Source organism: Copadichromis virginalis, linkage group LG1 (genome assembly GCF_057382275.1).
Source record: "Copadichromis virginalis isolate Kocher_CV1m ecotype Utaka linkage group LG1, C_Virginalis_male_GT1.1, whole genome shotgun sequence".
Classification (NCBI taxonomy): Eukaryota; Metazoa; Chordata; class Actinopteri; order Cichliformes; family Cichlidae; genus Copadichromis; species Copadichromis virginalis.
The window spans coordinates 7,426,331-7,670,123 of record NC_140618.1 but is presented as its reverse complement, the minus strand read 5'-3'; the positions used below and the strand labels follow the sequence as shown (position 1 = coordinate 7,670,123).

Below are 243,793 nucleotides of genomic sequence, written 5' to 3'. Positions count from 1 at the left end.
ACCATTACAATTTTTTTTAACCCAGTGCGTATTCACGCAAAGACCGTCTGGTTTATCTATCTTTGGAGAGTGTGAGTCACAGTGAATCTAAAAATATGCATCGTGTCTGCATGTTCACATTTAACATTATCCTCCAGGCTGCAGGAGTCAGTTAACTGTGGGCTGCATCTTGAGCTTGACAAATTATCCTGTATTTGTTGACATGTTACCACACTCGCAATAATAAAAAGAATGCAAAATGCAATCTCAGTAATTCATATTTTAATCTACCAATGAACGTAACATGATATCTGTCATCACTTTTATATAATACTTAACAAAATACTTAACATAGAATTGATTCTATGAGAAATTGTGGAGACAAAAGCAGTGTCTCTGTTTTATGCAAGATTATTCAAACAGTAATACATTTTTGTTTGTGTGTGTTTGCTTATGTCTGCAGACGTTCCTTCTCATCCAATTCTTGGTGGTTTAAAGTGCTTGAGAAAAAGGCAACTGGGCTTGTTTAGATTCTTCAAAATATTTCACCCTAATCTGAAAGTCTTCTTCAGCTCTTTTAAACATGTCTACATAGAGCTGAATAGAAATGTGTGAATTAAAAAAATTGAATCCAAATTGAAGTGATTAGGCACTAAAGGTTTTAAAGAATGTTATATTTCTTTATCAATTATATTCATTATTATTAGAAGAATAATTTCCTTCTCCAGACTTTACTTGCTTTTAAATTGATAGCATATAATAAAGGAAGAGTTCATTTGCATTTAGTGAGCTGAAATATTAATTGTAAATATGCACATGTATAGTACATATGTCCATAAAAAAGCAAGACCTGATTGGGTTGCAGTAAAACAGACAGTGATTTTGCCTAGGAAGCATCTGAGTGGGTTCTCCTCTTTTACTCATTCGGTTGGTGTTTTTAAGGTTTTTAACAGTTAAATTGAAATAAATTTTTGCATCAACTAAAGGCTTATCTTCAGTATTCATGTATTGACACCGATTAAAGCTATATTGTTTTCTTTTATATTTCTATATGAAATCTAAGTTGATCTATAACAACAGATCAATCATTCAATAATGTAAATGTGATCAAAATAACCGTGTAATTGTTATTTTGTTATTGCTTCTCTACATTTATGGTTACAGACTCCCTTACTACCTTACTACAGTAATGTTACTGATAATATTATTGTTATCAGTGTAATTAGTATTGTTATTATTATTTTACATAGCTATAGCATTAATATCATTACTGTGAATAATTCTAAAGGTGTGCCATGCATTCAACTGTTCGCTCTCTGTATATGTGACTCATATTGTTAGGCTTTTTTCACTGAGCAGGAAAATAAAATTCTTATCAGCATGTGTACAGATAATGCTTCCTTTATGTAACCCCGCTAGCTGTTTGACACTAAACATTTGAAAACACAGTTTTGGTGTCACAGTTCAAGAGCTGCCAGATGAAATAAAATTAAACTTCCATCATCTACATTTACAAGAGCAATATTTTCATGCAGGTGTTTTTATATTTCCAGCATTAAAGCTGCAGACAACCTGTAATGGACCTTTGTCCAGCAAGTTAACTGACACTTATGCTCTTGCTCTCAGTTGAAATCTAACACAGTTATCTAAAACTTAGAAAAACATTCAACTCTTCTAAACTTAATTACTAAGAAAAATGTACTGTGTCATACTTGTGGTACTTTTCCTCAAGCTGATGTTGGGCAACAGCCAGAAAACCCAAACCTCAGTATGAGTACACATGCACACACACACTGAATCCTAGCACACAAAACACTTTGTAATTGTAAATCAATACACAATTATAGCACCATCGTCATAACACACTGCTTACTGACCTCAAATCCCTCGGCGCTGCCTGTGTCTCAGCTTTCTTCTTGTTTGCACACATATGGCTAAAACAATACTGGAAACCACTGTCATTTAATGTGGACACTTGCCAACAGAGACTCGAGGTTTAAAACCACTAGGAAACGGAAGTTTTTCCATGTGTGCAGATCTGCAGCAATATTCATGTGGATGGTAATATTAATTTGACTGCTTGCATCTGTTGCTTTCCAGAAACAGATTGCATTGAAATATATGATCAATATTATTCATTTATTCACTTCACCTGTTTATTTAGAGTTGTGGCATATCTGTGCTGTAGGATAAGATTGAAAAGTTGAAAGGGGTCATAGCTTTTGGCATCAGTGTCTTAAATGTTCTTCTCTACATGTAAGGTTGACCTGATGAAGAAGGGAGGAACTAAATATGTTTGAGATTAACAGTTTTAGCTCATCATGACCTCAGAGCCATGAGTCAGGCAGTGCTTCAGGTCGCTTAATTTTAAAGTAAAATGATGCTAGATTGCCAGATCTCACCTTTGTTTTGAGTAGGGTGAAAGAACTGTGTGGGAGGTGTGGCTCTTTCAAGCCCTTGCTAATTGGAATCTGCCATCAGCTCATAATTTAAAGCTTACATAAGTTGACCACACAAGAAGAAAGAAATTATGGGGCTCAAAAATTTTAGAGTGTTGTCAAAAGTAGCAACATTTCGGCTCATTTTAAAAAATAATCTAAGAAAAATGCAGAAAATGGAAAACAAGCTTGAAGACAAGAATAGGTTCAAAATCATCTGAAATGTTCAAGAGAAAAAAAACCCCCAAAACCTATACAAGTGAATAGCCAGCTATCAAAGCTCTCCAGGTTACTGGCAAAAATGTTTCCCTGTGAACTGTCAAGATTTCATGAGTGGAACCTCCAAGGACTCAGTACAAGATGCAAACTCTGATAAACATCAATAAATTGAGAACTCACAAATAAACTTTCAGACTTCTAGAGAGCGGTGAAGATCAACATCTTGCAAAGTGCTGAAATGAATGGAGGAAAAGAAAGAAGCAGTTTATGGCCCAGCGCACCACCAGCTTCTTTTAAACGTGCTTGTGTGTGTGTGTGTGTGTGTGTGTGTGTGTGTGTGTGTGTGTGTGTGTGTGTGTGTGTGTGTGTGTGTGTTATGGCTTTGGGCATGTACAGTGGGGCAAAAAAGTATTTAGTCAGCCACCGATTGTGCAAGTTCCCCCACCTAAAATGATGACAGAGGTCAGTAATTTGCACCAGAGGTACACTTCAACTGTGAGAGACAGAATGTGAAATAAAAATCCATGAATCCACATGGTAGGATTTGTAAAGAATTTATTCATAAATCAGGGTGGAAAATAAGTATTTGGTCAATAACAAAAATACAACTCAATACTTTGTAACATAACCTTTGTTGGCAATAACAGAGGTCAAACGTTTACTATAGGTCTTTACCAGGTTTGCACACACAGTAGCTGGTATTTTGGCCCATTCCTCCATGCAGATCTTCTCGAGAGCAGTGATGTTTTGGGGCTGTCGCCGAGCAACACGGACTTTCAACTCCCGCCACAGATTTTCTATGGGGTTGAGGTCTGGAGACTGGCTAGGCCACTCCAGGACTTTCAAATGCTTCTTACGGAGCCACTCCTTTGTTGCCCGGGCGGTGTGTTTTGGATCATTGTCATGTTGGAAGACCCAGCCTCGTTTCATCTTCAAAGTTCTCACTGATGGAAGGAGGTTTTGGCTCAAAATCTCACGATACATGGCCCCATTCATTCTGTCCTTAACACGGATCAGTCGTCCTGTCCCCTTGGCAGAAAAACAGCCCCATAGCATGATGTTTCCACCCCCATGCTTCACAGTAGGTATGGTGTTCTTGGGATGCAACTCAGTATTCTTCTTCCTCCAAACACGACGAGTTGAGTTTATACCAAAAAGTTCTACTTTGGTTTCATCTGACCACATGACATTCTCCCAATCCTCTGCTGTATCATCCATGTGCTCTCTGGCAAACTTCAGACGGGCCTGGACATGCACTGGCTTCAGCAGCAGAACACGTCTGGCACTGCGGGATTTGATTCCCTGCCGTTGTAGTGTGTTACTGATGGTGACCTTTGTTACTTTGGTCCCAGCTCTCTGCAGGTCATTCACCAGGTCCCCCCGTGTGGTTCTGGGATCTTTGCTCACCGTTCTCATGATCATTTTGACCCCACGGGATGAGATCTTGTTTGAGGCTGTGGACAGGTGTCTTTTATACAGATGATGAGTTCAAACAGGTGAACTCATAGGTGCCATTCATACAGGTAACGAGTGGGGGACAGGAAAGCTTCTTACAGAAGACGTTACAGGTCTGTGAGAGCCAGAGATTTTCCTTGTTTGAGGTGACCAAATACTTATTTTCCACCCTAATTTACGAATAAATTCTTTACAAATCCTACCATGTGGATTCATGGATTTTTTTTCACATTCTGTCTCTCACAGTTGAAGTGTACCTCTGGTGCAAATTACTGACCTCTGTCATCATTTTAAGTGGGGGAACTTGCACAATCGGTGGCTGACTAAATACTTTTTTGCCCCACTGTATGGCTGAAAATTCACTGCATGACATTTCATCTATCAGCCAGATCTTTTCAACTTGAGTTCTTCAGGGTGAAGAGCTGGACCATACTCCATTGATATCAGCTGCTTGATCTCAGTCTGATAAAGATGCATTCATTCCCTTCTTTAAAGTCAGAGACACTCCACAGCAGGCAGAAGCTGTAGGTGTCTGCAGTGAAGACTTCAGGAAGTAATTGGACTGTAAAGGCTTTTTCAGCATAATACCTAAAACTGAAACTTTGAGTTTGAAAACAGCCAGTGTGTGTGTGTGTGTGTGTGTGTGTGTGTGTGTGTGTGTGTGTGTATCTATCTATATCTCTCTCTCTCTATATATATGTATGTACTTACACTAAGATATTTTATAGGGTTACTGGTTACTGTGTAAACCAACACAGCTTTAGAATTGACAATGAAGTCTACATATTTTCAACCTTTGTGTCATTTTGTGAATTCCCATTTCTCACCAAAACTAGAGCACAGAATTCTTGGAGAGGCTGTTAGTATAATTAATAATAGTGTAATCCTAGATAATTGCATTAAAATATTCCAAAAGTCACCAACATCGTTTGCAGGGTATCATCGTTTGGAGTGGAGGGCCCACTCCTGAAGACCTTCTATGACTCTGTTGTGGCTTCTGCTATCTTTTATGGTGTGGTCTGCTGGGGCGGCAGCATCTCTGCTGGGGACAGGAAGAGACTGAACAGGGTGATCCGAAGGGCCAGCTCTGTTCTAGGATGCCCTCTGGACCCAGTGGAGGTGGTGAGTGACAGGAGAACGGCGGCTAAGCTGTCATCCCTGTTGGACAACATCTCCCACCCCATGCAGCAGACTGTGACAGCACTGAGCAGCTCCTTCAGTGGGAGACTGCGGCAGATTTCGCAGGTCTTTCCTCCCCACTGCTGTCAGACTCCATAATAAAGACTTTAACTGATCAAGCACACACATCCATACATATGCAATAATACTAAGTGCAATAATCCTTTCTGTCATCGTTGTATTTTTACTTAGTTGTATATAGTATTTGTATTTGTATTCTATTTTTATCTTATTGTATATTTATTTTATTGTATTCTACTGTATATAGTATTTTATTCTATTCTGTACAGTTGTGTACTGTATTTATTCTTATTGTATTCTAATTTTTGCCTCATAACTTTTGCACTGTCCACTTCCTGCTGTGACAAAACAAATTTCCCACGTGTGGGACTAATAAAGGTTATCTTATCTTATCTTATCTTATCTTATCTTAACAAACATACCAAATGTTGAGAGGTCTAATTCAGTGACTGGAATTAGTGAAGGTAAAGCTTAGCAGACAGCTAGTGTTGGTGTTAGGACCTACTTGTCACTCAAAGCAGCCATGCTCTTAATAACCCATCACATTAACCACGTAACCAGGTTCATTTAGAGCAATCAGCAGAAAAACTAAGCTAACCCCCAAATTAGTCAATCCTCATAGACTCCCTGTTAAAACGTCCAAGCTGAGGGATTAATATGCTTGCAGGCTGGTCTCTATGGTGACCTCTAACCTTAATATAAGTTAAGGCTTAAACTTAAGTTTGGCTCTGTTGGTGCATATTTTGATGAAAATTTTCTTACTATCCATAATGTTTGTGCTCATGTTGATCACGTTCACGTTGATTCAGAAAATCATTAAATTATTATTAAGTTTAATTATTAAATAATTATAAAATGCTCAGTCACACCAGAGTTAAAATAGGATGCCAACCTCCTTGCAACTAACTGATGGTTGCCTGGTGACTGCATTGAATTTCTTTTCTCATTTGGCAACTGATTGCAAGTATTTAAGGTGACTGAAATAAATGCCATCTAATTTACAAACCTGATTGCCAATATGCTGGAATCAATCAGAGCTGATCAATGAGCACAACTTGTCTGCAAATAACTGTCAGGTTGTCAACTGGTTAGATTCTAATTATATTCCTATATAAAAGCAAGGTTGCCAAGGCCTGTGTTATTTTGCAGTGAAATTGCAGTCCTGCAGCAAATATGTTGTGGAGGTATTTCTGAGTCCCTGTTTCAAATCGATGTCAATCTGGCTGAATGTACACTAAGTCTTTAATGCGAATTACTGTTTAATATGAATGTTTGTGTATGTAGATTGAAACTGGTTTACAACAGATGGGAAAAGAATTTGTGATTTTTACTAGTTTGTCAGTTAATTGTCAGATTGTATGTAATTGCCTGGTTTTATTCAGTGGAATCTAGTTGACTGATTACAGACTGACTCTGTCTTTTTACTATCCTCTTGACACATCAGAGTTGCTCTGACAGCAACTGACTGCGAGTGGTTGCAGACCTGGTCCCTATCTTTGGAGCCACTATTTCAAAGGCAATCAATTCCCAAGTTCATTGCACACAGTTGCAATAATTTTGGTTATCCCTACGATGTTGTAGCGCAAAATAAAATATATGAAATGAAATGTACCTCCTGTTAAGTTGTCACAAAAAGGAAAATAAACTCAATAAATAAAAAACTGATTTTTGTACCAGGCTGTAAACATGTGGGGTTTTTTTTCCTGTTGTAAAGTTGGACATTTTAACATGGGAGTCTATGGAAAAGCCTCAGTGGGCCTTAGATAAACAGCATTGGCTTCATTTTTCAGAAGAATAGGTTTCCCCTTGGACTCATCCTGTAGTATCCAAGGATATAAACTATGTACCTTTAGAAATACCAAACTACCTGAGAAAAAGACATATTTCTATCACTTCTATCACATCAACAATGGATAGAAGAGGAGAAGACAACACAGACACACACTGAACCCATGCTGTTCAGCTTTGTGAGAGATTTAGATGAAGACAAGATTTAGTCAAATTCACACATCTTTATAAGACAGGACAAAATGGAAAAAGAGATCGTCTGATTGTTTGAAGACATTTTCTTAAGAGAGTCACATTAATACAAAGATCTATCATGGAATACCAGTATTTTATATACTGTAGATGTTATACCACATTTTAATATTCTGTAACATGTGTACATGGTAATATGCCAACTTTGCTTCAAAAAGTGTTCAGTTAGTTCATCCAAGAAAAAAAAAAAGACTTTTTAAAGAATATTCAACTCACCATGAAAGGATTACAATACCCTGCAAACGCTCACGGTCTGTGTCATAATGTCTTTAAGCGTTTATCTTTACCACAAGAGAATACACAAAAACTCAATGCTTTGGGTAACTCAATGGACTGGATCTCGCCTTTCATACAAAATACTCGAAATAACCAAATGCTCATTAATGATTTACACAGTCCCAAGGGAAACAGAGACAACATTGTGATACTGTGAGAATTCATGTCAAGATAATAAGGAAGAGAAGTGAAGAGCTCCTTTGTAAACCACTCTATATCCAGATACAACATGAAATAAAATAGTTGCCTGAGGTTTATCATTCAGTGTGTGAGAATGCTTCAGGATCCACTCTGAAAGAAATAACTCATTTTGTCAACTGAGCACTTAATTATGAGATTTTTCAAAAGTAATATCTATTTGGTTGTAGGTTTTGAGTCGAATTGGATTTTAGAACAAAACTCTTCATATTTCTCTTTAAGTTAATACTGTAATTATTTTTAAAAACTGCAATGATACCACACAATTAGCTGACCCACTTCAGTGGTTATTATTTTTTGTGTACAGCCCAAAAATTAAGACAAGTATCCGCCTGCTGCAGCCACGTCTCTGTAATTGTAACAGGAGTGTTTTTCTAATCAGCCAACATCATTCTTGTGCAGCTGATGGAAGAGAAATCATGATAATAGTAATAAAAATGCAATGTGTTTCTTTTAACAGCGTGTATAGTGATAGGATCCTGAGGACATCAACCTATAATACTTTAAAATAAGAGGTCTACATTGGGGAAAATATCCTATTTTGCTTTCTTGCTGAGCGTTAGATGATAAGATCAATGCAGCTCTCATATCGGCATTGACAATGTATAGCTAGCACCAACAGCTTGTGAGTTTCGCCTGGCTCAAACGCTGGAAATAGGGAATAGCTGTTTGCAACAAAATTAGCTTCCCAACATCTGAAAATGCACTTCAGTGTGGGGAGAAAGAAAGTTGGCCAGTAACCTCAGTTTAACACAATCAAGACATAAGAAACCAAAGCTAGCTAACCCTCCATGTCCAGTGTAGCTTACCCAATTAGCTTATTCCACCGAACTGTATTTTTGAGAAATGTGTCACATTTTATGACACATTATATGTTAAAACCTTTTGAGCTTAAATTTTAAAATTTGTTACAATGTAAGGAACATTGCTACAGTCTACAGAAATTTACTAGCAAAGCAGCATGGCTATTACTTACATTTTCAAGTTTGTAAAGTCTTCAAAAGTACTGATGTTTATCAATCAAAACTCTAGCTATGGCTTTAACTGACTCTTTAAAAAAATCTGTTTTTGCAGCTATAACATGAATGTTGAACATACTTAATATGTTAATATGTAAATAAGCTAAACAACTAAATTTATCGTTAAAAGCATAAAAAATAGGTCTAATCACCGGATTCACAAAGTGTCGACCGTAAAGACACTGGAGGCCACAAGTGTTTTCTAAATGGCAATTTTAGGAGAATTGAGTTTGTGAAAAACAGCTTCCAGGGTGTTTATATGTGGACAAAGTACTTAATCCTACTCTATAAACTTATCCGATAAAGTGCTGTTATATAGGCTAACTCAAATAATAATCCTTCTGGTTTTAATCTAAGGGATTGGTTACAAACTCAAGTTGATTTTTCTATTAAAGTTTTTCTTTTGAATTTGTTAAGGATTTTTTTAAAACTTGGGTTTGCTATTATTCTTCATTTCTGACCTCTTTCTAATCCTGGATGCTTCTTATATCTTATTAGTTGAAAGAACTTAATTTTGAAAATGAAGCTGTTTATGGAGAATAACGTTCAACAAATATCAAAAGTTATCCATGAAAATGGAAATGAAATGTTGAATGTTCTACTTGTGTAATGACCAGAGATGTGATCATGCATAAGATTTTAACATTTTAATCTGAGTGTGAGTGGTCTGACGTTTGGGGTTCACCGTTTTAATCGTTTCTTATTGGCTACTCACTCTAGCAGTTTTTTCCTTTTCGTAAATCAGTAGCAGTTTTGGGTATATTCGGCTTAAATTGGGACATAAAAATTACTTGGCAGGTTTTCCATTACAATTTCATGATTGAATAAAAAAAAATCTGAAATAGGCCTAACAATAAAATTCAGAGCAGAACAGAAACTGAATTAATAATATTCGATTTAAAAGAAAAAGCTTTTTATATAATTATTTTTCAGTTAAAACATTACTTATTATTCACAAAGCTACATATAAGCTCTATCAGGATAAATATACGTGTTAGTTAAAATGTCAATGTGCTTTTCAACAAGTTTAAAAAAAAAAAAAGCTTAACTAGCTGATGCTTTTTTTACTAAGCTGAGCTGACTATGTGCTGAAACCTGTAGCCACATATTAAAAAATAAGATATAAAAGCTGCATTTGTTATAACTCTCAGCAAGAAAGCAATCATATTGGTCAAAATGTCAAATAGTTCCTTTAACACATACAATAGGCTGTTTAATTCAAGACAACCCTGCGACTCACAAATGATGAATACACTCAAAGCTACAAAAACGCTGTTTTTTTTAAGCAGTTTTACATCAAAAAGCTTGAATATGACAAAGCGTGTGTATGTGTATTTGAGGGCTGAGGCGTGAGATATTACTAACCAACTTATAATTCTTGCCATAAAAAGCAAATGAAAAGGAACGTGAATCCGAGGTTTCATCACCTCTTTGGAAAGTGTCATGTTGAACCATGGCTCTGAGTCATCCCACGTTCGCCAAAGTCTCTTTGATTCGGTGCCAGTGGGCTTTTCGCATTGTATTCACTGGCATTCACCTTCACCACATTAGACAACCAGCACTGACACGAGTAATTCCCAAGGAAATCTCCTCTGGATTAGGATGAAAACAAATACCATAGCTTTATACTTTAGCCACCCAGATCACAGTCAGAAAAGGAATCAAAGTAACATCGGAAAAAATAAGTTAACATAATTCTGACACATAGAATTTTACAATATGTACATTATCTTTAAATTAAAATAGATTTGTCAGTTGTCTGATTGGGTAGGTCCTCTACAGAGCGCTGCTATTTTCCAACCATCCAGTGTTATTCCAAAGAGCTCCCTTTATGAGCTCAGAGCCAGCCAATCAGAGTGCAAGTAAGGCTTCCAACGTCAAGTCCCTGCCAATAGTTTGTCGGTGGCGTCTTCAGACAGGGCCAAGCCCTTAGCAACACACATGGGAGACCCTTCAACACCTTGACAAAAAGAAATAAATATAAAATATATGTAATATTTCTATATATATTCATAAAACCAAACCTAGGATAGATTTGAACTCTGATGTCTTCTCTCCATAATATAATCAAATTGCGGCCCCTTCCTACTGCCAGTCCACTTTCCTTTCGGTCTCCATTTTTGTGTATTTTTGCAGTTTTTCAAGGAAAAACCAAAAAAAAAAGTCTTCTTCAAACCTGTACATCTTATACACAAGTAAACAAAATGTAAAAGTGCGTGTTTTTTTGAATACGTTTTATCCACTATATCCAAAAGTGTTGCAGGCACTTAAGTCCTTCCCAAACAATGCAGGTGTTTTTTCGACAGTGAAGTAGGTTGGTTTGGTTATTCCTGGATCCATGTGGGTCGTTCTGTCTGTATGTCTCTGTCGATCTTTGCGTCTGGCGAGGCCACTCACGGGCCGCTGCTAGCCCAGGATGTCCAGGTAGACCGGCGTGGCTTTTCCCATGGCGAACAGGACCTTCTGAATGTCCTTAATGTTCAGTCGCTGCTGTGGTTCCCGCTGCCAGCAGCCTAGCATGATGTCATAAACCTCCTTAGGACAAATCCGTGGCCTCTCCAGAACCCGACCCTGGGTTATGCACTCAATGACCTGCAGAGGAGACAGGGCAGTGGAGTGAAACAGGAGATTCTCACTCACTGATTGCTTTGGTTTGTTCATAATGAGAAAGCGGTGACACTGAGCAGAAATGTCCTTTGAGGTTTGAACTAATGAAACTGAGATGAAAGAAATAAACAGAACACATTCAATCCTAAATTTGGGCAATAATAAAAGGGAAACAAGACTTTTTTTTTCCTGTCCCACAGCACAAACTAACAATACTGACTATTTGGTGGGGCTGGGATGTTTTAGATGTTGTTAAAAGGCTGATTGATCTTTTCTCTATTGTGCTTGCGCACTAATTAGCCAGATGACTCACTGCTGTCGTGATAATTTGGCTTCATTTTCCAGGGCACTGTACTTTAAAAGAATGGATAGCAATCTATTTGTGTGAAACAATTGGGGGAGGGGGGGGGGGGTCATGTTATGGAAAAACTGTGATTTCTTAACATTATTTACACTTCACACTTGTGTACTAATCAAAACTATCTCAAACATCTTTTTATAAGTTTTCACTTTTCAAGGCGTAGAAATTAACAACACAGCTGAAGAGGGAAAACAGAAACTTTCCCCATAAGGCATATTATGGTGTCATGCAATTTCACGCTCTTGCAAGTCTGCAGCATAACAACAGTGTCAGAACAAAGGATTTGATAATCTACTGATATCTAAAGCCTAATTTTCTGGAAGGAACGTCTGACAAACTTGATCTGTGTTTAAATAAATGTGACTTTACTTTACTCAAGACAGCAGTACACGTTATTAGAACAAAACAGGAGGGACACACTTGATCTATTGTTCTACCGTTTGTTTACTTTCTGTTATATTACGTCTGTCATGTCTCATCCCCAGATGATAGGAGTCTCTAAAATGCGGATGGGCTACCTTTAAGACTGACTGGAGCCTTTATGCATAATTCCACAATCGCAAGCGCTACAATCAAGCAGTAGCTTTGGAAAATCCACCCAGTGCTTCTCTAACTGTGGTGCATAGCGCCACTGCAGGGGGTGGGGGAATGTCATGTTTTTGGGGTCCTTAATTTGTTTGTTGGTACAGTTTTTTTTCTTTGCGTTCCTGGTTTTCTCTTTTCTCTCAGTTATGTTTAGTTTTATGGCGCACTGTAAACGTGTTTAATCCCCAAAACCAGTTCTACTTCTAACAGTAATGTGATTGGTGTGTGCACGGCTGCAGTCAAGTGAACTGTGCTCTGGTCCAACTGAAGACATGAGCCTTGCTCAGTTAGACCCAAGCACGGTACACAAGTAGTGTGTTCGAATGCTTCCTCAGTGACAGTGACTGGCCCTGTAAAAATCACTGTGTTATGTAAATAGCAAATCTGTAACGCATGTGAGAGGCCAGTGTGTCACCGCTTCCAATTAAGCTACAAAATGCATAAAATCATGAAGCTCATTGTGCTCTCTGAAGCGAAGTTGAGATGTTGAAACAAAGTGAAGTGTACTTGGGTCTGCATGTAAAGAGCAGTTTGAGCACAGGACAGCGAGGCTGTGGGAAGATGGGACAAACACACTTGGTGTTGGTACGAGGCAACCATGCTTAGTGTGAGTACACCCTCAGTCTGTTTTGTCTCTCTGTTGTTTTACTTCCTCTTTTATTTAGTTTTCTCATGTTTAGTCTCTTGGTTTTAATTTCTGATTTTGTTCCTTTCCCTCCTTTTCCCTCCGTCTATCTTATCCTTTTTATTAGCATTTGGATTTTATTTTTCCCCCCTGTTTTTTGTTGTTAATGATAAAGAAAAATGAGGATTGTTTTATTGATCCAAACTATTTTAAAACCACAACCACTTAAACTTTGGAACAGTCCTCCTCAGCGTATTAGGTCGCCTAAATCTGCTGAAAAAAAGGATTTTGCCCACTAATTTGGGCCACAGTTTACATAAATGCATGCAAGTATATACTGTGATGACACTGAGACCATATGTTTAACTATGTGTCTGCATGTGTCGGCTTTTATTTCAAATAAAGCACTTTGTAAAAGTGTGCTTTAAAAGCGCTATGCACATAAAGTTATTATTATTAAATTTGCACAGAGACTAAGCTCGTGTTTGATGTTATTAAACATCATGGGGGCTACATTAATTTAATGGAATAACAATTGTAATCCATCAGGTTCCTCTGCGTCGTAATGATAGAGCTGTGATATCGATAAATCTGTTAACTTACACAGTCAGCATTTTTCTCAGCTTCCCTCTCTGGCTTCAAATAAGCGAGACTTTATTAATATATCAGGTCTTCTCCAGTCTTACTGACCACACACATTCACAATCTGCTGCTTTGGCTGTAGCAGCTGTGTTGTTTTCAGCCTGTATTAAGTGTTTAAACTCTTCCCATAGTATAGTTTTATCTTTGTTTGTCAAGTCAGCTGCTCTGTTGTAAGTAGACCTGTCAGTGTTTCTGGTTGGTTATTTGCACCCTTTCATGTGACTTATTATGCTGATGCCTACTTTTGTGTGACCACTTATTGTTACAGTTCAGGTGAGTGAAGCTAGATAATATAGATAATATGTATTCTGCAGGGCTTTGGTGATTTACAACCTTTATTTTTCTTTGACATAGTACTTGGACTCAATTAGAGCCTAGAGTAGTCCCACTTCCCATCTGAGATTCAGATTGTAGCACGCGTCCTTCGTACATACATCATATACTTGCAAATATGATAACATGTACTAATAGACAAGTGAAAGTGAAAACAAGGGTGTGATTAGTCACCCTAGTTCTATGATCACAGTTGGGGTCTCTGATCGCAGTACAAAGCATAACTCCAACCCCCTCACATAATAAGCAACTTGAGAGGACAGATAAGCAGCAGCGTGAGGGCAGATGTAATAAGGCTGGACTGGGATCAGCTGCTGCTAATAGGCCAAGGCAAGAGAGGCTGCATGAAACAGAGCAGGTTGGCTATAATATCCTTGACCATCAATTTAGCACGCAGTGTAGTTTTCACCTTTTGCTTTCTGCATAGCAGATTAAATGAGAATTATGGTTTATTTTCCAATAATGTATCTACTGTGGGTCACGATAACTTTACACTAGGCACACGTGCCAAGGGTTAACTGATGGCACAGCCATAGCTGGACTGGCCATCGGGCATACCGGGCATTTGCTTGGTGGCCCGATTATTTATTTATTTATTTATTTTTTGTAACGGTATAAACAATGAAAGGTGTTGGATTGGCCAGATGTTGGCCGGTGTGTAAAAATAACTCAGTTGTTTGGTGGTGGCATCGCGGAGCTTCCACAGATTCAGTAAAATGAACAAGTGATGGAGGCCAGCACGTGGATGAGGGAGATCGGAGGCAGGACGAGGAGAGACCCGAGGCGGCCGCCGGTCCGAGCGTCAGGTGAACTGAACTTCAGGTAAGAAGTTATGACCTGCAGTCTATCTGGGTCAGATATAAACCAAGTTTAGGTGGAGTTTATTTTCGTGTGTCTCTGTATTAACAGACGTGCCATATTGGCTTAGTTTATTTTTCTTATCATTCTTGTGAGGAGACCATAAATAGCATTTGTATTTTCTGTTGTACAGTCCATTTGCTGTTATGGAGTTCTTGTTATGGATAAAAAGTGTCTTTTTTTGTTTCAAAATAGCTGATAACTATTCGCTGATAGCTGCCAACATCTGCAAACAAATATAATTCTATAAAGTGGTTCTATATAGTGTGTAACTGTTAATATAGAGCGTTATTAAATTTATTGCTAATGCAAACATATGGCACACTGACCTCTGAGGAAATTTTAAATGGCACTCGCCATCAGAAAGGTTGCCTACCTTGGGGAGTGTGATCGTGTGTACAACGTCTCTTTATGTCTGTCTCCACGTTGGTTGAGTGTGGAGTAAGTGCATATGAGAGCATGAGGGTGGGAATGGATGTTTGTATCTGTGTGTGCCTGTATGTCTGTGTCTATATGTCAGGTTGGGTGTCAGGCGCCACCTCTCTGGGGACATCTCAGGCCCTCCAAGGTTTGGAGGCCTATCTCCCCCTACCACCACTTCCCCTGCCAGTGGCGGACCCCCTCAGACATCGGTGCGTTGGTGGCTCTTTGTGTCCGGGGATGGGCGTCCAGGTACACACCGGCTCACTCCTTGGCGGCCGCTTATCGGGGCCTGGAGCCTGGGGCTCGCTCGGGCCACTTCGGAGGTGGGGTGCCCCCGGCCTCTCGGCCTGGGGCTCGGTCACTCAGGCGCAGCTGGCTGCCGGCGGAGCTCACGGGCGCGTCACTGCAACTCCCCCTGGCTTCTGCTCCGCGGCTGCTGAGTGAGCCCTCATCTGGGACTCTCCTCAGCTCTTTCTGGGACAGTGGCGCGGCTGCCCCTCTGTTGGTCTTCCTTGGTCTCTTGTGTTCTGGGGGCCTCTGGATGTCTGGAGTTTTGATCTCCTCCATACCTGCTTCATGCCCTGGAGGACGGGGCTGTGGCCCCCCCCACACCCTCTAGCAGATTATTACATGAAGGAACCTTTTAAAAAACAAAAAACAAGCGCGTCCATGCTCACAGGTGTACACACGGGTGATCACACCCACAAACTACACCCTTTTTGGCTCCTACCTCAAAGCACACTGTGTTCTGTTGATCTTATGTGCTGCACAATAATGTTTAATATTTAGTATTTACTGTCATATTCCCATATATCATTGTGATGTTGTTTATTCTATTACTCTTGTTCTGTTCTGCTTGTTTTCTTTTTTCTTTCTCAGCAGGTGATCCAGGTGATCGATATATGCTTTTTTTTTTCTGCCCGTTCTGTTGGTTTTTGTCTTTTGCCCTTCTCCCCCGTCCGTCTTCTCAGCTGTTTCTCTTTCCCTCTTTCTTTCTCCCCTTCTTTCCCCCAGTCAAGTCTGTCCCGTATTCAGTAAGTGAAAATAAAATAAACAATAAAAGGTGAATCAAATGGACCATTACGGCAAGGCTGGGATGGTCAGTTTGGTAAAGTAAATCCGTTGGGCATCTTTCTTTGCCTTTAGACAACAATTCTGATGGCAAAAGAGCCAAACGGGACAGGCCAAAAAAAAAAAAGAAAAAAAAAAAAGAAAAAGAAAGGTTGCCTACCCCTGCTTTACACTCACAACTTCCATGATAGAGATTTTGGAGAAGTGAGAAACAATGTGTGAACACCTTGTTCTGGAGTGGTTTGTATTAGTTTTCTGCTTCCTTCCAACTTCTTTCTTCGAAAAATTTTATATTCATTATTTTAACTGGAGAGATCATACCAAACATGGTACCCAGAACATTAAATATTTCTTACAGCTTTTACTTAAATTCAAGCACCAACATTTATTTAATGGTCCATGTGTCACGGTCCTGGGTCGATGACCCAGTGTTTTGTGTATTATTGTTGTTATTCTATGATTTCTCCTTTGAATATGACTTCTTGTATTCTGAGTTCTTTTTTTGTATTCTAGTTTTAAGGTTTTGTTCTGTGCTCAGTCTGTTTCCTGTTTTACTTTGAAGGTCAGCGTATTCCATTTTGCTTCCTCCCAATCTCGTCTTTGTAATTAGTTTCAGCCGTGTTTCCCAGGTGTTTGCTCTCTGCCCTGTTCCCCACCTGTATTTAGTGTCTGCATGTGTTCCCGTTCATTGTCGCGTCGTCTCTAGTACTAGCCTGTGTGTTCTGTTTTCATGCCCCATTTCTAGCTCTCCCAGTTTAGGTTTTGTTTTGTGTTTGCCAGCAATAAAGCTGTGGTTTTTGAGTCTGAGTTCTGCCTCTGTGAGTCTGCATATCAGGTCTTTTTCCTGCCTGCCTGCACACAGACCATGACACCATGGGGTAACCTGTTATTCCATTTTGCTATCACATATAAAACTAAAACAGGGGTCTTGGTTAACGGGCACTAAGCAGAATAAATGTTTGAGACATGTCTGCCACAGAAAATGCATCACACTCTCTGCTAAAGAATGTATTTCTCTGTACAGAGTACATATATTACTCTTTGCTGTATTTAGAGATACCAAAAAACCAACCAATCAAACAAAAAAAAGCAGATAAGCTGGTCGGTGTAGCTCCGTAGAGGATGATAGTGGAGCCAGTGGAGCCCAGAAGTGTGATGCCTGTTTGAAACATGTTCCTACAGTACCCACTGTCACTGAGTCACTAATGCTCATTTATAATTATTGCAGTAATTTTTCAATGACTTAAACAATGACAACAACTGAATAATAGGCATGTGAATAAGTGAATAACAAGTACAAGAATTTCATCTGTACTATCTGTACGTACAAAATTACATTTGGAAAACAATTTACCTTCTTTGGCTGTGATATAATAAAGCACTCATCTCATCACAGTTTAATCAGCTGAGTGTTTCATTTAGCATGCCTAAAAACTTCTTCTGCGCAAGATGCAGAAAAATATGAAAATATCACATTTGTATAAAGCCCAAAAGCACATTGACACTTCTATTGATATTTCCATTCTATTGTAATGCCTGGGCTTACCCTACAAGCGTAATCCTAATTGAACTTTATTGATTTAAAGCAAAGACTTCAATGAAAAAACAGACCGCTCACGGGCGTTATGTAATGTGGGCATGGGCATCAATTTATCACCTCACCAAAGAGTGAAGAAACAACACGAGGCAGTAGATTAAGATCCAGAATAGCAGTGGTCATTTAAATCTGCTATTAGCAAGCTCGGGATTTCAGCCTTTCCCCCTCGCTGACGACATAAGGGGAAAGATTTTGATGTGCTTTGCAATAAGCTGCCCTACTTGATGTTTGGAAATGGAAAAGTAGACTTTCACATTTACCACTAGATGACCTGGAGCTATAATTTCCAGTGTGTGCATGAGATTCTGCAATTCAGCCTTTGATAATATGTGTGTGTGCTATATCTTGTGAAGGTTTATCTATCGTGCTTCAGGCGCTTTTTACCTCGTTGTTACCCAGCTGAAACCAAGGCTGCTTCCCATAGGTAAAGATCTCCCACAGAATGACTCCAAAGCTCCAGACATCGCTTTCCGTGGAGAACTTCCTGTACATGATGCTCTCTGGGGGCATCCAGCGAATAGGTAGCATGGTGTGTCCTCCAACCTGAGAGGAGAGTAGAGGAGCGGGGAGAGGAGATCTTTATTGCAAACAGAAATGTTGCAGCTAAGACAGAGATAAGAAGACTCAGTCATCAACACAACTCCCTGGTGTCTGGGGATTAACTGTCCATACATGTAACTGATACTCTGGGCTTAACATTTCATGAATGCCAGCTGCACTGCTGAATGTTGACACTGATGCAATATAGAAAAATGCTGACAGCTCTGTATGCATTGAAGCAACAGAAATACTTTAGGTTATCGTATAAAATGGCCCCTTTGTTCTTAAGTAAAACAGCAATCCTTTCTCTGCAGAGGTACAGGCATTAAGCAGAGGATCAAAGTCTCACAGCATGGAGCTGAATGTGGAATTTAATCAGTTTTTAAATAAATCAACCAAGGGGATAAGAGAGCTGCTGAATACACACTTATGTGCCATCATGGTAAAGACGTTCATGTGGCTTCTAAGGAATGTGATTAAATTCAACATAGCGGCATGCAAACATGCGTTTCTAAGATATGCACACGGCAGGGACAGTTGAAGAATAGCACATATCAGCTTGAAGCAGTTTGGTGTCTGTAAACCAGCAGCACATGAAATGAAGTCTCCCCTTGCTGTAACTCCTTTCAGGGTGGATATTAATCGATTAGACAATCACCCATTAATCATCAGCTTCCATTAGCAGGCATTGTTTTAAGATCTATTTCCCATTCGTGTCAGTGACTGTGTTTTAATCATGGCCGTGTCGGGTTGAATAAGACCGATGTGGGAATGAGCTGCAAAGTATTGCAAGTTTCAGCTCAGAATATGAGTGTGATTACAGTGTACGGTGATTACAGTGAACGCTTTAAGTGTATTAGAAACAGATTTTTGTTTTAAACATGCAGGTGGTCTGACCTTTGCAGGAGAAATTTTTAGTGCTATTTTCTGATTGCCAGAAAAGTTTACTGGCAATCAGAAAATAGCTTAAAGCACTTAAATAGCTGTCATAACCACATACATGTCAACACATGATTAAAGTTCAATACTCAGGCCATGTGCTGATTTCATGAGACAACAAATGTGGTGAAAGCTGCACAAATATATTTGGATGATGAGTACATGTTTTTCTTTACTTTTTACTGAGATAAAGGTTACTCTCAACATTTCCAAACAAAGGTTTAAGATAGTAGGATTATGATTACTAATTAACTCCCAAGAGTAAACATCTAATAGCCTTTAATAGACAGTGTGTTTGTTGCCATATAGAACTAAGCAGACAGCAGTCTACATAGTTCTAGTTTATGTCCTAATACTACTTAATCACCATTCATTTGTAACATTCTAATACAAATGACTACTTACAATACTAATTCTAAGCATTCTGTTGCCCTATCACTTCCTGCTGTCATTTATTTGTATTATCTGGTTCAGTTTTTGGCCTTTGCTGTTTTTATCTTGACAGTTCCGTTGAGATAAAATACGATGGATTCTAAGCCTCTTTGAGGTTTTTATCTCTAAGTCAGTGAAAGCACTCCTGCAGCATATCAGACACACATCTATCATCTGTCCATCATCAAAACCACCCATCCATCCATGCATTCACTGATCCATCCATCCATCCATCCATCCATCCATCCATCCAGCAAGCAAGCAGGCCAGCAAGCTAGCCAGTCAACTACTCTTTTGGGCTCATTTTCTGTGCTTAGGACAAAATAAAATCCACAGTCAGACGTGCCATAGGCTCTGAAATCATCATTAGGAAAACCTCTTAGCTTGTAGCTGCATTCACCCTCATATGGTTCCTCCTATCTGTACCTCTGGGTTACAACACAATCAGATTCATTTAATCATAATAAGCTCTTTTCCCAACTCCATTTACCAGCTCCAACATCTGTGTGCCTTCAGCTGTGAGTGCTGCGTGGCATTTTAAGTATCGAGAAAAAAACACTCAGCTCAAGTCTTACTAATTACCTCCTAGTTCCGTAGCGCGCTCATTGCACATTTCCTTTGAAAGTCAAACACAATCTCCGTGTGTCAGCTTGACGTAGCAGATGAATCTTGGTGGATGTTTTCAAAGAGACATAAGATTTGTCAGTTTGCCAAAAGTCTACTCCTTCCTGGGCATTTATTCAGAGCGTCCTTTAGTTTGTACACTTCATCAAATTTAGTTGCCGAGTTAGAGGCCTCTGTTTGTTTTCCTCTATATGTCCTTCATCTGCAACCTTCTCGAATATCTATTAAATGCACCAAGTTTATGTGTTAGCTCTTTCACTACTGACTATTAGCTACTTTCAAATTAGTCTTTTGTAAAACTACACAAGACAGTCTTGGAAACTATACGACACAGTCTCAGAAAATATACCCAAAAGTATCAATGACAACACTGGCTGCCCTTACAGGCATATAGTGCAGATCAAGCAGCAACCTCCAGGGTTGAAAAATGAAGCTCGCCTCAAAAAATGGACCAGGAATGTGGTGTTGGTCCCTTTTAATAGAATTACCTGTCTTGCTGTGAAGTGCAGCGCATCCAAGAAGCTTTTGCTTCAGTTTTGGTAAGTATAATCATATCTTTGCTTGGGCTGGATGGCAATCACACCTCGTTAACTGGGCTTGCTAGCATTGCTAGCTAGTTCACATGTTTCAGGTTTCTGTGTTGAGCTGGGCTCTCTGCTTCAGGCTGTGTGTGCAGTCAATCAAAAAAGTACGTTTCATGTGCCCTATGACTCTTCCACTATGAGTGCCACCACCTCCCATCAGAGCTGTTATCAGCTAACAGTGATTAAATCGTGAAAAAAAATCTATAAACAGAAACATACAACAGTTAAAAAAAATATAACCAGGAACACAAACCTGGCTAAGAGGTTGGAATAATTTGAGATAATATGATGCAGAAAACCGTTAATCCTTGGATTTAGCACACGGTAAAAAAAAATCAACATTTTAATTCTAATTAATAATTTTAATGCTGGATGCATTCTTGGTACTGCATCTAATATGAGGCCTGCACTGTAGAACTAGGTAACTTTAAACTGTATAAATGTAAATATTAGATATTACCATCCATAGTCTAATAAAGGAGAGATGTAAATCACTTTAGAGAATTAACAGCTTAATTCTATGTTTAGACTGAATTAGATACATAAAGAAAACATTTATACATTTGCACCATTCACCACTTGCCCACTTACAAAGAAATGAACAGTCTCTAATTTTTACATAAAAGCTATCAATTTATAACATTTTGTATTTTTATATATGTTACCGTCCATTACTATTTATAATTATTTGTAAGACTGTTTAATGCATTTATAAAAATAATCTATAAACCCAGACAGAATGAGAGTGGACTCGTTTGAGACGCATCTCTTTGCAGTAGAGGGACAACTGGTTGTATTCTGGTTATATTCGTACATAACAACAAGGTTACTGAGCATTTATGTGAGCTTTATGTAATTTTGAAGCTAAATTGCAACTGACAGCAACTGCGTCATTATTTGTGGAATTGAATTTATGAATTTCAGTTTTAAGTGCTCTATTTCTGCTGATTTGTCACAGTTAATGACCGTATTATCACAAACCGATTTTGTATAATTGCAAACTTGACTCCATTCAATCACAACCTAACAGCAGACTGACTGGTCTCGTGTTATCTCGGCCTTCACGCACCAAAGTCACTTTGAAGATGGCAGCTGACTGTGAGTGGTCACAGACAGAAAAAACCATTTCAAAGTCAACAAGATATCATGCTTACCGCACAATCTTCAAGTGTGACTGTAGCACTACTCAAATGGTAGCTTTTAGAACATATTAACTAAGCTTTTCAAAAAAGCCACAGGTCGCTCATGTATATTTCATGCTCTAAATGAGTCATCCTGTATTAACAAGCCAACATTAGCATTTTCCCTAAGTTCAGCTATACCAGGCAGATAGTAGGTTGAAAATAGTTATGACTCAGAAATGACTTGTTGGGTTCAAGCTGTTTAATTTTAGTGATAAAAAGGTGTCAAGTTCCATTTTTAAAAGTTGTTAGATATTTTAATTGGCTAAATTTGAACCTGTAAGTGAGACTAACATTTAAAAGAGAAACACAACCTTTTTTGAAAAGGTTAATTTTGATGACTGAAAGTCACACATACAATTTTGTACACACAAGTGAACCAAAATGTTCAGTGGAAAAAAAAACAACTCATGAAGGTGCCTAGTAGAACTACCTGGTGAATGGTTTGTAAGCCTTGTTATGAGATATACAATGGTAACCTATCATCATACAAGAAAGAAGAACCCCAAGGTGTTTTTGTGTCCTCGTTTATTGAACTCCTGATTGTAGCTCCTTGTCTCAGGTGTCTTGACTAAGTCGATATCTGGTGTGCAGAGTGTTTACCTGAAAGTGTTATCCCAAAGTTGTATGCTTTTCTCGGACTGAATACAAATCAATATTTGTACACAGGGCCTGCAGGTCAACAAGACCAATAGAGACACTATTCTTTACCAACACCTATATGCTGACTGAGAATCAGAATCACACTCCATTAACCTCCAGCATGTCAAACTGGAGGACACTGGAGGACGTTTCTTCTTTACTGAACACACTTTCATTATTCTTCAAATCCATTCACTTCCATATGGATGGGAGATGCTTAATATATGTGTTGTATCCTGTAAGATTTACTCATCAAAATGGCCACTGTCACATTTTCTCACAAAAATGTAATAATAATAATTAAGTATGAATCATTTCAACATCTCTGCTGGGGACAGGAAGAGACTGAACAGGGTGATCCGAAGGGCCAGCTCTGTTCTAGGATGCCCTCTGGACCCAGTGGAGGTGGTGAGTGACAGGAGAATGGCGGCTAAGCTGTCATCCCTGTTGGACAACATCTCCCACCCCATGCAGCAGACTGTGACAGCACTGAGCAGCTCCTTCAGTGGGAGACTGCGGCACCCACGGTGTGGGACGGAGAGATTTCGCAGGTCTTTCCTCCCCACTGCTGTCAGACTCCACAACAAAGACTTTAACTGAACAAACACACACATCCACACATGTGCAATAACACTAAGTGCAATAATCTTTTCTGGCATCGTATTTTTACTCAGTTGTATATAGCATTCGTATTCTATTTTTATCTTATTGTATATTTTTATTCTATTTTATTCTACTGTATATAGTATATTATTTTATTCTATTCTGTACAGCTGTGTACTGTATTTATTCTTATTGTATTCTAATTTTTGCGTCATAACTTTTGCACTGTCCACTTCCTGCTGTGACAAAACAAATTTCCCACGTGTGGGACTAATAAAGGTTATCTTATCTTATCTTATCTTAACATAATGGCTGAAATATATAAAAACAGTCTCCAAAAGCAGTTTGGAAACATAGATCGCTAAAAGTATACTTCACAGATAATGTGGATTTTGAATTTCTATTTGTTATGACAGACATTTGCATTTCTGTCAAGTGTAGCGATGTTAAGTCTTTCTACTATTCAGAGCTTTATGCTTTAAAAACTTTTCCCTCTTTTTATCAGGAGGATTTGCAGAGTTTTACCTCCATTCTCCTGCTTTACATTGACACATGTTTATACCTCAGAGCAGCCCAGTACAACCACAGTCTTTCACTGAACCCGCCAGGGGTTAAGTGCTGTGCTCGACCGTGTCTCACTGTCGAGTTGTAAAGTACAAAGAATCAATGTATCATTCTCCTGAATCCTATAGAACCCCGGTTGTGCTTCTCTATAAGTTGCTCAAGGGCATCTGAGGTGTTACACAGATGCATCCTTTACCTCTTAATTTCTTGAGGCTTGCTCCGCCATCTCCCTGCCTAAACAATTATGATCCGTCACCACCTTGGAAGATAATCAAAGCTGCTGTTTTTCCTTCCTTCAGTGGTAGGACAGATAAACAGTAATTAAGATAAACATAAATTCATGAAGCGTTCCAAATAAGGTGCCCTTTCTCCACATCCTGAATTAACACACTTATTGACAATGCCACTGGCAGTAGTTCTCTCTTCCACACACCCTTAAACTCATTCTTTAGGGTTTCACTTCAAGCTAAGGGCCAAATGAACACAGACTTAGACTCTACCTGGTCTCATTACACATGGCACAGTTTAACATTGTACACAACATTAAGCCAATATTGATGCAGAGACCAGTCGCCCCTATTATGCAAAACCTCTGGGTCGAGGTAAGCTAGGTGGGCCGAGTGTGAGGTGAAGAAGTTGGCGAGGGGCTGTATACCAATCTGTCCCTCTGTGGAGCTTTATAAAGATTAAACAAAATTAATTAAGTTCCCGTTAGTCTAAATGACTTATCTGAGGTCCTCCCTGCCCACTGCATGCAAGGCCCAGCCTCATCAGATGCATACTAATGATTTAACCGGAGCCGCCGTGGCGAGGGGCATTAAAAGTGGCTGACTCGCTGCTTCCCAAATGATTGCATGCCATCACCTTGGGTTTTTGTGACAAGGCCATGGTAATTAGCTTGGAACATGGGGGAAAAGGAAAAAAAAAGCTGAACACATAATAAAAATAAAATAATTGCCCCTGTAATTATCCTCATCTTTCTCACTCAATGTCACATCAAGAAGCTGGCAATGCTCTGCGGGGAGTGAGGAATGAGTCTGGGGCTTTTTTTGTTGCTGTGTAAACTGGATTAGTGCTCTGCCTGTCCCACCGTAGCAGGGGAGTGATTGGATTAATGGCGTGGAGAGCACAGCAGCATGGCAGGGGGATAGATTACTGGCCCAGTCGGGCTCTTCGATGGGCGCACCGTGGCCTGTAGGGAGCCCTAGGAGGCCCCAGACATCTTAAAGGGCCCCGATAACCATCTTGAGACACTCTCTCTCCCTGCTTTAACCGTGTTGCTATCTCTGCTCTCCCAGCTCAAACAGCAACGAACACAAGTTCACTTTTAGAGGCTATGATGTCCATTAGGTTTCTACCTGCTGCGCTGCTGCCAAGTGGAGATAAAGTGGTATCTACTCTGGCCACTGCACGCCAGTGGGTGGTGAAACTTTCTGAAGGTATTTATTTTTTTTAAACAGGCGCGCGCGCACACACACACACACACGCACACACACACACACACACACACACACACACACACACACTTCACTATAGCTATCATGCAATTGTACTTTATTTTCTGTATCTAGCTCGCCAGGCTGATACTACAATGAGGAGAAAGGTAGGGCCTCATTGTTGTTGCTGACTTTGAACTGCATCTTGAATATGAATTATTTAGATACAGCTGGGTTTGGAAATGTCTGGACACTTCAATAGAACAAATACAGTGGGTTAAATGTAAAGTGCAAACCAGTGATCAGTGTCAAGATTATACGATTTACAATATAATTGTATAATAAAAGAAGCAGTATTGATGATAAAGTGATGGTACAAAACAATATGAGAGCCTGACATGTTTGTGGCTCTGCACATCCTGATTCATCCTAACAGGACAAGGACCCCTTTGACATTAGTCCACAGGGTCACTGCCAAAGTCCCTCTACAGTTGCTGATTGTACTCCATGCAAACATCTCTTAGATTGAAAAATGGCTCATACAGTATTTTAAAAAAATAGCTTGGAACTTGTTTGGACTGAAAAAAGAAACAAATATTTGTTTTTTTTAATGATTTCCAATCTTTGTGTCAGGTTACGCTAACCAGATGCTGGCTTTATCTTTAAATATCCCATAGAGGTATAAGAGTGCCATCAATCTCTCCATTTACGTCGCAACAAGAAAGCAAAAACATTTTCTAAATTTATTACTCCATACGGCAGTCATCATATAAGACAGCTGTGTTCTAGGCAAAGAGACAAGAACAAAACAAAAGAAACCTAAGGGGAATGGTAGAACAGACTTTTTTTATCCCTCCATGCAGAAATAATAAATATGGCCTGTGTACTCATTAGCACCAAGCTGCACACAATTTTGCGGAGCTTGTGCTTGATAAATAATGCAGCAGAGGAGCGTTTCTTTGATCCTTGAAAAATAAGAGAAACCTGGTGACCATTTTTCTTCAAAGAAAGGCAGTGCAGGTAAGCACGGGCTTTCTGGCAGAGACACTAAGAACAAGTCCTTGAAAATGAGTCATTAGATTGTAACAGTGTTCGATATCCCATAGTCCATATCCATGAGTCAGTGTCTCTAAAATCATTTCAATTTTCCTAAGAAATACTAAGTGTAAGATATGGATTTTTGTTCTCCTTATTTACCCAAGCAAGGTTTACCGGACACATATTTTTGATCCTTGTTAATTATCAGCTTTACATTTAGACAGTTTTGCGCTGTTTAAGTACGTCGACTTCACGGATTCTTTTTGATGGTAGCGATCGGGCGGAGACTTTTATTTCCAAAATCAGACGTCTTTCTTTGCACTTCACAATAAAATACAGATGCATCCGGAGACCTAGCTAACTAGCCTACTTCCGCTACGTCTAGCGAGGTCTGGCTCACAACCGGAAGTCAACAAAATCTTATGGGTTCGGTGTCCCGCCCATTGTACCACCCCCTTCAACTGTCCTGCCTCCAGTCTTCCCCACCTCAGCACTCTAGATAAAATCACTTAAGTTTAAGTTTCCTAATCTTCCACACTTACAATGAAAATATAAAATCATGAGTACATAATCACATTTCACACAAGCACCACTTCCCACAGCGCTCACAGAAATGAGAAACAACGCAAACTTTGCTAAATGAAAACACTGAAGGTAAAAATCCTGGATAATTTTAATAAGAACTGTTGAAAAAGTAAAAAGAAAGTAAGCCTTTACGTATTATCATCTGAGAAGAACCTCTATGTCCGTGTTAATAAAATGAGTCCAACCCTCTATTTAAACTAGAAGAATTGGTGCACAGCATTACAGTCTGACTGCAGCTTTCAAGTAACCAGACTGAAAACTTTTCACTTTTCCATGCCTTGGGAGCAGAATATGACACTAATTGCAAAATTGCTGTTAATTACTCTTACAAATCAGAAGCTGCCTTGGACTCCTGATTAGACAGAACATTCAACATAACACTCTTAGACAACCTGCATGAGCCCCTTCATCTATCCTGCAGATGCTTCTGAAACTTCCGAAAACAACAACAGAAAAACAAAAACAGCAATGACTTGCTTTTCATTCTTGCAGCTTTAATGCCTAGCCACCTTTAGAGCATTCACTGTCATTTTGCCCACCTAACCATGTATAATTCAGTGCCTCACTCTCCGAGCCCAGGAAAAACATTTCCTGATATATCGCGAGGTACTGGTATAAAACAACTTCAGAGCAGGCTCGGGTGCTGCCGTCGGCCTGCACTAGCTCATGCAGTTGTCTCCTTTGAAACAACACAAAGGTATGTGCCTACAGTGTGAGGATGTGACAGATGGAAGTGATTTAGGACAATATTTGTCTTTTTCTTGAAGTTGCTCCCTCCTGCTGCAAAGTGTCTTTTGGGCAACGAGCATGGATACGACTAGTCAGCTATGGCAGTATTGTACTCTTGGCAGGACGCTGCTATTTATAATCACTCAACACAGGGAAAGTGTCCAATACTGTTAGGAGCGCCTTATCGCCGGGCTCTGTCAATATTCCTATGTGTAGGTGGGCACTGATGCTATCCCATCGCACCAAACAGCAGCTTCACTGCAATTCAGGCCACACACATCCAAATGCACACAAATACACGATAAATTCAAACTAAGACTGGTTCCCTTTTTCTTCTTCTACAAACCATTTCTCTGGTTTCTGTCTAACCCAACATAGTGATTTAAAAAAATATTTCCATTCCTCACTGCAGAGACTGTGTGTGTGTGTGCTGATTCAGTAAATTATTCAATAAATTATTAAACCATCTAAAATTTCTCCAATAAATTCACCACAGAGTTTGAAGCTAACGTTCAACTGGAAAAGTTACTCAGACTGACTCCCACCCGGCTGTTCCTGCAAGGCCTTTTTTTTCACTGTCCCACTGTGTTTGTGTGTGTGCGTGTGTGCGTTTACCCCTAGCCCCTTTGTTAGCCTACGCAGAGCATAACTACACAAGAACAACCATCTGCTTGTTTTCATCTGTCAATGGGGAGCATACCATGTTTGGAGACTGAGCTCATCACCCCCACCTGAGACCTCTGCTGGTGGTAGTCAGGGTGATAAGGTGTGCTTGGAGACTCACCTTATCACCCTCATGTCCAACCTGCTCTGCACGGACACCCCATACAACCAGCAGAACATATCAAGGACATGGTCCCCCATGATCCCAGCTTCCCACTCCCTTAAATATATTATACTGCATGTTTCACTCACACAAACAAAATCTTAAATGCTTACAAAACATGTCAAACATCCCCTGGTTGCCCAATTTGGCTTTATATCTGTTAAATCTTCTTGAAATTACTTTCTTTTGAGACCAAGCCAATAACTCACAGTACTGATATATTAAGCTTATAATTGTTAAAACAGCAACAGACAACTGAACCATTTAATCTTCCAGCTGATTGGTATCTGCTGCTAAATCGGTTGTGACTGAGAAAATAAAATGGGTTCTTAACTAAAATGAAGAAACAGTCTGTTTTAAACTTTACTTGTCCACAAAGAACCACTACAGCTACCAAGAGCTATTATCCAACCATGAGCTCCATGAAGGGGCTCACAGTTAAAGGGAAGAGAATTTTCTCCAATGTGTCATTTAGCTGTTTATCATTCTAAATTCTAATATTCAATCATAATATAAAGTCAGCACTAGAAAATAACCTAGCACAATACCTTGTAATTTGTCCAAGGGCTTGGGCACAGCTGACCAAGCCACCTTTGTGGATGGACTCTACAGTCTCTGGGCCATGCTGCAAATTTGTTTTCAATTTAATTATTATTGAGACAGCATAATTTTTCTGGATCTTAATCACCCTTCTTTCCTGCATTCAATGGATTATTTCCATGATGGGATTACTACACATGTAACCTACATATGTACAAATGATCTAGGATATTGTACAGTCCCATTTTACTCCACTTAGTCTGTGTTAAATGCAAATGACCCTCTACTTTCTCTAAGATCTGAGATGCTCAAGTAAAACTGCTCAGATGACTAAGGAGCTTGGAAAGAAAAGCGTCTGGACTTCTTTAAGTTGCTTGAAGACGTTTCACCTCTCATCCGAGAGGCTTCTTCAGTTCTGACAGTTAGACTACGATGACCCGGACAGACATATTGCTCAGATGACGCTGAAATGGTCAAACTTGTACTAAGGTTTTAGGTGTTATTACCTGAACTGTATCAAACATTGAAAATCTTGTTTCCAAAGCTCTTGGTTTTTTTTCTCTTTCTCTTTTTCTTGTGACCTCTAGGTCAAAATCTTTTTTTTTTTTTTTCTATCTCCAGCTCACAAATGCTGATTATATACAAGCTAACTATTTTACATTTGTTAGATTAAGGTTTTTTTTTTAGTTTTTTTTTTTTTTAAATGAGTGCACCATATCTAGTACAGGAGATCAGATTTGCGTCTCTGCAAACCACACTTATTTAACAAATATGCCACTACTTTCTACTGGAAGCATCTCAAACTGATTCGGGCTGTAGTGGAGAGATTTCATTTTAAAAGTTTGTCAGTGTAGCTGCTCTTAAATGTTGTGTTCAATCAGTTGTAGATTGTAATAGTTTCATTTGTCTGTTTATGTTTATGACAGTGTTTGTTGTTCTGTTGCTGAGTATTAGGGCCAAAGTAAGAAAAAATATATCTTATTGATCATTTTGAGAATGATTCAAAATGTGGAGATTACATTTGTTGTTTCAAGACAAACTGGCACAGCTGCTGTACCCTGAAGTACCCTAAATCACACTTCAGAATTGGTTTAAGTAACAAGGAAGGAAATGATTTCTCTTTTAGCACATAAACACAGTGTGGTTATCAGTATAAGGATGTTGAAAAGATGGTGCAGAAACATGCATCTGGTCAGATGGAAAAACACACAAACTCAGAAGAGTAGATTCATAGAACATGAAATGGCTGGTAATGGACAGATGCAAGGTTATCGATGGTTACACCCTCGTCCAATAAAGAGGATGGATGTTGTTTCACGAGACAGCTGATCAATTTATTTCACTAACTCATCCAAACAAGTAGGGCTGAACGATATATCGCATTTGCGATAATATCGCGACATGATCAAGTGCAATTTTCTAACCGCAAAGGCTGCGATTATACTCTGGACATGTCCAAATTCATGGGCTGCATCCTCCTGAGGCCGCATTTGTAGACCGATTACGTCACAGCGACGCGCCGAAGGCTGTCCAAATTACTACCATATCCCAGAATTCATAGCGCGGCCCAGCCAAACTCCAGTTTCCAGCAATGGCGGCCGCTACTAAGTTTTAAAATTACTCATACTAATCTTTCTGGGTCATAAAATAAACTTTTAACATATTTTCAGGCGAGAAAGTAGTTGTGTAAACATCAAATATCTGCTCGGTTTATCAAGATATCCCATATTTGCAAAAGTGCTTCGACGTTTTCAGAGGCGTCTGCTACCCACCAGCTCGACAGCTAGCCGGGAGCTCGAGGGTTACTGATGCGGCCGAGAACGGCACAACTCCCGGCACATCATTTTCAGATCACCGCGGAGTTTCGCTGCTCGGGTTAAACGTAATATATAAGTCACTTAGACAACCTAAAAATGTTATTGTTGGGCTTTTTTCAGTGTTTTGTTTGTTCGTGAGTAAATCGGTTTGGCTGAGATTAAAGTTATTAGATTAGATAAAATAAAACTTTATTAATCCCCCGGGTGGGTTCCTCCTTGGTTTTCACACAGCTGACTAAACGTCAAACAGAAAACTTATTAAACAGAAGTATGAGACAGTCGAGAATTTACGCCAGTGTCTGGTTATATTTTAGATAGCAAGAAGCAGACGGCCGAGTTTATTAAACTCCACCGAGACAGCGGTGACGCTAATCAGAACTAGACCGTCCAATTTCACGCCTTTAAACTTTAAAGGCGTGTTTGTGTGTGTGTTTATACAATTGCTATTATGTTTGCACTTTATGTGTAATGTTACTGACTGCAGAGATCAGTAAGCTGTGTGTATTTTTTATTTATTAGTTTTATTTATTTAATATTATTTTTTAATTGAATGACTGTCTAGTAGTTCACAGATGTCGAAAAACTGAGTGTGGTAAAGCCACTGATTTTTTTTATGTATATTTCTGCAATCTGCACATTGTACTGACTTTCATTTTAATGTTTACACCAGGGTTCCTTGTCAGCACTTTATGCTCAGATGTTTGTAAGCTAAAAATAAACTATTGTGTATGTTCAAATATACTGTTGTGATTGAAGAAGTTAAATAAAAATGTCAGTCATCAATTCATGCATCACCTCATGTCATCATAACAGAGGTCTGTCTTCCAGGAAAGAACAGTTTAAAATTAATGTAATATAGTATTGGCCATACTATATGATGTATTGCTTGTCTTTGTTTAATAATACAGAAGACAAAGACCTTAAAAAATAATCGCATATCGCATCGCAATCGCAATATTGGGGCAAAAAATCGCAATTAGATTATTTTCCATAATCGTTCAGCCCTACAAACAAGGCATTTTGGAGAAGGTGTAGCAGGATATAGAGTACTTGAAACAACAATGAAATCTCCACATTTCGACTTTTTTCTCAAAATAGATTTTGGACTTTAATCTCGAAATTTCGACACTATTCTCAAAATGATCAACAATATATATATTTTTCCATAACAAAGGTAACAACACTACCACTTTTTAAATCTACTACTATTTTCAGTCTTCCACTTTATAAATTATTGATGGTAAGCTCATTGATAGCATTGAATAATATATTTCAGAAGTGTGGCTGACAAATGAACATGTCATCAAACTATATCACTGAATATTAGAGAAGTCTTTAATATTCTAAAGATTAAGTAGCTTCATGTGCACAAAAACATCAAATATGCTTAAAATGACTGAGTTTGAAGTCACACTTGAAATGAAAACATATATGTTTGTGTTTTAAATTTTACAGTGGTCTTCTCAACACTTTTCCTCAGCTTAACTTTATGAAACCCTTTTGCCCAATGAGAGCCCAGCCATTGAAAAGTACACACAGAATCTGGCAATAATTACTTCATAAGAAGAACAAATAAGCTTAATCGCTCTTATGTCCGTTACACAGATTGTGGATGGACATGGACCCATGCACCAACTGCTAAAAGCATCTCCCCTCAAATTTCCTCAGACATTATTTCATGCGTGCAGAGCTGCTTACCCAGCAGGCAAGTACTTCATAACTGCTGGCGTTGCCCCAAGCAATGTCCGAACTGTCCCAGCTGTCACGCTGGGAAAACAGAATCAGGCGCACCTAAAGTCATTTCACAGGCCCAGGCTTTTTAAAGCAGCCAGATCTGTAGCAGCCATCACTCCACATATTTGTTCAGCAAAAATGCTAAATTCTTCAGCAAAGTAGTTGCCGCCTGGCATTCATCGTCGCTAATCGTGTTAAACAGTAGAGAAGACATGAATTGGACGCTATATAAACAAGCCTTTAAGCATTAGGCTAGAGGCTCAGCAGGCTCATCTCATCTCATACCATGCTGCTAAACAGCTCCATCCTTGCCTGCATGTATAGCTGGCTGTGCAGTCCTGGGGCTGTATTATGGATGGGAGAGCTGATAACTCTCCTCAGAAAAGAAAAATTTAATAAAATGACGCAGCAGAGTAACACCCTTCACCCATTAGAAATATGTTTCTTACTAAGAACTACAAAGGCTTTATTACAAGATAACATAGAGAAGAGGCCAAGTGAATATGGCAGAATTGTCTGAGGTGTGGAAAAAGTTTAAATCGTTTCGGCCTCACTCACGCTTGCAAACAGCTCTTTCTTTTAATCAAAAATAACAAGCGAACCAAACAATACCGGCTGACGCTTACCCTGTAGTAGTCACTGCTGTAGATGTCCCTGGACATGCCGAAGTCTCCAATCTTCACCAGCAGGCCGTTGCCCACCAGGCAGTTGCGGGTAGCCAGATCTCTGTGCACAAAGTGCTGGGAGGCCAGGTAAACCATGCCTGAGGCAATCTGGGTGGCAATGTGCAGCATCTGGGAAAGGCCCAGCTCTCCGTTGGACTGCAGTGGCTGGCCATCTACCAGGATCATGGCATCTGGGCCGTGGGCTCTGTATTACAAAGAATAGTGGATGATGATTTGATGTACTTGTATTTATATTGGTGGATTCTGGATAATGTTGACTTGAGCTCTGTGGTATTATTTTACAGTTAGACTTGAATTATCATGTTGTGTCCAGTCAAATTTGAAGGATGCAATTAAGACCAAAAACTCATCGGGAAGGTGTTTACTGAGCATAGATTAAGGCAGCTGAAGGGTTCTTTTCTCACAGACTTGTATACAACCAGACTTCTTTTTGCTCCAGAGGAGTCACCCCCTGCTGGCCATTTGAAAGAATGCAGGTTTAAAGCACAACAGTCTAATGCCCAAGCCATTCTCCAGCCTTGTCTTATGAAACCAACTTATTATTCATTAGAAAGTGAACTCTGTTATTTCTTCTCTCCTACTGTAAGTTTCATAGCTACACTTTAATTACTGGCTATAGGACCCTTTAGAGAACATTCTACATGTTGAACGAGCCTGCCTCTTTAAGAAGTAATCCAAAGCTCCTTATACTACTAATAAACCCTTATCCTGGCAATATATGTGCCTCTTTGTACCTATTGAGGATAATTACCATAATAAAGCGAGACTGTTAGAAATATTAACAAATGAACTATACTCTGCAAGCACTGCTTTACTGGCAGCGATAAACTGTTATGTGTCTGTTGTTTTTAATTCTGTGGTCGTAAGCTGTGAGCTTAGAGATTTTTTTCTTTGGCAAAAGTTTCATGTAAGCCAACTTGTCAGGAATTTTAACCAAGTCTCTGGATTTTCATCACAGGACTGTACATTTACCAGAACAGGTTGACTGCAGGTTTCTGGGTGACGATGAAGAACTCATTTCCTGTGAAGACTTCCTGCTGTTCTCATCACCTTCTCGTCACTTTGATTACAGACCAGGTGTCATGCAGGGAGGACTACCGCTCTCTCACTCTCTCGGCCTGTTTTTCCATCCCCAAGTCAGAATTTTATTGCAGCTCAATTTTCCTCTTGTTTTTAGTGTGTCTGTTATAATTTCACTCTGCTGTTGGCGGATTAGTAGTACTTTTTCTTTCGCCTTTCTGCTTCTTATTATACTTCACAGACATACAGTAATAGGTGAATAAGAGCAGGGTGCCCTGCTGCTTATCTGAAGGTTGAATTTGGACCTGCACGTTAGATCTTGTATTCACTCCTATTGATTCCCTGCACATCTCATCTCTTAAATGTGACCAACAGGACCAACAGACCAAGAATCAGCTGCGTCTTGCACCTTGCATGAAAGAATTTCATCATTCGCGACATTGCCTTTCATTTCAGGAATGATTTCCCAACAGAAAGTCTTCACGCACTCTTGAATGCACACAGACATTCACACTCACACTCCATCGTAACATGTCATCTTTTCAACTATTGCTGAAATTTCAAAAACAAGATCGACCACACACACACACACACACACACACGTGCACACACACTGCTGCTGCTGTGTACACTCTTGAAATAGCAGACTTCTTTCCCAGATTCCTTCTTTGCACACTGACATCAACTCCAGTGAAGCTTCCCATTACCAAAGAGCTTGCTGTACCGGCATCGTGTCACTTTTGTTGAAGCTTATCAGAGGTCACTTCCCTTGGTACAGTCTGACATTATGGAACAAAAGCACTAAAGCACTCGTGTTTGCTAACGCACAAAGCTGTGAAGCAAGCCGGATATTTGCGGCAGCTATTTCACAAAAGAATTTCAGGTTTTTAGTCTTACTTTCATTTACTGTACGTATTGTGAATGAGCCGGTGCGTAGTTCCAACATACTCGCACATATTTGCATTGTTAAGTTAACCTCCTAATTTCAAGAAATGTTCAATTTTCAATAATAAAAACTTTACCTGAGGAATTTGTTGAGGTCTCCATGTTTCATGTATTCGAACACCATAATGAGAGGGTCTCCATCTACGCACACGCCATAAAACTTAACAATGTGGTCATGCTGCAGGTTGGTCAGCAGCTCGGCCTCTCTCTGGAAGTCCTTCCTGGCTGACAGGTTGGGATCTTTAAGAGTCTGAAAGGAGAAATAAAAAAGTCAGATTTACATATTTTGAAAACTACACTGGTTTGTTATCCAGGATCTAAAAAAATCATGAAGTCTTCATTTACGTGCCATTGGGGAATCAATCATCCTTTGCATCCTGTTGATACTTACTATTTACTTTACCAGTGAACGGTTTCATGGTTCTGAAAAAGATCTGCTAAATCTGCTAAATTTGAGTGATCAATCAATAGAAAATTGCTGCTTTTCCTGGTATCAGGCACTGACAGATACATTTTTATTAACACTTTAAAATGATCTACAGTATGGTGCATTAATTGCTACATGTTTAGCTCTGCCAGCAAAATAAGGCAACCACTTCAACAACAACATCAGAGAAAGCTCGCTTCAGCTTTTAGAGGATACAACTTTTTCTTGCCCTGATTGATTCAGGTTGGCTTCTGTCTTCCAAATGAGAATCATCCACTTAGTATGCTAGACTATCTGACAGTTTTAGTTAGTCCTTGATTCACCCTCACATGCCACCATGACCTTGACAACCCAGGTTTTGAGAGAAATTGCCTGCGTGGATTACCATGAAATCTGAGGACATAAGAACCTTCAAGGTTCCCAATAAAATAAATAAATAAATAAATAAATAATAATTATGCTAATCAGCAAGGGTTAGCGAGATAAACTCAACTAGAGAACAAGCCAAATGTTATTTTCTAAACATCAGCATGTTTTTTTTTTCATTTCCTTTTTCTTATGCAGCAGAAATGAAAAGCTGGAGGCTGTTAAGTTTCAATTTACCAAACGAACAAGGGCACAATGTGATGATGTGTGTAAAATACTACTAGCCCGACCTGATATAGGTGTAAAATACATGTTGAAAATATGATATTTAATCCAAGTGGTCACATGCTTCATGTATGCCAGGAGTTATTATTTGTTTCCACTGAACTTTTACTGATGCACAAATATTTTTGTTCCTAAATAGAGATGGATGGAAGTTCACTTTTTGTCACTGTTAATTTGTCACTACAGTAATTTAAGAATTTATTTGCTCACTTTAAGCGCCGTACTTTTAGGAAATCAGCACTGAGATGCCATATAGGGAGTGCAGAATTATTAGGCAAATGAGTATTTTGTCCACATCATCCTCTTCATGCATGTTGTCTTACTCCAAGCTGTATAGGCTCGAAAGCCTACTACCAATTAAGCATATTAGGTGATGTGCATCGCTGTAATGAGAAGGGGTGTGGTCTAATGACATCAACACCCTATATCAGGTGTGCATAATTATTAGGCAACGTTCCTTTCCTTTGGCAAAATGGGTCAAAAGAAGGACTTGACAGGCTCAGAAAAGTCAAAAATAGTGAGATATCTTGCAGAGGGATGCAGCAGTCTCAAAATTGCAAAGCTTCTGAAGCGTGATCATCGAACAATCAAGCGTTTCATTCAAAATAGTCAACAGGGTCGCAAGAAGCGTGTGGAAAAACCAAGGCGCAAAATAACTGCCCATGAACTGAGAAAAGCCAAGCGTGCAGCTGCCAAGATGCCACTTGCCACCAGTTTGGCCATATTTCAGAGCTGCAACATCACTGGAGTGCCCAAGAGCACAAGGTGTGCAATACTCAGAGACATGGCCAAGGTAAGAAAGGCTGAAAGACGACCACCACTGAACAAGACACACAAGCTGAAACGTCAAGACTGGGCCAAGAAATATCTCAAGACTGGTTTTTCTAAGGTTTTATGGACTGATGAAATGAGAGTGAGTCTTGATGGGCCAGATGGATGGGCCCGTGGCTGGATTGGTAAAGGGCAGAGAGCTCCAGTCCGACTCAGACGCCAGCAAGGTGGAGGTGGAGTACTGGTTTGGGCTGGTATCATCAAAGATGAGCTTGTGGGGCCTTTTCGGGTTGAGGATGGAGTCAAGCTCAACTCCCAGTCCTACTGCCAGTTTCTGGAAGACACCTTCTTCAAGCAGTGGTACAGGAAGAAGTCTGCATCCTTCAAGAAAAACATGATTTTCATGCAGGACAATGCTCCATCACACGCGTCCAAGTACTCCACAGCGTGGCTGGCAAGAAAGGGTATAAAAGAAGAAAAACTAATGACATGGCCTCCTTGTTCACCTGATCTGAACCCCATTGAGAACCTGTGGTCCATCATCAAATGTGAGATTTACAAGGAGGGAAAACAGTACACCTCTCTGAACAGTGTCTGGGAGGCTGTGGTTGCTGCTGCACGCAATGTTGATGGTGAACAGATCAAAACACTGACAGAATCCATGGATGGCAGGCTTTTGAGTGTCCTTGCAAAGAAAGGTGGCTATATTGGTCGCTGATTTGTTTTTGTTTTGTTTTTGAATGTCAGAAATGTATATTTGTGAATGTGGAGATGTTATATTGGTTTCACTGGTAAAAATAAATAATTGAAATGAATATATTTGTTTTTTGTTAAGTTGCCTAATAATTATGCACAGTAATAGTCACCTGCACACACAGATATCCCCCTAAAATAGCTAAAACTAAAAACTGCTTCCAAAAACATTCAGCTTTGATATTAATGAGTTTTTTGGGTTCATTGAGAACATGGTTGTTGTTCAATAATAAAATTATTCCTCAAAAATACAACTTGCCTAATAATTCTGCACTCCCTGTAAAAGCAAGTAAGTATAGTTTCTTACAACAAATTGATGTGCCTTCTATATTGGACAGAATTTTTTGTTATTATCAAGGTAAAGCTTTTGCATTGTTGCAGTATGGGTGGACAAAATGTTCAGAGAGAAAAAGGAAGACTTCAGGGGTATTCCTATAACTACAGACGGAATCTGTATTTGCCTCTGGACCATTTAGTAAGGAACATTCAGTATGAAATGTCCTTGGTTCTGTACATCCTGAGAGTCAAGCAAATGGAGTAAGCATTACATACAATGGCACTTCTAAATAATATTAGTATTTTGAAAATAAAACAGAAAATTATTAATGAAGAACAAACCATGACCGGAGACAGTTGGTGTTGATGCATGTCCTGGTCTGCCTCCAACTTAAAACTTTCAAGACTTAAAGGATCTGCTGTTAATATGCTGCTGCCAGATAGCTGTACTGCTCACAATACATCTTTCTACAAACAATTACAGCTGTCTGAGGAGTAGAGATGAACTCAATGTACACATTAATTGATTTGACTGGAAGTAAGATCAAGCAGGCAAATAAACTGAACTCATTTAAAGTCTAGACCACATAATTTTCTAAATCGTACTTGTTTCACAAATATCAAATAAATGCAATAATATATTACTGGTGCGTCTGCTGGAGGAGAAAAAAAGACTTTTGGCAGTTCATCAGCAGCAGAAAAATAGGGAGTGTTGATTATCCTAGTCTCTTTAGCATTGGTTCCTGTTTTCCCAGCCTGCTGCTGACATTATTACAGATGGAATGACCTTGGCATGGAAATGCATTTACTCATATGTGCTCTTCTTGCAGTGAAATGCTAGAGGTGGTTGAGATGTACAGCAGAGTAGGTAAAATGGCCATAAAATTCTATTACCAAATCAAACCGCACTCTTAAGGAAATGTTTCTTGTCTGGGCATTCCTCCAAAACAATACCTTCAAAGTGCTTGAACACGATAAATTGAGGCAAAGCGCTGCAATGAATTTTCCCTTTGTTGACCTTTAAGAGAATTCAGAGAGCTGGTTCCTGCTTTCTCACAGGCAGGAGAATGTTCAGATGAAAATCCACATAGTATTCTGTTTTAAGGAGGTCAAGGTTTACTCACAAACTCATTTGCTAATTCTATAAGAGGGAGAAAAGAAAGTTACAGGCAGATACTCCATCACCTTCATCTGTACTATTTCACTTCTCTGTTGTCAAGGTCAGGGTGGTTTTCTCCCCCCCCTTTAGGTAGTTTTACTGAGTCCACAACCTCTTATTCACATGTTTTCCATTCAGACAACTCTTTATATTCACCCTGGGTGCTGCCAAGCACAACTTAATATTAAGCTTTGTGATGGCACACAGGGACAATGGTTTGAAATGCTTCAATCTCTTTAAAACAAATCATTAAATTCACAGGGGTATTAACTTTGCTCCGCTCGTTCTTCCATTTTGACAGATGCCGCTGGTCCCCTGACTGTTAGTAAGGCAGGTTCCAGATGGGAACAAAGACTAGAACTCCAGCAGACAGACACCAGATTCAATATCAGCATATTCATTCGGCTTTGCCTAAGACTGTGTCAGAATATGCACCTATGCCAGGTACATGGAAACTTAGCATAAGCAATAAAGAAAAGGATAATCGTGTAACCAGCACTCACAGTTAAGATAGTGACTTCCTTAGAGGAACTGTTGTGTGCTGTACCTTGTGTCATGTTTGTAATATAAGGAAAATAAACAGTTATTTTTGGTGCATTTGACTTTAACTTTGCCTGTAACTTTGCCAGAAAACTGGTGACATACCAGGAAGATAGACCACCCAGTAAATAAATAGACTCTCTCTGAAACCACAACTGGGTTTAAACACTTAAAGAACTTGTTACGGTTGTGCAACCCAGGAACTCATATTCCCTAATGATATCATCAGCTATCCTACTTTCTGAGTACCGATATCAAGGTTCTTACTGGAATGGTGTCCACTATGGCTGTGTAATTAAGTGCAGTCAGTTTGTGCACTGGGCTGTGATACACCATATGGACAAAAGTAGTGGGTCACCTACAGTTTACACCTACAGGAGCTGCTTGATCATTCCATGAACCATCACGGTGCACAGTTTTTGTGCTGATGTTAATGCCAGAGGAGGCTTGGAATTCTGCAGTTAGTGAGTCAGCAGAGCCTCACTGACTTTTACACACTACGTGCCTCAGCACTCGGCTATCCTGCTCTGTGCAGTAAGTCTGTGCAGTGTGCCTTTCTGTGTGGCTGAGTTACTGCGGTTGCTGAACGATTCCACTTAGTAATAATACACCTTACAGCCGATGGTGAAAGAAATATTATCAGTCACATCAATCATTCAATCACATCACTTGTTGCAACATTGGCATCCTGTTACTGTAACACATTCAAATTCAGTGAAAGAATGGCCCATTCTCCCACAAATGTTTTCAAAGGATTGCATGAAAGGGTGCTTAATTTTGTGCACCTGTGGCAACAGGACTGAAAAAAGAAACACCTGAATTTCAAGTTTAATACTTTTGTTGATTTATTGTGTTTAGTGAGCAGCTCGCAATCTTTATGTTGTTGGATAAATTTATTTGTTTCCATTTTGGCTTTATTTTTCTTCCCAGTGCAACAGGGAGTTGCACAGGTGAGCTTATTTAATAAGCTTCAGAGATGCTTGTTGACCCTTGTGAGAATGGCAGTATGAGCCCAATGCGACATCACAACTGTTGGTGTGTGCACTACACTTTGGTTGTGCATCTCTAGATTTTTGTAATTTTTATTATCATGCCATTGAAGCATCCCTACAAGAGGTCAGAGTTTATCAAATGGCAAAGCGGAAGATACTGCAATAATTTGAAAAGATGAGACTTTCTAGAGGGAACTAGAACTCGTTTGGCTCTCGGTGAAGGCAGTCGCACTTTTCTCCTCTCCTCCTTCCCCTTATCTTCAATGCTTAGCCTCTTGTGTCCTTGTCTTGTCTCGTGTGTATTACTTTCCCTGGAACACTCTCTCACAGTCTGTTCTCTAAAACCTAAAAGAGAATTATGGATTTGATCAACTGGTCTCTGAATGCTATTGACACCCTTTTCTCAACGAGAAGTCTGGGCTCGGGAGAGCCCGAGTGCCCTGGAGGGACTTTCCCTGCCGGATACACGATGGACGGGTGGCAGAAATGGAGGATCGTGTGCCTGGCGGGACTGTCGATCGAGGACGCTGAAGATATCTATCTATTCGGAACCATGATACCAGGGTTCTTGCTGATCGGAGCTGGCTTGGCCCTGGCATATCGGAGAATTAAGAAAGCGGAACTGGCTGTTCAAAACCCCCCCAAGGCTGCCCGCTGGGATTGAAACGATGGGACGAGGTGCAACTTCTCAGAATGGGCTCACTGAAGACCTTGGAGACGCTTACAGCTGCCGTGAATACTCAGAATAAGACCTCTGAGCGTATATTGGGTTACATCAAGGAAAAGGCCGCTCAGAATAACATCTCTGAACGAAAGTTGGATTACATCGTGGAATAACTCACTGCAGTCGTGAGTTCTCAGAATCAGCTCTCTGAGCACAAGAATGACAAGACCACGGAGCGCAAGTTTGATAACATCATGGAAAGCTCGCTGTTCTCCAACGGGAGATTGAGAGACCAGTGTCGGAGTGTTAAAGAGCAGCTTTGAAATTCTCATGACTGTTCTTCCCACTCTATGCAAGGCCACCTGGGTTGGCTGGTAGACTGTTTACTTAGCCTGATAGGGCAGAGGACACTGTCTCAGCTGAACTATGGACATGCACACACATACATTTACACTGATAAGCACTCGCACATCCCCCTTCCGCTTCCAATGCCTTCGATGCTTGTTGCCTCCTGGGAACACGAGGCGGGTCTGGCCTGCGCTAGAGAGTTGGCGCAGTGGCAGGATGGCTGCTGTGTTGCCTGGGATTACTCCTTATCCCCTAATGTTGTGCTGTGGACATTTATGTGCTTTCTGTGCAGAGGAGTTTTTTTGTTTCCTGTTCTCATGCTGTCCTCCTATAGCCCAGCATGAGTAGAGGTCTCTTTTTTTCCTCTTGTACTTTCCCATTGTAGTGTACATTTCAGTGTTTTTTCTGTAATGCAACCGCTCTCTGACTTGTATCCCCATGTGATGTCTGTGTTGTGTGTGTGTATGGTCGAGGGGCGGGTTCATTCCACTGCAGGGCAACCTGCCAATGCATGTGGCGAATAAAATTTGAACTTGAACTTTAATAACTTTGTAAAGGTACCCCTGTACCAGTGCTGATGCAGGGGAATGGCAACACCCATTGTTCAGGCAAAGAGATCTGCAAGTCTTCAGTGCAGAATGGGCAATGCTGAATGGGTACGGGGCTGTGGGGACCTTACAAATAGCACAGGAAACAACCATAAACTCGGCTCAAAAGAGGTCATCATAGCCACTTGAGTTTAGAAGTCATCAGTTTTGAATTTGGGGCATTTTCCTCGCCCATTAGATTACGAAATGCAAAGAAAAACATTTTGTATTGTATTAAAAATTAAATCAGTGATGGATTACCTAATTTGAATATTTTTTACTGAGGTAGGCTCATAGAAGCTAGAGCAGTCACTGTCTGGTGGCAAATGAAAATTCCACACTTGCTTTGGTTTTCACTTTCAGAAGCTACCTCCAGTCTTTTAAGTATGTTTTACACTAACCAGCAGCTGCTGAAAGGTTCATATTTACAAAAATAAGAATCTCACACAATGTTCAGCCATTACTGCAATCCTCTTTGTAACACTCAGACACACAGCTAACCACTTAAAACGTACCTTAACGGCCACCAGCATCTTGTCCTTAGTGGGACTGAGGTTGTAACATTCTGCCAAGAAGACTTTACCGAAGGCTCCCTCGCCCAGCTCTCTTTTCAGGATGATGTCTCTCCGCTTTATATGCTGGACAACTAAAACCAAAGAAGAAGAAATGATGACAGATTTTAAAAAAAAACAATAACTTTTTTGAGAATTTCAGTTAGACTTTCAGACATTTTTATGTGTTTAATCGCACAGAAAACGTGTTACATTGGCAGTGAAATGCTTTTATCAAATCAAAATGTTACCAATAACTAAACTAAAAAGGAAGGAAGTTGTAAGGCAGAGAAGGGGAGACAGAACATAAACAGTATTACTGCACTGGAAGCTGGACATGCAGCTATATTGCAGTATTTTAAATTCCAGACAAGTTGGCAAGATTTCTACAGAAATATTCGTGCTGACCCACAGGGTGGTGTTTACAAAAACTGGCACCAGACATCTTAAAACCAGTGTTTTCTGTAATGGTGAAAGCATTAAAAAATATACTGAATATTTCAATATTTTTCTCCAAGTGTGATCCACCTCCAACAAGATGTATGATAGTGTCAAACTGCAAGGAAAAATGTTTTATCTAACTTTGGAGCTACTCAAAGAACACTTGGAGCATTACAGTTCAAGTGGTTTTAAATCTTAGAAGTGCAAATAAACTGCCAGGTGACACTGGACCTGCTGAGCTATAAATCTCTTATCTGGATTCCTCGGTTTTACTGTCGCCACTGAAACGCCACAGGAGGACATTTTCTAATGAGAACAGAATTGTAAAATTTTACTCTTTGAGGAACATAAAACAACTGGCTGAGCAGAGCGGGAGAAAGCAACGTCTTTCTTTTTCTGTTACCTGTAATAACTTACTTTAGAGGGATATCTTTAGAGTTACGAGGTAGTAAAGTCGGTATATTTTTCTGTTGAGCGTGTGACCTTAGATCATTTTCACCCCTTTTTGCAATTGCTTGCAATATTTGTGAACCTAGAATGGAGGCTTATTCTTCTATTGATTGGCCTGGTGGAAAACGGGTGGATCTTGACTTTTGTCCGCAAAATAACAGGCTGAATAACTCAAAAGGAGATACAGGAAAAGGTAGAAATAGCACGACAGAAAGCTCTGTATGAAAGAGCTGGTGAGGCGTAGGAGTTGCTGGCTTCTGATAGACCTACTCGATGTGCCTCAGTACAAATACTGATCACACAGTTTCACAACAGATTTAAATATATATATATATATATATATTAGGGGTGCAACGATACTCGTATCGATGTTGAACCGTTCGATACAGTGCTTTCGGTTCGGTACGCATATGTATCGAAAAATACAAAATTTGTAATTTATTTTATCAACTTTCCTTCTGACAATGCTGTCTGTGTTGAGCGCTCAGTGAATCTGCGTTCGACTACTCCGCCTAGGCTGCACTGTCAAGCGCAGATCCGCTGAGCGTTCAACACAGACAGCATTGCCAGAAGGAAGAGCGCAGGGCAAGCTAGCAAGACAGAAGTTAAGCTCTCCTTGCAACATGGCAAATTGAACCTCATTCAGGGGCCCGTTCTTCGTACGTCGCTTACTACATCCAAGATCAAATGACACATCCAAGACCAAATCATCGCGCTAACCGTGAGCTCACTAATCCGGTTCTCCGAACACACCTGCTTTTGACGATTAGTATAGCTGGATGAAGTAATGTGAGATCACTGGGTGTCGTAAAAGGGGCTACGCATCGATAGTAGAAACATTGATCGGCAACCCTCTGATTGGTCGGCGAAAATGTCGAAGGAGCGCGCTCGGTATTTTTCGGCAGCAGAGCAAGAACTCTTGAGTGAGGGATTTCAGGAGTTTCAGAGTTTAATTAAAACGCAAGGGAACACTGCAAAGGCTGCAAAAGCAAGGAGAGAGGGCTGGCATAAAGTTGCTGACAAATTAAACTCGTAAGTAATTTAATAATAATAATGGAGTGGATGATATATCGCTTTTCAAGGCACCCAAAGCGCATGACAATGCCACTATTCATTCACTCTCACATTCACACACTGGTGGAGGCAGCTACAGGTGTAGCCACAGCTGCCCTGGGGCAGACTGACAGAAGCCAGGCTGTCATATCGCGCCATCGGCCCCTCTGGCCAACACCAGTAGGCGGTAGGGTAGATTTATCATATCACACTATATTATCCAATATTATATTACATTATATTATATTATGTTATATTATATCCCCTTTCACATTAGAGCCACAACAGGACCCACTAGAACATGGGAACAAGTAAAAGTGAAATATAAGAATATTCTACAGAATGGTAATATTTATCACTTATATTGCTTTTAGTCTCTTACAAAGAAACCCTGAAATATTCTGTTTATTTGTTCATAACAGCAACCAAGAAAAGGGCAGAGCAAAAAAAGACAGGTGGTGGTCCTGCACAGCAAAAACAGTACCACAGATGAATGCGCAAAAAAAAAATTTGAGGTGAACACCAAAATCAGATAACAACTAACAACGTGCAAATGGTGTTTTCCAGGAATTACTATACAAGATTTAAAATACTAATCAAATACCACTACCAATACTAATTGTTATGTACTAATCTTTATGTACAAATGAATGCTTGTTTTGAGTGGAATGTTGCACTACATGTTTGCTCTGTAGACAATGAATGAATGGTTACCATAAGGCTTGTGTTTTATCTTTTACCTTCTGTAACAGAGTCTGTATATTTGCAGGTATTAACGGTCCTTGGACAGTCATGTTCCGGTATGTGCAATAATAATAGACCATGATGCTTGTGGGACTGACGCAGTATTCTCAAAGTACATTTTCAGCCTTCCTATTTATTCTTGTTAGATAAATCACAGAGCCTAATATGTCCTCAGTGGACAAGTAGACTTCCTGGAATTGAATCCACCCTCCATCTGTGTTCTTCGTTTGAATCGCACTTGATGGTTATACGGGGGAAAGTATGTCTCTGAGGACTCAATTGCACAAGGTTATATGTAAAGAAACACTTATGTCTGCAGATAGAGAATAAGCTATTGCATCTGTTCTCCTAAGACTGCTGGATCTCTTTCTCTAAATGAAGAGGTTAATTAAGTCTACAATTTCCAGAGCTCTGCCTCTTGTAGTTACTGTCCGTGGGCTGGTAAACTCAAAAACTTGTGACTTTGATGATGATACCACGAGAAATCACCACTGTGAGGTGGTTACTGAGTTGAGGCGATTTGAGGCAGCTACCAATGGGAGTTAAGAATACTACAAACTGATTGGTTGGGAAAATATCCAAGAGCGTCCACTATTAAATTCAAGTAAATTTTGCTTATAGTGCCAGTTGACAATAATAGTCAGTGTGAGGAACGTTATACTGTAAGGTAAAGGTAAAGTGAAAATCTCACTGATCCAACAATCAACAGCAAGGACCGACTGAGATAGAGGCAGAGTAGCTAGGGGCACACAGCCTCTTCCTGAAAGTCAACAAGACTGGAGAAATGGTCATTGACTTTAGGAAGGCCATCTGACCATAGGGGAGGAGGCTGTGGAGAGGGTCAGCTCCATCAAGTTCCTTGGTGGTGATGACCTGACTTGATCCACCAACACCATGGCCATCACGATGAAGGCAGAGTTCCAGCTCCGCCCCCTACAGAGGCACTGGCACGTCATTCTAATCTTCTCAGCCCTCAACACCTTATACAAGGCCACCAATGAAAGCATTCTTACCTACTGCATCCCAGTCTGATTCACGCTCTTGTGGGAGTTGCAAGAACAGTATGAAAGATTATTGGAGCCACCGTCACCTCCCTGCTAGAGACCTTCAACCAGTACCCTTACAAGTGTTCGGCAGCATTTTACCTCATGCTCCGTGGAAAAGAATCCTTAACAGTTCTGGCCCTCACCCATCAGCTCTGTGTCTAAAAAATTTACTGTAACATTCTATAAAATAAACTAACATAGCTGGAAAAACAAGACCAAACTTAAACATCTAAACTGCACTGTCATATTCATATGTTGCAAAAAAAGGTGTAATGTTTGCAGGTAAGTCTTCCATACAAGCTATAGCCAAATGCTGGAGCTTGCTATCAACCAAAACTTCTTGCAGCCATTTGCAAACCAGTCAGGGAAGATACAGTTTCTCCTTGAGATTGGTGGTTTCCAGATGGTCTCTACCCCTGTATGTCTTGGACCTTACCAGAACATTGTGAGGGTTTTAAGCTTACATCAACAGTTTTTTTTGTTTGTTTTTAAGACAAAGGCTACGTCCACACATACAGGGGTATTTTTGAAAACGCAGCTTTTTCTATGCGTTTGGGCCTTTCATCCACACATAAACAGCATTTTGGGTCACTGAAAACAGATTTTGAAAAAATTCTGCCAGGGTGAAGATTTTTGAAAACTATTTGTGCTTTTAGGTGTGAACGAGGAAAATAGAGATTGAGTGACGCAACGTCAAAGGTGTGCGCCGTTTTTGACGTCATGCTGTGTGCCACGTTAGTGTTTTTTCTACAACGGTGGATTTCGACAAAATACTGTTGCTGTTAATCTTACTATCTGCAGTTTTTACATGCTGACATATGCACACGCAGTTACTGTGCCTCCATTTAGAAAGACAGAGGCGTCAGAGTGAACTTCGGACGTGGCTACATTCCACACAATCATTCTCACAACCCAAATCCCTATGTTGGTTTTGAATAACATTTGAAATGATGAAGGCACTTGAAAAAGGCACTTGAAAAGTAATACAAACTTTTCAGAAGTACTTAAGGTTTTGTGAGGGCACAAAACCCTGTTTAGCGTTTCCCTCCCAGGCTTCTAGACTTCTGATTTGCCAACATTTCTACACGGTTAGGATTTGGCATGTTCTTGACAGTGTTTGACTTTGCTTTTTAATGTGTGGACAGGATGTTTTTTTAAAAACAAAAAATCTCAGTTTTCACAAATACCCATGTAAGTGTGGAGGTAGCGAAAATAGGTTACCACCAAAACTCTTCCAAGCATTGTTCTTCCTGACTTTAAACTCTAAAAGGTCAGTTCAATTTGCATACTCTACATTCAAGGATCCCAATTATGTAGCTTAATTTACTACTTATGAAAGAAAGTTAATAGGAAGCAGTGGCTAAAGGTAGTTCTCACAGCATAGGGCTATTATATTTCTAGAACATACAAGAGTACTTACCTCTGCAGGACCACAAAGCTAACATTGCATAGTTAGATTTATACCAAGTTATTACAGCTTGAATGTTCATTTTCTTCCCATGTTCAAACAAATTTCAAATAAAAAGAGAGCCTTATCACAATGTGGCTTTGCCCAAAAGGAGTTCACCAGATGCTTCACCAGTTCTCTCAAATATTTCCTCATTCAAAGACACAGATTACTAGCTTAGTCTGACCGTTCCTCTGGGTTTCTTTTTTCTCCATAACCATCTGGCCGTGAACATCTTGTGTAGGTGATTCATAAAAAAAGTCACCTGTTCCTCTGGTGTTTCCATCAGTTGGTATCATAACTACTATTTTTGAAATCGCTGTTAAATAAGAAAAAATGTCCCCGTTTTAAAGTAGATCAGAACAGAAGTGTGTGCAGAAACTGGCAGCCAGTTTGCAGGGTGAGAGCCCCACTAGGGACACCAACACATCACTGCTGTCACTGCCTCACCCTGTAAAAGGCTGCTTTCCAAGAGTGGAGAAAAACATCCTGAAGTCGATACACATACATTTTAATTCAAAATGTATTTTGACGGGATTTGATAGGCCAAATGTCTCTGACACTTCACCATCTGATAAAGGTCTGAAGGGTTTCTCGACTCACCCCACATGTATTTCATACTGATTGATATCTCCCTTTCTCACTTCCGCTTTTATTAAAGGAGTTATATATGGCATTCAGGTGCACAAGCATGTCAGACTAAAACAAGGAGAAAAAAAAATCAGAGCCAGAGAGGTCTTAGACCCTTTTAGCAGTTCATTGGGGCCATATTAGAAAAGCCAGACCAATGGAAAGGTAGGAAAAGGTAGATTATATTTTTGGCTTCAGACATGCACTTGTGTAAATATCATAAATATCACAGAAACTTTAAGCATTATAAAAACTGCTTGTCTTATACCTAATATTCATTTTTCTTTTACTTGCACTTTTCCGTCACACAGGATCATTCGAGGATCAGTGTTGGCTTTACTACCAGATGCCTGTCACATCGCTGCCATCATCCAGTTATTGAAGCTTATTCTCTTGTTGCACCCGTCATTAAGCTTCTTTGGATGAGGTAGTTGGTGAAATGCCATAAATGTAAAAATTTGAAGGTTGTCATCAATCAGCAGGTGTAGGCTTAGAAAGTTTTTTAACCACATAATACCAGACTAAAATAGTCTCCCTCGTCTTCCTTTTTAAAGCAGCTAAAGCACACTGAAGACTGTGTTAGATTGTTACTGTATCTTTTTATTTATTTTATCACTTGCTGTGATGTGAGATGATTAAATAATATCTCACATGTGTAAACTGGAAACATTTTCATATTATTTTATCGGTTTTATCACCTTAATATCTATATCTGTCATTATGCAAATTAACTAAACCAGAGCTCATTAATTGTCAAACTAACAACTGTTTTACCTAGTCATGCATCTAAAGCTGCTCAAAATAATTGGGTTGTTATATTTTGCTAGAATGAACTGAAAATGTGCCACAATGTATCAATAAAAAACAAATAAAGAAACACAAAGAAACCGTCTGGTCGCGACCAGAGCGCATTAACGGGCAGAAAGTAGAATGTTACTCTCAATGTTGTTGGTGCATTTCAGGAGGATGCTGCTAATAAAGTTACACAATTACACAGTGAATGTAATTCTGTAACTTTTACACAATTAAAAGTTGTGTAAACTTTTAATTTTGTAAATATTTATTATTACATTTAAAAAATACCACAGTTTTTGTCTTGGTCGTATCATTTTATTTTGTTGTATTTATCTGCGACACCTTAAAGGCCGGTCCATGAAAATATTGTCTGACATTAAACTGGTCCGTGGCACAAAAAAGGTTGGGGACCGTTGCTTTAGGGGTTTCCATAGTGAGTCATCTGCCTCTATCTCACCATACCAAATAATGATATGTAATTGATGGAGGCCGCTTTCAATATAATTGTTATTGTTTTGTGTTTAACTTAACTTTAAAATAATAACTTTTCACTTTAGATTTGTACACACACTGAACTGTGATAACTGACTGTGTACAAAACTGCACAAATTAATAAAGTAAATACTACAACACCTCATTTGTATAGTTGTCCCTGCTTCCTTATTTCCTGGGTGTGAATATTTCATCTGGTTTGTTTTGCTCAGCCGCTAAATAGCTACCAGCCACCTCATTCCTCTCCACTGATGGGAATGAAGGTGCCATTATGGAGTGCACCTATTGATAGTGGCGAGGACAAGTTACTTTAACCTTCAGTTTCCTCTGCAGGCGGACTCGGGCTGCATCCTGCAGCCTATTTACCCAGAGTGGCATGCTGAAAAGCCCTGAGATTAAATCTCCATCCTGCAGCTCAGCATCATTCATTTGTCCTGGCTCACCTGAGGCCTCAGCGCCAGCAAACATTCTCCCTGGAGGCCGAGAGGCAATGCAGCGCTGAGATTTACTCAGCTAGTCAGGTCAGGCTGCTGGAGGAGCACAGATGTTTGGAGGGCTTTGTTCTGTACCCACATGTGTGTCTGTGTGCATGCATGCATTTCACCACAGCTACCTGCCAACTTTCTCCAGTGTCAGTATGTGCGTGTGTGTTTGTCTCCAACTGCCAACATTGTGCACTGATGTGGCTGTTTATGCCTCACAGGAGACTGAGTATTTCTTTGTATCTCACTAGCGTCCCTGAGTGTGCGGTGGGTTGATCAGTGTGCATCTACTGGACATTGACAATCTATCCTCTGCAGAGTGACTGCTTCTAATATTGAGAAGTGGTGGCCTAATTAAAAATGCTGAGAACGTCCACACAAATTCTCATTTCGGGCATCAGCTTCACATTCATTTATTTTGTCTATAAAGCTACTTTTAAGGAGATTTTGCCACTCATAAAAACTTTTTCTTATAGAAAACTAAATGGGAACTATAATAGGGTTCAACCACTATTAATTTAAATTTAAATTCAAATGTATAAAAAGCAAATGTTTTACGATATTCTGATAAGTACTGCAGTCCAAATCATTAGCATAAAAAACAAATATTATCACAAACACACTCACTTGGAAAAAAAATCCCCCTCTGTTCATTTACTGCCCTCCTAGATTTTATCACAATATAAATGTAGAGATCATTTCACTGAGACCACTGTAATTTACCTGTAGTTCAGTCTGCCTACAAAAAGTGCACCGCAGGATGTGAACAGTCAGAAGAGAGGCACTCATCCAGCAGCTAATAGCATACAAAAAGCTCACGCCATTAAATTCACTGCAGCATAGGGGCTGTGTCTGCTGGCATCGTTGGGCAACAGTGACATGAACACCCGCATTTACTGTTGACTCTCTGTGGGTATCTACTCCTAACCTGCTGTGGCTGGCTTACTGCCGGCCTATGTGTTTGCTGCTGCTACCGCTGCTGCCTGGCATTAGTGAAAACTCTGGCTTATGTGAAATAACACCTACACATGACAAAAATAAAGAATGCATCACCCATAACATCATCCTGATGACACCAGCTTTGTTCAGAAATGATTAGAAGCAAGCACGTGGAATAAGCTGGCATTTTTTTCTTTTAAAGGTTATTTTATCATTCTTATTTTCACAGTAGCAAGGTTTTACTGGGGCACCTTTTCATTTCATTAGACATTTTTTCACATGCCCTCTTTCAAAAATGTGTTTATGTTTCATAATGGTATTTTTCCAATGTCACTTTTATTTCTCAATGACGGTTATGAAAGAGCATAATAAAGCAGCCGCCGCCCCCTCACCTTTTCATCCAATAGCATGTCAGCCAAGAGCACACAGGCCCCCTTGAGCAAGGCTTCACTCAAAAATAACAGAAGTAGATGTGCAAAGAATGAAAGACCTCCATACACCTGGCTAATTGCTGTGGAAAGTGGGCAAGAGTGATGGGAATTTTTGGGCTATTTGACAAATACTTTGGATTGAATCGTATCAAATACTGGCAAGATCACTGCTAGCCTAGTTTCACTGGAACCTAGGAACTGTTTTTGGTGTGGCAGCAGGTGCTGAGCTTGCTGAAGACAGGCTTTCAATGTGACTGGATGAAAAATCGATAGGGGACTGAGACTGGATCTTGGCATATTAATCAAAATTAGAAGATAGCAAATAAAACGAAACCAACCCCAAAGTGCCAACAACCTGCAATTCCTCATGTGGCCACATGAGGCTGGCTCAAAAACTGAGTGAATCCCCACAGAAATGAAAATGTTTTCTCCATGGCTGATTTCTCCTTGCATAACAACTAATGGAGTGTGAATCTGTTATAACTTAGTCATTCAAATCTTTTTAAGGGCTACAGTTTGCATTACTTGTCGTGAGTGACAGGTGGATGGCAACACAGGTAGCTTTAGCTAATAGTTGATTAAAGTCACTTAGCCGGACCTCTCGACTCCTTGGAGATCGAGCATTTTAATGGCATTAAATGACAAAAAAGATGGCTTGCTGTGTAGTTAAATGCAGTTAGCAAGAGCCTGTCCATGCTCCACCTTTGCTGAATGACACATTTTCTATGTGTGTGTGCCACTGTGTGTATGTGTCTGTGCATATGTGTATATCTATGCTAAATTTAGTGTTTTAAACCTGGCTTTAGTAACCATGCTGTTATTCAATAGCCATCTTTTATGTAATCTTTTCTCATATTGTGCTGTCACTCTTCTAGCTACTGTGGTTGTTTCTGTGCTGTGTGAACCACAGAACCTGCTCACACACTCACAGGCTAAGTGTGATACTGAAGGAGTTGTTGAGTTTTATTAAAAAGCAGGAAAAAGAAACACAGTGAAGCTGGACATTGGTGACAAAGGTCCAGTGTTTTATACAATATGGCCAGAATGAAATAAAAATGAATCCTAATTTAACTCATATATGAAAATACAGTCACAAAAGAAGGAAATGGCTGTTGTTTGCAGGTATCACACAATTAACACAAATTCTTATTTATATACTAATAGATATACTGCATATATTTACATATTTAATATTTAACAGTGGTGCCATACTATAACGCTTATTCTGATTGATTTCCTTTTGACAATAACTTCTCCCTAAGCACAGCCTTATTGTTATTGCTGAATTAAACGTTACGCTTTAAGCACTTAAGCACTAAGTTCTTAACACTTGCGGCTCATGGGAGTTTCTTTAAAAGTCTTAACTAGTTATAGTTGCGTTTATGTAACTTTGCTTGGGAAAATTGGTGTTATTTAGATTTGTATTATTCTGTAGCTGAAATGCTGTGGGCTGGGTCCTCTGTGATGGGAATTAATTATTCATTATGGTGCTGACCTGTCAACACTGACAAGAATGTGTTATTTAAATTCAAATGCACAGCTGTATGTTCCTGTGTTAATACAGAAAACAAATCAGTGTTGGTGTACTTTAATACTCTCACACTCCAGTATATGTCCCAAGTTATAATGCTGCGAGCAATTAATTTCAATTTATAATAACAGGAGTAAAAAAAGAACTGGATAAATATTTCTGTATTTTAAGTGTGTTTTAGATTTCTTTCTGGTTTTCTCAATCGAAAACCTTGTGAGATCTTCAGCAAATCTACTTGTAGGTTTTTGTCTTTCAGGAGACAGTTTTCACTCAATTTTATCAGACATGAAGAAGCATCATTTCAGATTTTGTTCAGCAAAGAACCTTCCAGGTTGAAGCTGAAAGGAAATCATCTTGAACTTTTCTTTTGGGACGACGACGACACTTAAATAGGTTGTTTGAATTCACAACTGTCTAGCCTGTGGGTCTGTTCTGTTTCAAACTATAATTCATGGAATTGCAGCCTTGGAACATGATAACTGCCTTTCAATCAATCTGCGCTGCATTTCCATTCATTTGCTTCGCTTTCAAGTTGCCAAATTAGTCACTCCTTGTCCCTGCTGGAAACATTTTGATCTTCAAAAACAGCACCTTGAGCATTACTTTGTCTCTGCTGCACAAATGTAGAGGGGGCAGAGTGAGGGTTTGTCCGAAACCTGCCCAGAAGTACTATCCCTAATAACATGGTTATAATGAAAGGCTATATGCTTCTCCAACATCAAAAGCTATTGTCTAATTTTGGCCAGCGGGATGTGACAAATCTGTAATTAAAATAGCAAGCTCGGTGATAAAACAAAGCCACTTGCTGGGAGACAGCGGATCTGGATAGATATAGATCTGTCATTAGGCTAAAGAATTGTCCTTTGCCTTTCCTGCCTTTATCTCCCTAATGCGGCTACATTTCCCCAGGATTGGCCTTTTTCAGTGGAAACCCCCCCTAAAAAAGCTCATCTCAACAAACGTCATCATCAGTCACGGCTCACGCATTTAACACAGCAAAACTAGAGGCCACCAGTTCAACCGAAATATAAACCAACTGCATGATGCTGCAGCGTGTTTCTAAATTGGTGTGAGAATGACAGCTGTGTTTTCCAGCGTGTTTAATTCTACATGTGTACAGGTTGATGGTTCAACTAGAGGGCAACTATAATGTGATGAAGTTAATGTTCATTTTTCAAATTCCCTCCCGCAGCGAGGGACTGATTGCAGCACTGATCTCAGGTGGCACAGCCTAAACAGCCAAGATACGGTGTGCTCTATTTAGTGTGACTGGAACTATTTAACCATTGGTGCCAATATTTATATTCTTTTGGCAGGTTTGACTTGTAGATCAAACACTCATGAATAATACATTTGGTAAGGGCACACTGGAATCATTGGTGTAAGCTTTGCAGCAGGCAGTTTCCCTTCAATGCAGCTGTTTTAACAGGAGCCAGAATGGCACACAGCAGCCAGAACAACAGCTAAATATGGTTCCTCCCCCTCATTGTTATCGCTGGAGCTGATTTCAAAATGCACACAGCATGACAGCAAGGGACGCTATAAATCACCCAGAGGTAGCAGAAGCAGGCTGGGACTGACCAGCACATTAGTGTACTCTTGATGGGCACAGGTAAGGAGAAGTATGGGTGTGTTAAATTTATGTATGTGTTAGGTAGCGTCTCTATTGCTAGACTGAACTATGGATGTATGTGTGTGTATGTGTGAAAGACAGAAAGAGACAGAGAGAGACAGAGACACCCAGGCAGCAAGCTATTCTCCTGGATAAGAAGCTTTCAAGTAAATGAATGAATACATTATGGATTAGTGGCTGAGTACCAGAAAGCAGCTATGCTGTATCTGAGCTGAGTGCAGCTCTTGTGTTGGCAAGTGAAGGTGCAAAACAATAAGTCGGTAGGAGGCCAGGTAGACAATTTGGACCTGGGAGGCCCTTGGGGGCACCTAAGGGACCCTTGACTTGGGATGCTTATCAATCATCAATTATACAGATGAAAGTAGAAAACTAAGGTGACATGCGGCAAATTCCTGGTACATAAAAACCACACTAGGAGTATGCGTACATTCAGATCCATGCATTAATTTTCACTCCCATAGACCTACACACACACTAGCTGCAAATATAGACATGGATACACAGAGACATTTCCCCTCCCTGTGTCCTCAGGGTAAAGAATGCATTCATATTCAGCGAATGATCGGCGGAGGCAGAAACCGTTTGGATCCATTTTGTTTTTGTAGCCGATGGCAGGAAGCAGCGGCCATTATGACCTTGTGATGAATTCAGGGTTCATTTCCTACGGTTTCTTTTTTATTTTTTAACGCATGCACACAGAATTAAATTAAAAAAAAAAGAAAAGAAAAAAGAACAAAGGGAACTGCGCACTGAGAGGAAGAACATTCAGTAAAGACTAAGTCGAAGCTGTCATGGCGCTCATTCATGGTGCGACTTTCAATTCCAGGTGCACGGTGATTGAGAGAAAGTTTCATTTGTGCCCACTGTCATTTATTCATTAGCTCCCGATCAGCTCTCCTGTGCAAGGCGTGAGATGTTATAAATCAGTCACTGGCTAGACATTAACAATTCATGCAATTCATAATACATAAGACCAGTCATTTATTTATCACCTCTAAATGGGATTTCCTTCATTCTCATTGGCTGCAAGTCAGAAGTCAACTTCTGTTAGCCTGTCCAGCAGCCATTTTGAACCAAGTTGTAAATGACGTAAATCTGTGCTGAACGGGACTGTCAGACAGGAAGAGCTCCTGCTTCCTAACTAAATCTGGTTGGTTTGACTTCAAATAAAATGGTATCATTTCAAATAAAAGCAGCAGGCGTTAGGCCGAGGCTCGCTGTTGGCACAGTAGTTTTCTGCTGATTCTCTTGAGCAATCAATGTAATTGTGAGTAATTAGGCCTTAAAGTACTGTTGTCTTTCTCCAACCTGGAACATGACTCCCGAGGGAAAGCATGTGATATTTTTTTTCAGGGTATTGGAACGGCAGTCACTGATATACAGAAGGAGGCTTTTGCTAAACAGGCCCTATATGAAAAGCCGGGCACCATGCCACCTGATGCAAACACCATATGATCACGCCGACTCTCTAGATGAATCTAAATTATACCTTTGCCCCGAGGGCCTCAGCAATTCTCATTGAAAAGATACACAGCTAATTATAATGGAGGTACAACAGCCTCATAGAGCCTCATAAAGATGTGGTGTTTGATATCTGGCTCTCTGACCAGATGCTGCTCTTTTCTTTACACTACATAACATGCTGTGGCACTCTGTCTGCTTCATACGTGCCCTGCAGTTTTAGTTTAATTAGCCAGATCCTAGAAAAACGCTGCAATATAATTTGTAATAATGGTAGCCGGTAGTAATGAGGGATAGCACTATGATAGAGGAATATGCCAAAATGATGTTTCTTACTCAGAGAAGCAAAGAACCTTAACCCACATGTCACCTGTGCCCACAGCATGTGGGTTAAACATTGTCTATTAGAGGTGTGAACACACTGCAAATTTGGACTCACCAGTCAACCTAACATGCATATCTCTGGATTGTGGGAGCAAGCTGAAGTACAAGGAGAAAAGCAACCTACGCACAGGCAGAACATGCAAACTTCACACAGAAAGGCAGCAGGTGGCCCCCAGATTCAAACCAGAACGCGTGAGGTGACAGTTTTTACCTTTGCACTACAGTGCTGCATGGTTGGCCATTTGGAACAACTATAAACATGTGCCGCATGAATCACCATAATGGTGGCCGTGTGGATGCTGTCAGGCCTTGTTTAAGGCCTGTCAGCACTAGTTTAAAAAGAATCTAAAATAAACTGCGAGACTCTAGCTGCGTATGATGCACATGTGAATTAGACCCTCACGTCCCTCTTCGGTTGCCTGGTTTATCTTATCTTCGGTGTGAATGCAATGCAGCTCTGTGAGCTCAGATTTTTATTCTGCTTGTGATGTTATCCAAAAATCCAGCACAGTTTCTCTTTTCAATCAAACCTGCTGCTTCTGAATGAAGGTTAGGCTGAACATAAATAAGTATTGTGTCCTAGCCTTTTATGGTAATTAGCCAATGCTACACATAAAAATCTCCTCAGAATGTTATAACCTTGTTCATATCTATTCCTCAATATGACTGCACTCATTCAGACTCCATGTAAAAAGTAGCATTGCTTCGATGCTGATGTTGTGACTTTTACAGAAGATTGAGCAGAAGATTTTTTCAGAGGCGATACTGGCACTTTAAACTGCTGTCAGATACACTGGAAGGACTTACGGGTGGCTGGCTTGTTGCAGTTGTGTCCATGTCTAAAGTACTGAGGGTTCTCCACTACAGGAATACGAGTCATCCCTATGACAACCGCATCAGGACTCGCATCCAGAGTACAGGGGGTAATAATCCCGTGGTTGACATGGTGAAGAGGGCTAGCAGAGTCTTCCTCACCACTGATTACAGCTACTGGTCCTGGGAAGAGACAAAAGAAAAACTTACTTCCAAAACACATTTTTTTAAAACTGTGAATATACTTGGTGAGACACAAATACAATTTCCTAAGGTATTCTATTTAATAATAAATAAATAAATAAATAACAATAATAATAATAATTCTGGGTGGAGACTGAGTTGCTGCAGTTGTTGTTTCTTAGATATGGTAATGAAGTACACAGTATGCATGTACAGTAAATTATCCTTTACTAGAGTCACAGTTATAAAGTAACATTTTCAAAGTGGGAGGTTTGTTTTTATGTCCAGGCACAGCCAGGGAAAATAAGAGCAGTTGCAGTAAACATGACTTCATATTTTTATTGGCATGTACCCACAATTACCCCAGTGTGGAGCAGCGACATAGATACAAACAAATTAAAGTTGTTTTTTCTAACTAATTCAAAACAAAATAAATGAACAGAAAAAAAATCTATTTATGTTTTGTTATAGAGAAATGGTTTATACCCAGTATATACTCCAAATGACTAACGCTAGATAAGAAGCAATTCTGACATTTAGACAGCTGGAAATGGGTAAAAACTAAATTGTTTGGGGATTTGTTTAAATTTTAGTTAAGGGCTCAAATGAAAAAATCTTCTGTAATGAGAAAAAGAAACTCAGTTTATTTATTCCTCCTTCAAAAATTAGCTTACCTGTTTAACTTACATATAAAACAGGTGCGTTTTGCTGGTGTTTTATTTCCTGAAGCTGCTAGCATATATGTCAAAATCCAGTTTTGGATTTTCAGCTGGTCACTCATATCCATCATTGGAAAACTATCAATTCAACATTAATTGATCAAAATCTGCCCAAAACACACATTTACAGTGTTTTTAAATAGTTGATGTGTAGACTTCACGTTTTCTAACCAGCATTTTATCCTTACATCCAAAGCTCAACAGCAACACTTCCTACACATCTCAGCATCTCACAGCTCTCAGACTAGAACACTGACGGCATTTATCTCTCAACCTGAAAACTTTCTCTCTCAGTGACAGGTAACAGGTTCATTCATGCCTGCAAAGATAACCTACAGATGTCAGATCTTCAGTATTTCACCCCACACATGTCCTCTCTTGCAATATAGTTGGGATTTTTTTTTTTACTTCCTGGGCCATCTCAGCGATCTTATTTAGATGTGCTCAGAAAACTTTCCACTTCCAGGAGGGGAAAAAAAGTTTCTATATAGAGTTGAGAGATGAAAAATAAATTGGATGAAAACGTGACCCCTGAAATAGTGTCGTGTAGGTTCTCAGACGACTGAACTTCTTTCTTTCTTGAAGACATTTCACTTCACATCCAGTGACTTATCTAAGTCCAGAACCCTTCAATTCAAGCATTTATGGTGACCCCTGAAAAAGACTGTGTGTAGTCGCAGTCATTTTGTGTTGTGCATTCAAATGTAAAATGAGCCATTTTGACAATAGCACTAAAAAAACGTGTGTCTGAAATGCATAACATAGTACAGAGTGCAGGGTTTTGTTGGTGATTTATGGGCAATCCAAAGACACAAAGGACTTAATATCCAAAAACTAAATATTAGCCTGTTATGGCAGGCCTGGATGGGTTTCAATCACGGCTGAATACCCAAAACTAACATGTTCGAATTTCTTTTTATGGGTTAAAGCAGCGGTCCCCAACCTTTTTTGCACCATGGACCGGTTTATGCCCGACAATATTTTCACGGACCGGCCTTTAAGGTGTTGTGGATAAATACCACAATAAAAACCCAGTACCGGTACCAATAAAAAAAAAAAAAGATTTATTCATAACTCACAGGAAAAGACCCAGGGACACTGAGTTAACGATAAAAAATAACGATAAAGACCATGAAAATCATAATTTTCACACCTGAGTCTCAACTCTCGCGGCCCGGTGCCAAACAACTCATGGACCGGCCCGGGGGTTTGGGACCGCTGGGTTCAAGTGTGAAGCCAAAGACAATCAAAGCCAGCCACCTCTTTAGTTTCCATATTCTTTTAGATTATCAATCTTCTAAGTGATATGAAACACATTGAAAAGACAGCAAACATGAGGTAATGTCCAGCAACATTTTATGTATAATGCATCTCAGTATCACAGAGTCATGTGAACTGTTCTTTTCAGTGGTTTGGGTGCTAGAAAAAAATGGAGTTTTTCCTCCCAAACATCTTCAGTTCAAAATTATTGAGATCTATTATCATATTTAAGAGGACAACAATTTCTTTTTAGAGTCTGTGATTTGTGGCTAAGCATAACCATTAATTAATGCTATTGAATTAGAGGACATTGTATGAAACTATTATATTTGCTAGTAAACAAAAGGTTTGGCAGTAACATATTCGCAACATTTCAAATTTGTGAATATTTCCCTGTGGATGCAGTTATGTTTCCTTTAAAATTTAATTGCAGTTTAGTTGAATGTGAAAGAAAGTTGAAGAAAAGTCAAAGCCGTGGAACATGATGCACAACATATCCCTCACTGACTTCTGTCATACTGACCGTGTGAAGATTTTTGATAAATGGAGACAGAAAATGCATAAAAAAGAAAGAAAGAAATGACTATCAACACAGGTAGTGCCCGACTACCGACGCCGTCTGAATTTAGAATTTATGTTGTCATACAACACACTCCTGTCAATACCAAGCATAATTCCCTTTCTTTAATCAAAATTCATAGAAAGACTCTGACATGATTTACTGTAAGCCAATGTGATGCAGTTTGCTGTTCGATCACTGCTATGCCGAAAGCAATGCGGAGCTCTGACAACTGCAATCTTCAGTGGGGAATGAGGAAAGGAGGAGGGAGGGAATGAAGGGAGCGAAGGAAACAGTGAGTGGAAATAAAGTCAACAGCAGCTGATTCAGAGAAGCAGTGACAGTGAATCTGTTTACACTCCATGTTGAGTCTTTTGCTCACCTTGACAACACTGTAAATAGTAATCAAGACCCAGGCATATCAAATTATAGACCCTGAGTGGAAGGAAGATGGGGTTGAGGTGGCATGTGATGAAGTGACACATGCGAGCAACAATTTATTCACAACATTTATTCTCATTGCAGAGATTTCATACCTGAGTGCCTGCTTTATTACAGAGATGTGCACAGCAGAGCACAGGTCTTCGCCAGCAACTACCCACCCAACCACTGGGAACAGGTGGCACACTAAATCTCAGTTGATGCCTCTGACCCTCTGTTACACGGCACAGGCACAAAGATATATGTGCAGTATACCGCTTTAAACATCACTACACTTGAAATAAAATCATTACCTAGAAAATCTTTATGATTCATGTTTAAATCTTTAAAAATGAAAGAAGATGCCTCAAAAGGATCCCTGGATTATGTTCTGCTTTTTAATACAATATGAAATGGAATGAAAACCCATCTGATCAGAGTCTGGTGCCAGATCGATGAGGCCTCGGGGAAAGCCTGGCCTCAGTCCAAACCACAGTGCTTCAAACTACACAGAAACCTCCCCGTTGATTTCTTGCTAGATGAAGGTTTTCTGAGGAGTGAGGGGGAAATTGAACTTCTTGACTTGAGAACACCCTAAAAATTGCATTTATGTTACCTGAGTGATGAAAAGGCCCAACGGCATCCGAGAGGGGTTTTATCATCTGAGACGTTGCCTGTGCACAGAATGGAATTCGGCACTGGACATCTTCCCCTGAAATGTCTATCTGAGAGCAAGGTTCCTCTCTATTAAACCAACTTTGATTTATTCAGGAGAACTGGAAAATGAAATGAGCCAACTTTCAGCTATTTTTTCCATTCTTTTGCATGTCTCATCTTTTTCGCAGTATCTCACTGGCTCTGAAGGTCAGATTTTCAGGCCCTGTTCCTCAAGTTAATGCAATCATTTGTCTGTGTGTATCTCAAGCCTGAAATTAGTCGGATACTTGTATCAATTTAAAGATGTAAAATATAGGTAGATGAGAAAATAAATAACCACTCTGTTTCAGTTAGTGTGGTAATTATGATGCAGCAGTATGAGCTTTTTCTCTCCAGCTGAATGTTACAACTCAATGCCTGTAATTTTTGTGCAGTCATGACCAGAGTAACTAGAGCTTGAAAGATGAGGATCCTGCTTCTCTGGTCCTGTTATGGTTGTTGTGCAGATCATAGACAGTATAAAAGGTGGACATAGCTGGTTTTTGAAATCTTGTTTTTGAAGCCTTTGATGGGATGTGTGGAACTGTAAAACCAATGACTTTACCATGTTTAATCATCCAGTTTGAAACATTGGATATATGGATGGATTCATGTTAGCACAGTACTACATAGCTGTGCGCTGTGTTAATTTCACAGGACAGTATTGTCTTGTATAGAAAATGGGAAATTCTGAACTTATTCAAAATAACGTCTGCATATTCTGTCGTAAATGACATGTTACACTGACACATTGTTAGGGAGGGAGACAGAACAAAAGAGACAGCATGGAAAAGAGCTGGAATTAATATTAACTAATGATTAACTGCAGATTGGCGTATAAACACATTACGAGTACAAAAAAAAGTGAGTGACTTGGGAACAACAGAAAGTCTACGACATTCAGTAACTTCAAGAGAGCTGGGTCCAGAGTAAAACCAGAGTTAAACTATTCTCAACTGACTACAGCGACTACCAGTGAAATCGCACAATAACATAATTACTGACATACAACCAGGTTGTAAATACATTAGGGAATTAACTAACAAACTGGGGCCTGTAATTGTTAAATAACCCAAATACAGCACATGGAAACAGTAGTAACTAGTTGTAAACAAATATGCAAATCTTATCAGGTTGATGTCAGTGTAGAAAAAACACAACAGTTCTGAAGGAAAAACGCAAAAGAATCCAGAAACAGGCAGGGAACACATGCAGTGGATAAACAGATGCTAAGACAAAAGGGAAGGACTGGACAATATATACACAAGGATAATCAGGGAAGTGGAAACAGGCGGGAAACGAGAAATGACTGAACATAATCATGGTAATCATACTGTTATGATTCAGTGTTGTAATTGTTTGATTTATGTGTGACTCCTCCCACCAGAGGTTGGCTGTGTTTTTTTTTTCTTCTTCTCTCTCAGGTGTGGACACCTGGGTGTGTCTTATTGAAGTCCAGTGCCTGCTGAATAGTTGGGTGTTCTGGGATTGGATACTTGGTTGATTACCCGAGTACTTAACCACCAGATGACAACCACCTGGTCCCCTCTCCACCACCCCACAGATAGCCTGTGTTTTCTGATTGTTGTTACTTAGAGTGTTTTTGCCTAAAAACTTAGTTAACTGATTAGCATGTGTGTGTCTGGCACTAGAGCATTGCTGTTGTAAATAGCTGTAAATAGATTTGTAAAGTAGCTAAAGTAGTTTGTTGTACCTCTTTCATTGCGTATTTTTTTTAAACAAATTTCCCACGCAAGGGAATAATAAAGGTTACCTTATCTTATCTTATCTAATCTTATATATTGTTCACTACAGCAGCGTGGTAGTGGTGAGAAGCCTTTTCTGTTAATTCAGTTTTCTCCTGTTTTTCACTTTAGGTAAGCGAATTGTCTGTTGGTTGTTTTTTTTTGTACTGGGAAGTGTGGGGACCGTTAGGGAGTTTTGTTTGTTATTTTTACTCACTGTTGACGTAAATAAATGGCTGCTTAGCAATTTTGTGTTTTCTGTTTAGCTCTTTCTTGGGTGGTGCGTGAGTGGAGGCCAAGTTTCTTGTTGCGTTCAATGCACTCCTAGACCAAGAACGCAACAATACACTGAAGTAAAGCTGAAGATACAGACACAAAATAAAAATTAAAACAGGAAGTAAAAGTAACTAAACACAAGAGGGGGAAAAAAAAACTACCGTAAATAGAAGGAATTAGATATAAATAATGTACCGAAAATGCTATATAGAAACTTCATTTCAGAAGTGCCATTGATGGAAATCAAAATCTAAACTGAAAGCTTAACTTAAAACATATAAACTAAGGATTAAAAACAGTAGCACAACAAAACTCAAGACCTAACAGGAATATCCAATACTGATGACAAAGGTGTGTACTCTATTACTAATAGAATAGTAATAGAGTTTCTACTGCAAGCAGAAATAGCTGTCCAGGGTTTTTTACCTGTACCACCTCCTTGAAAAAGAGTAACATAAAATATTTTGCTTCTGTAAACCTTCCAAAAACCAAAGCATAATAAAATGTTAGGATGGATTTTGTTCCTTATGCTCACAGGCTTTATGCTAAGCTAAAAAAATAATTAAAAAAATACAGTGGAACTCCGACTTATGAAATTAATTCGTTCCCGAGGGTCTTTCGTAAGTCGAAAATTTTCGTAAGTCGAAGCACCCATCGCGCCTTTTGAGTAAACGATAGGCTATAGGCTAATTGCTAACTGCAACAACAATACGTCGTTCAAGTGGAACAGCGAAGCGCAAGTACAAAAGCCAAGGGGTTGTCACATGATTCAGAAGGCATTGTGGGCATTCTGGGCACAGCCAGCGGATTTCGTTACGCGGGCATTTTGCCGTAACACGGGCAGAAATATTGCCGTTAAGTGCCTTGGTAACTTGAATTTTTCGTTAAATGGGGTATTTGTAAGTCGGGGTTCCACTGTAATAGTGATTTGAGATTTACTGCATCAACTTAAGAGCACTGATGTGTTTATTCCCCTCAAGAAGATCTAGCAAGAACGAAAATAATTAAGTGTAAGATGTTTAAGAATGTATAAAACGTATCTGTAAAAAAATAAATTACCATCGATAGCTCATATTTATATACACATATATGTGGTGAGTTATGTTCATATGTGGTGCGTTAGTAATGAGGATACTTTCCAAAACCATGCAGTTGTTCTCTTCGCTATATTTGCGCACAGTTTTTCAAGGTTTTTTTTTTCTCAATGAGCTCAGAGAACTTCCCTCTGTCTCTTCCTCCTTTTCATGTATTCCCAGACTGACTCTATGATGATGAGATCAGGGCTCTGCAGGGAACACACCATCTGTTGCAGGACTTTTTGCTCTTCTTGTCTCTGAAGACAGTTCCTTATGGCCGATGAGACACCCTCCAAAAGGCCCGATGCTAAAAAATTTTCACGATGGAGAAGAATCTAAGACTTGCAAATCACTCTATAGCTATGGAGCCTCTGACACACAAGTCGGCAAGAATGCAACTGATCATCAAAGGACATGGTACTGGTGGCAAAAAAAAAATAAAATAAATTTAACACGTTCAGAGTAACAGATATCAGTTTGTCATGGGACTCCTTCTGGAAAAGTCTTAGATCACTGTGGCATGCCGCGGTTTGAAGATTAGATAAATCTCATTGCTCACATCCTTCGAGCTTTTTCCAGCCAATATGTTTCTCCAGCCAATATCCTTCTCTTTTCTCTAAAATGTGTCCCTGCAGAAGACATGTCACTCAGGTCTACATTACTCAATGTTCCTTCGCAGTAACATCCCACAATCCCAGCTTGTGGCGGTACAGCAGATGTTTTATGTTCACGTGCGGTTTGCAGGTACATTAGCTAATTCAGTCAAATCAATTGATCAAGTGTGACATTTGCATCATCTGTTTCTCAGAGTTTAGAAGCCAATCTGATTTACTCTACTCGAGCAGAGACAGCACAGCCTAGTCCTCCCGGGTTTTGAAATGGACTCGTAAATTAAGGCATTGTCCAAGTGCTGGGCGTCAGCGATGAATCAAAAGCATACTCGCACCTTTGAACTTGTAAATGTTCAAACACAAGTCGGCTTCCATCTCCAGGCTTTTGTCACCTTGCAAGAATAATCACACTGAACCCCAACCTTTTTTAACACGACCAAAAAAGATCGCTGATGGTGTGAAAGCTTTTTCGTTCCACCTCATGGCCTTATGAAGCCTCACAAACTCGTATCCACACATTTAGCAGGGCAGAGGTTGGGTACAAGGGGGAGCCATTCAGTCATTACATATATGCTAGTGAGCAACAGCTACAGGGAAAGAAATGTATAGCCACCTAATGGCAAAAAATAACAGCTGTTCCTCGCTGTGCTGTGTGTTTGTGTGGGGGTTTTTTTGGGGGGGGTTTTTGAGTGGTTTATCACTGAAAAAAAGTTAGAAGATTAAAACAGTAGGTCGCCAGAAAACATGACTAAAATCGATAAATAAAAATTTTGTCACAGTCCTGGGTCTGCGACCCAGTGTTTTGTGTTTTTGGTTTAAGTTTTACTCTGTGAGTTATGGTTTTCTGTTTGTATTACGTTTATAATAGCTGAGTTTTAGGTTTCTCTTCTGTTTCTGTGCCTCCTCTTTGTTCATGGGAAGGGCCGTTGTGTTTAGCTTACGTGTCTTGAGTTCAGCCTGTGTGCTTCCTGTTTTACCTTGATAGTTGTGGTCCTTTACTCCCTGTGTCTCGCTATGTCAGATTTATCCGAGCCGTGTCTCCCTCCTGTTGTGCATCCCCCCTCGTTACCTGTTGTGTATTTATGGCGCGTGTTGTCATTTGCTCTTCATCGGTGCGTCTGCTTGTCATCCCCAGTGTAACCTCTGCTCTCCGCTCCTCGCATTTCCAGGGTTAGGGTTTCTTCTTCTAGTTTCTTGTTTCAGGTTTGTGTTATTTTACGCTTAGTTTTCCCAGTTTAGGTTTTGGCTCGTTTTCTCTGCTCCAGCTGTTGATTTTTTTGTTCAGCCATAAATAAAGGCTCTCTTTCTGTTATCCTCCACCTTCCTCTCCGTTTGCCTGCATTTGGGTCGACTCCTCACGCTCTCCCCACGATTCGCCTTTGCAAATCGTGACAAAGTTGAACCCACATCATGGACGTTATCTAAATTTTTTTAGTAAGAGAAACTTTTTGTTCAAGATAATTTTCTGTTATCTCTTTATATATTATAATAAAGCAAAACAACTCAACAGAAAACATCATTTGTGATTATAACTTATGATGTTACACTTTCATTTTTTTACCCAGCAGAGCTATTTGACTTTAACTTACCTTGTACTTTCCAAAAACCAAGCTCTAAAAGCTTTTCCAGCATACTGAACAATAATGTAAAAACACATATTTGGCTTGGACTGTCACTGAGAATGGGAATAACTATGTGTAGCTGAAATTACAACAGGAAAAATGAGTTCATAAGTATTCATCCAGCTTCTTTTCTTTGTCATATTAGCAAATACTCTAGATTAAAATTTTTGTTTCATCATGTTTCCATCAGATTGGCAAAAACATTGTTTTCTTCCATTTCCTCAAAAATACTTAATTCACTCTGAGCTGAGAAAATTCAGGAGGAGGAGAGATATTCTTCCAACAGAAAAAAAGCCTTGCTCTTACCCACAGCGGTGTGAAGTCTGTTCAGAGTATTGAGCGGAAAAATATGTGTGACATTTTGCTGGATTCAAAGGAAAATATGAAGCCCCAACCACACGCTATACAAATCACAGCTGCATACAAGAAAAACACTCTTGGCAAAAGTATCAGAATTAAAAATGATATTTCTCCCCTTACCTGTAACCTTTTTAAAATTTGTTAAAAAAAATAAAATAAAATCGTACAATTCTTAAATCCAATGAAAACACAAGGGCAACAACAATAACAAGCTCTGTCTGTAATTTAGCAATCACTTAATGTAGCTCCTCTGTCTGTGTCACAAAATCCAAAATCTAAAAACACACCAACCTTTGCACAGGTCGATATGCTCCATCACTACTATGGACACACACAATAATGATAAGTCTATGGGCTCAAAATGTGGTCATAAATATTTTGTACTTGTAAAAAAGATTTGTATGTGTAAAAAAGATTTGTGTGTGCGTAAAAAAGATTTGTATGTGTAAAAAGAATTTGTGTGTGCGTAAAAAAGATTTGTATGTGTAAAAAAGATTTGTATGTGTAAAAAAGATTTGTGTGTGCGTAAAAAAGATTTGTATGTGTAAAAAAGATTTGTGTGTGCGTAAAAAAGATTTGTATGTGTAAAAAAGATTTGTGTGTGTAAAAAGAATTTGCGTGTGCGTAAAAAAGATTTGTATGTGTAAAAAAGATTTGTGTGTGCGTAAAAAAGATTTGTGTGTGGACTTAGAAAAAAAACCCCTGCAAGTTACAAGTATGGATTTTTGACCCTATTTTTCTTCCCTTCATCTGATTGGTCAATGTCATGTCAATCACAAATGTAACAATCCAATCAGAGAACAGATGGGTTTGGCTGTCGAGGGGCGCTTTTTTTGAACTGCAGGTCTTTGAAGGGAATAAATGCCCTTTTACATGCCAACCCAGCGTTTTCCTTCATCACCACGAAGGAAAACAGTCTGTGGTTGTCCGAATTTGGTGATTTTTATGTCACAGGTCTACGTGTTTAATACAGGGACTTCCACAGCCTTTTCAACAGCGCTGCGGACCGCGGGGTGGGGGCGGGCAGTGTTTTGGAAATGACAGTCTTCATTACAAAGCTTTCTTCGTTATGAATTAGCATACATGTTTTTATTGAACATTTGAAGAACTAGCAAAAAAAACAAACTCTTGTAGAGGACATAAAGTCAGAGATAGAAAAGACAAGGAGCAGGTGCATCTAGTACAGGTAGAGCAGCTGCAAAAACCCACAGAGCTCAGCAGCCAGCGTAACAAATTCTGGATCCTTTGCTTTTAGTTAGCATTAGCAGCGTATCCTGCATCCGATGTGAAAGGACTTTTATGCTGCGCACTGTGACTCACAGCAATGGTCCTGGGTCAGCCCTGACTTTGTGTTAAACTAATCCTAAAGTAATAATGTTATTTCTAACCACTGATATACCACAACTTTTTCCTTTCAACAGCTACTGAAAGTTAGGGGACCTAGCTGCTATCGGATATTTATATAGCGATCCTCCAGCTTCAAACGGTATCACCCTTCAAGGACCTGCAGTTCAAAAAAGCGCCCCTCTGACAGCCAAACCCATCTGTTCTCTGATTGGATTGTTACATGTGTGATTGACATGACATTGACCAATCAGATGAAGGGTAGAAAAATAGGGTCAAAAATCCATACTTGTAACTTGCAGGGGTTTTTTTTCTAAGTCCACACACAAATCTTTTTTACACATACAAATCTTTTTTACGCACACACAAATCTTTTTTACGCACACACAAATTCTTTTTACGCACACACAAATTCTTTTTACACATACAAATCTTTTTTACGCACACACAAATCTTTTTTACACATACAAATCTTTTTTACGCACACACAAATCTTTTTTACGCACACACAAATCTTTTTTACACATACAAATCTTTTTTACAAGTACAAAATATTTATGACCACATTTTGAGCCCATATAAGTCCATCCCACATACACTGTTCTGTGGCCTGTAATGCTAAACCAACTCACTTTTGCTACAGCGTAGGGCCGTTCTATTGTTGACAATGACTTTTAAAACAATTAACAATTAATCAACATTAGGGACCGAATTTAAAAAAAGATTGCTTCTTCAGGTGCAACAAGTGCATTTAGGCGAGAGTGATGTAGACTGGGGAGAGACCTCAGACAGTAGTGAGACAAACACACCGCTGGTAGTGGCGTTTTCAGGGGGTTTAAATGTAAAATGCCACCAGCCTTATCCTATAAACTACTGTTGTTATTTGCTTTTTACCTGTGCACAGAAGGCTTGGCTGCTAGTGTGTCTCTGTACTCAACTTGTCCACAGTGACCAGGTTGGTACCATCCTCCCCTCTGGTGTCTTAAGATGTCATTAACATGTCAACCTCCTATTAATCCTTTTCTTTCTCCCCTGTCTGATCTAGTCTTTAAAACATCCTCTGAGTTTTTTCTGGTTTTACCTTCTCAGTGCTTTTATTCCACTTGCAACTTGTGATTTCACTCTGTGTTTAATGTAGCAATTATTTCTGCAAATATACCAGACCAGAGTAAAAACCAGCAGGAGCCCCCCCCTCCCCATTTGTTTGTGTCTCTGTTTCCCTAAAAACAAAAGTGAGAACTGAAGGTGATTCTCAGGACAAGCAAAAAAAAAAAAAAGGCAGCAGGTGACTCTGCGGGGTTTTCCCTGTGGTGGGGAATAAATTGTGCAGAGTGTGATTGCTTCCGTTCCACCTCCTTGTGGTAATTATCGCACAGATTCCTTTCAAAGGTAGTTAATTAGGACTGGAATTAACTTGAGGACATGTAAAATGAACAAGAGAACACAGGAAGGATAACTTACTGAGGCAAGGGTTCGCTTTTAGTTAACAATGGATTTGAAGCAAATTAAATACATACGTGGGAAGGGTTGAAAAGTGTGAAATCAAGGCAAACTTGTGAGTTTGCAGGACATAAATATTGGCTGCCATGGTGCTCAAAGCTTTTTTTCATGAATCCATCAAAGCTGGTCATTTGCTATTCAGCACTATGACTATACGGCAGGTTAATTTTCTGATATATTGCTCTCAGTACAACCAGCAAATGTCTTAACACATTCTTAATTACAGCGTCTAAGTGGACTCAGTGTAAGCCAAACAGGACTACCACCGGCTACTGTTATGATGTTGCAGCTGCTGGCTTAGTATCAGCCAAATGAGGAAATCACAACACAGTGAGTGTAGCATAAGATTTACGAAAAGGTCAGTTAATCGCCAAATGTCACCAATGTGTGAAGAAGCCTTGCAGTTATGTGCAAAACTCAAATGACAACTCCCCTTGCTGCACTGAAGAAGACATTTAAATAGCTCTTCTGACAAACAGCCTCAACCTGCTCACTCAGCCTCCCACTCAAGCATGGTGGGCACGTGACAGCCGTACAGCGGAGACAAACTCGGGGTAACCCCATTTCTCACAAAGTAGCAGCCTCCATAGTAGGAAAAGCACTGCTTCTTCAGCTGATGGTGACCAGCTGTGGCCGAGTGCTAGGACTCTGAAATTTATGGGCTACCGACAATTTACAGTCACCTCACACAGCTCGACGTACTCTCTCTTTATTGTGGTATAAACAACGGCAAACGCTGAGGGGAAGGACGTCTGAGTCGAGACAGAAATAAACACTCATTGGAAATCTGCTGTAAACCTATCAGTCATCGCATCTGAAGCCACTCGTACGCATGTCCTCTGGAATCAATCGGTCTACACCACACCAAACATTATCTGCAATGACACAGCAGTGAAGCAATTACAGTTTGTGTTGCTGTATATATGTGGTCTTGATGCTCAGAATGATAATAAAAGAAAACACTGAGATTGCTATACTGACTCTGTTCCCACAGTGCACTATCAGCTTTTATATCTTTGACAACACATTACCCTGTAAGCTCCCTGAAGACAGACAAAGCAATTTTGCACAAGTCTGAAAAGTGATGGAAAATGACATCATCCAGTAACCGAGCTGTCCAGAGTCTGTTTCATTGATTTATGACCATGACAGAGGCTGGATCTTTACCATAACCCCGGACCTACATTTTAGTACACGTTATGCACCCAAACTCAAATTGAAAACCAAATGTGCTGTAATCTGGGGAGATATTCAGAGCCACTCGGTGTGGGGTTTCATTCTTCTCTCATTGCAATGTAATCAGAAAGAAATGAAAAGCTTCTGGTGGCATTGTTACAGGGACCAGTTTGCATCATAAACTCGGCAGTAAAGTAAAGGCAACAGCACACACATACAGTACAAACATATGCAGAGCAGCAACCCGGCACTAGATGGATATATTTCTTGTCGTGGCAATAGAATATAAAACGATTCTCCGGCGTTGAGCATCTGGCAGAGTTTGCATGTAAATCACAAACGAGATGGAAAGCCACATTCAGCTACTGCGGGCCACAAAACTGCTTGATGATAGTGTACATCAGTGCTGTTGGTGCAGCCTCTGCATGCAAATGTCGCTCTATAGCTAACAAGTGTTTCAGGGGTGAAGGGATTAGCGCAGAGGTAAATTATTAGTTTCAGGGGCTGACAGGATTATAGTTTCTTTACTCTGTTAAATGTGGGGAAATGTAGTGAAAACTTGGCTAGCGGTTTTCTTAGCAGACATACAGAAATAAAAGTAAATGAATCAGTTCAAATGCAGTATTGAACCAAAATGATTTCTGATTTATTGATATTTATAACTGCATAGGTAGCAAGACTGTGCTCCCAAGAGGAAAAAAAAACTGCCTGAAACATGGAACATGAACCGTTCACTGCACATACACTGTAGACAGTACAATGTAGTAGAAACGTGTGTATATCTGAGTACGGTAGCTGAAACGGTAGCTAGAAGTCTCAGGACACCACCCAGCAAATTGAACAAAAAAAAAGAAAAAGAAAAAAGAATAACAGTGTACAGTGTAATGCTGTTTTTCCCCCCAGTGGTGTGTTGTAAGGCAAATCTAGGTGTGCTGTGGGATCAACAATACATCATTATAACTGCATAAAATAATGACAGATTTACTATTATTATACTATTCCACAAAACCCCAAAACAAAAGCAGAAGCAAACAAACAAAAGAAAACCAACTTTCGTTCTTGGGTTCTTAAAAACGTTTTATTTAAGTTTTTATTACTTTCAGTTTTATTTGTTTTTATTATACTTTGGGAGCATTTGTCAAGGCAAAATGTAGGAACTTCAAAAGAAATATGAAAGGACAAATAGACAACTTACAGCATGCACCAAAGTGTCTTCAGGCGGGTTTTGTTGGCATTTTTTAACACATAGTTTTAATTTAGTTTAGTTAAGTATAATAGTCTGCTTTGGAGGTATTTGTTTCTCACTAGAAAAAGAAAAATCTTCTGCGACACTTGCGCAGCTGCCATGTGGTGGATGTTATTTCAGTATAACACATCAAAGGCCCCCAATGATAGCAAGGAGGCTAACAAAATTTCAGAGGGTGGAAAACAGATCACTATCTAGAGAGGAGAAAACCAAATAATCGCTAGTGTGACCCACAACCTAAAGAAGGAATGGGAAAACAAATATCCACATAAAAATGAGTCATCTGGACTGTGGGAAAATATCTGATAAGGTTATGGCAACAAGTCATATGCTAGCGGAGTTTACTTCAGAGCACAAAATTGCAAGTATCATAGGTTAGAATTGGTTTCATCTGACAATACAATCAACAGAAGGATTGGTGCTTTGTCAGATGGCAGATAGCCTTTTTATTTTATGCAGATATGAATAGATGTGCACCTTAACCACAAAAGGTTTGAAAACCACTGCCCTATCATACCTGATACTACAGGTTGATGACATTTCTACAAATGGTGTACTGCTCCATGCAGCCTTGCGAACACACTGTTTAGTTTGTTTTTCATTTTAATGCACCGTCATAAAAATGCTGAGAATTGTGAATATCAGTTTAAGGGAATGTTTGAAAAAGGTGACATCATCCTTTGGGGGACAGGGATTTAAGTATACTGGCTTCTAAGCAATCAAACAGGTAGTAGTTGTTGTTGGCGATGGGGCGACCACATGATGGTGGACCAGACTCATGCTTGACATCTCTACAACACTGAGGTACAGGACGCATTGTGCCTAAACCATTTACCACCTTAGTTTACTGTCTTCTTGTGCTAACATTTAACTAAACACAAAGTTCAACAGAAGTTGATTTGAATGATATGAATGGTTTATATCCTGCATTCATACTGCTTTTTCCCCACAACCATTCTGCAGCTTCCTCTTTCTTTTTTCAAAAGCAAACAGAAAATGCAAAATGTAACATTTTTGCCCGACTGAAGCAAACTGACTGAAAAAACATCACTATTTGTACTTCACTCTGACTTATTACTTATTATTAATATTTGTCTTGATACATTTTGGTTTGGGTGAAATACTACTTCAATCTTGTGTACGATGTATCATGCCAATTCATGTTAAAAAATTATTTTAAATTAAAATAAAATGATTGTCAGGACTATAAATGTGATGAGAAGTCGAGGGTAAGTACTCAGGCCAATTATTTAGAAATGTAAACCTTGTTATGAAGTGAAGCAGATTAGAAAAACAAATGAGGACAAGTTAAACTCTTTAGGGATTTATCCACTGAGGAACAGTGGCTTGGAAAAAATAAAGTCAGGGGTTCTCCAAAGTTGAGGACATTCATCCTCAGAGAATTGTCTCCATTAAGTAGCTGCTCACATATTTCACGACAGACAAAGACATTTTAGACCTTGATGCTGAACAGAACAACGTGGCGCAAGCTTAGAAAAGCACCAAAAGGTTTTTCCAGCTGGTTAAGGTAATGAAGCAAACGCTCTAACAGCAGTTTAAAATTAATTGGAAGCAGCACATTAAGGTCATTGTTAACCACGCTTTCTGCACTTTGTGGCATCAGACCCCATTTCTCTAACCCAAACTTCGTTATACACATTTAATCAAATCCCTATCCTACTAAGAAATATCAGTCAAGTGTCAATATTCTCTGTTTTCTCTCCACCCGCTCTTCTTCTCATGCACTCGCTGCTCTTTGTTTTCTTTACACAATTTTCCTGATTACTTCCTCTGCACTCAATAGCCTGTTGTCAGGATGTTAAACATGTTGCCGGAGTTTATCTGTGCAACCATATGAATACTGATAAGGACATAGAATGCCTTCAGAATGACAGCCAAAGCAATAGATCAAAACCTAAATTCCTCTATCAGCATGTTTTACCCGAGCAACTGCTGTTTCATCATAACTTAAAAGCAGTTTTTAAAAAGACTCACATCATTTATTTCCTCTCTCTCTCCCTCTCTGTCTGTCCCTGCCTCTTTTTTCCTTGTTCATGGTTCTAGTCTCAGGGGTCTTGATTCCTGCCTCGGTTCTTTCACAACTGCATCCCTCCAATGGAGGGTTCAGGACCAAACAGATTTGTTAGCCCGGGAGGTGAAGGCATAGGAGAAGGAGGAGGAAGAGGAGGAGGAGGCAGGGAAGTGTGTTTATGTGCACAGTGGGGAAGGGAGGGGAGTCATTCTAATCGCAAATCTAACCATGACACATGAATGCAAATCAACCTTCACACTTCCCCCACCCATTCCTGAAAAGTGACTGCATCAATTCATTATGAAAGAAATGTAAGGCTGTCTGCGGTATGTTTTCTATCCACATAAATAAGTTACCATTGTAAAGGTATATCACAAAGTGCTGATACTGAACACACAATACTTTGACTTAACCCTGGCCACAATGCTTTAACACTGAAGTCCTCTTACTCATTTGAATAGATACAATCTGCTGTTGTAACGAGGGCACCAGTGATGATGGGGTCCAGAAAAGGTAACACAAGATCATCCAGGAAAATGCTCAAATAACATCAACATTTGGATTTCATACATTTTCCCAGTCTCCTGTGTTTAGGTCCTCTCTCCTGAGAAATAACACATAACCTTTGTTTATAAGGATGACCTCCTAATGACCTAAAACTTACTGAAAGGTTACGATTTTGTTGTTCCAATGTTAGTGCATTGCAAAGATTTTTGTCAAGCCCATATTAAAAAAGCAACACATTGAGGTTTTTATATCTACATGATGACAAAGTCGGGGGCTTTCTTTCATTGCTTTTCTTCAAAAAACTGAACATTGCTTAAATGTTGGAAAAGACTTGCAAAAATGCAAGTTTTTTTCCTTGGAAAAATCAGACAAGAAATAAATAGAATGTCGGACCTTGATATCTTACTTACATTTTTCTACATAGCTACATGAAGGGCACGGTACTTGTTGCACTGGCACTGAACATTGGCATTGGACAAATATGGATAACTGTGCTGAAGTGTTTTATTACATTATGAGGCCCGGTGTGCTGTACAGTGATGTATGACAGGAAGAGGTGACTTCCAACTTCTTTTCACCGCTGCAAGGGCATTGCTTTTTATAATAGCAGGATGTATTTATACCCTGGCAGTATTTTACTTTAGTCCTCCTTCCTCAGCAGCAAACATGACACACTGAAGGGAGGTCCTGTCAGTCACAAATGTATAGATAGATGGGTAAATATATCAAAGGATTGATGGTAATATGTCCATTACTCTGAGAATAATCTTGCGCTTTTGTTTCACCTTGGTCTCCATCCGTTACAGCTCTACTGTACCTGTGACATATACTACTCTCTACAGCCTGGTTGCTTCATGCTGAGGCCCAACAGTAGGCGAACAAGCAGGCTCTTTAATATTTCAGTCAGACTCCCAGCAGACTGATAGCTTACAGGGGCAGCCATGCAGGGCGCATAGCCAAGGTTAGCTGTAACATCAACTTCCCTACATTTGAACCTGAACGCTGTACTACTGCATACACAGAAAGGAGAGCTGTACTTCAGAGTTCCACATCACATAATGCTTCAAATTTAATATGAGGCTGGCAAATCCTGAATTAAGTACTCTGTGTGGTTCTTAGCTTTTTTTATGTTAAGAGTTTTCTAAGCTGTTAAATTAAGCCGAAACGGATCAGTTTCTGTTTGATATTACGGCATGTGTGACACACTACAATTAAAATGATTACATTAAATATTCCTTTAGGAGAAGTTTTTAAGTCAAAGGAAGGAAACTCACTGTCATTACACCGATTTCAGTCCTAGTTTGACTAGTAAACTAAAACTGACTTTATTTTGAGTATGACTAAATAAAGTGTTCATTTGGTCTAATAAAAATAATTTGGTTTAATACAAATATGACTTCTTTCAGTTAAAAATATGGTTTCAATTCTAATGTTATTCATGTTTAACGCTTCACTTTTGTATCACTCATGTTTTGTTTTTGTTTTTCTGGCAGTGCGCCTTCTACCCTGGAAGAAAGATGACAGTAATAATGTCCATCGAATATTTAACATTCCTAAAATGACACAATAATTTCTGTAGATTAATTACTAGTGTGTATATTATTAATACTAATAAAATTAAATGACCAAAATCTAAAAGTGTTACACTTTTTCAACAAAATACTAAATATCAAGCTTTCATTGCGGAAATATTATAAATAAGACTTTGTAGTATCACAGGGTTGCATAGGCAGAAAGTGGGTAACAAATTACACATAGACACTTTGTTCCCCCATAAATTCTCTTTAAACTCTTTAAAGTGATTGCGTTGACTGTCGTTCCCCACACAGATGCTTCATCTGGTCCAAACATACAGCAGGAGATGCTACGCTAGAGCATATAGGCATTTCAAACAAAACAAACATCAAAACCTCTCCGAGGGCAACTGCTGCGGGAGACATGTTGTGAAACGGAACACATCATTACCCACAGCGAGCTGTCAATCATTGTCATGTGCATAAAGATGAAGTTTAACTTTATTTAACTTTCCCTGTTGCCCGCATTAACACATGTCAGAGGAAACACAGAAGACCATGGACTTGGGCACCAGCAGGGTCTTATTATCAGATTTTTATTCACACAAATCAATCTAGTAAAACCTATTTTGAGAGGATCTTTTGGAGATAAACTAGGATCCGTTAAAGGAACCCAAGAAAGACAAACTTGAAGCTCCAAATCAAGATGTGAGCGGGAAAAAAAAGAAGAAATAAAATGTAGGTCGCCTAATCTGACTCACTGTGACTGGGGGGTACATAGAACAAGAAAGAGAAGCAAATCAACTAATACAGCCAATTAAACCTCCTCCACCCCCACTCCACCCTTCTTTAGCGCACACTTCAAAGTGCTGCCATCAGCGGATGGCAATAAAGTGAATGAGCTGGCTGTAAATGGACTTGGATGCTGAGGATGCTGAGGCAGGGGACTGTCAAACGATGCTCATCACATAGAGACAACAGTGTTGCCATGTTATAAGAGCGAAATGGGTGTCCCACACCTTCATGCAGAAGGAACAAACCCCACTGAGTCTGGAAACATAATACAGCACAAAAGAGAGCAGCCGGTTATTGAGTGAAGGGACATTTCTTTTGATTGCCGGTTGGTTGTGTCTGAGGAAAGCAGAGCTACATTATTAACGCTCCGTGTCAGTATGTCCTAAAAGACACAGCCATCTTTTAGCAGGAGCTCTGAAATGACACCCCCTCTTGACGACCAGCCCAATGTCTAAATCTGACAAAATACAGAGTCGGAGTGTTTTTGTGAAATGGAGGATAGGCTCGCTGTAAGCCGAGTACAACCGTCTCCACGGGGGACGGGCAGGAGAAGAGATTTTTATTTTCCAGCTCCAGGTAACGCTGTTTGAAAGAGCAGAATTGCGGCGTCTCATTACACAAAATACATTTCACACAGATCCCTTCCTTTACATAAAACCCTCAAGTTTTCTGCCCCTCTTCTTCTTTTTTCCTCCCTCTGTCCTTTCAGAAATTCTCCTCTCTCTCTGGCTTTCTCTGTTTCCCTTCCAGAGCCCAGCTGTTTTGCGTCCTGCTGGGCATTCGCAATGGGACAATTTCCACACAGATCTGAGCGCCATTTAAATAAACATCAACAGAAGATGTCAGAGGGAGACTGTGAATAACACCAGGGGCTTATCCACTTCCACCAGCTTTAAAGAGGGAAGAGGAGCCATCCAGTTCCTTCATTTCTGTCTGTCTGTATGCTGTTTGAAATAATCAGCAACCGGCCATTGCTGCTTTGGCTTTGGCTGCATCCACTTTATGTAAGCCAGAAAGGCCAGGACTCAGCTCCTGGTAGGGCTGGCTCCCTGCTTTCCTGGAAAGGTTTCTCATATAGACATTTTTTCTGTTCCCTTGCATTATCAGTGCTGTGCTTGATTCTTGGTTAATTGTGATTCCAAAAGGCTTTTCAACAGGAAAGTGAAGCGCTTAGACGCATTATGTGTGAGGATGCTATATATCCCTCGAACAAACAAAGCATCTAGAGTTGCCTATGGCTCTGCTTTGAAATAATGCAAGAAAAAAACAGCTGTGACAGAAGGATGGTTCCTGTGGATCATCATTTTTTAAGATTATGTGTATAAATATAAAAAGAATTGCTTTTTCTCACAGCCTTTCCAATTGCAATCAGAAGCATCAGCTGCAATCTGCAGACCTTGACACAGCCCGAGCTAACTCTTCTTCACAGACCTCTATCTCTGCTGCCTTCTCTCCTCTTTTGTATTTGCACTGCTAAGCTGTTGGCAGCGCTTGTCATTTTGTTTCATAAGTGATAGCAATTACTATTCCAGCACCCAGGATCAAAGAGACACCAAAAGGAGGTTTTTAGACAGTAGAAAACACCAAACACTGTTCCCCCTCTTCTGTTTACACTGATAGAGGCTGAGGCCTCGGAGGCTGACTGAATGTGAGTGACAGAATGGGAATACACCTCCTGTTTTAATCCCGGAGAAGGGGGAAAGACAAAGGGAAGGAGGAGAGGAAGGAAAAGGAGATATTTCCACAATAAAAGGCAAACTGTACCATTAAACAGAAACCTCCCTCCTGCTTACACTGGATTAGTCAAATTACTGATTGTTTTCCAGCTCTGAAAAAGGTGGATGCATTGAACTGAATCATAGTAACACTACTCGTAGTGAGACAGCGGGGGTTTCAGTTCAAATAATTGGAGATTCATTTTAGTAAAACAAAGAAGGATGAACAATGTAGCTTGTCTATGTTGTCTGCATTGCATGTCTTCACTACCCAGTGCACATTTCTTCATATCTGGGGTGACAGTATAGACTATTCAAAGGAGCTTGCAAAGAAAAGCGTCTGGACTTCTTTAAGTTGCTTGAAGACGTTTCACCTCTCATCCGAAAAGCTTCTTCAGTTCTAATGTCAAATGGTGGGGTGTTCCAGATTTAAACCTAGTGGGCGTATCCCCCCGCAGAGGGACAAAAGGACCCCCTGATGATCCTCTAATCGCCTGAGCCAAGGTGTGAAACTGGATGTGGGTCCCAATCAGCCAGGGTTTCGGATGAGCTCGTTGTGAAACCTGGCCCCGCCTTATCATGCGAATTCCTGAGGTCAGATGGCCCAGGATGTGAGTGGGCGTTAGTTAAGGCGTCTGGGGAGGGAACTCAAAACTGGATTATAGATGGAATGGGATACTCCCACTAGGTTTAAATCTGGGACTCCCCACCATTTGACCCTAGAACTGAAGAACCTTCTCGGATGAGAGGTGAAACGTCTTCAAGCAACTTAAAGAAGTCCAGACGCTTTTCTTTGCAAGCTCCTTTGACTACGATGACCTGGATGACTGAGAACCTTCACAGACAGTACAGACTATTCCAGCACTACTAAATTTAGTAAAGAGCAGACTGCCTCCCTAAAAGATTGTGTAATCACATAACAATTCTGTTGTGGGTTCAACTTGGCCAGTTTTGCAAACTTGATATCACATTCTCTTGTTGGAGATTTAATCATGCTTAATAACCAATTTGCGAAACCTGAGCCAAACAATCCTGTTTTTGTATTATACTCAATTAAATAAATGGAGCACACCTGCAGGCTGTAGGTAATAATTAGTTCACAGTTAAAAATAAATAAATAAACATTTTCACATTCTATAAATCAACTCACCGAGTGTGAACCAGCTACTTTATGGGCAAACTCTTCTGAACGTGATCACTTTATAAGCTCTTGTGTAAAGTCATGTTGAACTGTTAACTGCTAAGAATTAGTATTGATGTCTAGTATCTCAGCTAGCTTTGTGAATATTGCTTTTTTTCCGCTGCACACAGTCTTTTAATTTAAACTGACAAGAACTGTGTTTAAATAAAATAAAAAAAGTCCAACTTGAGATGTTTTCAGCGTAGGAGTTGAAACATATTAGTGCGACTCTAAAAGAGGGCATCGGCTAATAGTCTGAAATGTAAATTAAAATGTTGTTGCCCTGGTCACGATACTTGTACTGTGGGATTAATCTGCAGTGTAGTGACAAGCCCAGCTGAACAATGTGCAATGCCTCCCCTCTACTCCCTGGACAATTCTCCCTGACACGCAGAGGACAGCTTCCTGGCCCTCTTCCTCTCACTGTAATGGAGGTCGGATGCTGCTTTTCCGCATTTCTGCCCACATTAGCATCTCTAGTTAATTGGCACCATTTGCTCAATGGCATCGCTTGAGTTTGTAAATTACTTTTACAATTGTCGCTAATTATCAAGCTCGATGAGTGGAATTGGCGCGATTGGTCCCCAGTGGAGCAGAAACACAACAGGCGGAGGAAGGATTAAGACTCTGGGGGCAACAAGAGGAGCTGGCTAGCTGAGAAATACGGTAGCGCTACATGCTAATCAACAGAGGATTACATACAGATGGTGCTACTGTAGCGCTGCCTCTCTGGGCCACATGCTAGATGAACTACTGATGCACCTTGGCTGTGTCCTCAAGAAACCATATAAATTCTCATTAGTTTTTTTCTTCATTTAATTTATGTGGAATTGTTTGCAGAGTATCTGGCAACAAATAATACAGAAATAAGTGAGCCGACCAAGTTTGTCTAATCTACCTTAACATGAAACTATAGCCTGCAGAATATTTGATAACTTGCTCTGTCACTCTGGATTCAAACAGCCTGTCAAGCTGCACAAATTATTGACATCAGTTGAAGATTTTGCACTTGTTGTAAGATAGACGTAAGCAGAAGCAGCTTATATCACTTAGCTTTAAAACTACCGGCCACAATTGTGGGTTTTACACAAGACTGAGACATCAGCAGTAGGTTAGCATGGAAGGTAAGAATATGACATGAATAGATCATTTTTGCGTTGTGATGCAAATATCTCATAAACTGAGGGTAGGGCTGCTCAATTAATCGAATTTTAATCTCGATTACGATCTGGGCTTTCAACGATCATTAAAAAAGACTGAGCCGATTATTAGCCCCTCCCTCATGCTTTACTCTCGCGCTGCTCCGTGTGGCAAATCGAGCGCACCTCTCTGCATTTTGAACACGTGTCACAACAATTAAGAGCAGCGGTCCCCAACCTTTTTTGCGCCACGGACCTGGCAGTTTATGCCCGACAATATTTTCATGGACCGGCCTTTAAGGTGTCGCGGATAAATACAACAAAATAAAACTAGTACCAGTACCGAAAAAAAAGATGATTTATTCATAACACATGTGAAAAGACCAAGGAAAACCGAGTAAACGATAAAAACGATAACAAAATAACGCTGAAAACCGATAAAACCCCTGAAAACACCTGAGCCTCAACTCTCGCGGCCCGGTACCAAACAACTCACGGACCGGTGCCAGTCCGAGGCCCGCGAGTTGGGGACCGTTGATTAAGAGGACCCGAGGGAAGCTCGGAAAGCTAAGCAGAAGTTATTTGGAGAGGAGAGTGACTGCCGTTGGTTGAAAAGAGAGGTAAAACAAACTTCAGTGGTGTGGAAACATTATGGGTTCGCGGAGTCAGACGTGGATCAAGCAGACATAGTGTGTAAACTTTGCTACAGTGTCGTAGCTGCACCACAGAGCAACACTGCAAAGTTCACTAAACATAGATGTTTACATTTTTCATTTGTTTTTTATATTGCAAACATTTGCACTGTTATCAGTATTTGCACACTATTTTATATTATTTTTTGACAATCTTTAAAGTCATTATTCAATACATTGTTAAATAAATATCGTCAAATAATTGAGATCTCAATTTCAGTGAAAATAATCGTGATTATCATTTTTGCCATAATCGAGCAGCCCTAACTGAGGGTACACAGAGGTAAACAACAGTTACAAATACTGTATCAAACTAAAGAAAACACAAGCTTTATAAAACAGAACAAAACCCAGTCCAGTCCACTCCCTGGATATTTTCTCGTTTTCAGATTATTTTCCACAAACTTTAGAAATGGTTGTTTGGAAAGATCTGCTGTTGAACTGCTGAAGTAGATCAGCAGTTTCTGAATTACTCACAGCAGCCCATCCACCCTGCCATGTCCAAAATCATTTACATCTTTTTTTCCACGTTCTGATTCTTGGTATGAACTACAGCAGGTCATCTTTATCTCGTCTTCATGACTAAATGCAAATATTTCCGTGATCTCTTTCTGCGTTCGTATAGATTGGTTTCAAAAATGTTGTGGATTCCAAGTTAATTAATGATGCTGGACATGGGTTTAGAACTACAAGCCCATCAGTGTAAACTGCCCAGATGGTAAACAAACAAACAAACAAACAAAAAAAACAAAACATCAAAACAAAATCCCCAACCAACCAAACAAAAAAATGACATAATTAAATAAAAGTATCACATGTGTGTGGCTTACAAAAACACACACAGATTAGTTATGTTGTCTTCTTTGTATTTCCAAACTGCATGTTTAATGTTCAGTGTAAAAACAGAAAACTACTACTGTTTAGCGAACATAACACCACTGGGGGTAAGAAGTTTGGAAGAGGTTACTGGAATACAAACTTCACTAAATCAAATAAGTCAGAACATTGGCTTAAAGCATCTTGGAACGGCACCACACACTGGGAAGAAAGTACACACAAGATACAGGCAATCTTAACATAATCAGTAACACCACAAAATAATGAAGAGCAGGGTAAAACTTTAATGTCCTCAAGTAGTCCAAAACACAGAGTTAGGTTTTACACATACATATGGGGCATTGTATAATGCACACTGGACACTGGACTGTCGGAAACTGCTGATTTCCCAAATCAGCAGTACACTCCCTGATTTTCCTGAGCATCCAAAATTATAGATTGCGTGCTTGAAAGGACACTCACTTCAGACTGATGCTGAATGCCACAAAGGGGGACATCACTAATCTTACTTTAACAGTTTTTCTAGTTTGGACATTTAAAATTTGTGTGATAAAAATAACTTTTGGACTTTTAATTTCGCAGAATGAATTTGCAGCATTTTTCCCACTAGAGCTCAATTTTTCACTAATAAACTGACCAATCACACCACCGTATTTGGCAACAAGCGCACTTGTAGCTCAAAACGTGCACTGGTACTGACTATACAATGACATGAAAATAGAAGAACAATTATTTTACCACAGACACACAGCTAGACAGTGCCGTGGGTTAACTGGGTCCCTGAAATAATTTCTCTGCCTCCTCAGATGTGGTCTCAGCTCTGCCAACAAGAGCTCAAACTGCCCCACTGACATCCCAAAATATGTACATAAGTGAGTATAATCCAGCTTCAACTACTGAACCGAACCATAAAATTCTCTTGAGATTTGGATGAACCCAGAATCTGTTTTTTCCTCTTCTTGTTTGAAAACATCAGGACAAGCTGAGGTCGACTTCTTTTTTTTCCCCTAGTGTGTAGTGACAAATATTTTGCAAAACGCAATACTTTTGGTGTGTATATAAATGAAACAAGTTTGGATTTGAACATTTTTGGATATTGCGTTATTTGTTTATAGCGTACTCTGTGTGCAAAAGCCTTAAGACTACCAAACCAGCAAATCATAGAAAATGAAAGCACTGACTCAACAAAAGAAAACACTGAAGTGTCATGTCTACATTAAATCTTCCCATCTTTCTTAAAATTAAAATGCCTTCATTTGCCTTTTTTTACACAGCACGTGCATTTCTGTAAAAATGTAACTTCTCACAAGAACCAGATATTTACAGTATATTGCTGCACTACACCCACTGGCTCACCTTTAATCAGACATGGTGCACGGACAGGGGGGCGGGGCCTCCTCCGAAAATCAATCAACATGAAGCATGAAAAGCCCCCAGGTTGGAAAGTTGGACATTCTATAATTAGGCAAGACAAACACATTTGAATTTATTCTTTACACTACTGCTCTTGCATTCTTCTGTTTTGGTTTCACTACCACCTCATGCAGACATTTGCAGAAGAGTCCCAAGCCTAACAACACCGTCGTGCCTACGTGACCTGAATACGTTCTGATGCTTGGGTCTGACGGTCTCATGCTGACCTATGAGCAAGTGTTTCTCACCACCCAGAGTGACACAGTGACAAAGTCTGGTGGCAAATCAACAAGCCAAGTTGTAGCTGCGCTGTGAGTTGCGCTGCTTATCTCCTGCAGATGACAGACGTGCAGTGCAGGGAACAATCAGTTCAAAGAAGCCTAATAATTGAGGACGGAGCAGTTATCTGAGAGACTGTTTTGTGTGTCTTGTCAGTATGAGCTAGACAGTCCAGCCTTCTGAAAGGCCAGACAATTTGCGCTCCAAATGTCATGTTGCGAGAAGGCAAACATGGCCTGGTGGAAGAAGGCCAGGGAGAGACAAAGGCTCAGGTTAAAGATGTGCCAGACAATTATTCTTCTTAAAAAAAAAAAAAAAAAAAAAAAAAAACCCCACTGAGAGTACACAAAATATTAGCTGCTGTACGTTGTGTTACTACAATATGTAAAAGCTAAGTAGTATTCTCCTGCAAAATATTAATCATTGATTAAAAAACTGTTTTTGCTTTTCTCGTTTTGCTTTTTTCCCCCTGCAGCGTGGAGGAAATTGGATTTTGCCCTCTGGCACAGCAGCAGGATCAGATTGTGACTGCAGTACCGTGGATCTTATCTTAGCTGCAGCATTGGTCCAAAACATATTGCTGGCCTTCTCTCAGTGGAAATAGGCTTCAACTGGGCTTTACTGTTGACAGCACAAAGGTAGGCAAAACACACACACAAGCAAACACATACAAACTACCTCCTATATCCTTCTTTTCTCTTTTTGTGTCCTCATGTATATTACGCTTTTCCATACAAATGTGCTCACACGGGTGTGTATATGGTGTGTGAGGGGTTGATATATAAATCTAAAGGATGCCAACTCTCACATGACCCAGAAAGTGCCTATTGCAATGAAGATGCTCTTAAATCAGCATGCAGTCATTGGAGGTGGTAATAAATCAAGTGCTCACCAGTACACACACACACACACACGCTCCTCAACAAATCTTTACACTGAAACAGACCATATGTATCATTCTTTAGACATAATATGAATAAATGAGCATATCAGCACATTATGCCTTTGATATGATGTCACTTTCATTGTTACTATAGTGAGACAATAAAGCTAGACTCATGCTGTTCTTACCTTAAACTCAATTTTCCTTGCTCGTATATTTTTGTAATGATATTCATAATGTTCTTGGCTGTTTAAACCCAGAGTTGACCTTACATCTGTCGGGACTGTGGAGATTTGTTTTAGAGACAACTCAGCTGCCTCTGGGTAAAAATAATTGAACCTACTACAGTGAAATGTTGATCTCCACAGTCACAGAGGAGAGTCAGCAGAGTAGCCAGTTCACCCATTAGCTAAAACACAGCTGAGCCAGCCTGTCAGAAATCCCTTAACACCTCCCTCCCCTCACTCTCACCTCCCTGTTTCCCATGCTTTGTTCAACATTTTTCCTCCTCCATCTCTCTTTCCTCCCCATGGTTAAAGAACATGCTGTGTTCAACTGACTCCTTTGTGCTGTAGCACTGTTAGCTTGTTAGCTTGTTTGTTTAGCTCATCATCACTGTGCTCCCATGGGCTACATGGAGTTTATCTCTCTGCCATCCTGCCAGTTAACTGCCACGAAGCCCAAACAAAGAGCGACATCAAAAAGTAAATGGAAAATGATAATAACACGTTCCACAAACAGTAGCAGATTAAACTGCAAAAATGAACTACTCATCCAGGACAGGATATGCTACTTGCATTAGAAAAAATTTTATTAAGGATGCTTTGAACAACAATCTGCCAGAATGAAGCATTTCTGAAAAAGGCTATAGACATTTTGGACAAGGCTATGTTGGTTTTTGAAAATCAAAATTTTTGTGCAATTTCTTTATATATAATGGAGGTTATGCCACACAGAAACAAAGGCACAATTGCGCTCCAAAAACAGATTTTCTTTTTGTGTCAACAGAAACCTCTGAGAAGCCCCTCACCTTTGAGACTGACTAAATTGCTAAATTTCTTTCAGCTTAGTAATTGCACAAAATGTAAAAATCTCAGTGAGTTCACTTGAATCCTGTCAAAGGACTAACTGGCTAACTCACTGTACGATTACGTGGCTCAGTTGCACCAGAATACATGAGCTCAGTACACTAGAGGTCAGGTGTTGGGAATCAGCAAATCATGATACTGAGCTATCAAGATGTACAACCGACAGCGTATTCAGTCATTATTGCACCTCTAAACAAATAAAGCGACTGTCTGCCAGGGGAGACATTGCCATTGTAATAGTTACTCTGAGCACAAGAAGCTTCATCCCGATGCCATCTGGCTACACCTAATCATTGCCGGCAACACCCATTTATCTGCTTTTCCTGAGCATCACAGCCCTTAATGCACATTTCAACTCCAGACACTTCTGGACTCATTACCAGGCATTAAGGTGTCACAGAGACAAAGGGGGTAAAAAAAATGCTGTGGCCCAGAAGACTGTGACCTGTAAAATTGACATAATCTGCTGCCTTTGAGAAGCAGGTAATGACCTCTCATCGCAGAGTGACACACTCTCCATCTTCATTTCACACTCTCTCAGAGAAGCTGAGATGGCCTTGGCATTTCCTTAACAGCATCTGAAGTCTTTCGTAACCCAGGCTGCAAATGTTGTGCATCTCCTGTTGCTCGAACTAGACTGGGAAAAGCAAGGAGATGCAAGAAGGTAATGCATTCTTCGGTCTTTGCAGGCTAATGGGTTACAGCTTTATGCTACCCATTCAGAAAAGTTACAGTTTCCTCCCTTACATGCGCCTCTATCTATTTTGCATCACTGTGTACTAACAATGCTTTTCCACGGGTTAATACTCGGGTAAATGAGGAAGGACAGGGCCACAGTAAAATGCTGCTAAACCAGCCATGCAAGGTAATTCGTCTTGCCTCAGAAGTGTCTACTGCTGCAGCTCCCTGCTCTTTAATTCATTCAAATGAATTTTGTTTTAATTGTTTAAATCCTCGGCGCCCACTAACTCCATTAGTGAGGAAAGAGAGAAGGAGATAGAGAGACATACGGAGAGAAAAGTGCAGGGAGAGAGATGCAAATAGAGGAAAAAGAGAGCAAGAAGACACAGAGACAGTGAGACGCAGACAGAGATTGGAGGAGATTCGCTGTGTGTATCTGCATGTGTAGGTGTGTGTGTGTCTGCATGCTTCTATGAATTATTAATCCCTTACTCATGATTACACAACAATTACTCTCCAGACCTAAAACTTTAACCACCCTTATAAAAGATGGAGCCTTGTTTTCTATCTATAACACGCAAGTCTAAACTATGAGAGGCTAATGGGAACAAGTCCTGATGGAATATATAGGGATAGTGAAAGAGCAACTGATGGAAAGACAGGGCTATATTTAACATGAGGAAGGCAGCATGACCGGGATGACTCCAGGCTAACGGAGGTGCTGGATGAGTTGTATGCCAGTGATGTTGTTTACTCAAGGTAAGAGCGTGACATGCACAAAGTGTTGTCTTGCATATATGAGTGGCCTGAAACAGAAAGCAAAAAAAAGAGAAGGCTTTCTTTAGCTCTCAATAGTACTACCTGTCAGTTTTATTTGGTCTGATAAAGAAAGATGAAACAATCAAAGGCATACAAATATTTGGCTTTTTATGCTGATAAGCTTGCAGGCAAGGCACTAAGAGGACATGGAATAATTACAGAAATTATGGCTTTCTTTATATACAGCTGCTTCAGACCAACTGTCTTTCTATATCATTAATTTTGTTGTAGATTTCATTTTACATTGATGGCTGTTTTGCCCACTAATCTACAGACAGTACTCCACAAAACAGAAAAATGTGATTTACAAGTACTGAGACCCATTGCTCTGGCACTCCAAATGGATACCAAGTAAATCGTTTTGTGCCATTATTCTTAATATGTTTCTTATTTCTCCTTCAAGTGTGGCCAAATTAAAAGACTGGACATTGTTACTCATGGCTAATGCCTATAGATTAAGTATAAGTAGTTTGGTCCCACAATTTACACAACAGATGCTGCTGTGATAAAAATGTTGCAAAGAACACATGAGGGGAAAGGGGAGAATAACTTCTTTGAGTTCGATAGTTCGGAGGAGCACAGTGGATAGGGTTACAGTACTGTAGGCTTGTCAACACCATCTGGAGGGGGATTTCTATCTTTTAATTGATCTATTGAATTTTTTTAATTGACCTTTCTTAGTGTGTGTTTAGTGCAAACCTAATTTATTTACTGCTCTCCACTAGTGTAGAGCATGCATTGTATGTTAAAGGATTTAAGGTGAGGAAACTCCTTTTCAAAGCTCACACAATGAAGTGATTTCACTGAGTTTTAAATTGAATTGAAAAGGCATCTGTGCTCATCCCACTCTATGAATTAGTTGTGAAAGTGACCCTTTCTGCACCCAAATGGATTAATACTTAATTTTTAAGTATGTGTTGCAAGCTGAGTCTTATGAATAGAAAATTATACAGTACAAGGAGCTCAATAATGGACATACAATCCTCAGAGTCTTGTATAGGACAGGACAACGTTTTTTCCTTTTGAAGCTTCTTAATTGCAAATGTGATGGTTTTTAAGTGAAAAATATTTTTTGAGTAATTAAAATATACAGTTCATCATTGTTGCCACTTGGCAAAATAGTCTGCAACTATAACACAAATATAACAGCAGAACAACTAGAGAAGGTAACGATGGGAGCTTTAGTTGCCTTTCCTGACAAGCTGATCTTAAGCCATAATTTTTTTTCCCAGTCCACACATCATACGTTGAATTCCCGATTAAGTAAGGAGAGGTAACCATGATTTCATTTTTGGATCAGTCTGGGACTGTAGATGAGGTAAGACAGCGTTAATCCTTATTTAGAAAAACTGATTATTTATTATTATTATTCGTATTCTATTTTTATCTTATTGTATATTTTTATTCTATTTTATTCTACTGTATATAGTATATTATTTTATTCTATTCTGTACAGCTGTGTACTGTATTTATTCTTATTGTATTCTAATTTTTGCGTCATAACTTTTGCACTGTCCACTTCCTGCTGTGACAAAACAAATTTCCCACGTGTGGGACTAATAAAGGTTATCTTATCTTATCTTATCTTATTTAACAATGTTGTAAAACTTGAAATGCTCTGACTTTAAACGCAGTCACACAGCTCTCACTCATATGTCACAGACCTTTGAGAAGACAAAAGTTCAGATCACAGTTTAGAAATGAACTTTCACAGACATGTTCTTTTGCTAAAGCTTACATATAAATTTACAGTTCTCTGTAACAGAACAAAGATATTGACTTTATTTATACTGTCAAGAATAGTGTGCATAAGGCTGTTATATTTAGGACATTTATACTCCTAGATAATACATATTACACCATTAAACGCATATACTAGGAATTTAAGTTTAAATAATAGGTCTTCTCTTCTCAGTATACCAAACCAAGAGTGCAATATTTACTTGTCGATAGCTATAGTTGGATATTCTGTAGTAAATGTGCTCACTCTTACCTATTTAACTATATAAAGCTGTCACATATTGTCACATCATCTTTATTTTAGCAAAGAAATTAATTGCCATCCAAGAGCTGCTATTTTATATTTGTCAGAATATAAGACTCACAATCCTGTCCAGCGTGGGAGTGAGCATGCGGCACCCTACATTTGGTTGTTACATAATATGATCTGTTTCCTGGACCGGTGGCTAAAATTCACACTGAATTAACTATTGCTTACAGTGGGGGCTAAAAACCTTCACAGCCGCTTTCTCTTCTTCAGTACTGTGACCCTGCTTTTGATTTTGCTTTTCTTTCTTTCTTTTTTAAAAAATTAGGCAGGAATATCCATGCAGACCCCTTAAATCACCTTCCCACCTTTGAGTGGATGCTCTTTTGTGCAGTATAATGAGAAAAGCATCCGTATGTAGAAAATCCAAACTGGAGTCATGCCAAAGGTTTCCCGAGGGGAACAAAGGGCTGGGATGCTGAGCTCCACTGGCTGGAGGTTTATGACTGAGCAACACCTCTTCATTCAGCCTGCTGTTTGGGATAGTTTTACACTGCAGGTTACACCACAGGTTACAGTCTCTCCATTCTGTTTGTAGCTGAGCTGTTGTTCCAACTTGCTGCATTGAAGGGAACACGCTAAAATTTGGGCTAGGCTATCATATATAACGTTAGCTGGAAACTGCCAGTAACCTGTCTTTTTTAATGGTAACAATAAGGGCAGCACTTTGAAATAACCCTTACCAACACTTTGCAGTCAACAGGGAACAGTCTGTTCTGAGTTATAAGACATGGAAAATGCTGTCCAAGCTGACTTTGCTGTACTCCAAGAGGGTTGTCTAGTGAGAATCAGTCCCTTAATGTTCATTATCTTGGAAGAAACTCATCAGCATAATACCGCAAGAGTCTATTTTAAGGCCCCATGTAAACTGCAGAAAAAAATGAGCACACTAATCATCAGCAGAGCCTTCCAGGATGAGGGATGTGCTGTATGTTTGGGAGGTTGAATTAAAGTTCAAAGCAGAAATAAATGTATTTATGGTTACTTGTTATACGATCAGAATTCTCTTACAAATAAAAACCCTAAAAGGAAATAGGGCCAACGGGAAATGGCTGAGAACAGGATGTGGGTGTGCTGAGCGGGATGCATTTATAGAAATGTGACGCTAAGCCCAGGTTTAAAAAAAAAGGTGTGAAAATTAAAAGACTATTTGGCATTCTATTGACATAAAGACAAATTACTTAATTGATATTGGAACAAAAGCACTGTTGATGTGCACTGTTTAGACTGACACTAAATGTCTCATTTTGAGAAAAAACACTAAAAAATACTGTCTAGTCCACTCAGAAGTTCTCTTACAAAGCAAGACACATTATTGCAGTAATGACAACAAATGGATGTGAACAGACAGCCACACAATGTCTGCTACACAATTACCAGTTACTCATTATTTAAACATAACTCTTAATGTGTGTGTGTGTGTGTGTGTACATTTGGTCTCATTTGTTGCACAGTGGATTTAATTATCTCACTCCCATAGCCTCTCTTGCTAGCAGTGTCACCATTACCCACGTGTATTGCTGCCCATAGAGTGTTGATAAGTTAGGTCAGTAAGAAGAAATGGCCTCCAGAGTTCGAGGTCAATTGTCTGTGACAATTTCTTTTTTGTTTTTTTATGGGGGTCCTCAGAGAAGAATTGAAAGGTGTCCTGTTCCTGCAAACTCACACGTCATATGGACTATCATCTACAGGCTGATGTATCTGTCAATGAATAGTATTTGTTTTGGTGCGCTTTTGCGCGTGCACAAGCGTGTGCACACATGCCTGTGATTTTTATTATAATAAATATAATAATTTTTATTATTACATTTTGTTTTTCTTTCACCATTAACCTGTATTTTGTTACTAACTGTTGTACACAAATTTACCTTGCTGGAAAACCAAGAAGGACGTCCTTCACCCAAAAACAATGTCCAGCACGTGCTGTTGTTACATCACTGGATTACCTTTATTTTGGAACTTTTTTTCAATCAATACAAGTTATCGAGAAAAGACCGACAGCTCGCTTTTTACTGTAACTCGCAAATTTTCATTCTTTTGTAAAGCAAAACGCTTTAACCTCATACACAGTTAGTTCTTCTACCATCATATGGCTGAAAAAGAGGCGCAAACATGACATTTATGGAACAATTCCTCTTGGGGATCAATCTAAATTGGTGCAGCAATTCAGAAAGCCTTCTTCTACTCCTACAGCTGTATTCTGCAATACTCTGACATTTTAAAAATGCTATATTAAGCTACTGTTAAACTCAGAAGACTGAAGACAGCCTTCTGAACTATTGATGGCAAAGACTTAAAAGGGAAGAAGCTTCCAAACACCCAATGAAAGCATTCAACGAGACCACTCTGCAAGCCTTGCCTTTTACTTGGGGTTATAATGCATGGCACAGCAAAGCAGTGACCATCTCCACAGAAAGACATCATAAGGACATGAGGCACTTAGCTATTAGAAGTCTAGTGCTGAAAATCCAAAATAAATAACCCTGCAAAAAATAGAAATCCTATTTGTATGAGGAACAGCATTTCCACAGCAACAACCTCGGGCCACCCTGGCACTCAAACTCCTTAGGAAGGCTCTCATGCAACTTTTAAATGAAATAAATAAATAAACAGCCCTTTTTTTGTTTTTCATTTTCCATTCAAGGTGCAAAAAGAACTAAAGAAGGACATGTGAGATCATGCTGTGGCTGAGAGGTGGCAGGCAGTATCCAATTCCTTTTAGGGTTTAACTAAAAGCTCTGGCAATCTGTGGCATGCATCAGCAGCAACAATATGACGGCAGAGATGACGGTGAGATTAACGTTACTTCCTAAAAATGTCCTTCTTTTCTAGGACGAGATGTATAAAAGGAAGAAAATGAGGGAAAGGAGCTCTTCCTGGTGGGTCTGTTGTTATTTTCTTAGCAGTCCCCATCTGTCGCATGTGTTCACAAGAATGAATTACAGCCAATTAGGATGACGGTGCTGTACCAACTGAGCAAAGGGTAAACACAGTTTGTGCAGCAGACACGCGGTTAGTGATCCGTTTCATTGTGTTTGGTAGATGATGCTGAGGTTTCTTTTTATATGTGACTTGATGTCTTAAATGTGAAAACCTAAATGAAGATGGAAGATATGCACAGAAACTGTTCCTATGGATTTCACACTGCTTATACTTGCTACTATAGTCAATCTGCAAAAACATTTCCAATGCAACGTGTACAACAGACACAAAGAATAAATAACAAAAATATTGTCATTTCCATCTGCAGTAATTTATATTTGACAGTATTGCTCTGTTTTAGGGGCTTTCTATCCTCTCTTTCACTTGGGTATCATATTGCAGGAAAAAGAGAAGAAAGATCTGAGCACAGAACGGAGCCAGCATAATTGACAATAGACGTGACAGTGATTTAGTCAGAAGGAGCCTGAAATGATATGCTTGGGTAGAGGCAGGGGTCCAAAGTGGTTTTCAGATGTACAGCAACCATGGACAAACTAAATCAACCTGTAAATAGTGATTTAGCCCCTAAAATATGGGATTCTCCAGCTGCAAAAGCCCTGTGTAAAAGCCCTTCAGCTGCATCCATCAGTTTATGGAAGTTGGTGTTGAGACCTGCTGGGAGTAGCATACATAAAGGTTAAAATCGTTTAAAATGTTTTAAACTTAAGGTTCAAGGTTTCTTTATTTTATACGCGTAGGTAAATTTGCTTTACAGAGAAAGGATTGCATTTGGCATCCCTTTACAAAACACACACACACACCTATTTAAACGCGACGACACATATTTGGTAATTAGATAAGATGAATCAAATCAAAAAGCAGTTCTTATTAAGTTTAGTGACGGCAGCAGGAACAAAGCTGTTTTTTATAACACTTTCTTCTGCATCTTGGAACTAGAAACCTCCATCCCGAGGAAGAAGCTGAAATTGACCCCGTAGAGGATGGGAACCATAATTAAGAATGAATAAACCTTTGTACCTGTTTAGAGTACAGGGAGGCTAAACAGGACTGTGACTCACCTATCAGATGACTGGACCATCCCAGTATCTGATTTCGTGAGTTTTTCTCTGTGATAGAGGTCTGACCGAACCACTCCACTAAACAAAAAGATAAAACAGACAAACGGTCAGTGTGGGAAAGTTTCCTAAGGCAGTAAAGGAGCTGGTGACCCTTTGTAGACCGATTTGCAATTCTCATCAAAATTCAGTTTTTCATTGATTATGGTCGCAATATATTTATATGATTGCCCTTGCTCTATTTTCTGACCTTTAATTAAAGTGACTCCATGCACATTCTATTGATTTCTAATATTAGCTTCCAACACTAAACATGAAATAAGCCAAGTTACATAATTAATATTGAAAATCATTTTCCCGTAATTGTTTGTAAACTTATCCATACAGCATGGTGTTTTTTTTTTAACCTTATAGTTCCATTAGTGTGATACTTCAACAAATACATTAACAAAAAAATGTTTTTTTTGTTAGTGTAAGTTTGTTAGTATATTTATATGATCACACATTATCAGATTTGACTTGTGTATTAAAGTCAAAGTCAACTTTATTTGTCGATTCTGCCACATGTACAGGACATACAGAGAATAGAAATTGCGTTACTCTCAATCCCTAGATAAATAGCAAATGAACATTTAAATATATTTAAATATAAAAGTGATTAAAAATGCAAGTAAAATAATTAAAAAGTAAAAATTTAAATAAATACAATTTTACATATAACAAGAAAGCTATACAATATACAATATAATGGGTAAGTGACATTGAGTGTAAACCAGGCAGAGTAGTGCAGCTAAAGTGATGAAACATTTGATCTCTCTATGTAAAAGATTTTAATCTCTTTAAATTTTTATCTGATGAATAGCTGGCCATGAAATGGACTAAAGAAAAAAAATCCCTCTGAAATTAAGAGAAGATTGAAACTACAAAGCAAATGCAGGAATAAAGTTTGCTGGAGTAAATGTATGTAGCTACTTTGCAGTGCTGTTCATTAAATTTGAAAGAAAAATGGTCCATTTAAGTCCCTTTAATGTTTAGGAAGACAAGTAAAGAACTTTTAATTGAAAGTTGTTTTCCTCACAGACACACAGTGTCTATCTGTCTTTAGACGGGCATGTCTCAGTGCTTAGCAGCAGAGCTCAATCTGGTCACTGGAGGCCGAGTGAGGCAGTGATGCAGTAAATACTTCTCTATCTATGTGTGTGTGTGTGTGTGTGTGTGTGTGTGTGTGTGTGTGTGTGTGTGTGTGGGTGGGTTGATCATCCCCAGGCCTGGTTCAGGTAATGTAGCGGAGAGGAGGGTAAGTCACCCTGACACACACGTGTGGATCACAGAGGCTGGCAGGCCGCGGGGTATGGTTTGTGTGTGAATGTGTGTACTTCAGTGTCGGTATGCAAGTCAGTGAGTTCGCGGGCGTCTCTGTGATTTATGTACTTGTCTATCTGCCCATCTAAAAACCCTGAAAACTGTTTAGAGAGCGGACGGGTAAAAAGTCTGAAAAATGTCACAGGTTTAGTTTCCACAATGAGATAATGACTGAAATACTATCTGAACACTGTGAGTAGCAGTGCTAACTGAACAGTTAAATTTGCTTACATGCGGAGACTGTTACTGACTGATTCAGAGGCAGCAAGCTGCCCGTTCCCACTAGTTATGCTTCATGTCACTCGGACGTCTTGTTTTTTCAGCATTGATGGGACAGTCATTCGTTTAGGACATCATTTACAATAGCTTTATATTAACAGAGGTAGTTTATCCAGAAACTGTAGTATGTTGCTCGTCTTAAGTGGCTGGCCTTGTGTTAATCATATAACTTTGAATGAAAGAGGACAGTTACTAAAAACCAAAACCAAAAATTCTGTAATTACCACCTGCTTTTACTCTAGATCGGAGTCACTTTGTCAACTTATCAATGAACCTCTGGCTAAACAAATATCAGTAAACTGTGAGAAATCACAGTTTCCAAGAGATTTATTGCTTGTTTTGTCTGAATGTCTGAACCCAAAACATTCATTTTGGAGGCAGTTTAAAAAATCAATACGATCCCACAAGCTTTAGAAAAGAGGAAATAATCTCATGCAACCAAAATAAAATATCTCTCAGAGTTTACCAAGTCCAGCTCTTTTGACTGCTGTGATCTCTGTGTGTCATGTTCAGGCATGGCTGAGAATTTGAGGATAACTAGCATCTGGTGTGATCACTAACTGTGCCCAAGCACTGGACGCTTTCATAACATCAGCAGCATGACCGTAAATCACTGATAAATGCATTTGTAAAATAGGCTAAAATTAAATATACACATGAAGTCTTCAGTCCAGTTGTCGTTAGGAATATGCATGACTAGTCGACTAAACGTTCACATGCTGCTGCCTTTGCTAGTTGGTGCCAGAAATGTTCTGAATGCATTATTCTTCTTATATTAATATACAACCGCATACATGTTCTCTGGAGCTGTTGCTAATGTTAGGAAAACTCTGCAAACTAATCTGACACTGTGTGCATTTGCAACATTATAAACAGTGGAAAGTGCAGCACAGTCTTGCATCATTTAAAACATTACTGACAGTTTTATATAGTTCATAAAATACACACAAATATTAATTTGATTGCATTTTATGTTTAATTTCATCTATTTAAAGTCTCAGTTTTAAAAGATTTCGGAGGGTTTTTTGTCCTTTAGACAAGTCGACTAGTCTCATTTTTTCTCTTGTTTAAGCAACTAGCAAATTAGTTGCCAGGAACATACGTTGTCATCACGATAAAGTGTGGGTGTAAGAGAGAAAGGAAGGAGTTAACACGCTCCTTAAAACAGAAAGAAGAGCAGCAGAGTAAAGTAAGGTGTGCAAACTGAAACATTAAGCTCAGCATGACAGCATGCCAGCGGGGGAGTGAATTGGCGGGTCAGTCATGCTGATGTATGGTGTGACCTGGAATTCATCCAGTTTGTGGAGGTCAAATTAACACCATGATTTTTTTAGAATATGCATGCTTCACAGATTCAGAAAAAACATTTCCTGACAGCCAACATCAGCAACATCCCATCCCTGACCACCCACACCACTGATCATTTTGATGTCTCAACATAACATCTGACAGTCACAATTCACACAACTATAGTTACATATTCAAGTCTCGTTTTAGTATCTATACCAAGTGGCATCTTCCATAGCTGGAGGCTGAAGCAAGTGGTTGATGATTGCAATGATTGACAGCCATGATTGATGGTTAGCTTGCCTGCTGCTCTCCTGAGCCTCTGTCTTGCACCTTTGCAGCTTCTGTGAAAGGAATAGACAGTGACCTTCCCCACACACGTAGCTCCACTGTGTTTGTGGTTAGGGAGTTACATTAATAAGACCCTAACAGGATGCTGTCACTGTATAGTAAATTTAATTTACCTTCCTTGTTAGCGCCATTTGTGCCACACCTATGTGAAGGCAATCATGGCTCGAGTAATAGATCTAGCTGTCCACTAATTGCAGGATGTTCAATCCCTGTTCAAGCTCCAGCCTCACTATGTGCTGAAATGCACTTAGCCAAGAAACGGAAACCGAAGTTGCTCCTGATCACTTCAATCTAAGATGGTGCTGCCAATACGCTGCAACTCTGGGCGTCAAACCAGGTCCAGTGCAAACCAAAGGTTATTTACATAGAATTTGCAAAAGCCAAAATCAACTTCTCAATGTTTCTGATGACCACGACAAGGGGCCAGAGCAGTGTGAATTCATGGCTTCAAGGTTACTTTGTTGAATTATGGACAGAGAAAAGTCTACAAGTTCAGCAACATAAACTAGTACTGGTGCATGTACCTTTCAAATTCAAATTCAAATTTTATTTGTCACACACACACACACACACACAACCATACACAGTATGACATGGGGGTGAAATGCTTGTAGCTGTACAATGCCCAACCATTAAATGACAGAAGAAAAGTTTTACAATATTTACAATTTACTACAAAAATTTACAAATTAACTTAGGAATTTACAGTAAAGAATGTGCAAATAGCAGAAGAGATTATAAAGATAAGGATTATAAATTTTAGGAATTATAGGATTATAGGAAATGTGTGGTGGTGCGTGTGGTGACGTGTGTGAGAGTCCAGTCTTATAGTGACGTGTTTGGGAGAGTCCAGTCCTACACCTGGTTCAGGGCCCGAATAGCCTGGGGGAAGAAGCTCCTCCTCATTCTCTCTGTTTTGGCCTTAAGGGAGCGGAAGCGCTTCCCAGACCTCAACAGTGAGAAGAGTCCATTGTTGGGATGGGAGAGGTCCATCATAATCTTCCTAGCTTTGGACTTGCACCGCTTGGTGTAGATGGACAGCAGGTCAGGGAGCTCTGATTGAATGATGCGTTCTGCCGAGCGCACCACCCTTTGCAGATCTCGTCTGTCCTGCTTGGTGCTGTTCCCAAACCAGGTGCAGATGTTTGACGTCAGGACGCTCTCGATGGTGCAGGAGTAGAAGTTCTTGAGCACCTTCAGTGGCAGATGGAAGTCTAAGTCTTCTGAGGAAGAAGAGACGCTGACGGGCTTTCTTAACCAGGGTGTTGATGTGTACCTATAGTGCTTTAAAGCTGCTGTGTTTCTCAAACTTCTTTGCTTTTTACTAAATGTGCAATATACCAGTAAAGAATCTGAATATTGTATTTTTTTATTCAAAAGGTAAACTTTCAGATAAATCTATTCCTCAACTATAAAGGCAAATATTTTTGCTTTGGATTATAGCTAATAAAAATGTAAAGTTCAGTATCTCTGATTAGGATATTTCAAAAAGGAGTTGCAGCATAGAAACTCTAGCTTCTTAAAAGTATTCATTTCACATAGTTAATACTTGATTGGGGCTTCTTTACTGGCAGTTACTGCATCAGTTTTGTGACACGAAGGCAATCACATTCTGATACTCCTGAGGTGTTGAAGCCCAGGTTGTGTTCACAGTGGTGTTTTGGATCAGGTGTGTCTCATCTTCGCTTTGACAATAGCCCATAGATTCTCTGTAGGGTTAAGGCCAGACGAGTTGCCTGGCTAGTCATGCACAGTAATGATATAGTGAGCAAACCATTAGGTAGTAGTTTAGGCGCGGTGGGCAGGTGCTAAGTCCTGTTGGAAAAGTAAATCTGCATGAAGCATCCAAACCTGCCTCTCCTGTGAGATAGCTCTGTTGACTCTGGGCTTGATAAAACACAGCGGACCCACCACCAACAACACCAGCAGATGGCACCTCAAATTGTCACAGACTACAGAAACTTCAGACTGGACCTTAAGCACCTTGGATTGTGTATCTCTTCACTCTTCCTTCAGACTATTTATATCTTGGATATAATTTATGTATAATCAATATAGAATAACTGAAGTCTACATGTTTCAATTAAATTACAATAATAATAATAATAATAATAATAATAATAATAATAATAATGAAGCTTTTCCTAAAATTTAAATATACTATATGCTCTAGTATGTTAAGTGTTAAATTGAGATTGTCAAGTGTTCCTCTGACTGTGAGGTGTCCACACTTGAAAAAGACAAGACTTTGAATTTCACTCAACTTTATTTAGACCAACTAGTTTGATAGCTGGTAGGTAGCAGCAGGTAAAAAAACCTTTCAACACAAAAATAAAGAACATTCCATTAACCATTCAGATAAATTACATGCATTACACAGAAGACAGATGAAATAACAAAATACACTTCAGTAAAGCCATTTACCATGTGGTTAACTGTTAATTTAACTGTGGTTCTTAAATATACAAAATGTGTCTTCTTTGCATTAACACTTTTTTATAAACAATTGTATTTTAAAGTATACATTTTAGAGTTCACAAACATTTTAATAGACTTTAACTAAGGATTTTCTTTGCAAAGAATTATTTTCTTTAAATCAAAACCAAACATTTATTCACTAGTTTTACGATCCACCCAAGGATTTGGGGTAACTATTTTTAATATTAATTAACATAAATATGTGGGAACACTAACTGCACAAACAATTTATTCAAACTTAAACATTCATTTTTGTCAATATAATTAAACTTAAATGCAGCAACTATTTCCCTAAGCGTAAAACATTTGCACAACTGAGCTTCCATAGTCCCAGATACATCTGCAAAAGCAAAATGTGAACTCAAGAGCTTACCGATAGCCTGTCTTGTTCAAAGTCTTCCTCACAGTGGAAAAGTGCTTTGTTTGCCGTCCTCTCAGTATGTTGCACCCGGGTCAAATGACTGCTGCATGCATTTAAAGGTTTACTCGGCACGCCCACCCTTGATTGCTCTAATGTGGCTCACCTGGCAGGGCGGCGCACACCAGGCCGTGCTTAGTTGTTGATTGCACCCAAGGTCTAATCAGCGGCCATGGGTAAGCAGCAGCACCGAACAGGTAGAGGGCAGGAGGAGGAAAAGAGGAATAACAGCCACACCTACTAGGTCAGCGCGACAGAGATGCCTAACATCAAATGGACCTAATTGCTAAAAATAAAAGTTACTGTACAATAAAAACTAAATAAAAGCATAAAGTGACTGTGTTGTAGTAGAAATTTTGAACCTGTAAGGTGAAACAGGAAAACAAGATGGTTGTGAGTGGTAAACAAAACGAAAATCACTTTGTTCTGTCGATATGACAAATAACAAAAAGGTGTATATAAAGCTATGTGAGTGCACTGTAGGTGATAAACTAAAAATAGCAGACTGAACAAGTTTCTCATAGTTTATTATGAAACAGTCTCTGCAGTGCTGATGTATAAACACCTCACTCATCATTTGTCACTTTCCCCTGACATGTTTGTTCCTTCACTGTATATTTCCAATCAAAACTCTGTAGTGAAATGCGGCCAGAAATAGTGCCTGTATCATTTTCTCATTGTGTAAACACATAGCAACTGCCAGCAGCTATTGTGGATGAGCTCGGATATGTGCAGCAGAATGAGGCATCGATTCCCAAAGTCCGCCGGGACCCTCGGAATTGGCTTGAATCTACTTGATTTAGAAAATTCAAAACTGGATATGTTGTAATGACGACAAAAAATTTGAGTGAGAACACAAGAAGGAGCATATGAAGGCTATTCACAATAATGGATTTTTAGAATTTTTAACCTTGTTAACGAATCCCCAACCCAGGTTTAACTACTGGGATCAATGTTAGATGCAAAAATATTTTTACTTGAGTTTAATTTGCAAAGTTTCATGGTTCTGCAGCCAGTTTAACAGGGCCAGTCTACTGCATTCCTCCTTTACGACTCACAAGGTTTTATTGAAAAGACTGGGAAGGTGACAAAATGATATACATTTTGTTGTATATTGGCTGCATTTCCAGCAGCAGGGGTGGGGTAATTCCCCCCAGAACATAAGAAAAGATGACAGGGGAGCTCAATACTTATTACTGACATGCTGAGTGTCTTTTTCTAAAGAAGCATTATTGATTCCCTGCTGACAAAAATCTGCGTGAAAGACACTTCAAAGCCCACTGGTGTGAGTCACAATTTGAAAGATGAGGCTGATGCTTAGGCTGCAAGATGTTTTAGCTGGGAGGTGAGTTGACAACATATTGATTAAAGCAACAGGTTATCTACAGTATGAGTAGATATGCACGCACGCACACACACACACACACACACACACACACACACACACACACACACACACGTGTGTAAAGTATCTTTCATATAACCACGATTACAACCACATAAACCAAACAGCTGTGTATCAGTCAGAGCTGTAAATGCAGGGCAGCCAGGGGACTGATCTGGCGTTAAACCTTGACATACCAGCAAATCAACTGACTGCAGTTCACACACACACACACACACACAAAACAAATAAAAAGGAAAAAAATAAACTTTTTTATTGGATGCCCAGAAACGGTCAGTGATCAAACTCCAACTACCAAAAGAGCTACAGTGATTTAGTGGAGCTAAAATCCATTATGGCTCCATCCAAAGGTAATGACTTCTTCAAGCCTTCCAGCTGATTCTTCAGAACAAGTGTGGGAGGGGAAAATACACACAATGTGGTCACATCAGGGGCTTTATTACAAAGCAGCATGACGTCTTGAAAGAGTCCACACTGACATCACCTATCTTTAAGTCGTACAGTATAGTAGTATCTCTTATTTCCACTGAACTACATCAACGTTGCGTATATATATGTTGGAGTTATAGTGAATGCTCAAATTAACTGTGGAAAAAAATGCAGGTGGCAAAAAGCTTTTTTCTCTGTTGCGCTGCACTGCTATTTTATCAAAAGCTTTTTTTCCACAGATATTTCATCGGTTTTTCCTCACTTCCTGACTGTAACAAAATAAATATGCACAATTTTGCTATTGCATTCACACTCATGACCTTGAATGTTTTCGGTGCTGAAGCACATCATCAAACTCACCTGCTGAACCCTGAAGTCCTCATCAATACACTGCATAGCTAAGCTGATAAGAGAGACTTGGCTGGCATTGCTATGTCACTTGTAATGTTTATGAGCTTTTGTCAGTTTTACAGCTTTGTTAGTCCTCTTTCTGTGATGTGTTGATGACTGGGAATCTCCATTATGGCTCCAATATGCTGACAAGGCAACAGAATCCTGAATCATCTACAAATGGCACTGTGGAAAAGCAGCACTGGGTTGTCTCTAGACATTTTCTCTTATCTCTGCAGTATTGGCTGCAAAGCTGGTAACTACTGTTTCATTGCACGCCTGCTGTGTTTTCAGATATCTTACATAAATACACATACACATATTTCCACAATACTGCGCCTTGTCCACCTACCTGCCCCACCAGGTAGCCAGTTAATGTTTTAAAGTGAAACAAAAGTAAATATAAGAACAAACAAATGAGCACGGTACAGCACAGTACCAGATACAGGAACTGACATCTACACATCCTTACATGGTGCTGACATTTATGCAAGAGACTAGTATATTTCAGCAATGCTAATGGTTCAACTTGGTGATTTGCTCAAGCTTCAAAGTGCTCATTTTCCCCTCACTATTACAGTCATTTATAAAACTATTTGTTATCTTGAATGAGGCAGCTAAACTTAAATTACTCTAGGAAACATTCTGACAAGAGAAAAATCTATGAGAAATGCTTTTCAAGTGTCTGAACAGAAATTGCTGAGAAATGTGTCTTGGAGCAAAGCGGGGAATCTTAACATACGGCATGAAGCAGTAAGTGTTGATGGAGAACTGCATGGCACTTAGTGATTTAAAGAAAAAAAAGACAACCCCTGAGCTGAAGTTGTACCTTCCCATCAAGAATTACCTTTCCGCTTCTCCTTGGAAAGGACTAAAACTGAATTTGAGCAACCTTTTGCAAAGAGTTGAGCATCGAGACACACTAACCTCTAAGTGTTGACAACAACATGAAGCACTGCCTCTCCTTTCAATAGATAGTAGGTATAAAATAAAGGTAACATTGGAAACCAGATCTCTGGCAGTGAGTTCTCCACTCAGATTTATATTGATTTTCTGATGCTGCATATATTAAGTTGTGAATCAAATAAAAGATGACAATAACAACTCATACTTGGGGGCGTAAATAAATATGACACAGGTCTGCTGGGTGTAAAATACATTTCCACCTACTGAATAAAGACATGAGAAAGTTATAGTAAAGCAGAAGCTTCTTTAACAAGCAGCTGTAGCGTCAATGAAATCTTATCTCGTATAGACAAATGCAGAAGGTCCAACTGCTGTCATGCTGCATAAAAAAAACTATTGCTTTTGCTTTTATTCCATAAACCTATTTGTTAGGAAAGCTAGAAATAAAAATAAAAAGTCCCTATGACATTACAAACATGTCTATAAAGCCTCATTAACTCTGAGACTCATCCTTGATTAGAGCCAGCTTTAGGCCAGTGCAATAATTGGCATCCTCCAAATAATTGCAGCAGAGAGTTCTTTACCGAGGTAGGTAACGAACTCTAATCCTGTAAAGTGCTTAATTAAAAGGTGGAAGTAGCTAATGCTACTTACACTATACACTGTACTTACAGTGCATATGAAGAACATGCATGGTCTGAGGTGCGGGTCATGATTGTATGCAATTAGAAAATATTTGGATTAAAGAAGGAAAAGGGACAAGCGCTAGAAGCTGACAGAAACGAAAAAAATCTGGATATAGAATCTGCACACCTTGTCATAAAGTGACTCAGGAATTGTGTCTGTTCTGAGTCATCCACAAAAACAACCCACCACAAACCACCAAACACATGCAAATGCTCAGCCCATAAACTGGTCAGGAGATGTGGTTGGCTCCTGGGCATGTCAACGCTTGAACCTGGACCAGCGGGACCTGAGCCACTGCCGCCCCCTCCTCTCCTCTCCGAACTGCTCTATACGCCTAGATCATCACTAAGGCGCCTTTTTCCTCTTCTACGACGCCAACGCTGAAGAGATAAGCAAACCTGGAGCTGAACCAAAGTGAAAGCTCAGCATGCACAAAAGCCACATTAATCCTATTGAATTCCTCATCATGATCGACAGCCCCAAGTCCATTAATTAATTCATGATCCCTTCTGTGATCGCCCTACATAGCATGCAGCGAATATACAGACGGGTCTCAAATTATGGGAAAAACTCAAATGCTTGAGCCCTGTGGTGGTTTCCATGGGGGCATTTTGGTTGCATGCCCTGGGCCCACTTGTCTTGTTAGAAGGAAGGGTCATTACAAAGTTGTTCAGGGTGATGAAACATTTCTATTCTAATGGGAGAGGTCTTTTCCAGGATGACAATGCTGTTGATGAAAATGATGTGACTCATACGCTACAGCATTCCCTGTCACGAGACCTCAACCCAGCTGAACTCCTGTGGGAGATTCTGGACCATGTGTTAGACGGCTCTCTCCTCTACTGTCATCAAAACACCAAATGAGAGGATATCCTTTCAGAAGAATTATGTTCAGTCCCTCCAGTATAGTCCTGAAGGCTCAATCAGGAGAAGCACTGAAGCTGTTCTGGCAGCACTTTATTAAGACGATTCATGTTTGTTTTTGTTTTTTAATTTTTCACCTATTTGTATAAGGCCTATGCACAGTATCACGATGGCAAGTGTACTCTCCTCTAGCACAGATATTGATTTGTCTTTATGCACAGACATTTATGGATAGCACCCAGTTACATGTTGCATACAGCAACACAAAACAGTCACAAAGACAATTTATATCCGATTCCAAAGGGACAAAAAAGCATTATTATTTTAATTGAGTTCTCTTGAGGATATGACTAAAGAGCAGCAGTGGTTCAGTAAACATGCAGTAAAAAGTAGGACTTCTACAGTAGCCGCACATGTACATTTTCTAGCGAACAAACATACTGAAGAGAAGATTAGCTGGAGGAATGGATTCTGCACAATGATGCAACTGCCAGAAAGGCGAAAAACAAAGCTAACTGTCTGCCTGACGATCTGCTTGTCTCACTATCTGTGTAGACTTACCTTTCATACCGAATTTGGAGCGCCGGCCGTATTTGTTGATGAGAACAAAAAGGACTAGGAGGAGGACGCAAGCAAAGCCCGCCAAACCCACAGCAATGGAAACCTGCAGAAATGAGATGCTGTGTCAGATTCACGCAGCCATCAGAGGAATGTGTTCACATCATAATCCCTTCCAAATTTCTGATCACCTTAAGCAGAGTTTAAGGGACTAGATTTTGACAACTGCTTTCTTGTAGATTACACCAGTGTGGAAGAAAGTTAAAATCTGTCCTGTTTGTGATGTGTTCTGGTTGACAGAATGTAATTTAAATACGATTCTCATCTACAGCCAGACTTACTGTATGATGTGACTCTAAGTGACTGCTGCTGCTTTGGAAAATCCTGCTTATCCTCCTCATCAAAACCTGTTATTTTTGATTTAAACTGAATAAACCAGGATGTTTAAAAATGCAGCACACAACTTCTTTTTATGGGTTTATCGTCACCTACAGGTGATGATGAGAACCACACACAATATTTGATTTTTGCTGCTCTGGATCTTTCATTTTTTTTAAAAAGTAATTGTTTGATGATTGCATTTTGTATTTTACAGTGAAAATCTGACATTACTCAGTTACAGTTTACAGTCTGGTTAAGCAATTTAACTCAAGGTCAATTAATCCATGTTTATTCATATTATGCCATTTTAAACAGAACTAGAATTTTTGAAACTTAATAATTTGTTAATTAAAATGCACATACAGATACTGTAGTTTTTGTATGGCAATTTCAATACTGAGGTAGCCCAACACTGTTATCTGTAGTCAAAATAATCCCACAAAGAGTTGTGTTGAATCCAATATAATGTTATTAGGTAGACAAAAGGTATATAGCGACACTGACACAGAACCAAAATGAAACTCATGTTATACTGCATATACATATGTATTTATCTGAACACTGTTGGATAATTTAAGTACGGAAACTGTGTGCCAGTGTGCAACACTGTTTGGCTATGAAACCCTTTGGCCAGAAGTGACCACATAGGTGAGAGTGATATGATAAACTATTGCCCAGTATGGGTAAGCTTGGTAGCCTGGTGCATCCATAGTATTTCTGGGTACATCACACGGATACATTCTAATTAGTACATATTAATATGCAAAGAGAATGCTGTAATTTCACTCATCAAAACTGGAGCATAGACGGGCTTTTAGTACAATTAACTGTGTTCCAAGCCATTATGTCTGTCAGACAACAATATGCAATACAAATACTCGTAAAGGGAGCAACGCCACAAACACTAGCGGAGGCGCTGCCTATAACTAGTGGCTTAGTTGGCACCCACCTGTCACTCAAAGTAGTCTCATCATCAATATGCATAACGTCAAGCTTTAATGAAAATTACTAAAAAGAACAATAATGACAATAATCTGAATAAAAAATATTACTAAAATGTGAAAGGGCGAGCTATAACAAATTTCACCCCCATGTAGTTGTTATGACAGAAGAAACTATCTACAGTGACCAAAACTGTTGATAGCTGTAAAGTTGTAGGAATTGCAATTCTGTCTTGTATTTATATTTAATGAAAGAGCAACTCAAGCAAGTAGAGCAAAAAAAAAAATAAAATCAGAGGGTATTTCTGTGGATGGTATGTGTTTTTTTTAACAGCCTCTGTAGTAAAGCTATAACTGTAACATTAGGACTAAAGCTAGGGACCACATATTTTTCTAGTTTTATTAATTTTCCCTAAGCAAAAATTCTAAAACACCATCAGTGGCAAATTTGGCAGCAAGCAGATGTAGCAGCAGAGACGCAGTGATGTTACTGCAGGGTTTTTTTGATTACAGATATTTGAGCTGGCCATTGTAGGAAAAGCACGGGCATAATTACCGCTAACAGTGTGTCGCTTCCATTAGGATATGACAGGGAAGCATGGATGTACAAGTCCCGGAAACTTTCCACCTCAATAACAGCAGCCATTATTGATGTTATTGGAGTTTCTGCTAGCACATGTCAACATGTGTGCTATTAAAAAAGTCTATTAAAAGCACATTATTGAAATCCAGTGGAATAACTCACCAGCACTGGTTTCAGAAACTGTACAAAATCCCCCACGTTAAATAACATTTCAAAACAGCATCATCCACTTCAGGATACCATCATCAGCATCATTAAAGTCCAAACATATAACTCTGACTGTAACATTGTTTGCTGTGTTGTAGCCTTTGAAGCTCAGCGCTGCATGTCAAGGCAAGCAAATAGCCCTGCAAGGGGTCTTTGACAAATAAAAAGTAGTTTATGCTTGTGTTGAAACACACATCAGCTTTCTGCTGAGACCAGGGGCCCCATCTTTAGCAGCTGTTTCATCAACATCATTAAGGAGAAAACTCACCCCAAATGTATCTTCTTCTGGTGGTCTTGGATGTGGCGGCGTAACTGCAACACAGAAGCACAAAAGCAGACATCAGTGGCTGTGGTAGGAAAAAACACTCTAATGACTGCAGTTTACTGCAACAGTCCTTTTAAAGTAAATATGTATAATGATTTTACACTTCATACTGTGTATTCTCAGGGAAAAAAAGTACAAAACAGCGGATAAAAAAGAATAAGCATTTTTTTCTAATCTGCAGTGGTGTTATTCCACTGCATGAACCTGTTTATGCACCCGTTATCACACTAAATAGGCGAAACATTTACACGGGTTAAAGCACAGCCTAACAGACTCGAATTAGGTGACCTGATGTGCTCTCTAGTATATATAATTGAGAGCATATTTTCAGTATCTCCATGAAGCCAAATGGTGTGATTAATGTTTTCAGATGGGTCTCACTGCCAGCTGAAAATATCCATTTGCAGTTTTCTCATTTGTGTGTGTGTTTAACATAAGCTGCTGGAAATAAATAGTGTACAAATGTTGTCCCTCAAAACATAAACAGACTTTGCCCTTCTTTTAGAAGCATTTTGACACAAGCATGAAGCGTGTCGCCTTCACTTGTTTGATCCATCAAACATTGCTAGAGACAATGTCGGCGACCAGAGTGTGTGTGTGGTTTTTTTTAATATAAATTTTGTGGTGTTGAGTTAAAAGTCTGTAGAGGAGCAAATGCATATTCAAATCTGACACCTGTCACAAGTTTCCTACCAAAGCCTGAAATTTGCCATCCAGTCAGACTCAAGTCTCACATAAAAAGTAACAAAAAGACATTGTGAGTTTTTAGAACAGTTGAACAAAGACATGGTCGTGCTTGCACATACGAAAGACAGAATAATTACAACAAGCTGCTTAGCAATTATACACAATTATACAAGCAGAAAAAAATCAAAAGAAGGTAACACAATATTGACTGACAAATATTAAATCAGGTAAAATGAAATCAGCTGAAAAAGGCACAAAAATTATATAGCTGCACAGGACGTCAATTTTCTGTTGTACTCAGCTCAAGCTGCAGAAATCCGCGGTCAGCAGGACTAATTTCTTCATGTTTAAATACTAGATGTTGCACCTATACACACAAGAGTTTGGCATAGAGAGTGTCATGAGACAGAGCCATGAAATGAAATGAACTTGTGCTCTAGTCTGAGGCTTCCAGCCAGGACATCAGAGAGTAATTGTGGGCAAATTAATGGCCACATGGTAGACTGGCTGCTACTGGCTCAGACACACTGAAGTGCGAGTGTGTGTGTCCTAACTACCATCTCCCTCCAAGCCTTCATCCCTCTCTCCTCTCCTCCCTCTGCCCTCCTCTCTCCTCATCACTGTTAGTATCAGCCAGCCTGTCAGTCTCTCTTGTATGGCTGAACTCCCTCGCGCCCTGCTGCCATAATGTTTCACACTCTAAACACCTCTCCCTCACCTGCCTCACTCCCAGAAGCTGCGTGACTGTGTGCATGTATAGCAACGTGATGTCGCCGCCTGCCTCATGCAGCTCGCCGCAGGGTCAGCATCCATCCGTCTCCATCTCTGGCCATGCTGCAGCTTTATAATACATTCCTGATTAGAAAGAATGGCCTCATATGGAGATGGAAGAAGATGCTGATGAAGGTCAGAGATCAGGCGAGCCCACTTTGTTTAACAGTGAGACGGCCACAACAGCCTGAGGCCAGGCAGCACATCGCACATCGGAGATTTATGATGCAGCGAGAGTGGGCCGAAACCATTGTTCCAGCAATATGACTGCATTTACACTACACTGCTTCCCAAACAATCGCACATCAACAGCTAACAGGGTTGGAAATTCACCTGCTTACACTGTTGCTGGTTATTTTTTAAAAACTGAATTATCTATAAGACTCTCCTTTTTTTACTTACTGAAGTGTGCCTATTACAAATGTTTTTATTGTTATTTTCTGGTTTTCATGCCCCAAACTGTTTTCTACTATGGGAGGAAAGGTCTAGAACAGGGTTATCAAACATAAGGCTTGTGGGCCAGAATCAGCCTGGTAGAGACTCCAATCCGGTCCACTGGACAGCTTTGAAAAATGTGAAGGAGGGTATAGATTTTGGACTTTTAACTCTGTTTTCATAAGTTTTGCAGCATTTCCTACTGATAAAGTGGTAAATCTGGCCCCAATGAGCAGAAAAACTCACTATGACAGTGCATGTAATGTTTGGAAATTTGATATTTCAGAGGAAGCTTTGGTTTTTCTCCTACATTCCCAATTTCCTGTAATAAAAAAAGGCAGAGAAGTGTCTGCTGAAATTTGATGGCATGAACCACTGAGAGACAGCTGTCCTGGTTTAGAGACCCAACTAACAGTAACATAAGACATGGGTATGTAAAGAATAACGTATTTGTTTAGTGTATAGAGTGATCATTAACCATGTAAAATGAAATTGGATTTTTTTTGTCTGGGATCCATGATTTAAATAAGGAAGATGATAATGCCATCTGACATTAACAACACAATCAGAAAACTGAATAGCAACACAAAGTGAACAAATTTCTCCACTGTTACCGAGTCAGTTGTGCTCGTCAAACACAAGTAGTGTGTGTGTGTGCGCACATTTACCAAACAAACAGGAAAAAAACAAAGCTGAACAAAAATTTGACAGGCTTACATTTGAAAATAGACACACTCACCTTCTTCCACCAGGTCTGCAAAAGAGAAGACAGAAAAAGTCACGCTATGTCAATAAATTGACACAAGGTATTAACCTTGCAATATTGACCATAAGGAGAAATTTGCCAGTCTTTGTGGGCTTAGGCCCCCTCCCTGTGAACTCAGCACGAACCGCAAGTGAACAATCTACCTGACTGAACTGTGGATGAACCCTGGCGGCTGTAAAACCAGCAGGGATCAACCGTGCAACCTGTGCCCTGTGAAGGAAGATTTTAATAAAAAGTAAATGCTCCCGACAGAATTTCCAACAGCGACGCAACCTGTGAGTCATACAACAGGTAGTTAAAAAAGAAAAGCAATCCAACAGTGATGCTCACTCCCAAAAAGTGGGCCGAGCCAGCTCTTATGGGAATCAGAGAGTTACTTGGCAGCATTTTATTCTTTCCTCTTTGATTCTTATTTAAATGCAGAGGAATGAAGAAAGGCAATGCACAAACACTGAGCGCTACTATCATTTGTATAAAGGCCTTTTTCCCATGCGTTCACTATCAGTGCTGCCAAATGCACATCACTTGCCACCTAGAATGAAATGTCTATAAAAAGTTGTTATCCATTCACCTGGCTCATCGGGGTTCTCGAGGAAGTGACCATACACCGTCTTGGTGACCGTTCCCAGAGCGTTGCTGGCCTCCAGGGTATAGTTGCCATTGTTGATGTGAGTTGGGTTCTGGAAGGTCAGACAGCCCTCGAGATAGTCCTGGTAGAAGTCCATTTCAGTCCGGATGTAGTCATTTTTAATAATTTCCTTCTGTTTGTGGAACCAGCGCAGCTGGGGCTGGGGGTAACCCCGAACCGTGAATTCAATGCAGGTATCAAGCCGCTGCTCAGGCGCAGCCAGACTCAGGATGACTGGAGGAACTGCAGTGGGAAAGGAGACATTTGAAACAATGAACGCATACCTACACATTCACACATGAAGGAGCAGATCAAAAGTTATTTGCTTATTAAAATCCTCATCAGTCTGCCTGTTTGGTGTTTGACATAATACAAGCCCTATGTGCTGAGAAATTTCCACAGCCCTTGGGGTGGTGAAAACCTGTACTAATTCTCTGAATAACCGTAAAAAAATACAGCAGCATACCAAACAGCGCAGGCTTGTTCTGGGGAACAATGACATTTACAGGCAGGTTTCTTTCCTGGGAGTGGCAATGAGCCTTTTACTGGGTGCTGCATGTTGCAGAAGTACATTGGATTGGGTGAAGAACGAAATATATAGAAGGTCTCTTCGGGCTTGATATAAACTGAAAAATTTCCTCTGCTTAAACAAGCACAGAGCTCCTCTTTCCTGACATGCAGCAACACACCTCTGAATCAACAATGCCGCCAAGCTGAGAGGCACTTTGTCACTTTAATATCATCAGATACATTTCATAAACAATTCACCCACTGATTTGTCTACGTAATGAGTGAATTTTGCTACTACAGAATTAAAAGGAAATATTTGGCAGTCAGTATTACCTGGCAGTGCCTCTCTGTCACCTCCACCGCTCATACGCACACGCGTTCGTGATATCATTGATAAACCTATTTATTCAATTAGATCAGGGTTGCAGGTATGATTTAACGCGGTCATTCAGCCTCACCAGTGAGTCTCCACCTGCAGTTTCACAACCGAGAGTGAGCAGTTTGTCACTGCGATCAAAGAAAGTGATTGCAAAAGAGAGCTGCTTGTCAGATTGTCAACATGTTCCAGAAATTCCCTACCCCGACACTCTCCTAGTGTCAGAAATAGCGTCAATTCTTGTAGCTTTCTAAGGCGGTCAATCTGGCTTTCACACCCACTTCATGTCTTGACTGGCCAGCTGTGCGAAGGTGAGAAAGTAGGCATGGGTTGAAACTTTTCTCTCTTTCTTATTTCTTACACAATCATTTCTGCTATTTTTCATGTGCAACACTGAGGTCAACACTATGGATCCGTTCCAAGAGAGACTGAGTCTTATCTATATCCACGTAGTAATACTTTGTCTGCATCTCTGTGATGGTTGGCCATCCAGTGATGATTTTGGAAGAGCTAAAAACGCATTTGAGCGTAACACAGCTGTAATTGTAAGCACTGCAATCATGCTTAATTATTAGCAGTAATACACTGTGACTAATTAATTTGAAATGCCTGCCAGATAAGCTGATAATAAAAGTTACTGTCACTTTCAGCTCTGTCACTGATAGCTCATGTTTTCAATCCAAATGATCGCCCTTTAAAGACTTGAACAAACTATTTATTGGTGTGTGAAAGCCGTCATTTAAAAAAATTGCTTTGGTGACAGACAATAGTGACAATGAAGTCATTCAACTGAACTAAAGGCTACGGCTTGTGTATGTGCGAATGGGATGGTGTGGGGGCGTGTGCAGAGCTGTGATTTTGAGTGCAACAAGAAAAGAGAACAGATGACAGTAAAGAAACAGAGGAGGAGGAGGAGGAAGGAGTGAGGGTGTCTATAGAACTATACAGCCTAAAGAGAGAAAAAAACAGACAGAGAGGAAGAAAAAGAAATTTTCTTGTTGATGGACAGTTAGTGACTGATCCATTTTCCCCTCAGCTCGGCTGTCAGCTCAGTCTCGGTCAATACAATATAAGTCATTACTGTGCCACATAGCAGTCTATAACTACATGGTGTCCTCGTGGTGCTCATACAGATGACAAGCTTTGATAACTACATGCATTTGATCAGCAAGAACATTGAATACAAGGCTAGTTGTAATGTTATCTAGTGGTAACACTGGTGGTGTATTTCAAATGCCATGTTCCAGCCTAACTACAGATACGACATCGTGGCTGGCGGTGACAGGGGAGGCAACAGCTTCGTGGGACAGATATTGCTTCATATTCCCCGGGGCTAAAGCCCATTGCGATTAAGTTTAACCTGTTAGAAGCAGCACCTGTACATGTAGAGTCACAGCAGGGATTCAATCACATAATTTCCCCATTAATTATCCTTAATTAGAGATTACGCCCTGCTCTACCTGTACAGCTAATGAGGGAGCAGAGCTACTAATACAGGTGTAAATTAGTGCCATACTCTTAATAGAGAGCTACACTTTGGCTACAGCACTAAAGGAGGAAAACATGTGAGTCCACGCTGCTGTAGAGCAGCTATTGTTCCACACAGCAAAAGAACAATGTGCCTGCAGAATTTGCATTGTGTTTAATTACGGTTTCACTAAAATAGGGAACTCATCTTTGAATGCAGAGAATGTCACTTGACGGCTGGTAATTTCGCTGTCAATCAGATTACTCCCTAATCAGAGAAGCAGTTTAAGCTATTTTATGACATTTCCAGAGACAATAGGCTGCACAGGGGAGGAAATGTAATTACCATCAGAGCATGTGGTGAAAAATTAATAAGTTAATTTGCAGCACCAGCAGAGTGTCAACAGGAGAGAAAAAAAAAAGCCTGGGGATGTACATCCATAGACTGTCCATGTGGAGGAAACCCTGAAGACTACATGGTACAAAGTCAATCTGTCATTCTAGCATGGTCCTTAGCAAGCTCTGCTCCAGTAGGGAGTGTTTGAATTGGTGACAAATCTCCCCTGTCCTGTAGCATGATGCATCGCAAACAGCTACAATAGATTGAGTTCTACAAGAGGAGGCTTGCTACAAAGAGAAGGATGTCAGGCACCTTTGATTAATACTGGCTTTGAATACACTGTCCCAAATCTGCCTGGGGCCAATCCACTGGGTAAACTTATGTAAGAGCTCAAGTATATACTGTAACTCGTGGTTGGGATATTAGAAATACGTTGGAGTGGTTACCAAATCATTGCTTTATCATAGCTGAGGGTGAGACTCCTTTCTCCTTTTCTTTCCACTCAGATCAAGGCAGAGCTTTCATGTGGGCTGGAGGGTACATACATTCTTGCTAATTAGCTACATCAATTTCACTTGGTTTGTAGCTGTGCAACACCTCATTGCATTCTAAATGTACCTGCATAATTTGGCTGTTCTGCTTGATAAAGAAGTTTTTTTCCCCCCTGTTTTAAATTATTCTCTCAGACAGTCAGTGTCATTAATACATGATATATTCTGTCCCCAACATAAGCCCATCAAAGCTGCCATGAAAGACATTTTATGCACAAAAAAACCACCAAGAATTCTTGGCTCCAAGCATTCATACTGCCCACACTTGATTTAAAGTTTTAATTAAAATGAGGTATTTTATAGAGCAACTTATTATATTTTTGCGTTTTGGCTGATTGAGCATCAGAACAATTCCACATATCTTTGCATTTTTATTAATCCACAGTGTTCGGCTAAGGAACTCCTTTTTCAAAATGTATAGGCTCATATTACATACATTTACTGCATACATATACATTTAATGCTTACATTTATTCATTATGTCTTAAAAAAGATAACAAGAGCAGTATTATGTGCTATACACTTATTAGTCGCTACAATTTTAGGACTGGCACAGAATTTGCTATCACATCGACTATTATGTGCTATAAAGTTTCTGCAATAAAGCTGCAAACAGTTCAAATGCCATTTTATCGCTGATACTTTGAAATTTTCTATCTTTTAGTAAACTGGATTATTAATTGCACCAAATCTCGCAGATTTTTACCAAACCATGACAGTCCCCAGACAAGCTGATGGCCTCCAGTGTAGATAAACCACTTGCACAGTGGTAGGTAACAAGATTTCATTCCAAGTAATCACTAAACCAGCAGGTTTTACTGATTAATGTCTTCAACAACAGAGCAACATAATTCCAAATTTTAAGCATCTGAGTCTTGGTTAGAAGATCCATGACAAGTGAGGAAATAAGATTTAATAACCAAGAAACAACTACTGAGGGACACAATATAAATGTTATGGTGACTTCAGTCAAGTGTTAAGTATTCCTGTTATAGCTGGGTTAATTGGGGTTGTTTCCCTCTAACTGAGCAAACAACATGATAGATTAACATTTTTTTCAGCCATGCTAGCAGCATGGCTTTGGGCTCACCACTTGTGTCCACACGAAAATATCTCATTGACTGCTGGAGGGATGATAATAATTTTTTGTACAAAAAGAGTACTGCTGAATATGATATTTCCCAAATCTTTCATCTTCTGCAATCTTCAGATGGAACTTACATTCTGATTTCTTAGAAACTGACAACTGACATTCATGTTCCCCTGAAGATCATATAACAAATTTTTTCCATTTTAGTTTGCTTTTCAACATCCCCATTCTCATCGGACGCTCTTTGTCTTGACAGCTGATTATGGAAAGTTAGCATGCTGCCACAGTAACAAAAACAATCAAAAACTGTGAAACGCTGTCAAAACTTTAGCAGGTTAAAGTTAGCTGCCAAAAAGGTTGAAGGCTCTTATACCATGTTTTCATCTAGTACTGACATGTTATCTCTATGTAGAGAAATTATCTGGATTCCAGCATTTGATTCATGGTTCTTTGCATTACAACTTATATTCTGTATGTTGACTGACTTTACGGATTTTAATTATCTGCTAATCCTTGATATTTACAACCATATGCATTTCTGAAAAAGCATAAAGCTGATTATGGTTAGACTATTTTTTTCCCGCAAATGCAATTCCTCTTCTGCTCTCCACACAGACTGTTTAACGGCATACAAACCCTCTACTCAAGTGTTATTGGTCAAAATTACTCAGACTAGTGGACTAAAAACATAAACAAGGAAGCTTAAGGTACTATTTTTTACACCTTGCCTACAGATTCTGTATATTCATATGCAGATATCTGCTTATTGAGATTGCACCGCTGTCTCTCGCAGGTGTACAGAATGGGTTTGTTGCAGTGTTCTATTAAGATTTGCCCAAAGAAAGATTATAGCAGCACTGCCTGTTACCCCATGCATGTGTCGTTCCTAATATGCGAAATATGGGAGGCAGATCATTGATTGGATCAGGAGTTAATCAGATGTTGTGACCCCATTTAAACTGCAGTGAAAACAATAACCAATCAGGCAGAAATTCTGGCAGAGTTAGGTGACCTGTCAACTTACAGGGTAGATTTGATTTCCTAAGAGAAGAGGCCATGCTTTACAGAATACTTCTACATTTGGCTTAGATCCGAACACAGTGAGAACCTGAACACCTCCAATTTTTGGACAAAACTTCAAGCCTTTAGCATTTGTTTCAGTTAAATGATCTGGCTACAGATCTTAATAACTGAAAATGAAAATTAGTCAGCGTAAAAGAAAATCAGCATGTCTTTTCACTGTAGCAACACATTTTCCTTAACATTTGACATAAAATCACTGCAAATTGAAAGCAAAGGCTTAAAAAAGAATTAAAACAGCCCTTATGCTTCTTTTTTTGTTAGTTGCTCTATGTTCTTGTTGTCATTGTTTACTGGTAATATTTTTCCACAGTGTGCACACAGTATATTCATCTTTTTTAAATAAAAACTGAATGCAGTTGTGATTCTTAATGTCCCACCATTAACCTCGATGATATTAAACATAAACAGCCATGCAGATTATGATATTAGTCAAACTAATTAGTCATAATAGGCAACTATTTTATTACAACATACTTACCTTCACTTAATATGGGCAGCATTAATATAGACCATGAATGGCAAAGTACTAAGGCAATAATTTTCTCTTTATGCAATAATGCAAATGTGCATAAATTAATGTGTCAGTGTGTTTACAGTGGGGCTAAAAATCTCCTGCTACAGTGCCTGGACGGAGTTTCAATAGTATTTAAATCACAGGAAGCGTCCAACTTACACTGTACATTGAGCTGGATGGAAGAATTGGTCATCCCCACCACGTTCTCTGCGATGCAGGTCAGCTGGAAGTTGTTGTCATCTCGGCTGATGTTGAAAAGAGTGAGGTTGATAGAGTGGATGTTGGGCCAATATACGTTTGACTAAGGGAAAAGTATGAGAGGCACAGAGAAAACAGAGGCATTTAGGTACCTGAAGGATATACTGTACAGCAAATACCATTATACCAGTGGGTTTTAAATCTTTAATTACTTAATTAAAATGAAAGTTAATTATTCATTAGTTAAATTCCTGTGGAAGGAAACGTAATAAAGTCAAGAACTACTTGATACCTGTGGGAATTAATCACTTCCCTGTCTGATTTCACTGGCATAGATCTAGCATGGCAGGAAGAATGTAAAGAGCAATATTATCAAATTTTGCAGTACCTGGACTAATTACCACCCTGCTTTTCACCATTAGGAATCTAATGGTGAAAAGCAATCATGCTTCCTTTCTTGCTTTTAGTTGTTCAGGCTCTTACTCCCAAACACTTCACTCATCCCGAAACAGCATCCTTCTACCCTAAAACATCAAGCCTGAGGCTGAAGTAGCTTTCATCTGTAAAGTCACTGCAAGCATTAAAGACACAGATGACAAATACAGTCACACAGCAATTTCAGAGACTCCTGTTCTTTTCTTCCCTGGGGCCTTTCTCGGGGAGCGAGATTAGTCTGTTAACAGGCTCACCGTGGGTTCAACCCAGGCCTCTCTGTCACAAAAAAGTTGTTTGTTTTGAGCAATTTTGATTTTTTTCCCCCCCAAATCTGATAACCTTTACTGCACATCTAATCACAGAATCATAGGTTAATCTTGGACCTGGTAAAAACAAAAAGTCTATCCACATAGTAAACAGTTTTAGGTTTCCCTGTCAACATCATCTAAATGCAAAGACATTATTAGCAGTGAACCAATCAGATTGTTAAACTTGTTCCTGTTTCTTTGTTATACACAGAATATATAGAAAATTGTAGATGATTTATCTTTAGCCTATTTTTTTGGTTCTTCAGCATTTGCTTAAAATTTATCTGAAACTTCTGTCAGGGCAATGAGTCTTAGAGCTTAATCCTACAAGAGTGTGCGCTTACTGACACCTCAATTTACCACTGAGGCCTTTCAAGGTGAACTACATACCTGAACTAATTTTGTGTTACAAGTAATTAATGAATCTGAAGCTCCGATGTGCATAAAATACAATACAAGCACAAATAATTAAAGTATAGAAAATGTAAAAACACAGTTTAGTGCAATGCAAAACAAAATATGAGGTGTAGCAGTGAAGGAGAAATCAATCATTAGATTGTGCTCAAAGAATTAAGTTATCATAATGAGAATTAACAGGATTATTTCAGCTTAATAACTGTATATTAGCCTGAAGCAATGTTTGAAAAGCAGGCGAAAAGAAAAACATTTGTTGGTGTAAGGCAATGTAATTAATTTAAAAAAAATCTTTAATATGTTTGCTGTTTTTAGTATATATGCATGTCTAACCAGATGTGTGTTGATGGAATGCAGGCCGCTGACAGTCCAGTCTACTTCAGGCAGCGGTGATCCGGATCCGTTACAGCTCACCGTCACATTGTCACCCTCCATCACCAAAACACTGCTGTGGCTCACACTGATCTCTGGTAAGTCTGAAAACATACACGTATACACACGTTACTGCACACCTGTCGCCATCGGTGTCTACATACTTTCACACCAAATCAATTAATCACTTTTCATTAATGTAATAAAATTAGTACAAAGGAAGCAGCGGGACACACATCCAGATACAAACACTCACACGCTTGCACAGTGTCACAGGGATGAGTCACCGCCAGGAGATAATACTGCAGAGACTCCAGCCTCTGTCAGAATCAACACACTGCTCCTCACATCAGATTCACCCTCTGAACTCTGTCACACCTCCTCCCTTTCCTGTCTCAACTACTCTCCTTGCTTCTCTTCTCATTCCTCTAATTCACCTTTAACCCCTCCCTTCCTTCCCCTGCTTTCGTGTTGCTTTGTTGTCAGCCAATCTTCTTTTTTCTGCCTTACTCCTCTTCTTACCACCCCTCCTCTGCTGCTTCTTCTTTCTTTTTTCTTTTTTTTCTCCTTTCTAATCACAGATCTCACCTTTCCCTCCTCCTCTTACACTTACCACAGTTGTGGATGTACATGTTCTCCAGTCGTATCTTGGAGGCTCCATTCCTGCAGTACAACTGCTGTGTGTTAAGCTTTGCTTCTCCTCTTTGATGCCACAACTGGATCCAACGGATGTCACAGCCGCAGTCGAACACCACACCATCCAGACGCCTTAAAAATAAGCATAATTAATATCAGTAACAGATGGAATAAAACACACGGTGAGCAGTTACAGCAATATTACAACAACATAAAGAGCCTTAACAACAACATGAAAGCAAAAAATGTATTATTACACAAATAGCAGCTAATGTTGCTAATGTTTTTTCACATGTGATTTCCACTGAAAATAGCAGCAGTACCAGAAACAAAGAATATATAGCATGCATCTTCCCAATATATTAAAATACACCAAGTGTAGTTCACAGAAACACAGATGTATCCTTACACAACTTTACAACTATGACACTCACAGACAGACAAATGTAATTATCACAGCAGTACAACTGAATTATCTGCAGTGGCTTCGTGCTAAAATGGTAGCCTGCTGCTCAGGAGTGAAGTTAAATATTTTTAGAAGTGTGAACAAACCAGAGGTGTTTAAGGTGTTTTAGTCAGGCAGTGCAAGCACAGGAAGCCCAAATGTTGCACATATTTTAAAATCATTCAATAAAGATAGAAGTTTGCACATGCGATATGAAACACTAGCAGCCAAAAACAAATACTACAAAATCATAAGAGAACTTGAATTACTATAATTTTAGCAGTCATTATTTGTGCTTGTGGGTTATAGTAAAAAAAAAATCTATGTAGGGCAGGAAAGGGTTATACATATCCCAGAAAGTAATCATTTTAAAAATCAATGGTAAACCTTCAGTTCCTGTCACCGGAGGTAAAATGCATTACTGCCAAGCTCTGCATGAGCAACAAGGCTTGAGGCAATACAACTGCATGCAAGGAAAACGAGAGGAGCATTTTTACCACAATCTCAATCTAATCAGCGAGCAAATTAACATCAATCACAGATCAATTGATAGCGACTGATCAAACAATATCCACCACAGATGTACCTTTTCTAATGTTTTGTAAAAGTCAAATTAATTTGAGTCAGCAGACAAGAGGAAAAACAACGAATGGCTGTACTGAAGGATTCAAATGTGAGGAGGTCAAAGGTCAGAGCAGTGTTCCGGCTATCAGTCTCAGGCTGCATTAGCGTCAGACAGGTATCACGAGGTTCCACTGTGCATACGTTTCAGTCTCACAGACGGGTGCACCAAAGGGCCACATTATTCAACACAGTATGCCACCTCTGCATTTTGCATATGTCCAATTTGGAAGCTGTGATTGGTCAATTTAGTCAAGAATGCCTGTCCAAATGCCCTTGACAAAGGTCAATAAGATATTGCAGAAAGCATGAATAATGTATGGACTATGTCTACCACTCAGTATAAAGTAATGAGAATAGATTCCCACAGGTGGATCTCAGTTATTATCACCTGCCCACTGGATCTTATACTGTATCACTATATGTCACTATGTGACAGCTAACTCACTGAGCCCACTGGTCCTTCCACCGCACCAGCCAACTGTAAACTCAATTTCCCTTTAATTACAGCAGCAGAAAACCTATTCAAAATATTAACACTTATTAGCAGTAAACATATATAATTATATTTGACATTTTTATCATTATACTTTCACCTATAAAAAAAAAAAAATGCTAGACGGGCTATTTTTCCCCAATGTGTGATAAAGTAAGAGTGAGAAAGGCCACAGGTTAATACTGTACAATGCTGCCAAGCTTTGTTGTTGAGAAAAGTCAAATACTTAAAATTTACTAACTAATAATGTCACTTTCATTACAGTTATTAATTTGATTATTAACTGATATTTCAAATCAATATTTTAGTGTATTTTATAAAATACCACTGTTGAGGTGTTTAATAACATGTTACGATTTACCTGCTACTACCACGGATGGCTGCTGGTTACATTTACCATTGCAGGTGTACCTTTTTTGTCTTTTCTTGATTCAATTTCTATGTGGAACGTTTGAAGGGAAGATTAAGTTGCAGGATTTTTATCACTTATATATTCAGCTAAAAAAATTTAAAAAAATAGCACCAAATATATATTCATTCTGGAAAACTGCGATGCTTATGAAAGAGCCTTCATCTGGTTCCCTTCCAACATGAAAAACTGCAATAAAAAGGAACTTATAGGATATTCATACATTTTACCACTGCAGGTTTGCTCTCAGGTAACATCTCGAGCAGAAAATCTATCTTTCTTACTGAAGCGATAAGACAAAGTACTCAAACTAAGATGCCAAGAAGATTATAAATAAAATTAAATTGATTGTATTCACTTAGATGTTTATCTTCGTTTACTGTAAGATGTTTTATTTAATGGTGCTTTTCTTCCAACAAAATTACTTTAGAAAAATTCAACAGCTTATAAAGGCAATTCTAAACTCTAAGGACAATAACCGCCTCAGAATCACAATTCGAACTGTAATACAAACCATAGCTCGGATTTCTTTTCAGGACACATTTAGGGAAAGACAGGTACCTCCCCACATCATGGTGCTGAAGAGAATTTCAAGGTTAAAGGTTTTCATTTAACGCTGAGCAAGCTGAACCACAAGGGATCAAAGCTCACCAGAGTAGGGCGGCTGAGGCTTTCCCTCTTGTACTGTAATTATGGTCATTATTAACAAGAACCACCACCTCAATACATTACCCACTATTCCTCTGGGTAAAGCTGATCGGCGCCTGTACAGATACAGCTGAAAAATGAGGGATGTCAAACCTAAATGGGAAAGCAGAAACCCGGCATTTCAAATGTGTGCCCAGCCTGTGCACTACAGTAACAAAGAACCATTTGAGTTTAGAGTGCTCCCATCTAAACAAGCAATAAGACAACAGGAAAAAATTACAACAACAATACTGTGAATGCTTTTCAAGCATTCACACTAAAAAGAAAGCAAACTGACAGCTGGAAGCTGATACATGTCTGAAGGAGAGCAGATTAGACTTAGAAAAGAACAAAAGCAAACAGCAGTGTGACCCCAGATATAGAGAGCTAACAGCATGGCGTTTCCTTCAAGCTGGCTAACGATCCACCCTGCTACTCCAGAGAGGAGGTAATGATCACCACCGGAGGCTGTTTTTCTGGGAAATGTACACACAGGTGCTTTAGCTGAGGAGCCGTGGATCACAAGCAATGATAAGCCATATACTTCATTGTTGTTCGCATGCTTTGATCTCAGCTTGAATGCACTGCTTCCTCTCCTTTTACTGGAGGAATTATTTTAAGTTTTTAAATCCTATGTGTTTAATAAATCGCCTTATTTGGCTTATTTTTACCACAGTGCTGAGCTGCCGGGGTTGACTAGGTGTTGTTGTTCCTGGCTTTGTGGCAATTCAGTACAAAGATGTTAGTCTATAAATGCTCGGGTTACCGGTTTAACTGGCTTTTGCTTACTTCAGCTACAGATGTTAATGTCTCCAAGAAGAAATGAAATATTTAGCTGACTTCTAGCTAAACCACTTTACTGATAACAAAATAAAATGGCTGAGTGGAGGATAGTATGAGGGTATTTACGGTAACAGTTATTGCCATTTGGATGCCTTTTTACCATAAAAAGGTAAACTGTTACAAGACATGCCAAACAATGACCATAAAACTTTTTTTGTCTTTGGAAGGACGCAAACATGTAGGACTAACATACCTAGCTCTGTTATATCTCAAGTCACCGTGAGTACTGCTGCATACAGTGCAGTGTAACCATCACCTCCAAACACTCGAGTACAGAACACTGTACTCCTCAGTGGTTAGTATCTTGGCTACATAGTAGAAAACAAGCGACAAAAAGTATTTGGTCAGTAGGAGGAAGATAACATGTTGATGCCACTCAAAGCTTGTTTTCTTGTTTGTTTGTTTTGTTAACAAGGCCTTGTATTGTTCATGTACTGCATTTTGGTATTGTTTGGTGCGTGTGCAAGATGGTGGTGTTGATTCATTTAAGGAATCTAGTGAAATGTAGCTACGCAGTTTTTGAGTCATTTCAAGTGATTTTTGCCAGATATCAGAAAAATTACATTATAATTTACAGCATAGTATACTGAATCTAGAGTATACTAAATGAAGTATCTAATATGAGATGGAGTGTTACTTTTATTTCCATAGAAGTAGCTGTAAGTATGCTAGGTTACCTCAGAAAAGCATTTTTCATAAGCTGTGTGAATGTTATTATGCAGTATTGTTGGTTTTTTGGGGGGGGTTTTTTTGGCTCAGTATCCAGCAAATCAACCAAAGCAACTGTATGTATAATTTACTTGAGAAGCAGCTCTTAGCAGTTCTCAGATAATTCTTATACATTGCCATTTTTCACACTTCAGAGACATTCACGTAGAGCAAAACTATGCGTAAAGAGTGCAGGGAGGAAAACAAGAGTGCTTGACATGTTTACGATGCTGTGCCAAGAATAGCAGTGGAATGAGACTGGATTTCAACACAGATGCTCTTTTGCATGGATTAACAACAAGGATGCAACATGTAGCTTAAGCTACAGTCTGCTAGAATGAATTAAGCTTTCATGCATTAAACACACATTAAACTTGCTTTAAGTTTTAAATCTCCTGGTTATCATGGTATCATGTACTGTACTAGAAGCAAAAGTTTGGCAGGCTTTTTGCTTTTATTATATAATAAATGGCCTTTATTTATTGATTTTCGGTAACATTATTCTGATTTTTTGTCTCCAATTTTCATGCAGAGCATTCTTTGCTGTTGTTTTTCTGCACATCACTTCACATAGATCACTTGTCAATCAAACTGTGTGGTGAGTATTGTCATTATTATTGTTATTATTACAGCATGGAAAAGAGATAATCGAGCTGTCATGCCATCAGATTGGATTGGATAGTCTTGAAGAAGTTGACTGACAAACAGACGTCTATTCAAAAGTATTGGGTTCAGTAAATAGATGTTGTATGAACTGGTCTCAAATCAGCAGCGCACTGTTTGTTGACCTCAGCAAAAATGTCTTGTTGTGTAGCAGAAAGTGGATAAAGTCTTGACACAGGGTAGTATAAAGTATTCAGGGAGAATAAATGTCAAAAAACGAAAAAATGAACAGTCGACTCAAACAAAGTCAGATTTACAACAAGCATTTTCCCCTGAACACTTGCTTTTAGCACACTCTGCTAAGTGTGCATCATCGTTTCTTCACACTCCTGTTTGCTGCTGGACCGCTTCCATCACTCTCACGCTGCATCTTTTGCTTATGTCATGGATAAAGTGGCATGCTGCAAATAAATAAATCACTGTTTTGTCTCGTCATTGCTTTTCTTTAAAGTTGCACTGTTCTGGTCAGTCAGTGTCCCTGCAGCTTTTCTCTCGTTGCCTTACTCTTTTATTTTCTTTTTCAAGCCACTAAGGGATAATTTGTCTCAAGAGACAAACCTGATTTTGGCTTATCGACAACAGCTCCTGCACAGCAATCGTGGAGAGGAGTGGGGACACCAGAGACATGTCAGGGAAGGCTACACGTAGGAAAAATGGACCAAGTGAGCAAGAGCTTAAGGTGTTTTTCCCAGTTTCAGTTTCAGTTGGGATTCTTTTTATTCTTCAGCTGCTGTTTTCATGAAACGCTTTTATGATTGTAGTATTTGTGGCGAAAGATGTATGCAATACCCCTTTATAGGCTGGCATCTATATAGTACTGTCATTACTGTAATTTGCTTTAATGGATAGCTCTTATTTTACTACCTGTAGCCTGAACACTTCTATGCTTACTATTCCAGTACACCCTCTTAAAATAATGTTGTTTTGACTGCCAGAATCCATGCCTTCTTTGCACTTGCTTCGCCTACTGTGCTTAAAGAGCAACCAGACAGCAAATGTATATTTTCATTTTTATATTATTTCCAGCTGTTTTTAGTAATAAAGATCTTCAGTGGTTCACTGGTGTAACAAATGAAGTACTTCAAAGTATCAACCAAATGAGTAAATAGGCAACTATATTGCTTACAACTTTACTGTATCATATAATTACACTATCTGCTTTAAGTCATCATAATAAACAGGGAAATTACTCTGCTCATTTCACACAGCACATTTTCATTCTTGGGTTCTATTAGAGTAGCCTTACATGAGTCACAGTTCAGACGCTCCTCATTTAGTTTATACTGAGCTTTGGTGTAGCTCTGTCACTCGACATGGAGTTTTAGCTCCTCCCCCTCGGTCAGATTAAGCATGTTCTGACATCAACAGGAAAATTGATATTTTCTTTCTCTCATTTTAGCAACCCACAAAACTTACACCCAACATCTGGCACAAAGTGAGAAAGTCTGATGGAATAAATTAGAATTTCGTAGCTTTACCAATGTGTAACAATTTTGACATCAGAGAATGCAAATTAATAACAAAATATTGACACTTAATGCTCAGAGAAAAAAATTGAATGACAAATCTAAATATAAATCATTAACAACAAATCTGTTGCTTATTATGCCAGTGAACAACTGATAAAATAAGCAAATTATTAGCTTATTTTTACTTTAATACCACCCAATCCCTCCTAGACACTCACTATTTGGAAAAACACAACCAAGCCATTTAATTTTCAAATTAACACATGGCAGGCCATTTTGTAAAAGTGTTGTTTACAGGGCACAAAAACACTGTTTGGGAAGAGAATGGAAACTGAAAGGGAAAACATCAGAAATAAATTAAACCCTTAACATTGAACCTCAATGTTACTAAAAACGACTAAAAGCTTAGAAGCATTTTGTTTGTTTGACTCAGTTTAAAGTGAAAACTGTGATTTAACAAGTGCGTGCCCCTATGGTGAAAAGGCAGGAAATGATTGTTTTATTTTTGTGCACATTTGATTATAATTAAGGAACTATTGTTGCAGAGTTACTGGTATCCTGGAATAGTTTATACCCCTTGAATCACGATGCTTTATCATTTCAAGGAATATCTGATTTTTCAAATTTCATTGAAAATAGGCTGATGACTCTAAAAATACAGCACCTCAATTTAGCAGCACCAGTTTTAAGGGGTTTGGTTTGGGCTCTACTATTTTGCTGTTTGTTACATTCTCCTGAAATTCAGAAACAGGTTTTGGTCTTTTCTGCTTCTTGTGAATTTTTTAGACACACAGACTGGTGAATGAGCAGACTTTGATACTAGCTGTTTTCAGATTCCTCAACTGAAAATCTTTACATGATTCTCTTAAAACCTGAGCTTGAGGTGTGACCCTGAAAACACGATTTGTGACATCATGCCTTATTCAGATATCCTCAGAACTTTCCCAACTCTAATATTAAAAATTGCACCATGTATATTTTCATATTTGTGTACTGATACACAGATGTTTCACTGAGGGTGAATCCATCTAAACAATTTTAACTTAGACACAAAATATGATTCAAAGCAGAACATGTTCATCTATTACCAAACATCTGATGGGAACCTTTAATATTATGTATTTAGCTTTTAATTCAATTTTAACTTACTGGCTTTAATCAAACTTCTCTAAATACCTTAAGTGCATCATCACAGATATGGTGGAAAGTAAACATACAGATAATCAGTATACATTGAAACAACTATTTATACTACCACAAATGCAAAGTGCATTTTATATGAATCTATCACACAGTCATACCTAAAGTCAGAGCAATCGCGTCAAGTGAGAGCTTCTGTCATGCTGCCATGGGATTGTTTCCTGTATACCATTACAATTACTCACATTTTAATTGTATAAATTCTATGCCATGTAAAAGCGGTTGGGCTTTCAGTTTTTAGGTATTCATGTATCTGACAGTTTTCTTCACTGTATGTGGGGCAGGGTAATTATTACACAGGTGTAAACGCACACTCGTGAGCTTGGTATGACTGTTTAAATGTTTAAGCGGGCCAGTTATGCTCATTCAGATCCATATTTTTTATTCTTGGACTTTACTAGAGGAGATTTGCATATTTCACAGCTCAAAATAATTCATATTTTTCACTTTTATTCATCATTTTATTAACATACTGGGAATTGATTGGTTGAATTGAGGAACTGCACCATCTGAAACAACGTTAATCATTTTAGTTTCCTTCCCTTTAAGGCCAACCTGCCTTTAACCCTCTCAGGCTCAAATGAAACTTTTTGTTGCTAATGCACAACCAAGTCCTGCAGTGTTACTTCTGAGTAAAAAAAACTCATAAAATATGTATGTGGGGTAATCAGGTTGTTAGTTTTTAACTGTTGCAAATCGGCAAGATAGTTGGTTAAGCCAACTATCTTGAGATTGGCTGCTTCTCCCTAACAGGAGGTTGACTAGTGTAGGGCTTGCTGCTCAAAGCCAGATTGGTGTACCTGATATCCCCTCTCAATAACATCACACAGAGCCAAGTGTAGAAAAAATAAATCTCAGAAACCAAGTTATTATAGTATGAAAAAGGAGATTTGGCTCACAGGCATAACTTGTACATATGCTCTTCTCATTTTTTAAACTTTGGCCATTGTAACAGAATATGATGGAAAATACGGAAAAAGCACAATAGATCCACAGAACCTAAACTGGTTTTGATGTATGTAAGCATACAAAGCGTGCTACAGGCGATACAGTAAATTTCCTCCAGCTGTCCTGTGTCAAACTAAGAGATTAAGCCAAACTAAAAGATGACCCTACAACAGTAAAGACATCATCTGGTGTGACAGAGCTTTTTCAGCCAAGTGTTAAGTGTCTCTATGCCCCACCAGTAGTTCAGAGGTATTGTTTTAAAAGGGAAAGGCCTTGTATTTAAAATTTTTACTCGTGGCTGCTTTCACAAAGATCTGTGTTGACAACTTGACACGTTTTCTTCCCTCTGCACAGATTGTACCCAGCAGTCTGAGTTTCAGAGCATGTGGTGACCTCTTGAAAGTCTAGGCCACTGCTGCCCCCAGTCAAGTCTTTTCCACCACATTTAACATTTTAATACTCCTTTACCCTCATGTGAGTCAGTCTTTGATGTTTCTGAAAAGTCCATGTAAATGTCATGCATTTAAGTAAGTCTGTCCTGAGTGCAACTAGGTCCTAATAAAACGAAGGTTAAACTTTAGCAATTTACCTGTCATGCTGCTCTTGGAAATTCGGCATTTAATTCTTTCTAATCACCTGGCAGCCATATCACAAGATTACCAGTTTGATCCATTCATACTTCACACATACTCAAAGAAAATTCCATTTTGCAGCGAGAGGTTTGAATGTTTGACTTTGCGTCGGCCGCTGCTTCCCTGAGAGTTGGGATTAAAGAGCCGCTAACAGAATAAAGGGATTCGAGAGGCGCGTTGCCTCAGGCAGATCGCGTCAGTTGCTAAAGAAGAAGAATATTTGCAGCCGTTGTATGGCTTATGATTGGCTGGGTTTGCACCACATCGCAGTAGCTCCAGTCCTTTGGCTAAAGGGCACACAGACAAAAAGGCAGAGCCGATTATCTGTGTCTCATCCAGAGGCAGCACACAGCAGACATCCATTGTATGGCTTCAATGTGATGTTGAAGCCTTTCACAGGAGTCACAAAAGACTTGAGATTATTGAGATTTCCCTGATAGTATTGCCATTGTTACTGATATTAAGATATTGCAAGGAGTGTGAAATATCTGTGCAACCAACCTGCAAAACAAAGTAACTGTTTTAGAGTTACACGTTAGTGGGCTTGATAAGAAGTGTTTGATAAGAGTAAACACATTGAATGATAACAACTCCTTCACCCTCTTCAATGTTGTCTCGTTGTAATGGATCCACTGTAATATTTGGTGAATGAGGTGCAGGTTCAACGTATCTGAACCACAGCAAGCTACTGAAAATGTAGAGGGTGTTTGAGGTTAACAGGAGTCATGCCTCCACGTTAAAGCAGCTGTTGCGCACCACTTTCTACTGACGGAAACATGCTTTACACCAGTTTAATTATGTGTAAAGCAGCACTCAGAAGCAGGAAATGCAGCGTTTAATTCCAAACTTGACCAATCAGTGCTCCTTTGATGAAACTGTGTGTTGCTTAATGGTGTTGTCAGTGAGTACTTTTATCGTTTTTTTTGTATCATCTTCCTGGTCAGCGTTTGATCTGTATTAATTAAATTCTTTTTTTAAAAAACTGTTATTTGCACGTGCCATGTGGTACGCATCATTTCCCCCCTTTATTCTCATTCACAACAACTTGTGAAAGCAATTAGAGCAATGCTTTAAGTAGCAGTAATGATACATACAATGAATTAACCAACAGAGACGCTGTTATTTAAAGGAGTTCCAGGCTTAAATTAAACCATTTGCACATTTCCTATTCATTGCAGGTCACTGTCACCACTGTGTTGCAGCTTTGAAATTGGTTCACTTTCATTGTTAAAAAAAGAATGAAATATAATTACAATAACAGTGCCTAGAGTGACTGAGATAACACGGTTTAGCGACACCGTCGTGGCAAAGGGCCACGCTCTCCTTTCGTCACATAAAACGGAAATTATTTCAGCCGGTTTGATCTTCCTCTATTTACATAATATCAGTGTGGTTGAGCAACACGGGTGGGCATTTATCATTGATACTGCATTTTGAAATATTCTAATAATTAAAGGCAATAGCTGTCCGGTGAGCAGGATTCATTTGGCATGATTGAATGATTGGCACTTTCCAAGCCAATTTGGTTTCGGGTGACCATACAGACACGGTAAAGAGAGTAATGATGTCAGGGACACGTCGCCAGCTCATGATAGAGTGACTCATTTCCTATTAGCAAGGCCTGATTCCACATGGTTTCCTTTTTGCATAACGCCTCGACCCACGTCTGTGCCGCCACGCCACTTCGACTGACACCTCTTAACTAAACACACAAAATGGAATAGACATAAGCCCTCACTCCTCATCAGCATTCAGTAGAAACACGGGCATCACCCTGGCCCTGCTTTTCATGTAGGAAAACAAAGGCACCATTTGTACGCATCTAGAATGGTTGCTTAAGAAGAAATAGGATTGCACATCAGAGCAAATCGTGCCCTGTGAGCTGTAACAGTGATTTGGTTCAGGAAGAAACTGAGCTTACTATTTTACTCTGCTTTGTGTGATTTACATTGTGATTTCAGGTCATTTAATTGTTGAATTACACTGCAGCCTTCAGTGTTTACTTAGGGAAAAAGTTCTGGATCTTGTGTGTGAAATTAAAGCTACAATGTATAATATATTAATACAAAAAATGCATTATGTGCTGTTGCTGTGCTGCTGTTTGTTATTTATGGCAAAAAGAGAAATAAGATTTATTCTGCAGTTTTGGCTATTAGTTTCTTTGCAGATGAATCTTATGCATGTTTCTATATATTCAGTATTGGTCTAGTTAAACTATGTGTTGTTAAATTTTTTTGCAGCCTGTGCGACTGGAGAAAAGATTTTTCAGTGAAAATCTCTCATAATTCATGCATCCATCCATGCAGCCGTGCATGCATGCATATCTGGGTCTGGGTCGGAGGGGCAGCGTCTAATAAGAGATGCCCGGACCGTTTCCCCACTCACTGGCCACACCACAGCGTTCCCAAGCCAGCCAAGAGATGTAATCTCTTGATTGTGACCCTAATTGGACATGCCAGAAACACCTCAACCAGACGGCGCCAAATAACTTAATCTCAGCCAACCTTTTCTGGCAGAACAATGCTACAGATTTACAATAGTATGCAACTTCTTAAAAAAGGGCTATTCCAGTTATTGAATATGCTTACTTAAAGCCCCAGAGATTTTGACTTAACTTTGCTTTTTAAGGATTTCTTTAGAACATAATGCATTCATGAATAAATAAAGCCAAGGTTGAAAAATGATGAGTTGACATAGAGAGAAAAACACAAATAGAGAAATCTCTCGTGAAAAAGACAAAAAATACTGCTCATGTGGGATCCCAGGCTTTCAAGGCCTTTAATAATCATTTGTAAAGCTATATTTTACGCTGTGATCTGGAAGAGGAAAATTGTGAAAAAACTTTGGAAAAGATATTTTATATATAAGTTAGACCCTGTATGAATAATAAGATGAGCCAAATGCCAAACTAGATTGAGAACTGGACAGCTGGTAAGACAACAAATGTGAAGAATTGCCATTTTCAGTCAGGAATAAAATTCACAACCCAATAACAGGCACAAAGAGGGATTCAGAGACCCATCTGCCTCCAATGCGGGCCCACAGTGAGACGACACTTGTGTAGCTCTGTTATAGGGTATGGTGTGAGCTGCTTCCTACACAGAACAAAAAACATCTCTCCGTAATATTGGTGAGTCCTGCAAGTGTGAGGGTTACGTTTGAAGCTAAATGTCCAAAATGCAAGCCTACAACATGTTTGTAGGGTTATCCCTCTGCTCTGCTGTTTGCAGTGTACGACCAGAGATCAGCATTGTGTCGTGCTCTCTGTGGGCCTGCTCTGCTTCTACCTCTGAAAATAGCACAATAAGGAGGCCTGCTTGAAATAGCCTTGTATCACATCCTGCTATACCACAGTTTTATATGCCAGGAGGCGCATATGAGGAGCGCAAGCGTTCGGGGAGCAGCTAAGGTTCATATGATGGACAGCGCTGACAGGCGTAATGATGTGTAAATTACAAGCGGGTCCACATCGCAATGTTCTCCCTGGTGGTGAAAGAGCAAACTCATTTCATAAACACAATGATCACTAAAATATTCATAACAAACAAGGAAACGGGGTGAGATTCCCTTCTCCTACCAGGCCATTAAATTTCCTTTGTGCACGTTAATTAAGTCAACAAATGACTTATAAGATCACAGTGCCACTATAGTGCCTATAGGGCCAGTCTTCTGCATGCGCTCCGACAAATTAGAGGTTTTGTACAACAAAGACAGGAATTATAATGGTATGCGGTGAAGACAATTTGTATTGAGGCTGATAGTACGTAGGGAGCAGTGATAAAGTGCTGTAATAAAATACAAACAAAAGGCAGCGAGACAGATCAGACGAGACTTACAGCTCTTGGAGTTGGAGGTGCTGGAAGAGCTGCCATGACAGAGTGGTGAGAGGATTCTTTGACAAGTTTCTGTGGAAGAAAGAAAAACAAAAGGAATGTTAAATCGAGTTATTTTATGTGAATTATTTTAGGTCCCTTCCTTGATGTCATGTTTGTTCTGCTTTTGTACAATTTCTTCTGTTCCATTTCCGAGGTCTTTTAGTTCCAGAAACCCAATGGCAAAGCTTTGTGGGGTCATTTTGACATTTTTCTCCCCCTTTTAAGCTAAAGGGAAACTTTTAGTCTCTTTGGGTTTTTTTTTTTGCAATGTTCTAGATTTATTTTTAAACAGATAAAACTGGCATTTCCCCATCAATCTAGAAGCAATGAACTATAAGCACAAGTTTATGCGTTATAGATGTTTGCAAATTTATAATTTAAGACCGAAATGTTTAAATCCCTTATTTAAGCATTCAGAACCTTACCTGAATACACAGAAGGAGACATAGTGGCAGCAATGACTCTACAGGCTTTGGATTCAGTTAATGTTAGGAAAAAACAGAATGCTTTTTTTTTTGTTTCTATATACCGTATTTCCCGGACTACAAAGCGCACCTGAATATTAGCCGCACAAGCTAAAATCAGGGGAAAATCCTGTTTTGTACATACATTAGCCGCACCTGACTAAAAGCCGCAGGTGTTTCAATGTTGACTTATCATATGTAAGAGAATATGCACAAAGGGAATTGTCAGGAAAGAGATGGCTGTTTGGAGACATCACTTTTATTAATATTTTGAAAAACAAGTTATGGGTACATATTTGCACATGTAGTACATAACAGTAGCCTACAGCACACCAGAAAAATAGATTCGGACGGACATGTGACTAACATACCACTCTTGAACCCCGATCCTTCCGCCAGGCAACGTAGTGCCGTACAACAGCGGAACACACAAAACAAATCGTCTTACGATATGACAAAAATCATGGACAATCCATAGAAAAGCCGCACCTGACTAAAAGCCGCAGGGTTCAAAGCTTGTGCAAAAAGTAGCGGCTTATAGCCCGACAATTACGGTAAATAAAATGTTTTTCAATGTCAAAACAAGTTACAAAATGGCAAATGGCCTGTATTTGTATAGCACTTTTACTAGTCCCTAAAGACCTCAAAGCGCTTTACACATCCAGTCATTCACCCACACATTCACGGCAAGCTACATTGTAGCCACAGCCACCCTGGGGCGCACTAACAGAGGCGAGGCTGCCGGACACTGGCGCCACCGGGCCCTCTGACCACCACCAGTAGGCAACGGGTGAAGTGTCTTGCCCAAGGACACAACGACCGAGACTGTCCAAGCCGGGGCTCGAACCGGCAACCTTCCAATTACAAGGCGAACTCCCAACTCTTGAGCCACGAGCCACGATCGCCCACAAAATTCAACTTACACAATTTTGTCAAGTTTATGGGAGAACCCATTTCTAAAAGTTGCTTTGACACATAACTATAGAGTATAAAAACAGCTAGAGCAAATGATGTGTGTGTGTTATTTTGGGGGTGGACAGTGTCAATCAATTTCAGTCTGAAGGGGTATTCATCTTCTACAGTTCTGACCAACTCCCTGTTCCTGGTTCTGAGAGGCACCCCAACAGCAACCCCCAACTAAAACAGCAACTGCCATACTTTACCATTAGAATTGTATTAGCTAGATGATAAGGCGTTCACCAGATACAGCGCTTTGAGGTCTGATTTCCAGTTCACCTTATTACAAACTGAAGTGCCAAATACTGAATATGAGAAGTTTTCAGTAAGTATAAATGTACAAAAAACAAAAACAAAAACCCAAACAAAACACATTTTCACTTTGTCATTACAGGTTGCTGAGTGTATTAATGGGGAAAACACATTTATTCATTTAAAAATGGATCTGCAAGTGTCCAAAGAACCAAAGAGGTCGGAGTATTTTCTTTAAATAACAAAGCCACATTTTAGTAAGAAAAAAATTAAACAGCCTAATTGCAATGAGAATCCACATGCCTGTATTAATGGATGAAAATAAGGCAAAGTACTATTGACAAAGAAAAGGGACCAGCCCTGGCTGAGTGGAGCTTCAGGGCTCAGCCAACTCAATAAAAGTAAGTTGACCGCTTTCAAGTCAAATAATTCAATTGACTTAAGGAAACCCTCCGGCTTAGGAAGCCATTAAATTCAATAGCAAACAACCAGAGACTTACAAGTGATTTGACCAGAACCTTGAATTAGTTTAAATATGAACATCAGGCATCTATGAATACATTTATTAAATCATATAACCTCTCTGTAAGGGTTTTAAAATAGCCGTTTATCATAAAGCAGTGTACAACATTGAATCCTATTAGCTGTATATGAAGCATCAAAGTGCTCTATTACATCATGAGAGAATCATTTTATCTGATCATTGTTTTCTTTGCTGTAGTTTCAGAGCAACACTCGCTCAGTGACTCATATATTCTGCACATTATTGCTGCTTTGAACTGATATAAAAGTAAGAGCATCTATAAGAGGAGGAAGAAATGATTTATTCAGTCACAGGAAATGACATGATGTAATTTATGATACATATACTGAACCTTAAAGGAGCAACTCAAAATATAATTCAGCAAATAGATAACAGGTTGTTTATCAAAATATGGATACCTAATTAGTAAAAATTTTAAAATGAACAGTTTTCTACATATATCAGTAACATCAGGATTGTATTACAGAGCATAAGACCATTATTAGAATGTGTCTAAAAAACATGGAAATTGTATAAACAGTGTGATATATAATTTAAATAACATAATAAAACAAATAAAATAATAAATAAAAAGTGCCAAATACACACAATAGAGTATGCAGTTTTAATATTCTCTCTCTCTCTCTCTCTCTCTCACACACACATACACACTCACACACAGTCTAATATGTTAATTTGTATGGAAGACATTAGATGCTCCTGTATCCAGACGTGTCGCTATAGCAACAGGGAGCTAAGGATGTTGCAGGTCTGACTTATTTCCTGTGATATCACACATGCAATCACACATGCAAACACACACACTTGCAGATTTAAGAAATTTTTACATCTGCATAAACACACTCACACGTATTGGTTAAACACACTTGAAATGTACGCTGATGTGAATGCTCTAAATAGAGGAGATGTGTGGCAGAATATGTAAAGATGCTGCATGAAATTTCATCTCCAAAAGGAAACCTGTGTTCCCAAAGGGGTTGTATTATGCACTGAAAGAATACATTATGGGAGAATGAGAAAGAGAGAGAGGGGGAGAGAGACAGACAGGGAGAGAGAGGCAAAAGGTGGGCGAGCAAACAGCAGCTCATTAGTTGATGCAGAGCAGGGCTGCTCAACACCAGCATCAAATCACACATCCCGAAATAGACACATGTTTAGACCACAGATCTCCAAAAAGGTACATGTCAATTGACAAACTACATCAGCCATACATCAGACCAAAGGCCTTATAATCTAAATACATTAGACCTGAGAGCTCCAAACAAGCAAAGATTTCAGACTCAAAATAGACCTACACCAAAGCACAGTATAAGATTTTGTTGCTTATTTTATATGCTACCCTAAATGGAAAAATTAATCATTGTAATGCAACATGTCATGAAATACCCACCCTTAGCCCTAGAGGGCAGACAGCACTAGCAAAGATCCAATTTCATGCATTAAATTTTTGAAAAATATTTTTCTAAAAATATATAAAATTGCTCCATTTGCAGAATTTTGTTACAGTAATATGCTATGAAAAGCTGCATTTTCTTTGTTTAGTAATATCAACCCAGTGAATAAATTATTTTACTAACTACAATGACAATGTTGGGCCATTTATGACTTCTACAATTTAAAACCTCAGGTATGTTTTTGCTCATAACTCTATTATACTCTATTATAAACAGCAGTTTAAGTCATAATATATGGATGTCTTTAAACCTTATTTTTTTACTTCCATTACTAACTTCAGGTGGAAAAGAATGGCTACACGTGTCCATTCTGGGACAGGATATTGACAACAAGTTAAACTGGAAGACCAACACAGAGGCTGTGTATAAGAACAGGATGAGCAGGCTCCATTTCTTTAGTGGTGGAGATTTTCTATCACTCAGTTGTGGGGAACATAATGTACTTTGCTGTGTTCCACAGGGAGAGTAGACTGACTCTGTGATTGGCTGCCAACTCGACACTTTTGAAGGCACCAAAGTTTTGTCTTTTTTTTTTTTTGGATAATCTTGACCACCTTCTGTGGCACCATTTACTGGTCAGGCAGCTGAGCAGCTTCTCTGATTCAGCTCCATGGTGTTCACCACCACTAACCACCACATGGATAGTTCATTTAGATATACAGAAACAAGACTGAAGCTATTAAGCTATGAAAGTAAAGTTATTTTTGACGAGGTTTTTTTGAGATATTGACAGAACTGTGTGGTAAGTCTACAGTGGGGCAAAAAAGTATTTAGTCAGCCACCGATTGTGCAAGTTCCCCCACTTAAAATGATGACAGAGGTCAGTAATTTGCACCAGAGGTACACTTCAACTGTGAGAGACAGAATGTGAAAAAAAAATCCATGAATTCACATGGTAGGATTTGTAAAGAATTTATTCGTAAATCAGGGTGGAAAATAAGTATTTGGTCACCTCAAACATGGAAAATCTCTGGCTCTCACAGACCTGTAACGTCTTCTGTAAGACGCTTTTCTGTCCCCCACTCGTTACCTGTATGAATGGCACCTGTTTGAACTCATCATCTGTATAAAAGACACCTGTCCACAGCCTTAAACAGTCAGACTCCAAACTCCGCCATGGCCAAGACCAAAGAGCTTTCGAAGGACACCAGGAAAAGTATTGTAGACCTGCACCAGACTGGGAAGAGTGAATCTACAATAGGCAAGCAGCTTGGTGTGAAAAAATCAACTGTGGGAGCAATCATCAGAAAATGGAAGACATACAAGACCACTGATAATCTCCCACGATCTGGGGCTCCACGCAAGATCTCATCCCGTGGGGTCAAAATGATCATGAGAACGGTGAGCAAAGATCCCAGAACCACACGGGGGGACCTGGTGAATGACCTGCAGAGAGCTGGGACCAAAGTAACAAAGGTCACCATCAGTAACACACTACAACGGCAGGGAATCAAATCCCGCAGTGCCAGACGTGTTCCGCCGCTGAAGCCAGTGCATGTCCAGGCCCGTCTGAAGTTTGCCAGAGAGCACATGGATGATACAGCAGAGGATTGGGAGAATGTCATGTGGTCAGATGAAACCAAAGTAGAACTTTTTGGTATAAACTCAACTCGTCGTGTTTGGAGGAAGAAGAATACTGAGTTGCATCCCAAGAACACCATACCTATTTTGAGCCAAAACCTCCTTCCATCAGTGAGAACTTTGAAGATGAAACGAGGCTGGGTCTTCCAACATGACAATGATCCAAAACACACCGCCCGGGCAACAAAGGAGTGGCTCCGTAAGAAGCATTTGAAAGCCCTGAAGTGGCCTAGCCAGTCTCCAGACCTCGACCCCATAGAAAATCTGTGGCGGGAGTTGAAAGTCCGTGTTGCTCGGCGACAGCCCCAAAACATCACTGCTCTCGAGAAGATCTGCATGGAGGAATAGGCCAAAATACCAGCTACTGTGTGTGCAAACCTGGTAAAGACCTATAGTAAACGTTTGACCTCTGTTATTGCCAACAAAGGTTATGTTACAAAGTATTGAGTTGTATTTTTGTTATTGACCAAATACTTATTTTCCACCCTGATTTACGAATAAATTCTTTACAAATCCTACCATGTGGATTCATGGATTTTTTTTTCACATTCTGTCTCTCACAGTTGAAGTGTACCTCTGGTGCAAATTACTGACCTCTGTCATCATTTTAGGTGGGGGAACTTGCACAATCGGTGGCTGACTAAATACTTTTTTGCCCCACTGTATATGCTTGATTGTTAGCTTAGATAAACAAGTGTAAGAATGTGAGAAGATTGGAAGGCTTTAGTGGCGCTGGTAGGGTGCTTTTTCTTTCTGTTTTGTGGGTGAGCCAGACTAAATGTTTCCCTGTTTGCAGTCTTTATTTTAAGCTAAGATAAATATCTCCATGTAGGTGTATATTTAACAGACTCGCAGCAAAGAAATTAAATTATTTGTCACCATTACTCTTCTTTGATTAAAATGTAATTCATAATGACAAAGTGTGAGCGGAGATGCAATTTATTCATTTATTTTTATATATGGAACTACAATGTGACAACTAAATAATCAGTGGAAAGCAACTCATGTTTTAACTATTAATACTCATGAGCCTTTCAATTAAGTGACAAATATGTTTTAGTTGTTCTATGCTTGCATACATTAAGTAGAAAGGAGGAGAGGAGGAGTGCCTTCTGAGCACAGAGTGAGACCTCCTTCACATCTCCGCCAGGAAGTGTTCTGTTTTCAAAGGTCATCCTTTGCATCTCGACAAGAAATGTCAGCTAAAATTGGATTGGGAGGGGGTAGTAAATGAATTAATAAATATATAAACAAATCAGAAAAGAAGCCATCAAAGACAAGGGAATGCCAAAAGACAGGAGGTGAGGAAGGCCAAGAGCTGCAGAGTGGAGGAGGGAGTGATTATTAAATTAAAAAATTAGCGATGTAGAAAATTAATCTATTTATAAACTAAGCAGCTTAGTTACCAGGCCTAGAAGGCTATACCATACCACCTCCCAACGCACACAACCACATACACAGTATATACTATACACTCACATGCACGCAGACTTGCACTGACTAAACTGTAAAACAGCATCAGCATCCACACAACAGCTTTTAGTCACTGAGCCACAAATCATCTCCACTACTTAGACAGCGCTCATTTGAATAAGGAATTATAATTATGTGATTCACATGAAATTTTCATTAGGTTGGGGTAAAGGAGAAAAAAAAAAATGTATTACAGCGACGGATGTATCTAGGTGTTAATATTGATGACAGCCTTGGCTCACCCAGCCACAGGGTGACGAAGTGAATGCTAAACTAAAACTGGATGTTTTGCTCCTCTGCAGAGGAGATGCAGCTCCTCCTCCCTCTTCTTTAATAATTCTGTTTGGCACGGATGCCACTGGGAGGGCTTGGCCACTTGAGAGGGTTGGCTAATTAGTGCGGCATTACTGGTAGCTACTGTCTGAGTGTGGGGGAGCTCAGTGGATTGACATTCAGGACCACGCGGAGGAGAACCAGACAGCTACTGAGCGAGATGTCGCAATGGATCAGCAGAACGGACATGATGGAATCTAGTCATCATCTGTCACGCTGAAGAGAAGCTGCTAATTTTTGCTACAACAAAACATACTAATTGCTTCCTTTTGCAACTGTTCCTTTTTACAGCATTATGTTAATCATAAAAATATTTTCAATATTTTCTTAAAATGTCTGAGAGCTCTTTATTTTATGACTAATGACTGTAATTGCAAAAAAAAAAAAAAAAAACACTTTCCAAAATTTGATGTCTAGCTTTGAAATATCATGGGTGTCAATCTTAAAGACAAGTAGTTTTCCTCAGTGCTGAGATGCTGACATTTTAGGAAAAAAGCAAAAGAAAAAAGTGGACTAAGTTTGACAGCAGCCATATGTAGTTTATGAAAGTGAAAAATGTAAAGGTGGAAGCATTTTAACCTAGGTTATCTCTTCTCTGAAGTGTTTGCTACAGTATCAGAACATTAGCCTCCAGATTACTTAAAAGGCAACTACAACATTACATGAAATACATCAATTCAAACCTGTTCCACTTTAACTTTTATTTAATCCAGGACAAAACACCCTCTTTACCTGGAGACACCTTCATTATTCTGCTGTATTTCCTATGTTGATCCACTGCCTAAGAATTCATTTCTGCACATCACTTGAGCTACTCCTTGAAGTAAATAATTTCCCTAGTTTGCTAATGTTCAACTTACTGCAACCCCAAACAATATCCTATATCTGGAAGGTCACTGATAAAAAGTCAGCTCCACAGAGGAACAGACAACTTTATAAACTGTGCATAAATCTACGCCTTTCCAGCCAGGTGCATGCCTCCACCTGATAATGCTCAGAACTTATTTCACGTCTTTCAGGTCACTTGGTGTAACACTATGCATTTCACGATCCACAGGTTCATCCCAGTTTAAATATACTACATGCAGTCTCGCTGAATGCATCCTGTAATGGGGTACTTAATATAGGTTTATATGCATGTCCCACCATAGCATATATTATGTATCTTAGCTATATTAAGCTACATTCTTATCTACATTCAGGCTGGAATTTTGTGCTTTTGTTATTATCCAGTTATTATTTACCCCCATCACTGTAATACTGTAGTCAGAACTGCCTGCTCATTGACTAGACGATCACGGATCGATAATTTTTATGCTATTCCTTCTACTTTTTATTATTATTTTTTAAATCAGCTCATTAGCAATTTGTACTTCTGTCTGAAAGTGTAATGTTTTTGGTGTTGTGGTCGACTGGAAACAAGCATCAACTAATACACTGGGTCATATGTGTAGCAGTTTTACAATAAGACTCCAATCTCTAACAAGCTTTTTATCTTTAAACAGCACATTTTTGGGATAAAAAGCTTTAAATGTGCTACTCTAATGTAAATCTGTTGGCACTTCTTTAATTCCTATATTTATATCCATTCTGTTCAGGGTGTATGCTGAAGTCATATGAAAACTCAAACAGGTTTCCGGAGCTGCCACGACCCTGAACTTAATCAGTAGTTAAGAAAATGGATGGATGGATGGATCCTGTTTACAGTGTTGTTATTGCACCATCATAATTAGATTTTTTCATTAGATTTTTGTGCAAATGAAAGTGGTTAATATCACAGATTATGAGCCCTAAATGGAAGTCACAATGAATGAAATCAGTATGTTTTGTGTCTAACTTCCCCCACCCATCTCTCCCCTTCATCTCTGTGGCTACAGTTTGTCTCTTACAAGATTAAATCACATAATGTTGTTTTATAATGGTTGAATCTACCAGCTGGAACAATGAATTTCCAATGCACAGAGTGAATATTTTATTCCTGGCTTCCCTTGTGATGTGATGGCCCTTTACTCTACCTTCACACTGCCATACTGTCTGTTTAACTACATTCTCAAAATCTGCTACAAGCTTCCCTCCTGAGATATTTTAAAAAGGCAGCACAGGAGTGGGTGGGTGAGCACATAGCTAACTAGCCATGAGAAGCTGCTAGAAAGGCAGGCCATTACAAGAAGAACATTTATGACCCTTTGAGAGAGTCCCTGTGTGGGTGCCCGTAGGGTTTTGTTGGAATACAAGAACATGGCTGTGGTCCTGGTTTCTATTGTGGTTTATATGTTACTGTATCAGCTCATAGCAACCACATACCCCCCTTTTTCCTTGTTATCCTAATTTGACTCTGTTTTATGCCATGCTCATCTGCCATGTAGCTTGTCATCCTCATAGATCGGACCAGTGGTCCCGTTCTGTGCTCCAGTCCTCATTCTTCATCCAGCACAGTACCATGACTGACTGGAACATGGCTCAGTCTGATCAAGGTGCAGCAAACTGTGCACCTAGTTTTAAAAGTGCAACTAATCTGTCAAGTCGTGGCAGCTATGGTTTAATGTGAGCAGGCTTGCCTCTGTGCCTGTTCTATCTGTAATCACTTACTAGTTGATACTTATTGTCTTTGAGCATCACAGGCTGGTGGTCACTTGCAGCCTTGGTGTGTTTCTGTATCTGCTTGTTTGTGGTTTCGTTAGCTCTCTGTATTCTGTATTGAATTATTACTGGTTACTCTGTAGTTCGATTGAATTGCTGTACTGAGCCACTTGTTTGACTTCCTGGAGAGTTTTTTTGTGTCATGTTCTTGCTAATATAACTAGCAGCTTTGTGAGAGAGGTACAAAGATACTATAGGTCAGAATCAGCTTGTGTTATGCTTCTTATACTTGATGCAGTACCTATCTCAGTCAGGAATATCAATCCATGAAACAATGTCTTTCTTATTACCTCACTACATAGTAGGAAGAGAACTGGGGGCAACTGTGGTTTTATATCCAAGAGAAACAAGTAAATCTGATGTAAAATTACAAATTATATTGCCAAAATGCCCCACAAATTCAGAATATGAAGATAGTACCAAAATATGTGAGATTTCTCTCCTCATTCTTTTCTTTTTCCCAGAGTTCCTCCTAGAAAATGTCCCCCCCCCACTTGTACATGCAGTCCTTGGACAATTTCAGTGAAACCATCACTCCAAGGCTTCAGCTCACCTCAACAGAAAACCTTCCTGCTTATGCTTTTAGGAGTGTCGATATTTCAAAGAACTCATGTTCTCATATGAATGCATGTTGCATATGTACGCCTTGAAGTACCACATGAAGATGAGTTTTCTTGCAGACTCTTTGAGAGCAACAGTTCTTCAAAGAACCTTTTCAGACACATCTGTGATAAAACCTCTACAAAATAAAAGGTCACATCATTGATGATGGTCACACTTACAAAGGTGTTGCTGAGATTAGAAAAACAAAATGCAGCGTTTGTACAAAATGGAGACTAAATAGTACAATAAATAAGATTAGACATGTTAAAAGGATATAAATGATACTAAATGGTAAATGGCCTGTATTTATATAGCGCTTTACTAGTCCCTAAGGACCCCAAAGCGCTTTACATATCCAGTCATCCACCCATTCACGCACACATTCACACACTGGTGATGGCAAGCTACATTGTAGCCACAGCCACCCTGGGGCGCACTGACATCACACCTTTAAGGTGCACTGCAGATTTATCGCTAAGTATAAAACCCATTTAGTAACTCTTAAACATGGTTCAGCCCACCACAATCTGATAAACAGATTGCTATCTTGACCGAAGTAACGCGCACGCACGCACGCACGCACGCACGCACACACACACACACACACACACACACACACACACACACACACACACACACAGAGAAAAACAGCAGTGAATGCAGGTTTTACTAGTCAAATGAGCTGCTGTGATTCTTAGTAAACTGTGAAAATCACTTGACCCAGACTGAATGCAGCATACTCATGCAAACACTTTTCATGACTCAGTGATTAAAAATATATTTTTTTCAAATTAATTTTTTAAATTCTTCTCTGCTGGTTATATTTGACTTGCATTTTAAGTTCAATTCAATTCAGAAAACCCTCAAAAATCAGATGATTATCTTCGGGCAAGCACCAGTCAAAAGTGGGGAGGACAAACACCCTTTTAACAGGAAGAAACAGGGAGGCTTAGGCAGTCATCCCAGACAAATGGCTGAGAGAGTGAGGGGAAAGAGAAATGGGGGAGCATAGGAGACAAGACAAGAAACAGTAGTCTTCATCCTCGCTGACTTTATAAAAGACTATTTTCATACTTAATATCCAAAAGATCCCCGGGTTGGAAGAGAAATAAATCCCTGGGGAGGTTTGCATCAGAAAGGACATCCGGCACAAAAATCTATGCCACATTAAATATGGGGATCCATCTGCTGTGGTGACCTCTTGCGGATAAGAGAGTGACCAAGAAAAAAGCTACATAAATATTTGTGTATTTAAATCTTGATCCAGCAAGACCCAAATCCCAAATGCTTAAAATTAGAGATGCTTGAATACCTTAATAGCTGAATTTTGTAGACATCAGAAAAGTGTGGTATTTTTTAAAAACACTGGTTTACCATACAGTGGTAACATTATTGTAAACAATAATGTAAAGAAAGGAGGACGCTCATTTGTTTTTTTTGTTTTTTTGTTTTTTTTTTGATTTCCCTAAAGTTCCCTAAAATGTTCTTTTACCCTTTAAATAAACCTTTAACTTTGTTTGCTTTTTGACTCAACATGTCATTGTAAAAAGCAATGCAGAAGCTGACAGGCTACTCAGTGACTGTCTCATTTGTTTACAGTAATTACCCAAATGTCCCAAAATCAATGAGGTAATGATTTATTAATGCCAAAATGTGGGATGTAATTAAAATAGAATCATTTGCACAACGCTAATGCTGTCTGTTTTTTTACCCCAGCCCTCCGAATCCCACCCTGCCTCTCCATCCTGTCTCCACACACACACACACACACACACACACACACACACACACACACACAGAAAATATACTTGTTTTAATATCTTAGTGAGGACATCTATTTAACACAATAGGGCACACCAGCTTACCTCAACCCCACCCATCAAAAACACCTAAACCTAACCATAACCTAATTGTAACCCTGACACTAAAACCACATTTTGAGCCTGAAAAACACCTTCAAGCTGGTGGAGATGGGCATTTTGTCCTATAAGTGAGTGTTGGTCCCCACAAGTATAGTAGAATGCCAATTTTGTGTCCTCACGAAGATGTACACACACATGCATACACACAAACATTCAGTTCGTGTAGTATAGTCTTTGCACTAGAAGCAGCAGAGTGCAGCCACAGTTCAGAGTCCCCAGAGAAGCTTTTGGGGGCAAACTCAGAAGAAAACATTCACCTGTCATAGCTGGTAAAAGTTTTATGTACTGGCTATCCTCTTTTGAGCTACTCTAGCTTATGATATTTCCAAAAGTATCAGGTAAAATCTTAGTCTTGGTATAAATTTTCTGTATTTTCAAAACATCACAGAGTGGTCTACTACCAATCTAGCATGAAGTTCCTGTAAATCATTCATGAAAAAGAAGAATTCATTCCATGATGTAGTGTCGCCTGTGCTTCAGTGAGACAGCACTTGTATAGCATTACTGATAAAAGAAGCAGAATGAATGGGCTTAAAATCTCCCTCCTTAGGCAGTTCAATCATTGAAAATACAAAGCAAGGGAGTGAGTCCCATAAAATGTGTTGGAGGTACCGTATGGAATTCATTTCATCAAAACAGCCAGAGAGAAACTTCAAACAGCCACCACTTCATTATAATCGAGAATATTATTCACCCCAAATCTGCATCAAACATAGGTAAGGATGGCTCTGGGGAAGAGGGATAAAAATAGTTGATTCTTTAATCTCAGAAAAATCCTCTGGTTGGGGTATATGTGTGCATGTGTTGCACTAATCGCACTGCACTGCTCCTCTCATCTGCTTTTAAACCTGTTTATTCCTCCTCCACATCTGACCTGGTTAAATAACGTCAAACTGAGACAACTATTAATGTATCCCTCAACAAGGTACGTAACTCTCAGCTGTTTTAGTAAGTCCAACCGTTTGTCAAATGTATAATAGCAGCTCAGAGTCTGTATTAAGGCTGTACTGGGCAGCCTCTTCAGCAGATATATGCAATCTAATGTGAAATAGAGTGGTGCAGAAAAATCAGCCTGCAGCTAGCCATCATATTAATACAGAAAAAAACGCTTGCGGGAACATTTTGTGCACCATAGGTCTAGCAGGTAAGCAGCAATCAGCTAGTTTCAGGTAATCACAACACAACTGCAGATATTCTGGATATCACTGAACCCAACAAACAAACACTGTGCTGAAAGAAAAAAGGGGGAAAAAAAGCAATTGTTAGTCTTTCAGTTGCCATGCTAACATATTCTAACCACAAGTACAAAATAAAAAGTGACTGCATTTATTTTATATTGGTTTAATCAATGCTTTCTGGCTTGGGATTATTTGTAGATGAGAACACAGACTCAACTATCATGTCTACACACCCAAAAACAGTTAGCTTGGCAATAAGGCTAGAAATGGAGCGAGGCTCTGCCTTAATGTATGGTAATACTTCACCAAGGTTGTTTGATGATTATAACGCACACAAGTAAGTTATTGCTCCAAAGCAAGAAACACTCAAGCTTAAAATGAAAAAGTTAATTAACTTTGACTTTGAACAACAAGACAGAATATGTTATTTAAAGATAATTAAAGAGGTGTATGTAGTCAAAATTGGGTTTTGGATTGAGTTATTGTACAAATAACTGTTTTCTTCTGCTTTACGTCAACTGGCTGACCGTACCTTCATTTAATGTTCAGATGTGAGTAGTGCTATTAGTCTTTTCCTCTAATTTAATATGATGCTTGATTTGGTGGTTTACCAAAGTCAGCAAGCTTTATCCTCTCTGAAAAGCTGTCTTTATAAAATTTCATGCCAGTCGTTAACTTTTGAGACACATCTGTTTAAAGATGTCTGAAATTCCCTTGGGTCCACCACGTAGACTGGCTGAAAATCATATCCACACAAGTTCTTTCATGGAAAAAACCCCCCAAAACTGTCCCTTTATATGGGGAAAATTGCTACCTAGAAAAATCAGTATTTGAGAATAGCCGAGCTTATCTTTAGCTCAGTAACTATTCAGCAAACAAAAGCCTTATGGTGACTCATAACATTAATAACAGCCCGCTGTATCTGTTACTTTTATTCCAGCAACAGCTGCGAATGACGAGGAATGATTACTTTTAATAAGGGCTTAATCCTGCCTTTTCACTAGCTTTTTATGAGTCCCGTTATCAACATAATAACACCAACAAATTAGTCTGTGAATACGCAGATTGTTTGACTGATTCTAATCTCTAAACAGCACTTTTTTGTGCCATTTCTACATTAGTTGATGTGAATGTGTAGCCAGGTAAATGAACAAGGATATGACGTAACAGGGGATATGAAAGGCATCCAAACAAGCCATTAAGTTAGGTTAGGTCTATTATGGTAAAGGCATTGAAAAACTGCAATATCAGTTGAGATTTAGGGTTTTCAGTAATTATTGCAAGACAATATTGTGCACAGTCATCCATCTAAGCTGTTGATTGCAGGGGAGAGATGTGAATCAGCGTTCCAAGACACAAGAGAAAGAAGCCTTTAAGCCATGATTCTGATTATTTTTCCAGATAGGGTAGGAGATGTTAATATAGACTGCGTAATGTAATGAAAACTGTCATCAATCTAATGAGACAAGCAGAGACAGAACCACCAGCGGGTTGACAGCACTGCCACAGGTAGACTCAAAGCTTTTAGACATAATTCTGATAGTGTTTGTTAATTATTGCAATGAAATATGTACATCGCCTGAAACAAAATGCAATCCAAAAACGTCTTTGTGCTAAGAGACAAACAGCGGGGAGAGATGTAGGAGTTTTTATGACAGGAAACCAGGGCCTCAGGATTCCCATGGAGAAAAGTTTGCTGCTTGCTCAGCTGAAGGTACATACTGCCAACCTGCTCTGGCCTGCTGCTTTATGAAATGCCTCTTGCTGAAATCAATAAAATGTTAGAGTTGATTAAAACACCAATAAAGACACCCAGGAGTATTTTTCTCCAGACGACAAGAAACATTTCAGCCTCTCTTCTGGTCTTGTTTCTTCAGTTGCCCTAATAGAAAGCAAGCAAGTCAGCATGAGTATAGCGAGTACAATGCATATTTCTGTTTGTTTTCTGAAATGTAAAACCCTGCTGTCTTTAACAGAACATCGGTTTTCTAAGTGTTCAGACGCTGCTAACAGTTATTTACTTACTAGCTTACTAGTTACTGAGCTAGCTTCACCAGGGTAGTCAGTAGGACACATTGAGGGTGACTTAGCATATTTTCCCAAAGAGAGTGCCATAAGTCCCTTACAGTGAGCTTAATTCTATTTAAAATTCAGATGTTTCAGAGGTAACTGAGGCATTCCTAAGAATTGGAGCCTGCTTCCAAATCCACAGCAGCCCAGAGCAGTAAGCCAGACCAGAGTGAAACACTGGGCAGCAGCTGTGCCCATTTCTTCTTCCCCTGACCCAAGGACTGGATTAAACATTCCTTTAGTTAATTAAAACATTACCACTGAGCCACGAGCCCACCTCTACTCTGTCTTTGACACAATGGTTGCTTCTCCCAACCAATAACAGAGACAATAATAGCCATGGGAGCTACAAGAAAATGTACACATCTCTTTATAGCACTGAAGGGTTGTGCAATCAAAATTCTTATCATCTAGATGTGGAGCAGGGGAGTCCTGTGTTGTCGTCAGAAGCTGCAGGTTGAACTCTTTAAGGAAGTTTTTATTGCAGATGTTACTGGGAGTACCCTAAGGTGTCTATTATGGTCTAAATCTTTATAAGATTCATTATACAACACCCTCACCCCGAACCCATTTTTCTCTCTCTAGAAGCTATACTAGAAGATTACTAATCAAGAATTAAAGCTTGGAAACATTTGTGTTTTATTGAAAATGTTTGGCAACCACTTCATAAAATGAGAAGTATTAAGTATCTTTAAATAGTTCAGTTCATCTGAACTGTGGGTTTTTGCATTTGTCAAATTCAATTTTGATGCATGAGTTAACTGTAGCTGTCACTCTAGACAAAGACCCTACTGAGATTCTTTACTCAAGTAAAATAACAACTACCACTCTGTGAAAGTACTGTACTATACACAGTATAGTACCCTTTCAGGACTAAAAGAATCTGTATCAGAATACCTTAGAACTAAATGCAACATAACACATTTACTAGTTTCCTGTTATACTATTTTAACTATTATACTAAATACAAACATAGTTTGATTAGATGATGGGATAACTACAAGGTGCTAAAACTCACCTTGACGCAACTGTGTCGCTACCTGGTTACAAGGAAATCCATCCAACAGTGAAAAAGAGATTTTTACTGCAAACCACATTCATCAAATAATTCATTCAGGAAAGCAATAACGGACCTAAGCCTTATAAACATTATGACATATCCTCAGATATTATTCCACTGACAGCTCGCATTTTACTCTAATTCTAGTACTTTATAAATCATTGACCTTTCAACTACAATTATGTTTTATTTATAATAAAGAATAAAAAAATGAAAGTGTTCACATTTTGTCATGTTACAGTCTTGTTCCAAAATGGATTTAATACATTTGTCACCCCAAAGGTCTATGTACAATACCCCATAAAGACTAAAGGCTGACAAATGTTTGCTTGAAATTCTTGTAAATTTATTAAAAAACAAAAGTATATAACATAAGTACACAGCCTCCAAATTAAGCTCAAGTCCTCCTGTTTCCAATTATCATCTGTTAGATGTGTCTCCAATTTGATTGGAGTCCACCTGTGCAAACCTGAGTTGATTGGGCATGATTTGGAAAGGTACAAATCCGTCTACACTGTATAAGGTCCCATAGTTGACAGAGTATGCCAGAGCACAGACTGAGCCAAGGATTTGTCTGTAGACTGTTGAGACAGGATGGTAGTGACACACAGACCTGGGTAAGTGTACAGAAAAATTTCTGCAGCATTGAAGGCTCCAGTGAGCACAGTGGACCTCATCATCTGTAAATGGAAGAAGTTTCTAGGAAGAGTCCTGGTAGAAGAATGGCCAGTCTGAGTGACGGGGTTAGAAGGGTCTTGGCAATGTGACCAAGAACCCAATGGTCACTGTGAAAGAGCTCCAGTGTTGCTCTATGGAGAGAGGAGAACCTCGTATAAAGACAACCAACAAGACAATGACCTTCAGCAGCCAAGATGACAAAGGAGTCGCTTCGGGACCACTCTGTCAATATCCTGTGGCCCAGCCAGAGCCCAAAGTTGAACATGATTAAACATCTCTGGAGAGACCTGAAAATGGCTGTGTAATGATGTCCCCTATCCTGTCTGGTGAAGGTGGGGAAAAATGTGAGAAACTGCCCACAAATAGGTGTGCCAACATCATACTCGAAAAGACTTGAGGGTTTAATTTCTACCAAGAGTGCTTCAAAAAGCACTGAGCAACAGCTGTGATTAAATGTGCACATGTTATATATATTTTAAAAAAGAAATAAATAAATTAACAAGAGATTCAGACATGTGCTTTACATTTAGCCATTGCAGGCTATTGTGTAAAAAAACTTTTAAAAATAAATTTCATCCATGTTGCAATAAGAGTTTAACATGGCAAACTGTGGAAGCGAACACTGTGAATACTCTAAGTGCACTCGATTTTCTTTCTAATAAAGTATTAGAGGCATAATGTAGCACAATAAGGCAATTCAAGTAAAATCTCCAGAGAAACTGTATTGCTATATTTTGTCCCTGCTGCATTCATGACCATAAACTCTATCTTCTTCCATAACAGTTAGCATATTCTACATGTTCACCAGTTTCTTCTAGATATTATCCAAGACTAGGCTACAAAGTCGATCTTCTGCAGATTTGTTATTTTGAAAAAAAAAATGCCACCTTCCGTAAATTGGGCATCAAAGCCTACGTGGATTAAAGCTCATTTTATGATTTGTTTACATCATCAATATACTAACCGCAAGCTTATCTGTAGTTATTGAAAAGCAATAAAAGCAAATGAATGCAGGCATCAATCACTGAAGCTTATTTTTCTATTAGGAATGTATTGCCAATGCTGCAACAATGTAACACATTGCCAACATAGCATACTGCCAGCACTTTGTAGTAATGGAGATGCTTTTATTCATTTCAAAGGAAAACATTCCTTCTGTGGCTGTAGAGTATCTTAGCTTCTCATCTCAAAACACTTCTGTGCACTGGTTACTGTGGAAACCAGGACACCAAATGTAGCAAACACTGAGATACACAGTCTTTTAATTAAATTTGTCAAAGCAGGAGACAAGACATGGAGTTCTGACTGAGACAGACAGACTTAATATAAATAAGACGTTGCTCTTCAAATGAAGGCTCATGAAGAATGCTGCATGCAAGGTAGTGATCTCCTATCCAGGATGAGATTGTTTCTATAGTGATGGCCCTCAGTGTATACAGTGTGTGTCATGAAACCACACGCTCAATGAACACTTGCTATAACACACCCAAACAGCTTGTTAACCACATATAACATTCAAGAGCAAGGCAGCTAGGAAAAGCGTCACACAGGATGCCAATTGAGTATGCTTTACAGACGTCAAGTATTCAACAATCAGACTGAGGAAATGAGGATGGCCTGCCCTCCTTCCTGCTCATAACAAATAAATAAAAAAATGCATAAAAGAAAAAAGCCAATTGAATATGAAGAGAAGTTTCTCCTTGACAGCTCAAACACACTAGCCTCAAGGACACTCAAGTTCCAATGCCCCACTTACTAAAACAAAACACTGATGCAAATTTATGTAAATTTAAGGTAAGGGTGTGGGGAATGAAGATTTACTGTCAAAGCATCTTCAGATAATGTGCTGTTATCTTAAAATGATGGCCTGCCACCCACACTTTGACAGCTACTGCATATACATAACACGAAGCTCAGGTTAGGTTAGGAAGCTCTGTAAGCTTTGGGTTGAAGGTCACCGAAAATGAAAGAAATTAGTTTTGAAATAATGGACTCTTTTGCTGTGAGAGTGTGTACGGATTTTAGCTTTTTTAAATAAAATAAAAAGTACAGTGCATATGTCATACAGACAGTTTAGAAACTTTAGACAGTACAGGGAACAAAGAACAAATGAGGTGACGCAAGAAGGGATACATCCATAGGTCACCAAAGTCTAGACCTTGGTAATTGTTTTTCAAGCCAGTACAAATTGGCTGTAGATTGCTTTTACTTTGAAACGATTTTATAGAAATTCTACAAGATTAAAGCCCACTGTACACTGCCTCTGACTGGACTCTGTTGAGGGAGTTGGGTCCATCACTAAGAATGATGATTGGTTGGTTTAGGCAAGGAAGTGAACCAAGTGATAAATAACTTTTTCCCTTCTGCTAGTTTAATTTAAAGTGAAGGAATAATTCTGTATTTTGTTGTTTGGTTTTGGGGGTGGCTGTAGCTCAGGAGTTAGAGCAGGTCATTTGGAAGGTTGGTGGATTGATCTGTGTATGGAGCATGAGAGAAAGTACTTGTGTGATTGTGTTTTATTAAGTGCTTTGAGTGCTCTGGGAGAGTAGAAAAGCCCTATATAAGAATCAGTCCATTTACCATTTTTTTGTCATTGTTTTATAAACTCAACATTCATCTATATACAGTTGCTTCTGCAAAAGAAGGAAGCTGCAAAAAAGTACAGTTTTAAAAATTTCTGCTGTTGATTGTGCTGCACCTTAATTATGATACATTAAGAGAAAAGCTCTGGACTTCACCAGTTTCTAAACCCCGTAGTCCTGGATACATTTAACAAATACATACATATTCTAATGAAGAGATTGTTTTTTGTTTGGTTTTTTTGTTTATTACTAAAAAAAGAGCTACAGGATATATAAATATATATAAAAATGTTTCTAATAATTCTCACTGACACCGACACCACACTGTGTTTATGTGCTAAGAGAGAATAAATTTACAATTTATGTACAATATCATAAACTGATCTGGGTAAGAAATTTTGCAGAGGCCTTTAATCTCCACATTTCCACTTTATTCTTAAAATGATCTATATTTTTTAACGTAGTTTTAATATTCAAAGAAATGTATATAAATACATTAAAAAACTGTACCAAGTACTTAATATTTTAAGGCAGATATACTAATGAGTTAGTAAAGACTATTCACTATTTTAAAGAGCTAATGTCAAAGTTTCTGCAACATATGATTTCTTAGTTTTATTTACTTGAATGGGATTTACATTTACTTTTTTACATTCAAATCAATTGCCTTAAAAAGTGTTATTCATGTTATCCAAAGAGCATAAAAAACATGATTTAAAGTATAATAATAAGCATATTTTATTTCTGACACTGCTCATCTGAAAATTTAACTTTCACTAGGGAGGCAGCCACACAAGGCCAGCACAGTTTTGTTTGGCATTTTCTTTGGTAACAAAATCATACACTAGGCCCAAATGGCAGTCTGCCAAGTTAGCACAGTTTACATATAAAAAGCCACAAAGCATAATTTAGTTTTATGTGTGATGGTTTAAAACCATTGCTAGACAAACACATAGCTAACTAAAAAAAGATTTACGTCATTGCTGCTACTGACTGAATTAAAATAAGCGCTATAACTTGTAAGCAAATTATTAAGCAATCTCACTGATTAAATGAAACTTTATCCTACAAGCTGTGATAGGTAGCAGTTGTTGTAGACAGCTTTGCCATTTGTACGAAAATCCAGCTGGCCTCAAATGTGCTACTGTGAATTATTTCTAGCAAGAAAGCACTTCAGGAAAATTATTTCAAAGAAATAATCAAATTAATCCAACAGGAGGCATTTTCTAAAATTCATCAAGGAACTGCATCAAACTGAATAACATTCCAGAGGCAGTGAATTGGAAGTAATTACTTGACCAACTCCCACAATAATGCTGAAAATTGCTCATAAAAGAATAATAAAAGCAGATTGAAGTGTTAGAAACAACTTTGCATTCAAATCAAGTCACAGCCTGCCTGATGCCAAAAGAAATATAATTAAGAGGTCTTTAAAGGTGTTCAATAGTACAGAGTTAGAAGTTATTGGGGGGTGGGGGTGGGGGGGGGGGGGGGGAATGGCAGGTAATACTACCATCAAACACCTCCTTGCTACAGTCAGCAAATTCATTCTGTAAAAAAAATGCCTCCTCCTTAATGGTCAATAAATACAAACAGGGGTTTAGTGAACAGCAGCTGTTTGTCAGCTCTACCCGAGTTGTCATGTCTAACATCTGCACAGCTGGCAGCCTCTCTGCAGAAGGAGCGAGGCACCGGGGCTGTGAGCTGAATGACAATGATGAATTTAGGTGGACAGACCTTGTGTTTCAGAAACATAACCCTAGCAGGTGACATCCAAATCCTCCCTGCTCTCAGCAGCAGAAATAAGAACGGCGACATTCAGAACATGAAAAACAGCTCTGCCGCCCAGCCAGAGAGAGTCGTTCCTAGCTCGGTTACAGCTGGCTCCACTCAGTGGGCTGCAGGTTGAGCCGCCTCCCTCCATTAGCCTGGAGGATCCATTTATCCTTTCATCACACTGCACTCCTGCAAAACTAACACCATCACCTTGCCGTGCGTCACACATCAGGGTGGCTTTGGCCAAGAGGCGTATCTTTAGCACTTCCAGTAATGAGTGATGGTTTAAAGAAGAAGGAAAATAAAGCTAATTACGTCCTCTTAGGTGTGCTGGGTTTGAACTCCTCCTGAGCAAGATGTTAGGAGAGAAGAGATAAAGATAGAGGGATGTGAGATGAAAAAAGTAGATGATGATGGCATCACCTGTGAGTAAATTATGCACTTATGGCAGCAGCTTTTTTATCTCACATCTGAATGAGTTGAATCTGACTTTTTGACATCAGTCTTATTATATTAAAAACCAACACTCAACATCTCTGGCAATAACTGATTTGGCTGTGCCCAGGCCAGGACACAATAATTTGTCATAAAACACAAAAACCTACACTACATTATGGCCTCTGACAGTGGACTCATCTCTGTGCTTGTCCTGCTAGACCATAGGTGTCAAACTCTGGCCCGCAGGCCAAATTTGGCCCGCAGCCTAATTACATTTGGCCCGCAAAGCCATAACAAATTACTATTAGAGCTGGCCTACTGGTATTATACAGCTAATATGAATATATATATATATATATATATATTCAGTTTTTCAGCAAAACTTGTTTGAGTCCATAAGAAAAGATTCATTCTCATATCTGGAGGAATAAATATATTTCAATAAATATTAATGTTAGCCCGCGACTTTGTTCCAGTTTTGAATTTTGGCCCACTGTGTATTTGAGTTTGACACCCCTGTGCTAGACCTTAGTGCAGCGTTCGATACTGTTGACCATAATATCCTATTAGAGCGATTAGAACATGCTGTAGGTATTACAGGTACTGCACTGCAGTGGTTTGTATCATATCTATCTAATATACTCCAATTTGTACATGTAAATGTTGAGTCCTCTTCACCCACTAAGGTTAATTATGGAGTTCCACAGGGTTCAGTGCTAGGACCAATTCTGTTTACATTATACATGCTTCCCCTAGGCAGCATCATTAGAAGACATAGCATACATTTCCACTGCTATGCAGATGACACCCAGCTCTATCTATCCATGAAGCCAGATAACACACTGTTATGGCCCTGTCCATAATCTGTTTTGGTGGCTGTTGTTGTCTGTGCCTTTAAGTCTTTGCAGGTCCCGGAGTGGATGAGCTGACGGCTGCTGATTGGTCCCCTGGCCATGTGATCTTCATTCAAATCCCTCACCAGCAGTTGTCCCGGGGCAGCCACTGACAGCAGCAGCAGACCTGACCCTGGCCTCCAAAACCTGAGACTTTTGTGCCTGTGACTTTGTGCGACTTTTTTGGAGTTTTGTATATAGTGTGTACATTAGTTTTCATTGTAAATAGCCTTGTAAATAGCACTGCAACAGAAGGGGTGAGCTGCCTTATTGTTTTTCCTTGCACTGTTTTCTCCTGTTTATTTCAGTTAGGGAGTTAGGTGTAGCGCTTGTCTTTTGTTTGATATTTGATTTCACATAGGGTTGTAGATAACACCTCCTCCTGACTTAGCTTGTTTTGTTTGTTATTTTGGCCTTTGTTCACCCCGGAGCTTCATTTTTGCAGTGCAGAAAAATAAATCACGATTCACTAAGAAATTGGTTTCCCTTTGTGTATGGTTTTGGGGACCAGGGCGGGGCAATTCTTTCAAACTTGTGTTGCGTTCCTGTACCCCTAGACTGGGGCGTAACATAAAGTGGGGGCTCGTCCGGGATTGCCTTCGCTGGAGGGTCCGTTGGAGGGACCGCTCCAGCCTTCATCCGCCTTCGCTGGAGGGTCCGCTCCAGCCTTCGTCGTCTGCTGGAGGGTCAGTGGGACCGCTCCAGCCTTCATCAGCTTCGTCTGCCTTCGCTGAGGGGAGGGTCCGTGGGACCGCCCCAGCCTTTGTCGTCGCTGGAGGGTCCGTGGGACCGCTCCAGCCTTCGTCCGCCTTCGCTGGAGGGTCCGTGGGACCGCTCCAGCCTTCGTCTGCCTTCGCTGGAGGGTCCGAGGGACCGCTCCAGCCTTCGTCTGCCTTCGCTGGAGGGTCTGAGGGACCGCTCCAGACTTCATCCGTCTTCGCTGGAGGGTCCGAGGCACCGCTCCAGCCTTCGTCTGCCTTCGCTGGAGGGTCCGAGGGACCGCTCCAGCCTTCGTCGTTTGCTGGGGGTTCATGGGACCGCTCCAGCCTCCACCAGCCTTCATCCGCTTTTGATCAAACATTTCACTTGGGGTTACATGTTTGATTTTTGGGTGGGGGGAAATGTTACGTTTCGGTGTTGTCAGTGTTTTGTTTTTGCGTGACTGTCATGTGTTTCCTGTTTTACTTTGAAGGTCTGTTGTTATCTTAGTGTGTTCAGTTTACGTTTCCTTGTCTCGTCAGGTCTAATTTGCCCCAGCTGTGTTTCCCTCCTGTGGTCCATTCCCTGATTGCTCCTTCTATGTATTTAAGCCCTGTGTGTCAGTTGGTCATGGTTCGCGATCTCCCCCGTGTTGTAAATAGTTTGGTGTTTTGATGTAAATAAATAGCCTGTTGTAAATAGCTGTGAATGGGTTTGTTAATATTTTCGTTTGAGACACCTTCGTTTTGGGATTTTGGTGGAGAGCTTTAGTTTGTTTCTCGTGTGTTTTTTTTCTTATTTTTATTTTCATACGTTGCACGCCGGTTGCCTAGGCCGGGGTGTAACACACACACCAATTAGTTAAACTGCAGGAATGTCTTAAAGACATAAAGACCTGGATGGCCGCTAACTTTCTGCTTCTTAATTCAGATAAAACTGAGGTTATTGTACTCGGCCCTGAAAATCTTAGAAATATGGTGTCTAACCAGATTCTTACTCTGGATGGCATTACCTTGGCCTCCAGTAACGCTGTGAGGAACCTTGGAGTTATTTTTGACCAGGATATGTCCTTCAACGCACATATTAAACAAATATGTAAGACTGCGTTCTTCCATTTGTGCAACATCTCTAAAGTTAGAAATATCCTGTCTCAGAGTGACGCTGAAAAACTAGTTCATGCATTTATTGCTTCCAGGCTGGACGACTGTAATTCATTATTATCAGGAAGTCCTAAAAACTCCCTGAAAAGCCTTCAGCTAATCCAAAATGCTGCAGCAAGAGTACTGACAGGGACTAGAAAGAGAGAGCATATTTCTCCTGTTTTGGCGTCCCTTCATTGGCTTCCTGTTAAATCCAGAATTTAATTCTAAATCCTGCTCCTCACATACAAGGTCTTAAATAATCAGGCCCCACCTTATATTAATGACCTTGTAGTACCACATCACCCTATTAGAGCACTTCGCTCTTGCACTGCAGGCTTACTTGTTGTTCCTAGAGTATTTAAAAGTAGAATGGGAGGCAGAGCCTTCAGTTTTCAGGCCCCTCTTCTGTGGAACCAGCTTCCAGTTTGGATTCGGGAGACAGACACTATCTCTACTTTTAAGATTAGGCTTAAAACTTTCCTTTTTGCTAAAGCATATAGTTAGGGCTGGACCAGGTGACCCTGAATCCTCCCTTAGTTATGCTGCAATAGACGTAGGCTGCCGGGGATTCCCATGATGCACTGAGTTTTTCCTTTCCAGTCACCTTTCTCACTCACTATGTATTAACAGACCTCTCTGCATTGAATCATATCTGCTATTAACCTCTGGCTCTCTTCCACAGCATGTCTTTATCCTGTCTTCCTTCTCTCACCCCAACCGGTCGCAGCAGATGGCCCCGCCCCTCCCTGAGCCTGGTTCTGCCGGAGGTTTCTTCCTGTTAAAATGGAGTTTTTCCTTCCCACTGTCGCCAGAGTGCTTGCTCATAGGGGGTCATTTGATTGTTGGGTTTTTCTCTGTATCTATGAAGCGCCTTGAGGCGACTATTGTTGTGATTTGGCGCTATATAAATAAAATTGAATTGAATTGAATCTTTTGCTGTCTGGGACCAATTGCAAGCACTTGCAGCACCCTGAACCACTTTTGGTCACTAGGAAGTTTATAAATGCAGACATGTTACTGAGACCTTGCCATTGTCAAAGTTGGTCTCATCTTCTGCATCAAATAATGAAACCATGAAACCTGAAATCTTTACTAAGGTTACTAAATTACTAAGAACAGTTGGAGACTATTTACTGTAAACTGTGCTGAATTTAACACCAAAATGGAAGCCTTATTTTGAGCCCAATATATGTGTGACAGTTGCTGCTCTGAGTGTTTATTTATTTGGAATGAGAGGGGGAGATGTTATCAGAACAAGTGGGTAATTGGCACAGCTGGATGGCTTAAAGCTGTGAGCATAGTGCCAAAACTTTGATTTTGCCTTGTTGCTCTTTACTCAGTCCTCACTCTAAATGATTATAGCAAAGCCCTGCATATTCCTATTCTGCAATAAGACTAGAATTTTATTGAAACAGAGCAGAACTAACCTGTACTTAATGTAGCATTGTTGGAAATGACACCTTGTTTTCCTTTTTACAGTGAGGCCTTTATTCAAATTTGTATGCAGATATCTGTACACGTCTTTTCTGAGCAGTGTGAGCACACAAAGCAACCCTCATGTTTCCAGCTTTATTTTCAGTTTCTTTTTTTAAAATCAGTTATTGCATAACACATGGTCTGTCAAACTGCTATTAACGTGACTGTGTTAGTGTGTTAGCTTTAATTTGGAATTTTGCAGTATGTTAGGCGTAGGGTTAATTAAATTAACACTGGGCAGTATTCCCAGTCTCAACCCAATAAACAGTTTAATAAAAAAAACTCCATATATTTATTGTCATTTGACCAGCTGTGCCAATTTACTTAAATATTTAACATGAATTGCTGTCAAAATCCAACAATTAAAAAAAAAAAAAAATTCCTAAGAAAGCATTCAGCTTTGATTTTTTTATGCTGTGCTGCAGAGGATCATCTGTAGCACACATCATTAACAAAGCAGTTGCTAAAACACTACCATGATGGAGAAAATAAATCAAGTTTCACACCTAACTTAACTGATCTCAGTTAACTTTTAATTAAGCTAGGCCTAAATTTAAATTTCATCATCGAAACATGGGATAAGCAATTATTTTGGGCACTGGAGCCAGCTTTTTTGGCATCACACTTCCTTTGACAAAGACAAATAATTACTATCTTTGCTTTTTTGTTGGTCACTACAATTCCAGAAGTAAATATCTGAGTGCCTTTAGCCCAACTAGAATGAGTGAGAATCGCTTAGTCTTAATAACAAGCGCTGTCTTTTGCGAAAGAATAAGTGCTGAACTGGGTTTGATTTGTGGAGTTGATGCAAGTAACTTGTGTTCAGACAAAAAAGTGGGTTTTTTTTAAAACATATAATGCAAACAAAAATTATAGAACTTCAATATAAACTAAATATTTGATTTTGTGACTTAATACTTGTATAACAAATGACTTGCTACTTTGATTGAACTATATTAGTCAGATTTATTTTTAAATATAAATGTAATATGTCTGGGATGTAATTAAACATATATTCAAATAGACATTTAACATAATTTGTGCATAGGGCATTAGGAAATCTACAGTTCAGCTGAAGCCAGCTATACTCTGTAAAGTGTGATATAAATATTTAGCATGCCACTTATTAAATACTCTCCACTGGGAGCAATAAGCCATCTAAAAGCAACACATAGAATATTAACTAGTTTAAACAGCAGTTTTGGTTTTCCATAGCTAAGAGATGCTGCTATATGACAGTTATTGAGTTATTTTAATTTTTTGAGGTATGTATTTGAACTCTGGATCATAAATATAGTTTCAAACAGTTCAAATATTTTAAACAACCTGCCAGATTCTGTACCAGTTTCAAAATATCTTCCGTATCATCTCATGAAACTTGCAGCCCTTGCTCCAGTTTAATATCTGAAATCACAAATTTTTCCAGGACTTGAACACTAGAAACTGCAGCTTACATATCCAACCGCTATAGCTCCCATGTCACAGAGTGCAGGAAGGCTGCCATAGCCCTGAGCTGATCCAAAGCTAAATTGTAATCCCTGACCAGCAGTCTGTCTGGTGAAGCGGGCAGCAGGTTGCTACATGGCTGTCTCACAGCTGAGAAGGTGTTGAGGTAGTTATATGATATAAGACCAGCCCAGGCTTGCCTGGATGATTGCCACAACCGCACAGCAGCACTCAGCATCCCCTCTGCCGTAGCTGTCATACACAGCCACCTGGGGCTGCCATCTTGACTTGTTTTGACGAGCCTTGCTGAGCGGAAGGAGGAGCTGGGGCAGATGGTGCTGTTAAACTGGCAGGGGTGACGTGGCTGGCATCAAGCCGGGTATCCCTGTAAGTCTCAGACAGCAGGAAGCCACCTTGACCCAGCTGGGGCTGCCAGATCTTAATTCCCATCACCCCACTGGAGACAGGGCTGCAGGCCACGCAGATCTAGGCCTTGGTGAAGACAGCTCAAACATCGCAGCCTTCCATCAGCCCCTAGGTCATTGGCTAACACTCTGCCAAACACCCAATTAAGCCTAATTTTGTAAGTTTGGGCTAGGCTCAATTTCTGTGCCTCTAAATGCAAGAATGTGATGTCTATGTGCATACTAATGAGATTTTTGATCAAGAAACAGTGAGAACGAGGGAGAAAGATGTAATAACATACTGCTGAACCTTAAACTAAAAAGAAATGAGGATAGCTGCTGAGAGTATTACTATTATTATTATTACCTATTTTTATGAGTATTTGCATTTTCAGTTTGCACATAAAAACCCTTGCTCTAAAAGTTTTCATCCATCCATTTTCTGACAAGTATTTAGGGGACAAGGACAACATAAGGAAATCAGTAAATTGTTCAAGCAATTAAATCCAAATAATAATAATAATGAAGCAACATCCGAATCCAACATACTTTATGAAAACAAAGCATGTGAGCCAAATGTTTCAGTTGCTAGATTCACTTTATGAGGTTTCCCTGTTGCTGTTTCAATTATCTCATTGTAATCTCATTTTCTGCTGCAGTTCACTGGGACCTGACTATGGAGGAACTGCCACTAGTAACAGTAACACAACACTGGTGGATAAATGTGAGCATTATTTCAGTTTCTTCAGCAGATTTATTTTTGAATTTAGTTGAAATTTGTACTATATTTGGATGGAAATCCAGGCAACCAAAATAATTAGGAATACAAAGAAAATACTGCCTGTCAGTTTTTGGACAATGACCCACTTTTTGTAATTCATCATGCAATCAGTAAGTGCAGACCCTCAGCTTTAATCCGAAGAGTTTAACAAAAGTATTGCAGTGTGTTCGGGAACAGCTATGTTTTGTTTATTCACTGATGCTTTCAAAGGTTCAAAAGAAAGACAATTCACTGACAAACAGTTTCATGCTGAAGTCTGTCCCCTTTTTATTCCATGACAAATTAAGCAGGTAAAAAATCCGGAACTGGAATTTGTTAACTTTTCACTGAGTCCAAAGAGATGTCATGTTAGTGACAGAAGCCTCATTGCAAAGAAATGGGATATTCTTCAGTGGCTAAGTGAGTCCCCTGACTTCAACTCAACAGAGCATCCTCTCCAACTACTGAAGACAAAATTGAAGGCAGAAAGACCCACAATTAAGTACCAACTGATGGCAGCTGCAGGCCTGGCATTTGGTGATGCCCATGGGTTCTAGACATCAGGCAGTCATTGACTGCAAAGGAGGTTCATCCAAAGTATTAAAAACAATCCTCATACTTAAAATTACATTAGTTCCAATCACTTTTAAGCCTCTGAAAATGGAGGACAATGTAGTCTTTAAAAATGCCTTTCATTCTTAAACAGCTAATAGAATTTCTTTCTGTTAAATCCCTTTGAATTAAAGCAGAAAGACTGCATGCCAATCACATCTTGAATGTTTGATTTAAAATCCACTGTGGCAGAGTACAAATAATAATAATAATGATAATAATAATAATGATAATTTGAAGTAAATGCTAATGGAAACACAATGCCAGTGCTAACATCTGGATACTGAGATACCGCTTATTTTATACCATGTTCAAGTACTGTATAAATTATCAATGGGAGCTGCATTTGCTTCTACACTTACTGGCAAAGGGATCCCCAAGCAATTGGAATTCATCCTCTGGTAACTATGAATTTAAAATTGCATAAAACTCCACTAATGCTGCATATATTTTCATTGCTTTTTTAATAAAACTAGTAAATCTGCTTTGAACAAGTAGAAATGCACACTTGAAATATAAATCCATCTAGTCCAGGGGTGGGCAATCCCAGTCCACGAGGGCCGGTGTCCCTGCAGGTTTTAGATCTCACCTTGGGTCAACACACCTGAATCACATGATTCAGTGACCTACTGATCCATATATCATGCTATGCTTTGCTTTTCTTAGCATCTTTTGCTTGGGGTGGAAAGTTTAAAAAAAAAAAAAGAAAAAAGGATTAAGTATTGAGCATCTATAGGATTAGTAGAAAGAGCAGAGAAGCAAGAGGCCTCAAGCTGTGCAGGAGGCACTGTGAAGCTGGAGTATATTATCACACAAAAACACCATTCAAACCAGAGGCCAGAGCAATCCTCGCCAGATAGCCAGTAAGCCAACTGTGAAGCCGGGGAAGGCTATGCCAATGTTTTACTCTCCGCTGACATGACTTAATTAAAGTGCCATAGCCTTTCTTTAACTTATTCTCACTTAATTGGATCATTAGCAGAACAGATTTAATTACAGCCAGAGCTGAATGGTTTGCATTAAACCTGCACCTGGAAAATTTGGTCGAATATCAAAAACCCAACAAGGATGGAGTTTGCTGAGAGGAGCAGGTACATTAGACTCCTCACACTTTAGTTTTGACTGAGGTTATCTGCAGCTGCCAAATAACACACGCATGCATGAACATTACAAACAAATTTGCACAGTTCAGTTAAAACAACGTGGCATCAAATTGATTTGTATCAGAAAACAACTCAGGTTTGAACAGACAGACCCAAACCACAGATGTGCCCCAACTTCTGAGCATTTGATAAATGTGTTTATTACATATAAAACCTTTAACACAAGATCTTCAAATAAATCCTGAATCAGTATTGTACAGGTCCACTCAGAGCACTGCTGTCTCCTGGATGTGGTTTGCTCAGATTCCTTCATAATGACATGGGGAAGCTGCAGAAACATCTCTGTGTGAAATGCATTTTGTGGCAATGGCAATTAATTACACAATGCATATAAGTGTATTTAGTAGATACACCAGCTTTACAATGTGAATGTGAATTCAATACACTAATAAAATGTGCTGAAACAAATGCCAGATTACTCTGCGGGGTCTTCTGGGTCTGAAAAAATGCAGGAAGTGTGAAAGCTTTATGCCTTCATTCTAATTCTGCCTAATGGCCAGCAAGAGTGACACCTCCTGTAGCAAAAAAATATGGGAAAAATCCCAATCCTACTTCATATCAAATTTGTTATTGTTTTCCTATTCGATTAATATAAACTAAATGAAAAATCTGACATGGGACTGTGATTTTCTGAACAAACGAATAACTGATTGACAGTCACACTTGCATTATCCAGTAAAATAGAAATAAATATAAAATACTAATTGCAGATTAACTGAATTAATCAAATCAGCTCGGAATCACAATGACTTTTATTGTCAGAGCATTAACTATAATTTTTTTTTTTTTTTTTTTTTTTTAATTGAGTGTGTAAATCTAGATCAGCGCTAAATGTGAACAGGGAACACACCCACCACCAGAAAGTGGATGTAAAAAGAGCAGAAATCACAAGTAAAGGAAATGAAATTAAAATGTGGACAGTGATAATGACAGCACATTGTGAGTGTGTGCAGCACACTACGCTCATGCTGACATTTATGAGAGAAGGCTCTAGTGATTATCAGAGGGTTCAGCGAGTCTTAAGCTGTGATTGCTAACATCACTTCAGAGTCTTTTAGACATTTGGAGAGAGGCAGGGAGTTAGCACCTCTGAAAATTATCACTCACTCTAGCAGTCTCATCACTGTAGATGGGATCTGAACCTCAAATATATATACACTGTAGTTGGCCATCTCAAGCATTTTACTCGCTCACATTGCAGTGATGTTGCTCTATAATATTTGAAAATGCCTTATTGGAATTTGTCTAACCAGCTTTACAGATATTTAAATAAAATCGAATGTACTGGAAACGGAAACCGGATAAGCTGACACTCTGTTGACATAAATTAATGATGTTGATCTCTCTGGGCTAATTGTGTTTGTCTCGCTTTTACCACAAAGTTCATTCGGTACCTCTGGACACAGAGTTTTCAGCGGGAGAAACGTTTCATCACGTTTCATCATCCCCCCAAGTGACTTTTCAGTCTCAAGACTGAAGAAGTCACTTGGATGCGTGATGAAATGCTTCTCTAACCGAAAACGTTGCGTCCAGATGAGCAGAATCATCTCTGTGGTAAAAGCGAAACAAACACAATTAGCCCTCTAACTTTCTTTCCTAGATTATTGAGAATGCATCATGGCATTGTCTTGCTTTTATTTTTATTATTTATTTTTATATAAAACAAATTTCCCACGTTTGCGACTAATAAAGGTTCTCTTATCTTATATTTTATTTTATAAGTACACAACTAATGTAATGTCTTAATATAATTTGGTGCAACTGCATCAAACATCAACACAGTGGGATTACATGTATTTAAAGTAGATACATGGTTTATAATATTAATAATAACTGTTGGTAGGTTATTATACTCATTTACAGCTCCACGTTTTTTATTCTGGCACTAGACTGGGCATCCATGATTTACAATTAAAATCATTCCTATTTATCTTTTATTGACCCTTGATGCAGCTCCTCACTTCATCCAATGGATACTAGCTTCCTGTGAAATTTCGCATTGATTTTAAAATTCTTTTACTCACTTATAAAATCTTAAACAATACCGCGCCTAGCTATTTAACAGAACTTCTCCATTTGTACAATCCTAAAAAAAAGCACTGAGATCTTCAAACCAGATGCTCTTAATGCAACCTAGGTCCAGGCTCGCAGCACTGGGAGCAGCACCTCGCAGCACCTAGACTATGGAACAATCTCCCCATTGCCATTCGCACTTCTGAGTCTATTCAGTCTTTTAAATTTTGCTTAAAGACTCATCTTTTTACCTTGGCTCTGACTTAAGTTAGTTTGTCTATCATTCGGCTGGCTTCTAAGTTTGTCTTGTCTTATGTTGCTGTTTGGCAAATTTGTCTTGTTTTATTTATTTCCTAATTTGTGAAGCACTTTGATCGACATTGTTGTTTTTAAATGTGCTATATAAATAAATTTTGATTTGATTTGAACATGTCATTTTAGTCTTTTTTAAGGCCTTCCTTCATACAATCTCACTTTTTATCTGATTGGCTTACCCTCACCTAGCTAGCACTGACTCACTGCCTCTGTTCTTAAAATAAACTGACCCGACATGAAAAATCAGAATCTCTGGTTCTTGGTTGGAAATTAATTTCTCTTTGAAAGAGATCTCTTGGTTAAAAATGACAATTATCACCTTCTTATTGTGGGAAATGATAGTAGCTTTAGCGCTTCCATTATAGTTTGCCTGAAATGAACACATGTGGCCTGAGATGACCTGTTGATATCAACCAGACCCAAGAGCAAAATAGACGGCTTATGGGGATTAATTGTGCATATGCTGACCTGATTATTTCCAGCTATGGCCATGTTAATTATGAACATCTACCATTGTAACAGCATGTTAGGTCCAGTTCACAGAAACACTTAAAAGATTTGTGTGGTAGCTGCAGATTCAGATTATGATGATAAACAGTGTTTCTTTTATCAGGAAACCTTACTTGACTAAATATAACAGCTCAGATACTTGATGCAGAAAGAATATTAGCCAGTAGACAGTCAAACAGTTTTGTTTATGTTGTTTTGCCAAATCACAGAATGAGCATAAATTAACTACAGCTGAGTGAATTAATGGCAAAAGTTGCCATTATAGCCCCTGAAATTAACAGTAGCTGTCGAGTGCTTTGACATTACACTCTTTCAAAGTTTGACTTAAAAACAATGCGTCGCTCAAGCTGAGCACAAATAAGACGATTTGGGCCAAAACCATGCTCATAGATTGCAGCTGTTATTCATGATTGCATTTTGAAAAGAAAAATGATGTTTTCCCACAAAGTGTTATTAAAACTGAAATCTATGATTATGTGAATCTTCTTAAGCAGAGAGCTGTGGAGATGGAACCAGACTGTAACTCCAGCACTCAGAGCAGCAATCTTATCAGCCTCCCTGGATACACAGAAGAAAAAAAAAAGCTTATTTCCTTTTTCACATTATCAAAGTCAGTCTCCGCTATCTGTCTCCGTCACTGTGAAATCAGCCCACTGCCACTGCCACACTGTCACGGCACTGCACCGCAGCGGCATATAAGAGGCCGGAGGCTCCATCCAGAGGCCATGTAGTGAAGCCACAAGGCTGGGGAGAAAGCCTCGGCCCTGGCCCCCAACTCCAACCCCCACCCCCGACGGCATGGCAAATAGCTATCTGCACTGCTGAAATCCTCATCCTCTTGTCCAAACACATCCAAGGGTTCCCTGCCAGTGTCGTTTGACTGACAGCTCCTGTGTCGGAGGGCTTGGCGCTGTGTACACCGAATGTCAGGCCCCAGCCAGACGACTGTCTGTCAGTGCACGGGTTGCTGAGTGAGTGGTGAGTGATGTGGGGGGATGGAAGTGGTTGGGAGTGAGCTGAGGAGGGAGGCTGGGGCAAACTGCTGCCTCAGGAATCAGAGCCTCATCTGGCCTGTGGGATTTGGCTGCCTCTGAGAAGAGCTGCTGCTGCCGCGACTACTGCTTCAGCTTTTAGTCTCAGGCGTTGACAGACACCCATCAAGCCAACACTGTGAGAGTGGAGCATGATGACACTGCATGTTCGACCCCTGCCCCGTGACTTGAAGGGACTCCAGATCCTTGGCTGAGAGAACGCAGGGCCGTACACAAGCTCTAGCACACCACCTAAAACCACCACTTTACAGAGATGAAAGCAAGTATTTTTAGCTCCTCTGACAGCTTGATCATTTTTTTAACCCCTCTGGTTGTTCAACACACAAGAGATCAAAAGCGACATCAGAAAAACAGCAAGATGGGGGAACAGTGGAGTGTTGGTGGGAGGTCTGAGTTTAAGGTAGGAAAAAGTGTGGCGTTAGAAATTCTATCGATCCAGTCACATCAGCTGACATGGAGAGCGCCCAGTCTAAATGTCGTGTATTTCAGATTAACTCAAGCCATTATTCCTGTGGCTCACCACGACCCACAACCACCCGCTGCCATCTCAGGACCAGCACAGCCGTCATAAAGCATTAGACTCTGTGAGAGTGCTGTGATTATGGATGTAAAGTCTCCCGCACAGTCTGGCTACTATGTCTCTCTGGATGGGCCTCGAGGTGAAGAGCTCCTTGTCCCTTAGTAGTGCTTTCATGCATAATTTCTCCGTCTCTTCTTCTGTCTCCCTGTCGTTATCTACAGTTTCTCTTTCAAAATCTCTCTTTCCATCTACTGCCTTCTTTCACACCCAATTTCTCTCTTTTTCACTTAGCTTTCAGGCTTGGTTTAAGCCAGTTTTTCTGTCTCCTGTCTGTTTTTGATCACATTTCCTCTTTCTGTGATTCTCTGTCACTAACACGGCCCTGTGATCTCGTATCAAAGTCTGATTTAGTGTCAAATGACCATCTGTCAAATCAGAGAACAATGCTTTATGAGCAATGGATTATTGCATGCAAAATATGCCGGGGCATTTCACAGTCATGCATCACCCCACATCAATTTGTCCAGACGTTGATGGAGTGAAGCAAAGAAAGTAATTAGGACTCTAAACACACACACACACACACACACACACACACACACACACACTTAAACACACAATGATAGGTATCTGCCTTAAAGATGCATTAAATGATTTTGAACTAACAGGAAGTAATAAGATTCAAAAATGACCTAAAGAAAACAAAACATGCAAGTCATTTAGGTTTTAATTTCTTATTTTTCTTGTTTTGGAGATCATCTAATCATCATTAGATATTTATTCAGAGATGTAAATACAATAAAGTAGAAACAGATGAGGTCATAGTGGCTTTAGTTGTAAACCTATATAAGAGATGGTAGATAGTTTGGTATAGTTTCCATCTCCAAGAAGTGAAATCCATTAGATGTCTATTATTTTCTAATGGGGGTGGTGACTTCTGTGGTTAAAACATCCAAAGTCCAACTGATCCATGGGGATGTATAGCCCTTAGTTGCTTGTCATAGAACTCGACTTTCCTGAGAATTTGTGATCTGAATCGCTTATTTCGTATCTACTGCAATATATTTATTTGGTGAATTAAGGTGTCCGTGAGAGTGAAAAAAGCATGCCTAAGGGCTGGTCTACTGTGTGACTGGCAAACTGCAACCCTGTAACCATGTTTCTATTTGTTTCACGCCTATTCTGTCTGGAATAGCCATGAAACAAATAGTGACAATGTCTTAATGAAAAGAAGGGAATAGAAAAACTATGTGCACAAAAAGGAAAACTTACTGCAAAACATTCAGATGCAAAGAATAAAGAAATACTGAAAGACTAACAAGTCAACTTCTAAACTGCTCTTGATACTCACAGTAAAGATAGATTTTAAATACCTTAAAGATTAAATCTCTAGTAAGTATTAAGTATTAAGGACTCATAATGAAGTTTTCTAGGTATAGCTCAGTGACATACAGTTGTTTTGTGTTTGTTTTTTAACCCTTTTTGGAGAACAACAAGCAAAGCTTTTTAGTAATCCAAATGAATTTATTATTTAATTGCTGGATTTGATTTCCTCAGTTGGTTTGCTAGCAGTGAGCAAAATATTTATCAAGACCCTGACCTTCTAACCTTCTAACCGGCTGAACCACACGGCACTGCTGGTTGGAGTAGAACAACACTTCCTATTTCAGACAACACCATGTTGCACTCTGAGCTGTGTATGTCTAAACTCAGTGCAATCTCTGCCTATTGCGAAGCTTCTTCTATAGAGACTATAAATGTACTCACTATAGACCTAAAGCATGAACTCCATTCACAACCAGCAAGCATCCCACTGGTCAAGCCATAGCAGACAGTTGGTAGGTGAGCAGTGGAGCATTTCTCCCTGCAGCCCACACAGCCAGCAGATACCATGCTCCATGACACCACTATCAGAGGGTGGTAAGCCTCCGTGTTTGTGTTTACAGTGAGATTAGAGACACACACACACACACACACACACACACACACACACACACACACACACACCCGAGCACCAGAGCATGAGGATGGAATGTAAATTTGAACTCGGTATGAATTTATGAATGTGCTGATTCAATTTGAACTGCTTGTTTGCTCTCTCTAACCTCCACATTTGGGAAATAAGCCTTGCTATATGCCCTGTTTAGTTGGCGAATCTAATGTGTGGGTTTCTGACACTGAGTTTGCAATTTGTTTTCTTGAAAAGTCCCCAAGTTTTCTATTGGAAAAATCCATTACCCCCACTGACAATTACCAACCAGAGATCCAGGCAACCAACATTATCAAACACCAGTTCAGTTCACCCACAGGCAAAGCAACAACATGTCCACACTGGAGAGTGATTTCATGTGGTGCATTGTGGGTGGTGAGGTTTTGACAAATGGCGGGGGTGGTCTACTATGAAGTCTACTGTTAGAGGGAGATCCTGAAGTACTCTTCACCTCCCCATTAGTTATCTCCAACAGTCACATGGCGTCAGCCCTGGCAGAGTGAAGCGGCAGGGCGGCCTGTGGGAGGAAATCAGGTCCACGCAACTTTTACCCACAGAGCAACGCCAACTTCCAATTTAACACACTCGGAAAGCAGAAACTCGCCCACACAGAGCACAGTGGACAGGGTCCGTTAGAGAGGGATCTTTTCTAAATTACTGTTGATTCAAGGATGAGTTCTGCAGTGCAGTACAATAAAAGCATGTGCATCCGGTGCATATGTTTCACACACCCAACTTAATAATGCATACATATCCTGATGGAAATGAAAGCCCGCTAGAATGAACAGTGTTAGCCTTCAAAAGGTTCAGCCTGAGTGTAGGAGGAACTCCTCCTCTAGAGTGATGCTAAATTGAAAAAGGACAGAAAAACAGCAGTTCTACATTTCTTAAAGGATCAAAAGTCATATGATCACTCCCACAGAAGCAAAACATTTAAAGTATCCCGCAATCCTGAACTCACTTTTACAGCTTTGCAAACATGGCTGAACGGTTATTTAAACGTATCACATGGGAGACGAGTAGTAGATTTCTTATTGTAGTAACAATCAACGCAGATGCATTTTAATTCTTTTCTAGTCGGTGACTCTTGAAAAAAAAAAAGATTTTTAATCTCAACAATAATTTTACTTGAATAAATAAGGGATATAAAATGCATTGCAAAACATATTAATACACTGTAATTGCAGCAACTGTAGCTACCTTCTTCAAACGTTTTCCTTCTTTAGAATACAAAAGCTGTTTTATCATAAAATGGCATAATGAGGCTTTGTTCAATAATCACTGAAAACGAATGAAATGACATGCTCCAGTGACAGAGACTCAGCGACAGATCGAAACAGCTGCTGCAATAGCAGGTGCATTACTTGTTAATAAACCATCTAAAGCCATCACTAGCTTTACCAGAGAACCAATTTGGTTTTTTTTGCAAACATGCGCTCAGCATGGAAGCCGCTTCTTCACAGCACCCCACTTGAGATTCATACTGTTACATACATAAACTCACCCGGTGAGCTCTCCAGTACAACTTGGTGTCTCTATTGAAGTATTTGTGTACATTAAGAGAAAATCTGTCTCAATACTTCCTCATACCTTTCGTCATTATGTTCAGGTTTCCAAATGACAAGATAAATGATAGTTTACCTTTCATCAGCAACTTTCCTTACACAAATCTGACATGTGTAAAGCATCTTTTCTTGGCTTGGAGACCAGCTAAAAGGCACAGATTCCATGCATATTTCAAAATTCACCTGTCTAGTCATTCTAGCATTATGGCTGCAGAACTCACCTCACTAAAAAAAGGTCACAAGCTCAATCCCTTCAACAGCATATGAGTCATGACAGCACCACATTTAGTCACAATGACCTCCAGTGTTGCACTGAAGCCCACCAGCTTTCTCTTGGTAAGAGCGGTGGCTAACTGCCTTGAGTGGGAATGTAAAGCTGCTTGACACAGACAGTGACTCATGGTTTAGCATTCATTTGTAACTTTCAGATCACCCCTCTATAAGTCCATGGAGGAGCCAGGCACAATACAACAGAGACTGCAGGTGTCATCTGGGTAATCATTTCATCTAACTCAGCCACCGCCTGAGGTGAACAAGCTAGCTGAAAAACCTGAACAAGTAACTCTTTCTAAAAGACACGGAGGAAGCAAAGGAAGTCTATTTTAAGGAATGTTGAAGAGAAAGCAGAGAGTTTAAAAGCCTTGACAAAATAAACAGAGAATAATCAGACTTCTAATTAAAGGTGGTCTCAGGCTAGCTGGCCAGATGACCCGAGTATGAAAGTGACATTTAGGGGGAAAAAAGACATAGCCAAGAAGATTTAATGAGAGCGAGTCTCTCCACTTCCCTCTCCCTGTGGGGAGTGACCTTTCCAACTCCCAGGTGACAACGTTCCCTCCAGATTTACCGGGCCTCTCCCTTGACTGCACTGGAATAAAGAGAAGAGTCGCCTCCCTATCCAGACGCTGACCTTTAATTTGACACAGGTGTGGACAAGCATGGCGTGCAATGCCTGGCTGACCAGCAGCATCAAAGAGAAAACTAGACTCAGCAGTGGCAGCGATGATTTGAAAACCCAAGACCTTGTAGTGGCACCTTTCCTGATTGCCTTCATTTCCACCTGGTGCCAAGCGTGCAGGATAAACATGCGTAAGATGAAAGTCGTAGGTTATTCACACCCACACACATAGAGGGACCAAAAAGAACAGCTGCTGGAATGACACTCATGGGTGTTCACCTAACTAGTAGCCAGCTATTGTTTTAGAGTATTAATTAGCAGTACAGATTATGGCTTCCTTGTTTTACACCTAGGTGACAAATTTGAAAGGAAAAGTGCATTATTTTAGGACATGAGCTTATTTGGTTTCTTGAAATGAAATGACAGCATGAATAGCAGTTTTATTTATGTACAGTCAATATGGAGCCAAAGCCAGCAGCCAGTTAGCTTGTCTTAGCATGAATAAAGGCAAACAGAAAAAAATGCACCCAGCACCAACTCTACAGCTCACTGAGCAACCTCAAGGGGCTCCTGGGCAAGAAATGCAGAATGGATTTTGTGAGCTTTAAAAACGCTACTAGGTGTTTTGTTTTTTTGTTGTTTTTAACTGCGGACAAGGAGAGCATGCAGAGGACTGGTGTGAGATAAATGACGATGCTAGAGATAGGGTTATGATCTGCCCTGGCAGCCCCTAAAGGGAGCAGTTCAAAGAAGGAGGACAGAGTTTTGTTCCTTCTGCCAATCTTGGCATATCCTGCCCAAGATTTATAGCTAAAGGTATGAAATGTGAGTATGAGAAAACTGGTTTTGTAGATTACATTATATTTGATGATTAGACTATTATGTGTTCACAATAGCAAGTAATAATTTTGATTGGAGATACTTTAGAACTGATACAAAAGACGCCAGGACTTTTCAGCTTAATTTCACAGCTAAATCAAGTGACTTCAATGAAATCAGAGTGATCAGAGGGCTCTCTTGAGAAGGCGAAAAGCGAATGTCACTTTGTAGTGTGACCATTGCATAACACCAACTCCTACACAGCGTGTTGCTGTGTGGGCCGTTTGTAAAGCCAATGTTGCTAGGGTAAAATCCATTCATTATCTGTCTTAATCATCCTAATAAGTGTTCAGTTAGCACAGTTTAACCCATAACTGCTTCATGACTTGTGTTTTGTGTTTTGCTGGAAAATAAAGTAATAAATAACAAAAAGAACATATTCATATTTAGTAAAGATTCAGAACATTTTTCAATCAAGAATTATTGTTGACAAGGGAAAAATACGTGTGTTCAGTATACTATAACAAAGCTAATAACAGAGGTTTGATAAAAAATGCTAAACATTTTTGTTTTAAGGAGGAAGGCTTCAACAATAACACAGTGGTTCATTAAAGGCTTCTCCAACAGGATAATCATTCACCTGCCTGATAATGTGCAGGTCACCCTCATGCTACAAAAGCTCCTCTTGCTCATCAAGGCATGGAAGCACAAGACCTCTGGATGTCCTATTGTGTCTGGCACCAGGATACTGCCATAGGATACTGTGGATCCTGCGGGTTGCAATTTGGGGCCTTCTGTGATTTGCTCACAAAGCATATCTTTAATCACATTAGGCAAGTTCAGCATCTTGGGCCATTCCTGAGAAGTTTCTACACTGCAGCAGAGCACACTGTGCTATTGGAAAGGGAAGGGCATATGTGTCAGTTCTCATTGAAGAAGAATGCCAGGACACAAGTTTTCCCCAAAAGAATACTGGATTGTAACAACACATCACCTATTAATGGTTTTAATGTTGTAGCTGATCACTGCATATACTCTTAATCAGTGTCCTCTGACATTCAGGTCAAACCACAAACATGCAGCAAGTACAACTGGTCCAGTTCAGCAGAAGAAAAAGTGGTGTTTCTATTCTGGGTACAAATAAAGCAGGGTCACATCACCAGTTTTTTGGCACTTCGAAATGTGCAAGTGTGGAAGTGGGTGGAATGAGCTATCGCGGGCAATAAACAACTACGATTTAAAAATAACAACGCTAACACTGTACAGTCCCACTGACATTTTGTGTTAACGGAATTACCTTCTTTAAAATATAACTGCATGGCACCAAATGATGTCCTTCACTGTGACCGCTTTGCAATGTAATGTAACTCAGAAATGAACATTCTGAAGGAGATTAAAGCGTCTGTACATTCCAGCACATAAAATAAAATATTTTTTTGTGTTTACACGCACTAGATGCAAGTAAAACACAGCAGAAAATAAATAAAATCAAAGACTAGCAGCCCTGTTGCTCTATTTTCACCTGTAAAGCAGGAGTTGGGTAGGCGGAGGTTTCTGTGAATTTCCCATTACGTCGTAGCGCACTCGGTGCTTGCTTGGAAGTTTAGGGGTTTTTTTTCGATGTAAAAAGAAGTTTTCTTCCCACGCACAACAGACGCTAATGTTTTTGTCACTTTTTATGGAATCAAACTCAAAGTAAGGTCAGTACTTCCACGCTTTAAACGCTACACGCTCATACTCTCTCCCGGACTCGATATTTTATCCATTGTTGATCTGCACACAGCTGTTGTCATGAACGTCGCACTCGCTTACGTCACTGTCATGAGACATTCTGGCAAAAAAAAAAAAATCACGGTTTTAGTAACGCAGTAACGCAGCGTGCTTACGGGAAAGTAACGGTAATCTAATTACTGTTTTTGCAATAGTAATCCCTTACTTTACTCGTTACTTGAAAAAAGTAATCGGATTACAGTAACGCGTTACAGGTAACACATTACTCTGGTTGCTACCACTGAAGAATGTGTATTAACCAAAAAATCGTGGACAGGTTTGTTTCTTGTTAAGCGAGAGGGGTTAACAGTGTATTTGTGTACACTGTCTCTCATCCTTTGACAGCTGGTGGAGGTGGATGGATGGATGGATGGATGGATGGATGGATGGATGGATGGTGAGCTAATGTGATGTCACGGGGTCTCGATCAAGCATCAAGCTCCACAGTGATTTGTGGCTTCAGTAAAAGTAATTTTCAATCACCTTGCTTCACTGCAGAGTTTCTGCTGGGCTACTTGATATGTTAAGTGAACCAAAGAGGCAATAAAGCACTCTAACAACATTACTCATACAGTAGAGGCCCTGATTGACTTGCAAATTTTACGTTTATATAAGTTTTGAATATCTGAGTTATGAGACGTTTCCTCACATTGCTTCATTGCTTTGGTCACACTACCTGAGAAAGACAATGAAAATTGTCATTAGTTTTAAAAGCAGGGTAAATCTCACAGCATATACACAGAACCTATGGAATTAATTCCCTCATGTGCCTCTGAAGTAAGTGTGGACATTGAAGACTAAAGTCTGTTTAAGTGATTTTGTACACTTAGTTAGGTGTATCCTTTATTCAGCTATGCCATAATTTTCTATATATCTGATTCTGTTTGAAGTAGAATGCAAATAACACCACAAAGCATATCCGTTAGTAATTCATATTGAATAGATATAGAAAAAAATATTGAATAATTGTAATATTTGAGCTAAAAGTGGTAAAATATGTCAAAATATCCAAATTAAACCATTTTTATTAATCTATTGTCCAGGGAATTGCTTTAAAAATTCTTTAGCATTGTGATTTATTATTTTTCACTTTTTTAATATCTAAAAGTGCACTGTTGATATTCTTGTGTAATGTGGAGTGTTTCCACAGAAAGCTCTGGGGAGTTTGCTTTCTGACAAGTCCTTACACAGTATAGTCAGTGAGGTCTACGACCTGCACAATCATTTTATATCACTTTATGTGTTTTGAAGACTCACAAAGGAGTTGCTGAAGGGGACTTTTAGGGTTCCTAGTTAGAGTAAATTCCCAGACACCCTGCTTTTCTGTTACTAATTTATTTAACACAATAGTGAGTGTGACTGTTTTAACTTTTAATTGTGCTTGAAATAAACAGACCAGGCACTGGGAAGTTAACTGATTTCTGTTCAGTGAGCCGATCATCACCAGGTTTGTAGATTATAATTTGGATAATATCCCATCCATTTGAATAAAGTATAAACCATTTAGTTTTTACTTTTTTCACTGAAAGCACATCAATGCCTATTTCATCACCATAAAAAATAAGAGGTAAAGGATGTCTCCCTAAACAAGGGATGTAAAAACATGTTTGCACTTTTATCTTTAGTTGGCCAGAGATAAAAGCACAAAAAAAACCCCCCACAATGTTGTTGCAAGTCTTCACCAACACCGATAGAGTGGCCTAGCTAGACCAGATCTTAAATCACTGCATTAACTTCTTGTGTGTCAAAGGATGGATTTTAAAATCCTATTACTTGTTTATAAAGCACTGAACAGTCTTTTTGAACCATTCAGACCCCTTGGGTTATCTGGAACAGGTTTGGTTAGTGTTCACAGGATCAAAACTAAGCTAAGCTGTGAAACAAGCCTCCTAAATTCCTATCGCCTTCAAAAACTGTCAGCTCATATAAAATAGGCATAAAATATGCATAAAAAAAAAACAACAACTCTGGATAGCCAGTAAATCATTTGTTTTTAACCAGAAAACAAAACAAGGAATTTAGCATTATTATTTTATCATTTAATTATTCATGCTTCCTGATTTAAACCTGTCTGTACCGGTACTTGTTTATACATTTATTTATATTATACTATACTGTATCATATACTATATCTTTTGTATCTTTTATTTTTATCCTTTCTTTCAATTTACTTTTGAATATGCCATTTGATAATGTCAGTGAGCAGTATATTTCAAAAGCCTGTTTTTTTCCTACTATATCAGTCAAGCCCATTAAACACAAATGCACTAAAAGGAAAGGAAGTAACCATAATCCTTGTGTTTCATGAAAAACAGCCATGTTAGTGACATAGCATGCCTACTCTGACTACTCAAATTTATTTATTTTTCTAAAACTAATACAGGCCACTGCAGCAATCACAACAGACATGACCAGTGTATCCATTTCAAATAAACCCAAGACTATGTGGAATATTTTCCTCTTGTTGTTTAACTGTATATGCTGCAGTACATGTCACCCTCAACAACAGGCCCATGGATTTTTTTTTAGCTAAGTGTCATACATGTTATGAAAACTACAACACATGCAAGCATGCATTCTTCATTAGCCTAATGCTTCTGACTAAGGCATCAGTTACACAGGTCACCATGTATCATGTTTCCCAGGGGATCTCCAGTCAATAGGGAAAATTGTGCATTTTGTCAAAGTCGAGAATGTTTGCTTTTAAAGTAAAAGTTGTGCGCTGCTGTTGGAAACTCCTGCAAAGCACTTGTTAACAGGTTAGGGAATACACAGTTTTCTCTAGCAAACAGTGGTTACCAGGGGGGTCACAAACCAGAAGAAGAAAGTTACAGTAAAGTGCAAAATGCATCCTGGATAGAAACAACTATCTATTGCTGATAAGAAAACACAATCTTGCAGCATGCTAACACAAACCTAGAAGAAAAGACTGTGAATGTTGCAACAGCTGAATATCTGCTGACCCCAGCAAAGCAACAAGAACCCGATCTTCAACAGGTAACAGAAACAGAATTCTTCTTGAACATCTACAGTAGAGTCACAGTTGAAATATCGTGTTTGTGTGCTCATTATCTTTGTATTGGTGTGTGGGACTGTAGCCTAAAGTATATATACCATTACAAATATAGATATATTAGATGTCGTTACATGGTAATTATATAAGAGTGCACCTCAAGCGGCGTTATAAGTTAAGATAAAAATAATGAAATGGGTAGTGTAACAAATGCCTATATTCAGTGATTTACTAAGTAAAATTTTGTATGTCATGTCTATGCGTTTTAGACTTCCCCACATCATTTTACAGTATTTACTGACACACTCAAAAGCTGCGGTTACAGGTGAGTATTGTTCATGGCGTGAAGTGAAGTAGAAGATGAATAAAAAGTCAGCTATGATAATGTGATAATGTGTCATTCATACATTATTTATAGAATAAGTGGCTGCCTAGAAACATTAAAACAATCCTATGTGGTGTAAAATTAAGAGGAGAAACTGCCAAGCAAATTAACTTCTTTTGGTGTATGGTTGTTGCATATTTATCCATACATTGGTGAATGAAACTGAGCTAAGTGTGGTAACACACGTCAAGGGTCATCAGGGGAGCAAATGCTGGACATGCATGTGATGAAATATGGAGTCAAGACGTGACTGCTTGTTTATGAAGCTCAGAATATCAGCAGGCATTGATAACCATTGACTTGCTGGCACCGGAAATTGTCATTATCTGCAACAACAGTGCAAAATATTACTGATTGTTCCTTTAATGTCCCTTTGTGGTACTTAAGAGGATTGAGGCCGTTTCATGAGTTTCTCCAGCCACAACAATTGGTGAGATGGGATTTGCTGCTGCGTCACTGGTGCCACTGAGACAAACACAGTAATATGTTTACTTGATGAGTTGTCTTTTTGAAGACAGATATCCCATAGAGATATTCTTAAACTGCTTCACCAGAGGAAAGTTTTTATGTTTATCTAAATAAAATAGAAACTTGTTCCAATAATTTGCACAATCAGCACATTTTCCTGAACTGATTGGGCTGAGACTTCTGGAAAAAAGCCCATTACACTCAAAGCCTTTAGAAATTACAGAACTGTATACCTCAACTTGAATATTGACTAATTAAAAACTGCATGTAGTAATATTGTATGCAAACCATAGCCACAAGTTAACAAAGTGCCCATAAATTATTAATGCATTCTGTTACTCCTTTATTATTGCTTTTGTTTCTAAGTTTGAAATATCAGAACATAGTAAATAAAGTTAGATGTGCTGGTAGGAGTATTGCGTTCCAAAAGTAGCAGACTAACACGCATTCATGTTTAAGGCCTATTTTCTAAGCTGAAGCAACCACCTAAGAACTGTGACTTTAAGTGAATAAACTGGAGAATGGTTTTATTGTTTTTATATAATAATCAAAGAAGCCTAATAAAAAATGTAAATATTTTAAAACTGTTTTGGTGTATTTGTTCCTTTATAGTTCCTATGGTTTTGCTTTTGCCATATGACAGAAAGAATACTTACAAGCATTTAATACAACAGCGTTGCACACTGAAGTGCTAAAGTCCTCTAAGTGCACACAGTTGAACAATTAGCAAAATCGCATTCTGGTCCATGTCCTCTCTCATCCACTAATGACAGAAGTCCTGTCTGGTCAGCTTTAAAAACTGATGTTACACTCATGGGTGGTACTTTAACATCTGTCAGATCACCATCAAAACAAAACAATCGAGCCACTTTAAACGAGAGGTTGTGCTGTTGGTGTAGAATGCTGATTAGTTTGATCATCTTCTGTTCTACTTTTACTGCAACTTCAAGAAGCATCCCTGCTGTTTTTTGTTCCGAATGCACCAGCACAACCAGTGAGTCATTTTGCAGGATTACAACCTAAAAATCCTTTGCAAAAGGAACTTTAAAATCCTTATCAGGTGATGCTGATGTGTGATTTTCTCCACTGCCCTAAATCACATTTGCTATATGAAATTTAACGCTTGATTACTCTTTTCCCTAATTTTGGTTTGCTGATTTCAACAATAATATCTATTTTGTTCTATTTTGCACATAGCATGTTTCACTATTAGCACTTGCAAGTGTGATCCAGATGTTTTTTTGCAGCTTTTTTTTTTCTTTTCTTTTTTTTTTTTGCTTGGCATATTTGTGGTCGACCAAGACAAGCCGAACTCAAAAGCTTGGGTTTCATATTCCAATGGAATAAAGGGAGCCACTGAAACACTTTGATGACTGCTACTTCTATTTAGTCAATATTTCTGGATACCATTCCAAAACCAAATAATCTCTTACTTACCCTAACCTGCCATCAGCAATGAGACCAGTAACACATTTAAATGAAATACCACCTCCCATTGTTACTGGCTTAGATGAGGAGTGAGATGAGTATGATGATGTTTTGTCTCCAGATGCAAAGTGATGAAGATTTGAAAAAGTTGTCTTCTAGTACCTCATCTGTCAGAGCTAAATGATTTAGTACGAGATTTTGATCTGCCAAAGGAAGCAACTGAGTCGCTTGGGTCTAGCCTCAGCGAGGAAAAACCTCCTTGCTCTAGCATCTAAATTTTCTCTTTATAGGCATCGTGAGAAGGATCTTATTCCATTCTTTGAAATTGATGATGACTTTGTCTATAGTGGGGATTATGAAAATCTTTTGAGAGCAATAGGTTGTGAGTATGATGCAGATGAGTGGAGGTTGTTCATTGACAACTCAAAAGCCAGCCTAAAATGCTATCCACTTTGGGATGGCAGCAATTACTGATTGGTCATTCTGTCCATTTAAAAGAAACCTCTGAAAACATGCAAATTGTGTTAAGGAAACTGAAATACAATGAAAAAAAAAGTCATTTGCATTTTGTAATAAAAGTGTATGTGACTGAATTTTTTATTGGTATCTCTGAACTCAGCATCATTGAATTAGGTTATCAGATATTAACTACAGTGGTTTGCAAAAGTATTCGGCCCCCTTGAACTTTCCCACATTTTGTCACATTACAGCCACAAACATGAATCCATTTTATTGGAATTCCACGTGAAAGACCAACACAAACTGGTGTACACGTGAGAAGTGGAACGAAAATCATACATGATTCCAAACATTTTTTACAAATAAATAACTGCAAAGTGGGGTGTGCGTAATTATTCAACCCCCTGAGTCAATACTTTGTAGAACCACCTTTTGCTGCATACAGTCTTTTAGGGTATGTCTCTACCAGCTTTGCAGATCTAGAGACTGAAATCCTTGCCCATTCTTCTTTGCAAAACAGCTCCAGCTCAGTCAGATTAGATGGACAGCGTTTGTGAACAGCAGTTTTCAGATCTTGCCACAGATTCTCGATTGGATTTAGATCTGGACTTTGACTGGGCCATTCTAACACATGGATATGTTTTGTTTTAAACCATTCCATTGTTGCCCTGGCTTTATGTTTAGGGTCGTTGCCCTGCTGGAAAGTGAAACTCCGCCCCAGTCTCAAGTCTTTTGCAGACTCCAAGAGGTTTTCTTCCAAGATCGCCCTGTATTTGGCTCCATCCATCTTCCCATCAACTCTGACCAGCTTCCCTGTCCCTGCTGAAGAGAAGCACCCCCAGAGCATGATGCTGCCACCACCATATTTGACAGTGGGGATGGTGTGTTCAGAGTGATGTGCAGTGTTAGTTTTCCGCCACACATAGCGTTTTGCATTTAGACCAAAAAGTTCCATTTTGGTCTCATCTGACCAGAGCACCTTCTTGCACATGTTTGCTGTGTTCCCCACGTGGCTTGTAGCAAACTGCAAACGGGACTGCTTATGGTTTTCTGTTAACAATGGCTTTCTTCTTGTCACTCTTCCATAAAGGCCAACTTTGTGCAGTGCACGACTAATAGTTGTCCTATGGACAGATTCCCCCACCTGAGCTGTAGATCTCTGCAGCTCGTCCAGAGTCACCATGGGCCCCTTGGCTGCATTTCTGATCAGCGCTCTCCTTGTTCGGCCTGTGAGTTTAGGTGGACGGCCTTGTCTTGGTAGGTTTACAGTTGTGCCATACTCCTTCCATTTCTGAATGATTGCTTGAACAGTGCTCCGTGGGATGTTCAAGGCTTGGGAAATCTTTTTGTAGCCTAAGCCTGCTTTAAATTTCTCAATAACTTTATCCCTGAGCTGTCTGGTGTGTTCTTTGGACTTCATGGTGTTGTTGCTCCCAATATTCTCTTAGACAACCTCTGAGGCCGTCACAGAGCAGCTGCATTTGTACTGACATTAGATTACACACAGGTGCACTCTATTTAGTCATTAGCACTCATCAGGCAATGTCTATGGGCAACTGACTGCACTCAGACCAAAGGGGGCTGAATAATTACGCACACCCCACTTTGCAGTTATTTATTTGTAAAAAATGTTTGGAATCATGTATGATTTTCGTTCCACTTCTCACCTGTACACCACTTTGTGTTGGTCTTTCACGTGGAATTCCAATAAAATTGATTCATGTTTGTGACTGTAATGTGACAAAATGTGGAAAGGTTCAAGGGGGCCGAATACTTTTGCAAGCCACTGTATTTTCTGGAAAACAGAAGATAGTTTATTTTAAGATGAAGGGAGGTGTAATCATAAATCTGACCTCACTGACCTCAGAGGCTAGAATATGAGGCTTACTTAAAAGTTTCACTCACCAAACAAAGAAAGAATTAAATAAATAACAATAGGAGAGGAAGACCAATAAGAAGAGAGTTACAGTAGTCAGTGTTGGACATAACCAAGGTGTGAGCAAGGATGGCAATGGGGAGTGAAAAACTGTTACATTTAGACAAGTTGGATTTGATGCCAATGAGGAGAACTACCGTTTTATCGATAAGGCTATTTGAGAAGATGAGAGCAGGTGTGATAGTGGTAGTAGGTTTAGTAGACAGGTAGAGCTGGATACCATCAGCACAACAATGGAAAGTAAGAATTAATTTTTCTATGACATGACCAAGATAAAGTATATAGATGATAAATAAAAGAGGCCCCAGGGCAGATCCCTGGGGCACTCCAGGAGTAATTAGAATTGAGCGGGTTTTGAAATTTGAGTTAAATGAATTGAGTGCAGCTGAAGAGATACGATTTCTGCCTGCGAAGTAGTGTTCAAGACCACAGAGTGGAAACGCAAGATCACTACTCAGTGTAAGGTTTATGCCACAGCTGCAATTAACAGTACTGGTAATTACTAAAATAATTTTTTTTTATGTTTCTGTAATGGTTAACCCATCATATGCCCAAGCACTTTAATCAAAATCATATTATGATATGATATATTGTGATATGTAATTATTATTGTTATCCCCTAATTGTTATCTACTATTTTTTCAAATATAGTGTTTTTTTAAAAGAAAAAAACAGTAAAGCACATTATTATGTTTTGATTAAGATGCCATATTAGTTATTTATTTACAGTGATGAACAGAAAAAACATGTTTTAGTGTTTGACTGTTATGCTTGATTCATTTCTGACTCACAAGTTTGAACTTTCCTAATAAATAATATCACTTTTAGTTTTTATAGATTTCTAGTTTTTCTATAGTTTTCCTATATTTTATTTCTATATTTTTCTTCTGTCTTGTTTTTATGGCAGGTGGTTAAATTTGTTAAGCACTGTAAGTGTCAGTAATACATTGATTAAATATTTTGTCTCATCACCACCCCGCCATGCTGTATAATTTTTGGGTCACACTTAGTTTACTTATGCAATGTCCAATTGGAAATCTTTTTTTTTTTTTTTTTTTAACTGTACCACTAATTGTAAATTTTTCCAGCATCAGCTTGATGTTTAAAATGTAAATGTTATGACAGTTTGTTGATTTCATGTTTATGTCTTGTAAGCACATTAATTCAAAGTGCTGCACAAATATTTGTCGATGTTACACATATTTAATACTGGAGAGTTAATCACATTCTGGAGCCTTGCACAGTTTATATTTACCTACATGTCGCTCAGTTGAAGCGCTCGTCTTAATCGTCTTAGCAGAAATTAAGGACTGCATGTGTTGCCCAAGGACACATCAGTAATCTGCAGGGCTACTGAATGCATTGGTTGCTCATGGATAAAATCTCTTGGACCTCTGATATGAATTGCAGAATCCCACTGATGAGAATAAAGCACTCTCACAGGCTATGGTATATTGTAATTAGGTTTATTTTGGGCTCACATAAAATATAGAGGGCCCACAGAGGTCACCTCACGATGACAACACTGATGCTTTGACAAGTGCTGTTAGGAAAATAAACAATGCCACAGGAAAGGATTTTAAATATAGCTAAATTCATTTCTACTGAAAGAGGTGGACACAGTTCAGACCAGCATGGTTTAAAGCTGTATTATACTTTTACTAGCTGTTATAAAGATCGCTGTTGCTGTGGGGTGTTTTCAGCAGCATTTTTCACTTCATATAAGACACTGCATGCTCATACAGCAGTGTCTTGTCAACTACAAAGTAGCCCTGTCCTAAAGTACCCTGCTTTATTGCTGATTTTAATCTAGATGTAACCATTTGTTAAAAACAAGACATGTTTATTAAATGAACCATTAAATTAGAGTTTGACACAAAAACTCATAAGAAAATGTGTTTACTTAGGTCAAAAATCAAGGGAGTACTAAGATGATTTATTATACATATAGACTTCTTTTTACAGCCACAGGTATCAGACCTTACTAAGTTAAAGCAAATGTGGAAGGTGTTTGATGCGCCGATCTGTTATAAATGCACATAATAAGCTAGTTTATAACTTCGCTACACATGGGAATGTTTGGAGGATCCACTTCAGCAGATATATCCAGTGTGCTATCAATTCCTTCAATTTCTGTTATTTCTGTTTTTTCCATCTGTTTTGTGAAGCACTTTTACAATTCATGATCAACTAAATTGTACAAGCTAGAGCTTATCTCAGCTATCATTGGGCGATAGGTAAGGTATGCTCTGGACATGTCGCCGGTTTCACAAGGCTTAGACCAAGAAGCATCATTCATGCTCACATTCACGCTCACTTAACCTAACATGCATGTCTTAGGACTATGGGAAGAGGGAGAACCCACACAGGCACAAGGAGAGAACATAGAAACTCCCTAGCCCTAGCCAGCGGGTTTGAAGCAAGAACCATCTTGCTGTGAAGCAAAGGTACTAAACCAGTGCAACCCATGTCACTTCTATCGTGTATCTTGTTTGGATTTGGTATGGTTAAAAAAGTAAACACGATCCCACCTCTTTGTATTGATGTGCTCGTTTTCACCAAGACATACTGTAATACATGCAAAATAATGGATGCTACACGTCTTCAAAAACAGAGCAGAAGAATACTGATTGAAAAGAGAACATAACTAGGGTGGGTTTTAATTACAGTCATCACGTTTGTAGCACACGGGATTAATGATATCTTCGCTGTGACTAATTGAGCCTGTTTTGGCCTGAACATGTGATGAAGACAATAGCTTCAATTCTCCTCACAAAGCAGCAACCAGTTGAGTGTCTGATGGCTTGGGCTTTGAGCAGACCTGTCTGACACAGACATCAATGAGGTCGGTCTTCTGAGGCTAAGCACAGGCATAATAATTAATCTTCTTTGACATCATCATCCTCAGAGTCACCTAGCAACTGTCCACCTGCATTAACAAGAGCACAATAGAGGCCTGTCATGGACTGCCTGAAGTGGGGGTGTTCAGTGGTTGGAATCCAAATGCCTCCATGTAGGAACAGTAGGAATGTACCGGAGGCTAAAATAACATGATCAACACTTGCTTTTTTGGGTTTTTAAAAAAAAAAAACTTGTCAAACAACATTTTATAGATTGTTGGATTGGAAACGTAATAGAATTTCAAAATATATTTGGGACAGGCTTTTTCAAGACACACATTAATTAACACATCTCTGGTGAGATTTTGATGTTAGCTCAAATTGCTTGCATCTTAATTATCACTGTGGGTCTGAACCTCACACTCATTTATTTATATTACACCATAAGTGAGAATAAAAGGGAAAGAAGCATGAATATTCATTCACCTGTTCTTCTTTTATGTGTTCTACACCTCTTCTATCTTTTTTTAGTCCCGTACCACTGCACAGCAATTATTTTTAGCGGGAGAAATGGAGGAAGAGGTGAGAAGGTTACAATCATTTATTTGTTTTCGGTCTTGTGTAAGCAAATCCATCTTCTCGAAAGAAAATTAAAGTGAAGGCAGGATTTAAATAACTTTCATTAAATGTTGATGGGCTCGATTAGCTCAACCAAACACCTAACTAGATAAAGACACCAGTAATGTCAACATTTTTTAAAGCAGTCTACACACTAAAAAGACAAAAGTGTGTGCACCCAGGAACTCACACACATACTCAGATGCCAAAAAGTCAGCTTGTATGACAGCATAGTCCAACCAGTATTTTTCCGCCTCAGTAACAGGTATGATTAAGTTCTCAAATGAAAAATGCTGCATTTTTAGTTTCCATATTATGAACTGCTACTTGCTGTCTCTCTCTCTCTCTCCCACACACACAGATTTAAGCCTAACAGCAGTCATCTGCAGTAGAAAAGAGACCAAGCTGCCTATCAGTCGATGACTGGAAATTGCAAATGGCAGCGTGTTCAGGTAAAATACTGTGAGTGAGTTCCTCAACGTGTTTACTCCTGGAAAATTGGGGAATAACAGGCTGTCATATGGTGACACATCAGCCTTTGTTAAAGAAATTACTTTGCCCAGCTCTCTGATGCTCGGCCTCCTGGACAAATTGTCCATTTGGCGAGTGCAGACTAAATGGAACTGCGTCTTCGGCATGTTGCTCTACCGAAGCACAAAGAACCCGGGGCAGATAGGAATCCAATTATCCAAAGCAAATAATGGATGTCTCATTTAAGATGTGCAGCAGTTGCGACAGTAATGGCAATGCCACAATTTTCCTGAAGCCAACCTCTATCAATTGCATCATCTGCTGTTTAACACTAAGTCATCTACAGCCATACAGCCGACTACAAGCTGTCAAACGTCACATAACATAATAAATCTTTTCATGGCACAGGAAACATGGTCTCAAAGATGGAGTGTTTACTCACATGGTGCTTAGGTGCGGGTTCTGAGCAAACGCTCGAGGCTGGATAGACTTCAGGTTACAATTCATGATAGTTCTGAAATGAAAAGAGATCAAATACAGATCAGACTGTGTGGAAACCTGCGAAAAAAGACATTTGTTTTTTCCTAGTATGCTCACATGCGACTGTATGCAGTCCATTTCAAGTCATTTTGCATGTTTGTTTTACCATTGCAGTGCACTGTAACAAGAAGGGTTCTAGCTTTTCCAGTTTTTCATATTTAAACATTTATCTGTATTCTGGCACACCCCGCAGAGCTGACAGCCAAATGAAAATTCACTTTGATGCGCCATTTGATGAAAGATTTGTGAATTTGTGTGTCTTTACTTTGAAATGACTGAAACCTCTGGTTAGAACATGCATTCCCTCCTTGTGTTAACAGTCAAATTAAACGAATACTCATTTTGCTGCGGACCCAGTGGATTCTTCACGACGACTCCAAGAATTCCCAGCGTCCCAGTTTGGAAACCACTGTTCTGGGCTACAATGGTAATGACTTCTAATCTTGTGATCACAGATGTCTCTTTCCAAAGACGTCACTGACGTCTTCAGTGAGCGCCTCATAACGCTGTGTGCTGATTACATCCAGCTGTTGGCGCCAATTACCTTCTACAAGCTTGATCATGCCTCTGTGGTGTTTGGCGAGGATGCGGTGATTCATTGCCCACAAGTTCCCAAAGAGGGGCTCTGGGACCTCAAAGGGTCCTTCAAAGAGTTTAGGGGAATTCCTTACAAATAGATTCCCTCACAAAAAATGAACAGCAATATTTCGACTTCTATTTCATATCCATTAAATTAGCACAACCATATACACAGATGACTGTACTGCTTTTGCTTTTGTTCTCCCAGCAGTAATGACTGGAGCAAAGGCATTTATACTCAACACAATTATCTCCTTAAACAGCAGTGAATTAAATGGAGACATTACAGGTGAATGGGGTAAACATTTACCTAATGGATATCACCAGGAAACTTCCCCAGTCGATTGCTTAGGTGAAAATGATGTTTTGTATTAAATACATTCAGAAAAGAATCTATGTTTAAATATGCAAACAAGATATTATCTAAAACTGATTACATATTTCTTGCAGAATGGAAATCTGTAAATGAGATAAAGTTTGATCTAAAGGTTTCTACAAAGTAAATTTTGGGGTGTCACTATCAAAAGGCAGAAAAAGCAGATTTTCACCATGTAACTAGAAATACATTTAACATTAATTTAATAATATCTCCATTAACCTGCATACACAGAAATACAACTGGAAAGCTGGGTTTGCACGTGTGTCACTGAAGTGGTGATTTGTGGCTCAAAGTATGAAGAAAAGAATTTTGAGATAGTATGATCGAAAATTATGGAACACAAAAAATTTCACATATTTTTAAGGGGAAAAACCCACAATTTTCCAGCGAATCTTTCACCAAAGATATAGTAAATGGACTGGCACTCGTATAGCACTTTTCTACTCTCACTGAGCACTCAGAGCACTTTTTACTACGAGCCGCATTCACCTGTTCAGTGCTTTATTCTATGCCTTTGAGTAGTGAATGTGGATGGGAAGAAAACATCCAAAGTAACCAGTGTAATCTAAAGCATGTGTGTCACCTTAATGTTTGCTAGATTTGAAATTTTCAGCTTTCAGCACACTAAAACATTTCATTACATGAAAAATAATGCCGCAGGATCATTTTTGTTTTCATTTATTATATTTTTTATTTTATTTTATCACTTAATTAAATAAAACCAAACTAAATGAAAGGCAGTAAGAGCTGACCAAAACATTTAACCTATATGGGCAAGAGTACTGGACCACCTCGACATTACACCAGCAGAAGCTGCTCAGCCAAAGAAACCTATACCATGAAGTTCTCAGCACACACATTTTTTTGCTGATGTTTATGGCAGAGGAGGTCTGTAAGTACAGCGTTAGTTACTTTTTCACACTATTCACTTCAGTAAACAGCAACCCCATTGTGTAACTTTATGTGGCTTTGTGGCTTAGTTAGGTGTTTCCTAAATGCATCCACTTTACAAAATTACTACTTACAACCTATTGTGTAATAGGGGAAGACATTTCACAAACAGACTTGGTGCAATGATGGCATTACAGTACTACGCTTGAATTCATTAAGCTCTTTAGAATGATCCATTCTTTCACAAAGCCTTAAGCAGACTGCATAGCTAAGTGCTGGATTTTGTATACTTGTGGCAATGGGACTGATGTCACCTGAATTAAAAAATTAAAAAGCATGCTTTTTTTTCCATGAAGTGTATAAATTATGGGTGCTTTAAACCTATCTTGAACATGTAACTGTCAACAACGCTTCCTTTGTGACATTGATGAGGCAGCAAGAAATCTACTGTAAGGTGTAGATGCCTGTGGAAGATGCAAAGTAACAACTGCATTTGCAGAGTCTGGTAAATGCAGTAAACATTACACCAGTGCTGTTTTTATCATATTTGCTACATTGCAGAATAATCCGGATTATACTGAGGCTAACACAATGGTAGCTAAATAATGAAAAAGTGCAAACAAAGTAAAGCATGGTTTATTTTTCAGATTCTTCCTGATTCTTTTCAGATTCTATTGACAGCATCTTAACCAGCATCATTAACTCATCACCTGAAATGATTTTCAATATAAAGCGAGTCTTGTTAAAAGTTAAATGGTGACGTTTCTTCAGTTTATGGTGTGATGACAATGTGTCGGCATACAGCCAATAACTGCATTCAGACACTTTACTAATCCATATTACATCCAACACCTGAACTTAGTGAAAGCAAACAGACTATTATTATGTAATGTCAATATACAGTGGGGCAAAAAAGTATTTAGTCAGCCACCGATTGTGCAAGCTCCCCCACCTAAAATGATGACAGAGGTCAGTAATTTGCACCAGAGGTACACTTCAACTGTGAGAGACAGAATGTGAAAAAAAAAAATCCATGAATCCACATGGTAGGATTTGTAAAGAATTTATTCGTAAATCAGGGTGGAAAATGAGTACCGTAATTGTCGGGCTATAAGCCGCTACTTTTTGCACAAGCTTTGAACCCTGCGGCTTTTAGTCAGGTGCGGCTTTTCTATGGATTGTCCATGATTTTTGTCATATCGTAAGACGATTTGTTTTGTTTGTTCCGCTGTTGTACGGCACTACGTTGCCTGGCGGAAGGGCATGTGATCAGACACACAGTATCTGGGTTCAAGAGTGGTATGTTGGTCACGTGTCCATCTGCCAGGCAACGTAGTGCCGTACAAGTAGCGCGAAAAACAAACTTCAAATTAACGCTACGCGTTCAGCGGGAGTCGTGGATGACGAGCGGCGATAAACTTGCGAAAAGCAAGTTATGCTCAACTCCACCGGTGGAACCTGACAGCGTGGAAAAGTGTGAAAACATCCACGATCACCAACGGATTTTGAAGGGCTGCACTGCTGCATGATGGAGAGGAGGACACCGCCACGGCCCTTCTGAGGGTGTTTGACTCTGACACTGACAACGAGGATTTCTTTGGTTTTGTAAGTGACAACGAAGGAGAGAAGCTGAGAGTGGATGACGTAGCCATCCTGAGCCTGTTCGTATCCGACACTGGAGAAGAGGACTTTGGTGGTTTTAGTGCGCAGGAAGATGGTGGTGAATGACTGACTTTTCTTCTTGTTAAAGCCGTGTCACTGCACCTGAGCCTAAAAGGTAGTCTGAATCTATTTTTCTGGTGTGCTGTAGGTTATTGTTATGTACTACATTTGTTACTCATTTATGAAGCACAGCACATGTTTCGTACTTGTAATTACCGCTACTTGTACATATACCTAAAAAGTTATGCAAATATGTACCCATAACTTGTTTTTCAAAATATTAATAAAAGGGGTGTGTCTCCAAACAGCCATCTCTTTCCTGACAATTCCCTTTGTGCACATTCTCTTACATATGATAAGTCAACATTGAAACACCTGCGGCTTTTGGTCAGGTGCGGCTAATGTATGTACAAAACAGGATTTTCCCCTGATTTTAGCTTGTGCGGCTAATATTCAGGTGCGCTTTGTAGTCCGGGAAATACGGTATTTGGTCAATAACAAAAATACAACTCAATACTTTGTAACATAACCTTTGTTGACAATAACAGAGGTCAAACGTTTACTATCCGGTTGTTCAGTCTGACGTCACTAGCCGTGTCTGGGTCTAAACTCCGCTGCAGGTCCATATATCAAACGATCACTATGGCATTACTGAGAGTTGAAAAACTGTCTAAAGTCTTTCATCTTTAATAAAATGATCAGCGTTCTGCTCTACCAGGTGTAACAATTGAGTTTAACATCCAGGCATCCATGAAAACCGAATTTATGACATTTAACGGAGTTAGAAGTTAGCAGGGAGTTAGCTCGCTAGCTTCTATCTAAATACAATATAGCATGTCCTGACTGCGGGGTTTTGGAAACAAATTAAAACGTACAGCTCTGCTATCACTTCCAGCATAAATGAAGACAGAAAACTAAACAGCAGTGCCGTTTGTAGGGTTACTGAAGTTGGGCTAGCTGGTATATAATGATGTGCTACGAGTCCAAATTTAAGACTTTTAGGTCAAAACCATCAGGTCCTTCCCACCATGAAGCATAGGAGCTCAACTGAGATAGTCTGAGGTGAGGTGGACTGGAGATTAAAAAGCAGCCAACAACAGATTTGCATATGTGGGCAGAAAAATAACGCAGGTGAGCTCACGAGGCTGGTTAACAAAATGAAAAGTTGGCAGAAGGTTTCTATAAAGTATTTTGACGTCAGCCTTTCAAAAAAGTTCACCCACTCAGCTGCACTAAATATAAAATTACATTATTTGGATAATATTCTGCCCTCACAACATTTAATAACACTTAAAAACATAGCTGCTGCTGTGGAGAGTGAATTGTTTTGAACAAATCCTCAACATAAGACAGCAGAAAGATTACGTTAAAATCCACAATACTTGTTTTTCCTTTGTATGATATTTGTCGTACCTGTAAGATAAGCTTGTTTCTGAAGTGTGGTTTCTTTGAAATATGGTGTGCATTGGTTCGATAGGGACATTTTGTACAGTACGTGCAAAATGAATAGCACTCATTTGTTAATGCTGCTTTCATTTTGAAGACCACTTTGGGTTTGTTAGTGAATAGTCAGGCATCTATAAAATGTTTTGTTTGTTTTGGCAGGAAATTAGCTCCATATACGAGAAGTACTTGCTAAAAGCTACAGTTCCTGCTGTTTCAGAAATTATTGAATAATGAATGTCAAAAGCCTTATAAAGTAAATGAATCCAGTCAATTACACGAAACTACAGTGTTCACTGTGCTACAACAAAACTCATTTCAGTTATTTTAATCTACTCTGTAGTCTACTTTTAGTTTATTTATAGGTAAGTAAATGTAAGAATATAAATGTATATATATTGAATATAACTGTGCTGAGGAATTCAAGCAGCTTCCTGTGCTTTAGACAGAGAAGTTTTGTTTTTTCATTTTATTCAAATAAAGATGGTGATGATGAGGTCACATGCAAAATAAGATGATGGAAGGTATGCCATAGTGACTTTTTCCCTTCTTATCCCGCACACCATTAACAGCTTTCCCTGTGAAGACTCAACTCCAGGTGGGGAGGAGCCAGTGTCCCTAGACAAGGCAGCAGGAGAGAAGCAGTGGTAATGAGAAAAATGCTAATTTAGCCGTGGAGATATTGCACTTGGCCTCCCTGATAAGGGATCAAGGGGATCAGGGGAGAGGCCAGCTCTGACTTTGGAGGGCAAAGGAGAATGTGATTCTCTGTAGAGTGGGGGGAAAAATGAAGAGGAATAGGAGGCTGGGGAGTGGAAGAGGTGAGAGAAATTAAAGGATGTGGCCTCATAGTGCATGGTTGCAAAGCAGGAAAAGAGCGTAACATTGCTTTAATATGTGAAGAGATGAGAATAAAAAAAAACCACAATGCTACAGCAGGGACTCCTAATTCAATTTTCCCTGCTGCTTTTTAGCATTATTTGATCAGTGGCTAAGCAAAGCGAAGGGGATGTTCCACCAGCGTGTGACTGTCAAGAATTAAAAGCTTGTTTAAGCATCAGCTAGTGTTAGGATACGGAAGACACCCCTCACCCATGCTTCTCTCTAACACTCTGCCCCCAAAGAAGTATGTGACATTTAATCCAGATGCTGCAACTTGGGATCTGAGGTGAATTACTGCACTGATCGCTAGGAGGAAACCGCGGCCTCTCTGCAGTAGCAGGCGGGCAACCTGATGGAAAACAGGGATTAACAGTGGTACAGTTTCTACTGTGCTTTTCCAGATCTGCAACACAGCAGGACTAAAATACATTGAAGTGTTTCTCACCCCACTGTCACAACCACCACCACAGATAACAGCATCAACACTCACAGCTTCTGTAGTCCAGTGTAGAGCTCCATATCGACGTCTCTCAGAGTCTGCAATCCTGTCCAGTTCTCTATATGTCTGTAAACAGTGAGAAAGAGAATTGTAAATGAGATATTCCGGTTCATCCTAGAAGAAAAGAAAAACAAACCAGGACACATGACAGAAGAAAACTCTTTTTTTTATAGTCGCAAGTTGCAAATTAACAAGCTGTGTATTGTCAAATGTTTTCTGAATCCATATTCATTTAAACTGCAATTATTGGAACAGTTCTGACAGAGCGCTCTCTGCTGCCCTCTGATAGATTTAATTGCCAGGAGGCAGCTTCTGAACCTTAATCTCTGCGAGGGGAAGTGTGAGGGGGACACAGCAAATAAACACAGCAGATGACTTTACTTCTGCTAATACTATCACAGTTCCAGGGGATGTCTATGTGGTGGGATAAAAGGAGAAGCTGGTGGCTTTAAATTAGCTTCAGGAAAAAAAAACTGCATTTATAAATGATTTGTTTGTTAGGGTTTCAATTGAGCTGGGGGAAATGAGATGAAGGAGAGGACATGGCAAAGGTTTTATTGCTTTGTGTCAGAGTAAAGAAAATAAGATTGGAAGCTCATGGGAACTTTGGTTAATGTCACAGATTTGAAATTTGACATTTAAGCTAAAGAAGTGGTGAAAATATGACAACTGGCTTGACCTGTGTTAAAAAACACAAATCCATTAACATTGAAGCACAACACAATCATGCAGTCTAAGCCCAAGAGTTGTGTGATCACATAGCAGCTTGTATTTTATGACAACAGCAGGAAAATAACATTCCTGCAATTGTTTTTTGCCAAAACCTGAGCTTCAGTATATCTTGTGGGTCTTGTGCATCTGGTGTACAATTATGAAGCAGCATCTAAGACATTCTGTTTATTTGAGCCCTGTGCTCCGGGGTGCACCACCTGATTTTTGTGGCGGGGAGGATACAGACCTGCCAAATGCAACTAGCACTGCTGGTACCCTGCTGTGCATGACTTTATTGATGGCTAACTGGGTTGCCAGCTTTTTTTTTTTTGGCTGCCAGATGGGAGCAGTAGGCAATGAGATCACGAGTGACACTGTTGTGTGATATTTTTACAGTAAATGAGCGTTTATATTACAGACAGAATATGTATCATTCTGATGTTAATACAGAATGAGGCAAGGAATATCAAAGAGGAGATAGGAAATTTCAGATATTAATGCAAACTGGTTAAATGGACAAGTTCACTCTGTCATATCTACATGTTGTCACACTAGGCTCCTGCTGTTCTGATCCACATTGTACAGCCAGAAAAATACATATACTTGACACATGGTTAGGTCTAATTCACTCCGTAATGTGGTAATAATAAGATGGTACTTAAATTGTCCAATAACCACTAATAAAATGAAATAATAATTACTGCTAAACTGTAGCATTAATCATGAGACACAGCTGTGCTAATCATCCATCACTGGAAGAGCAACTGTAAAATTGTAAAAATTATTTATTTTTTACTCAAACTTGCATAATAACGTTTTCAGTTATCAGAATTTGTTCTTACACAACTGGGTTCTATGGAATTAATATTGAATTAATATACATTTTCTATAGTCCAGTCCCTCAATGGGAGTGATCATTGATCAATCTATCCGCTTCTCTTTGATATCCTACTAGCAATAATAGCTAGCAGGCTAACTAGTATCAGTAAACTAACACAAACATGGATACATTTTTTTTACAAACTCATCAAATGCTGTCTTTCATTCTCCTCTTTTATCCACACAGATAATTATGTTATACTGATCAGATAAATGCTAAAAAGTCATTGGAGCTCCTCTGTGAATGTGCCGGAATTACTGAAGGAAGAAGAGAACAATGGTTAATATCCACATAATTGCAGGGCTAATTAATTATTCTTTTCCAGCATCTGGCCAGAACATGTGTCTACAGCTGGCTTTCAATCTGTCTTGAAAGCATAAATTCATTACATTTAAAACAATGTAAACGGGAAACCAAACAGCACTATATAAAGAAAGGAGACAACATTAATAGTCTGACAGCATTAGAGTGCAGTAGAGGGTGCTAACAGACACAGTCGGTATTGATGTGTTATGTAGGCATACTGATATTATACATCGTCACTTATTCATAGATACTATCATGTAGACATTCATAATATAGCTGTCGAGGCACTAAAAGCTGACCACTGAGTGTAAATGTGACAGCACTGCTGAAAACGTGTGGCAGCTGTAAGTGCTTCACACCGGCAGAGTCACGCTGTTGATGTTCAGATTAGCGCTGAACTGGGGGCAGCTGATTCTAAAGGCAGAGAGCTGACTCATTAATGTGACCTGCAAGCAGCAGAGATGGATTCCCCTCGCAAGGCTTTGCATGGTCGCAGTACTGCTGTGTTACCCCAGAGACAGGATCAGAGAGCAGGTTTGGAGGGAGGTAAGTACAAATAATGTGCTCTCCTGTGATATTTGGTGGGGGTCTTCCAAAAAATATTCAGTGCAAGTATTTTTTTTTTAACTAAATGATATTATAGCGTGATCTGGACATCTTATAAAGACGCTGATGTGACGTTAGGAATGTTAAGCATTTGATCTTCCGTAATTTCCATAAATGTCGATTGGGGCTGGGGTCGGGTTAGTTGCCACTGGTTGAATTGCTACCGCTCCTTGGTCAGGGTGCAGTCACTTCAATGCAGTTGTCAAACATGGATTTTTCAGGGTGGTTTTCCATTTGTACTGTAAAATGCTGGCATCTATTATCTCATTCCAAGTGTTTCCTGTTGTTTCCCCTTGACACCCATTAGTCTGGCAGGTTTTTCTTAAGAAATGTTATGTCTCTGATGATGAAGTTGCTTTTCTTTGCCTCAGTGAAGAAAGCCTGATGAATTCAGGTTATCAGAGAAAAGCTTCAGGCCAGCAATAATTTGACAGTAATCAATCTGAATAATTTTACAAAAGCTTAACTTCTGAAACTTTCAATTAGTTCCGATGCCACGTTCGCTATCCCAGTGGTCTCAGAAACGTTTGGGCGCATCCATATTTATAACAAAACAATGACTGTAAGTGGATTACATCGACGAGCAAGTCTCTGATCATCCAATACACCTGAATGTTATCCGAATGCTGCTTCAGTGGAAAAATGTACCTTTCGTACAAAGGACTTATTATGTTGAGTGTCACAAATTGGCTCAGAATCAGCTGGATAAGTGTTAGTCTTTGTAGTTTTTAAAACATTTATACATCATTAAACTTCTCTATAATTCCAAGATTAACATTAAACTAGTTGGATTTATGATGTGAGTTAAGGATCTAACTGTATATAACAGTAACCATCAAACAAACAGTTTATTGCAGCCAAGGTTTCGTATTAACAGATACATTCAGTGAAGTGGCCAATGTTCATTGAAATAAACACTGATTTTAGAAAGACAAAGAAAATATAAGAAACTTCTGTAATAAATTAAGCCACTTAGCAACTGCAGTTGTGTTATTGAAAACCACTAGTCTTGCTTATCGTGTACCTTGCTGATTAGTGAATTAGCTTTAATAAAGATGAATGTAAGATTGCAAAATGCTCAAGCAAAGCTGAAGATTATAATTATTCTACACAAAAGCAAACCAGCTGATTTGTTTAGTCTAATTTGAAAAAGTTTGGCACTTAAAGAATATTTGTATGTAAGTTGGTTCTGGAATTCAGCATTACATTGATTAAATGCACAGTAGCCTGCATCACAGGCACATGATTTCAGCAGTATTATATTGTAAAGCATTGATGTAATATTTCTATATGGGGAAAAAAGTGCAATTTAAGTAACATCAAATGTTTTTATTTGCAGTTGGGCTCTATGGTTCCCATATAATTTTGCACTATTCACATTCACATGGCTGTCGACAAACAGCACAGAGGATACAGGTAACACCTCCCTGTGGACCTGAGCACGATGTCTGCTCAGAACCCCTGATTGTCCACGCCGTGCTGAATATGCAAGTGGATTAGGCTGCTGTGAAACTATGGTATGAATAACAAAGATGCTTTGACGACACGGGAGCATGCAATCTCTGTTCTGTTATTCATAGATGCTCTGATTATGGTCAAAGGAAATGGTGCAAAAGTAAAACCAGCATAGTTCAAAAAGTAATGGAGATACTAGTGTTTTACATTTCAGACATTCAAGTAGACTCTCTGATCCTGACTTAGAATGACACAGAGTGCAATGATTGCTACTTTGTCAAAATGAATATTATAAAGAAGAAAGGAGATTTGAGCAAAAGGCCTGTCTCTTATTTCTGTTTCTTCCCTTTTTATCAGTCCTTAAATTATTTGTTCTCTGCACAATGTTTTATCCTGTTTTGTTAAAAGGCTCTCTATATAAACTTGAGGTGACATGACCTGAATAACAACTGCTGAGTAAAGGAAATGAGCTGGATACTATCAGAACAAACAGCAGAGGCAGACACTACCAGCTTGCTCTCTAACATACAAGCCTCTAAAATTACAGCCACCTTCCATCTGCTTTAGAAAATGGCCTCCAACAAAGTACAATCTGAACTGGGTGGCAGGGCTGTTTGGTGCTTGAGGAGAACACCCTGGAACCAAACAGTAACAGATTCGATCTCAGCAACAGCCATCTGTTGTGTTGAAGTGGCCCTGGGCTGCGCACTGAACCCCTACCTGCTATCCTGTCCTGGGCTTCTGTGAATATGAGCACCAGAAAAAAAATATCAAGAAAAATTTTTCTCAATAGGTTAAACACAAGAAATTACACTGAAAGGGGAAGGAAACAATGCTAACATTGAAATAATTAGACATCAGCTGCTTTTATTAAGCTGTTGCTACTGATGTATGGAAGTTTATTAATGACAAAACAATTTAGAACTTATTTGAGTTGTAATTACCTTGACTTCTAAGGAACAGTTTTTTTTAATTGCATAACAAATTGTGTAAGATAACTGTGAGGAATAATTTTGAGCAATGAGCAGCATGTGCTTCGTTTCTAGTTTTGGCTCTTTGTAGGTGCACACCCACTGCATGCAGAACTCCAGTTTCTTGGAACTGATATCGGAGGAAAATGATTGTTGCCTTCTGCTGAATGCCAGACTGTGGTTTTCATCTTTGTAAGCAGTTTCTCAAATCTTTAGTTTTGTATATTTGACATTTTATATTGCTACATCGTATCTCTGTATATACAGACTAAATTGTAAATTGACATGACGCAGGGTGACACGAGGAGGACAGAGGTCTGTTTAAACTTTCTGTGTGTTCTTTTATGCTCTCTTCTAGCACAAACACCTCACAAAAATGATGAATGATAACTGATGATCATCATTAGTAACATAATGTAACTGTAGACTACAAACTGACCAGCTGGTGGTGTGGTGTCTTGTAGAGTAATGTTCTTGGAAAATTACCATGGAACGAATGCATCTTTTTAATGTAATTAATAAAGTCCCCTCAAACTATTTCTATCTGACTAACACATGTATTACCACATTTACAATATTTTGGGGTAACAATGTGAAATACAAGCAAGTGACAGTTTAAAAGAAATAACCAAAGACACTAAATAAAGGCAGATCTTTTCAATCAAAATTCAACATATTTAAAAAACAAAACAAAGACAAATTAAATTGTTTTGTCGTTGCAATACTTTGATTAATAGTTTCTGGTTTGTGAGAGAGAGTGTGAAATGGAAACAATCTCACCATCTGGCAGTCTGTCTCATACCCACATTTTGTTTCTGACTAGTAGTGGGGGGTAGCAATGTTGCTGTTTTTAATCATGGTCTGCAGTATGTATAATGTTAAGCAAGCCCAGTAATTGAGATTTAGTCTCAGTGGATGATGAGAGAGAGAAAGACACACACCAAGGAAAGACAAGCCTCTCACTCAAGCATTATCAAATCGAGAGAAAAAAAATAGTGGACCGAAGCAAAGTAGGTCTTTTTTTCCCATTTAAAAACTTAAGTAAAAACAGTAGACTGAAAAGGATTGGATGGCTAACTAACTATTGTAGATTTAATAACAGGGCAAAAATGGGCCATTCTTGGTTCACAGTTATCAGGAGATTTAATCACAGAGATGAACTACAGTTAAATCTGCATTCAGATTCAGGGGAAAGACATCAATAAATATGGTTTGTAATACACAATGCACATTTGCAGGCAATGCTCAAGCATTAGTACAGCATGTAAAGGTAAAAAAGAAGCAACCATTCCTCAGGTGGCTCAGAATTCCACTGCAAGACAATGATGTGCAAAAAGAGAAATTTTAGTAGGGTTGCGGCCCATAAAACCCCTCAAAAGAAACCACAGGTAATGATGTACAGAGATGCGTCATACTCGGATGAGTCATCTGTCACTACATTCTTGACAAGTAGGTGAGTGCATGGATTGCCTACACAAAAGGATCGCTGTTGATTTTTCCTTTAATTTGTCATCCGTCTGTGTGTGTCAGTCAGTCTTTGTGAGTCAATAAGATGAGACAAAGGTCATTAGCTCCTGGGCTGTGCTATGTCACGGCTGTCACACCAATATGTGTGTTGTGAAATGTTTGAACGCAATATCATTTTGATGCTACACTATGACTCGAGCACACCTGAGATGTGTGGTAATGAAAAAACAAGATGCATGAGGTTCCCTGTGGCACAAACACCAAATGGCTCCTGTTCCTTGGTAATCTCCTCTGATTCTGCCTATTGTTTCCAATACTGCTGTCTGTCTTTGATTTACAACTTCGTCGGGATGATCTACAATGCTCGCGCCACAGCCTTAATGGGAAAACGTTTAATAAAATAGAATGTCTCTGGTGTGTTCCTCTGGTATTGATCTACATTCAGCCTCCCTCTCTGTTTTCATAGAGGCAAAGAGGCACTCTTCTGCAGCCCAAACACTTCAGCGAGGTGATGCAGTGGTGAAGTAGCACTCCTCTAGATTAAAGCACTCGCCTAACATTAATCAGATAACATTTTTTTTATGTTTATGTTTATTTATTATTTTTTTATGCCTGACTCATAACTGTTTCTGCATTGTAAAGGCAAGAGACACATGAAAAGGATGCGGAGGAAGTAGTGGTGATGAAAAAAACAGAAGAAAGAAGCTATTTCCCTCAACATTTACTGCAAGTGGAGGGGGGGGCGCTAGGAACAAGTCATTCTCCAAACCAATCATGAGGGACATTTGGCATTCAAGGCTTGTAAATGGGAATCAAGTATTACAATCTCTCCAGTTTCGCTCGCTGAGACAAACCCACGCCTGTTAACTCTATGCAAATGCAATCACATGCACAGGCAGACAGATGCACCGGCTTCCCTCCTAATGTATGAGCCTATGAAATTGCATCCACCTTCCATCTGTTGGTCGGAGTCTGAATTATAAAATGGCCTCCAACAACAATATTAATCGGCAAAGCCAACTGGAGCATACCGTGTACTTTTTCCACCTTTGTTTCTCCAGAGAGCATTGTTGTTTCATGTTCACAGAGTCAGAGTCAGTTCTAGGGTCAGTGAAGATCAGTGAAAAAGCTCTGGGGGTGTTTGCTGATTGAAAAATACTAAAATACACCAAAGGGCTCTTATAAAATGATGATTTTTATAAGAACTAAAGAAATTTAATTATCAAAACCCTTTCAGCGTGCTTTTTATGCCAATACAATTTATTACACTCCAGACTGACCCCTAAATGATGTCACCTATAGGTTCTGAAGCCTCGAGTCTGGTTTTAGGGTTGTAGCCGTGTGGTTTTCTGGCGCCAGAGTGAACATATTTGGATGTAAATAGGGAAGCTTGGGTTCTAAAATAAAAGCTTGATTGGTTATTATATGGCCCAAAACATTAATATTTAATAAAATTTCTTACTGATGATCTAATGTGGACATTGTTATCTTTAGTCAGAATCAAAAGCACATAAATAATGTTTGTTGTCAGTTTACAGTGAATGAAAAACTATCCACCAAAAGCAATATCTTAAAAGGCACACCAGCAGGTATCTGTCATCCAGCACTATTTGTTCTTTCTGGGATCAGGATTAACCAGACTGCAGTTTGGACTCACACCGGGCAGGGAAACAACTTCAGCAATACAGTATTAGCATCACCAGAGGGAAAGAGTCTACATAGTCTACATAGAATAAAAGCACAAAAAACTTTCAGTCACCTGTGATACTATGGTGAAATGAAAAATGGAGTAAATACTTGAGGATTTCACAACTTCACAAGCTTTAAATAAACATGGCTACTTTAAGCCATGATTACATTCTCATTTTTAACACCCCGACAGGCAGCACGGAAAATCAAGGTCGCTACCAGTTCAGTTAAAGGAATTCTGTCCTTTTATTATGAGAACAAATAATATAAAAGTCTAGTGAATGTACAGTTCTTGAGCTGAAAATCTATGGGAATTTTATAAGAGCAAAGATTAAATTGCTGAAAATTTTCAGTAGAAAATCTTTTTTAAACCCTTGGAAGTTTTGTAACACCCGAGTACTCAACATATGCAGCTGTTATCTTTGACATACCCATCAATCATTCCACCTGAAACACACTGTCAGACTTTTATACTGACACTTGTGAGTAACCAAAATCAGTTGTTACCAGAGCCTTGTGATACATGAGCTAAAAGCAGCAACAAATGTCTGCATAATAAGGCAGGGAGGATCTCAAAGGTGTTATTTATTGAGCTTTTAACCATGACACCGTTCGTGTAAACTGAACATTCATGTGGAGTTTGACTTTTGCATGTTGCTTAGTTTGGTATATGCACCAATCTACCTGTTAAATAAAAAAAGCTAGGTGGTTAGCGCTAGGGAATAATTACAGATTGGTTTGAAATGCACAACCTGATGTTCCCCCACTCATTTCATCTCTGTGGTAGTCATACGAAATGAAATGAGCATTCATGCACAGGGAGCCATCCATTAATAAATGTTATTCCATTCATCATTTTCTTCTGCTCATCCAAGTGAGGGTTGTGGGGGTTCTGGAGCTTATCCCAGCTGTCATAGAATGAGAGGCGGGGTACGCACTGGACAGGTCACCAATCTATCACAAGGCTAACACAGACAGACAGATGACAAGCCATGCTTGCATTCACACCTATGGTTAATTAAGAATTGCCACTTAACCTAACCCTATGTATGTCTTTGGACTGTGGGGGGAAACCCAGAGAGGCATGGGGAAACTATAAAAAGACCTCAGTGGACCCAAACCCAAGACATTCTTGTTGTGAAGCAACATTGTTATCCACTAAACGATCACATTAATTATTAACGTTAAAATATTTGTAAAATAAATGTTAAAATTGAAACAAAAATGTTTGAGTGTGCATATGACAGACTGAAACGTCATAAAAACAAGGGCTCTGGTACTTTTCCCCACCACAGTTTTTACTGGAAAAAATATAAAAACGCTCGCAAATTGTGACAATTTGTCTCAATTACATTAACTGCAGAGAGTGTGAGCTCGAGAATATGATACCGATATAAAAGTGACAGGCAAAATTGACCAAATTACAGTTATATTAAAAATGATTCCCCCTGCATAGAAACGATGGATTCAGCACTAAAGATAAAGCCCGATTTTCCCAGAAACTGCATCTGAAAATCCATTGGACAAGACAACTGGAGGGAGAGAGCGATTGAGAGGGGTCTCACAAAGGGACTTTGGTTCAATAAAAAGTAAAACGAAACACACTGAAAAAAAAAACAACCCAAGGATATAATTCCCATTGATTGTTATCAGTGGTTTCCCGGGGAGTGCTCCTCAGGGGAAAGGATCGGCCTGAACTATGGTCCGATCAGCCAAACAGTTGCCTCTACTAAGTGCTCGTCTCCATGGACCTGCCGATTATTTAGGCTACAAAACTTCAGTGCTTTTTAAAAAGGACACTAACAATGGTTTGATGCTGCATATCGATCATAGTAATCGGGCCTAGACAGCCTCCTTTACCTCTCCCACTGCATACTGTGTGTGTGTTTGAGTTTGTGTGCATCTATGTATATGTGCACAGTCTTCAAATTAAAACTTCTATCATTTAGAGTTAATCGTTTTGCAGTCTTGGGATCACCATATAAGTCCTAAGACATATTTTCTCTCTTACTCTTAATCTATTTTTGTCTGATACTCATTTTTGTAAGGCCCTTTGTAACCACTGACTATGCAAAGTGTTACACAAATAAATATTTCTTGAATCAGACAGAGAATTAAAGAAATAATATTTTTAGACTATTAATCTCTCTGATCGTTAATTCAATATGCTAAGCCATATGGATATACCCGAAATCACAGTTACAATGTTTGACTGTTCTAGTTGTAAGTACAACTCCAGCCTTGGGCTTTTGTTGCAGCCTATTATACATTAGGAACTTATTGAGAGATTCATTCATCCAAAGTATAGTACCTTGACTCTTATGTAAAAACAATGATTTGTGAAACCATGGTCATTATTAATTTGCTCTGGAGACTGAATTATTTCCACTTAGTTTCTAAAAGTACACCTCTATGTTGAGTGAAAATAACTGTTTACCATTCTGTTGCTTTTTGTGAGGGCTGTGCTGTTCTGATGCCATGCCAGGGCCATCAGCTTAGAGTATTTTAACATTGCTAATATTCCCAGCCAGGATGCTGTCCCAAGGCTGCCCCCAGACTGTTCCGTGTCACCAGTTTGCCCATCCGGCCCTGGGTGGAAGCTACCTAAGCCTCTGAGTGTCACTGCTCGCTACAGGCTCAGCCAATCTGCAGCAGAGATTTGGCAGGGCTAAACGTCGTGGGAGCATTGGTCCGTGCTCTGAGAGGTATCAACGCTTCGCACATGACTAAGCTCAAGCATTTCTGCCCAAAATGAAAATGACTATAATTAGCATGCCATTTTGCCAAGTGTCATCAGGCTATGATCCTCTCCGGATTCAGCTCCATACTGGAGTTACTCAGCAGTAGCTCAGAAGGCAATGGATCTGCACATCAACGAATGTCACATTCAACACTTTATACCTCCATCTGTGCGGGTTAATAAGCAGAGTACATTAACACTGTCAAGTCACAGTTATTGCACCATTAAATTCCTTCAATCTAAAACACAGACCATTTTCAAAGTGCAGCAGTGCCCTTTCAGTGCACCATTCAAATAATCCTAAAATCATTTAGAGAAGTCAGACTGCTTTGTTTTCATAGCAATAAGCACAGACTTGGGTCACTTAGCAGCAGCAGAACAAAGTGCAAACAAAACACTGACAATTTAACACTTTTTAGAGAGGAGCACTATAGAAACCGGGACTCCAGTCCGGTCAAGGCAAACAAAAACGAATTTAATTTCTTCATTTTCATAGACATGAATTGTTCATTTCTAATTTTTTTGTTAGAAACAACAAATAGAATAGAATAGAATAGAATAGAATAGCACTTTATGTTCATTGTACATGTACAAGAAAATTGTGGATGCGCCACACCAAATTGTGCCGGAATAAAATATAAATACTAGAAAGCAGGAATAATAAATAAATAGCATAAGGGAGAAATATATACAATCAAGAGTCATATACACAAAAATAAAAAGGCACACATTAGAGAACAAGTTGCAAAGTTCTTAGAAGTAGTGCAAAGAAAAGACTTGATCTTTGAAACCAGTGTAGAGAATGAGACTCCTCAGAGGGATTCCTCAAAACGTGAAAATGTGAAAAACTGACAGCCATTTAACCCAAACTATGATCTTTATCTAGATGTATCTCAGCTATTTTACAGCCAGACTGGGTAGTTTCATTTCTCAAATGTAATTAAGTAGTTTTTTTGATGCATAAACTGAATCATATTCATCTGAATGAAAAAAAGAGAAATTACTGTCCAGCAACATATTCCAAAAACTACAGAAAAAATGTGTTGCAGTATCCTATTTGAGGCACCCAGCTAAAAATGTTTCCATTTACCCCCCATTAAGTTCTGTTTGGTGTTTCCAAAAGCTCATATCAAATCTCACTCATAACAGTTAAACTCTGCCTTTTTGCAGTTTAGCCACCCAGTATTGCAGGTTTTATTTCCAACAATAAAAGTGGTGAGAATGGTGAGAATTAATCAAAACATTGTTAAGGAAAAGGAGTGTTTTTTGACATAACTTTAAAGCTACCTCTAAGGTGCTTTGAGGAGAGGAAAAAGTCTTAAAAGGTCAAAGCGCTAGCAGCGCGTGTGGTACTTGGAAATGTCTACAACATTTTGGCTATATCAACATGTTTCAGCTTGGGCCTTCATTTCAGTGGTCCTAAAAGTCACAGTGAATCACAACATTAAAGGTAAATGGAGAAAAAGATAATAACAGCTAAAAAATGGTATCATTCTCTCTAACCCTGAAGGGAACTGCAGTGTTGGGTGGTAATTTGATTCATGCTCGTCACAATCAAGGCCCATTTTCTAAAAGCCATTCTTAATACAAAAACATTGATCTTTAAGTTAACAGCTTTTCCAGGTAGAAGAATACAAAAAAAAATTCCTGCTGTTATTCAGTTTTTCCTTCAGTAGAAATCTAATTTCAGAACTGATTGAGGAAATTCCACAGCAGAGTTTCTGAAACACTTGAGTCAAAATAAAATAATGTGATCGATTACAGAGACCGTCTGTTACCGGTGTGAACAAGGAGAATAATAGATGAGAAAAATCCACAGCGCTTTTTTTTTTCTTTTTAAGGATTGCATGTGTTAGACAGGAAAGGGAAGCTTGAAAGAATGCTGCGCATAAATAAATCAACAAAACATTAAAAGAGAAGAGAGCATTTAAAATTTAAATAGAGACAGGAAATCTCTTTAAACCTACAAAATCAATCACACTGGCTCTAATCACAGGTATGTTTTACACAGTTCAAGCCTACTGTGTATATAAAACTAGATCGTGGAGGCCAATCTTTCCGTTCATGACCACAGCACAACCTTTGCATGATACATAAGACTTGCTGTTGTCAGCAGATATAGTTTAGCGTTTCTCAGCACCCCAATGTCCTGCTGATTACGATAATGTTTAATCAAATAAGTGATTGTATAGTGCTGGATTTTATCCAGAAAGCCCATACTGCATGCAAATGTGGCAGACCTTTAGCAGAGAGACATGCAGTTTGCTTAAAGAACATCCCATCTGGATGCACAGGCATAATTATAGGAAGGAGATTTATTAGGTTTTATTTAAAATTGCCATCTGCAGACTTAGATAAAATCTTAAATAGTCTGACTGTGGGAGACTAATATATAATATAATACATAAGTTCCTATGGAATAATTGCACACAAGAAAAGCAGGTAAAGGCGGGATATTGTTTACTTATAAAATTTTGAACAATATGGCACCTGACTACTTAGCTGATCTCCTCTGTCTGTACAGCCCTCAGAGAGCACTAAGATCATCGGGCCAACTGCTCTTGGTGCAACCTAGGTCTCGGCTGAAGACCAGAGGAGACCGTGCCTTTGCCGTTGCTGCACCCAGGCTATGGAATACTCTCCCTCTTCATATTCGCGCGTCAGATTCCATTCAGTCTTTTAAATCACGTTTAAAAACGTATTTGTTTGATCTAGCATTTAAGGCAAATTAGGGTAATTTACATCTGGCTCTGTATTTAGATTATGTAATTATCTTATATTTTATATATTTGTAATTTATATTTTATTGTGATTTTATTTGTACTGCGATTTTAATGGAAAGCACTTTGGTGTACTTCGGTCTTAAAAATGTGCTATATAAATAAATTTTGATTTGATTTGATTTGATAAAACAGGACAGAATATATGTAATTAGAAATAAAGGATATAGTACAGAATATATCAAAATAGGACAGATTATAATTTAGAAAAAATACAAAAGAGCAGGGCAGGATTTAATGGAATAGGATGCAAAACAATAGGATATAGGATAATGGAATACATGCAAATAGGAATAAAACAAAGGACAGGACAGCAGGTCAGATAGGGCTAGGCTACACTAGGCTGCACTAGGGTAGTAGGATAAAATGAAAGAAGAGGCCATACATGTTTACGAGTTTGGATTATAAAGACAAGATAAAATATGAAAAGCTATGCCATAATGAGAAATAATATGGATAGTAAAAAAGGTAGGTAAGTACACAATATATGCAAAATGATAACAGATAGGACCTAGTACAGATGGAAAAGCACAGTAGGATAGGACACAGAATGGACGAGAAAATAGTAATGTAGATAAGATGTAGGACATAAGCTGATAGGAGAGATGTAAGAATACAAGACAAAATAAGACCGATAAAAGGTAAGAAAAACATACTTTATTCATTATCAGTATGCTGGTCAAAGTAAAATATAGATCATGATATAGGAAACAGGCACAGAAAGGGGAGGACAAAATACTGTGTGGGATACGACATGATATTTTAACAGAAAATAGAATGTCGTAGAAAAGTATATGATCCCATAAAAGATAAGACTATAACATAGGATTTGATACAGAGTAGATGATATTGTTAAGATAAGAAATGTTACAGGCTAGATAATAATATAGAGTAAGAAATTTGATAGAATTTAAAGACAGAATAAGATAATGAAATCTAATCCCGATGATTAAGGACTGATATTGATAACACCCTGGTAACTACCAATTATCTATTCTACTTATAGGTCAGTTTCTTTATTGATTCTCTTATTGATTCCCGATCAATTTTCTGTTTGAAAAAGCAAGACTACTAAGATTTTTAGCATTGATGAAAAAGTTTAATTATCTCTGGCGCTGAAAACGATCTTGAAAAAAGGCTTGGATGTGACTCACATGTGCTAAAGCTCCGGTGCCTTGAGTTTGACACGATTGTTTTGTTGTTGTAAAATGAGCTGGAGAAACTGGAAATCCAAGTAAAAGGGAAGACTAGGGAGATTAAGATTCCAACTCAAAGATGGAATAGGAAAGTATACTGGATACAGAACAGATTAAAGACTATAGACCAGGTTAGTACATAATGAAGGACTTAATAAGCTTTTAAAAAGATAAGGAAGGAAAAGATACAGATACAGGAGTAAGAACTGGGATCAAAAAAGACAGGGCAGGGCAAGATTTCAGTGTCATAAAGAAAAATAAACAGACATGTGATCCTGCCACTGTAACATAAAGCTAAACATTTTAAATTCCACCCTGTAGATTTCTGCCCTCTACAACTGTCTCCTCTTTATAATTCACCTACTTATCTGCACTCCATCTTCATGTTAACAAGACACCCTGTCCTACTTTCGACAACCTTTCTGATGAAGTGGCTTTGAAAAACAATTCTCCCGGTTATCTTATCTTCTATGTCAAACCCATTCATTACTACAATATGGAGACGAAAGCAAAGGAAGGCAAAGGAAAGACGCAACATTACAGGGAAGGAAAATTTAGAGGTGGAGAGAAAGTGAGTGCAGACATATTGTGTGCTGAGCTGCATTTAAGGGGCTTTGATTATAGATTATGATGCCATCTGTTCAGAATGCTGGTCACACTGTACATGATAGGCAGCATATTTGATATCAGCTGTGTGCACCTCCTGTTGCTGCTCCTGTTCACCTCAGGCAACAATGAATACAGACACCTCTCTGAAGGCCACTGTGGGATAACTCTAGCCCTGGCATAGAGTTGATGGTGCTGGGCTTACAGCATGAGGAGTGGATTAAATGTTCTGCACACATCCTTCATGGAGCTAGACTCCTCCAATTTCAGGATATGATAAATCTGCAGCTGAGGGGCATCTCTCCTGGAGAATTCAATTAGGTAAGAAAAGAGAAGAGGATCACAGCGATATTAGAGAGCTGAGTGGAGAGCTCCTCAGCCCTCCCAGTAATGAACCGCTCCGTTTCTCCACCGTGACTAGATTGATTTGACTAGCTGAGCTCAGAGTTCATCCTCGTCTTAAAGCAATTCAGAAAAAAAGGCTTGGTGTCATTGTGGAGGGGAGAGGTTCGAAATTTAGAAATGGACTGAAATATGAGTAAAGCTTGTGGATGGAGGACTGAAGTCTCTGCTTACTCCAGACACCTGCCAACATGTTGAGATAACTTTCGAGGGAACTTTATGATCCTCTCCAATTCGAGCTAGACTTGAAAAGCCTCACAATTATTAGTTTAAAGTAGCCTGAATGATCTGTCTCTGATTCCAGTCTATGCAAATAAAATGTATCTATGAATATTTCATATTAACGGCTACTAAATAAATATGTTCCTTAAGTCACAGCCCTGAAATGTTTCCCTTTTGTGATGACCCATCCCTGTATCCTGGTTTCATACATTCTGCTCATGTCTACATGACGACATTACGTGACAAAGGTGCGACCATTATGATAATTATGAAACAGAGAAATTAACTGGGTTAAATGTGTCTGTCTTTCACTCTTGTGATATCCATTCGCTTCTACACAGCATAGTATGTCATTCATAAGCAATATCTAATACCTAGCTTTGCAGACTTTTTTGCATTGTTCACAAAGAAATCACAGTCTGATTGCAGAGAAAATCAAATTCCCAAATGCATTCAAGCCATTACCATTATCTGTTACTTAAAGCTTTGCTGCACAGCTAAAATTAAAGTATTCTTCAACATTCCACAACTTTATCCATTAGTTCTTAAATGCAAAAGCCCCATTTTGGTAAATTCTGGGCATTTAGGGACTTGAAAGCTATGAACAGAGTCTCACCTGCATTATCCAAGCAGTCCCCATCAGCTGGGGAAAAAAACTATAATTTGAGTTGAGACACACTTCACTGCACTCCATCACAGCCTCTCTCTATCTTCCAGTTTATAGTTTACAGTAAAAATATCCTTTCACTTCTCTGTTCATTTTCCTTTCTTTATCTTGCAGTTCTTTTATCTTTAGTCGGTGACCACCTATTGCTGATGTTGTCCTGTTCGTGATTGACTGTTACATTTGTGATTTGAAAAATAATCCTTCTTTAATTGTTCAATGCATAAAGAATGAAATAGCAGCTATATGCATAAAGTGCCAATTAGAACTGTGGGTTAATGTTAAAATAGGAGATAAGGGTAATGCATTCCAGCAAAATCATACCCCATCCCCACCCCCAAACCACCACCACCAGCACCACCACCACCACACACACACACACACACACACACACACACACACACACACACACACCCACCCCTCTTTCTAGAAGAAAACTTGAGCACAAAAAAATAAATTATTGGACCAACTTTTGCATGCCTTATGGGTGGTAGTAAGTCTGACAACATTACCACATACTTCCAGCAACAGCGCTGACATGGAACAATCTAGCAGTAAACTCAAAGCTATCATTAAATGCAAATTTCAGCATTTTGACTGAGACTGCCAAGAGGTTTAACACACAATAGAAATGACTTCTGCTCATTTTATCCCTTACTTACTAAACAGCAAATGTTTAGTAAGTAAGAGAAGAGTATATACCTCTTATGATCAAGGCACTGAAGTGCTACGAGAATTTGCCAGAATTGTCGAAAAGCGGTTGGAATCTGAATATTTATAAGAGGAATTTTACGCCCACTGCAGTTGCAATCTATCTCCCAAAGAGCCCTACACCCATAAATAGTGAACAATAAAGGTAATATATGTTTCTGCATTATAGATACTAGTCTGCTCAACCCACGTGTGTCGAGGAGTTTCTTCACATCTCATGAGTCTATATTTTCAGCACTACAGCAGTGGTATTTTCTACAACTACAACGTCTTACTGAAAGACTGCAGTATTGTGATAGCTATTTAAGCAGAATGATGTGCATACATACAACATGAGCACTGACAAACCGCAAGCTGCCAAAACTGTATGATCCATTGCATTAAATGCAAATTTCAGTGTAGAAACTCTGTAAACTCTCACTTTCCACCTACACAATGCAAGTCATGTAATTTCTTCAACATAATCATGGTGTTTAGTTTAATTATATTGTAAGTAAAAATCCTTCATATCTCTCAGTCTGTGCATTCACATTACTGCTGTCAAGAGTCAGTCCTTACGGAGTTTTCAGAAATGTACTTGCTATGCCAGTCTACTACTGTTGTCATGGTGAAACATGTTGGTGTCAGCTCTTGCTTTTGATACTTTTCCCTTTTGCTAAGAAGTGACATGATCAACCCAACATGTGAGCTTCAGGGAGATTTTTTTTTAAACACATCAAACTCGAAGGTTTTTGTGCACCTATTTAATTTTTTCAGAAACCTGAAAAAATAATTTACCAAAAACTGAGCTTTTACTCTTTTCTTACCCTTTTCCTCTGAAACTGATCTTCACTCATTTTGGTGCATTGTGCATAAAATCCCACATCAGTCATCAGCATCATCATCAGTTACTGCTTTGTTTATTAATTTTTTCTTAAAAAAAAAAAAAACATAAGAGGGTAGAGCGATAGAAGATGAAATGCTGATAGAAGAAAGAAGTCTGAAGGGTTAATTTTATGCCAGGTTCTGACTGCAAAATAACATGACCTGAAAGGTATATGGTGTCAGCACTGAAAATGGGCATCAGGTACAATAATTGCTTTACCAGTTCAGCATCTTAAGCTTAAGCACATTTTTAAAAAAAATTGTTGTACTCGTGCCTAAGGCATGCCTTAGCCCTCTTGAATTATAGGTGTTACTGGTGAGAAATACACACCAATGGACAGGACATACAAAAAGTAGGAGCATAGCACAGGACATACCTCATTGAAACACAAATAATTGTGTTTTTTCACATTTATCCACAGAAAGCTTCATCTTTTCCAGTTGTTGTAGCAATCTCTCCCCACAAGCTCTTACCATATATAAAAATTGGATGATAGCGATGCCTGTAGAGATGGAGCTGCACACACATTTGTGACATCAGGGCATCTATTTTGTATATTTGACTCTCAGCCCATGCCAAGTTATAAGATTTCAGATGTATACAACTTGCTGAAAAGACACCAAAGCACACTGCACACAAGTAATAATTATAAAATGTTTTGATTTTTGCAGTATTTCATCCAAAAGATTTGGATGAAGTACTTCTCCTGTCCTAAATGACAACTTACACAATGTCTGATTGACAGAGTGCTTCCCTGCACTGGTCAAATGAAAGACTCTGCTGGTTTGCCCCATGGATGGACCCACAATTTTCTGTGACAAGTGTTGAAATCTGTGGACCCATCTACAATGCTGCCCAAAGGAGTGTTAACAGCCATTCTTTCTTGTCTCCAATTGTTTAACTCCTAGACTCTTTTTGGTGACGTCACATTGTAAAAGAAGCCAAACTGTGACTGGGTGTCTCTTCAGTCAACTCGAGTTTTTGACAACTCTATACTGTAACATATTGAGAAAAATATGCTGTCTAAAACTACATTAGAGAATTACATTATACTGAATTAGGCACAAAGTACAAGGAATGAAAGTCAGAGTAATTCTGAGAAATGACCGGACTATAATCACAATAATACAACAAAGATTTCAGCATAAACACAGCATATGGGTGTATATCAACTGAAGTGCATAAAATTGGACACCAATTTGAAAATGGCACAAGACCATATAACATAGTGTTAGAAGCCACAGGGGCAAACAGAGTTGTTTCCTGCAAATACCAGGAATCAAGCCTGAGGGAAATCAAAGCAAAAGGTTAAGTTGAATCATGTGTGTGACACTTCTCCACCTGAGTCCTTCTGCTAATTAGAGCTCCAGATAGATTAGCATTTCCATGTTGACGAAGGACTGTGATGGGAGGACTTCACACCTGCAGCAAAGAAGCGACGCTCACAGCTGGAATTAGACTGAGCTATGGTGATATTTAGCCAGGTGTCAAAATAACAACCCTGTTTCTACACATAGCAACTGGTTAACTGGGCCCAGAATGAGGGAAGGTGTCTTGTTTTAGTGAATAAAAGGACAAGGAAGTGTAGGAAGAGAGGCAGCACAGTGCAATCATCACCTAAACTTAAAAAAGAAGATCAACGATTTTTTTGTATTCAAAGGTTTGGGTTATTTAAAGTTTCACCTTAAAAAGAGATTATCAAGATTAGAGGTCCATCCAGATTTGATCAGACCAATTCTTTTTTCCCCAAAAAGTAGTCTGTTTCAGTATGGCCAATTCATATAACATATGTTTACATTAAACAATGGATAAGCTGCTCCTTAATCACTAAATGTTCCTGCAATGGGTCCTATACTACCATAAAAGTTCATACAGATCACTAATACTATAAAACTGCCATCAATATTCTATTACAGATTTTTGTGTCTTTTTTATTATTGATTTTGATTCTGGTAATGTTGAAAAAGATTATTTCCCTTCAAAAACAGTTAAAGTTGCATGCACAGCAGACTGAAAGATCAACAATACAATTTCCACCAGCCTTAGAAGCAGTTTGGCAGTCCAAAAATGGAACAAATTATTAAATAATGTACTTTTAAATTAATTGCAGGCTTGTAGCAAAAAAGAAAGAAAAAATGCTGAAATTATTGTCTACTCTATAATTGACTGGTGGCAGTAGAGCCATGAGTTAATTAGCTTAGTGAAAAAAAGAGTGGAATCAAGGGGAAATGTGTACATCTAAAAGAAACTGTCTATTATTACAGGTGCAAGAGTGGTTTTTAATCCACAAAGCAAAGATCCATTTCTTCAACAACAGGAAGGTGTTTCATTTATATTCACGTCATGTATATTGCTACAATGCTGGGTATTCATTTTAAACATTGATGATGTTTCAAATTATGAGGTCGCCATATGCACATGTATTTTGCTAATCTCAGCTCAAGATGCTCCGCCTTTCCACAGATTAAATCTCTTCTTTGCAAGGGAGCAGGCAATCAGAAGGTTTGCTTAAAGAAAAGAGGAAGGGCGCTAGTTTCATGTCTTGTTTCATTAAGTGTTAGAACTGGGGGGCTGCACAATCTCAATTCCTATTTTGAACTGTGAATCATGCTTCTAAAAAAATTGTAAAAATAAAAATAATGGATAAATTTTTTCAATTTAAATTTAAACCAAAATGCTTGTTTTTTTAATCAGAACTTTAAAAAACATTTATTGGTGTGCAACAATAATATATCAAATCTCTCAGAACTGCCCCAGTAATCCTTAGCACTTATCATTGAGGCTGACACATGCACAGGCTCCGTCTTAATATCTCAAACTGAACTACAAAATAGATGTGCTTGACACTGTTGACGTTTGACTGAAGAATTCCATCATTATCACCCAATACACAATGAATAAAAAAAAGCAACACCTATACAATTTCAACTCTCTGGGTGAATCAATAAACATCACCTTTTTCAGCTTTAGTGAAATCTGAGTACAAAGGGAAGTCTTAGAGGTTTCTTGTTAACTTTCTCCCAAATTTGTCTTCTTGTTTTCTGACTGAGATGTGAAGTGTGATAACATCTAGTCCTCACATACTACAAATCTCTCACAAGTCTACAATGTCAGCCAATTACCTCTAGAAGAAGAGATGGAACTAAGGAGAGACGAGGCTCAAGGTTGTTGAATATTTGATTTGTTTGCTATTTTCCTTCCTGCTTCCTTTTAAGATGAAATCTCTCTCTCTCTCTCACTCACACACACACACACACACACACACACACACACACACACACACACACGTACACATACTGTTTTACAAAAATACACACTTAGTATTTTATCAAAATGAGGGTTCGTGAGCCCAATTCTAATCTGTCCACCCAGACAAGGTAACTTAAGGACTCGTTTCATCAGTCTACCTCCAGACATGAAGCCTTGGCAGTCTCCTGTCACCTCTGTGTGCTTGTTTTACAACTGGTACTGAACATGCCATGAGTGATACAAATGCATGTATTACTGAACAGGGGACAATGTGTCAGGGGAGCCCAATTCAGAGTCTATGAATGTTAAACTTCTAGGTGTAAAGTCACAAAACAAACAAGCAAACACAAAAAAAAAACAAAACAAGATATGTGAGGTGACTGCAAATAAGGCTCAAAACACCCACAAAAAATGTAGAATTATCATAGAAATACACAAAAAACTCACACATTACTACAAAACAACTGAAAAAAATAGATCATAATAACAAAGAAAAAGCAAAGCGACTCCAAATAAGATGCAATACCATTTCAGAAAGTTGACAGAAAAACTGAAAAACAAAATGAACTCCAAATGACAAGGATGTCACGCAGTCTGGTTTTCTGGCATTTTTAATATATATTTCAGTCCACCTATATATTATACTGTATTAAAAGTAGAAAAAATATGTAAGAAAATAAAATAATGCACAGAAACAGAAATCTGCACAATGCTGACTATCTGTTTCTCTGTGGAGCCGAGACAATCTCTCCAGCAACAATAAACACATTAGTGATGCTTGACAGGTGATGACTTCGTCTGGGAAAAAAAAAAAAGAGCAGCTACAGTTCACAATGTCAAACACAGACAGCTGCAGACGCAAGGTACTTCTCTGGAGTGATGTGCCGTCCAGTTCCTCCATCAACGTCTCATCAAAGAAAAGACACGAGTTTTACACATGGAGGCTAGCTTTTTGCCAAAGTCCTAAATTAATCCAATTCCCACAGGTGCCACTGCTGCTGGTAATGTATGCATTCTCGGCTGTTGTTGTTGTTTAGCTCCATTGACTCCACTGACATTGACTTGTATAATGTGGAGCCCAGCATTTTTCATTAATTATACACCAGACTCTGTGTTTCATGAAGTGCATAAAATACAGGATGATGAAATTTGTTGAAATCTCTTGTGTCCTGATTATGGCTGCGTGAGGTCAAAATTTGTTAAATGTTTGTCTGTTACTGACTTAGCAATGCACAATTCTGCTCTGCACTATAATCAATGACAACTGTTTGGAAAAAAATGCACGCTAATAAATCTTAAATACACTTGATAATAGTTCATTTTGCACCACATTAAGTTCATGCATCATCTGGCATAAATGGCATCTAGTAAATAACATAATAAGTGGATTTGCACTTACAAGGTTGTTTGTTAATTCAGATATCCCATGTCCCAGATTATTAATCACGTGCAAGACAATTTTCAGCAGACATCCTTATGCAGAAGTCTCTGCTTTCACATTCTTCTTCATCTCTAAAGAAAATCCGAGTCATAGCAGCAGCAAAAATATGTCCATTCAGCTCCTTCAACAATGCAATGCTCTCCCTCCCAATTCATTTCATAATTTTGGTATGCAACTGAATAACTATAATCCGGATTACTAAGCAAATAACAAAGGGCAAGTTTGAGAGATGCAGTTTCCTGAATAAATCCCCTATCATTCTTTTTACTTTCCATTTTAGTGACATTTCATCGTATTAAAATAAAAAACAAACATAAACAAAAAATAAATAAATAAAAGAACCTTAAATTATCTTTTTACAGTGCAATTTAAAAAAAAAAAATCAACATAACAGTTTTAGAAAGCCTGAAGGAAAAGATGTCTTTTACATGAAGTAATCTCTAGAAGCATTTTCACAAAAGAAAGCCACATTTTATCCAAGAAAAAAATATTTACTTATTAACAGGAAAGTGTCTTGTTTTCTGTCTTTGTGTGATTTAATTAACTTAACTTAAACTTAACAAGAGAAGACACAAGCTTGGCTACGTCTTAATTATTTTTACATCAAATCAAATCACTTTTTATTGTCACATCACATGTGCAGGCACACTGGCACAGCACATGCGAGTGAAATTCTTGTGTGCGAGCCCCACAAGCAACAGAGATGTGCAAACACAACAACACAAACGAGCAAAATACAAGAATGGCCAACCTGAAACTAATAAATATATGTACAATATATAATAGTGTATGCATTTCTGGATGTGTATACTAAATATTTTCCTACGTGTGTGTGTGTGTGTGTGTGTGTGTGTGTGTGTGTGTGTGTGTGTATACACATTTTTACAAATTAAATAGTAAAAAAATAAAATAATAATAATAATAATAATAATAAAATATATAAAATATACAGAGTTGAATATGTGCAAAACAAGTGGCATTTATATACATTTATATTATTTTATCAAAATAATAAAATAAAATTAGATTAAAAAAATTATATAGAGCCACAATAACATTGGTTACGCTACATTTGATGACTATTACAAGTGAAATAGCAGGCTAATGTAGCTTAGCATAATTCAGAGTCTGACTTTTATCTATCTATATATAATATATTAATTTGGTAGGATTAACAGTAAAGAAACTTGTTTTCTTTCTTGCAGAGAATTACAGATAACATTCTGACATATTTGATAGAGATGAAGGTGCAAGTAGCTACCTAGATTAGTTATGCATACAAGCTAGCTTGGCTCCACTTGAATTTAACAAAATCCACAAACTTCTATTAATTTGTAGAGTTTTTGTCACACTGGCGTATGTGTGGGACAGGAACCACTGAAGGAGCTGAATATCAAAAATAACGGCTATGGGTTTTTATGCTTCAAAAAGAGAGCATATTGGAGAAGGGAGATAAATATGAGAGAGGAAATGTGATTCAGCACTAAGAGAGGGTGATGTCAGGAGCTTCTTAAAACGATGAGTTTTTTAAGTCCAAGAGAGAAGATGGAGAGTGACTGTGATATTCTGATTGGAGTAACAAGGTCATTACAGCAACAGGGAGCCAGGAGGAGGAAGAGCTGAGTCTCAGTGGGCCATTTACTTTTAATGTGTTCTCATCAGCCTCCACACAAAGCACTGTCAGGGGTCTTAAAAAAAACCCTCTTGGTACTCAACTCCTGGGTGGCTACCGAGCCTTCAGCTCACTGAGAATAACTGGTGAGCATGGCGGAATGGTGTGCCAGGTCCATAATAGTTTGATATAGTGCAATACCGATACTCTACAGAACAGAGCAAATACAGATATCAGACCATCTTAGGCGATCGATAAAAAGAAGCCGCTGTGGTGCATGCTTCTGCTCTGTGGGAAATATGAGGGAATATCTGTGCTGCTGTGTTTTATTATGTCCTTACCGCCAATGACGTTGGTAGTCAAAGCTAAACAGCCGAGATTGCAGTGCCAATAATTCATTATGAGTGTTTACCAACCAAACATTAGCACACATATTGCCTTCAACACATCTCACTGTTTTGTGCAGAGAGAAAACTGATGGACAGATGCGGGCAGGAAAGGGCGCCTCACTGCGCGCTTATCTCGGTAATATACAGGTGTGCTTTGTCAGGAAAAAAGAGCCAACAAGTCCTCAACAAGTAATGAAAATAAAAAACTATTTTGCCCATTTAGAGCTTACCAAAATGCAGTGGCCTTAAAAATGCCAAAAAAATAAACATAACTAAAATAAGGATTACTCTAGTATTAAGCTGAGATGAGCTCGAACCTCCAAGTGAATCTCCTTAGACACATCTGGGTGAAATTTCAAACGATATAGGACAGCAGATGAATGAAATATGGACTTAGATGAAGAAGTTGTTTTAAAAGTAGAACTTTGTAATAATAAGTGTTTCCCTTTTCACAAAAGAGGAGAGAGAATGGTGTTGAATAGCACCCATCAACATGCGCACCGTGTAGGACAACATGGCTGAAGCTCAGTGAGAATCGAGACAGCTGCATTATTCACACAGCTCTGCCAGTCATCGCTGACATGGAGGACAGTGGGGTGACTCATCCTACTTGATAATACATGATTGATGTTTTTTGAAACACTAAACATCCCACATGAATAACAAGCAGAAGCCTTATTAGGGTTCCGGGAGAAAAGGAAGGAAGGTGGCATTTCTACAGGAGCCGACACATTGTGATGGACACTGCGAGGGTCAGACATACATCCTCACCTGGGAGGAGGTTATCTCTAAGGAAATGAATGGTGTGTGTGTGTGTGTGGTTTGGTTAGAGAAGTACCAAGGAGAGAGGAGAGAGACAGAGAGTAAAGAAGACAGTTTCCAAGCCGCCACCATCACACAAACTCCCCACACTATGAATCATCCATCAATATCACGCAGAAGAAGGAATTGGCAGTAATGCTGCTTTCAATGTAGCTTCACTAAGCCTGCAGATACCATGTTTAAACATGATTAACTGTAATAAAGCTTCAGTAAAGCTCATGTTACCTAATTAGACATAAAACTGACTTGTCTTGTGTTCATAAGTAGATATCTGAGAGGAGCAGGTGCTTGATAAGCGTTCCTTACAAGTGATCATTCACAAAGCAACCTTAGGAATAAATAAAACAGCAAAAAGCAGTGCATGTAAACTGATTTTAAAAAAAGGGGGAAAAAAATACCACTTTGGAACAAATTTCAGTTTAAATAGGTAGAGAGATGATCTCACAAGTTTGACATCATAAACTGTTGCACACAGTGGTGACACTGAATCATAATCTGCTGTATAGAAAACAGAAGCTCAACTAAATGTCAACAGAAAGCCTCTGGAACGCTGCTGCAAGGCTTTAAAGGGTTTTTCTAATCCTGGCTAAAACAGCAGAGCCTTCAGTATTTTTTCACCCCTCTATCCTCAATGCATCTTTTGATTGTTAAAGCGGGGGAAGGTGCTTCATTAGTATGCATCTTTTAAGGCGCAAGGGCTGCCTGCAGATGCCGGAGTTGAGGTGGTGGGGGCGTGGGAGAAGCTGGGTCAGCCACATGGCCGGGTCTTCTCACAGAAACTCTGCATGCAGAGGATCTGAACGAAAGCGCCGCTCTCTCCTCCCAATTCTCAGATGGCAGCCGTGACCTACTTTCCACAAAGACAGGCTCATGCAAACTTGATGATATGCTTATAACAGAGGAGCCTGTCGTGCACTGCCTGAGGTGAGCCTCGCAATGCGGAGGCAGCAGGGGGTCTGTATCGTAAGGACCAATTGGCAGGACGTGTGTTAGCAACTCTGCCCTGGGTGGTTAAACAGCATCAATGGTAATGACGCTGATGATCATACAGCAGGCCTGAAGGTATAAAAAGATTTTTTAAAGGTTGTCAGATCACCTAAACCCCCAAAGCAAACAGCTTCATTTGACATTTCATAGCTGATGAAAGAGCAATAATCTGAATGGGCCCCTTGTGAAAAGAAGACAAAATGTCCTCCTTGTTGCATCTATGCTGCAGCTACTGTACTTTCACCGAGTGCTGCAGCCACTGCAGCAATTGCTTTTAAAATACTGAAGTTATTTTTGTAGCTGAGTGGGCAGATTGCAGCCTCTTAAATCAAACACCAGGCCACTTATTATGCACCGTTTTTTGTGCGTCTGTTTTAAACACCAAAAAGCAAATCTCTATATTGACCATTTGCAATGGTTTAGCTCAGGGTCCTAACATGCCTCGGGCCTACGTGTATGAAGTTAGCATGTTCGTCCTCCGTCTGTGTGGGTTTTCTCTGGGTTGTCCAGTTTGCTCCCAAAGTGCAAAGATATGCATGTTGAAAAAAATGGGTGCAGGTGTGGATTTGAGCATGAAGGGTGAGATGACAATGTGTCCAGACTGGACCCAAGACTCTTGATCAGTGTCAGCTGGGATAGTGTCAGCCCCAAACCCAATTGAAGGTATATTGCAATCTTCTTAATGTTGCTTGCAAAAACAAAACAAACAAACAAACAAACACTGCAGAGGATCATCAGCAGTCACGTGACTTTATTTTTAAAGAGACTTGATAAAAAAAATCCATGATAGATTCTTATTCAGGTGATAGCAGTTATCTTAACTGAAAACAAACTAGTCTTGGACATGCACAGCCTTGTTTTGCAGTGGGGAATTAAAGCCATTTAGAACATTGCCAGCAATATTATACACCTCTACAACAGCAAGCACACTGTTATACTGTAAGAGCTTAATTTAGTAGTTTTTGTGATCATTGTTTCTGTTATTTTGTACTTATACTTTGATCCTTGTAATTGTGAAATTTTGTGTCTAGAGTGTGGCCAGGAACTGTGTTAAGCGAGACCCCTGTAGTGATTAATTAAATCGTCATGGTTATTTTCAAATGGTAATAAAAAAAAAGTGTAGTTAATATTACTGAAAATGACGTAAGAGTACTTTTGCTTTACTTTTTTTAAGACTCAGATATCACATTTCTGTCTTCTCTTCTCCATACTGCACAGTTTATTTATTTTATTTTATTTATTGTATTTAAATAAACAATGTACGCAGTATATTTAACAATTCATATAATATTTTAAATTCATATAATTTTGCCTAATTTATGTAATATAAAACAAAGGTTGGAGAAAGGATGGTTTGGGAATAAGTAGTAAGCCTAAAGAATACATGCTAATATGTATATTTAAAAAATCAACTGTTGAATCATGAGTCAATGAATCAACCACTTTGCGAATAAATCGGGAGTAACGGTGCAGAAATGGTGCGGTAATATAATACAGTGTGATATTTGCTGAGTAGATTTCCAAGGCTGGTGTCAGGTGTAAATCTCTGCTCATTGTTCTTCATATGCTAATAACAGAAGTTTAGGCAGAATTTAACTGTGTGTTCAAATTATACCAACACAGATCACAAAGAGAAGCCTCAGCAAGCTTGTAAAATGATTCTCAGTCCTAAATAATAAAACAAAATCAATATTATGGAAACCTCAAAGTGAAATATGATCATGACAAAGAAAAATAAATCAAAATTACAACCAGAGTCAGGTGAACTGGGCATCAGAAAAACAGACATCAAAACATCACAACACAAAGAAAACAAAGAGAAAGAAGTGGGTAAAGAGGAGTAACGTCCAAAGGTAATGAATAAATATGACAGAATTAAGGAGGGGAAGGAAGGTAGGAGTTTCTCAGTGAGAAGGAAGGTGTGTACCGTTCTACGCCACTGCATACATCTGACATTCCGTATTACAGGGAGTTATAAACCCCTATGACATTTGTTCCAGCTTACTGCATCTTGGAAACAGGTAGTCATCTACCATTTTCCAAACAGACATAAATATAAAGTAATTTTTAAAACATCTGAAACTCATCAACTGTAGTATTCAAGGGTGCTTTTATAAAATAAAGCAGACAACATTATAAAATGTCTAAAACGTCATTTGATTTCCTGTTAGTTCTCATGTTTCCCATCATGGATATTGTTCTTATCTTTTACTAATGCTACTTCTTTAAATTGAGCTGCAAGGCTGAAAATTAAACTTGTGGTATATATCACTAAAGCAAAAAAATATTACTAACTAATTATTAACTATTATTACTGTAATAGTTAATCCAGTTAAATATTAAAATATAAAATTAAGGAAATTATACATTTTTTCTTAAAATCAGCATAACATAACCCTAATAGCTACAGGTTGCAGTTCTGTGAATGTGGCAGGGTGAAAACTTTGGAACCACCAAAGTAGTGAAACTCATACAAACTGCCCTATCATATCCTGTAAACAGATCAATTTCAGGCTTGCGCTAACTTGAGAACAATCTGTAGTGTGCATGTGTTGATCTTTCCTGTAAATTTCTTATGTTGCTAAGATGTACACCTTCTTTTTTGTTTCAAATGTTTATATTACCTAGTGATGCAGATTGTGGTTTTTGGGTGTGGGTGCTGAGCATTTACCTTTTTTGAGCACCTACAAGCGTCTATAGTATTAGCAGCTCACAGGTGATAAACAACTGATGTCTTGTACCAAATGATTTGGGACAAACTGCTTTAAACGTTTAGTCCTAATGCACTGACCATGACAAAAAAATGCAAACTTTATAAAAACATTCTTTTCTATCCATTTTTTAAAAATTACTTTACTCCTCACAACGAGATATAAGCAGAATGTGAAAGCTGATATAATAATGTTGAGACAAATATTAAATGTCAGTAAGTCTGGAAGCAGAGACACGACATTTAGCAAAGGTCTAATGAAACATAATAGGAAATTGTAATATGGGAAACGGATGTTCTACTATTTCTGGAGCTAAACTAGTAGTACAAGCTAAAATTTAGTAGATCGTTGCTTATGATTTTGATTTTAATCATTCTTTAAGTCCTCCAACATAATGGAAAGCCAAACCCTAAAATGCTGGAGTGCCCCTCAAAACAGGTGATTCAATGTACAAGATCTTTTTCAATATGGGTTCAACTGATACTCCAAAAGCTCAGCTGAACAGAACATACTCCACTTGTAACGATTTCAATAAAAATCTACAAATGTTCACTTATCAAATTCCCATTCAGAAGCCTTACACAAGATCTCTGTAGCGGATATATCTGGACTGAAGTTGCTATTGGCTACAGTTACACAGTCTGTGGGCTGCACATGAGCTACAAGAGGTAGAGAAAACGCTGAGTTTATGTAATGCAGTAACACACAGTGTCTGAACCAGGGGACACTTGCAGCCTACACAAGCCACCTGAGCAGACCTTGCTGTATAATTCAGGTTTCTTTGGCAGCATCTGTAAGCTGGTTTCATAGAAAATGTGTACTTGAAGTTGTCCAAAGATCGATAGTTTAAAGCTGAGCCGTGCTGTTTTAAAAACTGAAAAAGTAAGAAGGCAGTATCCACATAAAGTTTTTAAATAAATACTGGAGATGGCAGCTTATTACATTTAAAAGTGACTCCTGCTGCAAGTAACGAGATTAATAAAAATAAACACAATATTATGATGGAAGGGCTTTCGACTTTGAAAATGAGACTACACACATTCCTATAGATTTCAGAGATATTAAACGATAAACTTCAAGCTGCATTTTGCAAAGCAGATAAACAGTAAATCATTTAAGAGTGCGGGACTCTCAGTTTGTTTGCAGATAAACAGATGGCAATTTTACAATCCACATAAATCTCTTTGATTGAAGAAAGAGCTGACATTAAAGAAGCTGATGCTATAATACTTGTGGAAGAGGCTTCTCATTTCAAAGGCAAATAGAGGATGTTGGATTTTTTACGTTCACACGAGACAACATGACTGCCAGCAATAAAAACAAAAACCCATCATAAAATGTGCATTTGAATGACATCATAAGACATCATGATATGGTGTGACATTAAAACAAATATTACACGTTTTAAATCTCCGTGTGGATGTTTGAAACCTATCCATGAAAAACTGAAGGGATTTTTGCTGCTATTTTGTGAAGAAATTCAATTATACACAGTTTATCAGCTTTATAGTCTCGACCTCCAATAAAAATGGTATCACAATTGTGCCATAGGAACGCGTTCTCAATCACTGCGTAATATGCAGCTTCTAATGGAAAATTGCAATCTCAAAAAAAAAAAAAAAAAAGAAAAATCCCACAATTACAAAGATATGTTCTATTTAGGACCCTTGGGTGGGTCCCAGCCAGTTAATGGTACACTACAACACTACAAGTCAATAGTCTGCCAAGGTAGACGATGCACCCCAACACATTGAAAAAACTGTTCAGGAACAGTTCTAGGCACACAAATCAACCACGACAATAACCAGGCCTCTACACTACTTAAAATGAGATCTGTTAAGATACTAAGATAAGTAACTGAATAAATAAAATAAAAAAAACCATGAAGGCCAGGTGTGGCCTGTTCTCTTACAAATCCAGGAATAGTTAAGGAGATAAGAGATGTAGAATTGATTTCGAGTGTTGAACTTGCATTTCGTTTTTCACTGGAACTCTCAATATCAGGTCCAAAAAACTGTCAATACAAGGCAAGGAAGCCATCATTTACTGAAAAACCAAAAGAAGCCTACCAGAGAGATAGCAAAAAGGTTAGGAGAGATCAAATCAACAATCTGGTACATTCTTAAAAAGAAGCAACTGTAGCTTGCCTCCACCAGTGTGTGAATGTGTGTGTGAATGGGTGGATGACTGGGTGTGTAAAGTGCTTTGGGGTCCCTAGGGGGGACTAGTAAAAGCGCTATACAAATACAGGCCATTTTCCATTGCACTGGCCAGCTCTGCAAAACCAACAAATCCAAAAGACCATAAGATAACTCAAGTGGATGAGATAGCCAAATCAAGGACATGCTCAAGGGTCAAAGTCTACAATCAGGACAGTCTTCATGAATAGAAATACAAAAGGCTTACAACAAAGATGAAACCACTGGTTACACCCAAGAACATGAAGGCCAGATTAGACTTCACCAGGAAAACGTGTCCAAGAAAATTGTTGGACAACCAAGATTGGCTTGTACCAGAATGATTGGGGCTACCCGCAACAGCAAGCCGCAGGAGGAGACGTTGCGAGCGGAGGCAGAAGAGAGGCAAGCGGGGAGGCCTGTGGGCACGGCTAAAGACTAGTCCGTTTAAACCACCACTCCCGATCATATTCCTCTCCAACGCCCGTTCAATCCGTTACAAACTGGATGAAATACGACTGCAGATCGCCACTCGACGGACTTTTAATAACTGTTCGTGCATGATTTTCACTGAAACCTGGCTGGACAGCGCCATTCCCGATGCGGCTATCGATCTAGCAGGCCGCACCGCCTATCGAGCCGACAGGTCTGCGGACTCGGGTAAGAAGACTGGCGGGGGGCTGTGCATCTATATTAACAACCTTTGGTGCACGAACGTCACGGTAACGGAAAAACTGTGCAGTACAGAGGTAGAACTGTTGGTGTTAAAGTGCCGTCCATTCTATCTCCCTCGGGAATTTTCTGCCGTTTACATCTGCGCTGTTTACATTCCACCAGATGCTAATGCTAAGCTAGCGTTAGCACAATTGAGCAGCAGCATCAATAACAGCCTGGTAGCACACCCGGACAGTGTCTTTATTGCGGCTGGGGATTTTAACCACGCGGACCTGAAATCTGTACTTCACAATTTCCACCGTAATGTGAAGTGTGCTACCAGAGGAGATAGAACGTTGGACCAGGTGTACACCAACATGGCGAATGCGTACAGAGCCCAGGCTTATCCCCACCTGGGTCTGTCAGACCATCTCTCCCTTCTGCTACACCCAATATACACACAAAAGATCAAGAGCACTGGGATTACAACCAAAACCGTGAGAACATGGCCGCAGGATGCTATTCCGATGCTTCAGGACTGTTTCCACTGCACAGACTGGGATGTATTCAAGGTGCAGGACACTGACAATCGTGTCGCATTGGACAGTTACACCTCCACTGTCTTGGACTACATCTGTTTCTGTGTGGACAATGTAACAACTTGGAAACGATTCCGTGTGTTCCCTAATAATCCACCCTGGATGACACACGGAGTTCAACAACTTATTCGAACGAGGAACAACGCTTTCAAATCCGGGGACCAGGAGGCATACAGTGCTGCCAGGGCCAACCTGAGAAGAGGCATCAAGACTGCCAAGCAGCAGCACAGGAGGCGTATCGAGGCCAGGTTTGAGAACAACACAAACCCAAGGCAGGTCTGGGAGGGCATCAGGGCTATCACGGACTACAAAAGAAGAACACCATCACCCTCAGCCGACAGTTCTACTCTGGCTGAGGATCTAAATCTCTTTTATGCCCGTTTTGACAGGGAGAACACCGACCCTGTCCTGTCCCCTCTCCCCTCAACCGATCCTGCTCCAGTCCTGAGCACTCATGAGCTGAGGCGTGTGTTCCGGAGCATTAACACCAGGAAGGCGGCCGGGCCGGATGGAGTGCTGGGCCGGGTGCTAAAAGACTGTGCTGCGGACCTGGCGGACGTCTTCACCTCTATATATAACACCTCGTTGTCCTGTTCACTGGTACCATCCTGTTTCAAAGCAGCAACCATCGTTCCCATCCCAAAACAGTCAAATGTCACATGTCTGAACGATTTCAGACCTGTGGCACTCACCTCCATTCCCGCCAAATGCCTGGAGAGACTGGTCATTAAACACATCAGAGCTGCTTTTCCACCATCCCTGGACTCGCACCAGTTTGCATACAGGGAGAACTGGTCAACCGAGGATGCGATCGCCACAGTGCTGCACACATTACTGAAGCACTTGGAACACAGGAACACCTATGCACGGCTCCTCTTTGTAGACTACAGCTCGGCTTTTAATACCATCCGGCCATACAAACTCCGTCCCAAACTCCACCAACTGGGACTTAACTCCTCTCTGTGCAACTGGATTGTGGACTTCCTCACTAACCGTAGACAGAGTGTCAGAGTGGGTAAGAACACCTCTTCCACCCTTGTGGTCAACACCGGTGCCCCTCAGGGGTGTGTTCTGAGCCCTCTGCTATACACTCTCTTCACCCATGACTGTATTTCCTCCTGCGCGTCCAATCTCATTGTTAAGTTTGCAGATGACACTACAGTGCTCGGACTTATATCCAACAATGATGAGACAAACTATAGGACAGAGGTGCAACAACTAGAGTCATGGTGCCACGACAATAACTTGGTCTTAAACACCAAAAAGACCAAGGAGATCATTGTAGATTTCCGGAAGAGGGGCCATAACAACCATCTGCCTCTCTTCATTGGCAGTGAGGCGGTGGAGAGGGTGAGCAGTTTTAAATTCTTGGGGGTAACTGTGACCGAGGACCTGTCCTGGGGCAACCATATCACCTCAGTTGTACGGAAGGCCCAACAGCACCTCTACTACCTGAGGAGACTGCGGAGCGCACACATTCCCAGATCTCTGATGTTGAACTTCTACAACTGTGCCATCAGCAGCATTCTGACGTATGGATTTCTAGTGTGGTTCCCCAGCTGCACCAAGGCCGATCAGCAAGCACTCCAGCGGGTGGTGAAAGAAGCTGGCAGAATTATTGGAACAAGTCTGCCAGAGATCAGTAATATCTTCCCCACTCGCTGTCTGAGGAGGGTGCACAGTATCCTGCGGGACCAACATCACCCTGCGCGCCACCTTTTCCATCTGCTGCCCTCAGGGAGAAGGTACAGGTCTATACAGGCCAGAACATCCAGACTGGCCAACAGCCTGTATCCACAGGCTGTGAGGCTCCTGAACTCTCTGCCCCCCTCTCACGGACAATAACCATATCCAACTTCTTAATAGCAATGAACTGGTCTGCATTGGTGCATCATATCTTTATTCTCTTCCCCCTCCTGCCCCCCCCCCCCCCTCTTTCTTAAATAGATAACTATCATATCTGATATCATATCTCACAGTACAATAATATTGAATGGGTTGCATTGTTGTATTTTGTCATGTTTCTCAGGTCTTTGTCTGAATTTCTACGAACATTATTGCTAAGGATTGTCTTATTGCATTGGAGTCACACTGGGTTAAATATGTACACTTGGGTTTTAAGGGGTATTTATTATTTTCTTCTTTTTTTTGGGTTGTATGGAAGCCCCAAACGCAATTTCATTGTTCTTGACAATGACAATAAATAAATAAATACTAAATACTAAAGAGAAAAGTACAGCGAGTGGAGTGTGGAGGCCTGGCAGTGGAGGTCAATAGTGTTTATTGCATATTAAAGAAAACAGTTGATTTCTGAAATGTACAGGGCTATCCTCTCTTCTCGGAATCAGTCAAATGCTGCAAAACTGATTGGAAAGTGCTTCACAGTACAAATGGATAATGATTCAAAGCATACTGCAAAAGCACTCGAAGAGTTTCTAAAGGCAAAGAAATGGGATCTTCTCCAAAGACCAAGTCACACACCAGATCTCAACCCAAACATGCCAAACTAAACACAGAGAGACCCACCAAAAGGCAGCAACTGAATGTGGCCACAGTAATGGCCTGGCAGAGTATTTCATGGGAAGAAACGAGATTTAGCTAGTTTGTCAATTATACTTGAGCATCTGAAAATGAGGCCGTGTGCATAATTTTTTTTTAATTCCTACACAGTTCGTGGAATATTTTTGTAAAACTCTATCAAGTCGAAAGATTGTATTTTAACCACATCTTAATTGCTGGGTTTCACCCCATGGGAAATTATTTGCTGCCAGGATCCCAGTATCAGGTACCACAGGACACACAAAGGTCTTGGTTGTACTTGAAGGTGTCTAAAGATGGGCTAAAGGAGAACTAAAACAGAATTAGGTGGTTGACTTTAAAATTGCTCATCACTATTCACTGACAATTGAAGTTTCAATGAAGTACCTCTATTTATACAGTTTTTAAGCCAAAAATACAAAAATATGCAGAGTTTTGTTTTAACAGAGGAGAAAGAGTCAAATTGGTTTTTAAAAAAATCTTTTTGTAGGTTTTTTCTACACACCAGAGCCGTCTTATTTAATCTACATGTGCTATATGTCTTTAAAGATGTTTGAATTGGACAAATACTAAACCCGTACAGGATTAAGACATGCAAAATACAGTACAGTGCCATAAACCCATATAAAAGCAGTTCAACTTTAAACTACATTTTGAGAATCTGGAAAACATTACCTTTCTCCCCTCATGTTTAAGTAAGTGAAGTAGAAAATTGTAAAATGCTACACTTGAACACTGCAAACAGATATAGGGAACTTGGTAATTATCTGTAAAATTTCAGATCATACCAACGGTTTCGTTAAAGCGGATGCTTCAAAAAAAATCTTCAGATGATGTGCTTTTATCTTGTGCACAGCAGACATCACATTTCAGCACTTTAGGGCTTTGCGGTTTTCATTTTCATATCATTTTCATATCTTAATGAACTGTTTGTAACTAAGACTGGGAATACGTTTCTACTACCATTGAAACTGCAGCAAGATCATAGGTTGATTACTATCACACAATCAAAGATGGACCTTTCACACTTTTACCTTCACAGTGGCAAACTGATTGAAAGATTTTTTTCACAACAGACATTTTGTGCCACAGCAGGACAAGCGTCCATGGAATTAAAGACATCGTTAATTATCCATTTACAATACAGGTTCCTATAAGCTGTCCTAGTCAGCCAGCATGCACAATACCAGGATCATCTCTAAGTGCAATGCACGCATCATTAATATAACTGAAGTCTGTGCTTTTCCTGCAATTACAAGCCAAAATGTCTGCCGTGAAATACGGCTTTAGTTCAGCGCTTTGCAACAACTCCAGTAATGACAGTGATTGCATGGATGCATTGTTGAATTTAAGGATCAGCTTAAGTACGCAAGAGATGGGGAGGTTGCAAGGGTGATTTTTCTCCAAGTATACATTGGAGACGTTTAGCAGTTTGACAGCGCAGTAATGACCATAGAGATTGGTCCGACACTTTAGCCTCTCCTTTACAAACCACACTTTCAGCAAAAAAAGAAAGAAAAAAAGAAGAAACAAACAAAACAAAATGAGACCAAATGTCATCACTCGAGGTGGAAAAGCTGATTGGATTTTGAAAACAAATACGCACCTGTGCTCAGAGCCACACTTACACAAACCCGTCAAATGCTTCAGCTGCTCTCAGAGAACCATTTTTCCCCCTCAAGCATAACAGCAAGGCCTTATCTTATCCACTTCAAGCAGTGATGCCTCTTGTGATGAATTTCTAATGTGCGAGAACTGGGAAAACTATTATCTGGACTTGGCAGTTTTCTTTGGCTGGCCAATCACCCACCCATCCCCTCCACAGTTCCAGCTAGGAGCCCTCACTCTAGCTTTCTATCTCCATAAATTGTCCCCTCACCTCTGAATATTTCCTGAGATGAATGAAATAGAATTCATGTCATCAAAACACATGTATCTCCCCACTTGCAAAGAGAAGGGATCGTGGATTTTATGTGGCCCCAGTCTCTGAGTGCTCTTTATTACAATGCACCAGTTACTATTTTTTAAGGTCACACCTTCTGGCCAGATAATAAATTAGCATTGAGCTTTGAACATCATTTATGGTAATACATGTTTGTAGAGATGCTATAAATGATTGTGCTGTAGCATTTTAACATAAATGATTACAATCTTTGAATACAAAGTAATTACTATATATTAAATAGCTAATTATTGTTGCTGCGTGGTGTGAATGCACAGCTAAATCAGACGTGTTAGCTCATGTGACACTGGGCAGTATATGCTGATATGCTGTTACTGAGCTGCTGCTGGTGCTAGTGGAGGTTGCCATCCATACTGAGCAGCCAAAAAAAAAAAAAAAAAAAAAAAAAAAAAAAAAGCCGCCAGCTGGCCAGGGGCCATGAAATGCACAATTAGTCCTGGGTCAGTTGCATTAGGTTTTCTCAAAGGCAAAAAAGGCGATCAATGCGTGACTTTGTGCTTGGTATGAACTGAATATTTGGCATTTTTAACTGGCAATCTAAGAGGTTGTTGACTTCAGTGGATGAGAGGAGAGATAAATGTGAAACGAGCAGGTTTCACGGCAAGGAAATCTTTATACGAGGGTCACTCGAGGGTCACACTAATCACTAGTGCGCCGTGAACTCTGACCCTTTCTTCCTTCCTTTCCTTTTAATACAGCCGAGCTTTAAACCTGTGCTTATTCCTTACAGAAAAAGTACCCCCGATAAAACAGTCACGTAAATGACTCCTGTGTTGTAAAGACAGCACTTGATTCCCAGATTATAGAGGGTACCAGGCTACCCTCTAGCGGCACGGGGAAGCGATGAACCGTGTCACAAAATAAGTTGTCTGCCTCAGACGGATAAAGGGTAAACGGGATACCAAAACTGATGACAGCAAAAGTCCTTTGTGGCGTAAGACGACGCGGAGGAAACCGTGCGGGGAATTCCAGTGCGTTAACGGGAGATGTTTACTTTATATGCAAATCAGCTTCATCGACACCAGAGGTCTTATTTAAGGCCCGAGCTCGGCTTTTTTTTTCTTCCTCCCCTGACTTTTCAAGAAAGAAAGCTTTGATGTTAGCAGGGAGGATCGATGCCAGGGAAAGAGAGCGAGAGAGAAAGAGGGAGAGAGAGGAGAGCGAGGGGGTGTAGGATGCAGAATGAGAATGTACTTCTGGGGGTGTGTGGGTGGGTGGTGGTGGAGGAGAGGGAGGAGGAGGGGGGGTAGTCTGCCGTCATCATACATAGCGCCTCTGTTTTGAGCAAAGCCTTTATGAAACCAATATTTCTGCATGTCCATCTCTGTGGAAAGGAGAGAAAAAGCCACAAGTGACGTTTTCACATCCCAATCCGCTCCGCATAATCTGGACACAATAAAGTTTGTCAGGTCGCGTCGTTCTCAGAGGATGCGGGCTCAAAATGTAACTGGTTGACCTTACTGCGCCATTTACTTCTGTTTCATTTAGCACAATCTGTCAGAACAGTTGCTGTACATGACGACGGAAATCAAGCGGGTGGGTGATGTGAGGTTCTCCGCAACATCCTTCTGTCATTTGGACGTGTAGGCCTGCGGTGCCGCTGCGGAGGAGCAACTTTATGGGGACACACTAGGGATGGGGGGAGAGACACATTCGACATTCATTGCCCAGGTTCAAGACCGAGCAATTTATTGCTAAGCTGCAAGTGATTTGACTAATTGGGCACGTGAGGGAAAACAAGCGCATTTACCCTCCATTCAAGACCATTTATCAAATATGGCTTGGGGATCTTTGGGCATTAAGGAGACCAATAGAAGTGTAAAAAGTCTAAGAATTAAAAAAAATATCAGCCAACAAGTCGGATCAATGCAAAGAAAGCAACATACAGGGAATGGGATCAATCAATGATTCCGAAACGCACGGCACAATCCGTACAATGTACTTACATAGAGGTGATGTTTTTGAATAACTCCGCTATGTCAACGCTGGTCCCATTGCTCCCAGTATCTTGCAGGGCGAGTAAAGGGAAAAACCTGCCGTTGTCGGACTTATTGCAAAAGATCTCTGTTTGAGAGCAGCTGCAGGTCGGCGGGCAGTCCAGCATGGAGCTCAGATAGTCCTGGAAAATGCTCATCAGAAACAAAACCCTCCACCAGCAAATCCGGATCGAATGAAACCATAGATCCATGTCTCCGGGCAAAGTGGGGAAATAGAAGAGGTCCCGATGTCCTCTGGGTTAGAACAGAACGACAAAAGAGAAGAGCAGGAGAGTGGGAGGAAGGAAGGAGGAGGATGGTTGGTGCGTCTATACAGAGGATGCTCTATGCGAGCGTTTCTGCCGTGGATGGATGCTGTAGTGTCCTTGCGCGTCAGAGATTGGGTGAAAAGGAGGAGGAGGGGAGGAAAGAAAGAAAAGACGCAACAAAAATAACGCAAATCAAAAACAACAAAGCGAAAAAATGTGAGCGTCCACTCGTCTTGACAGCACACGATGCATGGTGTTCCCCTTAATGCCGTGCTTCTGATGTCGTCGTCGCCTCTCTCCAAGCAGGACCAGGACGACTGGCTAGAGAGCAGAGAGACACAAAATGAGAAGTTGGAGCATCAAGTCCCTCCTACCGGCTACAGTCATACTGACACCTGCAGAAACTGCATGCAATCAACAGTGATTACAACTGCACTATACAAGGATTGCAGGACTACAGAGCAACATGTAGCCTGATATAAGATTTAAAAAGTAAAAATGCAGGGGCGATAAGCTGATTCTGTCCAAAAAAATTGCAAGAGATTTTACTGGAGGATTGATAGATAAATTATTTATTGTTATTTTATGTTATCTTTTTTATTCGTGAGATAAGATTAGACCCACTTGTTGGAAGAATTCCCAAAACATTTCCCCCAAGAAGCTACTGAGGATTACCTGTATAAGAACACCCAATGCACTTAAAATGGTCATTTTTGTCGGATATTTTTACATTAAAAATCTTCACATAGCTAGTTAGAAATTTTTAAAATGGCATTTACACCTCCACCTGACTAAAAAATTCAGAACCTATGAATATGCAAGCATTCATCAGTCAAGCTGAACTCCTTCAGGCATTAAAAGTTCACCAAAAGTCACATTTTAGGTGAACTTAGGAGAAACTTTCCACTTTCAGCCGACGGATGTAAAAAAGAGCATTTGAGTGTCAAACTCTGCAGTACATCATTCTGCACAGTGAAGCTCAAACATCCCAAACGAGTCACTGAGTGACTTTGAAGGATAATTTCAACATGGCTGTTTTCCATCCACGCGCCCACTATGGCTCTATAGCTCATACTAGCGAGAGAAAGAAACTATGACTCAGACAAAACAGTATCAGCAGCTGGGCAAGTAGTGACAGCTCTCTGATTTTCCATTTTAAACATTTGCTTTTGTGTCTGACTAAAGGTAAACACAGAATGTAGTCTCCTGAAATATCCAGCTTGATAGCTTTTCCCAGTTGAAGATTCACAGAGCCACTAGAGCCACATTATTGGAAAATACTGCAGGTTGAAACAATTACCCCTTAGGTAAACAAATTGTATAAGAATAATTAAACAGAATCTCTACCTTGAGTATATACTCAAATAATGATTTGTGCTTTATTGCTAATTTAACTGTATATTTGAGCTTTACAGTTTGGAGTGATGCAGAATTTGACACTAGAAATCGGATTTCATTTTTAGCCCTGTACCTCTCACTTTGTTTTCTCACTGAACTCTTTTTCTCCCTGTAAATTCAATGTCTGTCTTGTAGCCCCCTTCTGTGGGCTTTTGTTTTTTCTCTGTTTTTTGTCTCTCCTCTCAGCCGTCGTACTCCTGTCTGTGACCTGGAAATCAATCTCAGTTATGCCAGGTTGAAGGATTCTTAAACTGCATCTGGAGGAGAGAGAAGAAAGGAGATAGGAAACATTCTGAAGGAGCTATAATCAAGGAGAGGTGTGAAACACTGTTGGAATATACAAACCATGGCAAGAGGAGAACTCTACCTAGATGTTCCTTTCTATGAGCAAGTTTCAGTTTTTCAAGATGATCAGCTGCATGGCTGAAAAGGAACTTTCTGCCTTTCACTGTCCATGTGTATACCAGTGTGATTTAAAAATACAGTATATGTATCTTATTACATTCTGCTATGATGTGAATTTAATTTAATAATATACCCAGCATGTTTTAGTGTAATGACTATTGTTTCCTTAATATGGCATCTAAAAAAAACAAAAACAAAAACAAAAAAAAAACAAATACAGCAGGGATTGAGCTAACAAAACAACTGACAGATGATGCCATATTTTTTAAACATTACATCTCCAAAGATTGATTCTGTTCCTAAGTGAAAACCTGTGATCCCGTGTGTGTCAGGAGTATCAGAACAGCTGACACGCATTTTTTCTAAACACTGTGTCTCTGTGGCTTTTAAACCCCAAAACACGCTGCACCAAAAATTTGTCCACCCCTAGGATCGGGTCTCCCAACACAAACAGACACTTAACACTGTTAAGTGTCAGGAGGATTGCCAGGATTTATACATCGGGGAAACCAAACAACCTGTGGCGAAGCGGATGGCACAACACAGAAGAGCTACCTCGTCAGGCCAGGACTTTGCAGTCTATTTACACCTACAGGCCAGTGGACACTCTTTCAGTGATGAGGATGTGCACATCCTCAACAGGGAGGAATGCTGGTTTGAGCGCGGAGTCAAGGAGGTCATTTACGTGAAAAGGGAAAGACCATCTCTGAATCGAGGAGGGGGCCTAAGGGTACATCTGTCACCATCTTACAATGCTGTGATTGCAGCCATTCCCAAACTCTCTGTGAATGGTATACATGGCCATTGATAAGTGGCCTTTGATCAGTGGTTGTTGATCAACGGTCATGAGAATTTGTATAATTATGATGAAGGAATTGACCTCCCAGCCCATTGTTCCTCCAGCAGTGCTATTTTCAGTCATTATGCAAATGCACTGTTTATAAGATTGGGGAAACCTGCAGTCAGCTGAGAGTGAAGAAGTCACTCGGATGAGTGATGAAACGTTTCTCCCACTGAAAACGCTACGTCCAGATGAACAGAATCAACCTTTGGAGATTTACTTACCTGGATGATTGAGCACGCATCAAAACATTACCAATGATTTTCCTATTCAATTATAATATTTAATTTTAGTTTTGCTTCTCTGCAGCCTTTGGCACCAATGGTCATGACATTGTAACTGACAAATTATTTACATGTGTCACATCTCTGGCACTACTCTCACATGGGTTTCATCATATCTGACAGACAATTCTGAATTCATATTAATAGCTATGTCTAAATCTGCTCCTCCTTCCCTCGGGGTCCACCGAGGTTCAGTCCTTGGACCAAATGTAATCTAAGTAACAACTTAAACCATAGCATAGCAATCCTATCATTACTATGCTGATGATACACAGCTGTACATTTGTGTTAAGCCTAACCACATAAGCTAATTACATATGGTCAGGCACCTATATTATATATGTCAGGGCTGCTGAGACCTTATTCAAATGGTGAACCTTTCCAATCATCTTATCTGGATTTGAAATCCAGAGGCAACAATGCTTTTAAGATTGTAGCTCTTTGGAACTTTGGAAGAGCCTCATTCAGCCTGTAAAGCTGGCAGAATTAGTGCTTTGTTTCAAGTGGCTATTGAAAACTAATCTTTATAGATTTGCTTTATTGTTAGCCCTTGTTTGTCTTCATTTCACATCAAATGCATGAAAGTATGTATGTATATATGTATATGTATATGTATATGTATTATTATTATTATTATTATAGATAAACTTACCACACCACAGAAGCAAGAATATTACATTATACTCCTACCCTGAACTCCTTTTCCATCATGTCTCTCCCTCTGCCTCTCCTGTTGGTCTAAGAGGAAAAAGATATGAAGAGAAGAACTGAGGAAAGATATTAAGAATGTACAAACTGAGGAATTTTTAAAAAAGTGTGTTTCTGCATTTCTTGCTTTGCTTCGATCAGCATACACACCTGTAGCCCATTAATCACCACCCCACAGGAGATCTATCATGGCTCTACAGTCATTCCCACCAGATTGTTCTGCCAACTACTGTAGGCTAAAAGAGATATCAGTTCAGTCAGTTTTGTGCATGTGTGTGTGGGTGTGTATGTGCATCTAATTCTGTCTAATTCTGCTTTCTTGCTTTTAGGCTTCTTAATGACATCACCTGCCAGCCTAGCTCTGCGTTCCCATTCCAGTTCCACTACTGTAACTTCCACCTGCCTACCTGCTTTCACTCTGGTTTCACTCCACATTAGCCAAGCCTCAGACATCAGTCCGTCGTCTTCCTGCTCCCTCAGCTCTAGCTTTGCCAAACATCTCATTCTGCTCCTTCCGTCTCCACTGACTCATCATACTACAACCCAGACATTGGAGCATTCATTATAAAAGCCTTCTTGGAAGTTTTTCCAGCTTGACTCGGTGTGTTTTGGCTTTTGGTTTGTGAAGCTTTAATTCAACATAACAATTTAGAAAAAAAAATTCTCTATTATACAACCGCCCATACCCAAATATGCAACTTACATATACATAGTTTAAAAACCAGAGAGTTAACTTTTTTTTATCTGAAGAAGGCAGCAAAGAAGTCAAAGTATGGAAGTATTATCTGCATTTCTTTATAATATCAACTTAAATGAAAAGTTTTCCTCCTACATAAAATTTGCTGGAGGAATAATTACAAAATTAGAAATTTTGATGGATTATCATATGCAGCATCGTACCAAACATTGTGAGATTAAATGAAAATTGTTTGAACATCTTTAAAAGACACATGACCTCTGAGGGTGTCCTGTGGCTTTTAGGACACTGGCAGTGCATTCTTTAGGTTCCTTTGTTGGGCCTCAGTAGATCACACTTGCTTCAGGATATCTTAAGGATGTTCTGTCTTAAAAGTCTGGAAACTGGATCAAAACCTCGAAGTGAAAAAAGACCTGATGTCTTTAGAGCAGCAGGGATGTCAAACTCGTTTTACATCATGGGCCACGTATAGCACACTACCTATGATCCTATGTGGGCCGAACCAGTGAAACTCCCCTTTCTGTCACAGAAAAGGGAAATTAAACTATACACTTAAGAAAAAGAAGAACATTTTAAAGGGTGCATTTCACATTATCTACATGATAAAGAAATTCTGCTGTAGTATTAGTAGATGAAAAAAATCTTTCAGTGTGGCTCTTTGGCTTAAATTGTAAGAAGTAAATGTTTAAAATACAGAAATCTATAACTTAATTACTTTGGTGTAGTATGAGTCCAAAATATATGCCCTCCTTCCTATTTTCCAAAGCCATCCAATGGGCTGGATTGAAGTCTTTGCCAGGTAGATTCTGGTCCCCAGGCCTTATGTACCCTGGCCTTAGAGCGAGTCTTGAGCAACTTTTAGAGTGTGGTGGGGGTATTGTCCTGTAGGGGGAGACCACTGACACTGGGGAATGCCACTGGCTGTGGCAGTGGGTGGTACACGTCAATGGCATAAACATGAAAGACAGGAATCCTTAGCAGAACATAGCTTTGCAAATAGATGATCAATGTTATTCACTCTACCTGTCAGTGGTTTTATTGTGTGTAGTCAAGGATGATTGTTAGGCACTGTGACAGTCCAGAGGCCCGAACAAATAGGCTCACTGTGTGACAAATGATAGGCCAGGAATTTAATAATAATTTACTAATTAATTTGTAGTTCAGTCAGATCATTTATGTTTGAAATGATTTATTACAGCAGCAGAAAGAATATAGGAGGAGTTTGGCGCAGATGCCAAACTTTAATTTTGTATACTTATGAGTGTATAGATGGGAATTTCTGGAGCTTATAATGAGAGGGTGTGTTTGATATATGATTTGAGGAGAGTGAGGCATGTTATGTGTGTATAATGCAATGGAGCTCAAGCTGATTGCCTGACTCCTGGCAGACTGTACTCTATATGCATAAATGGCAAAGAGTTTTATGGGGAGGGCTCGTCTTGGAAAAAATATCTTAACAGTTGCACAGCACTGCAGTAAATGTTGTTGCTACTTTCCACTACTGGGTGTAACTACTTCATTTTCAAATACACAATCTAAAGTCACTAGTTTTGTCTAAGGACAAAAGCTCCTTCTCTCAACTAGAAGAAAAATGTATCACAACATTATGAATTGTTTGAAGAGACATATCTTTTTGGTTCTCTCCTTCTTCTGATAGTTGGTCATTTGAGTTTTAGGAAGGCTGGACAGAAATGGAAATGGGCAGACACTTTTTGACTCTGACATAATATTACATTTGCGTTGTTACCACATTTTAATGATCCAAAACAGTCAAGCAATATTAGTTTATTCTGGAAGACAACATTAAACACAGCTTGTCCTCATTTTAATGACACAGCTTACATTAAATTAATGCACAATTTTATTGGTGAGAGACAGCATTGTCTGCATGTAAAGAAGTTGGATTGTAATTGCATGCTTGCGCATGCACACACACACACACACACACACACACACACACACACACACACACACACACACACACACACACACACAAATCCAATTTTCATTGTGCAACTTTACTTATAATCACTATTTTTCTACATTGAAACTAGGCTGTTATGCTTTTCCAAAGTATTTAAATATTTAAATTAATCATTATTAGTAGTAATAAAGATGATAAGCTGCAATAGCCGACAGAATATGAAATAAACGTCAGCAACAACAGATGATCTTCAGAAAAGTGAATAACCATTCCAGAGATGTGCAGTTCAATGTGCTCATTCAGTGTGTTTTTGTGAATTTTTATTCATTTTGATCAATTATAATTTATAAATGAATCCGTTTTATAAGTGTTCCCATGTCCCATTCTGAGCTAGTGCTTGCGCATGCACACACACACACACACACACACACACACACACACACACACACACACACACACACACACACACACACACACACACACACACAAATCCAATTTTCATTGTGCAACTTTACTTATAATCACTACTTTTCTACATTGAAACTAGGCTGTTATGCTTTTCCAAAGTATTTAAATATTTAAATTAATCATTATTAGTAGTAATAAAGATGATAAGCTGCAATAGCCGACAGAATATGAAATAAACGTCAGCAACAACAGATGATCTTCAGAAAAGTGAATAACCATTCCAGAGATGTGCAGTTCAATGTGCTCATTCAGTGTGTTTTTGTGAATTTTTATTCATTTTGAACAATTATAATTTATAAATGAATCCGTTTTATAAGTGTTCCCATGTCCCATTCTGAGCTAGTGCTGCATACAGGTGCAAACCAAGTGCACCTTTTTTTCAACTTTGCCCGTCAAAATCAATTTGTATCACGTTCACAGTATATTGAGTCCAAGGGGAAAACTATGTACTGAGTGACAACCATACACCAATAAAAGAGAAAAAGTAATAGATAAAAAATTCAAACTAATCCAAAGTAAGGAAAAAAAAAATTAAAATAAATATTATGCTAAAAAGCATTTTTTTTTTTTTGGTTTATTTAACTTATTTATTCATTTACAATTTCACTATTATAATGTATCATTTATGTTTAAAAAAAGTGAAATTGTTTTTGTCACATTTAATCTCTTCTAAAGTTAATCTGAAAGCTCTGTTTGAATTGTCTCATGCATTCTAAAAGATTTTTTTGTCACAAGGCCGGCTGATTGTGACAACCACCTGTCATAGTCTTTTTGACCTAATCCAAGATGAAGTTTCATTTTTAAAAAACTAAACAGATATGACAGCCCTTCGAGAATGGTCTTTTCAAGTGTCATCCAGAGTGCTATGAAAATGTGGCTGGCTCCTTAGATGCCTCCCGATCCCCTGATTCCATCCTGAAGTTCTATTTGTCCTTGTCTTTGAAATATTTCCATTAATGAAGTTTGAAAAAAAAATTCATGAAATACCTTATCAAACACATGACAGCCTTCCGTTGCCAAATGAATGAGAATGAGTGGAACTGTCACTCTCTTGTTCCATTAAACCTCTCTGAGCAGTTGATAGATTTTATAAAACCTGTATCTTCGCTGTGGCCTACTTCTCACTAAAAAGGCCAACCAGGTGACAGAGGAGACGTACCCTGGAAAAAAGCCTCCATCTTACTTCCTCCAACAAAACCAAGCTTTGGTTGATCAACTTCCTACACGTCTTTACTGCTAAGCTGGTCTGCTAGAATGAAACACCCAATGAAACTGTACAGTCTTCAAAGAGTCTAGCTGAAGATGAAGGGCTGTATGAGCAGAGCATGGACTTGTTGAAGACTAATTAAGTTGTGGGAGTGTTCTGCTATGTCTCCAATCTGAGCAACTTAAAAGAGGACATGCCCTCAGATCTCTTGTACCACAAAGAAAGGAGCAGTAGGCAAGTCTTAAAGTTTAGCAGAACATTGCTATAAAAACCAAGTTGTTTTTTTTTTTTGCACATGTTCCATTCATATTCACAGACTTGCATAAATTAGAAAAAGCATCTTTTAGCTGATAAATTCATACTCTGGAAAACATCTCTAGATCTGTGCTTTTATGTAGGAAGTTAAAGAGGATGTATAGATAGTTCCTGCGTAAAGCCCCCTCAACTCAAAAATGTGTTTTTCTGTTTTGACGTTTGTGGGTTATTGATGTTTACAGAGTCAGAGTAATGGTAAAGTTATGGGTATTTTTATTTCATATATTATGTTGTATTTGGAGTATTTTTTAGTTGTTTTGAGTTTACGACTCATGTCTGATAACTTAGCCAGATCTTTCTTGTAAAAGAGTTTTCATCTAAATGGGAATTCCTGGCAAAGTGAAGCTAATAATAACAGTATTAGTAAAACGTATTATTGGCATTTCTCCTTTTGAACACATAAAAGAAACTGAAAAACATAATGTTTACTTCCATTAAGTCACCTTAGGGTATACTTCTTAAGACCACTTAATGGTTGCTGCGTGTGCATGGTAGGGATGACACTTCGGGGTCCCCATAATATGTATAGAAGCATCCCCATGTGGAATTACTATGTATAGGTCAGACACTTATGTCTTAGATACGGAGTTAAAACATAATGCTATTTAAATATCAAAGCTGTGCTTTTTTCCCTCCTTTTCCGTACTGTAACCCATTATTTTCAAGGTATCTGAGTAAGATTTTGAAAATAAATGACAGGGCACATACACTTATGGCCATCGTAATTTCTTATCATTTTTTTGTATCTCTGATACTAAACCATGTCAGATCCTTAAATACAATCCAACAAAGTACTAACAAAGCTATTATAGATACCCAGGCCAATTTACTTCTCCAAAAGCAAGTTGGCTGAAACTTCTTACCACTAAGAGAAAAGAAAGAAAAGCAAAGAGAAACAAAGACAAAGGTGAATGAAATACACCAGTTTGTGAAGGGTAAAACAGCTATTTCTAATGCTCTATGACTCCACAGATCCTCAGGGAGAGACATGATCTAGAAATGTGGCTTGAAAAAACAGTGAACCTTCGAATAAGTAGTTGACCTCCTCCAGAACACATCATCCAGAAAGTCACAAAAGATCCAAGGAAAACATCCAAGGAACTTAGGCCTCTATCACTTTAATAAAGGGCAATTTATATGAATCTCTTTTATATAGCACCCATTAATAACATTAGTCATCTCAAGGCACTTTGTACTGCAGGGTAAAGACCTTACAATATCAGAGAAAAAGTCATTGTTCATGACTCCACTGTGATAGAAACTGGGCAAAAAAGACTCTACAGGAGAGCAGCAAGACAAAAACCAGTTGCTCACTCAGAAAAATATTGAGGCTCAGCTAAATTTTGCCATGTTGGATAGCGATGACCCTTAAACTTTGAGAAAGAGTGCCTTTTTGACTCACCTGTCAGTAAGCAGTTCAGCTTACTGACAGGTGTTTTTGGCATACTCCAAACACACAACTCCACAGAAAGAACATCATAGCAGTAAAAGAAGAAGAAAGCACTGTAATGTTGTAAAGGTCCCTTACTGCTTTAGCACCACGGTGACTTCCCATAACTCAGGGAAACATGAAACATGAATTCGGACTAAAAATCCTGAAGGAGAACATGAGGTCAAAGGAGCAAGTCCACCTCTAAAGGGCCTAAAAGAAATGAGATTAAAGTGTGGAGCAGCTAGTAAAAGTCGAGACCCCAACCCCATTGAGATGGTGTTGTGGGAGCTGAAAAGAGCAGTTCATATTCACAGACCCTCCAGTGTGGGAGCACTAAAGCGGTTCTGCAAAGACGTCAGGGCCAAAATCCCTGTAAAGTAATGTCAGACACTCCAGGTCTCCAGTTATCAGAAGTATTTGGTTGCTGCTGTTGACACAACCAACTATTAAGTTCATGGGGGCAATTGCTTTTTTAAATTAGTGATTTTGGTATTGGATAACCTTTTTGCTTCAATAAAGCATTTTTTCAAATCACTGCAGCTAAAGAAGAAATTGATAAGTGCTTGAGAGTTTTCAAGTGGGACCTCAGAAATTACAATATATTGTAGTCATAGCACAGGAAATGAAGGTAGTCACGGTGTGAGTATAAGTGGTCACCAAAGTCAAGTGGTAGTTTTAAATAGTGCAGAAAAGTACTTTGGCTTATTAGAGAGTATCATAATAAAGTAGAAACACAAAGCCTGCCCCCTGTTGAGTTTAAATACCAGTATTTAAATAGTGCACTTTTCTTGCACTTGCCTTTGACTTACAGCGCATAAAGATTTTAAACTAGACGTGAGGATTGTAGGTGATGTTAATGGCTGATGAGAGTAGCTGGAAAACATTTCCTATGAGCTGTGTCTCACTACAGGTAGTAGTGCAACAATTAAAACAATAGTTCCTCCACAGCTGAAAAATGCTGTTATATCGAGTCCATGGAGGAAGGACTGTTATGTGGAATTTTTTAAACTAAAGCCCTGAAGCTGTGCAGCTCAGTTTGTCTGTTAGCAGAATAAACTACTGACTCAAAAAGGAGTTTGTCAAAGATCTCTGTTGGCTTGGCGTTTGACCCTGCTGGCTACCGACTGAAGCCTTTCCAGAATAAAACTTCTTTGCTGTTTATATTTTTCTTTCTTTTTTTTCTCCTTTG

At 39.2% G+C, this 243,793-nt stretch overlaps 1 protein-coding gene and 1 long non-coding RNA gene across 3 annotated transcripts; one reads left to right on the top strand and one right to left on the bottom strand.

Moving 5' to 3' along the window:
- Window positions 1-7,298: 7,298 nt before the first annotated feature.
- ntrk3b (neurotrophic tyrosine kinase, receptor, type 3b) lies at window positions 7,299-233,234 on the bottom strand. Of its 2 annotated transcripts, XM_085441285.1 has the most exons (17): window positions 232,627-233,234; window positions 193,259-193,333; window positions 186,835-186,906; window positions 132,684-132,752; window positions 119,704-119,858; window positions 119,052-119,194; window positions 117,523-117,664; window positions 111,376-111,675; window positions 110,778-110,792; window positions 108,089-108,132; window positions 105,712-105,814; window positions 57,877-58,065; window positions 43,075-43,205; window positions 35,469-35,641; window positions 33,367-33,610; window positions 18,311-18,469; window positions 7,299-11,416 (listed from the first exon to the last, which is right to left on the bottom strand). In XM_085441285.1, exons 1-17 carry the CDS (start codon window positions 232,866-232,868, stop codon window positions 11,231-11,233), a joined length of 2,442 nt encoding a protein of 813 aa, XP_085297411.1. In that variant the 5' UTR covers window positions 232,869-233,234; the 3' UTR covers window positions 7,299-11,230. The 2 variants fall into 2 exon arrangements, with proteins under 2 accessions (XP_085297411.1, XP_085297479.1); XM_085441353.1 differs by lacking the exon at window positions 110,778-110,792.
- On the top strand, window positions 119,129-125,584 carry LOC146718259 (uncharacterized). The gene is made up of 3 exons (XR_014916726.1): window positions 119,129-119,188; window positions 124,468-124,533; window positions 125,124-125,584. It is a non-coding gene; the product is annotated as an uncharacterized LOC146718259 (long non-coding RNA).
- Window positions 233,235-243,793: the final 10,559 nt, after the last annotated feature.

What these genes read in the sequence shown, in the direction of transcription:
- ntrk3b (XM_085441285.1), bottom strand. Translation starts at nt 232,868, where the DNA reads ATGGATCTATGGTTTCATTCGATCCGGATTTGCTGGTGGAGGGTTTTG. An exon ending in ATTCCATCAACACACATCTG is followed by an intron (nt 117,665 to 119,051) that starts GTTAGACATGCA and finishes CTTTTCCCTTAG; the next exon opens with TCAAACGTATATTGGCCCAA. An exon ending in CATCCAGCTCAATGTACAGT is followed by an intron (nt 111,676 to 117,522) that starts GTAAGTTGGACG and finishes TTCCCACTGCAG; the next exon opens with TTCCTCCAGTCATCCTGAGT.